General features: G+C 43.3%; 1 protein-coding gene, 2 long non-coding RNA genes and 1 pseudogene across 5 annotated transcripts; 1 reads left to right on the forward strand and 3 right to left on the reverse strand.

The window, feature by feature from the left end:
* The first annotated feature begins 42,642 nt into the window (after window positions 1-42,642).
* LOC146763151 (transportin-1-like) lies at window positions 42,643-190,586 on the forward strand. 3 transcript variants are annotated; one of them, XM_085571320.1, is made up of 27 exons: window positions 42,643-42,760; window positions 43,097-43,121; window positions 70,377-70,524; window positions 70,695-70,808; window positions 73,417-73,492; window positions 80,097-80,246; window positions 132,309-132,415; window positions 132,967-133,100; window positions 139,990-140,071; window positions 141,248-141,370; window positions 146,876-146,994; window positions 151,661-151,721; window positions 152,393-152,561; window positions 155,994-156,146; window positions 157,315-157,540; window positions 158,481-158,652; window positions 160,099-160,185; window positions 160,950-161,057; window positions 161,271-161,429; window positions 161,524-161,611; window positions 162,501-162,599; window positions 162,818-162,913; window positions 165,718-165,793; window positions 166,608-166,707; window positions 168,134-168,208; window positions 175,978-176,120; window positions 190,212-190,586. In XM_085571320.1, exons 4-26 carry the CDS (start codon window positions 70,704-70,706, stop codon window positions 176,083-176,085), a joined length of 2,673 nt encoding a protein of 890 aa, XP_085427446.1. In that variant the 5' UTR covers window positions 42,643-42,760; window positions 43,097-43,121; window positions 70,377-70,524; window positions 70,695-70,703; the 3' UTR covers window positions 176,086-176,120; window positions 190,212-190,586. The 3 variants fall into 3 exon arrangements, with proteins under 3 accessions (XP_085427446.1, XP_085427445.1, XP_085427447.1); XM_085571319.1 differs by lacking the exon at window positions 43,097-43,121; XM_085571321.1 differs by lacking the exons at window positions 42,643-42,760; window positions 43,097-43,121 and having other exon boundaries at window positions 70,519-70,557.
* On the reverse strand, window positions 184,375-189,341 carry LOC146763152 (uncharacterized). Its single transcript, XR_014952570.1, has 2 exons — window positions 188,254-189,341; window positions 184,375-185,213 (listed from the first exon to the last, which is right to left on the reverse strand). It is a non-coding gene; the product is annotated as an uncharacterized LOC146763152 (long non-coding RNA).
* A 17,132-nt stretch (window positions 190,587-207,718) lies between the features above and the next one.
* LOC146763153 (uncharacterized) lies at window positions 207,719-218,141 on the reverse strand. Its single transcript, XR_014952671.1, has 4 exons — window positions 218,064-218,141; window positions 217,170-217,269; window positions 215,669-215,743; window positions 207,719-207,901 (listed from the first exon to the last, which is right to left on the reverse strand). It is a non-coding gene; the product is annotated as an uncharacterized LOC146763153 (long non-coding RNA).
* A 30,538-nt stretch (window positions 218,142-248,679) lies between these two features.
* On the reverse strand, window positions 248,680-249,772 carry LOC146763154 (uncharacterized; annotated as a pseudogene).
* Between the last annotated feature and the right edge of the window lie 38,586 nt (window positions 249,773-288,358).

A 288,358-nucleotide genomic window follows, 5' to 3' on the forward strand; every position in this document is an offset into this window, starting at 1 on the left:
ATGACCGTTTGTCCTGGTTTGTAAGATAAGCTTGTATTCTATTTGCCATCTGTTGGAGGTTGGGCAGGTTTGTTATCTCTTCCAAGAACAATGGTTTGCTCCGAAGAGGTAATCGACTGTTAATGGGCCATTGACTGACTCACTGCAGGCCTGGTAACATAACACCATCCCATTGTGAGATGCTCCACCCAGAGGGGGAAGCCAAGCACTCTTTTATTGTATAAAGGGGTACCTTTTGGGAGACAGAGCAGCTCTTCTCTCTCTTTGCGGAATTCCCAGAGAAGCAGCTCCTTCGGCCAGATTCCCAGAGAAGCAGCTCCTTCGGCGAGACTAGCACGGTGAGGCGGCGGCAGCAGACCTCAGAGGCAGCCCCAGCGCAGAGGAAGACCGGCCCAACTGCCACCAGATCTTCAGAGAAAACTATACCCTTCTAAAGATCACCACTTCAGCTGCAATTCATCAGCCACTGCAAGAGGAGCAGCTGTCATTTCAACTAGACTGCTACCAACACCCCGAATCCTCAGGATGTCAGGTTGTGGACTTTATCACTAGTTTTGTTTCTACCAATTGCATTTGCCTTTTTAAATTGTTATTTAGTTTTCTCCTAGTAAAGAATTGTTATTCCCATTCCCATATCTTTGCCTGAGAGCCTTTTAATTTAAAAATCCTGGTAATTCGAAGGGAGGGGGTTTACCTTCTCCATTGCACAGGAGGCTTTTACCCTCCTTCACAGACTCCTGTCTTGTCAAACCAAGACAGATTTTGGCGCCCAATGTAGGGCTCGAGGGCATTGAGAGGGAAAAAGGATTAACAGTTCTTAAGTAATTTGGTTTTTTGTTGTGTGTAGAAACACCTTAAGCATCACCATGTGGTCTAGTTTACCTTTGTTTGTGTGGCATGTGATCGTAGCTATACTTTTTCCATTTGCAGACCCTTATCTAAAATGTGTCCTATAACTAAAGCTACTGTGTCTGTTATCAAGTTTGGCTTCTGGGTTAATTGGGTGAAGAATTCATGGATCTTTAATTTCCTCTGTAAGGCAGGTACATGGATTCATAGCTATCACACACTAACTGTATGTTTTTGGGGTTACATTAATAACGGTACCTACTGCGAGGAAATAGCACCTGGGAAAACTTTCTCCCAACCTTTTAACCATCTTTTTAGGTCTGCTCCACCAGTTTTCAAAGGGTTAAGATCCTCTCAAAGTGCTAATGACATCATACAATGGGTGGTGTTGCTAATAGGCCTGTAATATATAGCACTCAGAGATAAGGGAAGATTAACCTGGATAACTACCCTCACACCTACACCAGAAGCTAGGTATGCTCCTGCAGAACCTGACACTGCTCCAGAGACTCGAGATGCTGCTGCTCCAGAGCCTGACCCTGCCCCACAGCCCACCTCAGAAATGAACCACCCAGATTGGGTGAGGGTTCTGGTTAAGGAGATACGAGAGATGCTGAAGGAGTGCATTTCCCCAGCTGGTGAAAAACCGGCCCTTTGCCTTGAGGAGGGACAGTCGAATAGTACAGCTGTGGAACCCACAAATGTTACAACTGTCCAGGTTCCAGCTGAACCACAAAGGCAGTCACAGCCAGCAGCAGTTGCCCCGGTAGAAACAAGGAAGTCTAAGGTGAAAGCAGAGCACCCTGCAGATAGGGACAGGAATGGAGGAACCTCACAACCCACAGGGGACCCAGAGATTGCTATCATCACCGAGTCCCTGACGTACGAAAGTCTTCGTAATCTGCGTAAAGACATTGTGAGGCGAGGGCGTGAGGCTTATACTCCCTGGTTACTCCGGGTTTGGGATCTTATGGGTACAGGCATGCAGCTGGACGGTGGTGAGGCAAGGAACTTGAGACCCTTGACCCTGACATGGGTATAAATCAGATTTTTGTAAGGGAACCAGGGTCCCTTTCTCTCTGGGAGCGGCTCTTAATGAGTGTCAGGGAGAGGTTTGTCCACAGAGAGAGAATGCAAGAGCACCATCATAGAATGTGCTGGAAGACCCTCGAGGAAGGGATCCAACAGCTGAGGGAAGTGGCAGTATTGGAGGTACTCTTTGGGAGGGATGGACGACACAATAATGACCCCGACAAGGTCAGGTGTACGGGACAAATGCTGTGGAGTCTGGCAAATCTTGGGCCATCTCAATACATCACCTTCATTGCAACAATCAATGCTGGCGCCCACCGGGAGACAGTGGGTTCTGTTGCCAACAAACTTAGGAATTATGAGAGTATGATTAATGGCCCAATGCAGGCTCATATCTCAGCTGTGATTAAGGAGTTTAAAGAGGAGATGAGGGAGGAGATAAAGAAGGTTAATGCAGCACCCATGAGAGTCACAGGCCCCAGAATCAGCGCCCAACAATCCCCAGCTAGAGAGAGAGGGTACACCCCAAGGGCTAATCTGTGGTTCTTCCTGCGTGACCATGGGGAAGACATGGGGAGGTGGGATGGGAAACCCACTTCTGTCCTGGCAGCACGGGTCCGTCAACTCAAGGAGGGAAACTCTAACCGGGGGAGTTCCACCAAAGTGAAGGTAGCCTCAACCTCCCGTGACCAAGCTTGTGGGTACGATCTGTCAGACCCCCTTGAAGGGACCTCTAGTATGTATGCCCAGGAAAGGAATGATAACCAGTGTTAGAGGGGCCCTGTCTCTAGCCAGGGAGAGGCACGGGAAAACCGGATCTTCTGGACAGTGTGGATCCAATGGCCTGGCACATCAGAGCCACAAAAATATGATGCTTTAGTTGATACTGGTGCACAGTGTACTCTGATACCATCGGGACATGTGGGGGCAGAGCCTGTTTCCATTGCTGGTGTGACAGGGGGATCACAACAATTGACTCTGGTGGAAGCCGAGGTGAGCCTGACTGGGAAGGAGTGGAAGAAACATCCTATAGTGACTGGCCCAGATGCTCCGTGTATCCTAGGCATAGACTTCCTCCGGAACGGCTATTACAAAGACCCAAAGGGACTCAGGTGGGCTTTTGGAATAGCCGCTGTAGAGGCAGAAGACATTAAGCAATTGAACGCCTTGCCTGGACTGTCAGAAAACCCCTCTGCAGTAGGACTCCTAAGGGTGGAAGAACAACACGTGCCAATTGCGACCTCGACAGTGCACCGCCGGCAGTATCGGACGGATCGAGATGCCGTGATCCCCATCCACAAAATGATTCGGGAGCTGGAGAGCCAAGGGGTGGTCAACAAAACCCACTCACCCTTCAACAGCCCCATCTGGCCTGTGCGCAAATCTGACAAAGAATGGAGATTGACTGTGGACTATCGTGGCTTAAATGAAGTGACTCCACCGCTGAGCGCTGCTGTGCCGGACATGCTGGAACTCCAGTACGAGCTGGAGTCCAAGGCAGCAAAGTGGTATGCCACCATTGATATTGCTAATGCGTTTTTCTCCATTCCTCTGGCAGCAGAATGCAGGCCTCAGTTTGCTTTCACCTGGAGGGGCGTGCAGTACACCTGGAACCGACTGCCCCAGGGGTGGAAACACAGCCCCACCATCTGCCATGGACTGATCCAGGCTGCACTAGAAAAGGGTGAGGCTCCAGAACACCTGCAATACATTGATGACATCATTGTGTGGGGGAGCACAGCGGCAGAAGTGTTTGAGAAAGGTGAGAGGATCATCCAGATACTACTAGAAGCTGGCTTTGCCATCAAGAAGAGCAAAGTCAAGGGACCTGCCCGAGAGATCCAGTTCCTGGGAGTGAAATGGCAAGATGGACGGCGCCAGATTCCCACTGAGGTCATCAACAAGATCACAGCTATGTCCCCACCAACCAGCAAAAAGGAAACACAAGCTTTCCTGGGTGCCATAGGTTTCTGGAGAATGCACATTCCTGAGTATAGCCAGATTGTGAGCCCTCTTTATCTGGTTACCCGAAAGAAGAATGATTTCCACTGGGGCCCTGAGCAGCAACAAGCCTTCACCCAGATCAAGCAGGAGATCGCTCATGCTGTAGCCCTTGGCCCAGTCAGAACGGGACCAGAGGTCAAGAATGTGCTCTACTCTGCAGCCGGGAACCATGGGTTGTCCTGGAGCCTTTGGCAGAAAGTGCCTGGGGAGACTCGAGGCTGACCACTGGGATTCTGGAGCCGAAGTTACAGAGGGTCTGAAGCCAACTACACTCCCACAGAGAAGGAAATCTTGGCTGCCTTTGAAGGAGTTCAAGCCGCCTCGGAGGTAATTGGCACAGAAGCACAACTCCTCCTGGCACCCCGACTACCGGTGCTGGGGTGGATGTTTAAAGGAAAGGTTCCCACTACCCACCATGCCACTGATGCCACATGGAGCAAATGGATTGCCCTCATGACTCAACGCGCCCGTATTGGAAACCTGAATCGCCCTGGGATTTTGGAGATAATTACGAACTGGCCAGAAGGTGAAAACTTTGGTCTCACTGATGATGAGGAGCAGGTACAAGTGGCAAGGACTGAAGAAGCTCCACCATACAACCAACTACCAGCAGAGGAGACCTGCTACGCTCTTTTCACTGACGGTTCCTGTCGCATTGTAGGGATGAACCAGAAGTTGAAAGCAGCCGTATGGAGCCCCACACGCCAAGTTGCACAAGCTACCGAAGGAGAAGGTGGATCAAGCCAGCTCGCTGAGCTCAAGGCCGTTCAGCTGGCTCTGGACATTGCTGAAAGGGAGAAGTGGCCAAAGCTCTACCTTTATACTGATTCATGGATGGTAGCCAATGCTCTGTGGGGCTGGCTGGGAAGGTGGAGGAAGGCCAACTGGCAACGTAGAGGAAAGCCAATCTGGGCTGCTGATATATGGAAAGACATTGCCTCTCGGGTGGAAAAGCTGACGGTGAAAGTCCGTCATGTAGATGCCCATGTCCCCAAAAGTCGGGCTAATGAGGAGCACCGAAACAACGAGCAGGTAGATCAGGCAGCAAAAATAGAGGTGTCAAAGATAGACTTAGATTGGCACCATAAGGGGGAGTTGTTCCTGGCTCGATGGGCTCATGATGCCTCAGGTCATCAGGGCAGAGATGCCACCTACAAGTGGGCACAAGACCGAGGGGTGGATCTAACCATGGACAGTGTTTCCCAGGTTATCCATGACTGTGAGACGTGTGCTGCCATCAAACAGGCCAAGAGAGTGAAGCCCCTCTTGTATGGTGGGCGGTGGTCCAAGTACAAGTATGGGGAGGCCTGGCAGATTGACTATATCACACTGCCCCAGACACGCCAAGGCAAGCGCTACGTGCTGACCATGGTAGAAGCCACCACTGGATGGCTGGAGACTTTCCCTGTACCTCATGCCACTGCCCGGAACACCATCTTAGGCTTGGAAAAGCAAGTCCTGTGGAGACACGGCACCCCTGAGAGAATTGAGTCTGACAACGGCACCCATTTCAAGAACAGCCTTATCAACACCTGGGCCAGAGAACATGGTATCGAATGGATATATCGTATTCCCTATCATGCTCCAGCTGCCGGCTAAGTTGAACGGTGCAACGGACTCCTTAAGACTACCCTAAAGGCACTTGGTGGGGGAACATTTAGAAACTGGGAAATTAACCTGGCAAAAGCAACCTGGATGGTCAACACCCGAGGGTCTGTCAATCGAGCTGGCCCTGCCCAGTCAGAACCCTTACACGCAGTAGATGGAGATAAGGTCCCTGTAGTACATATGAAAGGTATTTTAGGGAAAACTGTTTGGATTAATCCCACCTCAGGCAAAGACCAACCCATTCGTGGGATTGTCTTTGCTCAAGGACCTGGTTACACTTGGTGGGTAATGCAGAAAGATGGGGAGACCCGCTGTGTACCACAGGGAAACTTGGTCTTAAGTGAGAACTGGGTGTAAGATTTCATGGTGTGCAGATGGAAATAGAATAAGGGGTGGATAATGTCCTGGGTTGTAAGATAAGCTTGTATTCCATTTGCCATCTGTTGAAGGCAAACCGGTTGGACAGGTTTTTGTTATCTCTCTCAGAGACAATGGTTTGCCCCGTAGAGGCAATGGTTTGTTTATACACTATTGACTGACTCACTGCCGGGCTGGTAAATGTAACACCATCCTATTGTGAGGGGTCCCACCCAGAGGGGGAAGCCAAGCACTCTATTATTGTTTAAAGGGGTAGCTTTTGGGGAGAGAGGCAGCTGGCTCTCTCTTTTCGCGGGATTTCCGGGAGAAGCAGCTCTCTTCGGCGGCTCTCGCAGCGAAGCAGCCGGAGCGTGCTGAGGCGGCGGCGGCGGAGCTCGGAGGCAACCCCGGCACAGAGGAAGTCCGGCCCCACTGCCACCAGATCTTCAGAGGAAAACTATACCCTTCTAAAGATCACCACTTCAGCTGCAATTCATCAATCATTGCAAGGGGAGCAATTGTCCCAGCAGAACCGCTACTGGCACCCCGACTCCTCAGGTTCTGGACTTTTTTCACTGGTTTTGTTTGTACCGATTGCATTTGCCTTTTTAAATTGTTGTCTAGTTTTCTCCTAGTAAAGAATTGTTACTCCCATTCCCATATCTTTGCCTGAGAGCCTTTTAATTTAAAGATCCTGGTAATTCAGAGGGAGGGGGGTTTGCCGTTCTCCATTGCACAGGAGGCTTTGCCCTCTTTCACAGACTCCTGTCTTGTCGAACCAAGACAGCCTGCCTCTCCCCTTTTCTGTTTATCCAAAAGGGATTTCAGGGTGTGATGTGTTCTTTCAATGATTGCTTGACCTGAGGGAGAATAAGGAATACCAAAAATGTGCTTCACTCCCTATTTTTTCAGAAATTTGTCAAGCACCTTGCCTGTATAAGTTAGACCATTATCTGTTTTTATTTTTTGTGGCACCCTGAGTGATGCAAATGCTCGTAGAAAGTGTCTGCAGGCATGTTCTGCGGTTTCCCCTGTATGTAATGATGCAAAAATCGCCCCTGAAAATGTGTCAACTGAGACATGGATATTTTTGAGCCTCCCAAAAGATGGGTATTTTGTGACATCAGCCTGGCAGAGCTGAAGACTCTGCAATCCCCTTGGATTGACCGCTCCTGTAGACGCAGGAGGCTGCACAAGCTGACAGTCTGGACAAGCACTGATGATCTCCCTCGCCTGACTTTTGGAGAGGCGAAAGGATTCCATCAATGCCTGTGCATTCTGATGGAAAAATGCATGGCTCAATTTTGCCTGCTCAAAAATATCTGTCAATGTCTGAGATATGGTCATTGTGAGTCTGTCCGCGTGAGCATTTCCTTCTGCTAAGAACCCTGGGAGTGAGGAATGTGCCCTAATATGTGTAACAAAATATTCATGTTCTCTACTTTCCAGAATTGTCCTCATGCATGACAAATATGAATATAAAATTTCATTGTCAGTGTGTTTCAAAAGTGATCCCTCTAACCGTTTGACCACATTTGCAACATATGCTGAATCTGTGATCAGATTGAGAGGTTCCTGAAACAATTGAAAAACCCTGACCACTGCTGCCAATTCCACAATTTGTGGTGAACCCTGTACCATTTTAATGTCTGATTCTCACTCCCCTGTTTTTGGATTTTGCCATGTAACTACTTATTTGTGAGTTTTTCCTGAACCATCAGTGAACACTTGTCACCCCTTCCACCGGTTCCTGGCTTATTTTTGGTTTTTCCCTGAAACTCACTTTCGCATTCAGCATCCTGTGAGCTGGAAAATGAATTGTACAAACTCCCGGATAACCTAACAAAGCAATTGCAAAATCCTGTGATTTCTGCATCGCCCATTTAAAATACCCTTTTTTCAAAGGAACATGAATAACTGAGAAATCTCTGCCTGACATTGTCAGCAACCTGGTTCTCGCCTTAATAATAATCTGTGCTACCATTTCTAGATCTGTGAGAATTGTTTTTGAGGGCCTGTAAGCTAAAAAACCCACTCTATCAACAAAAGAGGGTCCATTTGAGACAAATCCCGTTGAAAAATCAACCCATATAACTGTGCTGTTTCCCCCAACACTGCTAAATGAAAAGGCAATGATTCTACAAAGCAATGCGCTTGTCTCTGCTGAATCATGTCTGTGATGTTTTCAAGGTCTCTTTTTGCTTCAGGCATCAGAGTTCTGGGAGATTTGATGTTGTTGTCCCCTCTCAAAAGATCGAGCAACGACGAGATGTCATCATTGGTGATTCCCAGGATTGGTCTCATCCAGTTGATTTCCCCCATAAGCTGTTGCCAACATCACCAAGAACATGGATGTAAGGAAGAAGAAAGAAGGACAGGTTCAGCCCACTTTCCTCCATCTTAGAACTTCTGACCCCCATGTACAAAGTAAAAACCCCTCTGTACATGCGCTAAAACCCCTCTGTACACTACCAAAAAAATACAGAGAGACATTTTGAGTTCCCACACCCCTTGACTATTTAACCCCATGAGATAAGATAATAAATGCCATTTGACCATCCACCACATTGGTGTCTGTGCGTGTCTGTGGCTCGAGTAGCCTGGGCGAGGTCAGGCTGCCGTGTTGTCCCTTGCAACCAGGTCGCCTTGCCTTCCCCTGAAGGCAACACTGAGTCAGCTCCTGGCAGGGGCAAAGCAGCAGCGGCGGCGCCCAGCGCAGCCGGCATGGACAGGGCTGCCGGGGATTGGGCAGTGGGGGAAGCGATCGGAGATGGGACGGCAGGGACTGATGGGACCCCCAGTGCGGTTGGAGCGGTGGTCATAGAGCACGCAACCAGAGGGATCCCCGGCATAGCCGTTAGGGCGGCTGCGGACCAGGTGGCTGGGACCGGGGCAGACGAATTCACCAGTGGGGCCAAGGCTGGGATGTGGGTGGGGACTGGCGAAGCTGCCGCGGGCAGCGAGCCCACACTTGGGATGGGAACCGGGGTTGAAGCAGGCGGCGAGACGGGACTCAGGACAGGCATCGGGGCTGGGACCAGCACTGGCGCCAGGACCGGGAGAGTCACCAGGACTGGGAGAGGCGGAGCTGAAGCGGGTGGCAAGCCGGGACCCGGGAGAGACAGCTCAGCCGCAAGCGGTGGAGGTGGAGGCGCGAGCAGGAACGGAGGGGGGGAAAGACCTGCAAAGGATCCCACCTTTTTTTGTTTCCTATTTTTTTCTCTTGCTCCCCTCCCTTTTCTTTCCCCTTTTTCTTTTCTTGTTTTGTCTCGGAGGTCTCTGATACTTTAAAGATTTTTATTCTCCTAAAATCTCCTGTCCAACAGGTGGTATATTCTCTTTCATCTAGATTAAATGGTTCCTTTGAATTCACAAATACATTTAGAGCCTGACAAATTCAGTTTTCAAAAGAGCTGTACCTAGGCCAATAAATGTGGTCAGATCTTATTTCCTTTGTTGGCCATTTGAATTGTATCACCTTTACCTTGTCCTTTTTTCTTGTACAAGGATTTTTTTCCCAGTTGGCTAACATAACTCCCAGAGGGCTATCTTGGGGTATTTCCGTTGGTACTTTTTTATTCCTTTTTTTCTTATCCAGTATCCATCTTACCGGATTTCTGTCCTATTTTTCAAGATTTTATCTATTCGTCTCCTGCCTCTGTTTTTCACCCTGATATGTATGATTATAATTTGAGCCAATGAAATATTGTTATATTGTGTGGGAATCCAGGGCTTCCCTCTGACTGCCCTGGAAGACCTGGGACCCTGGCAGGGGGTCAGGAACGCCCCTGTAGAGAGCCCCAAGAGACAATGTCTCTGATCTCTGTCCATGGAAAAGAGTTTTCAGTCTTACAGGATGAATTACAAGCTCTGAGTGTTTGATATAAGTAATAATCAAGTGTGGCACGTGTTATAAATTGAGGCGAATAATTTGATTCAGCCTTTTAAGATCAATTAATAATTTTATTAATTACAGCAAGCGATAGCAAGCAAACAGTGCTGGGTGCAGCTTGGGAGTCTGGCTCCGCCAAAAGCTGGCAACCTTTCTTTCTTTTCAGTCCCTTTTTATCCAGCACAAGTGGGGGTGATGGGTTTCCTTCCACTGTGGTTATCAGTTCCAGCAGCAGTTGGTTTCACAAGTGGGGGTGATGGGTCTCCTTCCGCTGCAGTCATCAGTTCCAGCAGCAATTGGTTTCACAAGTGGGGGTGATGGATCTCCTTCCGCTGCGGTTATCAGTTCCAGCCAGTCCTGCAAGATCTTTCACAATCTTTGTTTGCGGTTACCAGCCTTGCCCAACCCTGCAAATTCCATGCCCCGACCCCCCCCCCCAACCCCTTTTATCCTGATTTCATACTTTTGATGAACAAACAAGTCAATGCAGTTTTTCACAGTCCCCCATTTCATCTTTTATCATTTTGTTCATCAAATCGTTTTATTTCTTGGTGGGCTAGAATTAAAGTCTCTTCTACTTCAGGATCTCCAGGGAGAGTTTCATATTTGGCTTTGATTAGCATCAGGCGTCCTGCTTCCAATCTTCTTTTTACTATTTCAATTACCTTGTTGAATATACATGAGCCAAATGTTAATCCTAACACTAATAATATTAAAGGACCCGCAATTGTAGATAGCAAGGTAGTTAACCAAGGGGAGTGATTAAACCAGGTCTCATACCAGCTCTGCTGGGCCTCTCTTTCCCTTTTCCTTTTCTCAAGTCCTGCTTTTAGTTTTGTCGTGGTGTCTCGTACCACCCCAGTGTGATCTGCATACACACAACATTCTTCCCGGAGAGCCGCACACAGTCCTCCCTGTTGTAAGAATAGCAGATCTAGTCCTCTTCTATTCTGCAGAACTACTTCCGATAAGGACCTTACTGATTTTTCCAATGCTGATATTGATTGTTCTATACGTTCCAAATCTTCGTTTACAGCAATCCTCAGGGAATTAAACTCCTTTGTTTGTTTTACTAGGGAGACTACTCCTGTACCGACACCTGCTCCCCCTGCAAGCATTAAAACTGCCACTGTAAGTGCGGTGAAAGGCTCACGTTTTTGTATGTGGTGTTCTGGGATGTTTTGTACATTATACATATATTCGTTGGGGTGATAGATAATTTTGGGAACCACAGCTACCCATATACAATAGTCAGAGGTTTCATTAAATATTTCTAAGGAAATACAGGGGGTGAATCCTCCTTTTGAGCAGATCCACTCGGTGTTTTTAGCGGGAACTAGCCATTTAGCTGGAGTATCTTCCCATTTAGCTTTAGTAACATTCTCACATAAATATTCCAGGTGTGTGGGTACTCTGCCAATACATCGTCCCCTTCCTGTTATTGAAGCCAAAGTCATTCCTTTACCCCAGGAATCTTTCCAATTACATTGCGGGGGATTGCTACCATTAAGACGTCTCGCCTTTTCAGATATCCCTACAGCTTCGTAAAATGGAGGCCTAATATCAAAGCAGAGCCAACAGTGTTCTGTTAATTCTGGCTGAGTAGCATTTAAGACTTTATATACTCCGTCAACTAACTTCCAGAGAGTGTTAAACCGGGAATCCACACTTGGCGGTGTTGTAGGAGTTGTAGTTTGGTTATCCGTTATCAGGTTCCTAGCTGTTAAATCCCCAGCTATTACAGGATTAGGGCCCACTGCCTGTGTGTCTGCTGGTACAGGCCTTTTCTTTATGGTAAATACACTCCCTCTGTCTTTTCCAGGTTCCCAATATCGAAAGCCCCATGATCTTCCCACCATCCATCCTGGGTCTATGGGCTCAGTTATGTTTAAATGCACAAATTGGCAACTCCCTTTCCACCCGCCCAAGAAGGTGCCACTAGAATCCTTTTGTGGAGGTGTACACCCATAGGGTCCCCATGATACTTTAAGAAATTTATCTCTTGCTGCTTGCCAGTCTGAGGCTATTCTTTTACACTCTCACTACCTACAGAAATATTCCCTAGGGTAATTGCAATACCCTTTCCCTGGGTTTGATGCTGGACACATATAAAATCCTACGTTATTAAAACAGGGCTCTACAGGGGCTAGTTTGCATAACCGTGGGTAAAATTAGAGGGTCTGGATGTTATCTGACTCTGAATTACCCTACTATTTACTCCAGTTTATTGTCTACTTAAAGGGTTGGTGCAAAGCTGGGGAACCCTCTCTTTGGTATACAGTACAAAGCATTAACATATTAATAATTTTCCAATAAGGGTGAGGTCCTGACCTTGTTTTTATTGCATATCTTGTTTTCCCCTCTTGGGTTTGTTGCCTTTCTGGTGTTTCAGAGGCAATCAGACTGGTCGTCTGGGGGAGCCTACTACTCGGTTGGCAATAGTTGGAGCATTTCAGCATTATTCTATCTGGGGGGAGGGAGGACCTGGCTTTTTCCCCTCTGCCTCACTCGCGAACTCGGGTGCTTCGAGCCGCGAGGTAAATTATCTTCTCAGCAGCAGCGGTACTTGCCTAGGCGTCCTTTCCCCTGCTCCCGCCTAACTTCGTACTGTTCCCAATTTTTATCCTTGACTGGGGGTGGGTTGCACGGGACCCCCTTTAGTTCCCTCTGACAACACCTTTTTAGAATTTGGGCAACAAATGGAGTGGGTTTGTTAGTACGGAAACAAAAGTTTCCTGATGCACTCCTTTGGTGTAGATTTTTTACCAGTCCTCAGACTCAAAACGAATCTACTGATTTTTCAATTTCCTGGATTTTAACACAATTTCTGTTCAGACCCCAGTTGGCGGCTTCCCCCTTTGGCAATGGACCTACCACCGTTCTTGGCAAATTTTACATGCAAAGCACCTAAAAGGACAACAATCACAATCTACCTTATTACAAATTATTAAATAATTGTTAAAATAATTACTAACACATACGAAAGGATAATAATTATAATCTACCTTATTATAAACTACTAAATAATTACTAATAAGTAGGTAATTATATCCCTTTTTGTTCTCCTTTGCGATCAACTTAAATGATGCACACAGAGTTCATAGATTTTTCTTAATGGTAACTTTCAAATTCCTAGGCTGGCTGTCTACTTTCCACTGGTCATCCATGGTGGCCGGACTTTTAACTCGACTGGCATGTGTCTACTCTTTCTCGGCTGTCCATATCACAGTTCTTGTGGTCTTCTTTCTTCTCAGATTTTACTAAAAGTATGAACTACTTCATAGGCATATTTAGAATCAGTGAAAATAGTCCCACTTTTTCCTTTCAATAAATTTAGAGCTTTAAGCACAGCATATAATTTGCATTCTTGGGCTGACCAGCTGGGGCTAAGGGGACTAGATTCTATTGTCTTAAATGTTTTCTCATCTATTATAGCATACCCGGAGTTTTTTTTTTCTTTTTCTTTTTTTTTTTTTTTTTTCCCAGAACTTGAGAGAACTTAGCTACATTTAATTGAGCCTCTTCTTTTAGTTTTTCTTCCTCAAGATCTGGCCTTATTTTTGTTTGTTCCTCTATCTGTTGGAGGTAATCATGTGTTAGTTCTGTAATTGGTTCTTTATATTAAAAAAAAAAACAAACAACTGTGCTGGGTTTTTCAGGCCCATTGTTTCTTAACTTAGGAGAGGAGACTAGGATGCCTTCATACTTTAGGAATCTGGCATCCGTTATCTATTTGTCAGCCTGCTGTTGCAAAACTCCATGAATGTTATAGGGAGATAAGATTTTTAGCTCACTTCTAAAGGTTATCTTCCCAGCTTCCTCTACTAGGAGAGCAGTGGCCACTATCGCCTGTAAGCTTGGGGGTTTTTTTGTGTTTTTTTTTTTTTTTTTGTTTTGTTTTTGTTTTTTTTAAGCCTTTCTATTTCTGGTTTCAGTCCTTGCCTCCCCTCCTTAGATATAGGATATTGTCTAATTCTGACAGGTATCTCCGGGTTCCTAATAGTTACTTCAAAGGGTTTAATACTTAATTTTCCTATACTATCAGGGGTGTACCAAACTTCTGGATTAATCTTTTTCTCATCCTCAGCCCGGATAGGACACAATTTTGCTGTCAGTTCTCCCTTATTAATCTCTATCCCTGTTTCTAATTCAATCATTAAATCCCTTCCCAGTAAATTATAATCTGCTTCTGGTACTAATAAAAACGACCCAATTCTTAATTTGGAGTTACTTTTTAAGAGTATATCCTTGATTATAGGTACTCCAAAGGGTTCCCCTTTGGCTCCAATTACCTGTATTATTTCAGATGAAATCTTACACCCTTGGGGAAGGGTCTGGACGGTCGATCTTTCCGCCCCTGAGTCCACAAGGAACTCATATTCTTGCTGCTGGGGACTTTTTTTTTTTTTAATTTTACCAGGGGCTTTGTTCTTTCTCTTGTCCCCAGCAGATAGAGCCCCTGACACCCCTAATCTTCCTTAAACTGCTCTTCATCAACCATCCTTTGTCAGCATTCCCGCTTCATATGTTCCTTTTCCCCACAGTAAAAGCAAACAATTCTATCTCCTCCACCTTGTCTTCCTTCATGCACCTGTCGACCAGCTCCCCTCAAACCTCCTGGGTGACCACCACCCCTTCTCTCGGGAGATTGCCTCTGTCCTTCCCTTACAGCTGCTAACATAATCTTAGACTGCTTCTTGTAGTTCTCATCCTCCCTCCTAACATAAACCTTCTGAGCCTCCCACAGTAACTCATCCAGCCCCCTTGCTTGCCACCCTTCTAACTTTTCCAACTTTTTTTGAATATCCACCCACGAATTTACCACGAAATGAACTTTCAACAATGTCTCTCCTTCAGGAGTGTTAGGGTCCACCCCTGAATATAACTGTAAGGCTTTTCTCAGCCTCTCCAACCACTCAGTTGGATCTTCATCCTTCTTTTGTTGTTCCTTGAATGCCTTTTGTACATTCTGTCCACGAGGGACAGCCTTCCTTATTCCCTGTATTATTCTCCTCTTATTTTTTTCCCCCCCCAAACTTCCATGCAGTAATGAGCCATTTTTACTTTATCTTTTCCCTTCCTAGAAGGAAAGGTATTCCAATATTTAATCATTAAGCCTAATGGACTATCCTCTGAAATATGGGGAATTTTACAGGGATTCCCCCACCCATGAGTTCAGCAGGCTTGCTTTTCCTCTGACCCATCTTCTGGAGTGCCTTCTAACACACACACACTTGCTTCCCTCAATTCGTGGCCCAGTCCGTCACCGGATATGGGAACCACACTACTATGAGGTCTGCACTTGCTTGGGGAGTCCGAGCTGCTGGCTCCGCTCTCATACACCACACTCGTCACACTTCAGGATCCCCGACCCCCAACCAGGCGGTCCCGTTCTCCCAGAACAGGCCTCCTCCAGACACAAGGTCCTTCGGAAAATACTTACACCATCCGGTGTCTTCGCCCCGGGCTTCGTGCACAAAGATTAAGGGGGTCGCCGGCAGTTCCTTGCTTGCTATCGGATTTTAGGTTCATCGGTCAGAGTCCGGGGAGGAGTGTCCCCGTAAGGCCACTGTTAAAGCAAAGGCAGTGAGGCACCTCCTTAGGAGACCTCCTCTCCGGGTGTTCCGATTCGAGTCACAGCACCAAATTTGTTATAAATTGAGGCGAATAATTTGAATCAACCTTTTAAGATCAATTAATAATTTTATTAATTACAGCAAGCTATAGCAAGCAAACAGCGCTGGGTGCAGCTTGGGAGTCTGGCTCCGCCAAAAGCTGGCAACCTTTCTTTCTTTTCAGTCCCTTTTTATCCAGCACAAGTGGGGGTGATGGGTTTCCTTCCACTGTGGTTATCAGTTCCAGCAGCAGTTGGTTTCACAAGTGGGGGTGATGGGTCTCCTTCCGCTGCAGTCATCAGTTCCAGCAGCAATTGGTTTCACAAGTGGGGGTGATGGATCTCCTTCTGCTGCGGTTATCAGTTCCAGCCAGTCCTGCAAGATCTTTCACAATCTTTGTTTGCGGTTACCAGCCTTGCCCAAGCCTGCAAATTCCATGCCCCGACCCCCCCCCCAACCCCTTTTATCCTAATTTCATACTTTTGATGAACAAACAAGTCAATGCAGTTTTTCACAGCACGGGTGCAGAAATAAAATTTTAGGATTCTAGATTAGGGGTTCAAAGGGGACAAGATGGAGGAAATTTGGTTTGTCTTGTCCTTTTTCTTCTTCTTCATGTCCTCCATGTTTCACTGTAGTGTTGGCATTTTTCTATTGGTTTGGGCTGGGGACACACTCTTCAACATAGATGATAGATATTGGCACATTATTGTAAATATAGCACACGTAGTTTCTGGTATATAATGTTTATAACATCCCACTGAGGGGCAGAGCCCCACACGCTGCCCTACAGGACAGACCTGCGGCAGGGCAGCAGAACATGTTAGAGATAAGCAAGAATAAACAACCTTGAAAACAGCACAGATGAATTACGGCTTCTTCTTTGGCAACGGGGCAGAAAGAGACTTTTTACAATCTCAGAATCATCAATACCACAGATTCCGACAATACTGAATTAAGGAAAATATTATTTGGCATGTATAATATTTAGTTATTACAAAATACACACACCAGCACTGTGAGCTGCCCCCCCCCCTCCCCCCATATTTGGTTACACCAGAGCCAGTTCTTGGGGACAATGTCTCATTTACAATCTAATACATGTGGCTGGCCTGGAGATGGGCTGTCCCAAAGGGTGATACTGGAACACCTGGGAGCTGATCATCCTGGTAAGGACTCAAGATTGGGATCGATGGAGTCCTCCGGGCTGATACATCTGAATGCCATGGTTCCCGTAACCATCAGGAAAAATCATCCACACCTGGACCTGGATTGTTCAACCCCGGCTCGGAGAAAATAACTTTATGAATATGCGGGACTCTGAATAGAAAGAAAAGGCGGATGGCTGAAATCCTCGCCTCAGGCAGAAAATTTCCTATAAGAACTGCAGGGTCCAAGAGGGAGGTGTGTGTGTTCAGGGGAACCTCTGCTGAGAGGCGTCCTTCCTGTCATGCACCCAGCGCCGAACCCGGGCTCAACGCTGTTCTTTTCCTTGTGGCTGGCTCAGACAGAATTCGATCCTAAATAAATTTTTTATTATTTCATTTTTAATTTGGCTGGACTAATTTTCATTTATAACAACCCTTTTTTTTTCTTTTTCTAGCAACTTAAATACCACTTTCTTTTGACTACACTCACAAAAAAAAAAAATAAAATCCCCTTTTTCTCACAATACTATGTAACACAATACACCTTCCTCCAAGGAGATAAAGTGAAGCTCAAAATAAGCAATCTACATTACATATGCTTCCATTCATCTCCATTTACTCACCTTTATTTTTCACTCACTCTCACACACATTCACACCCTCAGGCCTGTTCATTCATAGTTCTCAACTTCTGCCTGGTCGAGTTTTTTTGGTATCTCGCCCACCTGAACTGTGTAAGGTTTTATACAGACAGGCGTGGGCATGGGGACGCTGGGAGTATACCTTACAAACCTGGCATCCCCCAGGTGCTTTTTACCCCCCAGAACCTTAAGTACTGACACCCCTAAGTTTCCCATTGACTTAGGTTCAGCACTTCATACATTTCCCTTTATTTTATTGCACAGAGGAAGGAAACATTAGCAAATCTCTTAGACTTACACGAAAGGATTTCTGGTGCCAGAGAATCACGGATCGTGTAAGCCCCCACCCTGACCCCTTCCACCTCCCCGAGGTTTGGCTATCCCTCTTCCCTAGAGATAGCCTCAGAGTTAGGGGTTCAGACCTCCACACCTTGCCCAGTCTGGACTCCCCACCCCCACCCCCCTTCCCCCCAGGGGAATGGGTTACACAACTACCCTTTCTTTGGGGTCAGCCTCTCTGGACTTCAGTACCGCCAGGCCTCCGGGAAGTGCCCTGAATTTGGTTGCCTCTTGTGCCAGTTCACCTTTGAGGCTGTCTGCATGTGACTCACACTTTGTAGTCACAGCTTTCCCCTCACACCCGGGACAACAAGCCTTGTTTTGAGGGTTTTGCCTCAGTCCCCAGTCGCAGGGGAAATGGCTTGTTGGTGTGGGACCCACCTTCACACACACAATAAGACAACAAGGTACCTTTTACTTTCAATTAACCTATTACACTTTTAGGTGTTACTGGCCAGTCCCAGTGGTCTTGGATATCCCTCAATCCAGCTGTGTTGTCCAACCCCAGATGCTCTTGGGCATTTTTATCCCTCAATCCAGCTGTGTTGTCCAACCCTGGATGTTCTTGGGCATATCCTCAATCCGGCAGAATTTTGCTCAGCCCTGGATGCTCTTGGAACGTTAATCCCTCAACCCAGCAGGTTTGAATCCTGGATGTTCTTGGACACTCTTATCCCTCAATCCAGCAGAATTTTTAGGGGCCCCTTTCACACTATTTCTTCTATTTTCCCTAGTGGATTATGCCAGAAAAACCTTTGGCTTCTTCTCTCCAAGGGATTTCACTCCTTCCCTAAGACCCAGTCCCAGTTTCCCCGGGGGGGATTCTCTCACTCTTTTTTATCACTCGCTTCATCTCTTTACTGGCTGCTTTTCTCCTGAAAAAGACTGAAACGCAGCATGGGAGACTACCGCAATCACTTGGCAGGTCTGGGATAACCAGCCCGCCTCTCTTTGTCCTTGGGTCTTTGTTCTTCATGTACACTTTAGTCTCGGGGCTAATTACTGCGGTTTTAGGGAATCCATTCTCTTTTCTTTGTTTTATTGCCTCCTTTTGGCCATTGATGGTAACCTGCATCTGTGGGCCACACTAAAGGAACAGAGCAAGGCTGCCTAACAGGGCAGGATGCATCTTCCTCACCCGGACTCTCCTAAGGCACTGGCAGAGAGGTGTTAGAAACCATCCTCTGCTACCATAATTGTGAAAAATCTCAATCACTTGTTTTAAATTTTTTAAAAGTTTAATAGTATAAAAACAGTAATAAAAAATAGAGCAATAAGAATTTAGACAGAGTTAGGACCATAAAGGACAATTCTTTGTTTTAAACAAAGAATTACGGATGTCCGGATGCTCTCGGGCACTAAGACACGAAAAGCATGCCTTGTGAACAAAGGGGATTGGGAACTAGCTCAGAAAATTTCTGCCTTCCCAGTAATTTATATAAAGGTAAGAAGAGGAGATGCCTCCACTAAAACAACGTGGGAATCTAACACAAAGAGCTCATACAACTCCGTAAAGTGGCAAAAGAACATGGTAGAAGTTCACATATTTTTAAAAATTTCCTAGAAGCTATCTTCTTGGCACATGTTTTAGTGCCTCACTATGTTAAAAATATTGCCCACTGCCTTCTTTCCTTGGCGGAATATATGCTGTGTGAAAGGCATTGGAAAAGAAAATGAAAAACATTATCAGACACCTATTCTCAATATGCCAATAGGCCAAATTTTACAGTCGAACAGCTGGCTAGAGAAGGGGATTAACAGAAGCCCTCTGACCAAGCTAACACCTTGTCTGAGGTGGCACTACAGGACTTGGCTATTAAAGCAAAAACCTCCTTACTTCTTGCCCCAGATGACTCTATTCCTACCTAACACTTCGCTAATATTAAACAAGGACTAGATGAAAGCTTTATCAAGTTTGTGGACAGAATTAAGGATGCTCTGGAAAAAGAGATAGAGAGCATAGAGGCAAGAAAGGAGCTTTTGTGTAAACTTGCTATGAGAAATGCTAATGAACAATGTAAAACAATTCTGAGGGCCCTACCCTTGGTTACAGAACCTACCATAGAGCAAATGGTGGAAAGCTGTGCATGTCATTTGTCCACTGAAAACACAGTGGCTCAAGCAGTTGCTAAGGGTATTGCAGGAGTTTCTGGTGCATTTGCAGTAGTGACTTCCAAAGACCAGGCCCGCTGCTATCACTGTGGAGACTTTGGACATTTTATAAAGGACTGCCCAGTTAGGTCACCTATCCGAAACTCCTACAACACCCACCAAAAACCCCAGAGTCAGCAGTGCTACCAGCAGTGCTACCAGCAGTGCTTGGGAAACTTCCAGCGGAGCGCTGCCAGGCCCCGCACAAAGATAACAAATCAAAAGCCATTCAGATCTAACCACTCATCATCCCAGGAGATTCCATGTCACATGAAGAGGATCCAACACACGGAGCCATACAGATGGGAACCTAGCGCCAACTGATAACTACTCTGTCCATTGATTTTAATAATGAGGATGTTTACCATACTCCCACAGGAAAGCATAGGCCAAAATGTGGTCCTTTTGACATTTTAATTATAGGTGACACTTTGCATACTCCAGAAGAAATCTTTGTTCTTCTAGAAGTACAAACAGTGCACCCAGGACAAGAAATCTTTGTCCAGCTGTGCTGTTTCATAGGGAACCCTGATTGTACAAGCCTTTTTACTCCCAAAGAATCACAGGGAAAGACTTCCTCTCAACCCTACAGCAATGTGGGCACAAGTTGTGGGTCCAAGTAAGCCTACCATCGAGTGTGGTCTATCCTGCAAAGGAGAGAAGATCTACTGACCAAGGATGCCGGACACTGGTGCGTACGTGACCATCATCGCCCGCTCAGAATAGCCAGCAAACTGGGAACTACAACTGGTAGCAGGCATGATTTCAGGGATCGATGTAGCCACAATGTCTATGTGAAGCAAGCACAACATCCTTGTTGAAGAGCCTGAAGGCAAGTTGGCAACCATCTGCCCATTTGTGGTAAGGGCCCCAATCACCCTTTGGGGCAGGGATGTTCTATCCCAATGGGGGGCTTCCCTACATATTCCCAGTCGGAATTTCTAATTGGGGCCACTGAGGAGCGTGCACAACCAGATACCCCTCAGCTCCCCTGAAAATGCCAAGACCCGATATGGATTGAACAGTGGCCCCTGTCTAAAGTAAAACTTCGTGCACTACAAGCCCTTGTGGAAGAACAGCTTCCCAAAGGCCACATGGTCGAGACCACCAGCCCTTGTAACTCCCCAGTCTTCGTACTATTACAGCCTGGGGTTCTTGGGGTCTATCTGACCCCGGCTGCTGTAGGTGTCCCAGATAGTGATGTCCAGCTAAGCACAACCTGTCCAGGTCCCTCAGGCAAGCTCCCAGACACAGGCACTCTTAGCAAGCAGCTCAGCTCTTTAAGTAATTTCAGCTCTTTGCTTGCTAAATGCCTTGGCAGATGCAGGGAGAGAGAGAACAGAAGGCTGTATGAGGTTCCACAGATGTGTCTTTATTGGCAGCTTCTGCAAAGGGTTTCAGTGATAGCTCTTCTGACAAACTGGGCAGAAATGGGGGGTTATATAGGGCACAGGGGTTTTGGGAAAAAGTCCAATAGTAAGGGTTGAGACAAATACGACCTATGGTCTTACAGAGAGATAACGAGGGTCCGAAGGTGGAAGAGGGGCTACTTTGGTCCAGTCATCATGACTAGGCATTTCTTATCTTAGGCAAGTGACTGCCAGGGAGGCCTTGCAGGCCCTGTGGCTGCTTCAACTCAACTTTCTATATTTAGTAAATTTGCCTTCCCAATAGTTCTTTTAAAGCAATGGAAAACGCATGAGAACATAGTTAATACAATCAAAATTACAATGAAAATCCACAAAATTCCCTTAACCAAAGATGCAACCCATCCTGTTAATCCCCATTGACCAAAAAGGTCATTGACCCAGTCTGGGTTGTTTTCTACTTTTAAGTCCTTCACAAGTTCCTTCAGTTTCTGGATGTTTGTGTGGATGGTGTTCTGGTTTGAAAACAAAACCAGTGAGAGACTCCAAGTCAGAAATACAATTTATTGGGAAAAGGGGAAAAGGACAAAAAATACATGCAATAATACAAAGGGAAAGGCTACTGACAAAGCCAGAATACAACCTGGCCAGCGTGCTGGTAGCAGTCTGAATTGGAGTAGCTGCAGTCCTCTTGGGATGGCAGATGTAGTTGCTGTGTCTTCTCGGAGAACCTGTGAAAAGGCTCCCCTCTGTCTAGAAATCTCCAGTTTTATCCAGGTGGGAATGCCTAGCTCCTCCCATTGGGCAGAGCATCTCACAATGGGTTATTATGAGTCACAAGGTGTGTCCTTAATCACCTCCTCCTGGACAGTGTTATCTCTGAGTCATGTGGCCAGGCATTGATGGGGCTATTAACAGCAGATAAGAAAAACTGCCCTAAGGCAACTCCTACTCAGATGGTAATTGGAAAACTTTTTTTTTTTTTTTTTTTTAAATCTTGGACAGATGGATTCCCAGCATGGAGAGATATTGAAGCAGCACATCCCTTTGAGGCCTTAGCAGCCATGTCCTTGGGCAAGCAGTAGGATGTCAATGGCCACTCGATTTTGAAGTGATGCATGTCTTGTTGTTTCTTCTTCCTTTAAAAGATTGCTCAGGGCAGCAGAGGTAGTGTTGGCTTGCTTACTGAGCCAGCACCCTAGGTGATTTATTTCACCAAGGGCTTTAGCTGCAGCTACCCATGGTAGGAATAGGGAGACCACAATCTTTTTTGGTTTGTTCCAGTCATATAATTTGGGATCGCAATTTTCATCAAATTCTGTGTAGGATCTTTTGTGGCATTTTAATTCACTTCCTTTTTTCCAATTATGGAACAAGGTGATATTTGAAGTGAGGGTAGAAAGTTTTCTAAGGCTACAGGGACCTCCATGGAGATGCGAGGGGATCCCAGTCCGTTCTCGGTCACCACAGATAAGAAACGTTCCCTCGGGGAATACTTTGGGGTGGAGAAAGGATACAGAGATCATGTGAGAGATGTAATTACACCAGTCCGGATAGTTATAGGCTTTGTTAATGGGTGGTATGTCTTCTCTGTATGTGTTTTTTGTCTGGTCAATTTCTGGCCAATTATTCTTTGACATCTAAAGTAAAGTTTGATGCAGTATGTTGCTTTGGAGGACCCCAGCAGGTCCAGTTCTTAGGGTTCCTCTATAGCATTGGGCAACATTTTTGCCCACTCCTCCCAAGTATCTACCAGGTTGGGTCTCTTAAATGTGGTGCGGTGGAGCTCTGAATTATAGATGGGCCAGTCATCTGCTACAAATGGAATCCCTACCAAACATGTGGAAAGTGGGTTATCAAGGCTTCCCATGGATAAGCACATGTTATCCTGATTTAATGTCTTTGCTAAGGTTACCCAGACATTGTGGCTAGGCTGTGGGCTAATCCAGCCGAAGGCATACGGTAGGGTGAGGAGCATCCAGGCAGCAGTGAGGACAGCACCAACGGAGATAATTTTCATCTTTGGGCAAGGATGAGGCTTCTGATAGGGAATATAAGCAAAATTTGTTATCTTTATGATGGGAGGGGAGGGTTAGGGTTTTCTCCCTTATTCCTTTCTTCCCCCCCCCCCCTTCTTTTTTTTTTTTTTCTTTAAGCTAAGGATAGGGGAGTGAGTATAAGGTTAGGGGGTTTTGGTAAGAGTTGAGAAAGGGGAATAATATGGTTTTTGAGGGTAAAAGGGGTAATAACATGTAAGTCAGAGAACAATTTGTGTTTCGGCTGTGCCTGGCCTATGGCTTGACTGATGCAGCAGAATGTTGTTCACCTTTCTGTTTTGTCTGCTGTTGCATAATGGGACGGTCTTTTCTTCGGTATACAGACATTCTTCTCCAGGCAGAACTGGTCTGGTTTTGAGGAGGTCTTGTATTTGACTCAGGGGAATTCTTGTCACTGTTTGTGGGAGTAGTGTTTGCAGTGCCTAGGTATGGTTTTTTGTTTTTTCCTGGGTACCATCTTGGACCAGATGGTAGTAGAACACACGCATACCCTCTACCCCAACTAATCAACTGGAAAGGCCCAGAAATTTGATGTGTTCCTGGGTCCTTCACTAGCACAGGTGGTTTCTCAGTGAGCTTTGCTTGGGTGGTTGTTGCAGAGGATAGATAGATATGATTGTTATCTTAGCTAGCCGAATGTCACTTCTACCCTTGGATGAATCCTGGAGTGAAATGGACTGTTCCATCCCACCCCGCAAAAGATTGTGGTTCAACCCGCACCTCTGTACCTGCCCCTAAAACAGAGTCTGTAACCCCATTGGCCCATGCCTTGTCCCAGCCCACCTGGGAGCCCCTGATAAGGGGGCTCCGAGCGGCCATGCGGCCTCTTGGACTTCCTCCCTCTCTTGGATTTCCTCCCTCTCTTGGGCTTCCTCCCTCCTCCCCTCTAGGACTCCCTCCCTCCCTGGGGCTTCCCCTCTCCTAAACCCTCCATTTCTCTCTCCCCTCCCCCGTCCTCCTAAGCCCAGCCACGTGCTACGCCTGAGAGCACGAGGCTTGGGCATTCCTGAATCTTTGAATAAACCTCTCTCCCCAAGAGCAAGCTTCAGAGATCTCTGCCTCCCTACACCCCAACCGTGCAAAGGAGAATACTCTTCCCACAACTGGCGCCCGACGTGAAAGAAAAAGGAATCCATGAATCTCGACACCTCCATGCACGGTAATTACCTGTGATAGCCTCCTCTTCGCTCTGAGCACAGGCTGTCGTTGCTAAGCAATGTAGAAGCCTTATCTCTTTAAAGTTTGCTGAGGCATTTTACCCTCGAGCACCATCGCCTGTGAATAGCCGGCTTTTGGAGCTCTTGGGACTGCCCGAGCAAGGAGCTGTTAGCTGGTGGCACGTGGCCACGTTAAGAGAGCGCACCGAGCACTGCCTAGCACTGCCTGCGCTGGAAGCCCCGAGGGGGGAGGTCTGAAGGTCCCGAGCACGGAAAAGCCGTCCGGAGAGACACCCGGAGCTCTGAGGGGACCTGTGCAGAGTCCTGAGGAGAGGGTCTCTGCTTTTGCGAACTCGAGGTGAGCTACACAGGTCTAAAATATGGGACAATCCCACTCAACCCAAGATAGAGATCTCTACAAACAATTGAACCATCTTTTACGTAGTCATAATAGTACTTTGCCTAAGAAAGAGTTAAAATCCCTTTTGGAATGGGTCCTGCCCCACTTCCCTCATGCGGATCGATCAGCCGCCTTTACCAAAGACTTCTGGGACTCAGTAGGTGATAGGCTTTTTATTGAGATTTCCAGGAGAGACCCGAAGGCTTGCGACCTACTCCCAGCTTTTAGAGCTGTGACTGTTCGTTCCTCAAAAGCTGGTCCTGGCCATGTGGCCGGCCCGTGCGGCTGCTGACGACCGTGCCGCGATCCCCTTCCGCCCCGCCCCTCCCCCCCCACCTGCTGCGGCCCCGGCCCCGGCCGCAACCGCCGCAGCCGCCCCCCTGAGTGACGCGGTTCCCGCCGCCCCGGCCCCTGCGACCCCCCACCCAACCCCCGCGCCGCGCCGCCTTCTGCTTGCCCCCGCGGCTGCTTCCACCCCTCCCGCTTCCGACGCGACCGCGACCCCACCCCCAACCGCCGCGGCTGCGCCGGCCCCCGCGGCCGCTTCCACCGCGACCGCGACCCCATTCCCAACCGACGCGGCTGCGCCGGCCCCCGCGGCTGCTTCCACCGCGACCGCGACCCCATTCCCAACCGACGCGGCCCCCGCCCCTCCCGCCTTCGCCGCAGCCCCACCCCCCACCGCCGCGATCGGCCCCGCCCCACCCCCCGCGGCCGCCGCTCCTGTCCCGGCCCCCGCGGCCGCCCCGCCCCCCCCACTGGCCGCGGGGCTTGTGCCCGCCCCGGCTCCCCCCGAAACCCCCCTAGCAGCGGCGGTTGCTACTTTCGCTGGCTCCTTACAAAGCGCCTTCGCCGCGTTTCTACAAACGCTCGGTCCGGCGCTCGCCGCCGCCGCTGCCTTGCCGCCGCCGCCCGCGCCGGGAGGGCGCTTGGCCACGCCCCCAATCCCGGACGCGCGGCAGGACACACCGGGAAGCCCGGTGCGCCCACCCCAGCCCAAGCCCCGGCCGTGGGGGGACACCCCGGGGCCTCGCGCCGCGACCCCACCACCCCCCGCCCCCCGGCAACCCCCCCGCGGTGCGGGCCCGATCCCAGAGAGCTCCGGCGGGGCGGCAGACGCGGCCGCCATCTTGGTTCGGCCGGCGGACCACGTGGCGCGCCCCGCGCATGCGCAGCTCGCGGTGCCCCCGGTCCGGCCGGTCCCCGTCGCCTCTGCCGCGCCGCCGATGGAGCCCGCCGCTCCCCCTGAGCCCCGTGCTGCGGTCTGCGATCAACCAGAACCCCCGAGCTCAGCGGCGGCGCCGGCAGGACCCCCGGAGCCGCCAGAAGGAGCCTCACCGCCATCGCTGATGCCGGGGACCACCGAGTCGCTTCCGGGTTCGCCCCAAAATCCCTCCGCGCCGGGTGCCCGCCCGGAACTCCGGCCAGCCGCGCAACAAGTAGTTCTCGTCACCCCACCGCCGCCCCTGCAGCCCCTGGATGCCCCCGCTTCCTCTCCTAGGCTGCATCCACATTCCACAGCTGCAGCCTCAGCTTGGAGAGATCCCTCCGCATCCTCAGGTTTCTCCCATGAGCCTTTGCTGACAGTCTCCACTCCTGCCCCTCTGCCCCAGCTGTTTGCATCTGCTGCATCTAATTCACAGCTTAGCATGCAGCCAGGGAAAGAGAGACAGCACCTGGCAGCTGCTTTGACGAGTACAGGATCCACGGAGAACTGTGCTACCCCTACCAATACCACCCCTGCTGCCTCAGTTTCCCAGGATGCTCAGGGGATCATTGATGGCCTCCAACTGATGGACAGGCATATATCCAAGCCTCATAGTCCCAGAGAGTGGACAGCTGTCCCATCTCTGGACGAGAGAGAATTCCTAGTAGCGGCAGGAGATAGTAGCTTCCCTTTCTCCTATGGTTACCAGCTGTTGGGGGGTACCATAGAAAAGACATCTGAGGCCCTAGAAAGCAGCTTATTAAAACAGAAGAGGGGAATATATAAGGCCACACCCCAAAATAGGTTCAGCAAAGCCCCATACACATACAATTTTTCAAATTTCTGTATAGGGCAGCCTGACATCCCCATTTACAGACACTTTCTGAACAACAAAAAAGTAAAAATAAAAGTCTTGATCAAGACCTCAGTCACAGGACAAATAGAAAGCCCATGCAACCTTGTAACATGGGAGAGAGGGTTTGCTTGTGTCTCTACAGGCGAAGGACTCAGATGGATCCCGGCAAAGAATGTAAGGCCTTACCATACACCGAAATCTGGCAGTGCCCTCACCAGTGGCAATGACTTTGCAGGTGCAAACCAAGAAGCAAGCGCTCAGATATGAACTGTGCTAAGACGAGATGAAAACTACCTGCCAGAAACAATTCAAGACTATGGACATTTGTTTTCACATGCATGTTACTTTTGTACCCTTGTTGTTACATTTGTTCTCTTATTTCAAATTTTTGTATTGAAGTTACACCTATAGGTTAACCAAAGACAAATGCCTGGGTTACTCTGGCCAAGACTGCAAGCTCTGATACCATATCTCTAACTGATACAAAGCTCTAATAGACTTTTTCAACCTAGTCAATTATAGAACCTTCCCCAAAAGGTTTTAATAACACTACCTCAGTTAAATTCTTCCATTAGACTAAAGTATTCAAAAGGTTAAAATGCTCAATCAGTAACGAAATAAACACCACCTTGATTACAATTAAAAATCTAGCTAAACAGTTTATCTGAAGGTTTCAGTTCTGCATCTTGGCTGAAGGAACTCTGTAAAGTAAGCTTGATTGTTTTTAGAGTAATAAGTATAGTTTCATTAGCAATATGTTATGTACCCCAAGTTGTGCAAAAATAGTAATTAAGTCTGTATTTACCTTTTCAAAAGTTTAACGAAAAAGGGCAATTGTTGCAGAGGATAGATAGATATGATTGTTATCTTAGCTAGCTGAATGTCACTTCTACCCTTGGATGAATCCTGGAGTGAAATGGACTGTTCCATCCCACCCCGCAAAAGATTGTGGTTCATCCCGCACCTCTATACCTGCCCCTAAAACAGAGTCTGTAACCCCATTGGCCCATGCCTTGTCCCAGCCCACCTGGGAGCCCCTGATAAGGGGGCTCCGAGCGGCCATGAGGCCTCTTGGACTTCCTCCCTCTCTTGGATTTCCTCCCTCTCTTGGGCTTCCTCCCTCCTCCCCTCTAGGACTCCCTCCCTCCCTGGGGCTTCCCCTCTCCTAAACCCTCCGTTTCTCTCTCCCCTCCCCCGTCCTCCTAAGCTCAGCCACGTGCTACGCCTGAGAGCACGAGGCTTGGGCATTCCTGAATCTTTGAATAAACCTCTCTCCCCAAGAGCAAGCTTCAGAGATCTCTGCCTCCCTACACCCCAACCGTGCAAAGGAGAATACTCTTCCCACAGGTGGTATTTGCCAAGTGGTGAAGAATTTGTTTTTTAAACATGTTATAAATGAAAATTTGTCCAGTCAAATTTTAAATGAAAAAATAAAATATTTATTTGCAATCAAATTCTATCTAGCCAGCCACAAGGAAAGAGCAGAGCAGAGCCGAGCCCGGGGTTGGCCCTGGGTGTGTAACAAAGAGGTCAGCCTAAGTAGAGGTTTTCTTCTATGCCCACACACCTCCATCCTGTCACAAGAGGTTTTTAGAGGGAAAATTCCGCCTGAGGCTAAGATTTCGGCAGTCAGTCTTTTTTTCCGTTCAGAGTCCATAGGTTAATAAGATTTTCTTTTTTGGTGATAAGGAAGAACAATTCAGTGTCCAGAGTTGTTGAATCTCTTGATGAAATTTACAGGAACCTGCATTTACATGTATCTGCCCGAGGATTTCCATGATATCCATCTCGGGTTGTTCACGCGATGATCAGCGCCTGGGGTCCCCCATCTTGGGTTGTTCACGTGACGATCAGCGCCTGGGGTCCCCGTATCTCTCTAGACATGGCCCATCTCCTGGCCAAGCCATATCCTTTTACTTGTAAATCGGGTTCTAATATACACCAGGTTTTGCATGGGGGGGGGGGGGTGGGGGGGACGGACTCCTAATGAAATAAACAGGGTCTATGCCTTTATTAATGTTCAGCTCTTTATTAAAAAGTCAGCTCGGCAGGGGGGTGTTGTAGCTTCTTCCAGTAGCTGAAGGGTGAGAAGGCGTGCAGAGTCTGTCCCTGGAGTCTCCGTGGCACGCTGGTAGCTGAAGGTTAAGAGGTGTGCAGTCTGTATCTGAAGTCCCGATCAGCAGACCGTCTTCTCTCCTTTCCTCCTGGCACACTGGTAGCCGAAGGGTGGGGGGATGTGCAGAGCCTTCTGCCGAAGTCCAGCAGCAGCTATCCCTCTCCTTCCCTCCTGGTAACACGAAGAAGAGTGTCTGTTTTCCTTGTGCCTGCTTCCCACAGCCCAGTCCAGTCTGGTCCTCTGCAGGTTATGGTGTGTCATGGTTTGACACTGGCACAATGCCAGTGCCCCTATGAAAATGTGATTTTTTCCCTTGAATGCTGTGAAGTGGAATCTAGAATAGAGCAAAGCAGGCCTAAGCTTAATAACAGGAAAAAAAACCAAAACAACAAACTTTATTAAACTATTACTACAAAATAAAAGAGAAAGGAAAAAAGGGAAAAAAACCCATATAAAGATCAAATTAAAATCTTGTAAAGCATTCCTCCCCCCACCACCTAACTTCAACAAATTACAGTGAGACACAATTTGGACCCAAATCAGGTTTCCACCCTCCAGACAATCGATACTCAGCCCCTTTGAGGGAGGCAGGAGTCTCTCCTGTGCCACAGACTCCCTAAGAAAACACAGCTCTACATCCTGTGTTTCCATGTCACACATGGCACTGCTCGGAGAAAAGTTTGCCATGGTGACCCTTCTCCTTTCTATGCACAGTGCTCTTACTACTAATGCATGGATGGACAGATTGCTTTTAGGATTTTTTTGTTTTTAAGAATGCCCTGCCAAGAGGAGAAAAAACAACAGTTTAGTTTTTTTTATTTTTTGGGACTACAGTCCCCCCCATTTTCCTATTTCCCCTGGGGCTGGGGGTCTAAGAACAGAGATCTTCTTCTCTTCTTTTTCCTTTGAGGACAGGGGGTGCTATTACAAACCCCCTAACTTTTTTTTTGTTTACTCCACTTTTGTCTTTTCCCAGCTGAAGCAGGTCTCTTGACTCACTGGCATCCTCTCAAAATACAGTCTCTCTTGGAAGAGAAGATTAGTTTAGTTTGTGGCTAAAATGGAAAAGTCTAGCCAAAAGCCACTCCTTGTCCCCCTCCCATCTAGAATTCCTCCTTCTAACATCCCAAGGTCTAAGGTGTCCCTCTTCTTCTCTTTTAAACTGAGGAGGGGAAGGAAAAATTTACAAAGCTTTCATTTTTTTACGGAAGGGTTAAAAGTCCGACCTCCCCAGGGACAGCTCGATGCCTAGACTCTGGCAACTCTCATACACTGGGCACCTTGCAGCTCCCCCCGCTCCTCTTTCCTCGCGGTGGAATTGCTGACAAAACTGCTACTGTCTCTTTCTCTCTCTCGGGAGAGAAGCTCTGGGGGGGGGGGGGGGGGGGAACGGAGACATCTTAAATTTCTTCCACTTCTATATTTGCAGGGGCTAGCTTAGTTCTAGTCCCTCCATCCTTCAACCTACCTCCGTCAGGCCATGGGCCTTCCCCTCCCCCACCCAGCCACGGGCCGGGATGGGGAGGCTGCACTGCACGCTGACCGGAACTAAAGAGAGCGAGTTCCCCTGGGAATTTTGCTTTTAACCCCTCTGTGTTCTCAGAGGCGTATCCACCTTCAATTGGTCAATATCCAAATTGACCTCTTCTTTCCCGAAAACACTCTCTTTCCGTATCAAACTACAACATGGTGACAGATCAAACACAGAGTAGGGATGGGGTTCCCTTTTCCCCAACCAGCACACCCATCCAGCCCCCTCCACTGTGCCCATATTTTTCATTTAGGGGTGTTTTTCATCCCCAAAACCGCATCCCATGATTCCACTGAATTATTTTGCATCCCGGTCCTAGTGTGGGTGAGGGTGTAGGTGATTCCCAGGAGCAATTGGCTAATTAACATTTTAATGTCAGTACTTAGCTCAAGCTGAAGTGTCCCAGCCAGGCTGTTTTGTTCATAACACTAATACAAATGTGTGTACTCTAACAAATATTCAATATCACATATATCATACTAGAAATGGCACGGATTATATCTACTACACATAACTAACACATGGACATCACTTAGAGCTTGTTAGCTGCTCTCTGTTTCACAGATTAAATCTCCTTGTTGATTAGGCTTGAAAATATTCAAAGGATAAAGAACATCCTTTTTAAATAAAATTTTACATATTCCACATTTTGCAGCAGCTACATGCTTTCTGAATGGTTGGTGACCCTTCACGCTAGTGCCTCTGAGAGAGGCGGTGACATGTTGGGAGAAAGGGGACTGACTGTGTGTGGGTTCCCCTAAGGGGGACAAATCACAGAATTTTCTGAGTTGAAAGGGACCCACAAGCATCATGAAATCCAACTCTTAAGTGAATGGCCGATACAGGGATCAAACCCACAACTTTGGTGTTATTAGCACCATAATCTACCCCCCATCCCCAGGCATGAGGCAACACCTGGTCGTGAGGCCTGTGTGCATGTGTCCAGCAGCAAGCCATGTGGAAGTAGGGGATCAGCAGGGTAAAGAGTGGTCCTGTTGTCCTAGTTTAGGGCAAATTTGGGGAAAACCCTCTGGAAGGATCCCCCAGAAAACAGACCCACATGGCCCCTCCCCACCCACCTGGTTCAGGAAAAACAAATTTCTCTGAGAGAAGTGGAAAAGAACCTGTTTATTTAACAAACAAAGCACTCCCCAGAACCAAAGAAAATAACAACACCAGATGACAACAAAACTCTTTCACCACTCTGAAGAGATGAACAAATCCAGAAAGTCTTTCCTGGGGGTGGTCTCCCAGGTCTGGACGCTGGGGGTTGCTCTCCTTCATTGGGGATGGCTGCTGCAGATCACAAAATGCAGGCTCTGGGTGTTCCTCGGTGTTTCCAGGTCCCAGTCCGGAGCAGGTTGGATGGTATTCAGGAAAAGGAAAGGAAAGGAAAGAGTCCAGGGAAAGAATTGGACTGCTTAGCTAAACTAACTAGGAAGCAAAGGCAAAAGCAGAAGCAAGCAAAGCAAGCAATCAAGCAAGCAAAGCAAGCAATCAAGCAAGCAAGCAAGCCAAGCAAGCAAGCAATCACCAGCCTTTTCTAGACAGCATACCATGGGGGGGGGGGGGGGGGGGGGGTGAACCGGCTGATAACAAGGCAAAACAAACTGACTTTCAGAGTCAGTTCTGAAAGCACAGAACATAATATCAAATATAAACAGAACACACGATTGGAGATACAAACACCATAACGTCACCCTAGGACACCTGTGCATTAGATAGGAAAGATGAGTGCTAATGTCTTTACAAAAAAATGGATTGGGTGAGGGTCTTTAGGAGAAATGGGTGTTAATGTCTTTGAAATGGGTCTTAATGTCTCTATGAACTTAGGGCTGCCCAAGTTTGTTACAGAACCCAGACAGTTTGACTACAATTTGAATTCCTGAACTTTAAGGTAGTAGACAAATGGGTCCATGTAAACTTGATTGAAGAGCCCAGACAGTCTGAATTTCTGGTGGATCTGCAGAACTCGGACAACCTGAACTTCCAAACTTTGTGGGAAAATGATGATATATGTTCAAGGGGGTGAATATGTGGTATTGAATCCTAAGTGGTATGCAACAAAAGGTTAACCACAAGTAATACTGTAACAAGATGTGCAGATAAAACAAGCAAGATAGCAAAGCAAGCAAGATAGCAAAGCCGGTGAGATAACAAGCACCAATCAAGAGAAAGATAGCAAGATTTAAAGGAACTTGAAAACGGCAAAATTAGCTAAAAAGAAGTTAGACTGAAAAAACAAGAAGGGCGAGGCATGCACTGAAGATAGAGGTAAAAAGTTCAAACATGAGGAAGACTACAGAGCCTTCATCAAAAGACCACCAGAAGACTGACTACCACCACAGAACTGTTGCAAAACCATGACACAGCCTTATGCAAATATGAGTTTGCTATGTTGTAAATGGGACTGTTATAGATACATAATATTGGCTTTTTGCAAATTTTAAAATGTATTTTATATGTGTGGTATTAAAGTAACTGTTATATAGTTTTATTTCTGCTGTTAATTAATCTTAAACATAGTAGTGAAATAGCTGATATAAGTATGCTTGCGTTAAAATGCCTGCTTGGATGGGATAACATCCAATGAACATATGATGAGGACACCTGCTACAGATATGTCAACTATCAGGATTCAGCTTCTGAAGACAGTGTGGACCAAGGCCCAAAAACTGGAGGTGATAAGAATGGACTAAAACCACAACCAAGGAATACACATACTCTAAAAAGGTGGAACCAAGAAGAAGATATGCTAAACAGTTCTTGGAACATGTAAACTAATTTGGGGAAAAGTTTACTATGCATAAGGGTCTATGAAGATGCAACAGGATGATGTAAGGGAAAAGGTATTTCACAGGTATCCTGAAGATAACAGTGTGCTCTTGGTGTTGCCTTCAGGGGAAGGCAAGGCGACCTGGTTGCAAGGAACAGCACGGCAGCCCAGTCTCCCCTGGGCCACTCGGGCTAACGACACACGCAGGACACCAATGTGGTGGACAGTCAAAAAGCCTTTATTATCTTATCTCATGGGTTTAAATAGTCTTGGGGGACTCTGCTACGTCAGGGGGGGTTGGCAGGGTCTCTAGGGTTAGTCAGGAGTGGAAAACTACTGGGTTAGGTGTGGTTACATTCTTTGGGGTAATGGATAACATGTTGCAGGGTGAGAGGGGGATGGGGGTCTTTCTTTCCGTCACATCCCGAAATCTTCCGTTCGCCTGTCCCTATCTACTACATCTCCCCCCTCCTTTTCATAAATAAAATGAGGTAGTCGTAGATATAGGCACTGGAGTGAGGTATAAACTTGTAACTTGGTAAGGGAAAAGGGGTTTGGTAAACCTGAGTAATTCTCGCAAGGTGAGTTTCGAAGGCTTTTGCAACTGACTGTGTTCACAGTTTTTGGTTTACAGCATTTGTTGCTGGCCCACGAACAGAATGTTCGCCCGTTCTAGACGGGCCTGAACAAACAAGACTAGCTTGTTCATCAATCATGGTCCTATGGTAACAGCTAAAAGCAGTATTGCCAGTGGACCTACCAGGGCGGAAATTAAAGTGGTGAGCCAAGGTGATTGATTGAACCAGGATTCGAACCAACTCTGTTGGGTTTCCCTGTCTCTCTTTCTCTGAGCCAGTCTATCTCGGAGTTCTGCCATGGAGTCTTTAACGACTCCCGTATGATCTGCATAAAAGCAGCATTCCTCTTTCAAAGCTGCACACAGTCCTCCTTGTTGCATGAACAAGAGGTCCAGTCCTCACCTATTCTGTAAAACTACTTCTGAAAGAGAAGAGACTGATTTCTCTAGATAGGAGATGGATTTCTCGATCCTCTGCAGGTCTTCGTCGATGGTCATTTGCAGCTGAGAGAGTCCGTGCTGTTGTGTTGCGATGGCTGAGACACCCGTGGCTGTGCCAGCTGCTCCCAGGCCGAGTAGCATTGCGATAGTTATACCTGTGATTATTTCTCTTTTGTGGAGTCTGTCAGGTTCTTCGAAAAGGTGGTACACTTCTTCATCTGAGTGGTACAGGACCCTAGGAACAATCAGAACTTGGACACAGAAGTCAATAGAGTCATTAAATTTGGCAAGGAACACACAAGGACTCACTCCGGATCGCTGGCAAACCCACATCCCAGATGCGGATGGGACCACCCACTTATTGGTCTTTCTGTTGGGCTTGACAACTTTAGTGCAGAAGTTGCCTTTCTGCTTTGCTAAAGTTGCATTGCCAAAACATTTGCCCTGTCCTGTGATTTGACTCAGGGTGATTCCTCTGCGGGGAGTGTCCCATCTGCACTGCTGGGGGGCACTGGCTGTGGAGTAACTGAAGGGGGTGTCTAAAGCAATGCCTTCGTAGAAAGGGGGTTTAACATCATAACAAAGCCAACAGGAGTTAGTCAGGTTCGGTTTGGTTTCGTTTAGGGTTAGAAAGGTAGCTTCTAGCATACGAAAGATTGGGTTTGGATCGGACTCGGCTGTGCGGCTTATCTGGAAGGCATCTGCATGGCCAGCCGGGGTGTCGGTGACTTTTGGGGGCAAGGTTTTGGGGTGGGTTGTGTTTTTCCCTTTTAGCACATTCTTGATAACTTTATTGGGTCCTACTGGTCGAGGTGCTGGTGGTTGGAGTCTGATAATTCGTACATTCACCCACCTTCTCGGTCCTCTGAGGACCACTGTCCACGTTCTACCCGTGGTCCAACTAGGGTGGTCTGGCTGTAGAACGGTCATGTTATAACTTACACATCCCCGATATCTAGGCTGTGCATTGTGATCTCCGCAGCCAAAGGGTGCCCAGGTGAACTGTAAGAATTTGTCGGGCTCCTGCAGTTGTCACCCATCTCCCCATGGTCTGGCATCTGTAACAATGGTTTCGCAGCCCCAATATCCGCAATGTCCCCACCCCGGGTAGTCACAGTACCTTTTCCCTGGGTTGGACGCTGGGCACCAGTAGGCTATGTACATGAGTACGATACGTGGGTTTATGGGCCGTAGTTTTGGTTGTCCTGGAAACAGATTGGCTATGTGGAACACGAAGGATGGGGTGTTCGCTGTGGTGACCTCTTTGAACACCTTGTCACTTGAGATATGTTGCATGACCCACCTGAATGGCTGATGAGGGTAGTGGCCTGGGTTGGCTTGCCCCCCAGCCACAAGCTCCAACAGCAAAATCGCACAAAGACACTGTGCATGTCTGGGTCTCACCGGTGTGGGACTCTTGGGTTTTGTCTGGCAGCTTGTTGGTCCGTCATCTCCCTCTGGAACAGGGGTGTACACATCGCGGGGACGGTCCACGAGCATGTCCTGCAAGTAGAAACTCACAGTTTTTCATTAGTTTCATTCTGAAGGTCAGGTTTGATTGACCTGAGTGGACACCACCTGGTTCTGCCCTCTTTTTTAACTGCCACGTACCCTTGTCCCGTAAGCACCAGTCTCTAGCCCCGTTCCCATTCGCCTAGCTCGTTTTTGATCATGACCTGCGGGCCCTCCTCTAGTGTCTGGGTGGCCCAGTGCTTTCGGATGGGACTGTTGGTCTCATCTCCCCTAGGGAATTGGTTCAGTGCTAGCAACGCGGTTGCCAGCATACGCGTTTGGTCCTTTGAGGGAATGGAATTGGCAAAGCCCTCTGCCTTTGATAATACTTCTAACTTGGCTTTTAGGGTCTGGTTTGCTCGCTCAACAATGGCCTGTCTGGTGCTGTTATATGGGATTCCCTGTACTAAGGTGATGCCCCACACCGAGGCGAATTCCTGCACAGATTTGGAGATAAAATTGGAAGCATTGTCAGTTTTAATTTGCTTGGGGATACCAAGCCATGCCATAACTGTCAGCCAGTGCTGGATTGTGGCCTTAGAGTTGGATTTGAGGTGCTGTGTTGCTATGATCACTCCGCTGTAAGTGTCCACTGTCACTGCAAGCCATGCTCAGGGCTTCAGCAGTTCGGAGAGAGTGAAGTCTGACTGCCAGATTTCTGAGGCCTTGAGACCTCTCGGGTTGACCCCACCAGTCCATAGGGGTGACTTCTGGCAGTGAGGGCAAGTGGCCACTACGTGTCTCGCGTCCGCTGTCGAGATCCCACATCTCTTTGCCAGTGCTTTGGCTCCGATGTGGAGTGACTCGTGCAGTTGACGAGCTTCCTGCAATGCCCACACTCCCTTCGCCACGGCATCTGCTTTGTCATTTCCAGTCTGGAAGAAGCCCTTGATTGGGTTATGGCTGTTGATGTGAATGACAGACACAGTGCCCTGTCGTGAGGAGAGTGCCTCTTCAAGCATTGAGGCCGCTGTAGATGTTGACACACCTGGTCTCGACATGGCTAGGCAAAGCTTTGCCACGAATATAGAGTCTGTTACGATGTTGAGGTGTTCATCTTGGAAGAGTCCGCATGCCAAGACCACTGCTGCTGCTTCCAGCTGTTGCACTGACAGTGTGGGGTCACATGTTTTGACACAATGCCATGTTTCTTCTGCCTGCCACACCGCTGCTGCAGTAGAAGTCGTGGAGGAGGTGTCTGTAAAAACCGTTGGTCCTGGCTGTGGTCTGTCCATGACCTTTGGTGGCACGTCTATGTCGACAATGGTCAGTAGCTGGGTCCAAGGTGGTCCGGTGGCGTAGGAGACTTCTCCTCCGAAGCCAGTGAGAGCAAGGGCCAGGTGCTCCGATATCGCAGTTGACTCTACGGTCGGTTGCTTGCGGAAGGGGAGATGGATCCTTGCCGGCTCGGTCCCCAGGTGTCTCAGGGCGAGCTTCCTACCTTTCATGATGAGGTTAGCAACGCATTCGACTCCTGGGGAAAACGCTCGAGTTGGTCTTCCGAGGACCACCCATTGGATCGGCTGGGATTTTTCGGAAGGTCCTTGGGCCAGTGCTCCCACTCCTCTCTTCTGCGTGAAGTGGACGTATAAATCTAGTGGTACACTTGGGTTCCACCTGGCAAGCATGACAGTGGACATCTGATGTTCTATGAAGTCAAGGGATTTCGTTGCTTGCGGTGTCAGCTCCTTGGGGTCCCAGGGGTGTTTTCCTTTCAGGAGGTCATATAAGGGGTCCATGACCTCTGGAGGAACTAGGATGATGTTGCGGAGCCACTGTAGAGATCCCACAAGGCGCTGCATGTCATGGAGGGTCTTGATGTCTCGGTGGACCTTCACTGTGGGTGGAGTCACGTAGGAATTTGTGACCCCCACTCCCAGGAAGGTCACGCATGGTCCTCTCTTGATCTTCGTGTTTGCGATCTCAAAGCCGTTGGCCTGGAGAGTTTCTGTGATGGTGGACACTAGGTGATCCACTTGGCTTGCTGATGGTGCAGCGACGAGGATGTCGTCCATGTACTGAATGATGGTTGCAGCAGGGTGGGAGTGTCAGACTGGCATCAGTGCCCTGTCTACGGTGATCTGGCATATGGTTGGGCTGTCTACGAGACCTTGTGGTAGCACCTTCCATTGGAAGCGGAGGTTGGGTCTCTCGCCATTTGGGAACATGACGGAAAAGGCGAATCGTTCTTTGTCCTCAGCATGCAGGGGTATTGAAAAGAAACAGTCTTTGATGTCCAGCACTGCGCATGGCTGCCCTTCGGGGATGGCTGAGTTCGCGGGCAGCAGTGTTTGAACTGGACCCATGGGCTGGATTGTCTTGTTCACCTCCCTCAGGTCGTGGATGAGACGATAACCTTCTCCAGACCTTTTGGGGATTACAAATACGGGGGTGTTCCACGGGCTGGTGGAGGGTTCTATGTGACCCTTTTGCAGCTCGCAGTCGACCAGTTCCAGCAAGGCTGCCATTCGAGGCTTTGACAGGGGCCACTGCTCGACCCATACGGGGTCTGGTGATTTCCAAGTCAGTTTGATTGGCAGCAGTGGGTGTACGGCAGTGACCCTCATTATAAATTTGTAATCCTGACTCCTAACATAGCAAGGATGTCCCTTCCTATCAGGGGTGGAGAGTTTTGCAAAATGTAGGGGTGGATTGCTACTGTTTGTTCTGGTCCCTTTTTTGTATGAAGTGTTATAGCTACAAATTGGGTGCTTTTCCAAGCTCGGGACGGCCCTCCCACTCCGTTCACTGGGGGGACTTCTTTGCATTGCCAGTGTCAGGGCCACAGTGCTTGGGGAAAAATCAAGCAGTCTGCTCCTGTGTCTGCCCATAACTGAAGCCCTATGATGTGGGGGTCCTGACTGCCATAAAGGTGGCACGTCCCCCACACCTTCGGGGGCTCCTTCCCTATTTTCATGGCCAGGGCCACCCAGGGGTCTCGTTCTGGGGCGTCCCCTGCTGACCCTGCGGCACGGGCGCTGCTTGCGGTGGTAGTGGGTACGAAGGTACCGCAGGCTGGGTTGCGAAATTCGCTGGTGAGGGTACGAAGCTGGCTGCCTCCCGTGGGGGTATGGGGTATAAGGGCGCCCCGTCCCACTTGGGGTTGGCATAGATGGGCCGCCTTGCATTCGCGGCGGGAGGAGGCTGAGTGCGGCCCGCACGCCTCCTCCCTTTCCCGTTTCCCTGGGGCTGGGACCTGCAGTCCTTGGCGAGGTGCCCCTTCCTCCCGCAGCCCCAACAGGCTCCTCTCGGGCGTGTTTGGGGTGGAGGCGCCGTGGCGGGCTGCCATGCCGGCTGGGGACAGCTCACCACGATGTGACCTGCGTCACCACACTTGAAACATGCCATGGTCAGGGTGTGGACGGCTGCCTGAATGGGTGTCAGGTGTTCTTCCCTCACTACATGTCTGATCATGTCAGCCAGGCTGGCTCCGGCTGGCAGGGAACGTAAGATATCCTTGGTGACAGAGTTGCACTGCTGGCGCAAGCAGTCAGCTGCCACGGGGCCCTTTGCCTCTGCCGGCAGGGTAGAGGAGTCTATCACTGCCTGCAGGCGATCCACAAACTGCGTGAAGCTTTCGCTCTCTGCCTGCCTCACGGTGGACCACGGCAACGGCTTGGCCACGACCCGAGAGGGTGCACGAATAGCCTCCCTAGCAGCCCGAGTGGTCGCCCTGACCTCCTCAGCTCGCATCTGTGTGGCTTGTTGCTGAGGCGTGATCATATCATCGTGCTTTCCCATAAGCCTGGATAAAGTCAATCCGCGTAGTGGCTGCCTCGCGCCAGATGCTTGGGCTAATAGCTTTGTACAATTATCCTCCCATTCCTGTCTAAACACAATCATTCTTGCTCCATCAATTATCATGCGACCTATTCGCTCGATATCAAAGGGAAGTAGGTAGTCATTACTAAAAAGACCATCGATTAATGTGGAGACCATGGCCGAATTGATTCCTTTTTCTGCAATGGCTTTGACAATTGACTGTACATTTTTTGGGTTTACCGGGGTATATACCCTCTGCTGGTTCCCTTCCAGGCCGGTGATCCTCACCGGGAAGGCTTGTATGGCAGTCGCTGGGGACCATTCAGCACAGGCTATTTTTATTTTTCCCCAGTCGGTAAACTGGGCGGGTTTGTATTGTGGCTGCTTTTCGGTGCGGCTTACAGCTTTACCCGGTTTTGTTTTAAATTGCGTTGGCTCCGTTCCGTCCATTTCAGAGTCCCAGTCGGCTTCCGTCAGCTCTTCCGAGCTGCCGGAGCTGCTGCTGGACTCCGAATCGGAAGTCGAATGCCAGCGCACTTCCGGGGCTCGGTGCCATTTTGTTCGGCTCCGACCCCGCTCCTCCCACCGGGGGTGGCGCCGCTGCCGCCCCCCGGGCTCGCCCTGCCTCCTGCAGGGGTGGGTTTCTCCCTTACATGGTGGTGGCGTCAGGCGCGGCTGCTGATTGGCTCCGAGCCCTCTGCCGCTCCCCTCCTCTTTCTCCCGCACACGCGCATTAGCAAAACTCCGCGCCTCTGGGCTCTTCGCGCCGAGACTGCCCACGCCCCGCCCTTCCCCTTGGCTGCCGGCGCCATTTTCAAAGGGGTACGGGGGTGGCGTGGGTAGGATCTCCGTCCGAGCCACGGCCTCCGTGCCTCTGGCTTCCCCCGCCAGCCTCTGCCAACAGAATCCCGCTCGCCGCTGCACCTCCGGCAGCGGGTCACTGACCGGCGGCGGCGGGACGGATGGGGAAGCCGCGGATTTTTGGGAAGGCTCTGCAGGGGGTTCCGGGCTTCGGCCCGGGGAGGGGGGTGACGCGCCGGGCCCCCCCGGATCCCCGCTACCCGAGCAAATTATTCCCGGGCTTCGGCACCAGATATGTTGCCTTCAGGGGAAGGCAAGGCGACCTGGTTGCAAGGAACAGCACAGCAGCCCAGTCTCCCCTGGGCCACTCGGGCTAACGACACACGCAGGACACCAATGTGGTGGACGGTCGAAAAGCTTTTATTATCTTATCTCATGGGTTTAAATAGTCTTGGGGGACTCTGCTATGTCAGGGGGGGTTGGCAGGGTCTCTAGGGTTAGTCAGGAGTGGAAAACTACTGGGTTAGGTGTGGTTACATTCTTTGGGGTAATGGATAACATGTTGCAGGGTGAGAGGGGGATGGGGTCTTTCTTTCCGTCACATCCCGAAATCTTCCGTTCGCCTGTGCCTATCTACTACATCTTGGCTGAATGCCAAGCACCTGGCCTTTTTTAACCCTTTGCTTTATTTCTGTCTCCTAATGTCTTTTTATTAAACTTTTAAAATTTTACCTGGAAAGTGAACCTCGTTTTTCACATGACATTGCGTGGAAGGACTTTTAAAATATAACTAAAGGCTAAAGAAGATTGAGTGAGTTTTTGGGGGAGAGATCTCCCTCACTCCCAGCACTGAATAAACAAATACCTGCTGTGTAGCTGTCTTGTCAAAAATAGGTTAGAAACGGTTGCAAAATAGTTGATAATTGTTAAGCATGTACTGTTAGCTTGGTTATGGTAAAAGGAGTTAAAATGGTAGTTATAAGAAATACAGTACTCAACTTACCGTATTGCACCTAAGTGCACCACCCCCCAAGTGAAACGAGCCAGCCTGGACAGAACTGTAATGGACCAATCAAGTGCCTTAAACCTTCATGCAAATGAACGGATCCAGACAGAAACCAATGCAGAGGGACAAAAAAACAGGATAAAAAGGGGCATCTGACCCAGTGAATTTATGCTGCTCTGTGAAAAACACCAATCACTTGGTTTCTAAAATTTTTGAAGCTTAATAAAATGGTTGTAAAAATAGTAATACAATTAGAGTAATACAATTTAGAGTTAGGACAATTAGAAGACAATAAAAAGCAAAGAATTACGGACGTCCGGATGGTCTCGGACACTAAGTCACGAAAAGCATGCCTTGTGAACAAAGGAATAACCGTAAAAGCAATAGCCTGTTGCATATTCACATATCTCACACATGATGCATAAATTCCTTGCAAATTAAGAATTTTTATGTTTTTTGTCAACTTCTTCCCCTTAATCCTGGTGGTTCCATAAAGATGGAGAGAAGGTGGAAGAATGTTTGTCTTTTCCGATAAGGAGGTTGCAACTCTTTATGGGCCCCAAGTCACTGTCATCTCTGTGTGAAGAGTTTCTTGATTATCTAATCTCTTGCTTGAGCTAGTAAAAAAATCCTACACCGCAGAATTTCTATTTCAACATTATGTTGTAACCTAAAACTATATTTAACATATTACTTAAGAAAATTAATACAGAATAACTTTCTAACATTACACATATAATATTCATTTTAACATTTGTGAAAAGCCAATCATAAAATATGCATTTTTCACACGCTCCACCTGGAACATTGGGGACATCACTGTCCAAGAAAGAACCCAGTACCAGCGCTGCAGCATTCTTGACAGGACGGCTCCTGCTCAGCCCACAAGCCCCCTTGCTTTAGGCCTTCCTTTTTATTATAATAAATGCGGAAATCATTTTTAGTACTGGGAGTGCGGTCCCGTTTTTAACAGTCTGACTATAGAGTTTTATTTTCTTGCCTAGTTTTGGGCATCAGTAGGTGGTTCAGGAAGGCGGTACCTTCCTTTTACCTCAGCAATGGGGAGTCGGGAGTTTAGAATAAAAGGAGGCTGTGTTCTCTGAAGCCTCGAGAGAGAAACCCCACGGGGGTATGCCCCAGTGGACTCTCCCTTTATTCGAATAAAGTTGCAGGATTCCTCTGTCTCCTTTATGAACACCGGCTTTTCATAGCGTGATTTTCCGCACAAGTGGGAGCCCGGGAGAAGCTGAGGGCAGGGACCAGGGCTGAAAGGCTGGGTGGGGCCGGGCAGCCATTTCACTGCCGTCCTATCACACCCGAGGCCACGGGCCCTAGACTAGGCCACCGTTGCCACCGTGACCGGCCAGTGGCGCCCCGCCCTGCACCGCGCGGCGGGCCCCGCCCCGGCCAATCGGAGGGGTGGTGGCAACGGAGCGAGGTTCCCTTTGTTCAGCCATTTCAGAAGCCCTAGTGGGTTTTGTCACTGAGCTGCGGAGGCAGAGGACTGGCTGCTTCGCTCCCTCGCCACTTCTCTGCCGTCGGGGTCTGGGATGGTGTGGGTAGGTGTTTGGGCTACGAGGGGGGGGTTGGGATGTCCCATCTCCGGCAGCCGCTGCCTGCATGCCTACGGGCGGCAGTCGGGCCGGTTGGGTAGCTGGGCCCGGACCTAGGCTGCTCCCTCTCTTCCCGCTGTCGTTGGAGGGCTATGTCGTCTCGTCCGGATGGATTGGATGGTGGGGGAAGACCGGGCATCCACCCACATCTCCAGCTCCCGCGGCTCCTCCCAGTGCTACAGCTGGTATCGTCCCCGCAGCCTTGCGGTGAAAGTCACCTGGGGAATATAAGAAAGTGTCCATATTTCCTGCCTTTTTTTTTTTTTTTTCTACGGTGTATAGGGTCCCTGCTAACCAGGTCTGCTAGGTGGGTTTCCTTTTTTTTTTTTATTTTTCCTAAGAAATATTAGAAAGGAGTGAAATCTCGGAATTGTTTTGTACTTTTTGTTTGCTTCCTTGGGGAGCTTGTTAATTTAGGTGCTTACGGGAAATAGCTGATGGAACTCGTAAAGCCTTTGTGGAGTGACTGTACAAAAGCCACAAACGCCTTTTGGGGTTGGCATAAATGGTTTGCTCAGTCTTCAAGCTCTTTTTTTCCTTGTTGTGAAGGTAATTCCACTCCCTTGAATTTGCGCTCAGGACCCAAGAGATCTTCCTACTGTGAGGCTTGTTCTGCTATGCATTCTGGCCACCACAGGTTCATAACTTGTTTCCTTGCCTTCTTGGCTGTTTAAGTAGTCCTTAATGTGGTATTTAAATATTAAATATGTAAATCCTTACAACAGCCATTGAACAAAACGTTAATTTGTGAGTAATTAAACAGAAAAAAATAATTGTATGCCCAAGATCATACTAGGAGCCTTTGTTAGAACTGCAAAGTGAGCCTATGTTTCTAATGAAGAATCTCATCTGCGTGTAAAAATAACTGTTTGTGGTCTGTTTCTAAAAGTCCTCACTTTGCATCTGCTGTGTGAACTGTAGTTATTTTGGTATTATATGTGGGAGGATGGAGGAAAGCTGCTCACAGTTGGGAAGAATAGTTTTTATATGATCATTATTACTTTAGAGTGTATTTGTTCAAAATTTTTCTTGAGGAAGAACTTTACTGTGTGGGTGACCGTGTACTGGAACAGATTGCCTGGAGAAATTGTGGAGTCTCCCTCACTGGAGATATTCAAGAACTATCTGGATGCAATCCTGTGCCATGTGCTCTAGGATGACTCTGCTTGAGCAGGGGGGTGGGACTAGATGACCCACTGTGGTCCCTTCCAACCTGATCCATTCTGTGAAAATATCTAGTTAGTTTATACTCAAAGCACTATAATGCAAAGGGATAATTATGATCCTGCAAAAACAGGGTTAAAAAGCAGTTTACTCTGTCTTAAAGGTGAAAGGCTCTGGTTAGAATTAATATTGACTAAGGACCATTTTTACCATTGGATATAGGCAGTAACAGACTTCAGAGACTTCTGAAATTGATATAAATGTAAGCACAACTGATAAATTGAGCTAAGCATGCCTTGTGGCAAGAAGGTAAAAATAACATTAGTAGTGGGTTTAGGAATGTAGACTTATTGGATTATCCAGCATATGTTTTTCTAGTATATTTATTTAGATTGCAGTTTAGGAGTGCTTGTATGCAGATATTCAAGAGAACCAATATATGTGCTTAATTTTAGGTTAGTGTTGTAAATTGGAGCAACACCAGGGACTGAGTTATCTTATAATCAGGTGATAGGTGCACACAGAGCTGTCCAGCAGACTGGCAGATCTGGAATAGAGTTTAATTCTATCAAATTTAATTCCTGTTTCCACTTTGGGCACACCAAGATGCTATAGCTACAAAGGAAAGTGGCAGAAGGCCAAGTATAATCCTCCTTCATAAAAGCTGATATTCAGAATTTGTATGGTCTGAAGATCAGGGCTAAAATGAATACTGAGATTTTATTTTTTAAATGTTTAATTGATAAAGATCTCCTTTTGTAGACTCAGCATTGTCACTGTCATAAAAGTTGGACCACAGGTTTGTGAAACTTCTGCACCAATCAATGCATTGTCAGTATAATTGTGTCAGTGATATGCAACAGGGGGAGGATTTTTCTTTGCTTTTTTTTTTTTTTTTTTTGAAAGGGCTAAGACTGTTTTTACCATTATTTTCATGTGTTAATTATGTTGTAACTTTGAGTAAATTTGACCACAGAAATGAATTTTACTAGTTAATTCAGTTCCAGATTCTTTGAACATTCAAATACATGTAACAGAATATTTTTGTCACCTATTCCACTTCTTTAAATTATTTTATAGTTTGATTTGGATAGCTCAGATAGGTTTTCTATATATTTTGATAGATTTCATATCTATATGATGATTGAAAAAATGAATATGTATTTATGTGTATAATATACAGAAGCTATAAGGGCTCAGGATCAGGCCTGTAATTCATAGTGAAATTTTATTTTAAAAATATTTAATTGGTAGATATATATTTGTGTAGACCCAGTGTTGTTCAGTTTATATATGTGATCTATCATATACATGATAAATCAGTGTACATAATAATCTGTTTATGGATGTGCACATGGAGGCCATGGAATGTGGCATCTTTTAATGCTATAGAAATAAATTTCCAAACATCACTTTTAGCCTTCAGTTTTCCCTTTCCAGACCAGATTACAGAGTGTAACTTAATCAATTAATAAGATCACTGTTAATTTTCTGTGTACTAAATGCTTTGAAATTTTGTTTGTGTATGTGTACATTTTTAGTCAAAATTAACATGTTAAGTAAACGTGGGGTTTTGAGCCTTGAGGATAAAGTTACTGTTAAATTATTCATCTGTTAAATAATATAATTTAATATAACCTTTTCTACAAGCCATTGTGTAATCCCTTAAACATTCAAAATATGCTGCTTATGTAGAAGTTGCCATTAAGGGCATTGATTTAAATAATTGATTGATGCTAAATATAATGGTAGAGGAAAAGGCAAGATAAAATTGTTTTTGGAGAATAGAAAATAGTAGGTAAGTAGGTACAAAGATGCAAGGAAACTCTTACTCTATTAGAAACCAAAAAGGAAATACTTGCAGAAATTATGGTGAGGTAGCACAGACCAGGGTCTTCCAAACCTAGTTAGGAGGTATATGATTATCATTAGTAACTTCTGGCATCCAGAGTCGCATGTATTTCTAACCACACAAAACCAGAATCTCGTCTATGGCTTTTCTGCTCCCAGCTTTCCTACTGGATGTTCTTGTCTTGCAAGCTAGGATTGCAGTCCAATGCTCATACTCACCTTCCCCATCCATTCATACATCTGCAGAAATTTACTCTAATTTTTCACTTCAGCCACATTCTTTCCCCTTGCACATGTCCAAATCCTGAATTTTCACTTCCAGCAAGTACAAAGTGGAACCTTAGTTACCCCTGTGTGTATGCCATCACCCTAATCCTGGTCTTCCTACTTCACCATGTTTTGGCCCTCTTTCTATATCCTGAACTAGAAGTGCAGGTCTGCCTGGAGGTGGTAGAGCTGTTCATTGTTGTTGAATGCAGATGGTGGCTGCGGTAGTTCCTAACTGTGTTTACAGAGCCTTTATAGGACTTAGTAGGTAGTTACTGTGCTGCCTGTATAAAAGCAGTGAGAGCCAGGAGCCATGGCTCAGTTCATCATTGAGCATATCACAAAGCAGACATGAGTGGTAGGTGCACTATAGTTTGGCCACCTTTCTAATAGAGAAAAAAGGAAGGTCAGTAGCAGACAACTGTGGAAAGACAAGAGTAATTCTCATTGGAGAATAAAAAGCACAGGTCTGATTTTTAAACCAAATAAGCTAAATCGATGCAAAAGTCCAAATAGATGCCTTTATTTCAGTCTGCTTCACATCAGCTGAGCTTGAGTCCATTCCTTAAAATAAAAAAAAAACAAACATAAGCCAGCCTTAAATTTAAAGAAATTGTTCCACACAGGATTTTGAAAATTAGAATATAAGGAAGTTTAAGCTAAACTGACATAACTTTCTTGCACAGTCAAGCCCTGAACTATCTGCCTGAAAATCAGGAGGGATTTTACTGCATTCTGTTAGGTGTAATGTAGGCAAGTGGAGTTGACATAAGAGGTGAAAGTTTCAGTTGTTGATTCAGGTCCATAAGCAGTGAAAAAAGAAAGATCAGGTTTGAATGATCCTTTTGAGCACATGGGAACCAATTGCATTAACAAGAACACTCTAATAATGTAATTACGTTCTTCACTCTTTTGTGAGAGACTAGTCAGCACTAGGTTGAAAACACGAGTCTGAACAGACATGCTATTGGAGCTCCATGGAAAAGGAATTAAGGTAGACAAAGTGATGAGAGGAAATAATTGGTTTAAAAAATTATGGTTTTGTGTTTCTCTCTTGCACAGTGCAAATGTGTGTATTTGGGTGTCACATCTTCAAATATCTGTTTATTTAAAAATCCTTTAACCTTTGATATGTAAAAATCCAGTTGGTCATTTGGTCACATTACCAAACATCTTCAGACATCTTCCCTTCCAAAGTCCTCCTTTCTGTAGAAAATACTATAAGAAGTCCTGTATTTCTTGACTAAAAACTGGTGGGTAACGCACTGTAATTTCACATAATGTTTTGCTTCTGGTGAATACCCTATTACAGTTGTTCTCTGAGCCAATGAGTACTTGTAATATATTTTGCAATGTATAATATATCTTTCAGTTTAGCAAGGAAGCATATTTTAGGTTAGGCACTCTCCATTCCAATGATTCTCTTAATTTATTGGTAATTGCACAGAATCAAAATAGCAAACAAAAATTAAATAAAGCACAATTGATGGTATTTTCACAGCTTCCTTCATTTAGAGTGTACATTTCACGACCTGCCTTGTTTTGTTTGCTACTTACGTTTGCAATCCTTTAAAATGTGTATCAGAAAAGATGATACTGAGAAGGGAATTTTGAGACAGAGGAAAATCTTGCATGTAACCACTACTGAGTTCAATCTCTCATTAATAGTTGTACAATGTGTTTCAAAAATGAGACAGCTTTCTTTTAGATAAGAAAAAATTAATATAATATATGAAGTTCCATGCTTTAATAGTTTTCCATTTAAAATTATGGACTTTTATATCTGGACATGAGATTAAAAATTGGCAGGCATTGAGATTACTGCTGTTGCTTGTTTCTTTTATGATATGTAAGAGGGTAAATGGAGCATAGTGAGGCTTTGATAACCTTAGATCCACTGGGGTAGAACTCTCCCTGTTTTTAAAAAATAAGCAAATAAGATAGCAGAGGCTGTGATAGTAAAAGGGTTTAAAATCATGGGGATTTAGGGTTAAAAGGAAAATTAATCTTTGTAGGCCCTGGAAAAATAAATACCTTAAGCATATGAAGACCTAGTACTTGGTAGAACTGCACCTGTGTAGCTAGTACATGATAAGTGATATAATTGTTAGATGTGATGATTGTTTAGTAATTAAATATAATTACTGTTTAATCATAAGAATAATCATGAGAAACTCTGGTCAGGGACCTAAGAAAGATCACGAGAAACTCATGTCAATGTATACAATAGAAGAATATAAGTTTAATAATTAATATGTAAGTTATATAACGATAGAATATAAAATATGTTCAGCTTGAAAGCCATGTCGGAGTCAGATTTGGGTTGGTACCCCTGATTCCCAGAGCTCTTAATAAAAGCACCTGCATATAATCATATCCTGTGATTATGTGTGTTCCGGAACGCTAACATTTTGGCGAACCCAGATTGGGACCCTGCGAGCGCTGTTGAGGACCCTGCGACCCGATCACGCTCCAGCCAGCACCGAGGGATTCTCGGGGAGCCCATCGGCGCCGCGACCCTCCGCCGCTCACAATGTCCCCTGGAGAGAGGTAAGGTGCTTTTAATTTGGTGTGGAACCTGCCGATAAGACACAGCGAAAGCTACGCTCGGTTGTGTTAAAGGAATTCCTGTGGTGTTGCCCAGGCGCCGTCCGTTAGACATCGCGAAAGCGTTGCAGGTTCGGCATTCTGTGGTGTTTTGTGGCTGTAATATGGAAAAGCTTAAAGGTCTCTTGGGCAGCAATGCCCCCATACCACGTTCTTCTCCTTTGGGGTGCTTATTAGCACATTGGAAACAAGGTAATTTTGGGTAAGACTTACATAGGGGTAAATTAATTGATTACTGTAATACATGGTGGCCAGAATATGTTTTGGAAGGTGGTGAAAAATGGCCACCGAATGGAACACTGCAACATAACACTATTTTGCAATTGATGTTGTTTTGTAAACGCGAAGGAAAATGGGATGAGGTTCTGTATATTGATTTGTTTTTCTACTTGCGAGATAAGCCAGAATGGCAGGTTGAATGTGGATTGATGGTAGTTAAGGCATCTACAAGTGATAAGTGTGAGGTTTGTGTGAAGGAGAAACATTGTTTAGAACATTTTGCATTGAAAGAAAGCCTGAATCGGAGGAACGATACAGATGTTGATTTACAGGTAACCCCCACAAGACCAAGAGAACCTAACCCTATCCTGCCTGCCCCTACCCCCACTTCATCACCTGCTTCACCCAATCCTATTTTGTCTAGTCGTATTTCACCCACTCAAACTCTCTCTCGCTATCCTCCTCTTCCACCATCACCTGACCCCTCTTCCCCTGGAGATGATCTAAATTTAACTGTGATGAATAGAAGGGGGGAGGATGAAAGTGAAGGAGATAGCGAGAGTAGAGATGAAAGTGAATCTGCGATACGATACCGGTATCTCATAGGACTCAGAGTCGGTCAAAGCCCGCCCCGGCCTTGGCCAGAAAAGATCTGGGTAGACGGAAGCGGACTGTGATTGCCCCCTTACGACAGGGAACAGGAGCGGAGGGGTTGGTGTTTGTAAAAGTACCTTTTTCCCTTGCAGATTTAGTAATTTGGAAACAATCGACTGGAACTTATAGGGAAAATTCTGATAAAGTGGCAAGAGTGGTAAAAATTATTATGAAAACTCAGAATCCAGATTGAGATGATATACAAGTAATATTAGATACCCTAATGGATTCTACAGAGAAGGAGATGGTACTTAGAGCAGCCAAGGAAAGGGCAAGGGAGGATATCAGAAACAGGCTTGTAATGGGAACCCTAGATGATAATTTTCCAACCGAGGATCCAGGGTGGGATCCTAATGCACCTGGGCATATGCAGAGTCTGAAGAAATATCAGGAGTGGGTCCAGATGGGCATTCAAAATGCTGTACCTAAGACTATAAATTGGTCTAAATTGTATGAGATAAGGCAGGAGAAGAAAGAATCCCCTACTGTGTTTTTGGAAAGGCTTAAGAAAGCAGCAAGAAAATACACAGATCTCCAAATAGATACACCACAAGCAAAGATTCAGCTTGCTCTCATTTTCCTGGGGCAGTCACAGGATGACATTAGGAGAAAACTGCAAAACTAGAAGGGGAAGAATTAAGAAATCTGGACAAATTGCTTGAAGTAGCTTGGAAAGTATACAATAACCAGGAAAAGGAAATAAGTAAAAGACAACAGCAAAACCTCTTGGCAGTAATACAGGGGAAAGGAAACCCAGGCATCGGAGGGAGAGGCAGGGGTGGTCTGGACGGGGGAGGGGAGGTGGACTTGGCAGGGGACATGGGGGAACTGCTGTGCCAAAATTAGGATTTAATCAGTGCGCTTTTTGCCTGCAAGAAGGTCACTGGATGAACGAGTGTCCAAACCGGTTTTACCAAGGCAACCAGCCAAGCCAAGATCAAGATATTGCAAAATTAATGGTGGTGGGACAATACAGTAGCTGTCTAAAAAATAACAAGAAACCTTTCGTGACCATACAGCTAGGTGATAGAGCAGTAAAATTCCTGGTGGATACGGGGGCCACGTATTCTGTACTGAATGATTTGCAAGGACAAATTGGGGACAAACAAACAACAATAGTCAGGGCAACGGGGAAGGAGGAAAATCGGCCATTCCTACAACCCTTAGATCTGTGTTTTGGAAATAAGGTCCTGACGCATGAATTCCTGTATGTGCCTGAGTGTCCAATTCCCCTTTTAGGTAGAGATTTATTGGCAAAACTTGATGCAGTAATAACCTTTGAGAATGGGGATCTTTTAATGAAAGTACATGAATCAAAGACAGGAAAAATTTTAATGATTAAGGAAAAACCAGCTCCCTCTATTCCTAGGGAAGTAGAAGATGCAGCAATTCCTTCAGTATGGGAAACAGATACACCTGGGAAATCTAAATTAGCACAACCAATACATATTGAATTAAAGGAAGGGGCAAAAGCAGTACAGGTTAAACAGTATCCTATAAAACCAGAAGCACGGCAGGGAATAGTAAAAATTATTGATAAATTCTTGAAATACCAAATTTTAGAAGAATGTGAATCAGAATATAATACACCTATATTTCCAGTGAGGAAACCCAATGGTGAGTATAGACTAGTGCAGGATTTGAGAGCAATAAATGAAATAACTAAGGACATTTATCCAGTGGTTGCCAATCCTTACACATTGTTAACATCCGTGAAAGAGACATAAAAATGGTTTACAGTAATTGATCTAAAATATGCCTTTTTCTGCATACCCCTTGACAAGGAAAGTAGGAACCTGTTTACCTTTGAGTGGGAAAATCCAGGAAATGGAAGAAAGACCCAGCTCACCTGGATACGGCTCCCACAAGTATTCAAGAACAGTCCCACCCTATTCAGAAACCAACTGGCAAAGGAGCTGGAGACCTGGACGACAGGAGGGCAAGTACTGAGAGAACAATACCTGCTGCTACAGTATGTTGATGATATACTGATAGCCACAGAAGAGAAAGCAACCTGCATAAAGGTAACAATTGAGATTTTAAATTCACTGGGAATGGTAGGATATAAGGTATCTAAACAAAAAGCACAAATTGCCCAACAGACTGTGATTTACCTGGGATGTGAAATCTCACAAGGGCAACGAAAACAGGGTACTAACCGTATTCAAGCTATTTGTGCCATTCCAGAGCCCCAGAATCTACATGAGCTGCGAGTCTTCCTTGGCATGACAGGGTGGTGCCGCCTGTGGACTATGGACTAATTGCAAAACCCCTGTATGAGGCCCAGAAGACGCAGCCATTTACCTGGGGCAAACCACAGAAGGAGGCTTTCCTCAAACTAAAGGAGGCCTTGACAACTGCTCCTGCATTGGGGTTACCTGATTTGTCCAAAGATTTTCAGCTGTTTGTACATGAAAGGATGCATCTAGCATTGGGAGTCTTAACCCAATGTTTGGGAAGCTGGAAAAGGCCGGTGGGCTACTTTTCCAAACAACTTGACAACATCAGTGCCGGATGGCCTTCATGTCTGCAGGCAGTTGCAGCCACTGCGATCCTGATACAAGAAGCCAGGAAGCTCACCATGGGAAAGCACATAGATCTCTATGTACCACATATGGTAACTACTGTGTTGGACCAGAAGGGGGACCATTTGATCTCCCCGAGTCGAATGATGAAATTCCAGGTAATCTTAACGGAGCAAGATGATGTAACATTAAAAACAACTAACCTTTTGAACCCAGCCTTGTTCCTAGGTACAACATCTGAAGAAAGCCTATTGGAACACGATTGCGTGGAAGTAATAGAACACATCTGTGCGGCTAGAGCAGATCTGAAAGATGTCCCTTTAGAACAGCCAGACTGGGAGTTGTTCACAGATGGAAGCAGTTTCATGGAGAACGGAATCAGAAACGCTGGATATGCGGTAACAACAATCAGTACAGTGGTAGAGGCAAAACATTGCCACCAAATACATTTGCCCAGAAGGCAGAACTGATTGCTTTAACCAGAGCACTAGAATTAAGTGAAGGGAAAAAGGTGAACATATGGACTAATTCAAAATATGATTTTGGAGTAATGCATGTGCATGGGGCCCTATGGAAAGAACGGGGCCTGCTTTCATCTCAAGGGATGCACATTAAACATCAAGATGCAGTTCTGCAGCTGATAGGAGCAGTACAAAAACCTGAACAAGTGGCAATTATGCACTGTAAAGTACATCAATCAGGAAACTCCAAAATTCGTGAGGGAAATCGAAAGGCAGATTGCAGAGCTCGACAGGCTGCTCGAAAGGTGCAAACAAAAATGGCATTGGTCCCTTTAAAACTTAATGTATCTCAATTCAATTTACCTCCACAGCCGAAATATTCAGGAGAAGATGAGAAATTGGGACATTTACTGAATGCACAGAAGAATCCAGAAGGGTGGTATGTAACTGCACATGGACAGATAGTGGTACCCCCTTGGTAATGAGACAGGTTCTACAAATTAAACATAACGAATGTCATTGGGGTGCAGAGGCATTGGTAAAATTTCTAAAATGTTATTTGCTCTCAGTATGAATATTAACAATGGCAAAATCAATAATGTCAAAGTGTGAGATTTGCTTGAAAAATAACCCAGTGGCTAGACGACAGGCACAACTAGGAAGGGTTTGGGTAGGGATAGAACCAGGAGATTATTGGCAGGTAGATTTTGTAGAATTACCAAGAACTCGAGGATACAAATATTTGTTAGTAGGGGTTGATACATTTTCTGGATGGCCAGAAGCCCTTCCCTGTTGCACGAACCAAGCAAAAGAAACAATTAAGTGGTTACTACAAGAAATCATTCCCAGATTCGGGGTGCCTATAGGGATATCATCAGATAGGGGACCCCATTTCATAGCCACGGTGGTAAAAGAAGTGAGTAGGTTGCTGGGAATAACTTGGGACCTCCACACACCATGGAGACACCAGTCAAGTGGACAGGTGGAGAGGATGAATCAGACACTAAAAAGGCAGATCAGTAAAATATGTCAAGAAGCCAAACTGCAGCGGCCACAGGCTTTACCAATAGCATTGCTGCATCCACATCCCAAATGTAACTGCAGATGTAGAATATGACATCAATCAGTTAAAACAAATAGAGCATGAAGTACAAGAAGAGCAGAAAGATTTGACTACGAGCTGGTTAGACAAAGTCTTTAAAGGGTTAGGGTGGAATGTGAGTTCATGGATTAAGTCTATCACTGAGAGTGTAATAATCCTATTAATTGTATTCTTAGTAATTTGGTTAGTCTACAGTGTCCTAAAAGGAGAAATACAGAAGAGGACATCCTGGAACCGGAAAATAATCAAGGCACTGGCACGGAATCCACACCCATCATCCTCTGATCCTCCAGTCCATAACAACGTTCACGTCAATCCTGGATTTGAAGAACATCATGTATAAACTTAGAAACTAAAGACTGTATCAAGTGAAAGTATTTGCGCTTATAGTGAAGTGAAAATACTTTCAAAGGGGGGAAAATGATAGTAAAAGGGTTTTTAAATCATGGGGATTTAGAGTTAAAAGGAAAATTAAGCTTAGTAGGCCCTGGAAAAATAAATACCTTAAGCACATTAAGAACTAGTACTTGCTAGAACTGCACCTGTGTAGCTAGTACATGATAAATGATATAATTGTTAGATGTGATGATTGTTTAGTAATTAAATATAATTACTGTTTAATCATAAGAATAATCATGAGAAACTATGGTTAGGGACCTAAGAAAGATCACGAGAAACTCATGTCAATGTATACAATAGAACAATATAAGTTTAATAATTAATATGTAAGTTATATAATGATAGAATATAAAATACGTTCAGCTTGAAAGCCATGTCGGAGTCAGATTTGGGTTGGTACCCCTGATTCCCAGAGCTCTTAATAAAAGCACCTGCATATAATCATATCCTGTGATTATGTGTGTTCCAGAAGGCTAACCGCTGCATTTTAAGGGTCTTTTGGTAGGTCTTGCTTTGGATAAGCATATTTGTCCTGGCTTAAAGGACAGGTGTCTGCCAAGGAAGGTGAGAACGTCCCTTGGAATGGAAAATGTGACCCCCTTCCCTCTGAATTAATGTGACTTTGAAATTACAGGGCTTTCAGTCAAAGATATGGGAAAACAAATAACAGTTCTTTACTAGTATATATATATATATGTATAACAAGGCAAACAAACGACAATAACAACATCAGCAACAACAAACAGAAAAAAAACAGACCTGACAACAGCCTTCTCTGGGCTGTCAAGTGCTTTTCCCTTTGGTGTAGTTACAGTCACGGCCAGCAGGGGCGATGTTGGCTCCCAGCTTAGCAAAGGAAGTGTGATGATTCCCCCTTGGCTGCAGGGGACACTGTGGCGTGAGCACAGCCTCCTCTCCACATGGGTAATGGTGACTCAGTCAGCGGAAGAGAGAGAGAGAGAAAAGGGGCTTCCTTTTCAAACTCATGGGAGGGGGTGACGGGGGACGGGGACCTGGTCTCAGTGCCCCTCCAGGTTGTGAAATGGACTGTAGCAGGAACTTCGGAGCAGCAGGCTGGTACAGCAGATGCGGGCACACCTGGGGTGGCAAACAAAATGTAGCAGAATCTCCGGAGCTACAGCAAGAGCTGTGGGGGTTAAGTGGACACGGGGTGTTGGGTTAAAGTGTAGCAAGAAACCCAAAGCAGTGGCAGAAAATCAGCAGGGCTGAGGAGTGGCATCTGGGGTCCTGCAAACAGCTGGGAGGCATTGAGACAGTCCTGTGGAGGAGAGAGGGTTCCCAGGTTTTCCCCTGAGGCATCGAGTAGATAGGGAGGGTCCTTTCCAGTGAGATTGGATGTTGATAAGATCCCAGTTCAACAGCCACTCTTATGAGCAAAGCCTTGCTCACAGTAGGAGAAGCAGTAAAAGACAGAGCTCCGCGGTGGCAGCGAATTCTTCCTACAGCAACTGTAGCCTGGCTGTCTCCTCTCTGATCTGAGAACAAGAGAGTGAGGAGCCGAGCCCATGCCCTCACCCCCCAGCCAAAATCTCACAGCATCCCTGCCCCTCCCAAGAGAAAATTCCCCAGCCAAGAGTGAAACCAACTGCACCCCTGCCCCTGCTCCTTCCCCCAGCACATCTCCTCTTCCTCTTAAGTGCTCATTGCCACCATCTCCTAGGCAACAAATGGGAGAAAATTCTCCAATTCCCTGAGAAAAAGAAAAAAAAAAAAGGGAAAAATTGTAACCTCCAACAATATTTCAGGATGTTTCCAAGCTCAGCAGTAATGCAGATTTAATTGGACATAAGGGTTCTTTAAAACTTTCTTTGCCACACTTATTTCTTGAACTTTTGGAGAAACAGAATACCCTTGAAAACAAATAATTATATCCTAAATTATCTGAGGTTATACAAGTTGAGTTTATACTATGATAGAAATTTTAAAATCCGGCCTGTGATTTATTCGTTATTTGAGTTTGTATTTTCACAAAAAACAGATGATACATGGATTTTTACATGTAGGGAAAACAATAATAGAAAATAAAATTTATCAATTTGGCAGCAGTGAGAATTAATTTATATTTTTCATCCAGTTTTCTTGATACTCTTGTTTTATCTAAGGTTTATAGCAGAAAGAATGAAGAGTTAGAATTGAGAGATTTGGTGACAAAGTGATAAATAAGGAAGTGAGATGTTAATTTCAGAAATTGCCCAGTATAGAAGAATTTGATATCTGTGATAAAACATGACATCTATTAGAAGAAATTCTAGAAAATATGCTATAGTATGTGATTTTGGGCCCTGGAACATCCCTTGTAGCATCTTCTGTGCAGATTACAAGAGATACCTCAAGGTCAAAGGAAATTTAACAAAGTAGTCATATACAGTGCAATGTTTTCATTGCAAATTAATCCTTAGGTCCTCCATAAGAGGATATTAATTTAAGGTAATAAAATTCATAACACTGTTGTCACACTTTTGTATAGATGAAGTTACTGCAGCATTGCATCTGGGAAAAGCTGAATGAAAGGAAGCAATTTTATTTATTTTTTTTAACTGGAGTGAAGTCTAACTGTCCTGTTTATACTAGGTAAGTGTATATTAGGGAAAACTGGTTATTATACAGATGTTCTTTGATATTGTGCTAATTTAGTAATGAGTATGTGTGGAACTGAACCCTGCTTTCCTCAGTTACACTTTCAAGTTCAATTTTGAAATTATGAAGAAATACTAAAACTCAGTGTTGGTCTTAACCATGATGAACAACTTTCTTATAATCATGGATTCATTTAAGTTGGAAAAGACCTTTTAAGATGATGAAGTTAAGCTGTAAACTTAATAGTGCTAAGCCTACAACAAAACTGTGACCCTAAGTGTCACATCTTCACATCTTTGAATCCCTCCAGGAGTGGTGACTCCACCACTTTCCTGGACAGCCTGTTCCAATGCTTGATAACCCTTTTTGCTAATATCCAATTGTAGTGGTTTGGGTTCACCAATTTGAGATTTCGCCAATTTTGAGATTTCCCAGGCGGCACACCAATGAGTGTGGTGGGTTTCCGTGCTGGCCAATCACCAGTGCACTCACTTTCTGCTGTGAGGTAGGATTAGGAGAAAGGCAAAGCAGGCTCAAAACTTTAAAATGGTATAAAGAAAAATTTATTAACAGTAACTAAAAGAAAGAGTAATAAAAATCAGAACAAAACTTTCAGAACACTTCTCCTCTCCCCACAACCTTTTCTTCCCACTGACAATGTAAAGAAACAAAACCTAAAATTTCAGTCAGTTTATGTCTTGGTTTGATAAGACAGGTGTCTGCTAAGGAAGGCATGAGCCTCCCCTGAAATGGAAAATGTAAACCCCCTCCCTCTGATTTATTAAAAAAAAAATGGATATTGATCTAGTACTGATATCCAACTGTGATGGACAAAAACTCTCTAACAGTATAAAGTTAGAAAGTGTATGTTTATTCGATGCTGGGCGGCGTGCGGGATAGCTTCCAAATACACACTGCAGCTCCCAGGTGATTACAGAGTCTTTTTATCCATAAAGTATTGAATACCCAAAATACAAATACATATTCATCATTTTGGTACATCCCATTCCTCGCTTCGTATGCTAATCACTCCAAAAGCTATTAAGCATGCGTAGTTTGTCCCTTGAAATGGGTCGGTGGTCCCTTTCATGGGGAGGGGTCCCAAAATGAGGAAGTAAATTAAGTCTTCCCCGTTCTGACTTTTCTACCTTTTCAATGCAAATATGACAAATGAACTCTTGGTAGAACTCCCATTCCTTGTCTTCAATTGGTTTCAGAAGAGAGGAGGCCCACAATTGTCTTATGTTCCTAAAAGCTATTTGTCAGTTTGTATATTCTTCATTATAAACCCAGCTAACTAAACATTATGCTGACAAGCAATGAATTATTAGTTAACTACTAACTCTTAACTTCATCAAGGCCTATTCATTTATTTTAAGTAACTCTAATAAGACTTATCTCTAACTAAAATCTTAGCTCTTCTAAAATCTCTAAATTCCTTAAAATTTACCTTTCACCTCCAAATTGTTATAAATTTGAAATTAAGGGGGGGCTCTCAGGCAAAGATATGGGAGCAGGAATAACAGTTTTTTATTAGGGAAGAAAATAAAAAAATAAAATAAACAATGCAGTAATACAAAACAACACTGACAGAGTCAGAATATGACCTGACACCCTGATGGTCAGGGTGTTGGTAGCAGTCCAATTGGAATTGTGGCTGCAGTCCTTCTGGAGTGGCAGATGTGGTTCTGTTGGAGCAGTGATGCTGTAGAAGGGTGTAGTCTTCCTCTGAAGATCCAATGGAAAAGCAGCTATTCCTCTGGTAATCCACTAGAAAGGCTGTTCTGGTGTCCCAAAATATCACATTATATCCAGTTAGGAATGCTTGGCTCCTCCCCCTGGGTGGAGCATCTCACAATGGGATGATGTAATTTTTATTAGTCCTGCAGTGACATTCAGTAGCCCATTAACAGCGGATGTCTCCCTGGAGGGAGGATTGGTTTGTGGAAGAGATAAACAAAACTGCTCAATTAACAGAAGATAACTACCACACCTCTAACATGGCAAATAGAATACATCTTGCCTTGCAATCTAGGACAGTTTACCACCTCTAAAATAGTCTTTCTTCAGTTCACTTAGGGAGAGAAGTCCCTCTTGTTCATGTTATGGAGACTTAACAAGAAAAAAACAGTTCTCTGCCACCCGGGGAAATCTGCAATTGTGAAGTCCCTCTCATTTTCCACAAGCTTTTCCTACAGCTGTGTTTATGGGCCATGTGAATTTATGGGATACAGTTTTAAAGATGAGCTGTTCAAAGGCAAAAGTTCTCATTATCCATCTCTAAAATCATCTTCATCTCTGGGAACAGAGGTCTTCTCTTCCTGGGAGCACAGGGTCTTCTTCACTCTTCTTTCTCTCTCTCTGTTCAAACTCCTCATAGATTACAGCTACTTTATCATCTGCTTACTTTAGCATGGAGGCCTTTGCTCAATATCTACAATTTGAACACTTTCATCTCCCCATACCTTCATGCATTATAGGGAAAAAGTCTTTCTCCATAGCTTTACAAGAGGATTTCAACCCCAAGATTAAAGCATCTCCTCGTCTCTCCCATCTGGGACTTGACTTCTTCACTGATCTCCATGTCTTCATGTTGCTCCTTTACATGCTTGCATCTTGTTCCTTTCACTCGAGGGAGGATTGAAGCACTGAAAGAGTTAACATCTCGCCTGGGGCCTGCAGATGGTCACTTAACTCTGGCTGGCAGCTTTGGGAGAAACTGCTGTTGCTAGGAGGGGTGGCTAAGATCTAATCAGCCAGGCCAGAACTCCAAAGCAGCATGCTGAGAAGGGGGGGTGGGGGGGTGGGGGGGGGGTGACTTCTCTTTCCCCCTGCCCAGTGGTTGCAGGTGAATCTCCATGGTGGTGGGATTGCTGCTCATGGGGCTGCTCCTGGGGCCCAGTCGGGCCCCGGGCTGTAGCAAGTAGCCAGATGTTAGCAATCGCAGCCATGGCCTGGCCCAGCTCCATGGACTCTGTCTCTGTGGCCTCCCCTCCCCTGCCTGGCCACTGATTGGGGGGGGGGGGGTCCGGCGGGGGGTCCGGCAGGTGCCCCGGGAAAGGGTGCCCAGCCCCGTGGCAGGGCCCGCCCAGCCATGTTACCTCTCTGCTGGCCAGAAGAGAAAGAAGAAGTTCCTGGGTTTCTTTTGTCTTTAACATGTGTTTTTCACAGAGGCGTTTACAGTTTTCTAGTGGGTAAAAGCTTTGCATCACTTCCATAAATGTCTCCCATGCAAAACCATGACACCAGTGTAAACCTCCCCTGGCACAACTTGAGACTGTTTCCTCTTGTCCTTTCATTTGCTTAAGAGAACAGTTCAACCCCCTACCTGAATACAACCTCTTTTTCCAGCTCAACTTGTTGTCTGCAAACTTACTGAGGGTGCACCCAATCCCCTCATCAAGATCATTGATAAAGATATTTAACAGAACTGGCCCAAATACTGAGCCCTGGGGAACCCCACTAGCGACTGGCCCCAGCTGGATATAGCACTGTTCACCACTGCTCTCTGTGCCTGGCCATCCAGCCAAATCTTAACCCGGCAAAGAGTATTCTCATCCAAACCATGTGCTGCAACTTGTGCAGGAGGATGCTGTGGGAGACAGTGTCAAAGGCTTTACTGAACCTGATAGACAACATCCCCAGTCTTTCCCTCATCCACTAGGTGGGTCACCTGGTCATAGAAGGAGATCAGGTTGGTCACAACCTGCCCCTCCTAAACCCATGCTGGCTGGGATTGATCCCCTGATTGTCCTGTATGTGTTGAATGATTGCACTCAATATGATCTGTTCCATGACCTTCCCTGGCACTGAGGTCAGGCTGACAGGCTTGTTGTTCCCCAGATCTTCCTTTTGTCCAACCTTGTAGATTGGCATCATATTTGCTCACCTCTAGTAACCTGAAGCCCTCCTGGTTAACCAGGACTGCTGGTAAATTATTGCAGGTGACTTGGTGAGCCCTTCTGCCAGCTCCCTCAGTACTCTTGGGTGGATCCTATCTGGCCCCATAGACTTGTGAGTATAAGTTGCATAGCAGGTCAGTAACCATTTCCTGGACCCCTTTGCCCTTCAGGGCTTCCTCCTGAGGGCCTCTGTCAACCAGGCCCTTAAACAGGCCAAAGTATGTCCTTTGGAAGTCCAAGGTGGCAGTTGCCTAGTTGGCTCTCATTGTGTCACGAAGTTATGTCCTGCACACTCCAGGAACCTCCTGGACTGTTTTCTCTTTGATGTGTTGTATTTCTGTTGCCCTGATTTTTAAAAGTGTTAAGTTTTCTTATATAGTTCTTTTCAAAGTTTTAAAGTTCTTATAAAACTTCTTTAGCCTTCTGATAATGTTTACATATTTCTACTGGAGTTCTCACACACTGTTCATGTAAATAATGATTGTGTTGCATTCTTCTTTGTGGGAGGGGAGAATTGATGGACTGTTGGTTTGACCAGTGTGGTTGGAGAGGTGGCAATTTCATCCTCCAATCCACTGTCACTTTGGGAATTCTGTATATTGCGAGGTCAGAAATAAAATTGGCTCTTTTCCTCTCTTGAACTCACCAAGCTTCTGTGTACTCATTTCATGTCCAATAGTGACAGTATTTCCAGCAGATGTCTGGTAAGTTGAAATCCCCCATGAGAATCTCCCAGCTGCTTATAGAATATTTCATCTGCCTCCTCATGCTGGTTGAGTGCTCTGTAACAAACTCCCACCAGGATATCTGCCTTGCTGGCCTCACCCCTGATCCTTACCCATAAACGCATGACCCTTTCATCACCACTGGCAAGCTCTAGACAGTCTAAACACTCCCTAACATACAGGGGCTACCCTGCTGCCTCTCTTGCCTTGCCTGTTCCTTTCTGAAGAGTTTATAGCCATCCATTGTAGCATTCCAGTTGTGTAAGTCATCCCACTATGTCTCCATGATGGCAACTATATCATAGTGTTTTCCAGCTGTGCAATGTTTGTTGCTCCTCCTGTTTGTTGTCCATGCTACATGCATTGTTGTAGATGCACTTCAGCTGGGCTATCGATCTGGCCATCTTTTTAGGGGGAAAAGACCTCATTCCTATGTGATTCTTTTCAGGCACTTCCATAGTTTCTGATAAATCAATAACCTCTGTGTCTTTGCTGCCACATAGATCTCCATTCCCTACCTCCACTGAGATGGCAGAGCAAAGGACCTTGCTAGCACACCCCTCAGTCACATGCCTCCCCCCCAACCCTTCCCCCAGCTTACCTGTAGCAAGCTTGGTTTTATCCCTTTCCTCCTTCAAAGATTGTTTAAAGCTCTTTCAATGAGCCCTGTTAACTCCTGTGCAAAGATCCTTTTCTTCCTTTGAGACAGGTGAACCCAGCAGGCCTGGTGTTGTATAGACTGACCTATGATCAAGAACCCCCAAAGTTCTACCAGTGACACCACACTCGGTGCCAGGTATTGAATTGCTGGCTCTTCCTGGTTCTTCCTTCATCATTCTTTGTGACTGGAAGGATAGAGGAGAACACTTCTTGTGCCTCTGATTCCTTAACCAGTCGTCTCAATGCCCTGATGTCTCTCTTGATTGCCCTCAGACTTCTTGTTGCAACCTCATTGCTGCCTACCTTAAAAATCAATACTGGATAATAATCTGAGGGCTGTACTGGGTAGGAAGCTTTCTCTTCACATCTTTAATGCCCCAGGGAGGCAGCAAACTTCCTTAAGGAGTGGGTCTGATCTGCATATGGTACCTTCTGTTCCCTTCAGAAGGGAGTCTCCTAAAACTTTGATATTATTTATATTGGTATGCTATGATACTAAGACCAAGTATTACAAAAGAGATTTTTAATTTAGAGGTGTATTTTTTTAATCTAGTGCATTGTCAATTTCTCAAAATTATTATTGAAGATGATTCAAAAGAATTTAAAAAAAGAAAAATAAAGCCCCCAAGAACTAAAAAAAACCAAACTGGCTGCTATGTCATGCTGTCTTGGTTTGACAAGACAGAAGTTTGTGAAGGAGGGCAAAAGCCTCCTGTGCAATGGAGAAGGTAAACCCCCTCTCTCCGAATTACTAGGATTTTTAAATTAAATGGCTTTCAGGCAAAGATATGGGAATGGGAGTAACAATTCTTTATTAGGAGAAACTAAATAACAATTTAAAAAGGCAAATGCAATTGGTACAAACAGAACTAATGATAAAGTCCACAACCTGACACCCTGAGGATTCGGGGTGTTGGTAGCAGTCCAGTTGAAATGACAGCTGCTCCTCTTGCAGTGGCTGATGAATTGCAGCTGAAGTGGTGATCTTTAGAAGGGTAGTTTTCTCTGAAGATCTGGTGGCAGTTGGGCCGGTCTTCCTCTGGGAATCCAGCGAAGGGGCCACTTCTCTGTGAATCCTGCCGAAGGAGCCGCTTCTCTGGGAATCCCGCCAAAGGAGCTGCTTTTCTGGGAATCCCGCAAAGAGAGAGAGCTGCTCTGTCTCCTAAAAGGTATCACTTTATACTATAAAAGAGTGCTTGGCTTCCCCCTCTGGGTGGAGCATCTCACAATGGGATGGTGTAATGTTACCAGGCCTGCAGTGAGTCAGTGAATGGCCCATTAACAAACGATTACCTCTTCGGAGCAAACCATCCTTCTTGGAAGAGATAATAAACCTACCCAACCTCCAACAGATGGCAAATAGAATACAAGCTTATCTTATAAACCAGGACAGATATAAAAGGAAAAATATTTAGGCATCACTTAAAATGCTGCATTTGAAATAAAATGAGATAAAATAATTGCTATGGGGACTGGTCATGCTTGTAATGTCTATTCTATAGTTTAAGGCTGCATTAATCACCAAGAAATTTTACCTGATTGTTCATCTACACAACAGCAATCTCTCAGTGTAGAAAAAAGTAACATAGCTTTACTTTGCGCATTCCTTTATGCTTATTCAATACTGCTTCAAAACTGGTATTATAGATGTAGTTGTAAGACTGCTTTTTCAAAAAACAGTGGTAGAAATGAGTGAAGAAGGTAAAAATTAAGAACACAGTAAGAATTATATTGTCATGTACTATTTTTGTTTTTTTTTTAACCAGACACTGTAAGTGCATAGAATCATAGAAAGGTTTGGGTCGGAAGGGACTATAAAGATCATCTAGTTCCAACCTCCTCCACATTGGCAAGGACAACTTTTACTAGACCAGGTTGCTCAAAGCCCAATCCATCCTGGTGTTAAACACTTCCAGGGATGGGGCAGCCACAGCTTCTCTGGGCAACCTGTGCCAGGGCCTCACCACCCTCACAGTAAAGAAGTTCTTACTAATCTCCAGTGTAAACCAACCCTCTTTCAGTTTGGAGCCATTTTTCCTTATTCTATCACTCTGTGCCCTTGTAAAAAGTCCTTTCCCAGGTTCTTGTAGCCCTTTTAGGTACTTGAAGACTGCAATAAGGTCACAGTGAAGCTTTTTCTTCCCAGGCTAAACGACTCCAACTCCCTCAGCCTTTCCACATAGGAGAGGCGCTCTATCCCTCTAATCAACTTGGGCTCATCTGGACTTGCTCCAACAGGTCCATGTCCTTCCTGGGTTGGGGGCCCCAGAGCTGGATGCAGTACTCCAGGAGGGGTCTCAAGATCAGAGGGGCAAAATCCCCTCCCTCGACTGGCTCGTCATGATGCTTTGAATGCAGCCCAGGATACGATTGCCTTTCTGGGCTGCCAGTGCATATTGCCAGCTCATGTCCAGCCTCCCATCCACCTGCGTCTCCAAAGTAATTTTCCTTGATGCTGCTCTTAATTCATTCATCACTCTGCCGGTATTGATACTGAGGGTTGCCCCAACCCAGGTGCAGTACCTTGCACTTGGCCTTGTTGAACCTGATGAGGTTCCCATGGGCCCACTTCTCGAGCTTGTCCAGGTCCCTCTAGATGGCATCCTGTCCTTCAGGTGTGTCAATTGCACCACTCAGCTTGGTGTCATCTGCAGACTTGCTGAGGATGCATTCGATCCCACTGTCTGTCACTGATGAAGACATTGCATAGCACTGGTCCCAATATGGACCCCTGAGGGACACCACTTGTCAACGATGTCCATTGGGGCTCTGAGCCATTGATCACTACTCTCTGGATGTGGCTAACAAATTCCTCATCCACCAAACAGTCCATCAAATCCATGTCTCTTTTCAATTTAGTGAGAAGGATGTTGTGGGGGACCGTGTCAAAGGTTTTACAGAAGTCCAGATAAATGACATCCATAGCCCTTCCCTTGTCCACTGATGTAGTCACTCCATTGTAGAAGGCTACAGGTTGGTGAGGGAGGTTTTGACCTTGGTGAATCTGTGCTGGTTGTCCCAAATCACCTCCCTGTCCTCCATATGCCTTAGCAGAGCTTCTAGGAAGATCTGTTCCAGGATCTTCTCAGGCTCAGAGGGGAAGCCATGACTTTTCATGGAGAGTGGCTTGGCAACTACATCAGCCAATTCCCTCAGAACTCTGGGATGCATTTCATTGGATTCCATAGACATGTATATTAAGGTTCCTCAGGTGGACATGAACCTGATCTTCACTTACAGTTGGAGGGACTTTGCTTCCCCAGTTTCCATTTTTCTGTCCACCCACTTGAGAGGTGTGGGAAGAGAGGTTGCCATTGAAGACTGAGGCAAAAGTTGTTGAGTATGTCAGCCTTCTTGTCTGTAGTTATCAGTTTGCTGGCCTTGTTTATTGAGGGGAGAGTAAACCTTTGGTTTTCCTTTTCTGGCTGATGTACCTGTAGAAGCCCTTCCTTGTTATTTTCTGTGCCCCTTTCCAAGTTCAGCTCCAGGTTTGCCTTGGCCTTCCTCACTACATCCCTTCACAACTGGACTGCATCCCTAGACTCTTCTGATTGTACCTGTCTCTTCTTCCACTGCCTGTGCATTTACTTCTTGCTCTTTAGTTTGACCACCAGGTCAACTCAGCCATGCTGGCATCTTGCTTTCCTTGCCTGATTTCTTGTCCCTGGGGTTCACTAGGTCTTTTACTCCATGGAAGATGTACTTAAAAATCTGCTAGCTCTGTTCTGCTCCCTTGTCTCTGAGGGCAGCCTCCCAGGGGATCCTACTGACTTTCTCCTTGAAGAGCTAGAAATTTGCTTTCCTAAAGTTCAGGGGCCTAACTTTCCTCTTTATGTGACCCTTGTCCCTCGGGACTACAAACTCCACCAGTGCACGATCACTGCAGCCCAGGCTGCCTCCATTCGTGACATCCCCAATTAGTTCACTTACATTGGTGACCATCAGATCCAGTATCAGATCCCCTCTGGTAGGGCTGTCTATTACTTGGTTCAAGAAGTTATCCTCCATGCATTCCAGGAGTCTCTTGGATTGCCTACAGCTCTCCATGCTCATTTTCCAGCAGATGTCAGGGTAAAGTCTCTCAGTAGGACAAGAGCCTGCAAGTGCAATGCATCCTGTAGCTAGAACAAGAAGACTTCATCACTAGGCTCCCCTTGAAGACATGGCCTTTACTAGTTTAGTGGGTTGACCTTGGCTGAAAGCCAGGTGCCCACCAAGCTGCTCTATTACTCTCTGGTGGGACAGGGGAGAGAAAATAAGATAGAAAACAACTTGTAGGTTGAGATAAGGCAGTTTGCTAAAGCTAAATAAGTGAAAATTTGTGCACGCATAAGCAAAGGGAAAAAAGGTTTATTCTCTTTTTCCATTAGCGAGCAATATTCAGACACTTCCCAGGAAACAGGGCTTTGGCATGTGTAGTGGTTGCTCTGGAAGGTAAATGTTGTAGAATAATGAATACCACCTGGTTCTTCCTGTCTCCCTTAGCTTTTATATCTGAGCTGACATTATATGGTATGGAATACCCTTTGTTCAGTTTGGGTCAGCTGGTCTAGTTGTGTCCCCACACAGGATTTTGCCTACCCCCAGCCCCTTGATGGGGAGGGAATGCTGAGAGACAGTGCTGATGCTGTGCCAGTGCTGCTCAGCAGTAGCCAAAACACTGGTGTGTTATCAACACCTTTACAGCTCCTAATGCAAAGCACAGCCCTGTGAGGGCTGCTAGGGGGAAGTGAACTCCAGCTCAGCAGGACCCAATACAATCTCTACCCATTATTCCATAGCATTTGCATCATACTCAGAACTTACATAATTTTATATATATATATATTTATCATCTAGCTGATCCTTTGTATTTATTTCTCATTACTGGAATCCCTTCTTACTTACACATACAATTTAAACTACATCCTTAAACCATCTCTGTATCCAACATAGAGATTTGTACATTTTTATTAACTACTATCCCCTGTCCTTTCACAGATAGATAATGTTTTCCCTTTTCATGGGCTTCTTCCACCCCTCCAGATCCATGACTTGGGCTCTAGTCCATCAGCATGGGTGGTCAGGACAGGAGAAGCACCACAATTGATCATTGGGCACTGGCACCAGCCCGGTTTGGGTTGTTATCACATTCTCCTTGCTCCTCACAAAATTCATTCTTCATCAGTTCATGTCATCCCTGCTACTTTACTTCCTGCAGCATAAAACTTACACAGATTATTTTTCTTCCAAGGTTAAATTGCCTTGAGGCACACACCAAGTCTCCCCATCCTTCTGTATTACTCAGCAAATTACACCTTGGTCCTTGGGCAAAGACAACCCCACAAATGGGTTTGTTATTTGTCATGGGAGTAGAAATCCACACCAACTTCCCCAGCCACTTCCATATGCATAGTATGGGGACCTTATCTTCTCCCAGTGTGTAGGGGTTTTGTGTGGGCAGGACCAGGGCAGTTAGCAGATCCCCTAGTGTTGACCAGCCAAGTGGCTCCTACTAAATTTGTATCCCAGTGCTTCTACACCTCATTACCTAATGCTCTTAACATAGTCTTCAACAATCCATTATACCTCTCAATCTTTCCAGAGGCTTGTGGATGATAAGGGATGGGATATATCCACTCAATACCATGTTTCTTTGCCCAAGAGTTTATAAGGTTATTTTGAAAATGAGTCCCATTGTCTGATTTGATTCTCTCTGGGGTACCATGTCACCACAAAATGTGTTTCTCAAGGCCTAAGATAGTGTTTTGAGCAGTGGCTTGGTTTACAGGGTGTGTTTCCAGCCAGGCAGTTGTTGCCTCTACCATGGTATGTAGCTCTTTCCTTGGAGTGTTCGTGGCAGTGGTCCAATGTAGTCAATTTGACAGGCCTCACTATATCAGAAACCCAGCCATCACCCTCTATTCCAAGGAGAATTTACAGAATTACAAATCAACTAGGTTGGAAAAGACCTTTGAGATCATTTGGTCCAACCTATGACCTAACACCACCTTTTCAACTAGACCATGGGACTAAGTGGCATATCTAGTCTTTTCTTAAACATCTCCAGGGATGGTGAGTCTGCCACCTCCCTGGGCAGCCCATTCCAATGCCAAATCTATCTCAACCCTTTGTGCTGCACATTGGGCACCAAATAAGGCTGTCATGGCTTAGGAATGGTACTCCCCAATTAAGTTCTCACACCGACTTTCCAAACCACACTGCTGCTCGCTTCCTCTCCCCTCTTCCCCCCCTTCCCCCTGCAGGTGGCTGGAGAGAATTAGAGGCACAAAAGTCAAAGGTCACAGGTTGAGATATGAACAATTTACTAGAAAAAACAATGAGATAAAAAACTGAAAAGTAACAGCAACAATGTTAATAATTAAAGTATGCAAAAAGGGAATGATTCACATGCAAAAATGTTCACCATAGACCCTGAGACAATGAACAATGGCTGACTGGTTCCCCACCCCACCACACTTTGCTCTATTTGAAAGGGACGCCCTTCTCAAAAGTTGAGAGTCCCTTTTGCCTACCTCTAGCAATGATGTAAGGTGGTAATGATTAACACGTCTTGGCCACGCCCCCTCCTGCTGATCTTGGCCGGAACCAGGACAGGTACCTGCTTTGATTTCTATATATGCTGAGTAGTTCCCAGTGGTAAAGGATCCTGTATGTAGCCTAAGGAGGAACCTACCCTGGAGGATGATTGTCTAAAGCTTTTTGATGTCCCCACTAATAGTAGAGGCTCACATTCATACTCTGATTTGTAGGCTTTTTTCTCTTCCACTGCAGAAAGATCTTATTAAGATTTAAGTCTAGTCATGTTGATGGAAAGGAAACCTATGTCAGTTTTTCTTAGGTTTGGATCCATTGCCTACATATCTTCCTGTTTTTTCCGGTTCTGTCTCTCAACCTTCCTTTCTGGTTCTTGTTTCCCATATTTAATCTTCTTTTTCTTGAGTGCACTTGGTTTCCTGATAAAAATTGACAGATGCAATAATTGTGTCATATTTTCTGAATAGTAACTTTTGAAGCTCTAATCAATTTCAACCAAATTTGATAGTGGTACAAAAGTCTCAAAGATCATTGAATTTCTACAGCCTGCCTAGCAAGGCAGCAGTCAGAGTAATGAGACCTAAATTAGCACTTCCTTGTTTTGCTGGACCTCACTTTTCATCTGTTCCATCTGTGCAAGCATCACTACGGAGAACTCTCCTGCCTATATGGTTGTGAGACACAAGCATAGGTTTTAATGGCCTGAGTCTGGCTAACCCAGATTCTTTGCTTGATACTTTTCTGTACTAGAGAGACTGCTCACAAAAATTTCACATAAACTTTTGTGCCCATCCTTTCTTACTAACTGGTGACAATCCTTTACTCACCCAGGACACTTCTTAGCACCTAGAGATACTTGTCTCCGGGACACTTCGTAATGCATGAGACTGGACAGCTGACTGTAACTTAAATATGGATTTAATTGAAAGCATTAGTGAGGTGAGATTAGGAACCACACATCACCTGGGCCACACTTAGGAACCACTAATGTTTCCTGTCCTCAGTGCCTCTGAACAATTGTTAAGGCTGTGATGTGCAGCATGTGTGTGACACTCATATTGAGTACTATGCTGCAGGAAAGCAAGCAGAAAGTTTTCACTGAAAGGGAAATGTTAGCAGGATGATTACAAACACAATGACTAAAAAAAAGATTGTAAAAGGATAAGTAATTACTGGTGTTGATTTTCATATTTTAGACCAGTTTTAATCAGTGTATGTTCTTATTTTGCCCAGTAGCATATGTATAAGATATATATAAAATATGTACATAACGCAAATGTATTTTAAATGTATTTTAAATCCCTCCAGGGAGGGTGACTCTACCACTTCCCTGGGCAGCCTGTTCCAATACTTGTCAACACTTTCTGTGAAGATTTTTTTCCTAAAATCATTGTAGGTCCCTTCCAACTGAACTATTCTATTCTATATACACAAAATTTGCTAATTTTGACCTGAAATTTCCTCTGATATATTTTGATGCTAAGGATAAGATACACTAGGTATTCAAAGTATTTTCTTTCCCCCCTTCTTATGTAGTTGGTCTTATTCCCTCTTTACACACGACATTGAGAACTTATGAAATCTATCAATCATTAAACTAAATAATGTAGAAGTAAAGCAGACAGCAAAGCAGGTACCACGTTCTTAACTCTTTGGTCTGCATTCGCATCCCCACTTCGTCATGGGCTGCAGCCTCCTAGGTCGCCGACAGATGCTGCGGGTGCGTGGCCGCAGCTGTCCCGAGGAGGCCGGGCGGAGGCTCTGCCTTTTGCCTGTCCGGGCTGCTGGAGCGTTCTCTCTGGTTTCGGGTGGTGGTGGGGAAGGGCTGTGGAGGAGACGCCCCATTTTCCCCTCCTCGGAATTGAGGGGCTCGCCTTTTGTCGCCCTCCAGGCTCCTGACGGTGTGGAACGCACTGGGGAAAGGCTGACGGTGGCGCTGGCGGGCGGGGCGTGCGCGGCGCTAGGACCCAGGAGGACGCAAGGCGGCTCTTGGAGCCAGATTGCAAATTCGCCGTGACTCAGTCCGTGTACTGGAGCAGGTTAGTGCTGTCCTTCTGTGGGGCCGGGCTCGGGTGAGAGCAGGCCGGGCGTCATGCAGCCAGTTAGCTAGCTAGCGTGCTTGCTTGCTTCCCCCCTACCTTCCTTCCTCCCTTCCTTCCCGGGGCCTGCCACGCCGCTAATCGCGGCCTCTTGTTTGATGTTTTTTCAGCAAGCCAAGATGGAGTATGAGTGGAAGCCTGACGAACAGGGGCTTCTACAGATCCTGCAGCTGCTCAAGGAATCGCAGTCTCCGGACACCACCACGCAGAGAGCCGTTCAACAAGTATCCTTGGTCGAGGCCTACGCCGCGGGCAGGCGGAGCAGGCAGAGCGGGGCTCCGGCCGTCCGGGCGACCGCTAGGGAGGCTGGGGACTCTGGGTAGGGGGTAGCGCGGCCACAGGCCAGTGCTATGGCAGACAGGTGGCGGCCGGGCCTTTCCGGGGAGCCACCACAGCGAACACTGTGGGCTGAGCCTCTGCTTGAGCGGGTGGCCGTGGCGCGGCATTTGAACCGCTAAGGTGGCGTATGGGCCGCAGGGCCACCTTCCCCCGCTGAGAACCCGGGCATCTGTTGCGAGCCCCGAGCCAAGGTTCGTTGCTTTTTGTTTTGCTTTTTTTGGCTTATTTTATTTTATTTTATTTTATTTTATTTTATTTTATTTTATTTTATTTTTAAAGCCCTGGCTCATTTGTGGCTGCTTTGGTATCTGCTGCTTTTCCAGATTACTCCATGCTGGGCCGCTGCCAGCACTTAGCCCTTATCCTCAGCATATCCCACCGAGAAGGCTGGAGCGGGGGAGGGGGGGGCGGCCTCTACTCGCCAGGCAGAGTTGATGATGTGGCGCGGGGTAGCTGTCGCCCCTGCAACAAAGCAGGGGTGGTGAGCAAGGGCTTCCTAAACTAATCCAGCGCTAGGATTCACGGCGAAAGCCGGAGTTAGTGGGAGGAGTGTTCCTGGTAGAGCCGCCTGTACGCTCTCGGTGACCTGCTGGCTCTGACTGTGTTTTGCTGTGTTGTGAGGATGTTCCTGCCTAGAATCCTGAGCCTGAAATACTGTTCGTTACACTTTTTACATCTTACAGGAAGAGTGAAATCTACCCTATGTGGCTTGTGCAGCTTTGCAGTGCATTTTGCGTTAGTGTTGTGGATTCTTGGTTTGTTGTTTGGGTGTGGAGTTGTTTGTTCCCCCCTCAGGTCTCTCTTGATTGTATAAGTGAGGAAATAGCAAGGTTTTAAGGACCAAAGATTGAAAGAGGAAAATTTTACATTAAGTCTAGTAGAAGCATAAGTCTTGAAAAATAAAGCTCTCATCTACTATCTCCTGTTCCTTGAGCTAACTATAGAGGTGCTTTAAAATATCTAGAAGTCCTAAAAGGATATCCTCCTATGAAGAATATGAGTTTAGCATATTGATCCCTTTTTATTTAAGGCATTTGCTTGAAAGTCTTCACAAAAGGCAACAAAACATTTATGTAGGTAAGAATACCTATGTATGTTGTGTTAGGAGTTTAGCTTGAAGCCAAATTTGCTTGACTTCTTGCTTTTCCTAGTAGATGTGGTCAAACCTTGGAAGGCTTCTGTTCTTACCTGAAAGGTGAAGGTAGATTTCACCTTGTTTTTGCAGCTGTGTTTCAGATTCTTAAGATGATATTGCTTCCTATGAAAAATATTATACAGAAGTTGCTAAGTGTTCTGATAATGCCCCAGATTTAAACAGGTGCTCTTTAGTATTTCAAATACAAAAGTGATTATAGCAGCAGTGATTATAATTAGCTTTCATGTAAAATTACATTTTGAAGGTCTGCTTCAAGTAATGGCATCTGGCTATTGATCAGTGGAAGGGCCATCAATGTCAACATAAATATGTATGGTCAGGGTTTAGCAACTTTGAATATTTAGAGCTTTAGCTGTACAGCAAGTAAAATAAATGCCTATGAAGCAAATAATCCTACTGGTTCTAAAAATAATTTTTTTTGTTAAATGTCTTCATTGTTTGCCATACTGATGATATCTAGTATATTTGGTAACTGCATGCTTATGACTTAAAATATTGTTGAACATAATAGTAATTAATACCAAGGTGTGAGAACAAGATACAAGGAGAATGCCAGAATGCTGTTCTAGGCAAGCAGTGGCAGAATACTTAGAAATTTGAGGCAAAACTAATGACAAATTTTAGCAAAACAGCTACGTGCCTTCTAATTGTTCAGAAACATAATAATTCTTCTTGCAGTTGCCCCAGAGAACATAGTAAAGAGGTTGGTATTGCTAGTAAGATGCTTATTCAGAGAGGTATCACTAGAAAATTGTTTTGTGTACAGGTTTTTGTTTTTTTTTAAGAGACCATGGATAAACATGAACTTCTTTGTACAAATATCTGGGCATTTACAATGAAACAGCTTCTCACAGTTAAAAGCTCAGACTGGCTAGTTAGCATCATAGAAATGTATATGACTAATATTAAAGTGACTAGCTTATAAAAATCATCATAGTTGTATTTTAATGCTGAAATGCTTTTATTTATTGTGGAGTAAAAAAATTATGTATTATGTGATTGTGTCTCAGTGGATTCCTTAGGTTTTGTTGACTTTTAAGTGCAAATTTTGAAATCTAAAACTGTACAGAGGAATGTAGGGGGTTTGGGGAGGGTGGGAATTTCTGTGTTTGTTCCTGGATTCTTTTCTCAGATTTCAACATAACTAAAGAACTACTGCTTCAGTATGAAAATTACAGAAATTGTTTTTAAAGTGTTCATAGCCTGTATGTTGTGAGTTTCTAGTCATAGCATTTTTAAATGATGCAATAGTACATAGCTCACTTAATCATAGTATTCAGAAAGCTATAAATGCTGTGTGTGAAGATTTTAATTTCCTTAACAGTTTTTCTCTTCAGAAACTAGAACAACTCAATCAGTATCCAGATTTCAACAACTACCTGATTTTTGTTCTTACAAAGCTGAAGTCTGAAGGTAAGTTCTTGGGATATTGACTGGTTTATTTTATTTTTTTTCCTTTAAAAAAATTATTTTATTTTGCTTGAAAGAAAAAGGAAACTGATTTTTATACTCAGTCTGCTGGTGGCTTGATCTCCATAGTCATGTAGAAGAATTTTTTATCTTCTTGGGAATCTTTGTGGGAAAAGATCTGATAACATGGTGCTGGTAGTTTCAGTCTTGAAAGAGATTCCATTCTAAAAGTCCAATGAAATATTAAAAAAAATGTGGGAGCATCATACTTCTATCAGACTACAGTGAAACTGTGGAATAACTTTGCATGTCATGGTGATGAATCATGACTATACATGTTATAAAACATGCTGCTAAATCCAGTTGTAATTGTGATCTCCCTAGTAATCAATCTATTAAATATTTAGAAGATTAGTTGCAGCTGCTTGTTCAACCCCCATCTCTCCTCCACACCCTGGTGGAATGGGGAGGAGAATCAAAAGTAAAACTTGTATGTTGAGATAAAAACAGTTAAATAATTGAAAATAAAGTAAAACACAGTAATAATGATAAATTATAATAATAATGATAATAAAAAGGAAAAAACAAGTGATGCACAATGCAATTGCTCATCATCTGCTGACTGATGCCAGACACCCCTTCCTGAACCCAGATCGGCCACCCTTCTGGGTAACTCCCACCAGTTTATATACTGGGCATGACATTCTATGGTGTGGAATATCCCTTTGGTCAGTTTGGGTCACCTGTCCCAGTTGTGCTCCCTCCCAGTTTCTTTTGTGAACCTCCTCACTTGCAGAACATGAGACAAGAAAAAATTCCTTGACTTAGGATAAAAATGAGTTAGCAAAAAATGAAAACATCAGTGTGTTATGAACACCATTTTCTTTCTAAATCCAAAACACAGCACTGTAACAGCTACTGAGAATAAATTAACTCTACCCCATCTGAAACCACACAATCACATCCAAGAGTTGTCCAAATATTATGTCTGTAGAATCTTCATTCTGAAACCTTAATTCTAAAATAATGTAGTTTCTTACTGTTTGTCATGGTTTGACACTGGCACAATGCCAGCGCCCCCATGAAAATGCAATCTCTCAATTGAATGCTGAGAAATGCAATTGAGAACAGAGCAAATCAGTCCCAAGCTTAATAACAGAAAAAAAAAAAAAACAACTTTATTAAGCTACTACTATAAAAGAAAAAAATAAAGGAAAAAAACCACACAAAGATCAAAATGAAAATCTTGCAAAGCATTCCTACTCCCACCACCCAACTCCATCAAACCACAGTGAGACACAATCTGGACCCCAATCAGGTTTCCACCCTCCAGACAATCGATACTCAGTCCATCGAGGGAGAGAGGAGTCTCTCCTGTGCCACAGACCTCCCCAAGAAACACAGCTCCTCATCCTGTGTTTCCATGTCACACATGGCACTGCCCGGAGAAAAAGTTTGCCATGGTGACCCTTCTCCTTTCCATGCACAGTGCTCTCACCACCAATGCGTGGATGGACAGACTGCTTTTAGGATTTTTCCTTTCAAGGATGCCCTGCCAAGAGGGGAAAAAAAAAAAACAACAGTTCAGTTTTTCATTTTTTGGGACCACAGTCCCTTCCATTTTCCCCTGGGGCCTAGGGTCCAAGAACAGAGATCTTCTCTTCTTCTTCTCTGAAGACAGGGGGCACCACCACGAACGTCCCTAACTTTTCTCTGTTTGCTCCACTTCTGTCTTTTCCCAGCTGAAGCATGGTCTCTTTGGCTCACTGGAATCCTCCTAAAATACAGTCTCTCTTGGAGGAAAAGATTGGTTCAGTCTGTGGCTACCAAGGAAAAAGTCCAGCCAAAAGCCACTCCATCATCCCCTCCCATCTAGAATTTCTCCTTCTAACATCCCAGGGTCCAAGCTGTCTCTCTTCCTCTCTTTCAAACCGAGGAGGAGAAAAATTTCACAAAGCTTTCATTTCTCAGGAAGGGTTAAAAGTCCCGAGTCCCAGGGATGGCTCGATGCCCAGATTCTCTGACTCCCACAGGCAGCTGGGCACCCTGTCTCTCTCTCTCTCTCTCTCTCTCTCTCTCTCTCTCTCGGAAACATCCCAGATTTCTCCACCCTTCCATCTGCAGGGGGCCAGCCTGGTTCCAGTCCCTCCACCCTTGGGCCTACCTCAGTCAGGCCATGGGCCTTCCCCTCCCCCACCCAGCTTGTCACCAGGCAGGGGAGAGTTCTGCACTGCACGCTGATCCGAACCAAAGAGAGTGAGTTCTCCTGGGAATTCTGCTTTTAACCCCTCTGTGTTCTCAGAGGCATGTCCACCTTCAATTGGTCAATATCCAAATTGACCTCTTCCTTCCGAGAAAATTCTCTTTCTGTGTCAAACCACGACACTGTTAGATTATTTTTATGGACATTTTTACAAACTGTTTATGGCATAGTGTAGCCTCTTCCAGTTGGAAAATTCAGGCAATTCCCTGGTAATGATCAGTAATGACTATCCACCCTCAGGGCAGATCTTTAACACCTTTCTAGAAACCTCTTTCTTAACTCTAAACATGGTGTGGACTACACTGAGGAGACCTGGCAGACGTAGCAATAAGAACATGCTTTCCTTAACATCCAAAGGGAATTCAAAATTCCCAAAAATTGTTGTAACAGGCCTGAAGGAGGAAAAGGGGGTTAACGGCTGGGGAAAATCATCCTCCCCTGTTCCCCCCAGAGGCTGGGTACAATTATTAATGGATTCCCAAAGGTAGCACCCAAGGCCAGGGCAGGAGAGCAACACTGAATGCACATCCCAATCGATCCTCATTGCACTTGATGTTATCATGTTATAAATTAATATCCTACAGTACAGCAACAAAGCAATCCTGATCCTTCTCCCTGCTCTGAAAAAGAGCACCACAAGGAGTATATACGAGAACATACACAGGATTTGGCACCACACCCACCTGAACAGAGCAAGCAACATTATGACCAGTGGCTCCGCACCTAATACAACAAATGGTTAGATCAAATTTGTTTCCAACCTTCTCTGGTCAGATCTCTTGTTATCTCAACCCTTTGTACTGCACATTGGGCACCAAATAAGGCTGTCATAGCTTAGGAATGGTACTCTCCAATTTAGTGCTCCCACTGTGTCATGAATTGAATGAGTGTTTTAATATTGCTTAAAGAATCACCGGCAAAGGTATCAGTAAAAACAGGTTTAAAATAAAAGCAAAAGCACAACAACCTTCATTGGCAAGGTTCACTCTACTAACTAGATGGTTAAGGCACACGGAGGAAAAGCAAAAAAAAATCCAGTCAATCAATCCAGACTGAAATAAATCCAAAATTATTGGGGAGGGGTGGGGGAGAGACAAAAGGATAGAAAGGGTAAGGATAAAAACTAATATGGTCTAAAGGCCCAACAGCAGAAGCTTAACAGTTCTTAAACTTATCAGTACTTATCCTGACTTAAACTTGACAGCACCTTAACAGCATTTGACTTAATTTATAACTTAAACAATTTAACAAAGGATTCATATAGGATTTACTGTAGCACAACAGTAACTTTCTTACAGGCCTAATTTACAAATCTAAAGTACTTAAAAATCTCAGAGAGCAATGTTTCTCCTACATTTGCTATAGCATATGCGCACTTACATGCACACAGATATAAAGAGTCTGTACAAGGTATCTGAAAAATTCCTCTCAAAGTTAGTGAAACACTAACTTCAGATGCCTTTGCATCTTCTCAATGGGCGAAGGGTCAAGCCTTGAGGAGTGGGAGTATCAGCCCAGGATTTATTGTTGTTTAGCAATCCTCCGAGTACAGCAAACTTAAGAGTTTGCTGCGTCTCAGAGGTCCCGCTCAGGGAGGTTGCTGGTTGCAGCTGCTATGGGCCAGGAGAACTCAAAGGGTCTTACTTTGGACTGCTGTTTATAGAGTTGCAAGGAGGGCTTTGGTCATAATATTTCATCCGGGCTGCACTTCAGGTCCTGCCATTGGGTCACAACAACCCCCTGCAACACTACAGGCTTGGGGAAGAGTGGCTGGAAAGGGGTCCCGTGGAAAAGGACCTGGAGGTGCTTGTTGACAGTAGCTGAACATGAGCCAGCAGTGTGCCCGGGTGGCCAAGAAGGCCAATGGAATCCTTGCTTGTATCAGAAATAGTGTGGCCAGCAGGACCAGGGCAGTGATTTTTCCCCTTCACTTGGCACTGGTGTTTAGAAGTTGGTAGGTATTTAAAACCTGTAGTATAGGCAAAGTTATAGAATTCTTTTAAATATATATGCATTGGATAGATTCCTGGTTTATGAAGTTACTGAATTCTATGTAAGAGCGATGTTTGTAAATCTATTTATAGTTACAGAGTTAATTAGTGCTTCTTTAGGAAGTGTCTTGGTTTGAAAAGACAGGTGTCTGCTAAGGAAGGCAGGAGCCTTCCTTGAAATGGAAAATGTAAACCCCCTCCCTCCGAATTATTATAATTTTGAAATTAAGGGTCTCTCAAGCAAAGATATGGGAATAGGAATAACAGTTCTTTACTAGGAAAATTAAAAATACAAATGCAATAGTATGTAAGAGGATAGATTGTGAGAAAATAGTGTTGAAGGCAATCTTGCCCCTGAAGAGTTGTAGTTGTACTAATTACTAAAATGTAGGAACAGCCTTGCTTTTAATAGGTTATAGCTGTGTTTAATAAGGATGGTCTAATAAAGATGAGTGTTATAAAAGAGTGAGTCAACTAGGTAAGAAGAGAGTTGGAGAGTTAGAGTCAGTCAGCTGTGCTGCTGTGAGGAGGTGAGGAGTAAGGGTTAGACATGCTAGGGACAATAAGGGTTAGTATGTCTGTTAGAGACAGAAGGAGTCAGGCGTTCATGTTAGGGACAGTAAGAATTAGTATGCATTACTAGAAACAGATAGAGTTAGGCGGTCATAATAAGGATAAGCAGAAGTCAGCCAGCCATGCAGAAGAAAGAAAAAGAATCTGTGTTGCAAGAAGCTGCTTGTAAGAACTCACAGAGAGAAAATGTGAAAGTCTTACAGTAAGATAATAAACTAACCTTGACAGTTCCCATCCACCACTGATTAGTGCCAAGCACCGACACCAACAATTAGTAGCCCGTATGGAGATAAGTTCTGACAATAGTACAAACAAGAAAACAAACCACTGACAGAGTCAGGATACAACCTGACACCCTGTTGGTCAGGGTGTTGGTAGCAGTTCTATTAAATGGTGGCTGCAGTCCTCCTGGAGTGACACATGTGGTTCTGTTCAAGCAGTGATCCTGTAGAAAGGTGTAGTTTCCTCTGAAGGTCCAGTGGTAGTGTAGATGGGCCTGGTCTTCCTCTGGAAATCCAGAGGAGAAGAAAGCTGCTCCTCTGGGAATCCAGTGGGAAAAGGCTGCCTGTGGTGTTCCAAATCTCTGATTACATCCAGGTAGGAATGCTTGGTTCCTCCCTCTGGGCAGAGCTTCTTGGAATGGGATGATGTAATTTTACCAGTCATGCAGCAACACTCAGTGGCCCATTAACAGAAGACAGCTCCCCAGAGGGAGGATTGGTTGTGGAGGAGATAATTAAACTGCCTAATTAACAAAAGATAACTGCCCCACCTCTAACAGATAAGAATAGAATACACACCCCCATTTCCTACCTAAGATAGGAAGACTGAAATATACTTTAAAATCTTGTTCTAATACTCATATACATCATTCTGGTTTTGGAACTCATAATCAGTTGATTAAAATTAATTTTAGCAGTAACCACTCTCTTTAAAAGTGCCATTTTTGTTCAACTAGCAATGATTGCACTCAAAAGTATTTTTAATGGCCCTCAGTCAGTCATCATGGGTATGATAGGAGTCCTTGTGTTATGATGCACTAACTTTTAGTTTTAAAATATTTTATATTTGAAAGTTATATCTCTTTCTTATATTTCTTTGGGAATGTTAATAGTTTTGAAGGCCTAGAATAGATCTTTGTGTAAACTGTAACTCTTGGTGCAAATTAACTTTAAACATCCTTACTTCTTGCCAAAATCAGGGCTTCTCTTCTGGTTTGGGCTGAGGTATAGTTAATTTTTTTCACTGTGGCTGGTATGGGACTGTGTTTTGGATTTGTGCTGGAAACTATGATAACACAGGAATGTTTTTGATACTGCTGATCAGGGCTTACACAGAGCCAAGGCCTTTCCTGCTTCTCACACCAACCCACTAGTGAGTAGGCTGGGGGTGCACAACTGACCAAAGGCTAAAATGCTGATTAAAATTAGCTTTATTGGCTGTTTTGGATTGTTGTAAACTTTAAATTTAAATTTTCTTATACTATAAATTAATCCTTTCTATGTAGAACATTCGCATCTCACTTTCAGCATGCTTCAGAAAAAATACCAAGTTACTTATGCCCTTGGTTGAAGAACTAAGCATGGATCTGCTCACAAGTAAACTCTGAAACTAAAAAACTACTTTGCTATGTTAATTGATGGTTGTATTTGGAAGGAGGGATAAGGAAATAAAGATTAACATTTATCACTGTAAGCTTTGATCTTGTTGCATTGTTCTGCATATCTGCTTTATCCTAAGAACTGATGGAAATTATAAACACAATTATTTTCTGTTGCAGATGAGCCGACACGTTCCTTGAGTGGTCTCATCTTGAAGAATAATGTAAAAGCACATTTTCACAACTTTCCAAATGGAGTAACTGACTTCATTAAAAGTGAATGTTTGAACAATATTGGTGATTCCTCCCCCTTAATTAGAGCTACTGTAGGTAAGTTTACTCTTATTACTGTATTCTGCACAATGAAAATGTTACTTATATAAGTGAGATATGCTAGTGAGAGTTATTAAACTCCTAAAATTGCTTCTGATAATTGTCACAACTGCATAATTATTTGATTCTGATATTAATCTTCAGTGTGAATATACAAATATATTTTTCCTTCCTATTTTCTTAAAACTGATTTAGCAATTCAGTTCATATCTCTTGAAATGTGACTGAACATAAGTTTACTTGAATCTGCTAAAATTCAGCTTTCTGCCAATTTTTATACCGAAAACCAGGAGTAAGGTAAAGGTTCTGACTTAAGAACTATTTCAGCACTCCACTTGCATTAGTAAAACACTTCTGTTTGCGGATTTCGTCTTTGCTCCCCCATATGCACACCTCTTCAGGGAATCATTACACCAGATGTTACGTACATTAACATAATGAGTTTATGTTTTTAAATAGCTTCTGTCAGAAAACAGTAGATAAAGTGTGGTGATCAGAACATCAGCTACAAGTGTTTTTGTTGTATGTTTTTTTTTATTTCCTAAATCCTGTGCTTTAGTATACGTCTTCCATAACATGAATACTTTTTATTTTCACTTATTTCTAGGTAATATTGGTTTTCTGTCTGCTCTTTGAGAATATGATTTCCCCCAATTATTACAATTGTAATTTTCCTTGTCCACTCCAAAAACTAGGAAAAAAGTGAAATTAATGTATATTTAAGTACAGAAGAAAAAAAACAGGGATTGGATGAAAGTTCAGAAAGGCATTCAGCTTGTATCAGCTGATTTCTGTTATAAAATAATGTCATGGTTTCACCCCTAAGTAACTAGGTACCACACACATGCCTGCTCACTCCCCCATCTTTCCTTCCCAGTGCGGAGGAGAATCTGGTTGAGATAAGAACAATTTAATAATTGAAAGAAAATAATAATTTCAATAATAGAAATATGCAAATAATATTACTAATAATTGTCACAAGAAGGACATAGAGTTACAGAAGCCAAGAGAAACAAGTGATGTGCTCACCATCCACTGAGTGATGCCCAGCACATCCCTGAGCAGCAATTGGCCCCTCATAGCCAACTACCCCCAGTTTATATAGTGGACATGATGTTCTATGGTGTGGAATATCCCCTTGGCCAGTTCAGATCAATTGTCCCAGCTGAAATGAACAGGGCTTATGCCTTTATTAATGTTCATCTCTTTATTAAAAAGATCAGCTGGGCAGGGGGCTCGACACAGAGCTCGCCCCTACTGTTGTAGCTTTTTCCAGGTAGCCGAAGGGGGAGATGGCATGCAGAGTCTGTCACCCAATGTCTCTGTGGCACACTGGTAGCCGAAGGGTGAAGAGGTGTGCGGTCTGTTGCTAAAGTCTCGATTAGCAACTGTCCTCTCTCCTTTAGATGTGCAGAGTCTGTTGCTGAAGTCCAGCAGCAGCTGTCCCCTCTCCTTTCCTCGTGGTAACACCAGGAAGATCTGCCTCCTTGTTCCTTCTTTCCACAGCCCACTCTAGTCTAGTCTTCTGTAGGTTATGGTGGCAGGTCAAACATCGATCAGGGATGTGTTTCCCTTTTCCTCAGTCAGCGCACCTGTCCAGTCCCCTCTACTGTGTTTAGTTCTCCATTTAGGGGTGTCTTTATCCCCAAAACCTGCTCCCATGATTCCACAGGTTCCTCTATTTGCATCTTAGTCTTAGAATGGTGGGGGGGGGGGGGTAGGTAGTCCCCAGGTGGTTTCAAAAAAACAAACAGAGCAATTAGCTAATTAGCATTTCAATATCAGTACTTAACTAGAAGTAGCCACTGCCCCAGTGTTGCCATGGGAACCAGGAAGGCCCTGTCCGCTGGGACCCGGGGGCATTGGGAACTTTGTTCATTACACCAGCTATGCTCCCTCCTGGTTTCTTTTGTGCAGCTCCTCACTGGCAGAGCCTGAGATACTACTGAAAAGTCCTTGTCTCAGGGTAAGCACTGCTCAGCAACAATCAAAACATCAGTGTATTATCAGCATTATTCTCATACTGAATCCAAACCACAGCACTGTACTAGCTACTGAGAAGAAAATGAACTCTCCTAGAAGAAACCAGAACATTTTCCTCCTCTAATTCCATACCATTTACATCATGCCAGGTCACACAGTTCCCAGTTCCCCATCACCTGTCTTTTGATAGATATACACACACATATACTCCCGTAGTCTATGGACTATGGACCCTGTAAGTCTGTTGAGTTCATTCACTCCACGTGCCAGGTCCTGCAATTCCATGCAGTGCTACAGGCTTGGGGCAGAGTGGCTGTTTTGCAGCAAAGTGGGACAGTTTCAGACAAAGTTTATTAGAGAAGCCCTCTGGTTGAGTCACGAGGTGCAGAAAGGACTGCCTTGATTTCTAAAACTCCTTAGAGAGAGGAGCCTAGGCGCAGCTGGATCCAGTCTTAGCCCCAGACTTGGTTAACAGTTTACATCTAAAGGATTATATAGGTGTAATTGAACCTTTATACAATTTTGTCCTGCAGGATTAAGGCTGACAAACCAGATGTATTTATATAAATATATATGACTTATTATGATAATGATTAGACAAAAATATCTAAATCAAAATTATTTACTGCACAGTATAGGAGCTATAATTACTAGTATAGTATAGTGCACTATTTTAAAGCAATATTAAAGCTAGGAAAAACAGTTAAATAGCAATTGATGTTACTCACCCATACCATTGATTGTGAGCAAATCTCTTTTGCTTGACCTCAAGGAGTAACCTTGAGAGGTGTCCCCATTTAAGGGAGGAATCTCCACAGATACACTTCAAGAAGGGGTATGTTAAAAGACCCTGACATTAAAATTTGGGACTGGGCTTTTATAGTGTAAAGTGATTGACTGTCAGTCATATGTCTCCAGACCAGCTGTGTCAGCTCAGCAGCTTTCGATAAATTATCAGTAGTATAATTTGTTCATTTATTCGGGTATTTTACCAGGTCGTCCACATCTTCATCTCACTATCAGGGTGTTAAACCTTGGGATTGATGAGTCACACTGGTTTCAGCATTGTTCAACACCAAAAGCAGCAGGACTCCCCCTTCTTCATTTATTTATTTATTTCTGATAGCTTTGCAAATAGGACATTGTTCGAGTTGTTTTCCCCATTCCAGGCAGAGCATCCTGCTGCACTCTACTATGTGACTTCAGTCAATCATTGTCTCATGAAATAGTAATGCAGGTATCTCTTGTCTTCATGCTATGAAAATGTCTTGGTTTGAAAAGACAGGAGTCTGTGAAGGAAGGCAAGAGCCTCCCATGAAACGGAAAACGTAAAACCCCTCCCTCTGAATTACCACAATTTCAAAATAAAAAGGCTTTCAGGCAAAGATATGGGAATGGGAATAACAGTTCTTTACTAGGAAAAAAAAACTAAATTAAAAAAAATTTAATTAGTGCAAACAAAACTACTGATAGAGTCAGAAACCTGACATCCTGAGGAGTCAGGGTGTTGGTAGTAGTCCAGTTAAATGGTGGCTGCTCCTCCTGGAGTGGCAGATGAAATGCTGCTGAAGTGGTGGTTCTGTAGAAGGGTGTAGTTTTCTCTGAAGGTCTGGTGATGGAGTAGATGGGCCTGGTCTTCCTCTGGGGATCCAGCGGGGAAGAAGCTTCTCCTCTGGGAATCCAGCAGAGAAGAAGCTGCTCCTCTGGGAATCCAGCAAAGAGGCTGTTCTGATGTCCCAAAAAATGCTGATTTTATGCAGGTAGAAATGCTTGGCTCCCCCCTCTGGGTGGAGCATCTCACAATGGGATGATGTAACTTTATCAGTCATCCATTGAGTCATTCAATGGCCCATTAAGAGAAGATATCTCCCCAAGGGAGACATTGTTCTTGGAAGAGATAAGAAAACTGCCTAACTTAAGAGGAGATACCTGCCCCACCTCCAACAGATGGCAAATAGAATACATGCTTATCTTACAAGCCAGGACAGAAAGCATCCACTGCATATGTGTACATTATCCTTAAATATGTTGAGGTGTGAGAACCCTGGCCTTATTCTGGGGTCCCATTTGGTGGTGAAATTCCTCCTCCAACCCGTGCTTCCAAAGAAAAACTGCGCAGGCTCTTGCTGTTCGGTCTCAAGGCAGTTTATTGTGAGTTATCTAAAAGATTGTCTTCTCGGGCTGCGGCTGCTTGGTCAGCAGAGCAGGCAGAGACACACACGCACCCTGACATCCTCTCTGTCTGCTGTCTTCTTCTTTTCTCCCCCGCGCCCAGAGCTGCTGCTATCTTTTATATGATATATTACATATTACATGTTTATAGTTTCCCCCCAATACCTACTACCTATATTACCAAGTGCTTTTCTACTCTAAACCAATCTGTGAGTGCCAACATCACCAAGAACATGGAGGTAAGGAAGAAGAAAGAGGAAGGACAGGATCAGCCCACTTTCCTCCATCTTAGAACTTCTGACCCCCATGTACAAAGTAAAAACCCCCCTGTACATGTGCTAAAAAAATTTCCCCTCTGTTTTGTAACTACTTTTACTATACTATCTAACCTTTTGTGACTGCTTGTTCCACCTCCAAAGTTGGTAACTCATTCCATGGCTCAAACTCAAAATCACAGCTGTTTTCAGCTGTCTGCCAGGGTCTAAAATGCTTCTGACCAAGGCCTGGAACCTCTAAAAATGTCTGAGAGACATTTTGAGTTTCGACATGGAGGTACATCAATCTCCTAAGGTTTACTATTTTAACTCATATGGTTTGGTAATATTAGCTATTTTATAATTATACATTACAAGTTTGCACACAAAGTTATTATCAAAATCAGTTAGAATTTAGCCAGAAATATTAAACAGAGCATAATACAGAGTTACCTATTGATTATGGCAAAAACGCCACTTATTATTTCAATTTATATACTTCTGGAAGGGTTAGTATCCTTATTTGTTGGATTAGGTACCACACATATTGTAGTGGTTTTGGTTCACCAATTTAAGATTTCCCTAATTTTAAGATTTTCTGGTTAACGCATTAAAGAGTGTGGTAGGTTTCGGTGCTGGTCAATTGCCAATGTATTTACTTCCTGTTGTGAGATAGGATTTGGAGAAAGGCAAAGTAGGTTCAAAATGTTAAAAGGATATAAGGAAAATTTTATTAATAGTAACTAAAAGGACAAAAAGTAATAGGGATCAAAACAAACCCTTCAAAACACTTATCTTTTCCCTACAACTTTTTCTGACAATGTAAAGGAAAAAAAATTAAAATTCCTAGTCAGTTTACTACCTCTAAAATAGTCTTTCTTCAGTTTACTTAGGGAGAGAAGTTCTTGTTAATGTTATGGAGACTTCTCCACAAGAGGAAAAACAGTTCTCTCGTGGTTCTTAATTTGGTCACGAATAGCAGCCGCCTGCTATTGTGAAGCACCTCTCATTTTCCACCAGCCTTTCCACAGCTTGTTTATGGGTTGTGTTGACTTATGGGGTATTGTTTTAAAGATGAGTTGGTTAAAGGCAAAAGTTCTCATTATCTATCTCTAAAATCATCTTCATCCCTGGGAACAGAGATCATCTTCTCCTGGGGATGCAGGACTACTATTCTTTCTTTCTCTGTTCAAACTTTTCATGGGATCACAGCAACTTTAATATCTGTTTACTTTAGCATGGAGGCTTTTGCTCGATATCAATTTCAACCCTTCATCTCCTCATAGTTTTATGTATTATAGGGAAAAGAGTCTTTTTTCTATAGCTTAAAAGAGGATTTTAGCTCTAAAATTAAGGCATCTCCTCATCTCTCCTATCTGGGAATTAATTTCTTCCTCACTGACCATGATATTTTCCTGTTGCTCTTTTATATGCTTGTATTTTGTTCCTTTCACTCGAGGGAGGATTGAACCACTGAAAGGGTTAACATCTCGCTTGGAACTTGCAGATGGTCAACCTGACTCCCGGTCTGTCTGGGTGCTATATACTGCAGGACTTGCGGCTGGGGGGGTGCCTGGGATTTAATCAACAGGCTAGAAGTCAGCAGCAGCAGTACTCTTGGGGAGGGGAGGGAGGGTAGTGGTTTCTCCTTCCCCTTGCCCGACACTTGTGCACAACTTCTATGGGGGTAAAATCCCAGCACCTACCCAGGGGTTGCTCCTAGGAGCCAACAGGTTCAACTGGGCCCCGGGCTGGGGGGGGGGCGGGTGGGGGGGGGTATAGCAAGCCGCTAGATGTTAGCATGGCCCTGAGGTACCACCATCTCCCTGCCCAGCAGCCGATGGAGGGGCCAGCAGGTGGCCCAGGGGGAAGGGGATCCCGGGCCATCTGGCCTGGCCCCATGGTAGGGGTTGCCCAGTCGTATTACTTCACTCCCAGTCTGAAGGGAAAGAGGAAGTTCCCAGGTTTCTTTTAACATGTGTTTTTCACAGAGGCGTGTCTAGTTTTCTAGTGGTTGGAAGCTTTGCATTACTTCCTTAAATGTCTCTCATGCAAAAGCATGACACATATATACAATGATTACTAATAAAAACCAGATTCCGACTAATAACAATATTACAGTAACAAGTTGTAGCATTAAGGCCAGAATGCCCATTGCGGTTGGAGACCATCTGTGTGAGTTGACACATGCAGGTAGCCAGAACAGCCACAAAACAACAGCTGAAATGCAAGGAATAAATTAATTTTATTATCTCACTAAGTGGAGGATCCTGAAGCTATACCTGGGCAGAAATACATAAGTAGGGACACAGCACCATCAGACTCAGTCCTTCCTAGTGGGTAGTGGGGCTGCTGTTTGTGCTCATTTATCAAGGGCCTACACACATGTAGTTTACCACTATGCTGTGATCTCATCTGTGCTTTTTATGATCTCTGAGCTTTGATCTTCCATCTCCTAAGACTGGGAGCTCAAGCATGTCTGTGAGAGGGTCTCCAAATCTCTTCAAACACCTATGGTATCTCTACACAGATTCTATTTCTCATAACAGACAGAGGATAAACAGCAGTAGGCATAATACATGGAGTTTCCTGCACTGTTATTCTCCAGGCCTTGGCAATCCCAGCTGCAAGGTCCCTTGACCAAATCTACCATCCTGCTCATCATTCTTCTGCTTTTACCTGTTTCCTCCCAACAGCATCCAAAGGAGTTGTCCCACTAGTTATATTCTCCATCCTTTTTTATTTGCTCTAGGACATGATGCATTTTTTCCACATCATTTGGGACAGTGATTAGTGTTTTCCAACTTTTCAGTTGTTTTACTAGTTTGTGTAGATCAGGATGTTCCAACAGCTTTTTGACCAGGGTAATGTCCATTCCATTAGGTGTTGGAGACAGTGTCATATAACACAAAGTTGATGTATATGTTCTAGAACACAGTTTCTTGTAGGAAATAGTTGACATCACATCCTGCTATGTTAATAAAGTTACGAATTCATAGATTGGACTGGCTAGAAAGCTGGATCTTTGTGTTATTTACTATTAGCACAAGGGGTTCTTAAACATTCACATCCTTGTCCTATGTATACCTGGACAGATTCGGGATCATTGTCAGAGTACATTTCAAAGTGACACATGCTTTGTTCTGCTTCTAAACAGGTATCTGGGGCTTTTACAGTGTTACTTTAACATCTAAGTCCCTGTCATACTCTCACCATACAAGCATCTACCTCAATTGTTTACCGTGTGTGTGGGATTGTTTTTGAAAGCGTATGTTCAGTGTTGCAACGGATAGAGTATGGTTTTGTTGTGATTTAGTCCCAGTGTAATGATTTGATATATGGTATTGTTGTGGTTTAGGAATGGTATTTTCAAATGTAATACTCCTGTTAAAACCATGACCTGCTTTCCCCCCCACCAATTTGAGGCACAAAAGACAAAGATCATAGGCTGAGATAAGAAAAATTTACTTGAAACAGCAATGAGATAAGAAAACCAATAGTAACAGCAACAATATTAATAATAAATGGTATAAGATAAAGAAACTATTTACATGGAAAGCCCCTGACAATAAACAATACTGGACTGATCCACCCACTATGTTTTCTCAACCCCTCTGAAGCAAGTCTTTTTCTCCCCTCCCCTAGCAATGATCAGAGGTGGTATAGAATAACCTCTGAGTACTAGCCACGCCCCCTCCCTGCTACTGCAAAAAGTTAACTTTGTCCTGGCCAGAAGTAGGCTAGGTATACACTGAAGCATTTCTTATTGTCCATAAAAAAGCTGTGGCCTTATTAGTGACTGGGTCATAGGAACATCTGATTGAAGACCACCAGGATTGAAATTCCCTCTGAAATTTAGTTACATTGTCCCTAATTGCCTTTCAAATTTCAATAAGTAAAAAATCCATTTCCTCATTCTCTAATTATTGCAGCACTGGTAGTTTGTAGCCATAAGTGAGCTTGGATACAGCTTAGTGCTAGACACATTACACTGAGTAATTCCTGAAGCATCAACCAGTAATTCATGATCAGCATACTGGCCCATGGGATCTGTCTTGTTTACAAGTCCATGCTTAGGCAGGCCTCCAAGTGTATTGGAGTATATTAGTATCTACAGTAGCATTCCTGGTGTTACCATCAGGATGATGACCAATAGCAGCCATTGACCTGTAAAATAAAATAATGTCTATCTCAGCAGATGCACCAGATGGGACAGGTTAATTTCCTTAGTTGAAAATGTGGTAAATACCCATCTGGAACTGATTCTGTGTTGGTGACCATTAGAGTCAGTAGCCACCCAGGCTAGTGGTGCTTGAGTGTCCCTTAGAGTCATAGGTACAATTCCAGTTTGGGGTAATTTGACTATGACTGGTTGGCCTAATTTTAAATTCTCCTGAAAGGCTTCAATTTTATCATTTGAACTTGATTCAAGAGATATGGGGCTCAAAAAAACTCATGAAACGGGACTACCCATTGGTTCATATCAGTTATTTATCTCATATAATACAGAGGGTAACCTTTTATCTCATCCAGATTTGTGTGGTCTAAGGTAGTGTTTCAGCAAATCATTTGTATGCTCTACCATCCCCTTTGCTTGAGGATAATAAGGTGCACGAAAAACCCATTTGATACTTTTCTTTCTGTACCTGGTGAAGTGTGATTGTTACTCTGTATAGAATCTTGTGGGAACGCAAAATGTCTCTCAGACATTTTTAGAGGTTCCAGGCCTTGGTCAGAAGCATTTTAGACCCTGGCAGACAGCTGAAAACAGCTGTGATTTTGAGTTTGAGCCATGGAATGAGTTACCAACTTTGGAGGTGGAACAAGCAGTCACAAAAGGTTAGATAGTATAGTAAAAGTAGTTACAAAACAGAGAGGAAATTTTTTTAGCACATGTACAGGGGGGTTTTTACTTTGTACATGGGGGTCAGAAGTTCTAAGATGGAGGAAAGTGGGCTGATCCTGTCCTTCCTCTTTCTTTTTCCTTACCTCCATGTTCTTGGTGATGTTGGCACTCACAGATTGGTTTAGAGTAGAAAAGCACTTGGTAATATAGGTAGTAGGTATTGGGGGGAAACTATAAACATGTAATATGTAATATATCATATAAAAGATAGCAGCAGCCCTGGGCGCGGGGGAGAAAAGAAGAAGACAGCAGACAGAGAGGATGTCAGGGTGCGTGTGTGTCTCTGCCTGCTCCGCTGACCAAGCAGCCGCAGCCCGAGAAGACAATCTTTTAGATAACTCACAATAAACTGCCTTGAGACCGAACAGCAAGAGCCTGCGCAGTTTTTCTTTGGAAGCATGGGTTGGAGGAGGAATTTCACCACCAAATGGGACCCCAGAATAAGGCCAGGGTTCTCACAAATCTGGAATAGGGAGACTGGAAAACCAATTACAGAGTCCTTAAAGAGTAGATTTGGCATCCGCTTGACGGCTTTTAGTAGCCACTAACAGTCCAGATACCACTTCTATACCACTTAGGATGTACTTGTAACCATTAAATGTCTTCTGAAGTCCTATATCATCTTTTTGCCAAGTGGACCACAGTGCCTTGTTATTTTTGATAAGTAAAGGCAGTGCCTGGTCTGGGTGATTTTGTACAAGTCTTAATTGGCACTGGGGACATTGTGTGAGAATGTGTTTACACATCTTCCTGGTCAGTGGCCAACCTCTACTTTGTTATGTAAAAAATAAAACCTCCAGTATGCCTCAGTTTGCAGTGTAACCACTCAGCCAATCAATACCAATGTTGTGGATCCTCCAAGTGATCAGTTTTTATCTTTCTAATTTTTGCCATATGATCCACCTTGGTGTTTCAATTAGTCTATAAGGCTTAAGTATATTGGCATGAGCTTTGAACCATCCTTTGTGGGTTGGTTGGGATTGAGCCTGTAACAAGAACCATATCCAATTTTCCTTCTGCCAAACCTGCTTTCCATTTAACTGCCAACCTAATGCTTTCCATGGACACCAGCACTGTGTGGCATTAGCCCAAATATATATTGTCCTTTCTTTCTCATTTACTGCAAGCAGCTCAGCCTTTAATTCTCCCACCTGTGCATTTCCCATATCGTATTATTCTACTTCTATTCCTGTCTGAAAGTTGAGCAACTGCTCTGTACTTCCATTTGCCATCAATCCGTTTGGCTGAGGCATCAGTGAACCAGGTATCTAACTTCAGAGTCTGAAGTTAATGGGGGAGCATCCTGTATAGGACTAGCCTTATATGGCTGTTGCAAAGCCAGCATATCTGGGGTTCCATGTATCTGCAATTTTGTAGGTTTTTTCAGTCCTTTACTTATATCCATCTGTGTAGCAGCCAGAGGCCCTGCAAGGCCTCCCTGACAGTCACTTGCCTAAGATAAGAAATGCCTAGTTATGATGACTGGACCAAAGTAGCCCCTCTTCCGCCTTCGGACCCTCATTATCTCTCTGTAAGACTATAGGTCATATTCGCCTCGACCCTTACTATTGGGCCATTTCTAAAACCCCTGTACCCTATATAAAACCCCATTTCTGCCCAGTTCAGCAGAAGAGCTGTCACTGAAACCCTTTGGAGAAGCTGCTAATAGACACCTCTGTGGAACCTTATACAGCCTTCTCCTCTCTCTCTCTCCCTTCATCTGCCCGTGGCACTTAGCAAGCAAAGAGCTGAAATCACTGAAGAGCTGAATTCACCAAAGAGCTGATCTCACTTAAGATTGCCTGTGTCTGGGAGCTTGTCTGAGGGACCTGGACAGGTTGTGCTTATCAGCCCAGTGCTATCCTGGATACCTATGGCAGCCTGGGTTGGATAGACCCTGGGAACCCCAGGACATAATACATCTGATCTGTGAGTCCTGAGACATGTGCATACCATTTGTGTACTGTTGTTTTTTGTGTAATCCCATTAGGCAGAGCACTGCCTTTTTCAATACTGGCTAACAAGTTAAAAGGTCCTTGGATTTGCACAGGTTGATGCTGTTGAATTTTCTCTACCTGTTTGAGGGCTTGAGTCAGAGACAATAATACCTTTTCCCAGACAGGATATCTCTTTTCAGTATCTTTTAATGCTGTGAAACGGAACCCTTTTGGTTATTTGGGTTTATGAGGGCCTTTCTGGAACATATTACATTAAGTCCCATGTTCAGCAAAACCCCATTCAACTGTTATAGGATCACTGGGATGAACTGGTCCTAGTGACTGATATGTTTTTAATTCTTCTATTAGTGTTTGCAAAGCCTGTTTGTGACTATTAAAAATGGGACCACACTCCCAGTACTAAAAGTGATTTCAGCATTTATTATAAAAAAAAGAAAGGCCTAAAGCAAGGGGGCACACAGGCTGAGCAGGAGCATTCCCATCGAGGATGCTGCAGCACTGGTGCTGGGTCTTGCACGCAGCAATGTCCCTGTTCCAGGTGGAGAGGCACAAATTCAATGGGTCAGATGCCCCTTTTTATCCTGTTTTTTTGTCCCTTTGGATTGGTTTCTTTTTGGATCCTTAATTTGCATGAAGGTTTAAGGCACTTGATTGGCCCATTACAGTTCTGTCCAGGCTGGCTCATTTTGCTTGGGGGGTGGTGCACTTCACTTAGGTCTATTATGGTACATAGAGTACCGTATTTCTTATAACTACCCTTTTTAACCCCTTTTACCATAACCAAACTATCAGTGCATGCTTAACAATTATCAACTGTTTTACAGCCATTTCTAACCTATTTTTAACAACTATCAAGCCTCTCCCGTGGTCTGTTTTTTCCTCATTACTGAGTACAATGGCCTCACTATTAGAGAAAATCCAGGTACATGATTTCTCCAATATCCTAAACTCCCCATGATCTTTTGAAGTTCCTTTTTAGTAGTCAGGGTGGGTTTAGCATCCAATTTTGTAATGGTTTTCTCTGTGATTACAGCCTGACCAGAAATCCACCAGGCTTCCAGGAATTTTGCCTCCTTAGAGGGGCCTTGGCATTTAGCAGAGAGCACTTCTATCCCCTCATCATTTAATTTATTCCCTATATCTTGTGCTGTTGTTCTTACCAAACTTTCCCCTTCACCCCCTATCAACACATCATCGATGTATTGATAAATTTGTACCACTCCCAGGATTTCTATTTGTTTAGGAATTTAGCTAGAGCATTGTGTGCTATTGTGGGTGAATGCTTATAGCCTTGGGGTCGGCAATTAAAGGTATATTATGTCCCCTCCCAAGTAAATGCAAATGTGGGCTTTTCTTCTTCCTGAACTGGAACCATGAAGAACATGTCTTTTACATCTAAAACTGCCATCCATTTAGGTGCAGCTATTTGCAGGGTAGCAGTGAGACTAACAATGTTTGGGACTGCTGCAGGAAATGGTCTTGTGTTGGCATTCAGCCACCAATAATCAGTAGTTAAGCATCAGCTCCCATTTCCTTACTGGTCTAACAGGATAATTGAATGGGGAATGTGTCCTAAATAAAATACCCCTGTATTATATATTCCTAATTACTTAATTTATCCCTTCTCTTGCTGCAGGGAAAAATGGGGGGGGGGGGAGGTCCTGTGGAAGGTTTTTGTTATTTGTGTTTTCCCCTTCTACTACTTTGAATAAGTCTACTATTATTGCAGTTGGTTGTCCCCTCAGAGCTGCACAGGAAATACCTAAAGTCACTGCCATCCTCCACAGCTCATTTAGCTCTTCCCGGAAGTGAACTGGGGTTTTTGATCTTTCTATTATCTTGGGTGGAGTATGTTCACATTTCAGTTGTTGAGCTCCTCTCAATAGCCTGAGTTTGTTTTTCGGGATGAGTTTCCCAGCCCATTTTTTTTGTGTGATTTATATCATGCAAAAGTCCTGCCCACATGGGATAGGTCATCTCAGGGCTTGGGGATCTTGCAATGCTTCATTATGCATTACGTCTCTTCTAATTTCATCTCATTGCCCCACTAAATAAGTTTTTAACAATGTTAAGGCTCCTCTCAACAGATGTCTTAATATATTAGGATACACCTCTGCAGAGATTGGTGCCTCAGTTTGCACAACTGTACACTTCCCAGAGGCAAACCTGCCTTTGTACCAGTGGCAGCAATTTCATTAGCTGACTGTATGGGTATGGAAGCTGGTTCTCCTCTTTCCATAACATCTATTCCTCCTGCCCAACATGTAACCCTGCTGATTATGGAATGGGGTTGATTGGTAGGCTCAGGTCCTAGATATAATAAGACTCTTGGCCCCCAGTATCTGTCATCTTCATTTCCATCCAGCAATATTCTGTCTCTCCCTGAGAGGCTCACTCTCAATAAATACTTAGTTTCTGGTACCCCTGGTTATTGTCCATATTTTTCCTGTAGATTTGCCAATTATAGGGGGTCCCAGGGAGTAGTTCTGACCATGTTCCTCCTGATCTTGAGGTCCTTCAGACACTTTGGTCTTAATTATGGGTCTCATTTTTAATTCTGGAACCTCTTCCACTTTAGGAGCTAGAGGTTCAGTTGTTTCACTGGAGCTGGAGAAGGGTCTGGAGCACAAGTCTGATGAGGAGAAGCTGAGGGAGCTTGGGGTCTCAGCCTAGAAAAAAAGGAGACTGAGGGGGGACCTTATTGCTCTCTACAACTACCTGAAAGAAGGTTGTAGCCAGGTAGGGGTCAGTCTCTTCTTCCAGGTAACAAGTGACAGGATGAGAGGAAATGGCCTCAAGTTGTGCTAGAAGAGGTTTAGATTGGATATTAGGAAACATTTTTTCACTGAAATGGTTGTAAAGCATTGGAACTGGCTGCCCAGACAAGTGATGGAGTCATCATCTCTGGAAGTGTTCAAAAAATACGTGGATATGACACTTGAGGACATGGTTTAGTGGTGAACATGGTGGTGGTGCTGGGTTAATGGTTGGAGTTGATGATCTTGAGTATCTTTTCCAACCTTAACGATTCTATGATTTAGTCCATGACCTTGGGCTCTATCTGACTTAACAGTATTTGAGGTAGGAAAGATCATGTGTGGTGTTGGATTGTTGTGTCTTTAAGCCAGTTCTGTTCCCACCACTGCTGTGCTTATTCAGTTTTCTCCAAGTTCATTCTTCATTAATGTGGTGATTGAAGGGAAGTTGGGTTCAAATCCCCAAATTTGGAGTGGTGAAGATCTATGCTATGACATGTTCAGTGTGGTGATGCACATACAGCTGCTACAGAGGTGATAATACACAGTTATACAGCAATTAACATAATAGAATTAAATTCATTGGCTATTCTCATCCAAAATCAAATGCTCTTTGAGTCACTGTTATGATCCCACTCCTGAAATAATGTTAGGGTCCAATTATTAAGAGGCCTCTGCCTGCATTCAGGTGCAAATGAGACTGTCTGCCAAAGTCAATAGTATGGATTTTATTTAACAGTAAATGTGAGGTAGAGAAAGAAAGAGGAGGAGAGAAAGAGAGAGACAGATTAAGTAGAAAGATAGTCACCACAACATGGGCCCCTGCAGCATTCCACTGGCCCTCCTTCTTCTCGTCTTCTCAGAGGTGGGGCTCCCCTGAGTGTTCTTCTGGAGGTACCACTTTTATACAGTACAAGTCCAGGGTATCCACAAGGTGTATGTACTATTCCAAAAACTTGGGATGGCATGTGTTTGAGCAGTTGCTTCCTTTCTCACAGTTTGCCATGCTGGGAATTTTTGTTTGAATAGGTTACCCAGATCTGCCTCACCAGGCCTGGCATTTTCCTGTTTTTGCCATCTGTGCTTTTCCCACAGTCTGCACAGGGGAATTTTGTCTGGTGAGCTAATTCCAAACCTTTCACCTCCATGTAGGCCTGAAATTAACACCTTCATGTTTGCTATCTGAGTTTATCTTAAGTTCTTGTTGTGGTAGTTCCTCTTGTAGGAACTTCCTCCTTTGAAAGTTTTTGAGACCATTTAACTGCATTTTTTAAGTCCTGACAGGCACTCACAGGACTTCCCCATCCTCCCGCATTACCCACCAAGTGCTCCAGAATTCTTGAGCAAAAGTAATCCCACAGATGGGTTTGCCTTTACCTGAGGTAGGAATAACCCAGAGTGTTTTCCCCAGCATGTTTTTAATGTGCACTACAGGAACTTTATCCCCCTCTATAGTTCATTAAAATTTTGATTGGGCAGGACCAGCCCGATTGGCAGATCCTCTGGTGTTGACTAACTAGTTGGCCTTTGCAAATGAGTATCCCAGTGTTTGAAAGTCCCAGCACACATTTCTCAGTGTAGTCTTTAACAATTCATTTCATAATTTGATTTTTCCATAGGATGGTGCATAATAGGTAATGTGATACACCCACTCAATGCCATGTTCTTTGGCCCAAGTGTCTATGAGATTGTTTTGGAAATGGGTTCCATTGTCTGATTCAATTCCTTCTGGGGTACTATGTCACCATAAGACTTGCTTTTCAAGCCCCAGGATAGCATTCCAAGTGGTGGCATGGGGCACAGAGTAGGTTTCCTGCTATCTAGTGGTTGCTTCCACTACTGTATCATAGAATATGCTGAGTTGGAAGAGACCCATCATGATCATTGAGTATAAGTCCTGGCCCTGTGTTGGACATCCCAAGAACCACACCATGTGCCTGAGAACATCATCTTAGATGCTTGAACTCTCTCAGGCTTGGTGCTATGACCACTTCCCTGGGGAGCCTGTTCCAGTGCCCGACCACCCTCTGGGTGAAGAACCTATTTGTAATATCCAACATAAACCTCCCCTGACCCAGCTTCATGCAGTTTCCTTGAGTCCTGTCACTGGTAACCAAAGAGAAGAGATCAGTTCCTGCCCCTCCACTTCCCCTTGTGAGGATGTTGAAGACCACAATGAGGTCTACCCTCAGCCTCCTCCAGGCTGAATTAATCAAGTGATCTCAGCTGCTCCTCATATGACTTCCCCTCCAGGCCCTTCACCATCTTTGTGACCCTCCTTTGGAGACTCTCTAATAGTTTAATATCTTTTTTATATTGTGGTGACGAAAACTGCACACAGGACTCAAGGTGAGGTCGCACCATTGCAGAGAAGAGTGGGACAATCACCTCCTTTGACTGGCTGGTGATGCTGTGCCTGATGCACCCCAGGACACAGTTGGGCCTCCTGGCTGCCAGGACGCTGCTGACTCATATCCAACTTTGCATCAACCAGGACCCCCAGGTCCCTTTCTGCAGTGCTGCCCTCCAGCCTCTCACTCACCAGTCTATACACACAACCAGGGTTGCCCTTTCCCAGGTGCAGAATCTGGCACATCTTTGTTAAATTTCATACGGTTGGTGATTGCACCTCCCTCTAATTTGTCTAGGTCTCTCTGCAGGGCCTCCCTGCCTTCAAGGGATTTAACAGTTGTTGGCAAACTTAGTATTCCTCCAAGTCCTGTGTCTGAGTTGTTAATAAAGATGCTGAAGAGAACTGGGCTGAGGATGGAGCCCTGCAGAATGCCACTAGTGACCAGCCGCCAGTCTGATATTACCCCATTTACTATAACCCTTTGTGCCTGAACCATGAGGCAGTTGCTCACCCATCACATAACATGGTTATCCAGATATGTGCTGGACATTTTGTGCAGAAGGATCCTGCGAGAGACCGTGTCAAAAGCTTTGCTGAAGTCCAACAAGATTATATCTACTGTCTTTCCTGGATCAACTAGGTGGGTTACTTTGTCATAGAAGGAAATCAGGTTTGACAAGCAGGACTTTCCCTTCATGAAGCTGTGCTGGCTGTGACCAATGACTGTGTTGGCCTCCAGCTGTTTTTCAATACCTCCCAGAATAATATTTTCCATGATTTTACCCGGTACTGAAGTAAGACTGACAGGCCTGTATTTTCTGGGGTTCTCCTTCTTGCCCATCTGGAAAATTGGGACAACGTTATGGAGTTTTTGGTCAGCTGGCACCTCTCTGGATTCCCAAGAGCACTCAAAAATCAAGAGAGGTTTTGCAATGACACGAGCCAGCACCTTCAGGATTCTTGGATGAATCCCATCAGGACCCATAGATTTGTAGGGATCTAGCTGGAGCAGCAGATCCTGCACAAGTTCAGGGTTGACTGGGAGTTGACCATTCTTGCAGGCATGGTCCTTCAGCTCAGGGCACTGAGACTGCCTTGGTCCATCATCAGTGTTGATGACAGAGTCAAAGAATGCATTAAACATCTCTGCCTTGTCCACAGTTCTGGCAGCTTCAACTCCAGTTGAGCTTTGGCCACATGAATTTTCTCCCTATAGTGGTAAGCAGCATCTCTGTATTCCTCTCATGTCACCTGAACTTGCTTCAATTGGCCATATACCTCTCTTTTTTTGCCTTTTTTCCCAAGAGTCCCTGCTCAGCCAAGCTGGCCCTCTGCCTTGTGTACTTGACTTCTGACATTTGGGGATCTTCTGTGCCCTTAAGAGGTGATTAAAAAGTGACCAGCCCGGATGGACCTCAGCATCTGCAAAAACTTTTTCCATGGGGACTTTACTCACTAGTTCCCTGAGCAGCCTGAAGTCTTCTCTCATCATGTCCAGAGTTGAGATTTTGTTGGGACCTTTCCTCCTGTCAGCAGAGATTTTAAATTCGGTCACTTCATTGTTGCTGTGGCCAAGACGACTGCCAATCTCCACTTTGCTCATGAGATCCTCTCTGTTGACAAGCAGTAGATCAAGGAGGGCATCTTTCTGAGTAGTCTCCCTTAGGACCTATTCCATAATGTTTTCATCCAGGTGTTTTAGGGATCTTCTGGCCTGCATTGTACCAGCTGTGTGGTGTTCTCAGTAAACATCTGGTAAGTTGAAGTCTCACATAAGGGCAAGGGTAGTTGACTTAGAAGGGTCCTTTAGTTCCTCAAAGAATAATTTGTTGGTGTCATCATCCTGGCTAGGAGGTCTATTAGACTTCCATGATGACATCTGCATTATTTGCTTGTCCCTCGATTCTTACCCAGAGTCTCTCAACTGTGCCATTTCCAACTGCAAGCTCCCTACATTCCAGCCCTTCCATTACATACAACGCTATCCCCCACCTCCCCCTCTTCTGCTCTTCTATCCCTCCTAAAGAGTCTGTAACCATCCATCAGGGCACTCCAATCACAGGACTCATTCTACCAGGTTTCACTTATACCAATGATGTCAAATCTCTGGGACTGGGCCAAAGCTTCAAGCTTATCTTGTTTGTTCTTCATGTTGCGTGCATTGGTATAGAAACATTTCAGGTGTGGTACATTGTAGCCTACACCTCCTGAAACATATTGAGGGATCCCATTAGTGCTTGTTTCCTCAAGTTTTGTCACACTATTCCATTGCTCATCACTGGCAAGCCTGGTTTTGTCCCTTTCCTCCTTCCAAGGTAGTTTAAAGCTCTGTCACCAAGTCCCACTAGCTCCAGGCAACCCCGACAGGGAAGAAATGATGATGTCTTGCTCCAGATCAGAAGGCTGAAGGATAACTTTATTAAAACTATACTATATTACATTAATATACTATTTAAAGAGAGACTATCCTATTCTACATACATATTTCTTACTTACCTATCAACTAACAACTTGTGACTTCTCTGCTGAGAGTCCAAGACACAGCTGGATCCAATTGGTCATTGAACCCAAACAACCTTCACCAGAATCCAATCAAGCAATCACTTCGGGTAAACAATCTCCATACCAAATTCCATATGGGGAAAACAAAGGAGCAGAGATAAAGATTGTTTTATCTTCTCTCTGTGCTTCTCCTGAGAGACAGAATTATGTCTCTTTGTCCAGAGAATGTGAATGCCACAGCTAGAACTGTTTTTCCCCTCTGAGACAGGTGCATCCTGTCAGGTGTCAGTGGACCAGGTGTTGAATAGATCATCCCATGGTCAAAAAACCCCAAATTCTTCCAACAACACCAGCCTTGGAGCCATGCATTGACCTAATGGATCTGTCTATTCCTATCAATGTTATTCCTTGTTACTAGAAGGATCAAGGAAATCACTACCTGTGCTCCTGATCCTTTAACCAATCTTCCCAAGGCCCTGAATTCTTTTTTGATTGCCCTTGGACTTCTCTTTGTTATTTCATCGCTGCTGGCTTGAACAACCAATAATCAATAATAATCAGTGTCTTACTAGACTGGAGAGTTTTCCAGTAATGTCCCTTACCCAAGCCCCTGTGAGACAGCAGACTTCCTTGTGAGTTGGGTCCAGTCTGCATATCAAGCCCTCTGTTCCCCTTAGAAGGGAGTCTCCTATTATGTCTTGGTTTGACAAGACAGGAGTCTGTGAAGGAGGGCAAAAGCCTCCTGTGCAATGGAGAAGGTAAACCCCCTCCCTCCGAATTACCAGGATTTTTAAATTAAAAGGCTCTCAGGCAAAGATATGGGAATGGGAGTAACAATTCTTTACTAGGAGAAAACTAGATAACAATTTAAAAAGGCAAATGCAATTGGTACAAACAAAACTAGTGATAAAGTCCAGAACCTGAGGAGTCGGGGTGTTGGTAGCAGTCCGGTTGAAATGGTAGCTGCTCCTCTTGCAGTGGCTGATGAATTGCAGCTGAAGTGGTGATCTTTAGAAGGGTATAGTTTTCTCTGAAGATCTGGTGGCAGTTGGGCCGGTCTTCCTCTGCGCCGGGGCCGCCTCACCGCGCTCCAGCCGCTTCTCTGGGAAATCCCGTAAAGAGAGAGCTGCTCTGTCCCCCAAAAGGTACCCCTTTATCCAATAAAAGAGTGCTTGGCTTCCCCCTCTGGTTGGAGCATCTCACAATGGGATGGTGTTACTTTACCAGCCCTGCATTGAGTCAGTCAATGGCCCATTAACAAACCATTACCTCTTCGGAGCAAACCATTGTTCTTGGAAGAGATAACAAACCTGCCCAACCTCCAACAGATGGCAAATAGAATACAAGCCTATCTTACAAACCAGGACATATTACAACCACCTTTCTTTTCCTCTTAATAGAGGTCACGATGCAGGGTACAGGTGTTGTTTTTTTAGGAGGCCCCTCTATCCCAGAAGGACCTTTGTCTACCTTATCAGTTGACTGGCCTTCTAGTTCCAGAGCCTCATACCTGTTGTAGAAGGTGCCAGTCCTACTTGTCAAATTTTCAGAAGGAAGAGGAACCTTCCTCCTGGTATGTGCAGTGACCTGCTTCCAAACCTTCAACTGACCCTTGTCTAATTATCCTGCACAGTTCTGAGTCCATCTGCTTCTCCACTTCAATGGAGGTTCAAGAGTCCCAAGAGTCATGAGACTGTAACGTCTTTGAAAATAACTGGTCAGTCTCCTGCTTGTTTGCTAGAATACTACATAGCTTACTCAGTTCCTCCTGAAGCTCCTTTACCTGGTGACTCAGCTCATCAACTGCAGCATACTTTCTGCAAAAGCAATGATTGTTGGCCCCAGCCTTGCACAACGATCAGGCACTCCTGGCAACCTGTGACCTGGAGAACTATGTCTAGCATCAGCAGGTCTGTCTGTCTGGAGGCCTCTGACATGGCTGGTTCAGTGACTCCAGCAGCTACAGGGGAATAAGTGCTGCAGTGTGTCAGTGCCATAAATAAGGAAGCTTACACTAGTATGCTAATAATGCTGGGGCTGAAAGGATCTCTTGTGCTCTTCCTCACCAGCTACTGAGTCTGCTGCCTCTGTTGGCTGCTCCCGAATGGTTGGAGAGGAGCCCTTCCTGCACGTCCCACCTGCTTGCCTTGCCCGCACAAACTGTCATGCCACACCCCTATTTGCCTGCTCCAGGTCACTCCTGCTCCCATTTAAAACTCCCATGGTGATCCTGTTTCTGCCCCTTCCTCCTCTGATTGGCTGTCATGCTCTTCTGGGTCCTGATGGGGCTCTGGGCTGCTGCTCAAGTGTCCCTGAGTTCTGGAACCCCCCTGTTCAGCCTGATCTTAAATTCACCCCTGTATTTACCTCAGTCACTGTAAGCACACGGTGCTTGCTGTATGGGTTTGGGGGAGTGTGATAGAGTCAGTCTGCCAGGCCTCCCCATATTTATATTTCTGCCATCATCCTCCATACCAGAGGGACTTTACCTGCTTGATCTGCTTAATTGTAATGCGTTTCACAGTCATGGATAATCTGTGCAATAGTGTCCGTGGTTAAGTCCACCCCTTGATCATGAGCCCAGCTATATGTTGCATCGCTTCCTTGATGTCCCAAGGTGTCATGGGCCCACCAAGCCAGAAGTAATTCACCCTTATGTTGCCAGTCCAAATCCACCTGAGCCACTTCAATCCTAGCAGCCTGATCCACCTGCTAGTTGTTCTGATGTTCTTCAGTGGCCGGACTCTTGGGTCTACAGTGGCTGAGCTCCTGGTGCATCTACATGATGCACCTTCACAACCAGGTTCTTTCTACCTAAGCAGCAGTATCTTGCCATGGTTCAGCAGCCCAGATGACTTTATCTCTGCACTGCCAGTTATTCTGCTTCCATTGTTGCAACCATCCACAGAGGGCATTTGCCACTATCCATGAATCAGTATAAAGTATTGTCCGTTTTTCTCATTCAGCAATGTCTATGGCCACCTGTATGGCTTTCACCTCTGCAGTGACTTGATTCACCTTCTCCTTCAGCAGTTTTCAGACTTGATGTAGAGGTCTCCATACAGCTGCTTTCCATTTCTGATGCTTTTCCACAAGATGGCAGGATCCATCAGTAAACAAGGCATATTGCCTCTCACTTTCTGTTAATTTATTATACAATGGGGCCTCTTCAGCACGTATTATCTCCTTCTTTGGTGACATTCCAAAATCTTTGCCTTCTGGCCAGTCCATGATCACTTCTAAAATTCCTGGATTACTGGGATTTCATATGTGAGCTTGTGTGATCAGTGCAACCCATTTACTTCATGTAGCATCTGTTCCATGATGTGTAGAGAAGACCCTTCCTTTGAACATCCAGCCCAGCACTGTCAATCGGGGTGCCAGGAGGATCTGTGCTTCAGTGCCAATCACCTCCAAAGTGATTTGGATACCTTCATAAGCTGCCAGCATCTCCTTTTCAGTTGGAGTATAGTGGGCTTCAGATTCTCTGTATCCCCAACCCTAAAATGATAGGGGTCAATGTGGGATGGGGTCACGCTCCAGCACGGTGTGGGTGGAGGGAGGCAGAGATCTCTGAAGCTTGCTCTTAGGGAAAGAGGTTTATTGGGGGTGCAGGAAGGTCCGAGCCTCGTGCTGTCAGGCGTAGCACATGGCCGGGCCTAAGAGGATGGGGGAGGGGAGAGACAAACAGTAGGAGAGGGGAAGCCCCAGGGGGGGAGGAAGTCCAAGAGCGGGGGAGAGGTTCCAAGAGGGGGGAGAGGTTCCAAGAGGGGGAAGAGGTTCTAAGGGGGGAGGAAGTCCAAGAGACTGCATGGCCCCTCGGAGCTCCCTTATCAGGAGCTCCCAGGTGGGCCGGGACAAGGCATGGGCCAATGGGGTTACAGACTCTGATGTTTTAGGGGCAGGTACAGAGGTGTGGGATGAGCCACAATCTTTTGGGGGGTGGGATGGAACAGTCCATTTCACTCCAGGATTCATCCAAGGGCAGAAGTGACATCCGGCTAGCTGAGAGAACAATCATATCTATCTATCATTTGCAACAGGTCAACCTTGAGTCTCCCCTGATGCCTTCTGCCAGAGGCTCCAGGTAGGGGCATTCTCCTCAGCTGCAGTATAAAGCACATTTTTTTACATCTTGCCCTCTTTTGACTGGCCTGAGGTCTACAGCATGCACTATCTCCTGCTTGATTTGTTCAAAGGCTTGTCCTGGCTCAGGGCCCTACTGGAAATCATTCTTCTGCATCACATGATAGAGAGGGCTGACAAACAGGCTGTAATTTGGAATGTGCATTCTCCAAAATCCAACAACACCTAAAAAAGCTTGTGTTTCTTTCTTGTTAGTTGGTGGAGACATTGCTGTTATCTTGTTAATCACTTCTACTGGGATCTGACGATGTCCAACTTACCATTTTATTACTAAAAGCTGGATCTCCTGTGCAGGTTCCTTTACCTTACTTTGTTTTATGGTAAAACCCCCTTTCAGAAGGATTTGGATTATTTTCTTCCCTTTCTCAAAAACTTATTCTGCTGTGTTGCCCCACACAATGTCATCAATGTATTGTAGGTGTTCCAGAGCTTCACCCTGTGCAGTCTGGATCACTCCATGACAAATAGTGGGGCTGTGTTTCCACCCCTGGCACAGTTGATTCCAGGTATACCGGACACCCCTCTAAGTGAAAGGGAACCGTGGCCTGTACTCTGTTGCCAGAGGGATTGATGAAAATACATTAGCAATGCCAGTTGTGGCAGCACTGGGCTGCCTTTGACTCCAGCTCATATTGAAGTTCCAACATGTCTAACACAGCAGCACTCAGAGGCAGTGTGACTTAATTCAGGCCACAGTAGTCTATTGTTGGCCTCCATTCTCTGTTAGAGTTTTGCACTGGCCATATGAGGCTGTTAAAGGGTGAGAGGGTCCTGCTGATCACTCCTTGGCTCTCCAGTTCACAAATCATCTTATGGATGGGAATTACAGAGTCTTGGTGCGATATAGCTTCTGGTGCACTTTTGTGGTAGCGATCAGCACCTGTTGTTCTTTGGGTTCTATGGCAAACCCACAGCAAAAAGGTCAATGCTTGCTTCCATAGAAGGTGATCCCAGCTGCTTGCCTTCCTTACCCTCTTATTTCAAACTGCTAACCCTATTATCTCAGCATCGGAGCAGCCAGGTGGTAACATGCTCACTGGGATAATGGCTGAAATATTTTCTCATCTTCCACAGCTCACTCAGGGATAGGGATGAAGTGGTCTTTTTCTGCCTCCTCTTTCTGTCCCTGTGATGGCCCTGCTTTGCCATCCTTGTCCTTTACTAAACAAGATGATTTTTGTGTGCATTTCTTCTTGTGTATAGGGGTGACTGATACCAGTGTAGGTTGGTTCTCTGGTTCATCTGCACTGTCCATTGTTAAAGTCTGGCTGTAGCATTCATCACTGGTGTCCTGGCTTGTAAGATAAGCATGTATTTTATTGCCATCTGTTGGAGGTTGGGCAGTTTTCTTATCTCTTTCAAGAACAATGTCTCCCTCCGGGGAGATATCTTCTATTAATAAACGATTGAATGACTCACTGCATGACTGGTAACGTTACATCATCCCATTGTGAGATGCTCCACCTAGAGGGAGGAGCCAAGCATTCCTACCTACATAAAATCAGCACTTTTTGGGACACCAGAGCAGCCCTTCGCTAGATTCCCAGAAAAACAGCTCTCTTCTCTGATGGATTCCCAGAGGAAGACCAGGCCCAACTCCTACCAAACCTTCAAAGAAAACTACACCCTTCTATAGATCACTGCTTCAGCAGCATTTAATCTGCCACTCCAGGAGGAACAGCCACCATTTAACTAGACTACTACCAACACCCTGACTCCTCAGGGTGTCAGGTTTCTGACTCCATCACTTGTTTTGTTTGTACTAATTACATTTTTATTATTATTTTTTAATTTAGTTTTTCTCCTAGTACAAAACTGTTATTCCCATTCCCATATCTTTTCCTGAGAGCCTTTTTTGAAATTGTGGTAATTCAGAAGGAGGGGGTTTACCTTTTCCATTTCACAGGACACTTTTGCCTTCCTTCACAGACTCCTGTCTTTTCAAACCAAGACAACTGGGATTTGAGCAGTCACAGTACTTGTTGCAAGGGTTAAAGTAGCTTGAGTGGCCCCAATGCTTATCACCAGAATTTTAATAGCTGCAGTGCATCTTGCAGCGACAGAAGGAGCTGCAGTGCCCGTCACTGGAGTTTTAGTGGCTGCACTGCTTGTCATGGGGATTGAAGTAGCTGCAATGCTTGTTGCCAAGGTTTGAGTAGCTACAGTCCCTCTCCTTCTTCCTCAGTCTGCAGTGCTTGTCACAGGGGTTGGGGTGACTACAGTTCATTCTTAACACTAAACAAGATGTGAACCATAAGCAAGCCCATGCTTGTTTCTAGGAAAAGGACCACACTGGATTCAAGGCTATTCAAAGGATAATAAAAATCTTTAAAATTCTGAAATGCTGCTGTAATCAGTATATTCAACCTGGAGGGTTGGAGGGCTTCCAAAAGTAAAAGAAAGGAAAAGTTTTAAGATATTTATCCCATATGTTGGATCCCCAAGGAAAAAAGATAAAAGTTGCAATTATTGATCTTTCCCCACAAGATGTCTCCCGAGTTACAGAGGGGACCCCAATTCTGATTACACATACCATATTAGGTTCATGACCAGTGGTTCTTTCATATCAGAAACCACTACTTCACAGGGAACACATACACCAAAACCAGTATATATTGGTTTTTCACAGCCTTGTTCTTGGTAGTTGGGGGGGGGGGGGGGGGGCAGAGGTGGCTTCTGTAAGAAGCTGCTAGAAGCTTTCACCATGTCTGGCAGAGCCAAACCCTGATGGCTCTGAAGATGGACATGCTGCTGGCCAAGGCTGGGCCAATTAGAGGTGGTGGTAGCAACTCTGTGGTAACATATTTAAGAAGAAATCAAAACAGAGTTTGGGGTGCAGTTTTAATTGCAGCTAGAGAGGAGTAGGAGTGAGAATATGAAAAAAACATGCAGACACCAAGGTCAGTGAAGGGGGGAAGGAGGTGCTCCAGGTACCAGAAATGAGATTCCTCTGCAGGCCATGGTGAGGACCATGGTGAAGCAGGCTGTCCCCCTGCGGCCCATGGGGATCCACAGGGGATGCAGAGATCCACCTGTAGCCCATGGAGGAGCCCATACCAGAGCAGGTGGATGCCTAGAGGAGGCTGTGATCCTGTGGGAGACCTGTGGAAAGAGAGGCTCTGCTCCCATGCTGGAGCAGCCTGTCCTTGAAGGACTGCACCCTGTGGAAGAGTGACCTATGCTGGAGCAGTTTGAGGGGTTCTGCTTCCCGTGAGAGGGACTCACACTGCAGCAGTTCGCAGAGAGTTGCTGCTTGCAAGTTCGAGCCACATCAGAGAAGTTTGCAGAGAACTGTCTCCCTTGAGAAGGACCCCACAGTGCAGCAGGGGGAGGACTCTTCTCCCTGAGCAGCAGGAGACCCTACGGGTGATAAACTGACGATAACCCCATTCCCTGTCTCCTTGCACTGCTGGGGTAGGAGGTAGAACTGGGAAGGAGGGAGGAATGGGAGGAAGGTGTTTTTAAGGGTTCATTTTACTTCTCATTATTCTGCCCTGTTTTTGTTAGCAATAAATTTACTTTAGATCTCTAAGGTGAGCCTGTTTTGCCCTTGATGGTATTTATTGAGCAATCTCTCCTGATACCTATTGCAACTCATGAACCCTTCATTATATTTTCTCCTCTGTAGAGCTGTAGTGGGGGGTGAGCAAGCAGCTGTCATGGGTGCCTGGCATCTAGCCAGGGTCAAACCATGACACAGTATTATATAATGTGCCCATGAGCAAAAGCCCAAGAACTCTAAGAGGAAATGAAAAAACATTGTGATCAGCAACTGCTTGACTAATAGAATAAATACTTATAACAAATTTGTTTTAACAGGCTCTGGTTAAGATCTGTTATTTTAATCCTTTGTGCCCTATATTGGGTGCCAAAAAGGACTGTCGTGGTTTAACTCCACTTAGCAACTTATAACCCTGCAGCCATTCACTCATACCCCCTCCATACCCATCTTCCCCCAAGTTGGGAGGAGAATTGAAAAGAAAAGGTAAATCTCATGGGTTGAGATAAGAACAATTTAATAATCTAAACAAATTATTATTATTGTTGTTGTTATTAAACTAATAATACTACTGATAATAATATTTGTAATTGGGGGGGGGGGGTGGGGGAGAGAGCGAGCATAACAGAAGCCAAGAGAAACAAGTGATGTATAATACAGTTGCTCACCACCCAGTGACCGATGCTCAGCCTGTCCCCAAGCAGTGATCAGCAGCTCCTGGCCAAGCCTCCCATCTCCAGTTTATATACTAGGCATGATGTTCTATGGTGTATAATATCCCTTTGGCCAGTTTAGTTCAGCTGTTCCAGCTGTGCTCACTCCCAGCTTCTTGTGCAGTTCCTCACTGGCAGAGCCTGAGACACTGAAAAGCCCTTGTCTCAGGGTAAGCACTGTTTCATCAATAACCAAAACATCTCTGTATTATCAGCATTATTCTCATACTGAATCCAAAACACAGCATTGTATCAGCTACTGAACAGAAAATGACCTCTTATCCCAGATGAAATCAGGACAAATAATCTGCCTTTAGAATCCCTTGCTTTCTCTATAGGATTCCTTCTCCAGACATCTGGGTTAAGGACTTTGGACTAGAAGAAAATGTCCATCTATTTGCTTTTCCTACTGTCTCATCCCTTTGTAAATTTGCTTTACTGTGAACTATATTAATGCTCCATTTTCTTAATGACAGTAATGATTTAAGGTTGTGCTTAATTGATTGTTCGAAGCTTCGCCAAATTACCGAAAATGGTTGAATAAGGCCCCTTAACACCAATTTAGTGTTAAAGATGGCATTATTTATTCAGGCACCTGGAGTGGTACAGGGGATAACTCATCCTAATGTGCCCCCCAATCCCCCAATTTCTACAAGTGTATTGGTAACATACAGTCACTACATGCATATTATAATTTGACCATTACCATAAAACCCTCCCCATGTTTCCCAAGTTCCTAAACTCAGTCCTTGTTTTGGCTATAGCTGCATTTCTGAGCCAGATATCTATTCTTTATCTTCCAATTTCCTTGCTTGGAGAGCAGTTTCTGCAGGCCTTGTTTCTCTGCTAAACACTCACAGTCACAGTAGAAATTGAAATAACCTTTTTTGTATCAAAATGAGTTGTTAGGGGAGTACAAGGGAGATATCTAAATAATAGAATATCATAGAATTAAAGAATGGTTTGAGCTGGACAAGACCATAAAGATCATCTGGTTCCAACCACTCTGCCATGGGCACAAACATCTTCCATTAGACCAGGTTGCCCAATGCCCCATCCAGCCTGGCCTTGAATGCTTCCAGGGATGGGACATCCACAGCTTCTCTCAGCAACCTGTGCCAGGGCCTCACCACCCTCACAATAAAGAATTTCTTCCTAATCTCCAATCTAACCTTTCCCTCTTTCAGTTTAAAGCCATTCCCCTTGTCCTGTCACTACATGTCCTTGTATAGTCTTTCTCCGTCTCTCTAGTAGACTTCCTTCAGGTATTGTAAGGCTTCTGTAAGGTCACCCTGGATCCTTGTCTTCTCCAGGCTGAACAATCCCAGTTCTTCCAGCCTTTCCACAGGACAGATGCTCCATCCCTCTAATCAACTTGGTGGCCTCCTCTGGACTTGCTCCAACAGGCCCATGTCCTTCCTGTGCTGTGGCTCCCAGAGCTGGATGCAGTACTCCAGGAGGGGTGTCACCAGAGCAGAGGGCCAGAATCCCCTCCCTCGACTGGCTGGCCACTCTGCTTTGAATGCAGCCCAGGATATGATTGGCTTTCTAGGCTGCAAGTGCACATTGCCAGCTCATATCCAGCCTCTCATCCACCAGCACCCTCAAGTCTTTCTTGGCAGGGCTGCTCTCAATCCGTTCATCCCCCAGCCTGTATTGATACTAGGGTTTGCCCCAACCCAGGTGCAGCACCAGCACTTGGTCTTTTTAAACCTCATGAGGTTCTCATGAGCTGACTTCTTGATTTGTCCAGGTCTCTCTGGATGGCATCCCATCCTTCAGGTGTGTCAACAGCACCACTCAGTTTGGTGTTATCTGCAGACTTGCTGAGGATGCATTCGATCCCACTGTCTGTCACTGATGAAGACATTGCATAGCACTGATCCCAATATGGACCCCTGAGGGACACCACTTGTCAACGATGTCCATTGGGGCTCTGAGCCGTTGACCAATACCCTCTCAGTGCGACTGTCTAACCAATTCCTATCTATCCCTCAAATTCATCCCTCTCCAATTTAGCAAGAAGGATGTTGTGGGAGACTGTGTCAAAGGCTTTACAGAAGTCCAGATAAATGACATCTGTAGCCCTTCCCTTGTCCACTGATGTAGTCACTCCATTGTAGAAGGCCACAGGTTGGTGAGGGAGGTTTTGCCCTTTGGAGCCGTGCTGGCTGTTCCGACCTCCCTCTCCTTCATGTTCTTTAGCAGAGCTTCTAGAAATCTTCCTATGCACGGAGGTGAGACTGACAGGTCAGTAGTTCCCAGGGTCCTCCTTTCAACCCTTTTTAAAGATGGGTACAATATTTCCCTTTTTCAGTCTCCATGGACTTCACCTGACAGCCATGACTTTTCAAATATCATGGAGAGATGCTTGGCAACTACATCAGCCAGGTCCCTCAGGAGAATATATTACAGCTGTGTTTGGATTGCACCTTTAGGGTCATTTGATGGTGGTGACAGCTGGGGGAGGGACTGTGTTTTAAGCATATTTGTTTTGAGCATTTTCATTTTGAGCAGTTTATTGTTTGATTTCAGGAAACATTTGTGGATTAGTAGCTCAATTGCAGTTGAGCTTCAAGTGGTCCTTGCAAGGATTATTCAAGTATATATGAACTCTGAAGATGTATAGCAACTGTTGAACTGTAAGCTTACATTATAAGAGTTGCTATTTAATATTTTTTACCCTCCTGTGTGAAGTAATTAAGTATTGAATCCTTGTAGGTTTGTGTCCCAATAGTGAGGTTGGTTCAGTACTCACTGGTCTCTTCATACTATCTAGGTGTAAAAATATTGCTACCTGCATAGGCTTCCTTGTTAGCATATAAGTTGGCATAGCTGCTCTTTCGGATGCTGTAATGGGTTTGCATGGCCATGTTTTAGTAGTGGGTGGGGTTACAAGGGGGGTGACTTCTTTGACCCTCATGTCTGACAGAGCCCATGCCAAGTGGCTCCAAGATGGACCTGGTGCTGGCCCGTGCTGAGTCAATCAATGATGGTAGTAATGCCTCTGGAGTAACATTTAAGAAGGAAAAGAGTTATGGCATAGATGTAATTGCAGTCAGAGAAGAGTGGAGTGAGAATATGAGAGAGAAACAATTCTGCAGACACCAAGGTCAGTGCAGGAGGGGGAGGAAGTGCTCCAGGCACTGGAGCTGAGATTCCCCTGCAGCCCATAGTGTTAGGGTCTGGTTATTAAAATTATTTAGGTCTTCCTCAGTCCAAATCAACATGCAAACAAGACCATATGCCAGTGACAATAGTATGGATTTTATTTGTGGGTCTCAGATTCAGTCAAAGAGAGAAATGGAGAGTTTCTAGACAGGCAGAAGCCTGGGAAAGAGTTGGAGAAGAATGTAAATAATTCTTTATCTCTCTTGCTGTTCACATTGTTTATAGTTAAGTTCTATCACTGTGTGTCAAGCACTTTGCACCAATGCTTTGGGTTGTTTTCACTTCAGGACCAATGGAATTGGTCCTCACAAAGCTCTGTATAAAAGAGCGGTGTATTTTGAATAAACTGGAGTTTTACCCTCACAGCCTTCTGAGTCAGAGTCTTCTCATTCCCATCCTGCCTCGACAGCGACATTTATTTGATAGTAAATATTAGGGAAAGGGAAGAGAAAGAAATAGGGAAAAAGGAGCTTGGGGGGTGTGGAGGGGTGAGAATAAGGATGGAGACAGACTAAGTAGAAAGTATCACCACTCCATATATCCTAATGGTGTCCTGTTGATCCTCTTCTTCCGGTCTTCTTGAGGGTGAAGGTCCCCCTGAAAAGCATAGAATACAATGGATTAATATATGCTCGGGCCAGGTGGCAATGTCAAGGTACTTCCCCCGGAGGGGGGAACAGTTTCTTGCAACAGACTCTGGATTTCTTGCATCATGTGCAGTCCTGTGGTGCAAGGCCTCTGGGTAGCACTTTGGAATGTCTTTGATGGATTATGACATTCCCCCCCCCCACCTGCCTCTCACGTGAATGTCCTGTGGATGTGGCCTGTGGGGTTGGGGGTTCCACAGCTGGGCCAGTTTGTGTAAGGGAGGGTGGGTATTCACTGCCTCTGACCAGAGGTCACGCCACACACCTGAAACATCCCCCCTCTTTGTTTCAGGGGGGAGCCTATGTAAACCTGGCTTCTGTGGGCTGTGGTCTCCCCCATCCCAAATCCAGCCAGAGGTGGCTCTCAGCATGGCTGCTGGGTTTGTCTCTCATTCATTTCATTGTTTATTTGTTTCCATCTCACTGGGCCTGAGTTGACTGAAGAATGGGTTTCTAATAATCAGTTTGACTTTCAGTCCAAAGTCCCAGTCAGACATCTTTTAGGCAAGGGTGGGCTTCTTCATACAGTTTTGCTATAATGTTGCCGCAGGTCTCTAGCTGGGTAATAATTAGTATTGACTTTATGATTGTAGAAGGTTGATCAATTGCTTTATTATATTATCTTATACTATATTATATTATTCTTATTAAGAAACTTAGTAACTTTTACAGTTAGTCCAATACTGCTTTGACCTAATTGGTCAATCCTTCTAAACATTATTTAGTGTCTAATTAAGAAATCACTTTTTGGTAAACAAATCTCTATGGCACATTCCACATGTGCACAACAGCAGGTGCAACAAGTGGAGATAAGAATTGTTTCTCATTCTTTTCACTGATCTTCTCTCAGCCTTCCCTGGGAAAATGCTTGGGAAAGTCTGTGCCTGTTCTCTGTGGCCAGAGAGCTGCTGCCACACTATAATGGGCAAAACTTTATATCAGTGTTTGAGGCATGAACTATTTCAGTCTCTGATACATAGTGCAGACCATGGTTAAGCAGCTGTGCCCCTGCAAACCATGGCAGAGATCTACCCGCAGCCTATGGAGGACACCCATGTTGGAGCATGTAGATGCCTGAAAGAAGGTTGTAATCCTGTGGGAATCCCATTCTGGAGAAGGCTTCTGGCAGGACCTGGGCCTTGTGGGAAGGGGTGCCCAGGCTGGAGCAGGTTTGTTGGTAGGACTTGTGATACTATGGAGGGTCCACACTGGAGCAGCCTGTTCCTTAAGGACAGCACCCCATGGAAAGGATCCACAGTGGAGCAGTTTCTGAAGGGCTGAAGCCTGTGGGAAGGACTCGTGCTGGAGAAGTTTGTGGAGGACTGCCTCCTGTAGGAGGGACCCCACGCTGGAGCAGGGGAAGGACTCCTTTACCTGAGGAGGAAACAGTGGCAGAAACATGTGATGAACTGATCATAGCCCTCATGCTACATCTCCCTGCCCTGCTGTGGGGGGAAGGAGGTAGAGAATCAGGAATAAAGTTAAGCCTGAGAAGGAGGAAGAGGTGGAGGGAAGGTGTTTTTTAGGATTTATTTTACTTCTCATTATCCTGCTCTGGTTTTGACTGTTAATACATTCAACTCATTTCCCTAAGTCAAGTCTGTTTTGCCCATGACGGTAATCAGTGGGTGATCTCTTCCCATCCTTAATTCATGAACCTTTTGTTATATTTTGTCTCCCCTGTCCAGTTGAGGAGGGGAGTGATAGAGTGGCTTTGGTGGGTACCTGGCATCCAGCCAGGGTCAAATCACCACAGATGCATATGTATTTTTGCTGTTCAAGTACTGACAACCTAATGAGCCAATCACAAATAAGATCTCTGGAGTTCTAAGGGGAGGATGAGCAAGTACATCAAAATAGCATCAGGGAAGAAGTAATGCAGCATTTGTAGTCTTTAGCATCTGATGTTAACCAAACAAAAGCTGATACTTTTTGATCAAGATGGAAGCAAACTAATTAATTCCATTCTCAGAAGTCATCTCACTGAGGATGATAAAGATGGTAATAGAGTCTATTTTAGGACTGTGATTGGAGCTGCAATAACTACACATTGTTGTATCCTTACTTAGGTTTTCTTTTTTAAAAAAAACTCTGAAATGAGTAACATTGTGAAACTTCTTTGTGCTGTGTGGTACAGGTTTTAAAAAACCTTGTGCCAACATTGAAATATGGATTCAAGTTCAAAAAATACAGTTGCATATGTTTAGGACCCACAAACTTACCAGGAAATAAATGCATCTATTTAGGAGGTTTCTGTGTAATATTGTTCTGTATTCTTGTATATTTAAATACAGTGTTAACATTTTATTTCAAAGGAAGAGGATATATGGTGATTAGCTCAATGAAAAAGCTTAGAAAAGTGGTTTTTTTTTTTTTTATTTGGGAGATTATTAGTTGAGGCAAAATGGACTCATAGTCAGTCCTAGTTTATAAGCAGCCTTCCCCATTCCTGTCACCTAATTAGTTTTCCCTGGCATTTCTGTATGTGTTAAAAATGGAACTGACCCTTTCAGCCATCCTCTCTGCTGGATCTGAATCAGCCAACCCCTACAGCTGATCACTGGATGACCTGCTATAGTGTGTAAGCTGTTAGTAGGTATCTGTCTTAGAATTTTTGTCCCAAACGTGGGCCTTCTGCCCTGTGTGCAGTGCCAATTCACACACTGAGGATGAGGTACTTCTATTTCTTTGTTGTAGTAGGCACAAAATAGGGAGCTGGGTGGTAACCCACAAAAGGTTGGCTCCCCAGTCATCAAATCTTTATGTTAATTATACATTTTTAGCAAACAAAGGCATTAATGTTCACTGGCTACAAGCTACCCAGTTCTTTTATTAATTAGTATTCTACCTTCTATTGGTTAATGATTCTCTTGCTTCTCATGCTAATTAGTCCATATGGTCAGTCATCCTCTTCTTTTGGGTCTGTGGGTTTCTTGGGTCAGTGATCTGTGAGTCAGTGGTCACAATCTCCCCCTGCCAGAATTACCTTTTACCCAGTCGGATCTGATTTCAACACAGTTGCTGAGTTGGCTTTATTAGTTTCTTCCTTTTCTTGGGAGTTCTGCCAAATATCCTTATGGCCTGTGAATTCTGCATTCTTTGTGGCTACTATCAGGGGTACATCCTTCTCCCCAAGCCTTGTTAACCTCCCCCTAGGTCTGAGATCAGTGAAGCATGTCAAGCCCTAAACATCAACAAGGCAATTCTACCAACAAATAATTTATATTTCTAACACCTGGACATCAGTATGTGCCCTTAATGTTTTGTGTAAACAGTAAAGTTGTGAACACATAATTTAGCAATGAGTTATCATTTTATTGAATGACAGCTTTCAGTGTTCATACATTTGTATCATAATAAAGAGGGGGTGACTTGAGATGGATACTCTACTGGAGGTCAAGATTTGTACAGTTTTTAGTAAACTTAGAGCAGAACCTGCCCTGCAGTGTTTGGACATGATTATTACCTTAACTGGAATACTTTGTGCTTGATGTCTCACATCTGAGCCCTTCATGATAGCAGGAAGGGGCAACCTGCCTTTGCATTTCAAAGCCCTTCAAATATAATTTGTAATTTATTGCAGTGTGATGCCACCTTGGAGGTATTTGGGCTTAGCCCAGGTGTGTCAATCACTCCTCCTTTCCCCACCCTGACCCCTGCCAGCACTGTCTGTCACTCCTGGGATTCCAGAAGGGCATGGAGTGATTGGGCAGATTCAAAAGATGCCCTCTACCCCTGGGAGGCATTGGACCATCCAGGTGTCCTTTGTCCCGAGACCTCCTCTCCCGTACCTGTTTGGTGGGCTCCCTATCTGTGAAAAATGCCAATCACTTGGTTTTTAAAATTTTAAAAGTTTAATAATACTAAAATGGTTATAAAAATAATAATACAATTAGAGTAATAAAGTTTAGAGTTAGGACAATTACAAGACAATAAAAAGCAAAGAATTACAGACATCCGGATGCTCTTGGACACTAAGTCATGAAAAGCATGACTTGTGAACAAAGGAATCGCCCTTAAACCAATACACTTGTTGCATACATCCTTCATGGTTATGCATACTTTCTATTCTAAACAAGAAACTCTGTCTGTTGTATGTTAACTGTTTCCTTTAATCCCCTGGCGTTCCTCTTCGAGTCTGAGCAAGGCCTGAAGAAATTAGCTTCTTCTGATAAGAAGCCATAAATTCCTCTCCTTTGGAAGATTTAGGTATTCTTCGAAGCGAGTATCTCATTCCTAAAAAGAAAACTCCCCCCACATACATAGTCTCTATTTTAACATTATGTTGTAACCTAAAAATACACTTAATACAATACATAAGAGAATTAATACAGCATAACTTTCTAACATTACACATATAATATTCATTGTAACATATCCGAAAAGCCAATCATAAATATGCATTTTTCACACTATCACTTCCCCCCTCCCCTCCCCCAGGTAAAAGAGAGAGCAACCATGCGGTCCAGGAGTTCTATTGGAGGGGTTGCTGCATTCAGAGGCCTGCGGGCAAGAATAAAAGCTCTGGATAAAGCCCGCCATCAGAACCAACTCCTTTCCTTCACCACCGTCTTAAAGCTTCTCTGGCAGAGGGAATCCTGAGGGAGCGGACCCTCTATGAGAGTAAGCTCCATCCCGCTGTTATAAATGAGAATTTATTCAGCCAGATTAAAAATAAAAATAATTTTATTAGCGGTCAAATTCTATCTAGGCAGCCACAAGGAAAGAACAGAGCCGAGCCCGGGGTCGGCCCTGGGTGTGCAACAAGGAGTCAGCCTCAGCAGAGGTCTTCCCCTATGCCCACACACCTCCATCCTGGCACAAGCAGTTTTTTATAGGGAAAATTCTGCCTGAGGCCAAGATTTCAGCAATCAGTCCTTTCTTCTATTCAGAGTCCATAGGTTAATAAGATTTTCTTTTTTTGGTGATGAGGAGAAATAATTCAATGTCCAGAGTAGGTGAATTCTTGATGAGATTTTACGGGAAGGCTGCATTCACATGGATCTGTGTGAGGATTTCCATGATATCCATCTCGGGCCATTCATGGGATGATCAGCACCGATGATCAACACCTGGAGCCCAGACATGGCCCATCTCCTGGCGGAGCCAATCCTTTTACTTGTAAATCAGTTTCCAATATACATCCAGTCTCGCCTGCAAGGGGGGGGAACTAATACAAATGGGCATGATCTAACAAGTATCTAATATTACATATTTCATACAAGGAATGGCACAAATCATATTTACTACACATAACAATCCCCCACCTTCTATATTAACCTATTAATTCACACCTTAATTTCTACCTCTATTCACTCTCAAGGTAGTGTATTGACTACTTTGAGACTGGCTTCTAGTCTACATCTGGAATATCTTGGTAAATTTTGTAGTTTTGTTCTTTTCCCTTTATTCGCCTTTCAAATTTTGCTAGAGCCTCAGCCGCCCTGCTGTGAGGAATTTCTTCTCCCAGTGTCATTATTTTTGGTACCTGATTTGTTTTTCCAAGGGCAGCTTCTGCGTCTGTGGGTAAAGCTGCTATTTGCATCCTCTGTACCACCGAATGGATGAGTCTTATAAAACAGGGGATGAGACAGGGTAGGAATATGACTCCTGCTATTGAACATAAAATGAAGAAAATTATTTTCTTCCACCAAGCCCCATCTAACAAATGATCCCACCACAATGCCTGGAGAAGTGAGTTCCACTTTTGTACTGGAACATGGGCTACTTGTTTAATTTTTGTGGTTAGATTTCTAATGGTTTTTCTATAATCATCTATTTCTACACAGCACTGAGATTCGTTAAATTTTCCACACACACCTCCTTCTCCAGCTAGTAAGTAATCAAGGGCTATCCTATTTTGATATACAAAAGCCCTCATGTGAGAGTGTTGCTGGGATAATAATTCAAGAGCACCTGAAGTGTGATTGGATACAATCTCCACTACAGCCTGCAACCTTATTAAGCAATTCAGTAAATAGATGGGGGTTCAGTATCCCCACGACCCATCCTGAGCCCATGTGGCAGGACCATAATATTCAATGATCCTTTCAGCAGGCCATTCATCCTCTCCCCACGTTTGTTTCCCTCCGATGAGAGGGGAATTTTTCCTTGAAGCCCCTTTTTCCTCGGTTCAGGGATTCATACAAGGGGGCTCCTAGTGAACTACTCTCTGACCTGGGTAGGGTGAAGAAAACAGGTCTGATTAGTCCTACTGTGTGGGATCCCTTCCAGCGTGGAGGTAATTCACTGTAGGCTTTTTTCCCACAGATCCAGTGTGATGCATTAGGTGCTTTCCATCTGATTGTTATGCTCTCAGGCTCATCCCAATACTTTTTTAGTTTGATGATTGACCGATACGGGTTAGCTCCGGGGTTTTTGTACCAGCAGAGCCCAATTTTGTCACTCCATTCAGTTATCCTTTTTCTCCTGGCTCCAGTACCCAGTAGGGCTTTCAGGCTGCCAGACTTTGATGTGGCTGGTGGAATTTATAGATAGGGTGGAAACACATGGAGTGTATCCTACAATTTCTGAATATAACCCTCCCTCTCTGCTAAGGCAGAATGTTCCAATTACTCGTTGGTCTAATATCCACCCCTCCGGTCTCTGAATTATTTTGGGGGTCCCACTAGTTTCCCATTTTAGTAGTTGCTCAGGAGTCAAACCCTCACCCCTCCAAGGCCATTTTTCTGCAGATTTTAGCCCCCCACAGATCCAGAAATTAGACAACCTCAGCTCTGTTGAAATTTCCTGCATTAGATCCACAAAAAGATTCTGATCTGAGGCAGGCAATCCCCATTTTGCGTATTGTTTTTCTAATTGGTCATACTGTTCGCTTAGGGATTTTAGCCTTTCTTGTTCTATTCTCTTTTTCCTCATCTCACCTTCTTGTCTTTTTACCTCTTGCATTACCTGTTTCATTTTATTTTCTGGGTCCACCCCTTCTTTATCCTTGGTGAAACAAAACATTTTATCATACTGCAGACAGATTCTGTCATATTGGTCCCCTAAGAGGTCCAGAATGATTGGCTCAGCTTCTAGAGGTATCTTATTTTCATATTTCAGATTATTCCCCACCCAGTAAGTTTTTCCCCCCATTACACACATACTAATTTTATTCGGATTGTAACACACTGGGTTAGCTTGGAAATAAGCAACAAAGATAAACTCCTGCCTTCCCCCAACCCATACAGTACGGTTACATTCCTTACAAACCGGAATTGAGATTTCCCCTGTGCTCCTTCAATGCAGTTGATGAGCTGACTGTCCGTTTTCACAGTATGTTTTTGATTTCCCCTTTAATTTGTATACCCCTGTTGAGTGTTTGTCTCAAGACACGGTTAATTAGGCTTACCCCTGCTGCAGTTCCATGAGGTGAGGGGTAACTTCTCTGGGTATCTGCCCCCAAGTTCCCCCTTGAGGCACGTGGCTAGGCTTAGGCTCACTAGGATTACTCCCACTGCTAGGATCCCTCTGCCGTTCCCAGCGCCCACTGGGTTGCCTCCAGCGGCAGGACAAACAATCTTCTTGGCAGCAGGAATCTTCGTCTGTGGTTTCATGCTCAGGCTGAGCTGCATACCTGTTTAAAAATGCCTCCCTGGTGTAGTTCAGCAGAGCCTGCGCGTTGTTCAACCTATGACACTCAACAATAATAATTTTAGTTTTGCAAGTAATTTCTCCCTTAATCCGTTCTAATATGGGAAAACACCAGATTATTGAATTTAATTGAAACAATCTCAGCCTTGTGGCTATTACCAGAAAACGGTTAGTGAGGTCTAACTCCTGCTCAAAGCACTCCCACACAACCCACTTAGTTTGAGCAGTCTAAACTTTACAACAGTATTCATAGGGGAAACATACAAAAGGATAATAGTTACACTCTGGCACAGAAAGTTTGATTGAGATGTTTTCAGTCATTTACTTTGCTGGTGCAGGGTTATCTTCATATCTCCGGGGCAGGAGGTGATTTTCCACTCTGGTGCCTGATCCTGGAGTTCGACTTTCTTTATCCTTGATGTGTGTGTCCACCCCTTTTCTGCAGTTCCTATAGCAGTGTCTGTGGTCAAAAGAACAATGAAGGATCCCTCCCAATGAGGCGTTAATGGAGATTGTCTCCACGCTTTTACAAGCACTTTGTCCTCAGGTTGTATTTTATGTATCGAGAAGCCAAGAGGACTGTGCTGCATGATCACCCCCTGCTTTCGCAATTCTTCAAGATTCTTATTTAATGCTATTAGGCATGGTTGTATTTGTCTATCCTCTAATCTCGGATGCCCTACAGGCATACCATGGGTATAAGGCATCCCATATAACATTTCAAAAGGTGAAAGTCCCGTTTCAGAGTGAGGCATAGTCCTTATATTTAATAAGGCCAACGGGAGGCATTTTGTCCATGACATTCTTGTTTCTAACATCAATTTGGCTAATTGGGCTTTTAATGTTTGATTCATCCTCTCAACTTGTCCTGAGCTCTGGGGGTGCCACGGGGTGTGGTATTCCTAATGAATGCCTAAAGCATCTGCCAATTGCTTAATAATTTTTGATGTGAAATGTGTCCCCTGGTCCAAATCAATGCAGCTTACTAACCCATATCGTGGTATAATTTCTTCTAATAAAATTCTTGACACTGTTTGGGCTGTAGCCCGAGAGCTTGGGAAAGCCTCTACCCAGTGGGTTAGTTTGTCCACTATGACTAATAGGAATTTGTATCTCCCGACCTTAGGTAGATCGGTGAAATCTACCTGGACCCTTTCAAAAGGCTGGTAAGCTACTGGGCGACTCCCCATTGTTAACTTTTGGGAGTTCGCTCGATTTATTTTTTTGCAAATTATACACCCCTGTACCTCTTGTTTAGCCAATTCGTATATACCTCTGCAGCCAAAGAATCTCAGGAATTGTTCTGCCAGAGCTGGGGCCCCCCAGTGTGTTTGTTGATGTAATCTTTTTAAAATCTTCCTGGTGTATTCCTTTGATAACAATTCCCTTCTGTCTGGTAACTTCCACTTACCTTCTTCCAACCATCCCGATCTCTTGATAAGCCTTTATCTTTTTTTCAGAGGGGTGGTGGGGGAATTCCTGAGCATCTTCTTTCTCAATCTCTGGGGTACTTACCTTAAACAAAGCAGCGCTTTTTGCGTCTTTGTCCGCTAAATTGTTTCCCGGAGTCCTGAATTGCATCCCAGTTTGGTGTCCTTTTACATGGACCACAGCAATAGCTTCTGGTCCTTTAATGGCTTTTAGGATTTGTCTAATTATTTCTTCATGAATTAGTCATTTTCCCGTGTGTGTTTAGCAGACCCCTTTCCTCCCAGATTTTTCCAAAGGTGTGCACTACCCCAAATGCATATTTGGAGTCAGTGAAAATTGTTCCCTTTTTCCCTTAATCCCAGCAAAGCCCTGTATGCTGCATACAGCTCACAGGCCTGAGCCGACCACCCTGCACTCAGGGGCCCGGATTCTACCACCCTTCCCGTCTTCCCATCTAGGAGTGCATATCCTGACTTTCTTTTACCTTCCACAATTTTTGCAGAACCATCCACAAACCATTTTTCCCCTTCTTCGAGCTCTTCCTCTTCCAAATCTGGTCGTATTTTGGTCTGTAATTCTACTATCTCAGCACAGTTATGGAGGGGGTCCCCTGGTACTGCCCCAAACAGGAATTGGGCAGGATTTTGTGCCGGGGTAGTCTTTAGCTCCAGGTCCTGGGAGTGGATTAGAATGGTGTCTGTCAGCCACGTGTCAGATTTTTGCTGCAAGATGATTCTTACATTATGGGGGGAGTATGTTATAAGTTGAGGCGAATAATTTGATTCAGCCTTTTAAGATCAATTAATAATTTTATTAATTAGAGCAAGTGATAGCAAGCAAAACAGCGCTGGGTTCAGCTGGGAGCCTGGCTCCGCCAAAAGCTGACACCCTTTCCTTCTCTTCAGTCCCTTTTTATCCTGCATAAGTGGGGGTGATGGGTCTCCTTCCACTGTGGTTATCAGTTTTCAACAATGGGTTTCCACTGCGGTTATCAGTTCCAGCCAGTCCTGCAAAATCTTTCACAATCTTTGTTTGTGGTTACCAGTCAAGCCTGCAAATTCCATGTCCCGACTTCCCCCCCTTTTATCCTAATTTCATACTTTTGATGAACAAACAAGTCAATGCAGTTCCTCACAGTCCCCCATTCCATATTTTATCATTTTGTTCATCAAATCGTTTTATTTCTTGGTGGGCTAGAATCAAAGTTTCTTCTACTTCAGGATCTCTAGGGAGAGTTTTATATTTGGCTTTGATTAGCATCAGGTGTGCTGCTTCCAATCTTCTTTTTACTATTTTAATTACCTTGTTGAATATACATGGGCCAAATGTTAATCCTAACACTAATAATATTAAAGGACCCACAATTGTAGATAGCAAGGTAGTTAACCAAGGAGAGTGATTAAACCAGGTCTCATACCAGCTCTGCTGGGCCTCTCTTTCCCTTTTCCTTTTCTCAAGTCCTGCTTTCAGTTTTGTCATAGTGTCTCGTACCACCCCAGTGTGATCTGCATACACACAACATTCTTCCCGGAGAGCCGCACACAGTCCTCCCTGTTGTAAGAATAGCAGATCTAGTCCTCTTCTATTCTGCAGAACTACTTCCGATAAGGACCTTACTGATTTTTCTAATGCTGATATTGATTGTTCTATACGTTCCAAATCTTCGTCTACAGCACTCCTCAGGGAATTAAACTCCTTTGTTTGTTTTACTAGGGAGGCTACTCTTGTACCGACACCTGCTCCCCCTGCAAGCATTAAAACTGCCACTGTAAGTGCGGTGAAAGGCTCACGTTTTTGTATGTGGTGTTCTGGGATGTTTTGTACATTATACATATATTCATTGGGGTGATAGATAATTTTGGGAATCACGGCTACCTGTATACAATAGTTAGAGGTTTCATTAAATATTTCTAAGGAAATACAGGGGGTGAATCCTCCTTTTGCACACCCCCAGTACCTACAGAAATATTCTCCAGGGTAATTGCAATACCCTTTCCCTGGGTTCGATGCTGGACACATGTAAAATCCTGCGGTATTAAAACAGGGCTCTACAGGGGCTAGTTCACATAACTGTGGGGTGAAGGTAGGGGGTCTGGATGTTATCTGACTCCGAATTACCCTGCCATCTATTCCGGTTAGCGTCCACTTAAAGGGCTGGTGCAGAGCCGGGGAACTCTCCCCCTTATGTATGATATAAAGCATTAAAATACTTATAATTTGCCAATAAGGGTGGGGTCCTGACCTTGTTTTTGTGACATAATATCCTGTTTTCCCTTTTTGGGTTTGTTGCCTTTCTGGTGTTTCAGAGGCAATCAGACTGGTCGTCTGGGGGAGCCTAGTACTCAGTTGGCAATAGTTGGAGCATTTCAGCATTATTCCATTGGGAGGACACATGGCTTTTTCCCCTCTGCCTCGCTCACCGACCCGGTTGCTTCGAGCTGCAAGGTGAACCATCTTCTTGGCAGCAGCGGTACTTGCCTGGGCGTCCCTTCCCCTGCTCCTACCTAACTTTGTACTGTTCCCAATTTTTATCTTTGACCGGGGGTGGGTGGCACGGGACCCCCTTTAGTTCCCTCTGACAACACCTTTTTAGAATTTGGTTTGGGCAACAAATGGAGTGGGTTTGTTAATATGGAAACAAAAGTTTCCTGATGTACTTCTTTGGTGTAGATTTTTTTTTTTTTTTTTTTTTTAACCAGTCCTCAGACTCCAAACAAATCTACTGATTTTTCAATTTTCTTGATTTTACCACAATTTCTGTTCAGACCCCAGTTGGTGGCTCCCCCCCTTGGCAATGGACCTGCCACCGTTCTTGGCAAATTTTACATGTAAAGCACTTAAAAGGACAACAATCACAATTTACCTTATTACAAATTATTAAATAATTGTTAAAATAATTACTAACACATACGAAAGGATAATAATTATAATCTACCTTATTATAAACTACTAAATAATTACTAATAAGTAGGTAATTATATCCCTTTTTGTTCTCTTTTGCGATCAACTTAAATGATGTACACAGAGTTCATAGATTTTTCTTAATGGTAACCTTCAAATTCCCAGGCTGGCTGTCTACTTTCCACTGGTCATCCGTGGTGGCCGGACTTTTAACTCGACTGGCATGCGTCCACTCTTTTTCGGCCATCCGTATTGCAGTTTTTGTAGTCTTCTTTTCTTCTCAAATTTTACTAAAAGTATGAACTACTTTATGGGCATCTTTAGAATTAGGAAAAATAGTCCCACTTTTTCCTTTCAATAAATTTAGAGCTTTAAGCACATCATATAATTTGCATGCTTGGGCCGACCAGCTGGGGCTAAGTGACTAGATTCTACTGTCTTAAATGTTTTTCTCATCTATTGTAGCATACCCGGATTTTTTTTTTTTTTTTTTTTTTTTTCTCAGAACTTGAGAGAACTTGTCTACATATAATTGAGTCCCTTCTTTTAGTTTTTCTTCCTCAAGATCTGGCCTTATTTTTGTTTGTTCTTTTATTTGTTGGAGGTAATCATGTGTTAGTTCTGTAATTGGTTCTTTATATTAAAAAAAAAAACAAACAACTGTGCTGGGTTTTTCAGGCCCATTGTTTCTTAACTTAGGAGAGGAGACTAGGATGCCTTCATACTTTAGGAATCTGGCATCCGTTATCTATTTGTCAGCCTGCTGTTGCAAAACTCCATGAATGTTATAGGGAGATAAGATTTTTAGCTCACTTCTAAAGGTTATCTTCCCAGCTTCCTCTACTAGGAGAGCAGTGGCCACTATCGCCTGTAAGCTTGGGGGTTTTTTTTGTGGTTTTTTTTTTTTTGTGTGTTTTTTTTTTTTGTTTTTGTTTTTGTTTTTTTTAAGCCTTTCTATTTCTGGTTTCAGTCCTTGCCTCCCCTCCTTAGATATAGGATATTGTCTAATTCTGACAGGTATCTCCGGGTTCCTAATAGTTACTTCAAAGGGTTTAATACTTAATTTTCCTATACTATCAGGGGTGTACCAAACTTCTGCATTAATCTTTTTCTCATCCTCAGCCCGGATAGGACACAATTTTGCTGTCAGTTCTCCCTTATTAATCTCTATCCCTGTTTCTAATTCAATCATTAAATCCCTTCCCAGTAAATTATAATCTGCTTCTGGTACTAATAAAAACGACCCAATTCTTAATTTGGAGTTACTTTTTAAGAGTATATCCTTGATTATAGGTACTCCAAAGGGTTCCCCTTTGGCTCCAATTACCTGTATTATTTCAGATGAAATCTTACACCCTTGGGGAAGGGTCTGGACGGTCGATCTTTCCGCCCCTGAGTCCACAAGGAACTCATATTCTTGCTGCTGGGGACTTTTTTTTTTTTTAATTTTACCAGGGGCTTTGTTCTTTCTCTTGTCCCCAGCAGATAGAGCCCCTGACACCCCTAATCTTCCTTAAACTGCTCTTCATCAACCATCCTTTGTCAGCATTCCTGTTTCATATGTTCCTTTTCCCCACAATAAAAGCAAACAATTCTATCTCCTCCACCTTGTCTTCCTTCATGCACCTGTCGACCAGCTCCCCTCAAACCTCCTGGGTGACCACCACCCCTTCTCTCGGGAGATTGCCTCTGTCCTTCCCTTACAGCTGCTAACATAATCTTAGACTGCTTCTTGTAGTTCTCATCCTCCCTCCTAACATAAACCTTCTGAGCCTCCCACAGTAACTCATCCAGCCCCCTTGCTTGCCACCCTTCTAACTTTTCCAACTTTTTTTGAATATCCACCCACGAATTTACCACGAAATGAACTTTCAACAATGTCTCTCCTTCAGGAGTGTTAGGGTCCACCCCTGAATATAACTGTAAGGCTTTTCTCAGCCTCTCCAACCACTCAGTTGGATCTTCATCCTTCTTTTGTTGTTCCTTGAATGCCTTTTGTACATTCTGTCCACGAGGGACAGCCTTCCTTATTCCCTGTATTATTATATTTCTCAAATCGCCCATATGGGTATGGTGTAACGGGTCTTGATTATTCCACTGGGGATTATGTAGGGGCCATTTAATATCTGCTAATGGTCCCTGTTGATGTTCATCAACCCTAGATTCTCTTGCCCGTTTCTCTAATCATTCTCCTTTCTTCTGCAAAAAACAAAATCCCTAACATGGATTGCATCTCCTATTATTTGTTTCCCCCCCGCAAACTTCTATGCAGTAATGAGCCATTTTTACTTTATCTTTTCCCTTCCTAGAAGGAAAGGCATTCCAATATTTAATCATTAAGCCTAATGGACTATCCTCTGAAATATGGGGAAGTTTTACAGGGATTCCCCCACCCATGGGTTCAGCAGGCTTGCTTTTCCTCTGACCCATCTTCTGGAGTGCCTTCTAACACACACACACACTTGCTTCCCTCAATTCGTGGCCCAGTCCGTCGCCGGATATGGGAACCGCACTACTATGAGGTCTGCACTTGCTTGGGGAGTCCGAGCTGCCAGCCCCCCTCTCATACACCACACTCGTCACACTCCAGGATCCCTGATCCCTGACCAGGCGGTCCCGTTCTCCCAGAACAGGCCTCCTCCAGACACCAGGTCCTTCGGAAAATACTTACACCATCCGGTGTCTTCGCCCGGGGCTTCGTGCACAAAGATTAAGGGGGTAGCCAGCAGTTCCTTGCTTGCTATCGGATTTTAGGTTCGTCGGTCGGAGTCTGGGGAGGAGTGTCCCCGTAAGGCCACTGTTAAAGCAAAGGCAGTGGGGCGCCTCCTTAGGAGACCTCCTCTCCAGGTGTTCCGATCCAAGTCACGGCACCAAATTTGTTATAAGTTGAGGCGAATAATTTGATTCAGCCTTTTAAGATCAATTAATAATTTTATTAATTACAGCAAGTGATAGCAAGCAAAACAGCGCTGGGTTCAGCTGGGAGCCTGGCTCCGCCAAAAGCTGACACCCTTTCCTTCTCTTCAGTCCCTTTTTATCCTGCATAAGTGGGGGTGATGGGTCTCGTTCCACCGTGGTTATCAGTTCCAGCACAATGGGTTTCACAAGTGGGGGTGATGGGTCTCCTTCCACTGTGGTTATCAGTTTTCAACAATGGGTTTCCACTGCGGTTATCAGTTCCAGCCAGTCCTGCAAAATCTTTCACAATCTTTGTTTGTGGTTACCAGTCAAGCCTGCAAATTCCATGTCCCGACTTCCCCCCCTTTTATCCTAATTTCATACTTTTGATGAACAAACAGGTCAATGCAGTTCCTCACAAGTAGATGGTTAATGAAGCCCCGAACGTTTTTTTTTTTGGCTTCTTCTACTAATATTTCCACTGCCACAATTGCTTGTAAGCAGGTGGGCCACCCCCTGCTGACAGGGTCTAGAAGCTTGGATAGATATCTGACTGGTTTCTTGGCCCCTGCCCAGTCCTGGGTCAGAACCCCGTGGGCAGTGTGGTTACTAACATCCACAAAGAGCTGAAAGAGCCTTTTTATGTCAGGGAGACTTAGTACTGGAGCTGCTATGAGGGTTTCTTTTAATCCTCTGTAACTCTCTTCGTCTTTTTCAGTCCACTTAAGTCTGTCTGTGGAAAGTTTGTCATTTAAAAACCTTACCTTTTCACTGTATCCTTCGATCAATTGTCTGCAAAAGCCCAAAAGTCCCAGCAATTGCCTGATTTCTCTTTTTTTCTTAGGAGAGGGCAATGCAATTATTCCTGCCACCCGGTCTGGATCTAGTTTCTTTTTCCCTTTTGTCAACCAGTGCCCTAAATATTTTACTTCAGGTTCAGTGAATTGTAATTTAGACTTTGAAGCTTTCAACCCTTGTCCTCTCAGGTAGTTTAATAAAGCTATGGTTCCAGCCCTGACTTCTTCCTCCTTAGAGCCAGCTACCAATAAGTCATCTACATATTGTAATAGTTTGGTCCCAGGGACTGGCACAAATTTGCTGAGCACCCTTTCAAGGGCCTGACCGAAAAGATTTGGTGAGTCTACAAACCCTTGAGGATGGGAAGTCTATCTTAGTTGTTGTTTTCTGTGGGTGTCCGGATCCTCCCATTGGAAGGCAAAATAATCACGGCTTTCCTCAGCTAGAGGACAAGTCCAGAAGGCATCTTTTAGGTCGATTACACTATACCATTTATCATCCGGGGACACATTGTTCAGCAAAGTATATGGATTAGAGACCGTGGGAAATAGGGTTTTTGTTCTTTGATTTACTGCTCTTAAGTCTTGTACTAGCTGATAATTGCCATCTGATTTTTTAACTGACAAGATAGGTGTATTATGTCTTGACATGCAAGGCTCCAAGGTGCCTCTTTTTATTAAATCTTCGATTATTGGTTTTAATCCTTTTATTCCCTCTAGAGGGATGGGATATTGCTTCACTCTTATGGGGTCTTCTGGACTCTCAATTTTAATGTGGATTGGTTCCATGTCTAATTTTCCAGCTTCCCCGGGAGTGTGCCAGACCCTGGGATCAATTTTTTTTCATCCTCAGTAGTTAGGTTGTATAAACTTACCATGAGTTGTGAGTCCTTTGCAATTATACTTATTCCTAATATTACCATTAAATCCCTCCCCAGTAAATTGTATTCTGTTTCTTCCACTAATAAAATAGCCCCAACACAGATTTTATTATCAGATTCTATTTCTGCATTTTTAGGACAGGGACCTGAAAAGGTTCTCCTTTTGCCCCGATCACAGTCATAAAATCTTTACCTTTGATACACCCAAGAGGTAGTTGCTTGACTGTGTTTTTTTCTGCTCCAGAGTCAACTAAGAAGACTAGCTCCTGTTTTTGGGGTCCAACCTTTAATTTTATCAAGGGCTCTTTAGATGTTCTTGACCCCAAATTGTAAAGCCCCTGACACCTCTATTCCTCTTGAAAGACCATTTCATCCTTTATTCGTTTCTTACAATCCCTCTTGAGGTGGCCTTTCTTTTTACAGTAAAAATATTCAGGGGCGCTTACCTGCTTGTTTAATTTTTGTGTGTGTGCCGGCTTTCCCTGGGGCTCCTGGGCTAGAGCTGATGTCCCAGCCGTTTGTGCTTGTGCTTCCCTTACTGCTGCCACTAACACCCTGGCTTGTGTCTTTTGTTTTTCCTCATCCCTCCTCATATATACCTTTTGTGCTTCACTCAATAGTTCCTGTAAACTTTTTTCTTGCCAATTATGTATTTTCTCTAACTTCCTTCGAATGTCCTTCCATGATTTAGCCACGAATTGTGTTTTTAAAAGGACCGCCCCCACGGGGGATTCAGGGTCGGTACTGGAATACATTTGAAGGCTTTTTCTGAGTCTCTCCAACCACTCGGTGGGAGTTTCATCCTTCCCCTGGCATTCCCCCAATGCCTTGCTAATGTTTTGTCCCTTGGGGACCGTTCCCCGAATACTTTGTATTACCATGTTCCTCAATCCGATCATTTTTGCTCGGTCCACCTCCACCTGAGTGTTCCATGATGGTCTTTGTTCTGGCCACTTTTCCACCCCGCTCCCACCCTGGGGGTTCCTGAATTCACAATCCTTTATGGCGGCCTGCCTTATCATATCTCGTTCTTCAGCATTAAACAAAGATCTTAATATTGCTGAGATATCATCATATGAATATATACTATTTCCCAAAAATTCATCCAACCTCTCCGCCACACCCAAAGGGTCATCCATTAATTTCCCCGTTTCTTTTTTGAAAGCCCTTACATCCCCGGTGTTGATGGAAACATTTACAAACCCGATGATTCTGGGAGCTGTAGGGACTTCCCTTAAAGGGTATAGATTAGGTCTGCCCCTTTCATCATCGCTATCTCCCGTGTTTTCTCTCCTCGTTTTCTTCCGGGTTCTACTGGCAGGAGGAGATGTGTTTTCCCTGGTGTGGTGTGCGTGTGTGTGTGCGTGTGTGTGTGTGTCCCCGTGCTGTGTGGAAGGGGAAGTTGGGGGCTGAGAAGGTCCCAGAGCGCTTGCCTCTGGGACTTGTACATTATTTGGCAGTGCAGGCTGAGCCGGGGGCGCTGATGGGGGGGCTGCCGGGACCCGTGCTTGAGCTGGGGGAATCTGGTATAGGGGGGGCAGGTTTTCTAGGGGTTCCCAAGTTTTTTCTGAGCTTACCCTGTTGCCAGAGGTCTTAATAGGGAACAGTTGTGCACTGGCATATTCCCATAGCCTGGCATAGTCCAATTCCTCATTGTCCCACTCCTCTTCCTCGTACAAGTGATCCGAAAGTGCTTGGCAGAGCTTATTTTCGAAGGTACCAAAAACGGGCCAGTATTGGTATTTTCCAATTTCCATATTTTCCCATACTTCTACAAAATAGTGTATAATTTTTTCTTTGGACTTTGGACCTTTTCCGTCTCACAGAACAGTCCTCCCAGTGTTCTAACATCCAACGCAGGGGACTATCACTCGGAATCTCAGGGAATTCCTCTGTTTCCCCACTTCTTGTTTTTGAATGCTTACCTTTTCTTGCTGTCAGGTGTTCACCCTTTCCTGGTGTCTTGGTTTGACAAGACAGGAGTCTGTGAAGGAGGGCTAAAGCCTCCTGTGCAATGGAGAAGGTAAACCCCCTCCCTCCGAATTACCAGGATTTTTAAATTAAAAGGCTCTCAGGCAAAGATATGGGAATGGGAGTAACAATTCTTTACTAGGAGAAAACTAGATAACAATTTAAAAAGGCAAATGCAATCGGTACAAACAAAACTAGTGAAAAAAGTCCACAACCTGAGGATTCAGGGTGTTAGTAGCAGTCCGATTGGGATCATTGCTCCTCTTGCAGTGGCTGATGAATTGCAGCTGCAGTGGTGATCTTTTTAAGGGTATAGTTTTCCTCTGAAGATCTGGTGGCAGTGGGGCCGGTCTTCCTCTGCACCGGGGTTGCCTCCGAGCTCCGCCGCCGCTGCCTCAGCGCGCTCCGTCTGCTTCGCTGCGAGTGCCGCCGCCGAAGAGAGCTGCTTCTCTGGCAATCCCCCAAAGTAAAGAGCTGCTCTGTCCCCAAAAAGGTACCCCATTATACCATAAAGGAGTGCTTAGCCTCCCCCTCTGGGTGGGACATCTCACAATAGGATGGTGTTACATTTACCAGCCCTGCAGTGAGTCAGTCAATAGTGTATAAACAAACCATTGCCTCTACGGGGCAAACCATTGTCTTTGGGAGAGATAACAAACCTGCCCAACCTTCGACAGATGGCAAATAGAATACAAGCTTATCTTACAACCCAGGACACCTGGCTTAGGATTTTTCCCTTTTTGTCCCCCCCGCACCTTTCTGGTTTTTTGTCCCATATTAAAGGTTTTCCTTACCGTAATCTAAGTCAGTGTCTGCCAGCCATTCCAAGAAGTCAGCAACCCGCGTGCTAAAATGTGTATTTCGGTCCTGTCCCAGACCGAGTCTTACCAAGTGTTTAAACCGGTATGTTCCCGACCGAACCTTGCCAACCTAGTTACGTCACGGCGAGCCAGTCCGTGGGTTTTCAGTTGGAAGAACAGTGAGCTCTCTTTTACCTGTTTGTCGGGCTCCCCGAGCCCGGAGCCAGTGAGGTTTACCAGTTTCTCGAATCCACGAGAACGTACCTTCCCTTCCCTGACCCGTCTGTGAGTAGATTCCTGTAACTCCCCGAGTTTCAGGTCGTATGCGTTTTGTGAGTATACCGGAATCCTTTCGCTTCCCCCGTGACCGACCACCTCCCTCTTGGGCTAGTGGAACTGTGGTTCGTTGGGTCCGCTCTCGTGCCGTGACTATGTCATGTCTCACACACACACCCACTCACGCCCCACTCAACCACGCAATACTTACGGCTCCTTTTCCCGCGTGGATTCTTCGTGCACGTTGATTTTACGAGTGAAAGTTTGTTGCTGCAAGCCTTGGAGATTTAGCTCCGAGTTCCAAGAGCTCTGGGCCCGTTTATACCCTTTCTTTAACGTGGCTTTTCGGCTGTTTTCGGAATCTGGTTGGTTCCGTGGAGTTCCTCAGTCCTGTCCGGCTGCTGAAATCAGCAGGGTGCCGCCCGGATGGAGAGTAGGGAACTCCCTGGATACCCCCAAACCAGATCACGTAAGGGGTCACCAAGATTGTTATAAATGAGAATTTATTCAGCCAGATTAAAAATAAAAATAATTTTATTAGCGGTCAAATTCTATCTAGCCAGCCACACGGAAATAACAGAGTCGAGCCCGGGGTCGGCCCTGGGTGTGCAACAAGGAGTCAGCCTCAGCAGAGGTCTTCCCTAATGCCCACACACTTCCATCCTGGCACAAGCGGTTTTTTATAGGGAAAATTCCGCCTGAGGCCAAGATTTCAGCAATCAGTCCTTTCTTCTATTCAGAGTCCATAGGTTAATAAGATTTTCTTTTTTTGGTGATGAGGAGAAATAATTCAATGTCCAGAGTAGGTGAATTCTTGATGAGATTTTACGGGAAGGCTGCATTCACATGGATCTGTGTGAGGATTTCCATGATATCCATCTCTGGTCATTCATGGGATGATCAGCACCGATGTTCAACACCTGGAGCCCAGACATGGCCCATCTCCTGGCGGAGCCAATCCTTTTACTTGTAAATCAGTTTCCAATATACACCCAGTCTCGCCTGCAAGGGGGGGTGGAACTAATACAAATGGGCATGATCTAACAAGTATCTAATATTACATATTTCATACAAGGAATGGCGCAAATTATATTTACTACATATAACACCGCTGTCACCTGAGCTCTGGCATGTCTGGACTTGTCTCCACGCACCCAGCTGCAACATCCAGCTAGCCAAAGTTGTCTCTGGGGTGAAACACCACAGTTGCCGCTATTTGGTTCAGCCACAGGGGCCAGACAAGTCAAGCACATCCCGTCCTCACTATTGGTAATACCAGTAGTAGTTAAATGTATTTCCTCTTTTTATGCTTGACAGCTCTTAATAAAACAAGAAATTTCTAAATTCAGATCTTTGAGAAGAGTAAAATGGTAAAATGAGAAAAAAATTTGGTGAAACCTGTGAAGATATGTGAGATCTCATTTCCTTTATTCCTCTGATTCACTTAGGCATTCTGATAACAACCATTGCTTCAAAAGGGGAATTGCAGAATTGGCCTGAGCTCTTGCCAAAGCTTTGCAGCCTGTTGGATTCTGAAGATTACAATACCTGTGAGGTAAGGAGAAATGTATTTTCATGTAAATTTAATTATTTTTTGCCTTTGTTCATAGATACTTTATATATGTATAGTATTTTGTGTATGTGTGCACATATATAACCTTTTTTTTTCAGTATTCATGAAGGAAAATAAATAAATACCAGCTCAACTGTTTTCAGCTATGAGGAGAAAAATCTTGTTTGATTTTTAAAAAAATCTTGCTTTTGAACATTTAAAAAAATATTATTAAATAAATGAGCACTGAATGTTGACATTAAAATTACAACTTACCTATAATACACTCATCCAGCTTGAAATCTTACAGATGACAATATAAAGTGCTTAAAGAAAAATTCTTTAAGGCTATTTTAATTTAACTCCATATTTAGTTAGCTACATTTACTTTGCTAATTAGCTATGTTTACTGTGGTCTTTTGCTAAAATTACCTGTTCTGTAAAAACCCTGAAATGTTGCTTTCTTCAAAATGTAAAATAACAGATTTTCTTTTGCTTTGTTTTTTTTTTTTGTTGCTGTTGTTGTTTGTTTATTTGATTTTGTTTTTAAACAGGGTGCATTTGGTGCTCTTCAGAAGATATGCGAAGATTCTGCTGAAATTTTAGATAGTGATGTATTGGACCGACCACTCAATATCATGATACCTAAATTCTTGCAGTTCTTCAAACACAGCAGTCCAAAAATAAGGTAGGTTTAGGTGCTATAATAATGTTACCTGTTAAAAATTTATTTACATGATCAGCAAGGTTGATATTTTGTAGATCAGTTTAAAACATACTTAGTTTTTTTAAATGATCCTGCATATGCAAATGTGAGAAGGCACAGCAATTTCATGCATTGGTCATTTCCACGCTTATCTGTTTAGTTTTTAGATCAGCCTCACCTCTTTATACATCTTCCAAATCAAGAATCTGTCTGACTTTGAAAATCAAATTATGTTTTAAGAATTTGCATATTATTATGAAAATTTAAATGCTATGGTTAAAATTTCAAATTTTGAAAGAACTATCTTGCATTTGTTTTGTTATGACTGCAGCAATGAAAGAGTAAAAAGTCATTTGCTGATAATGGTTTCTGAGTTCTTGCAGAAAAGTATTTTGCTGCTTTAACTCCACCAAAACTTATAAAGCTCTTTATCTTTCAGATATATCAAATTAAATGGGTTCAACATCCTTTTACTTTAATACAGTATTAGTCTCTCCAAAGTAACAGAAGTATAGAAGAAAAATTCCACAATTAATTTGTTATTGCTAATATTTATCAACAAGAACAGTACCTTTTACCCTGTGTAGTGGTTTTGGTTCACCAATATAAGATTTCCCCAATTTTCAGATTTCCTGGTCCAATGCACCAAAGAGTGTGACAGGTTTTGGTGCTGGTCAATCACCAATGCACTCACTTCCTGCTGTGAAATAGAATTAGGAGAAAGGCAAAGCAGGCTCAAAACTTTAAGAGGGTATAAAAAAAAATTTATTAACAGTAACTAAAAGGACAAAAAGTAGTAGGAATCAAAACAAACCCTTCAGAACACTTCTCATTCCACAACCTTTTCTTTCCCACTGACAATGTAAAGAAAAAAACCCTAAAATTTCCAGTCAGTTTACCACCTCTAAAATAGGCTTTCTTCAGTTCACTTGTTAATTCAGTTCAGTTGTTAATGTTATGGAGACTTCTCCACAAGAGGAAAAAACAGTCCTCTCTTGGCTCTCAATTTCCATGACTAGCACCTACCCAGGGAAATCTGCAGTCATGAAGTCCCTCCCATTTTCCACAAGCCTTACTACAGCCTGTCTATGGCCCATGTCGACTTATGGGGTGCTGTTTTAAAGATGAGCTGTTCAAAGGCAAAAGTTCTCATTATCTATTTCTAAAATCATCTTCATCTCTGGGAACAGAGATCATCTTCTCCTGGGGACACAGGACTACTCTCTCTGTTCAAACTTCTCATGGGATCACAGCTGCTTTAACATCTGCTTACTTTAACATGGAGGCCTTTGCTCAATATCAATTTGAACCCTTCATCTCCCCTTAGTTTCATGCATTATAGGGAAAAAGAGTCTTTCTCCATAGCTTACAAGATGATTTCAGCCCCAAAATCAAGGCATTTCCTCATCCCTCTCATCTGGGACTTGACTTCTTTTTCACTGACCTCGACGTCTTCATGTTGTTCCTTTACATGCTTGTATCTTGTTCCTTTCTCTCACTTGAGGGAGGATTGAAGCACTGAAAGGGTTAACATGTTGCCTGGGCCCTGCAAATAATCACCTAACCGGCCAGTAACTTGTGGCAGGAGCTGCAGCTGGGGCTGTGTCAGGATCGGCTTCATGGCTGGTCTTTGGTTTTCTCTGTGTTCAATTCTAGCCAGAGGACCACTCTGCATGGCTGCAGGGTTGGCTACAGGGCTGCCTCTGGTCTCAGCCATGCTGGGTGCTGGGGACCTGACAGCAAGGTATTAATAGCCACAACCAGTCCTGCTCCAGCCAGGGCTCCAAAGCCTCCCCCACTTCCTGCCTGGAAGCTGCTGGGGGGCCAGCCAGGCCAGAACAGGGCTTGGAGTACCCTGGACTACCCCCAGAGAGAGGCCTGGCCCTCTGTGGCAGGGCCGCTCGGCCCAGCCTAGCCGAGACAGGGTCCAGCGGGCCCTGTTACCTGTACCCAGGCCAGAAGCAAAAGAGGAAGTTCCTGGGTTTATTTTGTCTTTAACATGTGTTTTTCACAGAGGCTCATCTAGCTTTCTAGTGACTGGAAGCTTTGCATCACTTCCAAATGTCTCTCATATCAAACCATGACACCCTGAAATGAGCCAGCAATGTGCCCTTGCCACAAAGATGGTGAATGTCATCCTGGGCTGGAGTGTTGACAGCATGGGAGGCAATCCTTCCCCTCACCCTCCAGATGAGGCCACACTTGAAGTACTGTGCCCAGTTCTGGGCTCCCCAATACAAGAGAGACATGGAGCTACTAGAGGAAGTCTAGTAAAGGACCACAATGATGATGAAGGGACTGGAGCATCTCTCCTATGAGGAAAGACTGAGAAAACTGGGACTGTTTAGCCTGGAGAAGAGGAGGTTCAGGGGTAGCATCATCCATGTCTTTAAATACCCGAAGGGAGGGTGCAAAGAAGACAGAGCCAGGCTCTTTTCAGTTGTGTCCAGTGACAGGACATGTGGCAGTGGGCATAGACTGAGACACAGGAGGTTGACTCTGAACATTGGATAGCACTTTTTTTTACTGTGAAGGTGACTGAGAACTGGCACAGGTTACCAGAGAGGTGGTAGAGTCCCCATCCTTGGAGATATTCAAAAGCCATCTGTAAGGTCCCAGAAAACTTGCTCGATGAGACTCTTAAAAGGGCTTATGGTTGTTCATGTACTCTTGAGTTTGACACACAGAAGAAATACTGACAAGATATTCTCAAGGGATCAAAACAACAAAAAAATTTACTGTCAACTTGTCCTAGGGTGATGTTATGATGCTTGTATCCCCAATCGTGTGTTCTGTTTATGCTGGATATTATGTTCTGTGCCTTCAAGACTGGCTCTGAAAAGTGAAGGTGGGCTGAAGAAGAAGCACAGAGTTTTGTTATCAGCCTGCTCACTCGCCCACAGTCTGCTGGACACAGATGGCGCAGAACACCACACTCCTTTGCTTTTTAGTTAGTTTAGCTAGCTGAGGTAGTTCAAGTTTTCCCTGGACTGGTTTTCTTTTCCTTTTCTTGGATCCATTTGAACCTGCTCCGGACTGGGACCTGGGGAAACACTGAGAGCTTGCACTTTTTGGCCTACCAGGGCCTACTCTGAGCAGCATCCTTTCCCAGCGCTGGAGGGACTGATAACAGAGGTCCACCCACTGGAGAGACTTTCTTAATTTGTCATCTCTTCAGAGCGGTTAATGAGTTTTGTTACCTGGTATTGTTCATTTTGTGTGCTGGGGAGTGCTTTGCCTGTTTATTTAAATAAACAGGTTTTTTCCACTTCTCTCCGAGGAAATTCTTCCTGAACTAATTGGGGGGAGGGGCCATGTGGGTTTGTTTTCTGGGGGGGGGCCCTTTTTGGAGTTTTTCTCCCAAATTTGCCCTAAACCAGGACACAACTTTGTAAAATCAGAGAACTTTGGCAAAAGTTTAGAGCAGCATTCAATAAACATAAAACACTTCTCAAAGCATTAACTTAGCCCATTCAACTTAACAAACTCAAAGCCCATCCAATTTTAAATTATTCAAAACTCCAAGAAGAGGGAATTAGAAGAGAGATACAGACAAAAAAAGATATAGAAAAGAACAAATATAGCTACCACTCCTGATTCCAGCAGTGTTCAGCTGATAGAAATTCCAAGAGGAAGTAGGGTCAAAACATGTGTTCACCTCATGTCCTTGGTTAAATATCCTTTGGCTTTCCTGGGTCCTTCCCCCAGGTGGGACTTCCAGTCATCTGACCACTCCGGGGCTAGATTGGGGCTCTAGGGAGAGGTGTGGAGCAGTGCCTCCAGTGTGCCAGTGATAGGTGGCCCTTGCAGGGGCTGAGATACAGGCCCCAGGGGCCTTGGGGTGTGTGGAGCAGGGCATTGCCACACCAAAGCAAGGCCCAACCTGCCCCTTCCCCCACACATGCACCCAAAATGTTTCAAGCTAGCAATCCTTCCAGTCTCACACTGTTGTGATGTGGTCCTGTGCAACCAGCTGTAGGCGGCCCTACTTGAGCAAATGATCTACAGAGGTCCCTTCCAACCTCAATCATTATGGGTGATTCTCTGAAATGTGTTTTTGGACTCCTCTTTGAAAATTATATCAAAAGATTCTACAACTTGGAGGGCTCAGTTATTGCCAGCAGTAGTATAGATGGTGAAGAGTAAAAGGAAGAGTATAACTAGGAATATATCTTGATAGGATTTAATAAGATTTAGAAACTCCCTTAAAATAGATGCACACTAAGAAAATTATATAAAAAAGCATGAACTGGCACTTGTAGGAAGATAAGCTTTTGCTCTGAAATAGGTAAACCAGTTTCAACTTTAAAGCAGATCATCTGCTGACCTGTGACCTGGTTTCCGTACATAGTACTGAAGTACTGAGACAGAGTAAAAATTTAACAGGGTAGAAATCTATTTAGATTTAGGTGAAATGTGCCACTTTGAGCTTGCTAACATAAGTGAAATATGCTGTTTAGTCTGGTAACTGCAGCACTAGCAAAGTTACCCCAGCTAAAGAGAAAAGTGCAAATTTCTACACTAAAAAAATAAAGAGATAAGAAAGACTCCTTGGACCTTGAAACAGACAGGGCAGAGTGATCCAAGAGTTCTTTCCGTACTTTCTGACAAAAACTGAGTACAAGTGTAACTAGCTGTAAGTGTAACACTAAATCAGTAGAATAAATATGCATGAACCTATTATAAAATTCTATGCATATAGAAATTAGTAAGGGTAATAAAAAAGGATCAGGAGTTCTCAAGGGTGTGCATGTCCATTGAAGGGGAATGAGTCCCCACATACGTCCAGCGCTGTAATAAACATACCGTCCCTACAAATCTTTATTAGAATTGTGAGGTTTTGATTTTTTATCCATGTTTCAGTACGAAGAATATTAGTTGTGTCAGTAAAATACTATTAGTACTTAATAGTTTTTAAATATTATCAGTATTTAAATCTGAAGAGACAACTTGCGAACACTGTTTTATGAGACTCTCTTCCAAGAAATGTCTGAAGAGACTAGATGTTTGGAGTTAGATTAGTAAAAATACTTGAATGGATTTCAGAGGTTTTGAAAGGTAGCTTTATATTGTACCTCTACTTATATAATTTGGCTTTTGTGTCTCTGAGCATGAAAAAGACTTGTAAGTAATGGCTTTGCATGAAATGGAATAGAAGAACCAGTTCTTCACTTTAAGTTTGTTTCTACCACAATTGTTTTATTATGTATCCTAATGCAAGTGTGTATTTGTTCTAAGCTACAACTATATTACTGATGCATATTGGTCTCATTAAATGGTAAAAATCTTGCAAAGGCAGTTGGATACTTAGCAATGAAGAAGGGCATGCTAAAATTTCACCATGTTAACTTGTATGGAATTGTTAACATTGTTACCAAAAATCAGTGAAAATAAAACTCCTTTATGCTAATGTAGCATTAAGAAGCAGGCATTCTTTATTTAGCCGGATGCACAGGGGGATAGCTCCTCTGAAATATTGTGCTTCCCGAGTACAGAAAGAGCTCCTGTTTATATACTATATTTTACAAATCTATACACATAGGCTTTCCTAGAAGAAACATACATATTATAATCATTTCACCAAAGTAATTAACATATTTTCTCTCCCTTTTACACATGTTTTTCTGTCCTGAGGTTCTTTTTGGTGGTCCCTGGTGGTTGGCGACCCCAAAGTCATATCTGACCACTTGTTTAACTGGGCAAAGTTGGCATAACTGGGCTGGCTGCTTTCCAGTTCTTCTTCCTACAGAAAACATTGTGTGGTTCCATAGGCCAGTGGTCCTTGAAGAATAAGTATTGTGTTAGCTCACCAGGTGTAAATGATTCTTCATCTAGCAACAATATCAGAGAAAACTGATAATCATAATATACTGAAAAGACCATCCTTACATGCTGTTTGGAACAAATGTGCCAGGTAGTCATCCTGCTATAGTTCTTATTTACTGAATACTTAATTTAAAGTTATTTATTAGATATATTGGAGTATAAGGTAGTACTTAAAAATGTGGTTTACTAATTTTTATTGGTAACAAAATAGATGTTCAGATTTAATCCCTCTTGTCTCTAGAATATGCTTGGACAGTGTGTCTTGGTTTGAAAAGACAGGTGTCTGCTAAGGAAAGCAGGAGCCTCTCTTGAAATGGAAAATGTAAACCCCCTCCCTCTGAATTATTATAATTTTGAAAATTAAGGGGCTCTCAGGCAAAGGTATGGGAGTGGGAATAACAGTTCTTTATTAGGAAAAAATAAAAATGCAATGATGCAAAACAACACTGACAGAGTCACAATACGATCTGACACCCTGTTGGTCAGGATGTTGGTAGCAGTTTGATTAAATGGTGGCTTCAGTCCTCCTGGAGTGATAGATGTAGTTCTGTTTAAACAATGAGCCTGTAGAAAGGATGTAGTTTTCCTCTGAAGGACCAGTGGTGGTATATATGGGCCTGGTCTTTCTCTGGGAATCCAGTGAGAAAAGGCTGCTTGTGGTGTTCCAAATCTCCAGTTATATCCAGGTAGGAATGCTTGGCTCCTCCCCCTGAGCAGAGCATCTCACAGTGGGATGATGTAACTTTATCAGTCATGCAGTGAGACTCAATGGCCCATTAACAGAAGATATCTCCCTGGAGGCAGGATGGGTGAGGAAGAGATAAAGAAACCTGTCCCATCTGGTTTTAACAGGTGACCTAATTAACAGAAGATAACTGCCCCACCTCTAACAGATGGCAATAGAATACATAACCCCCAGCCACATCTTGCATTTGCAACCTAAGACATGGTGTTATTTACATCCTAATGTTTGTGATGCCTATATACAGTTTGGAAAATGTTTAAGACATTAAAAACATATATATTTTAACTGTTCAATTTGTAGGTCTCATGCTGTTGCGTGTGTCAATCAATTTATCATCAGCAGAACTCAAGCTCTTATGTTGCACATAGATTCTTTTATTGAGGTAAGTGCATTTTTGCTTGGAGGGGTAGGCAAGTCAAATAACAACTAATTTGTCAAGAGCTTTGAATAATGTTTTACAACTGAAACAGAGCAAAAATATAACAAGGTAGAAATCTATTTAAATTTAAGTGAAATGTGCTGCTTTGAGCTTGCTAGCATAAGGAAAATATACTGTTTAGTCTAGTAACTCTGCAACACTAGTAAAACTGCCCCAACTGTAGAGAAAGAATGCGAATTTCCAAGCTGAAGAGATAAAAGAAGCAAACAAGGCAGGGTAACCCAGGAGTTCTTTCTGTACTTTCTGATAAAAAAACTAGCTACAAGTGTAACTAGCTGTAAGTGTAATGCAAAATCAGTAAAATTAATATGCATTAACCTTTTGTGAAATTCTATGCATATGTAAAATAGTAAAGAGCAATGAAAAAAGATCAAGTCCTCAAGAGCACACATGTCCTTTGAAGAAAAAACAATCTTCACTGTTTACAAATCTTTATAAAAATTGTAGGGTTTTAATTTTTTTGTCCGCATTTCACAACCTCCACTACCCCTACACTCCACAGTGATGGCTTCCCATTCTTAGCTTCAATGTCCATGGGTTGAAAGTCATTCTGCATACTTTTCTTTAAATTAATCTAAGCACCCTCCCAGCCCAAGGAATTAGTATTTTGAAAATGCTTCCTTTTCATAAATACAGGAAACTCTTCTTGCATAGAGGTACTGGCAGCAATCTGTCACTTATGTGTGATGGAGAGTTCAGTACAGGGATCACCATGTCACTGAGTCTAGATTATGAATCTCTCTGAATACTACTACTGAATGTGGATTAGAAGGATGATATTTTGGCTTAACCAGGGTATTTTATTGCTGCTGTTATGTTCTGAAGGCATTTTCTAGCTTCAGAACTTCATTAATGTTTAGGAAAAAAAATTCAGGGAATAATGTTCTTGTGTCTAATGTATACATGACCAAAACACTGGGTAACAATACACATTGAAAGTCTGAAGAGTTCATTTGCTAAACCATATGTCTTTAGGAAATAATACAGTTTTCTGAGGTGTGGGGTGGGATGGTACAGAAGTATATGTTTGCATACTTTAGTTTGCCAATAATGTAAATTTTAATACAAGTTGAACTAGATGAATTGAGGCTTTTCTACTGGTATATTACTTTCCAACAGAATCTTTTTGCACTGGCTGGTGATGAGGAGCCTGAAGTACGCAAAAATGTTTGTCGTGCTCTGGTAATGTTGCTAGAAGTTCGAATGGATCGCCTGCTTCCTCATATGATTAGTATAGTTGAGGTGAGTCTCATTTCTCTGATTGTATGCTGGAACATGTTTGGAATTGCAGAAATAATAGCAAATTAAAAGCATACATCAGAATAGATATGTTACTTTTGTGCTCCCCTACTCTTTGTTTTACATTTTTTCTCCCCTACTCTTTGTTTTCCTTCAAGACTGAAGTTGCAGCAGTTTCTTTTTAGCTAATTGCCTGTGGTATTCACATTCTCTGAACAGAGAGAGACATGATTCTCTCTCCCAGGATTTTTCCTGGGAAGTTGTGTGATGCAGTGAGAAAGCTCAGAGATAGAAGAAAACAATTCTTATCTCTAATCGCTGCTCCTGTTGTTTGGCACATGTGGAATGTGTTATGGAAATTGTTTATTGAAGAGTTAATTGGACATCGGTGATGGTTGTTTGGATTGATTGGCCAATTGGGTCAAAGTTTGTGGGAATGTGCTCCCTGTTGATGGAGTAAACAAGTTACCCTTTGTCCCCTTAAAAAGGAAAAAAAGCCCAGAAGTTTCTCTCCTCAATTTGGTTAAAAGACACCTCATAGGACCTTGGGGACTTCACCTCAAACTGAAGGATAGCTAATTGGACAGGAGCCAAAAAGTCCTGCCTAAGCAATTCCCTAGAAAAAGAAGAGGACAAAAGAAGTAAATCGCTTTTGTGAAGTGTTTTAGCAGGAGCAAGAACCTCTTGTCCTGACTTGGCTTTTCTCTGTAAAGAGCTTTTTTATTTTGCCTTTTATTAAAACTTTCTGTTTCCAACACTGTCACAGGAGCCATCCTGCTTCTTTTATGCCACCTGAGGTAGCTGAGCTATCAAGGGTATAATGCTTTTTTCTGAGAGCTTATAAGACCAGCCTCAGAAAACCAAAAAGCATTAAAAGTTGTGTTGTGACTGTCTGGAGACAGTCATGGGTTTTTCTTTAGTATCTTTTTAGTATGATATAGTTCTAGTATAGTATAGTATTAATGTAATATAATTTAGCTTAATAAAAGCAATTTGTTCAGCCTTCTGCAACATGGAGTCAGAGCGCAGGGGTGTTGCGCTGCTTCGATAATTGCCAACATGACATTGTATTTGACAGTGCATATGGCAGTTGTTCATTCTTCTTTAAGTTAATTGATCCTGAAATGGCCAGGATCAGCTATACCATGGAGTAGCCAGGCATTGCCTGATCACAAGTGAGATCATGTTAAAAATCTTCGTTCTGATGCTGATACTGTTACAGTTTACACATTGAAGCTGTCACCTTTTTTGGATCTTTTGCCACAGCAAGGATAAGGAATGTAATTTTAAATATCTGAGAGGCTCTTTAAGCTACTAACAAAGCTGCCAGCCATTGCATTCAATTTTATAGGTGGACATCTTTGGATAGTTCCTTGATTATTCTAGATTAGTGCGGACTTGCCTATCAGAAGACCAATCAACTGGTACTTGTTTTCTCAACTGAGTTGTAATTTCCATGTTTCTGGGAAATACTGGCAGTTTCTAGATAGCCTTTACATGCACTACTTGCTAAACTGGAAATATAACAAAGATCAGAATCTTTCTCATGTACATATAAGACCAAATGGGTCATAACCCAGTGTCAAATTTCGTAAGTGCCAAGTCCAGACAATATGAAGCAGATTTTTTGTTTTTCTTTTTTTTTTGCTTCTGGACCAAGGCATTAGAGAGGCATAAAATTGAGGTGACTTGTAGCATCTGTCTAGTGTTGTCTGGAATTCCATGACACCAAGCCTGGCACACATCTTCTCATCTATCACAGGACAAGTAGGCATTGTTGGTACTTGAGATAGATTTTTTTTTTTCTTTTGTTTGGTCTGGTTTGGGTTTTTTTTTGGAGAGAGAGACAATAAAGCTTTGGAGATTATATTGTCAACAAGTGATAACTTCTCTGACTCTTCACCCTCCTGCAGTCATAAAATCCTAGAATGGTTTGGGTTGGAAGGAACCTTAAAGATCATCTAGTTCCAACCCCTCTTCCATTACTGGAAGGTGCTCTACAATCTGCTTTCTTTTCTGAACAGGTTTCTGAACTGGAAACAGACTGAACACTCCCAACTGTCTCAGTCTGTCTTCATGGCAGAGGTGCTTCAGCCCTCTGAGCATCTTCATGGCCTCTGCTGGACTTGCGCCAGCAGCTCCACATCCTCCTTATACTGGGGGCCCCAGAACTGTATGCAGTAATGCAGGTGGGGGTCTCAAAAGAGTGGAGTAGAGGAGGAGAATTCACCCCTCTTGACCTGCTGCCCACACTGCTTTGGGTGCAGACCAGGACACAGTTGGCTTCTGGGCTGCGAGTGTATAGGTTGCTAGTTCATGTTGAACTTCTTGTCAACTACTGTTCCCAAGTCCTTCTCAGCAGGGCTGCTCTCTGCATTCTCTGCCCAGCCTGTACTTGTGTTTGGGGTTGCCTCAACCAGGTGCAGGACCTTGCACTTGGCCTTGTTGAACTTTATGAGGTTCACACAGACCCACCTCTCAAGCCTGTACAGGTCCCTCTGGATGCCATTCCTTCCCTCCAGCGTGTCAACCACACCACACAACTTGGGGTTGTCAGCAAACAAATCAGTAAGGAACTTCTGGATTTTGCAGGTAGAAATTATGTCAGCAACCAGAAGATCCAAGATTGTATTCTCATTGTATCCCTTCTTTTTTTGGGAAAACTATTACTAGGCATCTTCTCTACAAAAGACAGCAGTAGTGAATTTTTTATCAAAATCAGACTTCCTCCCCTTCCTCTGCAGTTTTGGGAGTACTGTGTACTGTTACTGATTTGTCCAGTTCTGTATACAAACATATTGATATGTGACAGTGTAATATCTGAGAACTGACTATTTTTAATTCAAATGAGTCTGGTTTTGCCCTTTTGAATCTTGAATACCTCCAAGCTGAATGCTTCTAATAGTGGCTGCTCTAACTAAAGGAATTCTTAAAAAGAGAGAAACTGATATCCACATGATAGGGTTTTTTATGCTTATGAAGAATTACTTTTAAAATAGTTAAGAATATTAATAATTTGGTAGTGATTTTAAGACAGGTCTTGGCCAGTGTCATGCTTTTAAACTAGACAAGTTTAATATTAACTGTTTTGCCAAGTTCCTGGAGGAACAGGGGTGGTTGAATTTCAATTCCAGTGGGTTTTTTGAGCATGTACTTCCAGGTAAGCAGAAGTAGATATGTATTTCTCTGTGGGTTTTTTTCCTCCTTCCTTTGTCTGAGAACATGACAACAGGATATATCAGAAGTAGACTGACCTAATAGATTTCAGTTATTAGATTGCACTTGTATATTCATATAGCATATTTAGCCAGGCATGTGGTGCCCAAGATCTTTTTCAATAGAAGTCTTGACTTTTTATTTTACAATGCATAATGAGATTACTTACTATGATGTTGATAGTATGATGTTATAACACAGAAACTCAGCTTGTTGCTAAAGAAATAAAATTGTTTGCATCCTGTTGCTTTCAGATAGACGTCTTTTACTGCTCAAAGGATTTTTCTTAATGCATTGTGCATCCTTTTCTTGATGCTTGAAGACGAAATTACAGTGTGAGAAGAACCTTCAAACAGACATTACTTTTTGTCATTCTGGTTTTGTCTTTGTGATGAATAACTGAATACAACAAAAGTGTTGATTTTCAAGGCCTCTGGGGAAAAATGCCAAATCACTTCAGTTGTATTAATTAACCTTGCTTGCAATGGTGTCCTGGGGTGACTTTATGATGCTGGTGTCCTCATCATCTGTTCTCTTGCTCGGAAATGGGACCTGTACCTTTAAGCTAGGCCCAGCAAGAAAAAGAGGGTAAAGCGGGGGGAGAATCAGCATGCAGTTTACAGACAAATGGATAGGACGTTTTTCAAATTTTCCAAGCTGTAATATGTTCATAACTCAGAATAGAGCAGTGTTTTTATTGCCATCAGTTCTTAATCACAATAATGACCTTTTAGGAAACACTTGCAATTTAGTGCATTTCATAGAATCACAGAATGGTTTGGACTGAAAAGGACCTTAAAAATCATCTAATTCCAACCTCCCCCACATGGGCAAGAACACCTTCTGCTAGACCAGATTACTTGGAGCCCCGTCCAGACTGGTCTTGAACACTGCCAGAAATGGGGAGAGGAGTCCATAACCTCTCTGGGCAACATGTGCCGGGGCCTCACCACCCTCACAGTAAAGAATTTCTTCCAAATATCTAATCTAAACTTACCCTCCTTCAGCATAATACCATTCCTCTTGTTCCTATCACTCTATGACATTGTAAAAAGTCCTTCTCCAGCTCTCTTGGAGCCCCTTTAAGTCCTGGAAGGTGCTAGAAGGTCTTGAATCCTTCACTTCTCCAGTTTGAATAGCCCCAACTCCTTCTGCCTGTCTTTATAGAAGAGGAGCTCCAGCCCTCTGAGCATCTTTGTGGCTTCCCCTGGTCTTGCTCCAACAGGTCCACATCTTTCTTGTGTTGGGACCCCAGTGCTGGACACAGTTCTTCAGGTGGGGTCTCAGGAGAGCAGAACAGAAGGGGAGAATCCCCTCTCTTCACCTTCTGCCCATGCTGCTTTGGATGCAGCCCTGTAAGAATGCAGTTCTGTAGAAAGGGATATGTTTGTTGTAAATCTTGCATCCCTGAAATACATAAGGATAATATAGGTTGCCCCATTCTATTTAATTTTGAGAACAAAATAGTATTCTGAAGGAGAATTTATTTTCTTCATTTTAAATCAATGTGTGATGAAAGGTAGCTGCATGGACTTCCATGAGGCTTCTAAAATGAGTGGAAAGACCAACTGTTTCAGAAATAAATGCTGGCATGGAAGAATGCAGAAATTACTGTTTTGGAAGTTGCAAGCACTTTCTCTAAATTGCTTTGGAAGTCATGTACAAGAAACTGATGTAGCCGTGGTATATTAAGCCTTTCTGCATATGCAGGTATTTGAGTATTTTTTGTTTAAGGGGGTTTAAATTTTAAGAGCAAGCTTAAAGATTTGACACTGAATCTCTGAATTACAATTCATACTTGGAGAAAGTGAGACTTTTTTTTGCCCTGAGTTCTACTTTATTGCATCCTGTCAGATAATCAATATTTGAAAGAGAGGCTTTTTTATGGTACTGGATATAAAAAGTATTTCCACCTCACTAAGTGTGTAATTGTACTCTTATTCAAAAGGAGAAGGGAGGAGTGGGAAAATAATTTTTAAATCCCTTCACTATTCTCAGGAAACTGTCTATTGTTTTGGATCTCTGTCTATAGATTCTTGGTAATAATGTTCTCACTTAAACTGGGAAAAAACTTAGAATCTCAATCATCTCTCATTGAGAAATAAGTCTCAGCTTATTCTCACTATAGCCTTAAGTAGTCTTTTATATCTGTTTCTTCCCATTGCCCCAAAGAAACAAAATTACTCTGGAAGCATAGTTTATTTTTGCAAACACACTTTGCAATGTCAATAGCTTCTTCATTTAAAACTTATACAAGATTGTGTTTGTTGTTTTTGTTTTTTTTTTGTCTAGTATATGCTTCAAAGGACCCAGGACCAAGATGAAAATGTTGCATTGGAGGCTTGTGAGTTTTGGCTGACTTTGGCTGAACAGCCAATTTGTAAAGATGTATTATGTCGGCATCTTGCTAAGTAAGTATTAAGAATTAGAACTAGTTATTTTGAAATAGTCATCCTTAAACTTCAGTTAACTTTTTCCTGATTACTCTTTTGGAGACTGTATCTAGCTTGCTGTATGTTTGGGAGGAGCTTCCTCTAGCTGGTTCTTGTACATATTAAGAATGGCTGTATCACAGAGGTCACTGAAAAAACTTTTGAGGATTTCAGACTTGGTTCCTGAGGCAACCTAAACTGTGTCACTGGTGCTTTATCTCAAGCTTAACATCCTGTTAAGTATCAGATGGAGGCAAAGGTATACTAACATGTGCTTAACCTTAAACAAACATCTCCATGTGACATTAGCTATAATATCTGGTGTACCATGAACGTTTTCTTGACAACTGCTATTGTGAGCATTTCTGTGCAATGCTTCTGTGTGCATAGTCATGACAGGGGTTCCCCATCTTCATGAAGACATAACAAAATGACAAGATCATTTAGATTTAGGAATCAATTTCATATCAATTGCCAGGGCAATTTAAGCTTGAAAGCATGTATATATAATGTTTTTCATTCTTCTTCAGACTGACAGTAGTTTTTAAGCTTCAAAAACTGTTTTGTAAGTTTCAAAAATTATCATAAACCTTAAAATGTAGAGCCCTGATTGAATGGGAATTTAACACCCATGCTTGACATTTAAACATCTGCATGTCTTCAACAGTGCTAATAACTTATTTCCAGACTAAAGACTTTTTCAATAGGAAACAAATTCTTCAGTGTTCCCAGTAAATGAAGACCCAACTTTTGATATAAGCATGGAAGGTTTTTGAAAACACTAAAGCAGTTCTGTCTGTGATTCTGCTCTTCCAGTGAAAGTGTGGAGAGAAGAGATGCATTATTTCCAGCAAAAATTACCATTTTAGATGTAAAGCAATTTTTTAAAAAAGGGAGAGACTTTCCAAATTTCAGTTTTCATAAGCATTTAGAAAATAGAATTGAGATTAATGCAGCTGCTGTAGCAGTACAGGAATAGGAATTGAAAACAGAAGAACCAATGTTATGAGAAATCACTTTTGAATTTTAATTTTTTTTTTACTTAAATCCTACTCTTATAGCTTAAAATACAAAAGAATGATAGTACAGTCCTTGATTCTACCTACCTCCTTCCCAAGACACATATTAATACTAGTCACCTTCTCAGTATAAATTGCAAACCTCTTCTGTCCTACATTAACATTGACATTACAACAGCTTCATCCTTGGTTTCTGGGGTTTTTTTAAGAAGCTTTTAAATTTCTAGTAAAACAGATAAGAGTAACATTACATATCTCTTATCTTTCAATGTCATTTTTGTTGAAAGCAACTTGTTTGTTGGAGAGTTTTTTTGATTAGGTAGCTATATAAATTTCACAATACTTGATTATAACCTTAGGTCTTTTTTATATTAGATTAAGTGGGACAAGATCTTCTAGAAACCTGTTTAATATCTTGTTCCATTTTGCTCCTGTAGGTTTTTTATAAAATACATACCTCCTGCATACTTCATGAAGTATGCTGCAGAAATGCCAAGTAATGGGTGTTAATCTGAATACTTACTGTTCTTTCATTGAAAGTTCAGAAGGTAATTGTTGCAAACAAGTGGTTTCAGCTTCTCAGAGTCACCATCAAAGGTACTGGCAAAAAGCAAGTTTTAATATATATTTGTGAAAGTGTGACTTTACAGAGTTTGATGGCAAGGCTCACTCTATTACTACATAGAAGAAGCATACATAGGAAAATTGGATTAGAATCAATTTAGAATTATTTGCATGGAGACATGGAATGCAAAACAGAGTAAAGGTGCAAAGGATATGGATACAAAAGATAATGGTGCAGAAGACTTTAGCAGCACTTAATCATTGACTAATTTAACATTTAAAAAGTTATTCAGTAGGATTTATTACAGTTATAACAGTGACTTAATTATAGATTCACTATAAAAACATTCATACCATAATCAATTCACACACGCACAGGTAAACCCATGTCTACACCTATTTCTACATGTGTAAATGTACCTATCAAAACCTCCCCTCAGGTTCAGTGAAATACTCACGTCAATTTCCTTTGCGTTTCCCAACAGGCAAGGGTTGCACCTGGAGGAGCATGGAGATGGGGGGGAAATATCAGCCTAGGCCTCATCATCAGTGATGGTCCTTTGAGTATCACAAACTTGAGGGTTTGCGAGCTCTGACTCAGCCCACTGCAGTCCAAGAGAGCTCAAAGGGCCTCACTGACACAAGTTGGTAACTACTGGACTTTTTTCCTAGGAATTTCAGTAACAATAGTGCCGTTCCACAATGCTCCCATGACAAAAATCAATCTCTCTTGCTCCACAGAGCAGTGGTGTGGTTGCCTCTTGCCACTGTGCCTATACACATGTTAATGCCATGTTCAAGTTGTAATTTGAGAGAAATTTTTGTTTTGTTCATATTGCCATTGAGATGCATTACTATTATTGCTGGCCTGAATACCTTCAGAAACAATACTCATCTGCAGAATATAGAGAGACTGAGTCTGTTGCTGTTGCTTGGTCAGTCCATGGTGATTTCAGTATTCACTTGATTTGGCATGTAATGCATATATTTATTTTTACAGATTAACTTTTGTAGTGAATGTGTTTATATGGGAAATATTTGACTTTTTTTTCCCTAGTCCTTTTTTTTTTTGCCATATATCATTACCATTGGAGACCCATGGCCATAACCAGTTTAATAACTAAATAAAGTTCTAATAAAGACTAATGACGACTAATGTCAAGATCTCTGCAATGTCAGGGACTTGTCTTAAGGAGTGATACTTGAAGTAATCACAAAAGGATAGGAGGGCTTGATGTAGTTAGACTTCTATCCTTAAGAGTAGCGAGGTAGAGTTTTCAGCCACAGGTAAGTAAAGTGACAAATTATATACAGGAGAGCCAATGTAATAACTTGTTTATCAAGCATATTTGGAAGTGTGAATTCTTACTGAAAAGCTTTTGACTTAATTTCTGAAAGGTACTTCACAATAGATTTCATCATGTGGAAGAATATCCTATTTTTAAAGTGTAAAACTCAGTTGTGCCATCTGGCTGCATCTAGTTAGAAATTAACACTTTTTCAGATTACAAAGTATTAATGAACCTCATGAAATGGAGTATGGTTAAGGTGCTGACTTGTTATCAGGATGAGTTTTTATCTGTTTTTTTTTATTTTGTTTTATTTTGTTGTTGTTGTTGGGGGGGGGGGTTACAGCCAAAATTATGGACCAGCTAACTGAAAACCAGCTTGCTTTATTTATGTGTTATTTTGACATAGAATCATGGAATCTCTTAAGTTGGAAGGGACCCATAAGAATCATCAAGTCCAACTCCCTGCTACTTGCAGGACTATCTAACACTAAATCATATGACTAAGAGTGTTGTCCAGATGCTCCTTGAACATTTGTCAGGCTTGGTGCCATGACCACTTCTCTAGGGAGCCTGTTCCAGTGACTTGACTTTTTCCTAATGTCCTGTCTGAACTTGCCCTGATGTGGCTTCATTCCATACCCTCAAGTCCTGTCACTGGTCACTAGGCAGAGGAGATCAGCACCTCCCCCTCCACTGGCCTCCTTGAGGAAGTTGTAGATTGCAATGAGGTCACCCCTCAGCCTTCTCTTCTCCAGGCTGAACAGAGCAAGTGACCTCAGCCAGTCTTCATAAGTCTTGCCCTTGAGACCCCTCACCATCTTCTTTGGAGACTCTCTAATAGCTTTATATCTTTCTTATATTGTGATGCCCAAAACTGCACACAGCACTTGAGGTGAGACTGCACCAGTGCAGAGCAGAGTGGAACAATCCCCTCCCTTGCCCAGCTGGTGATTCTGTGCCTGATGCACCTCAGGATACAGTTGGCCCTCCTGACTGCCAGGGTACTGCTGACTCACATTCAACTACCCATTGACCAGAACCCCCAGGTCCCTTTCTGTAGTACTGCTCTCCAGCCTCTTGTTCTCCTGTTTGTCTGTACATCCAGGGTTGCCCCATCCCAGGTGCAGAATCCAACACTTTTCTTTTTGAAACTCCATATTGTTGGTGATTGCCCAGTCCTCTTATTTGTCTGTCTCTGCAAGGTGCTTCTGCCTCCAGGGAGTCCACAGCTCCTCCTACTCTAGTATCATCAGCAAACTTACTAAATGTACATTTGATTCCTGCTTCCAGATAATTTATAAAAAAATTAAAGAGTACTGGCCCTAAAATTGAACCCTGGAGAATCTAGGGATAACCAGTTGCCAGTCTGATGTGACCCCATTTACTATAACCCTTTGAGACTGACCTGTCAGCCAGTTGTTCACTCAGTCTATTATAAACCTTTCTAGCTGTGTGCTGGACATTTTGTGCAGAAGGATACTGTGAGAAACAGTATTAAAGCTTTGCTAAAATCCAAAAATCCTCACATCTACTAGTGTCCCTTTGTCAGCTAGATGGGTGACCTTGTAAAAGGAAAGTAAGTTGATTAAGCAGGACTTCCCTCTCGTGAACCCGTGCTGGCTGTGACCAATGATTGCATTGTCTCTCAAGTGTTTTTCAATAAGTCCCAGAATAAATGTCCCCATAATTTTACCAGGTGCTGAAGTGCGACTGACAGGCCTGTAGTTACCAGGGTCTTCCTTCTTGACATGTATCAATATTTCTTTGTAGACTGATACCTGTGCTGGTAAATGGTATGAAATATTCAGAGATTGATATTATTCTGTTAAAGGTAAGCATTCATTTCTTTTATACTCAGTAAGAATATCTGGTTAGCTTCTGACTTGTAAATCAGAATGGTTGAGCTGATACATCAGATCTGATCTGCCATCTGTTCAATGGAGATTTAGCTTTCTGAGGCAAGGTGTGCTGTTCCAAAAACTGAATGTGACTGCTGCCATATTTGTTGGAAAATAATTGTGGGTTTTCCTGCTTTGCTCCTCTCCCCTTCCACCCAATTTTGGCAGAGATGGGATACTTTTACCCATGAATTACTGCAGCAAAGCAGCCTATAAAGAAATTATCAGAATTAATTTTAATGCCCTTCTAGCTTGAACTATGCAGCTTTTTCCATCACAACATTTTAGAATGTGTCTGTGTACTAGAATTTCTCTATCTCTTCTTCTTTCTAATTCCATCCCATCAAGAGTAATTTCTTAATAAGAAGAGTACTTTGTGCTTTTCTGTGAGATTACCTTCGTTGCTTCTGTTTTCTCCAAATTTTTCTGGTAAATACTGTATCACAATGCAGGAACAATGGCATTTTTAGTTAGCTAGGCAGCACAAGTGGGATGTGAATTTTTCACATGTTTATAAAATATTGAACTAAAATTTGCACTAAATTCTCAACTTCCTTGAGCAATATAGTTGCACTGGTTTATCTGATAAAACATTTTTTGACAGGGAGATGTTGAAGAAGATGAAGCTATTCCAGATAGTGAGCAGGACATAAGACCTCGTTTTCATCGTTCACGGACAGTAGCTCAGCCACATGAAGATCATATTGAAGATGATGATGATGATGACGACAATGATCTTGATGATGATGATACTATTTCTGACTGGAATTTAAGTATGTCAAAGTAATGTGTAAAATGTTTTGAAATATAGCTACTTGCATAATACAAGAACCACAGTAAACAGAGGAGTTTTTGTATAGGAATACTGAGGCTTTGCTTTTGAATAGAAAATGAACTATCTGCTGATATAATTGGTGTTTTGGGCAGAGGGGGGAGTCTTTCAGGTGATGTTTTGGCTATATAACTATGGAAAAATCTAACCACCTCTAAACTTATTTTGAATATGGCCAATAGAGCTGCAAACATCTACTAGATGCAATTCAACAGAAGCTTTGGATTTTGAATTTTAATTCTACAAGGTAATAAAAAATATGTATTACTGTTTACTTTAGTAAAAATCTTTGTGGTGAGTTGACCTTGGCTATATGCCAGGTGCCCACTAAGCCACTCTATCACTCCCTTTCCCATCTGGACAGGGGAGAGAAAATAAGATGGAAAACAACTAGTAGGTTGAGCTAAGGCAGTTTACTAAAGCAAAAGTGAAAGTTAATGTGCACACAAAGAAAGAGGAACACAAAATTGGTTTATTTTCTTCTTCCCATCAGTGAGCGATGTTCAGCACCTTCCCAGAAGCAGGGCTTCAGCACTCGTAGGGGTTGCTCCAGAAGGCAAACATTATAAATAATGAATGCCATCCCTTTCCTCCTCCCTCCCTTAGCTTTTATATCTGAGCTGACATCATATGGTATGGAATATCCCTTTGGTCAGTTTGTGTCAGCTGGCCTGGCTATGTCCCCTCCCAGGATCTTGCCCATCCCTACCCTACTGATGGGGGGTGGAATGTTGAAACAATGTTGATGCTATGCCAGCATTGCTCAGCAGTAACCAAAACACTGGTATGTAAACAACACTTTACAAGCTCCAAATGCAAAGCACAGCGCTGTGAGGGCTACTATGGGGAAATGAACTCCAGCTCAGCCAGATCCAATACAATCTTACACATTGTTCTTAACTTAAAAATGCTTTCTTTTAGTTCAGTCTTCCGTCTATGCGTTCGATTTTTTTCTTCCTCTTACATGCTACTACTAACCACTATTACCAGTAGTTCAGATGTAGTACAGATGAATGTGCCTTGAAGCTAATGGATCAAACAATTTTGAGACATATGTAAATTTTAAAATACTGCTAATATTGTTATTATTATTATTATTATTATTATTATTATTATTATTATTATTATTATTATTTAGAAGACAAAAAGCACAAATATATTTACCTTTGTAAAGTATCTTTTTATAGTTTTAAATTCATAATGCTATTCCTGTAGTCACTGTGTGTAGAGATTGCAGAATTAAATCAATATTTCCTGGAAAACATAACTGAAATGACAGAGAGTGCTCTGTGGTCCACAGTTTTGGTTAAGAAGATGAGGAAGATAAGCTCTCTAGGAAAGAGAGAGAGGAGAACAGTTAAAAAATCTGTTTTGATGTATGTTATCTGTACTTGACAGAATTTGGATTATCTGAATTTCAGAATTGAATGCCCTATTTTTTATCCACTGTTCCATATTTGACTTCCAATTTGAACAGAGAGGAAATGTCAGCACAGCCTGACACAGCAGCATTGGTTACTAATGAGACCTGATAACTAAATATGGGAGTCCACATTTTTTTCCTCTAGTAGAAAGCTGAAACAGTCTAAACTGAAGCAGCAGGTGCTGGTCTTGGGGAGTCTGTGGTGTTTATTATTGTTTTTTAGTGGAGATCTGCTCTGAGTTAAGGGCTCATGTTTGGTTTTATTCAAACCTGTTGGATATCATCTAGAAGCAGAGTAGAAAAAATTTTGTATTTATTATCTATTCCAGTAGTTGCTACCTCCCAAGTGAAAAACTGTCTGTGTCTTGCTTGGGCCCACTACCAGTTTAGATCCAGTTTAGGAATTTTGCATGTTACATTTGCTATGTATATTTTGCCTGATTACCTGTTTTGTTTATACTTTTGTTTCACTTGAATCAAGGAACTGAGATCATAATAAACTGGAAAAAAAATACAGTATAAATTCTGTAATACGAGCATTCTTTATAAATCCATCTTAGCATTATTTTTCTAGACATGTCAGCCCCACAGCAAAAAAAACAGAGAAATGATTTTTGAATTGTGTTTTGAAGCTCTTGTTTTATGAGCTTCTGTGTGCTAAAATATGAGTTTAAAAACTTTCAAACAAATTTCAAAGTAGTGTTCTTTGTATAGATGCATCACAGAATTAGGAGTTAGAACAAAAGTCAGTAAATTTCAGTCTCTAGAGATTGATGATTTTTACTTTTTTTTTGCTTTGAGACATAGGTCATGTTCAAACATTTTCTTTTTAATCACTTGCTAGTATTTTTTGGCTATTTCTCCTTAATTTCTTTGGTATGTTGCATTCATGTCACAGACCTTCCCTCTTTTGTTGTGTTACACCATCCTGAAATTATGTAGTGTATATAATGTTGCAATATAATGGTGTGGTTCCTGTCTATTGGTGATGGAGAGAGGCAGGGAGACTGAGTGATGGTGGTCAGAATCTGAATTTATTGTGGACTACATATGCTTATATACTATTCTAGGAAGGCTAGTAATTTTTTACTACAATGATTGGGTTAATCATCACATAAACAAACTTATACATTTTGCAACATCTCTTGTTTGTAGAACTCAATTCAATCTTCTTACTCTGTTTGTTCTTGCCAATGCATCTTGATTATCAAAATCTCTTATGCTAATCAGGTCCAAAGTATATCACCTGTCATTGAGTGTTTTAATATCCCTAGTGTATAAGTCCTTTTAGTGGCTATAAAAATGTTGCAAAAATGGCTCTCTAAAAGCTTTGGCTTTGTACCAGAGCACAATGGATCCCTGTGTATTGTAATGAAATTAAAGTATCTTTCCTCCTGATACCTTGGTGATGCCTAAAGAGGCTGACCTAGAACAGAGGCTAGGCAGAGTTAAAGAATAAAGTAGGTATTTATTAAAAGGCCTTAATGGATACACCTTGGCAGTACAAGAGCCTGGCCAGGGCTACACCCAAGATGGACCCGAGATGGTCACAAGAGGGGATGACCAGTCACTAGCTTTCACACTTTTATAAATTTTGGTTCATTTATTATTGGGTTAATTGTCCAATTACAGCTTCAGGTTATGAAGTCACATCCTCCTGCTTTGCTCTCTTCAATTCATCATTGGTTTATGCTTTTTGCGCCTGAAGCTGCAACAGTGTCCTTGGTTTTCATGCTGGAAAAGGATTGTTTTGTTTAACTAAACTATTAATAGAACTTGCTAACATTTAATATGAAGTTCAGAGTTATACACTAAGGCAGTACAGAATCTGAAAAATATGAAAGACAAAACTTAAGGCATCACTGGCAGCTCAAAGTTAAAATGAGGATCATACTGTTTAACTACAACTGTTTGTATAATAAGAAGATTTACACTGTCAATTTCCCTCAGGGAAATGTTCTGCTGCTGCTCTAGATGTCCTGGCTAATGTATTTCGTGATGAACTTCTGCCACACATCTTGCCCCTTTTGAAGGAATTGCTTTTCCATCCTGAATGGGTAGTTAAAGAATCTGGTATCCTTGTTCTTGGAGCAATTGCTGAAGGTAAGGCAACAGTGCATATCAGGTTACTGAATTTTTATTGGTTCTAAAGCAGTTCTGGGATTCCTTCTAGATGAATTTACTTGTGCAAGCAAGTATACATCCTTAGATGTTTGTTTGTTGGTTTTTTTTTTGGTTTTTTTTTTTTTTTTAGTGATTCATCTCTACATCTACTGGTTGATGACTGCAGTTACTTGTTTAATTTTTCATTTTCAAATCTGTGCATTTTTTGGAGGCTTCAATAACTTAGATAATTTCTTTTATTCCTCCCCTTCTTAACTCTGTAACATATACTTTTTGGTCTCTCATGAAATACTACCTTGATTTGATACAACAGGAAAATTTACATTTCATTCAGTGTTTTCAGAAATGGAGAATACAAGTCCCATGACTTCAGTGCCCTGAGCTGCTTTTTGGGGATGGCTGTCTGATTTAAATGTGTTAACTTACATTTAATTGTATTTACTTACACTCTTGGCTTTTTGCCTGTATTTCCATAATCTCTGTCCATTTTGGAAATTGAAGGAATATGTTTGAGTCCATGCCTGGATTATCTATCTTTTCCAACAGTGCCTAGTGAACATATATTTTCTTTGTTGCTAGAAAGCATTTTTGTTGGTTTTGATTTCAAGTCAAGCAAGGTAAAAGTACTTCTTGCAAATCTCAGTGTATTACTGCCCTTGCTAACTCAAAGTGTGCAGCTTTTATTGTTGGTCAGTATTTGTGTTATATTGGGAAAAAACAAGAAGAAAATTAAATTTTTTAAGAAATCTTTTTTAATGATATGATGATTAGTTATCAAGGCCTAATCTTTCTCTGCTTGTTGTCTTGGTCACTCTGAGTAGACTGGCATAAGACTTCCAAGCTTTGTAAAACAATTTTATTTGGATGCTCTTGCTATACTCCCTTTAATTAAGCAGAATTTATGGAGATTGGGGAAGCATTAAAGTAGAAATGTAGTTGGAATGAATGTAAATTCTATTGAGGATTTTAATTACTGTTTATGATGTAGTTTCATTTTAGGACTTAAATTAGGTAGACTTGCTTTGTATATTGGTAAAATGTATTACTACATGATAGAGGAAGAAGATATATCCCTTCTAGGAAATAACAAAAAGCTCTATTATGTTTTCTAATTCTCATACTGTAATAGCTATATTTTTCCTTCTAGGCTGCATGCAGGGTATGATTCCATATCTTCCTGAGCTGATCCCTCACCTTATTCAGTGCCTCTCTAATAAAAAGGCTCTTGTGCGCTCCATCACTTGCTGGACTCTTAGTCGCTATGCACACTGGGTAGTTAGTCAACCCCCAGACACATACTTGAAGCCATTAATGACCGAGTTGCTAAAGCGCATTCTAGATAGCAACAAGAGAGTACAAGAAGCTGCCTGCAGGTGAGCCAAAGCTTAAAAAAAAAGAACTATCTATTACACTGCTTTTTCATGGGAAAATATTTTAATGCCTTAGTTGATTATTCTATAACTCCGTTTCTAGCTCCTAATGTTTTTTTTTTTCCTTTTAAATTGGGGTGGGTTCAGCTTCTTCTGAAATCATCACAACTGAGTTGTGGTAAAACAAAATCAGATAATTTGTCTTTCTCTTGTCCAGTTTGTTTTTAGAATATATGAAAAGCAAACTAAACTGTAAAAAATTGCTGTAAAAGAAATTATTTGTATGTCACACCCGTTTATTTTCAATATTTGAAATTTCATTGACCAGGAATCTGGCTTTTATGGGCCTATGAGCAAGGTCAATATGGGAAAACTATCCTATAATTGCATTAGCAATGTTTATATTTAGCTCAGGATTACCAAAAAGTCTGGGTTACAACTATTTCAAGGGATATTCCCTTTCTCTTGAAAGGAGATCCTTGGTGGTAAGATTCCCTTCTGTCCCTTGTCTGCCGATATTAAAAAAAAGAAAGAAAGAATGGACACACCATTAATGGAATGGGTATACCACTTGTGCAGGAAGCTCAGCAAATAAAGCTTTTACATGTCAGTTTGTGTAGGGCAGGAGTACACAGCAGACTGCCAGGAAAGTTTCTTCATAAAGCAGGATTTGATCTGTAACTTATGCATAAATGGTATTTACCAGAATATTTTTAAATTTTGCTCATCACAGTTTAAGAGCAGAATCTTTGTGTTCAATCAAAATAGATTGAGTTTGTCTCAATAATACCATTGTGAAAACATACCTTGGATGAATTTAAAGACTAAATACAGTTCTATGTTTAAACAGGAATGGGTAGTGTAGGGCATTTTGGGGTGGTCTTGTTTTGTTTTTTACAAGATATTGACTGACCTATTTGGGGTGGGTTTTTTTGTCATTCAGTGCCTTTGCTACTCTAGAAGAGGAGGCTTGTACAGAGCTTGTTCCTTATCTTGCATATATACTTGATACTTTGGTCTTCGCATTTAGTAAATACCAGCATAAAAACCTGCTCATTCTTTATGATGCTATAGGAACTCTAGCAGATTCTGTAGGACATCATCTAAATAAACCTGTGAGTATACCTTATGTTCTATAGAAACACTCATCATATATTGAAAAACTGGTTGAGTGGCTTTTGTAGTGTGCTTTATATGTTTTTAAACAAAAAATCTGGATTCAGTAATAATAAATATTTACATGTAATATATATAGATTGTATGTAACTTTCACACTACACAAATATTCCCCATTTTGAATAAATAATCGTGTTTGGTGGCTTGCAAAATGTACTTTTTATTTTTGTGACTTTTTTTCTTGCTCTCAGAATTTTTCAGCTCAGAGGAGATATATAAATATATATAGATATGAAATGGGATTTTAAAGAAATTTGTAGAATTTGTGTGCTAATTTCTAATTACTTTTTTGTTGTTTGTAACCACTTTCAGTATAGCTAAACTGCTCTGAGTGTCTTTCCAATGCATCAAAGCATATCATCATTAGAGATTGCTTTATCCAAGAGCAGGATAGATGTGTATTTTATATCTAAAAACACAGAATCCTTTGAGTAAAGCACAGAGAGCACAAGCAAGTGTAGTGGCGTTTTTGTAGTATACATGTTCATTAATAGGATATACATACATGTCACATGCATACTGTTGAAATTTGGTTTATTTCTCTATAGTGCTTCACATGACATAGACAAACTAGAATAAAACAATTTGGGTTGTTGCCATAGCATTTTATTTGCCATTCAAGACTCAACACTATCAAAGGATGTATTTTCCAATTTTTCTCTGGCCCTGGCCAGCTTGACTTTTGACACCACCAGGAGGAAGCTAAATGGGAGCTCCTGATAATGGTGGGACTTTCTTTGGTCACTTAAAATATTGTATCTTTGGACATAGCATTAGCTGGCAGTATCTGTTGTCTCTTTGGATACTTTCTGGGAGCAACAGTACTACAGGGATGCCTTGCTTAATGTCCTTGTGACTGTGACAGCAGTGGTTGAGAAGTTGCAACATTTTATTCAGAATTGGTAAGTGTGCATTTCTAGAGGGATAGAAAATTACTTTCTTCATGGATGAGTAATTGAATGAGGAAGAGGTTTCAGGAACTTCTGGGGATAGAGTTGTAGCATCTGGGCAACAGAAGATGATTGAGAAAAGCAGGTGGCAGATGCACAGCCAGATTGTATTGATGGTAAAAGCATTTTCTGTAGCCCCTGAGTCAATCCTATAGATATGTAACAACCCAGGCAGCTATTAAAAGTTGCTAGACTGAAGCCAAACCTGGAGGAAAAGATTTGTTTTGCAAAAGTACTTATGTGCCTCAGCAAAAAATCTTAAGACATAAAATTTAAGTTCTAATATTCAACTACTTCTATATATTTCAACAATGGTTGAATTACAGTATATAATTTTTTTTCCTGAAAAAGTAGAATATATACATTTTCTAGCTTTGAAATAAACTAGTATGCAATTGAGTGCTTCAGTAGCTGATGCATTTTCATCTTAAACAGGAATATATTCAGATGCTAATGCCTCCATTAATCCAGAAGTGGAACATGTTGAAGGATGAAGATAAAGATCTCTTCCCTTTATTGGAGGTGAATGTTAAAATTTGAATATGTGTCTTTTGGAATTGCCTCTTTTATTTTATTAAGGGTGTTCCTACTAGGAAGTGTGACTATAAATGCTGTCAGTGTTAGGTATTTCCCATTATGGAGAAAATATTATTACAATAGTGAGAAATTTTTTTAACTGAGGAAATGTTATTAAGTTTAGCATAAATCTTTTAGAATTATTTTTTCCATGCCATTCTTGGGTGTTTTCTTTGGGATTCTTTGTTTTTAAAAAATCGTTCCATCTCTGTTCTTCTTGTCTTGTCTCCCTGCTTTCCTTTCGTCCCTTCATTAAAAAAATTACCAACAGGCTGAAGGTATGAACTAGACAATGTAGTCTGTTCTCTGTACTTTCCAAGTGTGAAGCAGGAAAACACTTCTAGAGAAATTAGTTTCATAACTCTTGGGTAATGTTAGGGCTTGTACATTGTCAGCATAGTGAAGTTTAGTGTAAATGCTAGCTGAATTATAGTAATTGTCCTCATATGAACTGTCTTGGCACCTTGAAGAAGATGCTGCTCCTGAGAAATTTTCTCAACTGACATACATAGGAGAGAATAACAATTAGCTGATGGTTGCCTTGGCTCAGCTAATCAGTACTACCCTTCCAGGTTGTTTTTACTTCAACAGTTACTTGTGGGTATACTTAAAATGCTTTTAATTTACTACACACAAGTAAAGGGTACTTGGGGGAGGTGAAGAAAGTTAGTGTCTCTCTCACTTTTTTTTCCTTCTTTATTTTATTCCAGTGCCTGTCATCAGTTGCTACTGCCTTGCAATCTGGATTTCTTCCGTACTGTGAGCCTGTGTACCAGCGTTGTGTAAATCTGGTGCAGAAGACTCTTGCACAAGCCATGGTATTTTTCTATTGCTATTCCAATGTTTTCAGAATATCTCCTTAAACCAATGTATTAAATAACTAGAGTTAGGGGTTTGCAGGGAGATTTGTAGTATTAATTACTGAATATTTAAATGAAGCTGCAGTTCTGAAACTTGTTTGTTTTTACTTTTATGCATGCCCCTGAGAAAATCTAATACTCATTTTGAAAATGCATAATTATTTGTTGCAGTTGCACAATGCTCAGCCAGACCAATATGAGGCTCCAGATAAAGATTTCATGATTGTAGCTCTTGATTTACTCAGTGGTTTAGCTGAAGGACTTGGAGGCAACATTGAACAGCTAGTGGCTTGCAGCAATATCCTGACACTAATGTACCAATGTATGCAGGTGAGATGAGTAATCTGCTTAATCCAAGAATTTTCTTTCTAAAGAGAATCAGAAACACTTCTAGAATTGTCAGGTTTCTTTTCTTCCTCTTTAGGATAAAATGCCTGAGGTGCGGCAGAGTTCTTTTGCATTGTTAGGTGATCTGACAAAGGCGTGTTTTCAGCATGTTAAGCCTTGCATCGGTATGTTTCTTTTACATATTAAATAATTAATTTGGTTTACAAACTGATAGGAGGCTGGTTTAGCCATTGTTAAGTTCCCTTTTCTGTGGGTTACCTTGTCATAGTGTAAATTTTAGTTTTCCTTTATCAGCAAGGGTCTGTAGTCTTCTTCTTTAAACTGTATGTTTTAAGATGTGTTGTTCTTTTTGTAGACAGTGCAAAAATTCATTTTGTTGCTTGATTTTTATAATGTAACATGCTTTCTGTTTTGCTGGAATACAGAAAAACAGATGTACTTAGACTTCAATTAGAACAGTTGCTTTGTAGGTTTTTTGCTCTACTAGAATCTATGAATACTTGGATAGATTTGGAATTTTAATTTTAGTGAAATATTAGTCACAAAGATAGATTATAACATCTATCATTTTAATCAAAGCTGGGATTTGCTTTCTAGGCTTCGTTGTTGTTGGCTTTTGGGGTTTTTTGGGGGGGCTTGGTGTTGTGTTTGGTGTTTTTTTTTTGTTGCTGAAGGGGGTGTTTGTTTTGGGGAGAGGTGTTTGGTAATTTTTTTTTTTTAGCAAAGCTGAATACATGGCTATCCAGGTGTGCTTTTCTTTCCTTATTACCAGGAAGGGGATAAAAAAGGTTTCTAGAGTTACATCAATGTAAAATCTATTAGAAATATTTTTAAATCATAGTTTGAAAGGATTTGCATTGATCTGCTTAGGTTGTATCATCCAGATTAATCTGATATATAGCAAAAATACAGCTCTTGTTAATTCAAGTGTAATGCTTTACAAGAATTTAAATAGACTTCTATGGTTTTTTTTAACTCTCCTTGTGATCTTACAGTAATAGAACAAGATGATTGCTTGTATTGTATTATGAGATTTTAAAATGTTCTTTCTAGCTGATTTCATGCCTATTTTGGGAACAAACCTAAACCCTGAATTCATTTCTGTGTGTAACAATGCCACCTGGGCCATTGGAGAAATCTCCATCCAAATGGGTAAGATTTTTTTTTTCTTTGAATATTTGCATATTTAGAATGCTTTGTTTCGGTTGTGGATTGTTTTTTATTTCTAGTGATGCTTTCGTGTTAAAATTTTAAATTCAGTTTTGCATTCTTGTCTTTGACGGTAAGTTCAATGTACCAGATCTAAATAGATTATATATACTAATGGTCATTTTCTTCTGAATTTTTTTTTTTTTTTTTTTCTGTTTCAGGTATAGAGATGCAGCATTATATTCCAATGGTGTTGCACCAGCTTGTAGAAATAATTAACAGACCCAACACACCAAAGACTTTGTTAGAGAACACAGGTATCCAAAAACTGAATCATTTATGGTTAAGGGAATTAATTTTTTTTCTACAATGATTTAAAAAAATTGAATAGAACTTATTTTATTGCTATGTATTTGGCTTTTATAAGCAAAAAAAACTGTTTTGGAGAAACTCTTACAAGTCTCAGTCTTGCAGAAAAGCATCTATCATATATCTAGATTATTAAAGTTATTGTTTTCTCACCTTTATATAATTTTATATTTATTTACCATCTATTTAAGTATTCTTCCAATTTTATTTATGCAAACAATATGACAGATGTATGCAGTAACACTTAAAGACTTAGTGGCTTTACACCGATTTTAATATATGCATGTCTTTTCATGTGTACTGTATGTATATGTCTAGTGTTTGAAACAAATATAATTGGCATATATATAACAAATAATGAACTATTTGAATTTACATTCATGTATTTTTTTAAAAACATTAATTTGTAGTAATATGCACAAAATCTAGATCTGTGATGGCAGTTTTACCACAACATAACTGAAATTATGTATAATTTATATTACCTGGTCACTTAATAGCAAATTTCTGAAAAGAAGTCTTAACAGTGGCATGTATGTTTCTATGTGCTGACCAACTGCTTTGCCTTCCAAATTGGAAGCAGTCCCCAAATGCCTTATTGAACTGAAATTTCTGAGGCTTAGTTTTTTTGCATTTATAGAGGGCATGTTCTGGTATGAGGAGCACCTTCCATACTTCAGCAAAACTTTATTAATAATTTAACAGGTTTCAGGTTTACTATTTTACTATTTGAGAATCTTTTGATTCTGTTTGAAAACGGTCTTGTAAGAAAAATGATAGATTAGTCATTATACTGAACATAATTGAAAATGTTGCAAATTCAGTGCTAGTTATATTTGGGCTTGAGCTAAGTATGAGATAAATTGGGATTTCTTTCTATGCATATTTTTCCTTCAGTATTCTCCACACCCCATCCCCTCATTTGGTATGGAAGGCGAACTTGAAGGAAAAATTGCCTAGTTGTCTGGCATATTATAGGTACTGCTTTTTGAAAATATAATTTTCATGCTAATTGCTTGTTATGAAATGCACCATGGAATAGTATAGCAATATAAATTTTCTTACCCCTTGCCCCAAACCCCCTTTGTCTGCATTGATGGATATGTAATATCTGTATCTGAGAAACATCCAGTACCTAAAAGTTTACTTCCATCACTGGTAGAGAATTTTTTAGGCATCCAAACACTGATTTTTTTTTTTAGTATCTTAATAGTTACTTTAAATGCAGATGCAAAACTGTAAATAAATGTTGAGTATGGTGTAATGATAAGTTTGTTGTGGGATATTGTGTACATGCCATCGGTATGCGCAAGAGTATTAATGTTTTCTACTGTAGGTTGTTATGTAATGAGTTATGAAAGCACTTCTGTTATGGAACCATATGAGATCAGCTTAAGTAAAATAGTTGCATAGAAAATAATGAGTACATGCCAGAAAGTTACACTTTGACAGAAATTACTATTCCTCATACAGACTCTTGCTGTGAGAATTTACAGATAAACCTTAAAAGTGCACTTTTATTTTAAAGTATCTCTTCAAATGCATTTTTATGTTAGATCTGCTGAAAATCTGAAATCAATGTATGGGCAAAATAGTACATTACCAGTGAGATGTAGCTTTCATGGACTGGGTACATTTAAAACTGCTAGTGCATTCTACACTAAATTTTTACTGGAGAAAGCATCATCTGCTTTATTGCATGTTTCATGAAACTGTTCACAAATGCCTGTTAATTAGTGTTGCATAGTATGTCCCTTGAACATAGGTTTCTTTGCTTCATATAAATCTGCTGGATTTTAGTATTATTCATGTATTTTGCTTCAAGTAATCCTGATACATTATTTCCCACCTTCTCTTTTTTCTGAAGAATAATCTTTTGTGAGTTGAGCAAACACCATTAAAACACACTGGCATTATGATATTATCTTCAGTCTGGCCCTCTGAACAAAGGACCACAATACCTAATCATTCAGAGAAGCAGTTTTACTTTTTTTTTTCTTTATGCTTTTGTATCAGAAGCCAATTATACAACTTTTATGAGGAAATTTTTCTAAACAGGAAAAATATTTGGACTAAAAAAAATAATTTTATCCAGTCACTTGCTATGAGCTAGCAACCACTTTAATTTTTCTACAAGATTATGAAGAAAGCAAATATTTGTGTCTCTTTGAGAGTGTTTAATCTATTTAGTGTTTATTAGATAGACCACAATGTATTCCATGTAAAAGTGTTTATAAATGTATTTTTACTGATAGTAGGCCTATTAAAATCTTGAATTCTAAATATTGATAAAATAAATTATTTAGGACTACTTGATACTAAAACTGAAAATGGTTAATTCCTTTCTATCAATAGTATCCATAATAGTACTTTTTATTTAAAACTTTTAAGTGTATAGTGGGTAAATTTACTGTAAGAGGTGATTCTGAAGAGAGCAGAATGACTATTTACATCAGAAAGCCTTTGGACACCTTTGTATTTCAAATTGTGTTTTTTGGTGTTCTCTCATTTACTTCTTTAATTTTTCTTTTACCCTGGAGACTATACCATATATGTTGCTGCCTCTTATTCAAGGGGTTGTAATAAACAGCACTGGTGAAATCTTATGTTTACTATCATATACGGATTCTGTTGGCTTCTGTTTCTGAGTTATTTGTTGTTTTTTCTTTATTTTTTCTTCCCCCCCCCCCCCTCATTTGCTCATGTCTTGGTTGGCGTTTGGTGGTGTATAACCGTGATTGCATTACCTTAGCAATAACAATTGGTCGTCTTGGTTACGTTTGTCCTCAAGAGGTGGCCCCCATGCTACAGCAGTTTATAAGACCCTGGTGTGTATTATTCAAAATTTTTTTTAATTCATTTTTCTTCTTTCTTTCTTTCTTTCTTTCTTTCTTTCTTTCTTTCTTTCTTTCTTTCTTTCTTTCTTTCTTTCTATCTCACTTTTAGATATATTTTCAGTTGGTTACAAAATCTCAAACCTTAATCATTGCCAACCATGTGACTAATCTTGTCCTATCAGGTTTGTGAGTTTTTAGTAGCACTGTCATGTATTCTTTATGTTGTGGCTAACGACTAATTTATGCATGGGATAAGATTGTCACATGCTTGCGTGTTAAAGCTTGACTATGAAAGAGCATTTTAAAATCCATGAGAATGATAATACAATGCATGCAAATACACTAAAATTTAAACTGTGCATTACTTACTGAGGCTTGAATTGTTGTAAGGAATCTATTTCTATACTTGTTATGTATAAAATAGCTTGCTTGCTGCTAGAAAGGTTAAATAATTGTTCTTTAAGTGATATCTGACATAATTCATATTGCAATAGTATTATATGTTCCACTTCTAATAATGATCATTTCTATAATTATTTTATATGTGTTTCTTTTGTATTTAATGGAATACAGGTCACACTTTCTAACTATATAGTGCAACAGGAAAGCAAGATTCTGTAGATGATACCTAATGGGAATATACTAGTAAATACTGTGTGCAACAAGTATCCTTCTAAGTGTTCAAAATAGTGTTTCAGATAATCTTATCAGTGTGACTTATTCCATCAAATGCAGTCATCTAGTCCTGACTTGATTGAATCAAAAAGTAATAGAATTAGTTAAGTTTTGCTCTCCAACTTACTAGGTGCACTTCTCTGCGAAACATAAGAGACAATGAGGAAAAGGATTCAGCGTTCCGAGGGATATGTACCATGATCTCAGTCAACCCTAGTGGAGTAGTCCAAGTAAGATACATAAATAGATCTTAACTTCTTTTTTCTTTGCTCATGGGAAATTTAATGAAAGCTGTATATGGAGTATGAAAAATATTTAGCTTGATGTCGATTCCCAATAGTATGTGCTGTAACTTCTTTTTAGGTCTCAAGGAGACCAAAATGTTTCTATTTCAAATTATACATATCATGGTACTTCAGGATTTCTGCTTCATTAATTATAACTTATGGAACAAAGATAGCATTGTTAAATTCATTTTTTGTCTTTTACTTACAAGGAATATGTCAATAATGAACTTCGATTAACTGTATTTTTATACTTCTATCAGTCTTTTTTATGTTGATGATATGTATGAAAATACAAGGCAAAAGCTGACATATTGAAACTTATTTTTCAGATACAATCTAGGCTTTTAAAAAAAGAAAGAGAACAACAACAATAACCACCCCTTTATTTTTAAAACTTGGTCAGGGAAGATTCTCTTTCAGCTTAGGATATATTGCTTAAATAGTCAACATGACAAGGAAGATGCATCCCTTTAAAATAAATTGTACATCTCAAGAATAGAATATGATTTGCTCTTTAGTCTGTGCAGCTCCAAGGTAAAGCTGTATGAAGGTAATATTTTCTAAGAGGAAAATAAAGGTGAATTTCCCTCTCCTCTGCCTGGAATCCTTCTTCCTGAAATACAACAATTGAACCTTTATCTTGTTTTGAATTTTTCAGTTCATTTCACGTATCCCCTATCTTGTACTTAGCATTTTCCTCTTCTGCTGTCTGTTCTTTCACACAGCTTAAATGGAGGGAACAATTAAGGAGACTATTCATTATCCAAGCTCTCCTCCAATGTAGTTGTTATCCTCAGTTCCTATCCAAAAACATGCACTATCAACTTAATCATTAAGACTGATGTTTTAATGGTATAGTAGGAGGTAATGCAAAATAGTGATTTTAGGGTGACTTTAGTTTTGAACATGTACACATTCTGGTTTTCCCAGAAACAACTTCTGGCTCTGCTTAAAAAAATACAACAGCTTTTTTCCCAACTGAAAATACATGAGAGTAAGTTGCAAGTGTGATCCTGAGTTTGTTGATTGTTACTAAAATGGTTGGTTCTCAAACTTGTAATGTGTACTAAAAGGATTAGTTAGGCAAGTGTAGTGTGGGAGGGGAAGAGATGTTTGTTTGTTGGTTTGGGGTGTTTTTAACTGTGGTTCAATTTAATAAAAAATCCTATTAAACAAAGGTATTCCTACACTCAGATATTTCTATTTCCATATACATTTTTGTCTGAAATAACTAGAAAATAAAGGCATAAAACTAAAAGTTGCGAGTTAGGATTAGATACCCTGCATAGTTCATAGAACAAACATTGGACATTGTTTTCAGGCCTATAAATATGAGGTTCCTAACCCATGTGATTGTTTAATTTTATAGGACTTTATTTTTTTTTGTGATGCTGTTGCATCATGGATTAACCCAAAAGATGATCTCCGAGACATGTTCTGTAAGGTAATGTTTCTATTATATTTGAACTGTGGTTATTTTTGAGTCCTTTTTTTTTTCTTGTTTTTTATTTCCATTATTGACACTTATTGTATTCATGGTCATGAAGGCTTTCTTGCAAAGTCATAAACTTTCAAACAAAACATCATAAAAATATGGGGTTTTTTTAACCTATGTTTTTATAATGTCCAGCCTACTATGTTTTGGCTGCATTTGGAAGAACAGGGGGTTTTATACCACATAGAAAACTTTTTCCCCCCCTTTTTTTTTTGCTTTTCTAGAAAATTAGATCTGTGTGGTTTAAGACTCATCCCCCCCAAGAAGAATGTTTTTTTTTTTAATATCTAGAAAATTGAAAATGGAAAATCTTCTGGTAGTATTCTGATCTGTTTATCTTGCTCCAGCTGAAAATAAGTTTTTGGGACTGCTTAACCCTCCTCAGAATTCCTCTTGGATAAGCAAGTCTTCAAGAAACTTATCTAGAGAGATAGCTAAGAATGCATCCCTAGACAGCGTCAATAGAATTTAATCAAAAGGACTGTTTGCCTTGTGTGAAATAAATAAAACACACACACAGACACAAAATATTGTATTGTGTTTATGCACTAGTCTCTTCAGTTAAAAACCAGAACAAAATAAACTTATTTCAGTTTCATGCACGGATGTTGTTATTGTTCAGTAGTGTGGTTTTTCTTGTATGTTGTAAAGTGAAATTTCTAGTTTTAGGAAAGATGTATGTCAAAAGTTAATGGTTGTCTTAAAGATAAAAAGGAACATTTTTCTAAGTACATACTTGGATTGTGGGCCAATAGTGGCACTTCCTCTTCAAGTAATGCCAAGTGTGTGCATCAGAACGGACTAGAACATTGGAATCATGTTTTGAGTATCAAAGACAAAAATTCTCACTGTCCTAGTTAGGAGATCAAATATCTGAGAAGCTTCAAAGGAATATCAGTCAGGAAATGCATGGCTGTGTATATTCTAGCATCAGCATAAGGAAATAAGAAATACAAGCTTAAAAGAAAGTCCAGGATGCTGTCTGTGATGGTTGTCCAAAGCAGTTTCAGTACATGTTTCTGTCCTGGTCCTTCAGCATTCAATACTTACTTCAATAAGCTATGCTCTAATTTTTCAGCTTCTTTCCACGATATCCATGTGGGATCTAGTGCATTCAAAGTAGACAGTGTTTCTTGGTCACTTGGCATAAGGACATCCTTGCTTTTTAAAGTGCATTTTTTGTGGTTTTTGCCAAGCAAGGACAGAGACAAAGCTTTCTTCAAGTGATGGCATACAAATTTTTTAGATTACTTCCTCACTGAAATGAGTTTTTATGTTAGTTGAATACATGATTATTGTAGTCCAGTTACATATTTTCCAACTATAATTATGCCTTTTAGAAATAATGAGAAAAATAATTTGTAGTCCCCCAAGGTCTTTCTCTTGATAGTGCATAGTGTTTGGGTTTTGGGGGGGTGGGTTGATTGGTTTCTTGGTTTTGGAGCACTAGAGCTAAGAGAAAATACTCCTTCCAAGAGCAAAGGTGCATTAGCTCCCAGTGTTGAGATCTGATATATACCCTAATTGTATCACATTTTATAAAAGCAAGATATCTGAATACTGTAACTGAAGCTCAATTGCTAAAATTGTCCTGTAAGATAATTTTTAAAAGTGTTCCTTTTGTTGTACCTGAACATTTAGATTTTTTTGGTAGTTTCTTGGCAGCTGGCAAATCAGAATTTTTGGGTTAGGAAAGAGAGGTGAATCTGTCTGTGGAAAGTCTCTTTCAGGGAGAAAAGCAGTAAATTAATTTGTGACACTATAATATTATTGCTACATGCTGTTTAAAAACAGCTCTGCTTGAGAAAGTTGTGTTGAGGGTGAACTCAGTATCATGAGCTTGAACTTTGACATTGCCTTTTTTGTGAGGATGTTTTCATTATAGACTGTTCCACAATTATCTACCCTTGAGTTTAAAAAAGAAAAACAAACCAAAACTTTAGAGACTGCATTATTTTCTATTAAGAGGAGCTAAAATACTAAGACGTTTTTGAGAGTGTCATTCAATTTTTGTAGCTTTCAGTTAATTTATTACATTGGAGGGTCCAGAATGAAACCTATAGATTTGATTTTTTTTCCCCCTCTTATGTTGTGGATCCCTGTTCTTTCAAAACACAAAATATTTTAATAGCTTCCTTTTTAGTAACAGTTTTCTACAGGTTCCATGGAAAAAACACAGCTCTCACAGATACTTTTGGTTTTTTGCAAGAAATTGACAGGCATTCATTCTGTCAAATGCTGGCAGTGGTTCTGTGACATGGTTTGACACTGGCACAATGCCAGTGCCCCCATGAAAATGCAATCTCTCAATTGAATGCTGTGAAACGCAATCGAGAACAGGGCAAAGCAGTCCCAAGCTTAATAACAGGAAAAAAACTTTATTAAGCTACTACTATAAAAGAAAAAAAGAAAGAAAAAAACACACACAAAGATCAAAATGAAAACCTTGCAAAACATTCCTCCTCCCACCACCCAACTCCAACAAACCACAGTGAGACACAATCTGGACCCCAATCAGGTTTCCACCCTCCAGACAATCGATACTCAGTCCATCGAGGGAGAGAGGAGTCTCTCCTGTACCACAGACCCCCCAAGAAACACAGCTCCTCATCCTGTGTTTCCATGTCATACATGGCACTGCCCGGAGAAAAAGTTTGCCATGGTGACCCTTCTCCTTTCCATGCACAGTGCTCTCACCACCAATGCGTGGATGGACAGACTGCTTTTAGGATTTTTCCTTTCAAGGATGCCCTGCCAAGAGGGGAAAAAAAACAACAGTTCAGTTTTTCATTTTTTGGGAACACAGTCCCTTCCATTTTCCCCTGGGGCCGAGGGTCCAAGAACAGAGATCTTCTTCTCTGAAGACAGGGGGCACCACCATGAACCTCCCTAACTTTTCTCTGATTGCTCCACTTCTGTCTTTTCCCAGCTGAAGCATGGTCTCTTTGGCTCACTGGCATCCTCCTAAAATACAGTCTCTCTTGGAGGAAAAGATTGGTTCAGTCTGTGGCTACCAAGGAAAAAGTCCAGCCAAAAGCCACTCCATCATCCCCTCCTATCTAGAATTTCTCCTTCTAACATCCCAGGGTCCAAGCTGTCTCTCTTCCTCTCTTTCAAACCGAGGAGGAGAAAAATTTCACAAAGCTTTCATTTCTCAGGAAGGGTTAAAAGTTCCGACTCCCAAGGATGGCTCGATGCCCAGGCTCCGGCTTCCACGGCCAGCTGGGCACCTTGCGGCCCCCCCGCTCTTCTCCTTCCCTGCGGCGTACTGCTGATGAAACCGCCGCTGTCTCTTTCTCTCTCTCTCTCTCTCTCTCTCTCTCGAGAGAGAGAGAGAGAGAGAGAGACTCTGGGGGGGGGGGGGGGGTACGGAGACATCCCAGATTTCTCCACCCTTCCATCTGCAGGGGGCCAGCCCGGTTCCAGTCCCTCCACCCTTTAGCCTACCTCAGTCAGGCCATGGGCCTTCCCCTCCCCCACCCAGCTTGTCACCAGGCAGGGGAGAGTTCTGCACTGCACGCTGATCCGAACCAAAGAGAGTGAGTTCTCCTGGGAATTCTGCTTTTAACCCCTCTGTGTTCTCAGAGGCATGTCCACCTTCAATTGGTCAATATCCAAATTGACCTCTTCCTTCCAAGAAAATTATTTTTCCGTGTCAAACCACGACATCCTGGCTCAGTTTCCTCCCAGAACATCTTACAGGTTTAAAAACATGAATGTGAACTCAGTAATCTTAACACATAAACTGTGTCAATTGACAAAATGTTTAGCCTAAATCTAGGTTGTCAGCATAGTCATTAAAACTGCACACACATTTATAGTTATAGTTATAGTTATATAGAATACATATTTATATACTTTATGCTAATCTGTGTGTGTAGCGGTTGGTTTTTTTTCCTTTAAGAAAGACATTAGCATAATAGAATCATAAAAAGTTTGGGTTGGAAGGGAACTTTAAGATCATCTAGTTCTGACCCACCACCACGGCCAGAAACACCTTTCACTAGACCAGGTTGCTCAATGCTCCATTCAACCTAGCCTTGAACACCTCCAGGGATAGGGAGTTAGCCTCTCTGGGCAACCTGTTCCAGTGTCTCACCACCTTCACAGCATCTAATCTGAACCTGCCCTCTTTCAATTTGAAGTCATTCCCCCTTGTTCTATCACTCCATGCCCTTGTGAAAAGTCCCTCTCCAGCTCTTATAAGCCCCCTTTAGGTATTGGAAGGTGCTCTAAAGTCTCCTTGAAGCCTTCACTTCTCCAGGCTGAACAACCCCAACTCTCTCAGCCTGTCTTCATAGAAGAGGGGCTCCAGCCCTCTGATCAGCTTAGTAGCTTCCTCTGGACTCACTCCAACAGGTAGACATATTTTTTGTGTTGAGGACCCCAGAGCTGCATGCAATACTCAGGTGGGGTCTCAGGAGAGCAGAGTAGAAGGGGAGAATCCCCTCTCTCCACCTGCTGGCCATGCTACTTTGGATGCAGCCCAGGATACAGTTGGTATCTGGGCTGCAAGTGCATATTGCTGAGTCATGTCAAGCTTTTTGTCCACAAACACAACTTGTATAAAGTTCCTCTCCATTTTTCTTCAGGTACCAGAAGGCTGCAATTAGGTGACCCCAAAGCCTTCTCTTTTTCAAGCTGAACAACCCCATCTCTCTCAGCACGTCTTTGTAGGAGAGGTGCTCCGTCCCTCTAATCATCTTCATGGCCTCCTCTGGACTTGCTCCAACAGGTCCATGTCCTTCCTGTGCTGGGGACTCCAGAGTTGGATGCAATACTCCAGGTGGGGTCTCACCAGAGAAGAGAGGCAGAATCCCTTCCCTTAACCTGCTGGTCACACCTCTTGATGTAACCCAGAATACAATTGGCTTTCTGTGCTGCAAGCACACATTGCCAGCTCATGTCCAGCCTCTCATCCAACAGCACCCCCAAGTCGTTCTTAGCAGGGCTGCTCTCAATCTGTTCATCCCCCAGCCTGTTGTATACCTGGGGTTGACCTGATCCAGGTGCAGCACCAGCACTTGTTTTTATTAAACCTCATGTGATTCCCATGGGCAATGGGACTTGGACTTGTTGAATTTCATGAGGTTCACACAGACCCACCTCTCAAGCCTCTCTAGGTCCCTCTGGATGCCATCCCTTCCCTCCAGTGTATGTACCCCACCACACAGCTTGGTGTCATTGGCAAACTTGCTGAGGGTGCACTCAATTCCACTGTCCATGTCACTGACACAGATGTTAAACAGTGCTGGTCCCAACACTGACTCCTGAGGACACCACTTGTCACTGGTCTCCACTTGGACATTGAGCTGTTGATCATACTTTGAGTGTGACCATCCATCCAATTCCTTATCCACTGAGTGGTCCACCCATCAAATCCACATCTCTTCAGTTTAGAGCCCAAGATGTCATGTGGGATAGTGTCAAATGCTTTGCACAAGTCCAGGTAGATGATGTCAGTTGCTCTTCCCTCATCTACCACTACTGTAACCTCATCATATAAGGCCACTAAGTTTTTTAGGCTTGTTTTACCTTTGGTGAAGCCATGGTGGCTGTCAGCAATCACCACCTTGTTTTTCATGGGCCTTAGCGTAGTTTCCAGGAGGATCTGCTCCATGACCCTGCCTGGCACTGAGGTGAGGCTGACTGACCTGTAGTTCCCTGGGACTTCCTTATTTCCCTTTTTAAAAATGAGGTTTATGTATCCCCTTTTCCAGTCAGGGGAAACTTCACTGGGCTGCCATGACTTCTTAAATATCTTTAATATGATGGATATCCTTGGCCAGTTCCCTCAGGATCAGTGGATGTATCTTGTCAGGTCCCATGGACTTGTGCACCTTCAGGTACCCCAAATGGTTTCAAACCTGGTCTCAAGTCCCTGCTTTCATCTTCTGCAACTTGAACATTGTATCTGGAACACTTGTTGGTGAAGACTGAGGCAAAAAAGTCACCGAGTACCTCAGCCTTCTCCATGTCCTGGGTAACCAAGTTTCCCATATCCTTCCTGAGAGGACCCACATTTCCCCTCGTTTTTCCATTATCTCTGATGTACCTAAAGAAGCTTTTTTGTTACCCTTGATGTCCTTGGCCAGGTTTAATTCTATCAGGGCTTTAGCTATCCTAACCTGATCCCTGACTGTTTGGACAATCTCTCTGTATTCCTCCCAGGCTACCTTTCCCTGCTTCCACCCTCTGTAAGCTACCTGTTTGTGTTTAAGTTTGTCCAGGAGCTCCTTGTTCATCCACACATGTGTTCTTCCCTGATTTCCTCTGTTGGAATACATTGCTCTTGAGTCTGGAGGAGACAATCCTTAAATATCATCCAGCTCTCTTGGGCCCTTCTTCCCTCCAGGGCTCTATCCCACAGCACTCTATCAAGCAGATCCCTGAAGAGGCCAAAGTCAGCTCTCCTGAAATCCAGGACAGTGAGCTTGTTGTGCACCCTCCTTGCTGCCTCAAGGGTCTTGAACTCCACCATTCCATGGTCACTGCAGCCAAGGCTGCCCTTGAGCTTCACATTCCCCACCGCTCCCTCCTTGTTGGTGAGAACAAGGTCCAGCATAGCACCTCTACTCATGGACTCCTCTTTCACTTGGAGAAGGAAGTTGTCATCAGCACATTCCAGGAACCTTATGGATTGCCTGTGCCCTGCTGCATCATCCCTCCAACAGATGTCAGGGTGGTTGAAGTCCCCCATGAGGACCAGGGCTTTTGAATGTGAGACCACTCCTATCTATCTGCAGAAATCTCATCAGCTCAGTCTTCCTGGTTGAGTGGCCTTTAGCAGACCCCCACTATAATGTCACCTGCCCTTGCCCTCCCTTTAATCCTGACTCACAAGCTCTCAGTCAACTCCTCATCCATCCCCAAGCAGAGCTCCATGTACTCTAGATGGTCACTGACATAGAGGGCAACACACCCTCCTCATCTCCCCTGGGCTATCCTTCCTAAAGAGCCTGTATCCTTCCATTCCAGCACTCCAGTCATAGGAATCATCCCACCATGTCTCTGCAATGCCAATAAGATTATAGTCTTTCTCCTCCTGTTTGTTCCCTATGCTGCGTGCATTGGCATAGAGGCATTTATGTTGGGCCCCAGATGAAGCTTTCTGTCTTGAGTGGCTGGAATTCCTTTGTGCTGCCCTTCAGGTTCTCTCCTGCTGACCTTTGATCCTTCTTCAGGCTCCAGCATCCATCTACTATGAGTGAGATGGCATGCCATCCCACACCTTATCACTGTTAAACCTGATGATGTCCCCCTTCCCCATCAATCTAGTTTAAAGCCCTGTCAATAAGCTCCGCTAGCTCTTGACCCAAGATCCTCTTCCTCCTTTGAGAAAGATTAATCTCATCTGAATCCAGCAAGCCTGCACCTAGAAGAACAGAGGAAAAAATAACCTGTGCTCCTGCTTCCCTCACTAACCATCCCAAGGGCTTAAAGTCTCTTTTGATCACCCTTGAACTATGCTTTGTGACTTCATTGCCACTCACATGGAGGATAAGCAATGAATAGTAGTCCAAAGACCGAACCAGGCTAGGAAGTTTCATGGAATTCCTTTTTCTCTTAGTAACATTTAAATATTAAACTGAGAAATTCAAATGAACAGATGCAGAATCCAGCAGTTTATTGCTTACTGCATATGCTGCTAGTAAATAATGATAGTGTATCTACTGTTTAATGATTATTTTGATTTTCCTCGCCCCTCTCATTTGTAGATTCTTCATGGATTTAAAAATCAAGTTGGGGATGAGAATTGGAGGCGTTTCTCTGACCAGTTTCCTCTTCCCTTAAAAGAGCGCCTTGCAGCTTACTATGGAGTTTAGCCTTATGCATTGTGGCTGCAGTCCCACAATTAGAGGTAAGTACACAAATCTTCCTTGCTAAACAGAGCTGTATAACAAGTCTTTCTCCCTGTTTATATTATATGAAGCATAACTAATTCACTAGAATAAAAATTTACTGATATGTTGGAACAGCTACCTTTCCATACACAAGATAAGGTTGAAAATGCAGGTGTAAAAAAGTGCCTGTTTAATAAGCAAAATGATTATTATAATCCTCAAGCCATCATGCTAAAGTAACAGGCTCCCTTATGACTTATGAATTAGTAGATGGCTGATGTAGTCGAAGGCAGGGATATTGACCTAGGATAGGAAAGCAACTTTGTTAAGACACTAGCAATGAGAAGTTAAATGCATTCATAACCACATACTATATTACCTTGGCATTGAATAAAGAATGTTATGTTAATCATAGAACAATAGAATATCCTGAGTTGGAAGGGACCCACCAGGATCAAGTCCATGTCCTGGCTCTGCACAGGACACCCCAAGAATCATACCATGTTCCTGAGAACATTGTCCAAACACTTCTTGAACTCTGTCAGGCTTGGTGCTGTGACCACTTCCCTGGGGAGCCCAACCACCCTCTGGGTGAAGAACCTTTCCCAAATATCCAACCTAAACCTCCCCTGACACATCTTCATGCCATTCCCTTGGGTTCCGTCACTGGTCACTAGAGAGAAGAGACAGTGCCTGCCCCTCCGCTTCCCCTCATGAGGAAGCTGTAGACCGCAATCAGGTCTACCCTCAGTCTCCTCCAAGCTGAACAAGCCAAGTTACCTCAGCCACTCCTCGTATGACTTCCCCTCTAGACCCTTTACCATCTTTGCTGCCATCCTTTGGACTCTCTCTAATAGCTTTATATCTTTCTTATATTGTGGTGCCCAAAACTGCACACAGGACTAGAGGTGAGGCTGCACCAGTGCAGAGAAGAGTGGAACAATCCCCTCCCTTGCCTGGCTGGCAATGCTGTGCCTGATGCATCCCAGGATACGGTTGGCCCTCCTGGCTGCCAGGGCACTGCTGACTCAAATCAAACTACCCATCGACCAGGACCCCCAGGTCACTTTCTACGGCACTGCTCTTCAGCCTCTTGTTCTCCTGTTTGTCTGTACATGTAGGGTTGCTCCATCACAGGTGCAGAATGTGGCACTTTTCTTTGTTGAACTTCATACAGTTGGTGATTGCCCAGCCCTCTCATTTAATAATGAGTTCTACCAGCAACAAAGAGCTGCTCCTAAATTTTGCCTTCCCATATTCTGTATGCTGATCTTGTCATCTGTCTCTAAAGTAGCACATATTGAACAATCCTTACTCAGGACAATTCTATTATGCACACTATTCCTTTTGAGACTGGGCTGGTTAAGAAAGTCCTAGATTACTGATTGCCTTACTTTAAGTGATGCTGGATATAAGAAGAGTCATATGGCATAAATATATATAATATAAAGAGAGAGCACAACTTTTTACATAGGCAGATAGTGAAAAGTCAAGAAGGAATGGTTTTAAACTAAAAGAAGAGAGATTTAGATTAGAAGTTAAGAAGAAATTAATTACTCAGAGGGTAGTGTGCCACTGGAACAGGTTGCCCAGAGATGTGGATGCCCTGTCCCTGGAAGGGTTCAAGGCCAGGTGGGATGGGGCTTGGAGCAACCTGGGATAGTGGAAGGTGTTCCTGCCCATGGTGGGGGGTTGGAACTAGATGATCTTTAAGGTCCCTTCTAACACAAGTAATTCTGATTCTATTATAACATTCTTTTCATTTAAGATGCTAGTACTTACTCTACTCATCTTGTTTGTATATAGAAGTAGTAATTAAGCTCAGACTCAGGCCTGGGTCAATAGTCAGATGTTTTGTTCAAGTTCCCCCTTGACAGCAGCATGCTCTAACACAAGTACCCCATGACAGAATGGGAGTGGGGAGGGCTATTTGAATGAAGACAAAACAAAAACTACATCCTGCCTTCCCAGTCACTGGTTTACTCATGTCTTATAGCCAACAGGAACTGATCTCTTTTCTAATCAGCTCGGTCTCTACACACTTACTGTGCTGCCAACATCTATTCCATGGTCTTCTCTTTCTGGAGGCAGAAATCAAAGTCCTTATTTAAGCAGACTTTCAGCCAAATATGCAGCAACTAATTTCTACTATACATTTTATTATGAATTTACTCAGTAGTTATATCATGATAATGTATTTCATTGATTTTGTTACAATACAGAAGGTCCCTATGCTAGACATGTAGTTGTCTAGATTGTTTATATGTTATTGACCAACTACAAATAATGGAAGCAAATATAAACAATCAAATCGACATGGGTAAATTTTGTAAAGGGAGCTACTACTGTTAGTTTCATACTTTCATTTTAGAGACTCCTGTTATCAGGAAGTTAAATAAGTTTAAGAACAGACCTTTAAACAGTTTGCATGATCACCCCATAAAAGCTAGATAAAATTAGAATAAGACCATTGCAAGACTTGGCTCAAGGTCTTGAATAATTTTCATTTAGTTTTAGCTTATTCAAATTTTTACTCAACTATTGACAAACACAAGTAATGAGAATGACACCACAAGGCCCCATTGAGAAGTGAGAACAATATAACACCATACATCTACTCAATAAGTGAGCAGCAGAGGAGGATGGAACCATAAATTTACCAAACAAGGAGATAATGCAGGAACAAACTATTGATAAGACCAAACAAGTCTTTGGCTTGAACTTTTGCGCTAACTTTAGTCAGATAACCAGCATAGCAAAATTCACCTCTATAGAAGCCCCTTACTCACATAAGCTCCTTCCCTATAGAGCATGTGTGATAAAATAAATGGGTACTGTGTCTTTAAGTGAAAGTGAAAAAATATTTAGCCAATTGTGATAGTTTCAGTTCAAAACTGTGCAGAAACACTAATTTTGTGTAGTGGTTTTGGTTTGTTAATATAAGATTTTATTTAATTTTAAGATTTCTCGGCTAATGCACTAAAGAGTGCGGTGGGTTTTGGTGTTGGTTAATCACTAATGTACTTCCTGCTGTGAGATAGGATTAGGAGAAAGGTAAAGTAGGTTTAAAACTTTAAAAGGGTGTAGGAGTGACAGTCGGGATGGACGGAGACGAGAGATCTCTGAAGCCAGGTTTTGGAACTTGCGGTTTATTGCAAAGGGTGTGGGTGCAGGGGCCCTGTTTGGAGCTGCCAGCCACAGCTCTGAGAAGGCCTGAAAGAGGAGCCCGAAAGAGAGACCCAAAAGAGCAAGAGGGCAAGAGAGGAGCAAGAGGGCAAGAGAGGCAAGAGAGAGAAGTTCCCGTTACAATACAATAAATCTTCTGTGCTGAATACAAGATACAGTACAAGATACAAATCCTATAACATTTACATACAGCCTATAAGAATCATTACATTACCATACTGTGTTACATTTTAAACCCTAAAAACTACTCTTTGGACCCCTTCTGCCAAGCTACTAGGGTCTGCTCTGACCCTTGGACCTGTCTGCAAGCAGAGGGTATTGTTTAATCAAAAGGGGATTACCTTTAGCCGGCCATACTATTTTTTTCCAGTTGATCAGTAACTAAGGCTTGGTATCTCAAAGCTTGCTTTCATTTCAATCTCGCTTATAGTTTCCATATTCTCAAAATCTTTTGCCAGGCAATCATATTTATAAGGCTTTCCTGTTTCATCTTCCCCAACAAAAGGGTATAAAGAAAATTTTATAAACAGTAACTAAAATAAAAAAGTAGTAAGAATCAAGATAAATCTTTCAGAACACTTCTTCTCACAACCTTTTCTTTTCTACTGACAATGTAAAGAAACAAAGTTTTCAGTCAGTTTATGACTTCTAAAATAGTCCATTATTCAGTTTACTTAGAGAGAGAAGTCTTTCTTGTTAATGTTATGGAGACTTCTCTATAAGAGGAAAAACTGATTTTTTGTGGTTCTCAACTTGGTCATGAATAGCAGATGCCCGGGGGAAATTTGCTATTGTGATATCTCTCCCATTTTCTGCAAGCCTTCCCACAGCTTGTTTATGGGCTATGTTGACTTATGGGGTATTGTTTTAAAGATGAGTTGGTCAAAGTTCTCATTATCTATATTTAAAATTACCTTTATCTCTGGGAACAGAGATCTTCTCTTGGGGGTATAGGACTACTTTTTCTCAGTTGAAACTTCTCATGGGATCACAGCTACTTTAACAGTTTATTAATAATAAAATTGTTATTAAAAATAGTAATAAAATTAGAGTAATAAAAATTTGGACAATGAGGATTAGGACACTATGAGACAATAAAACACAAAATATTATGGATATCCGCATGCCAAAATCATGCCTTGCGAACAAAGGAATAACCATTAAAAGCAATAGCCTGTTGCATATTCATATATCTCATACATGATGCATATATTCCTTGTAAATTAAGAATTTTTCTGGTTTTTGTCAACTTCTTCCCCTTAATCCTGGTGATTCCTTAAAGACGGAGAGAAGATGGAAGAATGCTTGTCTTTTCTGATAAGGAGGCTGTAACTCTTCAGGTTTCGTTTCGCTGTTATCTCTGTGCAAAGAGTTTCTTGATTATCTTCTCCTTTTCTTGAGCTAGTAAAAAATATCTTACATTGCAGAGTTTTTATTTTAACATTATGTTGTAACCTAAAACTATATTTAACACACTACTCAAAAAGGATTGATACAGTATTACAAAATAACCCTCCATAATATATATAGTATTCAATTTAATATTTGCGAAGAGCTAGTCATAAAATACGCATTTTTCACAAAGCCATGATCATTATTTCCCCAACCAAGTCAGCGTCAATGACTCCTGGCAGCACAAACAACCCTGGTACCAAGGTAGATGATCTACCCATAAGCAAAGCGTGGTTACCAGGTTTTAAGGGTCCATAGATTCCTGTAGGGAGACAAAAAACTGAGCAATCAGACAACTTTACAGTGTTAATTGGTTGATATGTCCAGTCCTGCACTGCCTGGAGTGCCTACACACAGGTCGGCAACAGTCCAGTGGGGGCTGCTTGTGGTCTGGCAAAGGCTGCTTGGGGCGGCGACTGGGGAGGTGGGAGTCCTCTCTGAGGCATCGGCTTGGGCATCTGTGCCTTTGCGTGGTTCCACTCCGCACTTTGGCTCCAGTTTCCCGATATCAGAAAACTTTTTCCTCCTCCTTTTTGGAACAGTCATTTTTCAAATGCCCAGATTTCCCACACCCAAAGCACATTCAGGGGTCCCCCTCCTTAGCCTTTTTCTTTAATTGCATCCAGTTATCATGAGGGTCGGGAGGGAATAGATCAGTCTCATAATCTGAATCTATCCGTCCTGTATCAAAAGGCTCCCCCTCCTCCTGACTGTGAGAGCTGAGGTCAGCAATATAAACTGCTAACCACTGTAAGAAAGGATGCCTTCCCCTCCTTTGTCTGGGCAGGGGTGAGGTTGATGACTGCAGCTGTCTTCAGTATCAGACGTGCCAGTTTGAAGTGGGCAGGGAGAGACAGCAGGGTGGGGGGGCGGTGGTATCTGCTGAGGATACAGCCTGAGACTGTTTTTGCTTTTTCAATGTCTCAAAAATTATTCTCCAGCACGGGAGCATACACATTGCTGGCTCATGTCCTGTAGTAGCTAAATCATAGAGCTTTACCCCCACATCATCCCAAACAGCAGTTGTAAAAATAGAGGAGTCCAGCTTTGGCAAAAATTTGCCATGTTTCACAAGCAAAGCAAGCATTAGTTCAAAAACGCCTCTCTTCTTTAGACATACTTTGTCCTACGTTTCCCCTGGCCCACCTCCTTTCTCTGTGGTGGGATTGTTTCAGGCCCACTCCTGGTTCTCACACCAACACTTCCAGTTTCGGGGGACTCACCAATTGCAGCCAGATAGGCTGTTCCTTGCTCCTCACGTGGGGCACCAATTATCGGTGATGGAGAGAGACAAGGAGACTGTTGATCAGAATTCAAATTTATTGTGGACTACATATGCTTATATACTATTCTAGGAAGGCTAGTAATTTTTTACTACAATGATTGGGTTAATCATCACATAAACAAAATTATCCATTTTGCAATGTCTCTTGCTTGCAGAAGTTGATTCTTCTTTTCCTGTCAGCCAGTCTTGATTCAGTCTTCAAAGATCTGTTTGTTCTTGCCAAGGCATCCTAATTATCAGATCTCTTATTCTAATCAGATCCAAAGTACATCACAGCACCTCGGAGACTCTTCCAAGGTAGATGCCACTCACTCACTCCCTCCTCTTTCACCTTCCCCTTCCCATTCCAGGGATGGAGTTGAGAATTGGATGCACAAAAATGTGAAAATCACAGGTCAAGATAAGAACAATTTACTGGAAATAGCAATGAGATAAGGAAAGAGTAACACCAACAATAGTAATAACAAAAGGTATAAGACAAAGAAATTATTTACATAGAAAGTCAAACAATACTGGATAGTTTTGCCTGCCACTGGAAATGAGACAGTGCCTGCCACTGGCTGGAAAGGAGAGAGTGAGTCCCTACTTGCTTACAAGTGAGGTGAGATGACATCAAATAACATTAGGGTCTGGCCATGCCCCCCTGCCAGCTACTGTAAAAAATTATCCTGTCCTGGCCAAAACTAGGACACAATGATGCCATACCTCGGGGACTGGGCCAAGGGTTTGAGCTCCTCTTGCTTGTTCCTCATTCTGTGTGCATTGGTACAGAAACATTTAAAGTGTGTTTCACTGTAGCCGATACGTTGTGTAGCAGATTGAAGAATCTCACTGGCACTCAGTCCCTCAGATTAGGGTATGCCATCCCACTGATCATCTCTGGCAAGCCTGGTTTTGTCCCTTTCCCCATTTCAGTCTAGTTAAAGCTCTATCAATGAGTCCTACTAACTCCAGTGCAAAAATCCTTTTTCCCCTCTGAGAAAAATGCATCATGTCAGGTGTAAGCAGGCCTGGTGTTATATGTAATCTGTAACTTTCCTGACTTTAGACATTGATGTTTTGTGTATGCTGATGTGTTTAATATTTCCATGTTCCACTTTATACCTCAATTCACAATTGTTATAGTTCTGTCTGGAGAATGATTCAACTTCAGAAAAGAACAGTGATTGTGCACTCCAGAATACTTTTATTCTTTTACCACCCTGCTTTGTATGCTATTTGTTCACAATGTATAAATCAAGCTTTCCACATGTAGTGTGATATTGTGAAGAGATTATTATACTACCCAGAAAAAGAGGGTAAATTATGTTTATTCATTCAGTCTTTGAATAAATTTGATACTTGCTCTAGAATTTTTATGCTGAAATTATGTGAGTGAATCATGCAATTCTGTTTTATTGTTGAATGGACAACTATTTAGAAGTCAGCCTGAGATTTGTCAGTCAGTGACATAAGAAATTTAATTACATTTTTATCTGAAAAATTGATTAAAAAATGAATAATTTTCAAGCATTTACATATTCATAAATTAGGGAATTTTAGTTCTGAAATAAGTGGGTTTTTTCATCCTAATGAAGGGGATTCCAAAGTGGTAAAATTGGCAATTAGTCTCAGCCATAGTGTCTTCTCAGTACAAAACATCTCGTTTAATCCATCTAAAAGTGAAATTGTTAGGTTAGTATAAGGTATATTTAATATTCTTTCTCTAACTACCTGTAGTGGTTTCCGTGTTGGTTAATCACTAGTGTATTTTTTAGAATGTGCTTACTTATTTTCTGTTGTGATATAGAATTAGGAGAAAGGTAAAGTAGGCTCAAAACTTTAAAAGGGTATAACAAGAAATTTATTAACAGTAACTAAAAGTAATAAGAATCAAAACAAAACTTTCAGGATGCTTCTCTTTCCCCTACAACTTTTTCTTTCTCAATGACAATGTAAAGAAACAAAACTTAAAATTTCACTTAGTTTATCACTTTTAGAATAGTCTTTCTTTAGTTTACTTAGGGAGAGAAGTCTCTTTTGTTAATGTTATGGAGACTTCTCTACAAGAAAACAGTTTTCTCATGGCTTTCAATTATCACAAATAGCATCCACCTGGGTAAATTTGTAATTGTGAAATCCCTTTCATTTTCTACAAGTTTTTCTCATACTTGTGTTTATGGTCTATGTCAATTTATGGGGTACTGTTTTAAAGATGAGTTATTTAAAGGCAAAGGTTCTTATTATCTATTTCTGAAATCACTTTGAAGCGATACGCGGAATAAATAAATAGACTCCACAACTCGATGTAGTTATGAAGTGGGTATGTATGTCAGCGCCCCGCACAAGCGAGATAGCTCTCCAAAAACTTGTGCGCCAAGCCGCAGTCTGTCCCACATCTTTATTCACAAAGGTGTTCCATGTGCAATACATTACACAACTTTTCTATGCATATTCAACCCCTGGCCCCACCTGTCCTCACCTCTCATGCTAAATAGGTCCACGCCCTTCTGGGCATGCGTGGTTTGCTGTGGTGGTCCCATGGGGATCTCTGGTGGTCTTCTGAGGCTGAAAATTGTAGTCTTCCTCTGGATTGAACTTTTGAACTTTCCCCCTCTGTGCATGCGCTTTTGGTCCTTTGGTGTCTTATCTGAGTATGTCAGTTAGCCTTGATATGGCCTCTTTATCTGGGTTCTTTGCATTCAGGGAAACAGATGGGACTTTGTCTGGGTTCTTTGCATTCCCTGGTCTTCTCCGGTATTGTCTTTTATGCAGGAAGCTTCAAAGATTTACATTTCCCTATGCCCTTTGTACCATGGCAGAGGTTTCTTAAAATTCAACACATGATTCCACAAGCTAAAAGTTAAATTTGTTTTGTTAGTTCAAGTTGAAATGAACAGGGTCTATGCCTTTATTAGTGTTCAGCTCTTTATTAAAAAGTCAGCTCCGCAGGGGGCTCGACACAGAGCTCGCCCCCGCTGTTGTAGCATTTCCGGTAGCCGAAGGGGGAGAAGGCGTGCAGAGTCTGTCCCTGGAATCTCCGTGGCACACTGGTAGCTGGAGGTGAAGAGGTGTCCAGTCTGTATCTGAAGTCCCGATCAGCAGACCGTCGTCTCTCCTTTCCTCTTGGCAGGCTGGTAGCCAAAGGGTGAGGGGATGTGCAGAGCCTGATGCCGAGTACAGCAGCAGCTATCCCTCTCCTTCCCTCCTGGTAACACCAGGAAGAGTGTCTGTTTTCCTTGTGCCTGCTTCCCACAGCCCAGTCCAGGCTGGTCCTCTGCAGGTTATGGTGACAGGTAAAATGCAGACTAGAGATGTGGTTCCCTGTTCCCCAACCAGCACACCCATCCAGCCCCTTCCACTGTGCCCAGCCTTCCATTTAGGGGTGTTTTCATCCCCAAAACCCCCTCCCATGATTGCACTGATCTCCCTATTTTGCATCCCAGTCCTAGAATGGTAGTGAGGGTGGGGGTGTAGGTGATTCCCAGGAGCAATTAGGTAATTAACATTTCAATGTCAGTACTTAGTTCAAGCCAAGTGTCCCAGCCAGGCTGTTTTGTTCATAACAAATCCCTCCTCTATTTCCTTGATCGGGCTTAAGCCCGCATCAACTTACAGTCTCTGGCTTTTGCAGGTTAGCTGCTTTGGGTAATTCTCTTAATTCCGTAGATCAGCTTCTAGCAAGCCTTCTTTAAAGCTAATTTTAAGTATTTTGGTTCTTTAATTACTGTCCGTGCACAAGAGAAGGTGGGTTGGGTGACCTTCTAAAGGACACTTATTCTTATTAAACAGTTACAAAGTACTTAAACTTTGACCATGGTACCTTAACTCAGAAGCGGTTACCACCTTACCGTATATCATCTTCTAGCAAGTCTTCTTTAAAGTTAATTTTAAGTCTTCTGGTCCCTTAATTACCATCTATGCACAAGAGGACGTGGGTGACCTTGTTGGGTCTGGTCTGGCGTCTGGGGGTGGCACTGGTCCTTTTACTCTGGGGATATGGATCCAGCCTTTTTCTTGGGTTCACACCGCAGTGTGTGTGGTGAGTAACACCTGAAAAGGTCCTTCGAATTTGGGGGTTAGTGGAGTGGTGGTGTTCCAGGATTTTATTAACACCTAATCTTCAGGACTGATGTTGTGGGCATTGGTATCCAGAGGGGAGGTCTGGGGAAGATACCCCTTCTTTCTGAAGCCGCCTAGGGATTTTCTTATGATTTTTAAATATTTTTAAGTTGCTGCCTCCCCTTCTAAATAATTTGCAGTATTGATAGGGGTGGTTAGAAAAAGGAGTCCAAATATCATTTTATAAGGAGAAATCCCTATGTTGGACCAAGGTCTTGTTGATGCGCAAGAAAGCGAGAGGTAAACGCTTGAGCCAATTCATTTTTGTCTCTTCAATTAATTTTGTTATTACATTTTTAAGAGTTCTATTCATCCTTTCTACCCTTCCCGAGCTTTGAGGATGCCATGGGGTGTGCAATCTCTACCTTATTCCCAGGGCTTTTGTTACTTGATGCAAAGTTTGAGCAACAAAATGTGGAACTCGGTCGAGTCAATGTTATTGACTAGCCCGTATCAAGGTATGATATTTTCTAAGATTATTCTTGGAACTTTTTGCACGGTTTCCTTTTTGGCTGAGAAAGCCTCCACCCAGTGAATGAGATGATCTATTATCACTAGAAAATGCTTGTATCTCTGCACAGAGGGCATTTCAGTGATATCTACTTGTAAGTTCTGGAAAGGTCTTAAAGCAAGTTTTCCTCCCCCATGTGCTGTTTTTCTCATTACTTTTTGGTCAGTTTTCAGGCAAATTGCACACCCTCATGTGACTGCTTTTGCCAGGTCATACACTAATACATAAATTCTCCCGTAAAAAGTGGTCACACAAACCTTGGATTCCCCAGTGGGTCAATTCATGAGTTGAACTACTATCTTTCTATCTCGTGGGATGATCCTTACCCTTTATTGGACTTGTATGTCTCTTCTTAAGAGATTACTTTTTAAATTTGGCAGATAGATAAAGTCTGCCAAAAATTGTCTAGAATTCTCCTTGATTTTTATATTTTTGGCTATAGATGCTTTAAATGGCCTTCCCTTCACCTCTAAAACCTCTCAGACCTTACACTCAAACTCTGGCCAAGTCCCCTCGACTGACTCTCCTACTAGGCTTAGCCTGCTTGCTTTTCTACTCGCTTACTTGCTTACTTACTCTGCCTGCCAGGACATGCCTCCTGCCTACCAGAACATGTACCCTGCCTGCCAGGACCTGCCCCCTGCCTGCCAGGACATGCCCCCTTCTGGCCAGGACCTATGCCCTGTCTGCCCGGACATGCCCCTGTCTGCCAGGACTTGCCTCCTGCTTATTAGGACATGACCCCTGCCTGCCAGGACATGTCTTCTGCCTCCCAGGACATGCTCTCTGCTTCCCAGGACCTGCCCCTGCCTGCCAGGACATGCCCCCTGCCTGTTAGGACATGCCCCTTGCTTACCAGAACATGTCCCCTTCCTGCCAGGACCTGCCTCCTGCCTGTTAGGACATGCCCTGCCTGCCAGGACATGCCCCCTGCCTTCCAGGACATGCCCCCTGCCTGCCAGGACATGCCCCCTTCTGGCCAGGACCTATGCCCTGTCTGCCCGGACATGCCCCTGTCTGCCAGGACTTGCCTCCTGCCTATTAGGACATGCCCCCTGCCTGCCAGGACATGACCTCTGCCTCCCAGGACATGCTCTCTGCTTCCCAGGACCTGCCCCTGCCTGCCAGGACATGCCCTCTGCCTGTCAGGACCTGCCCCCTGCCTTTTAGGACATGCCCTCTACCTGCGCTGCACGGACATCCTGCCCTGCCTTCCAGGGACATCTCACATGCCGTTATCCTGTCCTGCCTGCCACGGACATGCCCCCTGCCTGGTGGAACTTGCTGCTCCTGCCTGCCAGAACATGCACTCTGCCTCCCAGGAGATCCTTCCCCACCTGCCAGGGACATCCCACCTGCCCGGCTGTGGACATTCCCCTTGCCCTGTTTGCCAGGGACTTAATTTATCCCTAGACAATCTCCACATGCCCAGAGGAGGGCCTTTACCTCTAAGGAGATGCCTCAGTCATTCCATTGTTCCACTTGCTTCGCCCCGTTCCCGGCCAGCCCCTTCGCAGGAGTCCGGAAACGCAGTACTAGCAGGTCCCTCTCACTTCGGGGGTCCGAGCTGCCGGCCCCCGTCTCACTCACTCGCTTGCTCGTCTCCCAGTTTTACCAATTCGTCGTCCCTCCGTGTTGCTCCTCCGTGTGGCTCGTCCATGTTGCTCCTCCACATGGCTAGGGTCCAGTAGCCAGCAAATCCCGAGGGTCCCTCGAAGCCGGTGGTCAAGCTGTCCAGCTGTCCAGAGTTCCTCTTTGGGTGTGGCTTTCCCGGACCGAGCCCCCAAATTGGAATGAACAGGGTCTATACCTTTATTAATGTTCAGCACACCCCTGCTGTTGTAGCTTCTTCCAGTAGCCGAAGGGGGAGAAGGCATGCAGAGTCTGTCCCTGGAATCTCCGTGGCACACTGGTAGCTGGAGGTGAAGAGGTGTCCAGTCTGTATCTGAAGTCCCGATCAGCAGACCGTCCTCTCTCCTTTCCTCTTGGCAGGCTGGTAGCCAAAGGGTGAGGGGATGTGCAGAGCCTGATGCCGAGTACAGCAGCAGCTATCCCTCTCCTTCCCTCCTGGTAACACCAGGAAGAGTGTCTGTTTTCCTTGTGCCTGCTTCCCACAGCCCAGTCCAGTCTGGTCCTCTGCAGATTATGGTGACAGGTCAAACACAGACTAGGGATGTGGTTCCCTGTTCCCCAACCAGCACACCCATCCAGCCCCTTCCACTGTGCCCAGCCTTCCATTTAGGGGTGTTTTCATCCCCAAAACCCCCTCCCATGATTCCACTGGTCTCCCTATTTTGCATCCCAGTCCTAGAATGGTAGTGAGGGTGTAGGTGATTCCCAGGATCAATTAGGTAATTAACATTTCAATGTCAGTACTTAGTTCAAGCCAAGTGTCCCAGCCAGGCTGTTTTGTTCATAACAAAGTGAACTGGGAAAATCTTTATTTCAACTTTCTTTTTGGGGGCACATGATTTTCATCACTCTTTTGTCCTTCTCTGTTCAAACTTCTAGTAGGATCACAGCTACTTTAACATTTGCTTACTTAGCATGGAGCTTTTTGTTCGATATTTGCAATTTGAACACTTTTATCTCCTCATACCTTCATGCGTTATAGAGAAAAAGTTTTTCTTTATAGTTTTATAAGAGAATTTCAGCCCCAAGATGAAGGAATCTCCTCATCCCTCCCATCTGGGACTTGACTATTTCTTCATTGACTTCAGTGTTTTCATGTTGTTCTTCTATATTGTCTGCATTTTGTTATTTTTTTCTCACTCGAAGGAGGATTGTAGTACTGAAAGAGTTAATATCTCGCCCCAGTTGGGTTTTGTAGCTTGCAGCCGGAGCTGTAGCCGGGGGGGTGGGGGGGCGGGGATTGATGCCTTTCTCCTCTCCCCTGCCCGGTGGTTGTGGTAGAATTTTGCCCGAGCCCGCCCGGCCCGGGGCTGTTCCTTGGGGCCGGCAGACTTAGCTCGGCCCCGGGCTGGCGGCGGGGCAGGGCCCAGCAGCAAGATGTTAGAAATCACAGCCATGGCCGGGCCCGGCAGCTGATGGCGGGGGCCCAGCGGGCGCCCCGCGGAAGGGGCCATCAGGACCCAGCGTGGCCGAGACAGGGGCTGGGCCGGCTGTATTACCTGGTTGCCTGAACGGAAAGTTCTTGGGTTTCTTTCGTCTTTAACATGTGTTTTTCACAGAGGCGTGTACAGCTTCCTAGTGGCAGGAAGCTTTGCATCACTTCCGTAAATGCCTCTCATGCAAAACCACCACATTACCTCATAATCTTGTACTAAAAAGGCACAAGCCTGTTGGAATATATAGGACTGCTTTTATCTTAAATCTAAGCCACAATAGTGGAATTGTCAGTCTAGCTTTAAAGTAAATGGTGTTGTTTAATGAATTTATTTGGTACAAATGGGCTCTTTTCTTAAAAGGGAAGATCTAGGCTTAAATTTGTTTTTGTATTAAAGGTTGGCACCTGCCCCTTAAAAAAGGCAAAAAGCTCTTTGTTTATGCACTGATCTGTCAGTTAAGGTTCAAGATAAGATTTAACTATACTTCTATCTTTTCCTTTTACAGGTCCTTCAGTCTGGGAGACTATGAGGGAGACTCTGCACCCAGGGAAAATGTTACCCTTTACTGGGGGGAAGGGTAAACCAGTAGGGAATACAGTACAGTCCCAACCCTACTGGGAGGGGTGGGAGGGAGGTGTTGCTGTCACTGTATTAAGTCGATGTTGGGAAATGTTTTAACATCTGGAGCCTTTGTCGGTGGAAATAGTCTCCTATTACAACTCTGCACTGGATGTGAAGAAGAAAAAAAGTCTATTAACAAAACAGCACATTCTGGATTATTGTGGGGAATTGTACCAAAATAAGAACCATATAATTGAACCATAGGGATACATAAAGAGAAAAACTATTTTACGCACAATAAAGGTAACCTACAAACTGAGGTCACAGACTGTAAAAGGCTTTCTCCTTTTTTATGTTTCTTTTAAGTAAGGATTTTCTGCATAATTTCATCCTTCTTAATGGGACTCCTAGATAATTTGCATGTTAATGAATAGCTCAAATTAAATTAGTACAGTTAAAATGCAGCTTGTGTCAGTACTAGGAACAGGCACTTGCAGTGTACAATATAGAAACCCTGTCGAAAATTAAAAGAGGTTAAACTGGACAAAATGAAGTAACCTGCAAGCTGCAAATGAGTCACTCCTTTCATTTTTGGGGTAAGGGGAGGGACAAATCAAAGGAAAGATTCACATCTTAATTTTTGCATTTAAAAAAATTAAAGTAGCATCATGTGGGTATTGTAATTAATTAGCTTTAATTTCTAGAGTAAGGCATTATTCTTAACATGCAGTTTAAGGTTCAGGCATGCATTCTGGCTCATAATGATCAGAGGAAATTTAAATTAGTGGGAAAGTATCATGCTTGCATCATATAGAATGAAATTGGTATACATTTACCTATGTGACAGTCTTATGTTGCAGTTTACCAATTCAATATATCCCTGAAGGTAAAATTCTTTTTTCTGAGATTCTGTGGATCTTATTTTTATTAAGAATATAGTTATAAAGTACTGTGGTTAACAATTAGGCCTTGAAATACCTTTTTAGGATCTGTTAAGATTAAGATTCATATTGTATTGTGTGTAACCTGCACAATGTGGAAAGCTGATATAACTGTGCAAAATATTTGCCTCTGTGCTGTCAGTGTGATGTGCTTTCTGCATGGTTATATACTAGTGATTTTTAGCAGAATCTCTAAAAATTATTTACATGGTAAGACCTGTTAAAGGCTGCATAAATGTTAATTCGCACATAAAGACAATTGTAGAAGTTGATGACAGTTGCTATCTTTGTGTTTATTCCCACTCAATGTATTACCTTTTATGCTTAATTTTTGTTCACCGCATGATCTTAGAGATGTTTAAGTTAGTAGATGTAATGCAGGGTATCTATAATGTATTGGCACGTGTTGGTGGCCCTTTGTGATATAATTAAATGCACAAGGGTGCAAGTTTAAACCTAAAGAGTGAAAGTTGGTTTGGATCCTCTTAATTTCATTTGTTTAGCTTTTCTGTTGATTTTTTTTCTTTTTTTCCTCTAATTACATGTAATCCTGTGAATAAATCTTTATTAAGGTAATCCTTTACTTTTCTTTCAATGTGTTTTTTTTTATGTACTGTGAAGGTGAAATCCTAACTGGTAAACTTGATCTTGTGTTTATCTGAAAATGGCAAGTCTCTATTTAGATTGCCTAAAGAGTATCCCATGATGTTAAAGGAAAATGGAAAGACTTAACTGTGCTGGTCAGAGGTGAAACCACAGCTTTCCATTTTTCAAGTGCTGCGTAATTAACCTGCAAAACAAAACTAAGCCATAACAGCCTTTTTATAGATTTCTTTTCTCGCCTTTGCATTGCAAAATTGATTATTGGATAACAGTTTGGGGTTTGGGTTTTTTTGGTGTTTTGTGGTTTGTTTGTGGGGGATTTTTTGTTTTGTTTGTTTGCAGTTGTGTAGTATTTTTTAAGAACTTGCTACTCTTTGCATGGTTCTGTTCTTTGAGTGTTAAATGATTTAGCCATTGCACTGAAGTTTGAGCTGTATGACTGTGGACTTATAAATGCTATTATACTGTTTTCAAAGTTGGGGGGGGGGGGGGGGGGGGGAGGTTTACATGCATATTTTAAATGTGTCCCGCTCTCCACCCCATCCTTTTTTTATTTTTGTGGCTTTGCAAATATGAATGGATTATGCCTGAAGAATAGTTTGAATATGTACTGTATGAAGTACATTCACTAATGCTCATACATAGTATTTATTCAAATTGGTAACATTTGCATGTGATAACTTCCTTTCAAATTACATTGCTTTGGTAGCAAATACTAAATTCTTTCTTAACTAATAGCACTGAAGAAAATTCCTAAGAGTTTTAGTCACTAAAAAAACTTTGAAATCAGTTTTCAAAGAAGAAAAAAAAAACAGTAGGATATTATTTTAGACACAAATTAGCTATAGTTTTGAGTGCATTTGAACATTAGGGAAGAGTTTCAGAGAAATTACATTAAAACAAACTGTAGATTAGAAAAGCTACCTAAATAATACTGTAGCATTACAGCTAGAATCTGGGTTTAACTAACCTGTTTAAATTTCAGAGAGCCCCTTTAACCAAATAAACCCACTTCACCTCACATTACCATAGGATACCACTTTTGTACATAGTATTTTAATAGGTATTTGTACAGATATGAACTGATCTAGTATAACAGCAAAGAAAATAATTAAGGCAGAAATAAACAGTACTGACAGAATAGTCTGTTGTATCAGTAAGTTCCCTTGTGGTATATTTTAAAGCGAATAAACTATATTCCTAATGCATAATATAGTGCAGACATTTGCAGAAACCATTTCGAGTCTAATCTGAGGCAAGAAAAGTTCTGAATCAGCATTAACAGTTATAATTCAATTATTGCATCATGGGATAAATAAAAAGCATTTCAATTCTTGTAGTGTAGGCTTGAAAGTTCTTGAATGTTGACTGAATGTTCATATTGGTAGAATTGTGAGTTTGTTACATTCCAGTGTTTCTGCCTCTTGGCATGCTAAAAGTATGGCTTCATTTGCTCCTTTCACACTGAATAAAGTGCTGTTAGTCTGCTAAGCTACAAAATAGTAGCTGCTAAGTAATGGTGTAGATTTTCTACTTGAATAGTTTTGTTGTAGGAGCCTCAGGAGGTCAGTGTTTACTGTTTTTCATATATGTCTTTTTTCTGTTTTACGTTTACCTTTTTGAAGGATTCAGAGTGAAGAAAAGCTGCTGATCAACCTAAGTTGATAACAGAAAGGGTATTTAAAATCCTTATAAAATACATATTTTTGGCAGTTCTAAATTGCTGTGAAATTATATGTTCAATACTAAATTTTTTTTCTTTATACATTCAGGAAACAACTATTTTCATTTAGGAAAAACTTATTAGAAGATTCATTATTCTAAGAGGACAAGAAAATATAATCAATTTTATAATTTTTTTCCAAATCTTGATTATTTTCTAAATCGGTGAATATGTATATATTTAAACTGTAATTAACTAATTCTTATGCTTTTGTTTATTGCTCCTTAAAGCTTGTACTCAAAAGATCAGTTTTGGAAGAATGAGTTTAAAATTTATAATAATTATAATTTTTAAAAGTTATGAAGCAGCATAAGTTTTGTAACTAGAATTGGTGATACACTGTGGATTTGGTGGGGTTTTATTTAGAACTTTTATGTAAACATCAATTTTATTTACTTATACCACATATATTGTATAATAATAAAATGTATATTTAAAAACTTCAAGTAGTTTTACTCAAGTGAAACTCATTGCTACTTAGAAATATTCAAATACTAGCTTTATCTCAGGTGAATACTCTTGTACCCTTTTTGTTCAGAACACATGCTTATAAAAATGTGTCAATTATATCAGTTTATGTATTTCATATTATGGAGCTCTGTCTTAAACTTACTCTAACCTTCTACTGTTAGACAATAATGACTTTTGCTTCACCTATTTTATTCATATTGAATGTATTAGCAGATAAAAGTGCAAAAATCTTCTTTCCTTGAGGAGAATGCATCCATATTCAAACAACTGAAATATTTCTTGAAAAATGCTTTTAAGTAACATTGTGTTAGAAATCTTTTCTTTCAGATTTTGTCATGGAAAGAAGTTGCAAATTAAGATGAATTGTTTTGATGCTCTCTCTTTTATGAGCATAAATGCATAAAGCTTCTACATAGGGTCTAAAGAGTAAATTTTTATCTTAGATAAAGGTTAAGCTGTACAGTGAAATGACTGCTATAAATTACAAAACATCCTGAAGTTACTTCAGGTAGATGCTGATATGGTTTGCATACATATTTGTGATATATTGCATATTTCCAGTAACCTCATCTTGAGTAAGTAAAGCTTGATCAGGAGCTGTGTATTTCACTCACCTATGCATTCACCAGAATGACTTGCACCATCAGTCTACTTTTTTGGGGCTGACACTGATGCTTGCTCTTTGCATGTAATGGTTGGAGCAAGCCAGTTTTGGAAAATTAGTTTAAATGGAAGACTCTGAGGTGAATACTCTTGTTGCTTGCCTTGTAGAGTATATTCTCCTAAAATAATAAGGATACTTACTTGAATGTATTTGTGAGGGCAGTTAAAATGTCTCTATAAAAGGTGGATCCCTGTCTGGTGTTAGACTATCCTTTTTAAGTAAGTCAACTCCGCATCTCAAAGAATTCAGTGCTTATAGTATATCACTTTCCTATAAGGTGGTTCTATTATGCTACTTTCACCTAAGGTATCTAATTCCTTACTTTGGGTGAACAACAAAACTGAGAAGGCCTAGGTGATCTTTGTGGGAAAGAGATTAGAAAAAAAAAGGTGGGTATAAGCAGGTTTCTCTGGCTGTTGAAATCTTCACTGTAATACTTTCTTTTTTCATGAGAAGAAATAGGTAGCTATGTATTGCTGACTTACTAATACTGAGCACGTCTAACATTTTCAATTGGATGCAGTATAGAAAATAATTTAAAATTAAAGATGACTGATCTTTCTGCTGACAACTTAGGTTGTATGAGTTTTGCTTGAAAGCTTTAAAACTGATGTTTCTGTGTCTGCCACAATGTTGGAATGTATCCTTCAAACATATCCTCCTGCAACCTTTCAAACTGTACTAAATTGAGTGATATTTCTTGAAGTCTGCCTATTTGCTAACAGAACTTCATTTAAATAGAATATTGTTTTAATTTTTGATAAGCTGCTGAATTTTAGAGCTTTTGGGGGCCCCAAATATTTTGAATCATGCAGAGCATATATATTGTACTGTAGTAATTTTGTATCTACATTTGTATGATGTGACATAATAGATGTGGATGCCAATCACTGCTTGACTATGTTAATAAAGTTGTAAAAATATATATGTTGCATTCCAATTTTTGATGAAAGATGAAAATGTCATGTTCAGCTTGTGTTTTGTCTGACTCAGTAGGTACTCTTCTGGTTCACACATATAAGTTCTGGAGTCTCTTGAATAAGGAGGATTTTAATTTTTTGTGAATGAAAAAGATCTTTGGATAAGTTAAGGTCAGTTCAATTTAGATGTTTTATGCTGCTTTGGAGCCAATAAATGTAGACATAGGAGGTTTACCTGAACTGAATTTAATGTTCATGGGGTGATACTGGTAACTGATCTGCTACTGAGAAGTTACATTGCCTATATTTTTGTTTGAAACAGCTAAGACTAGCTAGCTAAATCTGGTTAAATGAGGATGTTGTCCCAAATATAGATTCTACCCAGTGTGCAAGAAACCAATCCACACACAGTCAAGGTATTTGTTTAATTAATGTCTGCACAGACATGGGTGCTGGGTGATAAATCCACAAAGCTGGCACACCTTCAGTATGCTAGTTACCGCTTCCATAAACTTCAAACATTGAAAGATCATAACCTCCAGTATATGCAATAATGTAAACTACATTCATTGGTGTCATGGTTTTGCATGAGAAACATTTAGAGAAGTGATGCAAAACTTCCAACCACTAGAAAGCTAGACACGCCTCTGTGAAAAACACATGTTAAAAGATGAAAGAAACCCAGGAACTTCCTCTTTCCCTTCCAGCTGGGAGCGAAATCACATGGCTGGGCGGCCCCTACCACGGGGGTTGGGGTGGATGGCCCTGCCGCGGAGCTGGGCCCCCTTCCCCCTTGACCGTCTGCTGATCCCCCATCAGCTACCAGGCAAGGAGAGAGGGGTGCCATAGGGCCAGATAGAACCAGCCTTACTAACATCTAGCTGCTTACTAAAACCCCTCCAAGCACGAGGCTTAGCTGAGTCTGCTGGGCCCCGAGAGCAGCCCCAGGTCAGCAATGAGATTTTACCCCCATAGAAGTTACCCGCAACCATCAGGCAGGGGGAAGGAGAAGCCACCCCCCGACACACACACACACACCCAGAGTGCTGGTGCTACTAGGTTCTAGCCTAGCTAATTAGATACGAGCCACCCCCCCAGCTGCAGCTCCCACCGTCTGTAACACCCAGCCACCGGGGTCAAGTTGACCATCTACAAGCTCCAAACAAAATACTAACCCTTTCAGTGCTTCAATCCTCACTCAAATAAGAGAAAAGAACAAGATACAAACATGTAAAAGAACATGAAGACATCATAGTCAGTGAGAAAAAAGTTAAGTCCCAGATAAGAGGGATGAAGAGATGCCTTGATTTTAGAGATTAAATCCTCTTGTAAGCTATAGAAAAAAAACTCTTTTCCCTATAATGCATGAAACTATGAAAATATGAAAGGTTCAAATTTATATCAAGCAAAGGCCTCCATGCAAAGTAAACAGATGTTAAAGTAGCTGTGATCCCATGAGAAGTTTCAACTGAGAAAAAGTAGTCCTATACCCCCAAGAGAAGATCTCTGTTCCCAGAGATAAAGATAATTTTAAATATAGATAATGAGAACTTTGACCAACTCATCTTTAAAACAATACCCCATAAGTCAACATAGCCCATAAACAAGCTGTGGGAAGGCTTGCAGAAAATGGGAGAGATATCACAATAGCAAATTTCCCCCGGGCATCTGCTATTCATGACCAAGTTGAGAACCACAAAAAATCAGTTTTTCCTCTTATAGAGAAGTCTCCATAACATTAACAAGAAAGACTTCTCTCTCTAAGTAAACTGAATAATGGACTATTTTAGAAGTCATAAACTGACTGAAAACTTTGTTTCTTTACATTGTCAGTAGAAAAGAAAAGGTTGTGAGAAGAAGTGTTCTGAAAGATTTATCTTGATTCTTACTACTTTTTTATTTTAGTTACTGTTTATAAAATTTTCTTTATACCCTTTTGTTGGGGAAGATGAAACAGGAAAGCCTTATAAATATGATTGCCTGGCAAAAGATTTTGAGAATATGGAAACTATAAGCGAGATTGAAATGAAAGCAAGCTTTGAGATACCAAGCCTTAGTTACTGATCAACTGGAAAACAATAGTATGGCCGGCTAAAGGTAATCCCCTTTTGATTAAACAATACCCTCTGCTTGCAGACAGGTCCAAGGGTCAGAGCAGACCCTAGTAGCTTGGCAGAAGGAGTCCAAAGAGTAGTTTTTAGGGTTTAAAATGTAACACAGTATGGTAATGTAATGATTCTTATAGGCTGTATGTAAATGTTATAGGATTTGTATCTTGTACTGTATCTTGTATTCAGCACAGAAGATTTATTGTATTGTAACGGGAACTTCTCTCTCTTGCCTCTCTTGCCCTCTTGCTCCTCTCTTGCCCTCTTGCTCTTTTGGGTCTCTCTTTCGGGCTCCTCTCTCAGGCCTTCTCAGAGCTGTGGCTGGCAGCTCCAAACAGGGCCCCTGCACCCACACCCTTTGCAATAAACCGCAAGTTCCAAAACCTGGCTTCAGAGATCTCTCGTCTCCGTCCATCCCGACTGTCACTCCTACACCCTTTTAAAGTTTTAAACCTACTTTACCTTTCTCCTAATCCTATCTCACAGCAGGAAGTACATTAGTGATTAACCAACACCAAAACCCACCGCACTCTTTAGTGCATTAGCCGAGAAATCTTAAAATTAAATAAAATCTTATATTAACAAACCAAAACCACTACACAAAATTAGTGTTTCTGCACAGTTTTGAACTGAAACTATCACAATTGGCTAAATATTTTTTCACTTTCACTTAAAGACACAGTACCCATTTATTTTATCACACATGCTCTATAGGGAAGGAGCTTATGTGAGTAAGGGGCTTCTATAGAGGTGAATTTTGCTATGCTGGTTATCTGACTAAAGTTAGCGCAAAAGTTCAAGCCAAAGACTTGTTTGGTCTTATCAATAGTTTGTTCCTGCATTATCTCCTTGTTTGGTAAATTTATGGTTCCATCCTCCTCTGCTGCTCACTTATTGAGTAGATGTATGGTGTTATATTGTTCTCACTTCTCAATGGGGCCTTGTGGTGTCATTCTCATTACTTGTGTTTGTCAATAGTTGAGTAAAAATTTGAATAAGCTAAAACTAAATGAAAATTATTCAAGACCTTGAGCCAAGTCTTGCAATGGTCTTATTCTAATTTTATCTAGCTTTTATGGGGTGATCATGCAAACTGTTTAAAGGTCTGTTCTTAAACTTATTTAACTTCCTGATAACAGGAGTCTCTAAAATGAAAGTATGAAACTAACAGTAGTAGCTCCCTTTACAAAATTTACCCATGTCGATTTGATTGTTTATATTTGCTTCCATTATTTGTAGTTGGTCAATAACATATAAACAATCTAGACAACTACATGTCTAGCATAGGGACCTTCTGTATTGTAACAAAATCAATGAAATACATTATCATGATATAACTACTGAGTAAATTCATAATAAAATGTATAGTAGAAATTAGTTGCTGCATATTTGGCTGAAAGTCTGCTTAAATAAGGACTTTGATTTCTGCCTCCAGAAAGAGAAGACCATGGAATAGATGTTGGCAGCACAGTAAGTGTGTAGAGACCGAGCTGATTAGAAAAGAGATCAGTTCCTGTTGGCTATAAGACATGAGTAAACCAGTGACTGGGAAGGCAGGATGTAGTTTTTGTTTTGTCTTCATTCAAATAGCCCTCCCCACTCCCATTCTGTCATGGGGTACTTGTGTTAGAGCATGCTGCTGTCAAGGGGGAACTTGAACAAAACATCTGACTATTGACCCAGGCCTGAGTCTGAGCTTAATTACTACTTCTATATACAAACAAGATGAGTAGAGTAAGTACTAGCATCTTAAATGAAAAGAATGTTATAATAGAATCAGAATTACTTGTGTTAGAAGGGACCTTAAAGATCATCTAGTTCCAACCCCCCACCATGGGCAGGAACACCTTCCACTATCCCAGGTTGCTCCAAGCCCCATCCCACCTGGCCTTGAACCCTTCCAGGGACAGGGCATCCACATCTCTGGGCAACCTGTTCCAGTGGCACACTACCCTCTGAGTAATTAATTTCTTCTTAACTTCTAATCTAAATCTCTCTTCTTTTAGTTTAAAACCATTCCTTCTTGTCTTTTCACTATCTGCCTTAGTTCGACAAGACAGGAGTCTGTGAAAGAGGGCAAAGCCTCCTGTGCAATGGAGAACGGCAAACCCCCCTCCCTCTGAATTACCAGGATCTTTAAATTAAAAGGCTCTCAGGCAAAGATATGGGAATGGGAGTAACAATTCTTTACTAGGAGAAAACTAGACAACAATTTAAAAAAAGCAAATGCAATCGGTACAAACAAAACCAGTGAAAAAGTCCAGAACCTGAGGATTCGGGGTGCCAGTATCAGTTCTGCTGGGATAATTGCTTCCCTTGCAATGGTTGATGAATTGCAGCTGAAGTGGTGATCTTTAGAAGGGTATAGTTTTCCTCTGAAGATCTGGTGGCAGTGGGGCCGGTCTTCCTCTGTGCCGGGGTTGCCTCTGAGCTCCGCTGCCGTCGCCTCAGCGCGCGCCGGCTGCTTCGCTGCGAGTGCCGCCAAAGAGAGCTGCTTCTCCGGGAATCCCGCGAAGAGAGAGAGAGCGAGCTGCTTCTCTCCCTAAGAGCTACCCCTTTATACCATAATAGAGTGCTTGGCTTCCCCCTCTGGGTGGGACCCCTCACGGTGTTACATTTACCGGCCCGGCAGTGAGTCAGTCAATAGTGTATAAACAAACCATTGCCTCTACGGGGCAAACCATTGTCTCTGAGAGAGATAACAAAACCTGTCCGACAGGTTTGCCTTCAACAGATGGCAAATAGAATACAAGCTTATTTTACAACCCAGGACATTATCCACCCCTTATTCTATTTCCATCTGCACACCATGAAATCTTACACCCAGTTCTCTCTTAAGACCAAGTTTCCCTGTGGTACACAGCGGGTCTCCCCATCTTTCTGCATTACCCACCAAGTGTAACCAGGTCCTTGAGCAAAGACAATCCCACGAATGGGTTGGTCTTTGCCTGAGGTGGGATTAATCCAAACAGTTTTCCCTAAAATACCTTTCATATGTACTACAGGGACCTTATCTCCATCTACTGCGTGTAAGGGTTCTGACTGAGCAGGGCCAGCTCGATTGACAGACCCCCGGGTGTTGACCATCCAGGTTGCTTTTGCCAGGTTAATTTCCCAGTTTCTAAATGTTCCCCCACCAAGTGCCTTCAGGGTAGTCTTAAGGAGTCCGTTGCACCGTTCAACTTTGCCGGCAGCTGGAGCATGATAGGGAATATGATATATCCATTCGATACCATGTTCTCTGGCCCAGGTGTTGATAAGGCTGTTCTTGAAATGGGTACCGTTGTCAGACTCAATTCTCTCAGGGTTGCCGTGTCTCCACAGGACTTGCTTTTCCAAGCCTAAGATGGTGTTCCGGGCAGTGGCATGAGGTACAGGGAAAGTCTCCAGCCATCCAGTGGTGGCTTCCACCATGGTCAGCACGTAGCGCTTGCCTTGGCGTGTCTGGGGCAGTGTGATGTAGTCAATCTGCCAGGCCTCCCCATACTTGTACTTGGACCACCGCCCACCATACCATAGGGGCTTCACTCTCTTGGCCTGTTTGATGGCAGCACACGTCTCACAGTCATGGATAACCTGGGAAACACTGTCCATGGTTAGATCCACCCCTCGGTCTCGTGCCCACTTGTAGGTGGCATCTCTGCCCTGATGACCTGAGGCATCATGAGCCCATCGAGCCAGGAACAACTCCCCCTTATGGTGCCAATCTAAGTCTATCTTTGACACCTCTATTTTTGCTGCCTGATCTACCTGCTCGTTGTTTCGGTGCTCCTCATTAGCCCGACTTTTGGGGACATGGGCATCTACATGACAGACTTTCACCGTCAGCTTTTCCACACGAGAGGCAATGTCTTTCCATATATCAGCAGCCCAGATTGGCTTTCCTCTACGTTGCCAGTTGGCCTTCCTCCACCTTCCCAGCCAGCCTCACAGAGCATTGGCTACCATCCATGAATCAGTATAAAGGTAGAGCTTTGGCCACTTCTCCCTTTCAGCAATGTCCAGAGCCAGCTGAACGGCCTTGAGTTCGGCGAGTTGGCTCGATCCACCTTCTCCTTCGGTAGCTTGTGCAACTTGGCGTGTGGGGCTCCATACGACTGCTTTCCACTTCCGGTTCATCCCTACAATGCGACAGGAACCGTCAGTGAAAAGAGCGTAGCAGGTCTCCTCTGCTGGTAGTTGGTTGTATGGTGGAGCTTCTTCAGCCCTTGCCACTTGTACCTGCTCCTCATCATCAGTGAGACCAAAGTTTTCACCTTCTGGCCAGTTCGTAATTATCTCCAAAATCCCAGGGCGATTCAGGTTTCCAATACGGGCGCGTTGAGTCATGAGGGCAATCCATTTGCTCCATGTGGCGTCAGTGGCATGGTGGGTAGTAGGAACCTTTCCTTTAAACATCCACCCCAGCACCGGTAGCCGGGGTGCCAGGAGGAGTTGTGTTTCTGTGCCAATTACCTCCGAGGCGGCTTGAACTCCTTCAAAGGCAGCCAAGATTTCCTTCTCTGTGGGAGTGTAGTTGGCTTCAGACCCTCTGTAACTTCGGCTCCAGAATCCCAGTGGTCGGCCTCGAGTCTCCCCAGGCACTTTCTGCCAAAGGCTCCAGGACAACCCATGGTTCCCGGCTGCAGAGTAGAGCACATTCTTGACCTCTGGTCCTGTTCTGACTGGGCCAAGGGCAACAGCATGAGCGATCTCCTGCTTGATCTGGGTGAAGGCTTGTTGCTGCTCAGGGCCCCAGTGGAAATCATTCTTCTTTCGGGTAACCAGATAAAGAGGGCTCACAATCTGGCTATACTCAGGAATGTGCATTCTCCAGAAACCTATGGCACCCAGGAAAGCTTGTGTTTCCTTTTTGCTGGTTGGTGGGGACATAGCTGTGATCTTGTTGATGACCTCAGTGGGAATCTGGCGCCGTCCATCTTGCCATTTCACTCCCAGGAACTGGATCTCTCGGGCAGGTCCCTTGACTTTGCTCTTCTTGATGGCAAAGCCAGCTTCTAGTAGTATCTGGATGATCCTCTCACCTTTCTCAAACACTTCTGCTGCTGTGCTCCCCCACACAATGATGTCATCAATGTATTGCAGGTGTTCTGGAGCCTCACCCTTTTCTAGTGCAGCCTGGATCAGTCCATGGCAGATGGTGGGGCTGTGTTTCCACCCCTGGGGCAGTCGGTTCCAGGTGTACTGCACGCCCCTCCAGGTGAAAGCAAACTGAGGCCTGCATTCTGCTGCCAGAGGAATGGAGAAAAACGCATTAGCAATATCAATGGTGGCATACCACTTTGCTGCCTTGGACTCCAGCTCGTACTGGAGTTCCAGCATGTCCGGCACAGCAGCGCTCAGCGGTGGAGTCACTTCATTTAAGCCACGATAGTCCACAGTCAATCTCCATTCTTTGTCAGATTTGCGCACAGGCCAGATGGGGCTGTTGAAGGGTGAGTGGGTTTTGCTGACCACCCCTTGGCTCTCCAGCTCCCGAATCATTTTGTGGATGGGAATCACGGCATCTCGATCCGTCCGATACTGCCGGCGGTGCACTGTCGAGGTCGCAATTGGCACGCGTTGTTCTTCCACCCTTAGGAGTCCTACTGCAGAGGGGTTTTCTGACAGTCCAGGCAAGGTGTTCAATTGCTTAATGTCTTCTGCCTCTACAGCGGCTATTCCAAAAGCCCACCTGAGTCCCTTTGGGTCTTTGTAATAGCCGTTCCGGAGGAAGTCTATGCCTAGGATACACGGAGCATCTGGGCCAGTCACTATAGGATGTTTCTTCCACTCCTTCCCAGTCAGGCTCACCTCAGCTTCCACCAGAGTCAATTGTTGTGATCCCCCTGTCACACCAGCAATGGAAACAGGCTCTGCCCCCACATGTCCCGATGGTATCAGAGTACACTGTGCACCAGTATCAACTAAAGCATCATATTTTTGTGGCTCTGATGTGCCAGGCCATCGGATCCACACTGTCCAGAAGATCCGGTTTTCCCGTGCCTCTCCCTGGCTAGAGACAGGGCCCCTCTAACACTGGTTATCATTCCTTTCCTGGGCATACATACTAGAGGTCCCTTCAAGGGGGTCTGACAGATCGTACCCACAAGCTTGGTCACGGGAGGTTGAGGCTACCTTCACCTTGGTGGAACTCCCCCGGTTAGAGTTTCCCTCCTTGAGTTGACGGACCCGTGCTGCCAGGACAGAAGTGGGTTTCCCATCCCACCTCCCCATGTCTTCCCCATGGTCATGCAGGAAGAACCACAGATTAGCCCTTGGGGTGTACCCTCTCCCTCTAGCTGGGGATTGTTGGGCGCTGATTCTGGGGCCTGTGACTCTCACGGGTGCTGTATTAACCTTCCTTATCTCCTCCCTCATCTCCTCTTTAAACTCCTTAATCACAGCTGAGATATGAGCCTGCATTGGGCCATTAATCATACTCTCATAATTCCTAAGTTTGTTGGCAACAGAACCTATTGTCTCCCGGTGGGCGTCAGCATTGATTGTTGCAATGAAGGTGGTGTATTGAGATGGCCCAAGATTTGCCAGACTCCACAGCATTTGTCCCGTACACCTGACCTTGTCAGGGTCATTATTGTGTCGTCCATCCCTCCCAAAGAGTACCTCCAATACTGCCACTTCCCTCAGCTGTTGGATCCCTTCCTCGAGGGTCTTCCAGCGCATTCTATGATGGTGCTCTTGCATTCTCTCTCTGTGGACAAACTGACACTCATTAAGAGCCGCTCCCAGAGAGAAAGGGACCCTGGTTCCCTTACAAAAACCTGATTTATACCCGAGTCCTGGGTCAAGGGTCCCAAGTTCCTTGCCTCACCACCGTCCAGCTGCACGCCTGTACCCATAAGATCCCAAACCCGGAGTAGCCAGGTAGCATAAGCCTCACGCCCTCGTCGCACAATGTCTTTATGCAGATTGCGAAGACTTTCGTACGTCAGGGACTCGGTGATGATAGCAATCTCTGGCTCCCCTGTGGGTTGTGAGGTTCCTCCATTCCTGTCCCTATCTGCAGGGTGCTCTGCTTTCACCTTAGACTTCCTTGTTTCTACCGGGGCCACTGCTGCTGACCGTGACTGCCCTTGTGGTTCAGCTGGAACCTGGACAGTTGTAACATTAGTGGGTTCCACAGCTGTACTATTAGACTGTCCCTTCTCAAGGCAAAGGGCCGGTTTCTCACCAGCTGGGGAAATGCACTCCTTCAGCATCTCTCGTATCTCCTTAACCAGAACCCTCACCCAATCTGGGCGGTTCATTTCTGAGGTGGGCTGTGGGGCAGGGTCAGGCTCTGGAGCAGCAGCATCTCGAGTCTGTGGTGTAGGTGTGAGGGTAGTTATCCAGGTTAATCTTCCCTTATCTCTGAATGCTAAATATAACCGGACTATCAGCAACACCACCCATTGTATGGTATCATTAGCACTTAGAAAGGATCTTAACCCTTTGAGAACTGGTGGAGCAGACCCAAAAAGATGGTTAAAAGGTTGGGAGAAAGTTTGCCCAGGTGCTATTTCCTCGCAGTAGGTACCGTTATTAAAGTAACCCCAAAAACATACAGTTAACGTGTGATAGCTATGAATCCATGTACCTGCCTTCCAGAGGAAATTAAAGATCCATGAATTCCTCACCCAATTAACCCAGAAGCCAAACTTGATAACAGACACCGTAGCCTTAGTTATAGGACCCATTTTTAGATAAGGGTCTGCAAATGGGAAAAGTATAGCTACGATCACATGCCACCCAAACCAAGGTAAACTAGACCACATGGTGATGCTGAAGATGTTTTTACACACAACAAAAAACCAAATTACTTAAGAACTGTTAATCCTTTTTCCCTCTCAATGCCCTCGTGCCACACGTTGGGCGCCAAAATCTGTCTTAGTTCGACAAGACAGGAGTCTGTGAAAGAGGGCAAAGCCTCCTTTGCAATGGAGAACGGCAAACCCCCCTCCCTCTGAATTACCAGGATCTTTAAATTAAAAGGCTCTCAGGCAAAGATATGGGAATGGGAGTAACAATTCTTTACTAGGAGAAAACTAGACAACAATTTAAAAAAAGCAAATGCAATCGGTACAAACAAAACCAGTGAAAAAGTCCAGAACCTGAGGATTCGGGGTGCCAGTATCAGTTCTGCTGGGACAATTGCTTCCCTTGCAATGGTTGATGAATTGCAGCTGAAGTGGTGATCTTTAGAAGGGTATAGTTTTCCTCTGAAGATCTGGTGGCAGTGGGGCCGGTCTTCCTCTGTGCCGGGGTTGCCTCTGAGCTCCGCTGCCGTCGCCTCAGCGCGCGCCGGCTGCTTCGCTGCGAGTGCCGCCGAAGAGAGCTGCTTCTCCGGGAATCCCGCGAAGAGAGAGAGAGCGAGCTGCTTCTCTCCCTAAAAGCTACCCCTTTATACCATAATAGAGTGCTTGGCTTCCCCCTCTGGGTGGGACCCCTCACGGTGTTACATTTACCAGCCCGGCAGTGAGTCAGTCAATAGTGTATAAACAAACCATTGCCTCTACGGGGCAAACCATTGTCTCTGAGAGAGATAACAAAACCTGTCCGACAGGTTTGCCTTCAACAGATGGCAAATAGAATACAAGCTTATTTTACAACCCAGGACACTGCCTATGTAAAAAGTTGTGCTCTCTCTTTATATTATATATATTTATGCCATATGACTCTTCTTATATCCAGCATCACTTAAAGTAAGGCAATCAGTAATCTAGGACTTTCTTAACCAGCCCAGTCTCAAAAGGAATAGTGTGCATAATAGTATTGTCCTGAGTAAGGATTGTTCAATATGTGCTACTTTAGAGACAGATGACAAGATCAGCATACAGAATATGGGAAGGCAAAATTTAGGAGCAGCTCTTTGTTGCTGGTAGAACTCATTATTAAATGAGAGGGCTGGGCAATCACCAACTGTATGAAGTTCAACAAAGAAAAGTGCCACATTCTGCACCTGTGATGGAGCAACCCTACATGTACAGACAAACAGGAGAACAAGAGGCTGAAGAGCAGTGCCGTAGAAAGTGACCTGGGGGTCCTGGTCGATGGGTAGTTTGATTTGAGTCAGCAGTGCCCTGGCAGCCAGGAGGGCCAACCGTATCCTGGGATGCATCAGGCACAGCATTGCCAGCCAGGCAAGGGAGGGGATTGTTCCACTCTTCTCTGCACTGGTGCAGCCTCACCTCTAGTCCTGTGTGCAGTTTTGGGCACCACAATATAAGAAAGATATAAAACTATTAGAGAGAGTCCAAAGGATGGCAGCAAAGATGGTAAAGGGTCTAGAGGGGAAGTCATACGAGGAGTGGCTGAGGTAACTTGGCTTGTTCAGCTTGGAGGAGACTGAGGGTAGACCTGATTGCGGTCTACAGCTTCCTCATGAGGGGAAGCGGAGGGGCAGGCACTGTCTCTTCTCTCTAGTGACCAGTGACGGAACCCAAGGGAATGGCATGAAGATGTGTCAGGGGAGGTTTAGGTTGGATATTTGGGAAAGGTTCTTCACCCAGAGGGTGGTTGGGCTCCCCAGGGAAGTGGTCACAGCACCAAGCCTGACAGAGTTCAAGAAGTGTTTGGACAATGTTCTCAGGAACATGGTATGATTCTTGGGGTGTCCTGTGCAGAGCCAGGACATGGACTTGATCCTGGTGGGTCCCTTCCAACTCAGGATATTCTATTGTTCTATGATTAACATAACATTCTTTATTCAATGCCAAGGTAATATAGTATGTGGTTATGAATGCATTTAACTTCTCATTGCTAGTGTCTTAACAAAGTTGCTTTCCTATCCTAGGTCAATATCCCTGCCTTCGACTACATCAGCCATCTACTAATTCATAAGTCATAAGGGAGCCTGTTACTTTAGCATGATGGCTTGAGGATTATAATAATCATTTTGCTTATTAAACAGGCACTTTTTTACACCTGCATTTTCAACCTTATCTTGTGTATGGAAAGGTAGCTGTTCCAACATATCAGTAAATTTTTATTCTAGTGAATTAGTTATGCTTCATATAATATAAACAGGGAGAAAGACTTGTTATACAGCTCTGTTTAGCAAGGAAGATTTGTGTACTTACCTCTAATTGTGGGACTGCAGCCACAATGCATAAGGCTAAACTCCATAGTAAGCTGCAAGGCGCTCTTTTAAGGGAAGAGGAAACTGGTCAGAGAAACGCCTCCAATTCTCATCCCCAACTTGATTTTTAAATCCATGAAGAATCTACAAATGAGAGGGGCGAGGAAAATCAAAATAATCATTAAACAGTAGATACACTATCATTATTTACTAGCAGCATATGCAGTAAGCAATAAACTGCTGGATTCTGCATCTGTTCATTTGAATTTCTCAGTTTAATATTTAAATGTTACTAAGAGAAAAAGGAATTCCATGAAACTTCCTAGCCTGGTTCGGTCTTTGGACTACTATTCATTGCTTATCCTCCATGTGAGTGGCAATGAAGTCACAAAGCATAGTTCAAGGGTGATCAAAAGAGACTTTAAGCCCTTGGGATGGTTAGTGAGGGAAGCAGGAGCACAGGTTATTTTTTCCTCTGTTCTTCTAGGTGCAGGCTTGCTGGATTCAGATGAGATTAATCTTTCTCAAAGGAGGAAGAGGATCTTGGGTCAAGAGCTAGCGGAGCTTATTGACAGGGCTTTAAACTAGATTGATGGGGAAGGGGGACATCATCAGGTTTAACAGTGATAAGGTGTGGGATGGCATGCCATCTCACTCATAGTAGATGGATGCTGGAGCCTGAAGAAGGATCAAAGGTCAGCAGGAGAGAACCTGAAGGGCAGCACAAAGGAATTCCAGCCACTCAAGACAGAAAGCTTCATCTGGGGCCCAACATAAATGCCTCTATGCCAATGCACGCAGCATAGGGAACAAACAGGAGGAGAAAGACTATAATCTTATTGGCATTGCAGAGACATGGTGGGATGATTCCTATGACTGGAGTGCTGGAATGGAAGGATACAGGCTCTTTAGGAAGGATAGCCCAGGGGAGATGAGGAGGGTGTGTTGCCCTCTATGTCAGTGACCATCTAGAGTACATGGAGCTCTGCTTGGGGATGGATGAGGAGTTGACTGAGAGCTTGTGAGTCAGGATTAAAGGGAGGGCAAGGGCAGGTGACATTATAGTGGGGGTCTGCTAAAGGCCACTCAACCAGGAAGACTGAGCTGATGAGATTTCTGCAGATAGATAGGAGTGGTCTCACATTCAAAAGCCCTGGTCCTCATGGGGGACTTCAACCACCCTGACATCTGTTGGAGGGATGATGCAGCAGGGCACAGGCAATCCATAAGGTTCCTGGAATGTGCTGATGACAACTTCCTTCTCCAAGTGAAAGAGGAGTCCATGAGTAGAGGTGCTATGCTGGACCTTGTTCTCACCAACAAGGAGGGAGCGGTGGGGAATGTGAAGCTCAAGGGCAGCCTTGGCTGCAGTGACCATGGAATGGTGGAGTTCAAGACCCTTGAGGCAGCAAGGAGGGTGCACAACAAGCTCACTGTCCTGGATTTCAGGAGAGCTGACTTTGGCCTCTTCAGGGATCTGCTTGATAGAGTGCTGTGGGATAGAGCCCTGGAGGGAAGAAGGGCCCAAGAGAGCTGGATGATATTTAAGGATTGTCTCCTCCAGACTCAAGAGCAATGTATTCCAACAGAGGAAATCAGGGAAGAACACATGTGTGGATGAACAAGGAGCTCCTGGACAAACTTAAACACAAACAGGTAGCTTACAGAGGGTGGAAGCAGGGAAAGGTAGCCTGGGAGGAATACAGAGAGATTGTCCAAACAGTCAGGGATCAGGTTAGGATAGCTAAAGCCCTGATAGAATTAAACCTGGCCAAGGACATCAAGGGTAACAAAAAAGCTTCTTTAGGTACATCAGAGATAATGGAAAAACGAGGGGAAATGTGGGTCCTCTCAGGAAGGATATGGGAAACTTGGTTACCCAGGACATGGAGAAGGCTGAGGTACTCGGTGACTTTTTTGCCTCAGTCTTCACCAACAAGTGTTCCAGATACAATGTTCAAGTTGCAGAAGATGAAAGCAGGGACTTGAGACCAGGTTTGAAACCATTTGGGGTACCTGAAGGTGCACAAGTCCATGGGACCTGACAAGATACATCCACTGATCCTGAGGGAACTGGCCAAGGATATCCATCATATTAAAGATATTTAAGAAGTCATGGCAGCCCAGTGAAGTTTCCCCTGACTGGAAAAGGGGATACATAAACCTCATTTTTAAAAAGGGAAATAAGGAAGTCCCAGGGAACTACAGGTCAGTCAGCCTCACCTCAGTGCCAGGCAGGGTCATGGAGCAGATCCTCCTGGAAACTACGCTAAGGCCCATGAAAAACAAGGTGGTGATTGCTGACAGCCACCATGGCTTCACCAAAGGTAAAACAAGCCTAAAAAACTTAGTGGCCTTATATGATGAGGTTACAGTAGTGGTAGATGAGGGAAGAGCAACTGACATCATCTACCTGGACTTGTGCAAAGCATTTGACACTATCCCACATGACATCTTGGGCTCTAAACTGAAGAGATGTGGATTTGATGGGTGGACCACTCAGTGGATAAGGAATTGGATGGATGGTCACACTCAAAGTATGATCAACAGCTCAATGTCCAAGTGGAGACCAGTGACAAGTGGTGTCCTCAGGAGTCAGTGTTGGGACCAGCACTGTTTAACATCTGTGTCAGTGACATGGACAGTGGAATTGAGTGCACCCTCAGCAAGTTTGCCAATGACACCAAGCTGTGTGGTGGGGTACATACACTGGAGGGAAGGGATGGCATCCAGAGGGACCTAGAGAGGCTTGAGAGGTGGGTCTGTGTGAACCTCATGAAATTCAACAAGTCCAAGTCCCATTGCCCATGGGAATCACATGAGGTTTAATAAAAACAAGTGCTGGTGCTGCACCTGGATCAGGTCAACCCCAGGTATACAACAGGCTGGGGGATGAACAGATTGAGAGCAGCCCTGCTAAGAACGACTTGGGGGTGCTGTTGGATGAGAGGCTGGACATGAGCTGGCAATGTGTGCTTGCAGCACAGAAAGCCAATTGTATTCTGGGTTACATCAAGAGGTGTGACCAGCAGGTTAAGGGAAGGGATTCTGCCTCTCTTCTCTGGTGAGACCCCACCTGGAGTATTGCATCCAACTCTGGAGTCCCCAGCACAGGAAGGACATGGACCTGTTGGAGCAAGTCCAGAGGAGGCCATGAAGATGATTAGAGGGACGGAGCACCTCTCCTACAAAGACGTGCTGAGAGAGATGGGGTTGTTCAGCTTGAAAAAGAGAAGGCTTTGGGGTCACCTAATTGCAGCCTTCTGGTACCTGAAGAAAAATGGAGAGGAACTTTATACAAGTTGTGTTTGTGGACAAAAAGCTTGACATGACTCAGCAATATGCACTTGCAGCCCAGATACCAACTGTATCCTGGGCTGCATCCAAAGTAGCATGGCCAGCAGGTGGAGAGAGGGGATTCTCCCCTTCTACTCTGCTCTCCTGAGACCCCACCTGAGTATTGCATGCAGCTCTGGGGTCCTCAACACAAAAAATATGTCTACCTGTTGGAGTGAGTCCAGAGGAAGCTACTAAGCTGATCAGAGGGCTGGAGCCCCTCTTCTATGAAGACAGGCTGAGAGAGTTGGGGTTGTTCAGCCTGGAGAAGTGAAGGCTTCAAGGAGACTTTAGAGCACCTTCCAATACCTAAAGGGGGCTTATAAGAGCTGGAGAGGGACTTTTCACAAGGGCATGGAGTGATAGAACAAGGGGGAATGACTTCAAATTGAAAGAGGGCAGGTTCAGATTAGATGCTGTGAAGGTGGTGAGACACTGGAACAGGTTGCCCAGAGAGGCTAACTCCCTATCCCTGGAGGTGTTCAAGGCTAGGTTGAATGGAGCATTGAGCAACCTGGTCTAGTGAAAGGTGTTTCTGGCCGTGGTGGTGGGTCAGAACTAGATGATCTTAAAGTTCCCTTCCAACCCAAACTTTTTATGATTCTATTATGCTAATGTCTTTCTTAAAGGAAAAAAAACCAACCGCTACACACACAGATTAGCATAAAGTATATAAATATGTATTCTATATAACTATAACTATAACTATAAATGTGTGTGCAGTTTTAATGACTATGCTGACAACCTAGATTTAGGCTAAACATTTTGTCAATTGACACAGTTTATGTGTTAAGATTACTGAGTTCACATTCATGTTTTTAAACCTGTAAGATGTTCTGGGAGGAAACTGAGCCAGGATGTCGTGGTTTGACACGGAAAAATAATTTTCTTGGAAGGAAGAGGTCAATTTGGATATTGACCAATTGAAGGTGGACATGCCTCTGAGAACACAGAGGGGTTAAAAGCAGAATTCCCAGGAGAACTCACTCTCTTTGGTTCGGATCAGCGTGCAGTGCAGAACTCTCCCCTGCCTGGTGACAAGCTGGGTGGGGGAGGGGAAGGCCCATGGCCTGACTGAGGTAGGCTAAAGGGTGGAGGGACTGGAACCGGGCTGGCCCCCTGCAGATGGAAGGGTGGAGAAATCTGGGATGTCTCCGTACCCCCCCCCCCCCCCCAGAGTCTCTCTCTCTCTCTCTCTCTCTCTCGAGAGAGAGAGAGAGAGAGAGAGAAAGAGACAGCGGCGGTTTCATCAGCAGTACGCCGCAGGGAAGGAGAAGAGCGGGGGGGCCGCAAGGTGCCCAGCTGGCCGTGGAAGCCGGAGCCTGGGCATCGAGCCATCCTTGGGAGTCGGAACTTTTAACCCTTCCTGAGAAATGAAAGCTTTGTGAAATTTTTCTCCTCCTCGGTTTGAAAGAGAGGAAGAGAGACAGCTTGGACCCTGGGATGTTAGAAGGAGAAATTCTAGATAGGAGGGGATGATGGAGTGGCTTTTGGCTGGACTTTTTCCTTGGTAGCCACAGACTGAACCAATCTTTTCCTCCAAGAGAGACTGTATTTTAGGAGGATGCCAGTGAGCCAAAGAGACCATGCTTCAGCTGGGAAAAGACAGAAGTGGAGCAATCAGAGAAAAGTTAGGGAGGTTCATGGTGGTGCCCCCTGTCTTCAGAGAAGAAGATCTCTGTTCTTGGACCCTCGGCCCCAGGGGAAAATGGAAGGGACTGTGTTCCCAAAAAATGAAAAACTGAACTGTTGTTTTTTTTCCCCTCTTGGCAGGGCATCCTTGAAAGGAAAAATCCTAAAAGCAGTCTGTCCATCCACGCATTGGTGGTGAGAGCACTGTGCATGGAAAGGAGAAGGGTCACCATGGCAAACTTTTTCTCCGGGCAGTGCCATGTATGACATGGAAACACAGGATGAGGAGCTGTGTTTCTTGGGGGGTCTGTGGTACAGGAGAGACTCCTCTCTCCCTCGATGGACTGAGTATCGATTGTCTGGAGGGTGGAAACCTGATTGGGGTCCAGATTGTGTCTCACTGTGGTTTGTTGGAGTTGGGTGGTGGGAGGAGGAATGTTTTGCAAGGTTTTCATTTTGATCTTTGTGTGTGTTTTTTTCTTTCTTTTTTTCTTTTATAGTAGTAGCTTAATAAAGTTTTTTTCCTGTTATTAAGCTTGGGACTGCTTTGCCCTGTTCTCGATTGCGTTTCACAGCATTCAATTGAGAGATTGCATTTTCATGGGGGCACTGGCATTGTGCCAGTGTCAAACCATGTCACAGAACCACTGCCAGCATTTGACAGAATGAATGCCTGTCAATTTCTTGCAAAAAACCAAAAGTATCTGTGAGAGCTGTGTTTTTTCCATGGAACCTGTAGAAAACTGTTACTAAAAAGGAAGCTATTAAAATATTTTGTGTTTTGAAAGAACAGGGATCCACAACATAAGAGGGGGAAAAAAAATCAAATCTATAGGTTTCATTCTGGACCCTCCAATGTAATAAATTAACTGAAAGCTACAAAAATTGAATGACACTCTCAAAAACGTCTTAGTATTTTAGCTCCTCTTAATAGAAAATAATGCAGTCTCTAAAGTTTTGGTTTGTTTTTCTTTTTTAAACTCAAGGGTAGATAATTGTGGAACAGTCTATAATGAAAACATCCTCACAAAAAAGGCAATGTCAAAGTTCAAGCTCATGATACTGAGTTCACCCTCAACACAACTTTCTCAAGCAGAGCTGTTTTTAAACAGCATGTAGCAATAATATTATAGTGTCACAAATTAATTTACTGCTTTTCTCCCTGAAAGAGACTTTCCACAGACAGATTCACCTCTCTTTCCTAACCCAAAAATTCTGATTTGCCAGCTGCCAAGAAACTACCAAAAAAATCTAAATGTTCAGGTACAACAAAAGGAACACTTTTAAAAATTATCTTACAGGACAATTTTAGCAATTGAGCTTCAGTTACAGTATTCAGATATCTTGCTTTTATAAAATGTGATACAATTAGGGTATATATCAGATCTCAACACTGGGAGCTAATGCACCTTTGCTCTTGGAAGGAGTATTTTCTCTTAGCTCTAGTGCTCCAAAACCAAGAAACCAATCAACCCACCCCCCCAAAACCCAAACACTATGCACTATCAAGAGAAAGACCTTGGGGGACTACAAATTATTTTTCTCATTATTTCTAAAAGGCATAATTATAGTTGGAAAATATGTAACTGGACTACAATAATCATGTATTCAACTAACATAAAAACTCATTTCAGTGAGGAAGTAATCTAAAAAATTTGTATGCCATCACTTGAAGAAAGCTTTGTCTCTGTCCTTGCTTGGCAAAAACCACAAAAAATGCACTTTAAAAAGCAAGGATGTCCTTATGCCAAGTGACCAAGAAACACTGTCTACTTTGAATGCACTAGATCCCACATGGATATCGTGGAAAGAAGCTGAAAAATTAGAGCATAGCTTATTGAAGTAAGTATTGAATGCTGAAGGACCAGGACAGAAACATGTACTGAAACTGCTTTGGACAACCATCACAGACAGCATCCTGGACTTTCTTTTAAGCTTGTATTTCTTATTTCCTTATGCTGATGCTAGAATATACACAGCCATGCATTTCCTGACTGATATTCCTTTGAAGCTTCTCAGATATTTGATCTCCTAACTAGGACAGTGAGAATTTTTGTCTTTGATACTCAAAACATGATTCCAATGTTCTAGTCCGTTCTGATGCACACACTTGGCATTACTTGAAGAGGAAGTGCCACTATTGGCCCACAATCCAAGTATGTACTTAGAAAAATGTTCCTTTTTATCTTTAAGACAACCATTAACTTTTGACATACATCTTTCCTAAAACTAGAAATTTCACTTTACAACATACAAGAAAAACCACACTACTGAACAATAACAACATCCGTGCATGAAACTGAAATAAGTTTATTTTGTTCTGGTTTTTAACTGAAGAGACTAGTGCATAAACACAATACAATATTTTGTGTCTGTGTGTGTGTTTTATTTATTTCACACAAGGCAAACAGTCCTTTTGATTAAATTCTATTGACGCTGTCTAGGGATGCATTCTTAGCTATCTCTCTAGATAAGTTTCTTGAAGACTTGCTTATCCAAGAGGAATTCTGAGGAGGGTTAAGCAGTCCCAAAAACTTATTTTCAGCTGGAGCAAGATAAACAGATCAGAATACTACCAGAAGATTTTCCATTTTCAATTTTCTAGATATTAAAAAAAAAAACATTCTTCTTGGGGGGGATGAGTCTTAAACCACACAGATCTAATTTTCTAGAAAAGCAAAAAAAAAAGGGGGGGAAAAAGTTTTCTATGTGGTATAAAACCCCCTGTTCTTCCAAATGCAGCCAAAACATAGTAGGCTGGACATTATAAAAACATAGGTTAAAAAAACCCCATATTTTTATGATGTTTTGTTTGAAAGTTTATGACTTTGCAAGAAAGCCTTCATGACCATGAATACAATAAGTGTCAATAATGGAAATAAAAAACAAGAAAAAAAAAAGGACTCAAAAATAACCACAGTTCAAATATAATAGAAACATTACCTTACAGAACATGTCTCGGAGATCATCTTTTGGGTTAATCCATGATGCAACAGCATCACAAAAAAAAATAAAGTCCTATAAAATTAAACAATCACATGGGTTAGGAACCTCATATTTATAGGCCTGAAAACAATGTCCAATGTTTGTTCTATGAACTATGCAGGGTATCTAATCCTAACTCGCAACTTTTAGTTTTATGCCTTTATTTTCTAGTTATTTCAGACAAAAATGTATATGGAAATAGAAATATCTGAGTGTAGGAATACCTTTGTTTAATAGGATTTTTTATTAAATTGAACCACAGTTAAAAACACCCCAAACCAACAAACAAACATCTCTTCCCCTCCCACACTACACTTGCCTAACTAATCCTTTTAGTACACATTACAAGTTTGAGAACCAACCATTTTAGTAACAATCAACAAACTCAGGATCACACTTGCAACTTACTCTCATGTATTTTCAGTTGGGAAAAAAGCTGTTGTATTTTTTTAAGCAGAGCCAGAAGTTGTTTCTGGGAAAACCAGAATGTGTACATGTTCAAAACTAAAGTCACCCTAAAATCACTATTTTGCATTACCTCCTACTATACCATTAAAACATCAGTCTTAATGATTAAGTTGATAGTGCATGTTTTTGGATAGGAACTGAGGATAACAACTACATTGGAGGAGAGCTTGGATAATGAATAGTCTCCTTAATTGTTCCCTCCATTTAAGCTGTGTGAAAGAACAGACAGCAGAAGAGGAAAATGCTAAGTACAAGATAGGGGATACGTGAAATGAACTGAAAAATTCAAAACAAGATAAAGGTTCAATTGTTGTATTTCAGGAAGAAGGATTCCAGGCAGAGGAGAGGGAAATTCACCTTTATTTTCCTCTTAGAAAATATTACCTTCATACAGCTTTACCTTGGAGCTGCACAGACTAAAGAGCAAATCATATTCTATTCTTGAGATGTACAATTTATTTTAAAGGGATGCATCTTCCTTGTCATGTTGACTATTTAAGCAATATATCCTAAGCTGAAAGAGAATCTTCCCTGACCAAGTTTTAAAAATAAAGGGGTGGTTATTGTTGTTGTTCTCTTTCTTTTTTTAAAAGCCTAGATTGTATCTGAAAAATAAGTTTCAATATGTCAGCTTTTGCCTTGTATTTTCATACATATCATCAACATAAAAAAGACTGATAGAAGTATAAAAATACAGTTAATCGAAGTTCATTATTGACATATTCCTTGTAAGTAAAAGACAAAAAATGAATTTAACAATGCTATCTTTGTTCCATAAGTTATAATTAATGAAGCAGAAATCCTGAAGTACCATGATATGTATAATTTGAAATAGAAACATTTTGGTCTCCTTGAGACCTAAAAAGAAGTTACAGCACATACTATTGGGAATCGACATCAAGCTAAATATTTTTCATACTCCATATACAGCTTTCATTAAATTTCCCATGAGCAAAGAAAAAAGAAGTTAAGATCTATTTATGTATCTTACTTGGACTACTCCACTAGGGTTGACTGAGATCATGGTACATATCCCTCGGAACGCTGAATCCTTTTCCTCATTGTCTCTTATGTTTCGCAGAGAAGTGCACCTAGTAAGTTGGAGAGCAAAACTTAACTAATTCTATTACTTTTTGATTCAATCAAGTCAGGACTAGATGACTGCATTTGATGGAATAAGTCACACTGATAAGATTATCTGAAACACTATTTTGAACACTTAGAAGGATACTTGTTGCACACAGTATTTACTAGTATATTCCCATTAGGTATCATCTACAGAATCTTGCTTTCCTGTTGCACTATATAGTTAGAAAGTGTGACCTGTATTCCATTAAATACAAAAGAAACACATATAAAATAATTATAGAAATGATCATTATTAGAAGTGGAACATATAATACTATTGCAATATGAATTATGTCAGATATCACTTAAAGAACAATTATTTAACCTTTCTAGCAGCAAGCAAGCTATTTTATACATAACAAGTATAGAAATAGATTCCTTACAACAATTCAAGCCTCAGTAAGTAATGCACAGTTTAAATTTTAGTGTATTTGCATGCATTGTATTATCATTCTCATGGATTTTAAAATGCTCTTTCATAGTCAAGCTTTAACACGCAAGCATGTGACAATCTTATCCCATGCATAAATTAGTCGTTAGCCACAACATAAAGAATACATGACAGTGCTACTAAAAACTCACAAACCTGATAGGACAAGATTAGTCACATGGTTGGCAATGATTAAGGTTTGAGATTTTGTAACCAACTGAAAATATATCTAAAAGTGAGATAGAAAGAAAGAAAGAAAGAAAGAAAGAAAGAAAGAAAGAAAGAAAGAAGAAAAATGAATTAAAAAAAATTTTGAATAATACACACCAGGGTCTTATAAACTGCTGTAGCATGGGGGCCACCTCTTGAGGACAAACGTAACCAAGACGACCAATTGTTATTGCTAAGGTAATGCAATCACGGTTATACACCACCAAACGCCAACCAAGACATGAGCAAATGAGGGGGGGGGGGGGGAAGAAAAAATAAAGAAAAAACAACAAATAACTCAGAAACAGAAGCCAACAGAATCCGTATATGATAGTAAACATAAGATTTCACCAGTGCTGTTTATTACAACCCCTTGAATAAGAGGCAGCAACATATATGGTATAGTCTCCAGGGTAAAAGAAAAATTAAAGAAGTAAATGAGAGAACACCAAAAAACACAATTTGAAATACAAAGGCTTTCTGATGTAAATAGTCATTCTGCTCTCTTCAGAATCACCTCTTACAGTAAATTTACCCACTATACACTTAAAAGTTTTAAATAAAAAGTACTATTATGGATACTATTGATAGAAAGGAATTAACCATTTTCAGTTTTAGTATCAAGTAGTCCTAAATAATTTATTTTATCAATATTTAGAATTCAAGATTTTAATAGGCCTACTATCAGTAAAAATACATTTATAAACACTTTTACATGGAATACATTGTGGTCTATCTAATAAACACTAAATAGATTAAACACTCTCAAAGAGACACAAATATTTGCTTTCTTCATAATCTTGTAGAAAAATTAAAGTGGTTGCTAGCTCATAGCAAGTGACTGGAGCCAGGATGTCGTGGTTTGACACGGAAAGAGAATTTTTTCCGGAAGGAAGAGGTCAATTTAGATATTGACCAATTGAAAGTAGACACGTCTCTGAGAACACAGAGGGGTTGAAAGCAGAATTCCCAGGGTAACTTGCTCTCTTCGGTTTCGGTCAGCGTGCAGTGCAGACCTTACCCCGCCCAGCAACGAGCTGGGTGGGGGAGGGGAAGCCCCACAGCCTGAGAAAGGTAGGCCGAAGGCCCCAAGGGTGGTGGAAGGACTGGAACCAGGATGGCCCCTGCAGATGGAAGGGTGGAAGAAATCTGGGATGTCTCCATTCCCCCCCTCCCCCGCCTCAGAGTTCCTCTCCCAAGAGGGAGAGAGAAAACCACGAGGAAGGAGGAGCAGGGGGAGCTGCAAGGCAAGGTGCCCAGTCGCGTGGGAGTTGCTGGATGTCCGGGCATCGAGCCATCCCTGGGAGTTCGGACTTTTAACCCTTCCTTGAGAAATGAAAGCTTGTGAATTTTCCTTTCCCCTCCTCGGTTTGAAAGAGAGGAAGAGGGACACCTTGGACCCTGGGATGTTGGAAGGAGGAATTCTGGATGGGAGGGGGACAAGGAGGGGCTTTTGGCTGGACTTTTTCCTTGGTAGCCACAGACTGAACCAATCTTCTCCTTCAAGAGGGACTGTGTTTTGGGAGGATGCCAGTGAGTCAAGAGACCTGCTTCAGCTGGGAAAAAGACAAAATTGGAGTGAACAGAGAAAAGGTTAGGGGGTTTGTGGTGGCGCCCCCTTGTCCTGGAAAGGAAAGAGAAGAAGATCTCTGTTCTTGAGCCCTCGGCCCCAGGGGAAAATGGGGGGGGACTGTGTTCCCAAAAAATGAAAAACTGAACTGTTGTTTTCTCCCCTCTTGGCAGGGCATCCTTGAAAGGAAAAATCCTAAAAGCAGTCTGTCCATCCATGCATTGGTGGTGAGAGCACTGTGCATGGAAAGGAGAAGGGTCACCATGGCAAACTTTTTCTCCGGGCGGTGCCATGTGTGACATGGAAACACAGGATGAGGAGCTGTGTTTCCTGGGGGGTCTGTGGCACAGGAGAGACTCTGTTCCCTCGATGGACTGAGTATCGATTGTTTGGAGGGTGGAAACCTGATTGGGGTCCAGATTGTGTCTCACTGTGGTTTGTTGGAGTTGGGTGGTGGGGGGAGGAATGTTTTGCAAGGTTTTCATTTGATCTTTGTGTGTGTTTTTTTTCCCCTCCTTTAGTTTTCTCTTTTCTTTTGTAGTAGTAGTTTAACAAAGTTTTTTTCCTGTTATTAAGCTTGGGCCTGCTTTGCTCTGTTCTAGATTCCACTCCACAGCATTCAAGGGACGATCACATTTTCATGGGGGCACTGGCATTGTGCCAGTGTCAAACCATGACAATGCTGCAAGATGCCTTTAAGTTCAAGTCTAAGATTTTGCATTTCCTTCTGATTTTTGTGGAAAGCAGTTGTTGAAAACCCGAGAATGGGTTTGATACCTGTGTGTTGGTAGATTGTTGCAGCACTGGAGTCGTTGCTGCACGTCTTGATGTAGCAGTAGGTAAAGGATTGCTGTATGCCTTTGAAAATGTGGAAGATATGGACTTCTCTCTGAAATGTAGAAGTGAATATGACTCTCCTTCCTTCATCACATAGTATCTGTCCATGTAAAAGGTATTTGGGAAAACAATCCCAAAGCTTCCGCTCTGGTCATGCAGCTTTTTTCTCATTGTTTGCTCTGGTGTATATCTTTACAGATACCAAGACAGACTGCAAAAAGTACTATAGTAATGTCTTCCATGAGGCTAAGATAATTATAATACAGGCTGTTTACTTATGTCAAGCAGACAGATACATACTGTACTTTTTAAAAAATGTAGTCCTACAGCATGTTGTTATTGTTTAAAATACACATGTTTACTCCTATTATCAAAAGTGAGAGAACCAGATCTAGGTCTTGAGATTTTAAAGAGGCTTTAACCATGAAAGGAGTCCAGAAGTTTTTTCTTTTTTGGTATTGGCAACTTAGCAAACTTTGAATATACTGAAACTTTGGGAGAATGTTCCTAGAAAGAAAGGAACTCCTAAAGTTACCATGGAGCTACAGGAAGTGGTGTACTAAAGGTATAGCCAGTTACCAGTGATTGTTATACCAATTAAGAATGATATTGTTCATCTTTCATGAACGTATCTTTGGTAAAGATAGTTGAAATGTCATAATGTAGAATGAGTCATACTGACTTATATCACTAATACTGATTTGGCTGTCTTAAGTTTACCCTAATATTTTTTTGCCTGATGAATTTGTATATTTCTGTAAACTTTTGAACTTCATTTTTCCTAACCACTTGACTTTCATGGAAGTTTTTAAGAAACATAAATTTGACATAAGTTGTGGATTCATCAGATTCTTCGGGATGACTTTAATGTTCTGCTATATGCCTTACCTAATATCTTGCAGCACAAAGGGCAGACATCAGTGTTAAGATGGGAGGTAGGGGAGATTCTCAAACCAGAACTGATAGAATTTCCCTTGACGGGGAACCCAACATAAAATATGAGATTCTTACTTTTTTTTCAATCTTGGATAAAGCTTTGTGCTGACAAAATCATAAATAAAATTTTGATAAAGCACTTAACCACTGGTGTGCCTAGGACTGTGAGCTGCAGCCCCTTACATAATTACTTAGATCTGGACTGCTATTTTTAGTTAATAATGAAAAATGACTGCTGTCTTGAACATTGAATTATCTTCTTAAGGTAGAACAAGGAAGTTTTTGGTATCTCAGAAAGAGACCAGTAGTGCTGGCTCTCTTATGAAGAATATTGTCTTGGTTTGACAAGACAGGAGTCTGTGAAGGAGGGCAAAAGCCTCCTGTGCAATGGAGAAGGTAAACCCCCTCCCTCCGAATTACCAGGATTTTTAAATTAAAAGGCTCTCAGGCAAAGATATGGGAATGGGAGTAACAATTCTTTACTAGGAGAAAACTAGATAACAACTTAAAAAGGCAAATGCAATTGGTACAAACAAAACTAGTGATAAAGTCCACAACCTGAGGATTCGGGGTGTTGGTAGCAGTCCGGTTGAAATGGTAGCTGCTCCTCTTGCAGTGGCTGATGAATTGCAGCTGAAGTGGTGATCTTTAGAAGGGTATAGTTTTCTCTGAAGATCTGGTGGCAGTTGGGCCGGTCTTCCTCTACGCCGGGGCCGCCTCCGAGCTCCGCCGCCGCCGCCTCACCGCGCTCTGGCCGCTTCTCTCGGGAGTCCTGCCGAAGGAGCTGCTTCTCTGGGAAATCCCGCAAAGAGAGAGCTGCTTCTCTGGGAATCCCGTAAAGAGAGAGAGCTGCCCTGTCTCCCCAAAAAAAGGTACCACTTTATACAATAAAAGAGTGCTTGGCTTCCCCCTCTGGGTGGAGCATCTCACAATGGGATGGTGTAACGTTACCAGCCCTGCATTGAATCAGTCAATGGCCCATTAACAAACCATTACCTTTTTGGAGCAAACCATTGTTCTTGGAAGAGATAACAAACCTGCCCAACCTCCAACAGATGGCAAATAGAATACATGCTTATCTTACAAACCAGGACAAATATCTAAAGATATTCTGTGGAGTTGCGTTATGTATATGTTTTATTATCCCTGTATTATGTATTGGTTTATTCCTTTGTACCCCCGTGTGCAACTTGGTTTATCCCCAGTTTTCCCGCCTTGTCCTCCCTTCCCGCCTTCCCAGTATCTATCCATCACCCTAAAAGAGGCATTTTACCCCCCCCCGGGTGCCTTGTCTATCACTCAGTGCCCCTTCCCATCCATCCAGAAGCTTCTACTCAGGGCACCGGGTGATTGGGTGAGGACCTGGGGCTACCCCCATATCCTTCCCCCATTGGACCCCACCATATCCCCCCATCCCGGAGCCACCCCCTATCCCTATCCCCATTGGTCGTTGGATACCCCTCCCTTACAGTTTATAAGCCAGTGCAAGCACCTTGTGCTTGTTCCTGTTGGCTGGCATCGTTCTAGGTTATTTGGCCCCGTTGGGCTACAATAAACTTGGACTTAGCCCCCAGCAGGATCCGCTCTTCATTTACCACCGCGAGGCTTGCTAGCGCTGCCCGGAACCCACAAAGGCACTCTCCAAACCCCAGCTGGGAGCGGCGGAGGGTGCCTCCATCGCCCACTCTCGCCCCAGAGAAGAGCTAGCCGGGGCTGAGACAAAGGGAACCGGGGCGGGAGCGCGGCAGCTGGCGCCCAACGAGCGGCCCCGTTTTCGCGGCGTTGGACCCTCGTTTGAGGATTTTAGGGTCGTGCGGACCCGAAGAATCGTCCTCCTGGCCGTCAGCTACCCCGGCGAGAGCAGACCCACGTTCTAGTGGGTGGCGCTCTCGGGGACAGGATCGGCAGCTCTGGAACGCACCTCCGGAGTCGATCCTCTCGCGGAGGAATCCTACGATTGGTTTTTCTTTTCCACCCTTCCCTCTTGGACCCCTTTGGTTCGTGAGTATAGGGGCCCCTGGGGCTTTCCCGGTCCTTTTTTTGGTTGGTTCCTTTCCCCTAGGGTTTAGGGGAAGGATCCCTTTTTGGTGGGTTTCTTTTTCCCCGGGGTTTGGAGAAAAAATTCCTGTTTTTGGTGCTTCCCTTTCCGGGCGGGAAGCTTAAGGACCGCGACAAAGCCGGAAGTGTGGTCTTTTGTTTTTCGTTCGTGTTTTCCCAATCGTAGGTGCTGCGGCACGATTTAACATCTAACAGCCATGGGTGCAAGGCTGTCCGTGCCGCAGAAGAGCATTTATTCCCAAGTTGTGGGTATCCTTTTAGTGGGGGGAATTAAGGTTAAAAAATCTGAAGTTAAGAAGTTTGTTCAGTGGTCGTCTCAGACTTTCCCTGACATTTCGGCAGCTAAATTATACCAAGCCCCTTTTTGGGAACAGGCAGCAGGGGAGATCCTGCGACAGTCGGATCTCTCTCTCTCCATATTCACCCATTTGGCTCTCCAAATTCGCGATATAATTAAATATCGCTACGAAAGTCTGCCACAGCCAGCCGCAAACAAACCGATCCCCAGTTCAGCGGGTAATTCATATAACCCTACTCCGCTTCCCTGTCCCTCAGCCCGGTCTCTGCAGTACGATGCAGCGCTCGCCGCAGCGGCGAGGCGCGGGGCGGCTGCTGTCGCTGCTCCCGCGGCCGTGGCTGCGGCAGACCGCAGGGCAGCTGCCGTCGCTGCTCCCGCGGCTGCGGCTGCGGCAGGCGCTGCGGGAAAACTGCGGCAAAACTCTCCCTCTCTCCTGAAGTCGGGTATTATCAGACAGGCATCCCGGCATTGCCCGCAGGCAGATTCTGGCCCCTCTGAGAATACCCTAGACACCCCGCAAAGCGGTGCAGGCACTGTCTCTGCTTCTACCCGTTCCCCTTCTTCCCCGCGCTGTACAGCCCCGTCGCGTAGAGACTCCGTTCGTTTTCAGTTATCCCAGACCCCCGAAGATCCCTCATCCCCCATCCTCCATCCCCAAACCCCACAAAATGGCTTCCCTTCTCCCCCCTTCCCCAGGACACAAGATGGTGGTGACCGCGTGGGTTTTCCCGCCACTCGTGCTCCTTCTTCCCATGATCCCTGTCCTCCCCCCTCCCATAATCCCTTCCAGCAGACCAACCCCTTCTGCTCCCCGGATTTCTCCGCCCACCTCCCTCCTCCACCCACCGTCAACTCCCCCTTGCTTGAATTATTCAACACCCCACCCCTCAGCTCCACCCCCGGGGAGGGGAGTCCCCACCATACCACTCCCCCTGCTCCAGACCACGCCTCGTCCCCTGGTTCCCACGACCCCACTTCCAGCTCCCACGCTTTCGGTTCCGGGGGGGGGGGAGCGTGGGAACCCCGATCCACCCCAATCTCTACCTGCCTTCTCGGCCGCACCTGTCACCTGTACCCCGCGGCAGGGGGGTAGGCCCCTTGCACAGTGGTCCCCCATCCCCCAGCAGACCATCAAAGAGCTCTGCAAGGCCAAGAAGGGGTTCGGGATGGAAAGCGAATACTTCCGAGGCTTATTAAAAGCAACCCTCTCCTCCAAAGAATATGTCCCAGCAGACATGCGAACTCTCTTCTCCTGTTTAATTACCCACGGAGAATTCCTCATCTGGGAGTCAGAGTGGAAGCGGGAGATCAGGGAGGTGTTACCTGACCTCTGGGCCAATGCAGATAACTCTAGGGATGAGGATGGGGCTGTAATATCGCTAGACCACTTGTGCGGGGAGGGGGATTGGAAAATGGGGACCAAGCAGGCAGAAAAAATCCCCAGAGAGGCGCTGCAAGTCAGCACTAGGGCAGCAGAAAAGGCGTTTTTTAACTTAAGACCCAGCGGTACGGTTATTAACTTCTTGTCCCTAAAGCAGGAACCCCTAGAACCTTTTGTCGCGTTCGTGGATCGCTTGCATCATGCGATAGAGGCTCAGGTCCCGGACAAGAGGCTGCGAGAGGGGATGCTTGCCACAGTTGCGAGGCAGAACGCTAACGACACGTGCCGGCAAGCCATCCTCATTCTGCCCCTGGACCCTGAGCCTACCCTTCAAAGCATGCTGCAAGTCTGTGCGAGGAAGGTGACAGTTCCTGCTAAAGACATTCCAGAGACTCCTAAACCACCAACAAGGAGAGTGGCTTTTGCTGCAGCCGTGACACCGCCAGCCACCCCTTCTCCAGATCGCCGCCCTACAGGAGCACCCCCGAGGGGACAACAACACCATCAGGCCTGCAATCTATGTAGGCAGAAGGGACATTGGGCTTCCCAATGCCCGCTGAGGGATGAGTTTTTTAGGTTTAAACAGCAGCGACAAGAAAAGAGTGCCCCCAACTTGGGGGGAAAACAAAAAAACTGAGTCATCTGCGCAGTCCCTCCCTGCGCGAGGACATAAATATGGTGGGTTCTATAACATCAGAGGAGGGGAGGGACGACTACCTGCAATGCCCACCTGAGGACATTTCACTGGACTTGACACACCGGATTATGGCTGACAAACCAGCCTATATGAGGGAAGATGTGGATTTCATTCCCACTGCCTGGCTGGGTCGAGACCCGAACCAGCCCAAGCTGGTACTTAACACCCCATCTGATTTCTCCCCATATAGGTTGGCCCTGACTGAGGCTCTGCACCTAAGGGACAGCGACTGGCACCCCATCGCTGTCGACACAGAGGACCCGGGAACCTGGAGGAACCTCCACAGTAGGTACATCGTTCTTGGGGACACAAAATTCACGCCTCTCGAAGTCACTATTGCACCATCCCTGACATCTAGGAACACCGAGCGATTAGTGGTGTGGCTGCACTGCTCCCATCCTCCGGTCTTCCTTCCCAAGGGCCAAATCATCGCCCAGGCCATTCCAGCATCTGGGCCCCCGGCACACCCTGAGGATCTATGGAAGAAGTCAGCGAAGAAGAGCTACCAGGTGTGCCAGGCCCAGGTCATAGGGAAGGAAAGACCAAAGCTCTCCTACTATATGCGGAAGGATGGGGAGTACAAACATCTAAGCAGTCTCCTGGATACAGGGGCAGACGTGACAGTCATTCCCGCACGGGATTGGCCGTCACGCTGGGAATTGCAAAACGTGGCGGGGAAAATTCAAGGTGTAGGGGGTTCTCAATTAGCAAAGCAATCAAAAACATCGTAAAATTTGAGGGGCCGAACGGACAATCGGCCTATTTACGCCCGTTCGTTTTAGACTACATGGAACCCTTATGGGGGAGAGACCTGATGGCCCAGTGGGGGGTCACAATTAACATCCCGACCCCCCAGGTTTTTCGGGCAACAGTCACTGAGGAGCGTCCTACCTGGAAACTTAATTGGCTCACAGACACACCAGTGTGGGTAGAGCAGTGGCCGCTCAATAAACAGAAATTAAAAGCGCTTCGGGAGCTCGTGAAGGAGCAACTCGCCAAAGGGAATATCCAGGAAACAACATCCCCCTGGAATTCCCCCGTCTTTGTCCTGAAAAAACCTGGCAAAGACGAGTGGCGCCTCCTTCATGACCTTCGTGCCATCAACAATGTAATAGAAGACATGGGTCCTCTCCAGCCAGGGATGCCGTCCCCCACGATGTTACCAGAAAATTGGGAATTGGCTGTCATTGACATCAAAAATTGTTTCTTTCAAATTCCCCTACACCCTGATGACGCACCACGGTTCGCCTTCTCGGTTCCTTCCATCAACCGAGAAGCCCCAATGGAGAGATACCACTGGAAAGTTCTTCCCCAAGGCATAAAAGTCAGCCCAAGCATTTGCCAGTGGTACGTCTCTTCATTGCTGTCCCCTGTGCGTGCAGCCACCGAGGGCGTGATCATCCAGCACTATATGGATGATATTCTTATTTGTGCCCCCAACAGCGATTTACTTACACACGCGCTTGAACTGACAACCAGTGCGTTGGTTGCTGTAGGGTTCGAGCTGCGAGAAGATAAGATTCAAAGAATGCCACCTTGGAAATACCTGGGTTTGGAGATAAACAAGCGGACCATTGTTCCGCAGAAATTGGCCATAAAAAATTCAATTAGGACTCTAGCCGACGTGCAGCAGCTGTGTGGGTCTTTAAATTGGGTGAGACCCTGGTTAGGTATTAACAACGAAGACCTAGCCCCTCTTTTCAATTTATTGAAAGGGGGGGAAGAGCCTAGTTCTCCCAGGGAACTCACTCCAGAGGCCAAAGCTGCTTTGCAGAAGGTTCAGGAGGCAATGTCTGCCAGGCAGGCCCACAGGTACGATCCGGGCCTGCCCTTCAGATTCATCATATTGGGCAGACTGCCACACCTCCACGGAGTCATCTTTCAGTGGGCAGACACCCTAGGAAAGGGCAAGGATCAGGACAAAAGGGACCCACTCTCCATCATAGAGTGGGTATTCCTGAGTCATTCACGATCCAAAAGGTTGACACGGCCACAAGAGCTGGTGGCAGAGCTAATCCGCAAAGCGAGAACGCGGATTCGGGAGCTGGCGGGGTGTGACTTTGATCACATCCACATTCCCTTGAAATTGGAATCGGGCCAATTCACAAAGGCAATGTTGGAACACCTGCTGCAAGAGAATGAATCATTGCAGTTTGCACTGGACAGCTACACCGGAAAAATTTCTGTTTTGAGACCGGCCCACAAAATTTTCAATTCCGAAATCCAATTCACTCTGTCAACAAAACAGATTCAAAGCAAAAAACCCTTAAAGGCTCTAACAGTTTTTACGGACGCGTCCGGAGGGTCCCACAAGTCAGTAGTGACTTGGAAAGATCCTCAAACTCAGCAGTGGGAGACAGATGTTGTTGAGGTGGAAGGATCCCCTCAAGTAGCTGAGTTGGCCGCAGTCGTTAGAGCTTTTGAGCGGTTCTCTGAACCTTTTAATTTGGTAACCACTTCGGCCTATGTAGCAGGTGTAGTGTCTAGAGCACAGGATGCAATCCTGCAAGGTGTCTCCAACGATGCCCTTAGCAGGTTGCTCTCAAAGCTGATAAGGCTAGTCTCCCACCGAGAGCAATCATTTTATGTGATGCATATCAGGTCACACACCGACCTGCTGGGGTTCTTGGCGGAGGGCAATCGCCATGCCGATTCCCTCGCTGCCGCCCCCGCACAGCTGGCGCCGCTCCCGGACAAGTTCCAGCAAGCCAAAATAAGCCACCAGCTTTACCACCAAAATGCGCCTGGTCTGGTCCGGCAGTTCCATCTAACCCGGGACCAGGCCAAGGCCATTGTGGCCACATGCCCGTCCTGTAAGTCGCTCCCACTACCATCGGTGAGCGCAGGGGCTAATCCTAGGGGTCTAAAGTCCTGTGAGGTGTGGCAGATGGACGTTACTCATATCCCCTCCTTCGGGAGGATGAAGTACGTCCATGTCTCCGTGGACACCTTCTCTGGAGCAGTTTTCGCCTCTGCCCACACAGGGGAGAAGGCCAAGGACGTGGAGAAACACCTGATACAAGCCTTCTCCATGCTGGGCGTCCCAAAACAGATAAAAACAGACAATGCCCCCGGGTACACGTCCAAGGAATTCGCAGGCTTCCTGCAGCAATGGGGAATAGAACATAAAACTGGCATCGCCTATTCCCCGACAGGTCAAGCCGTGGTGGAGAGGACTCATCAAAGCATCAAAAGGATGCTTAAACAACAACAGTCGTCAGCTAAAAATGAGTCCCCCCAGGTTCAGTTGGCGCGGGCCCTTTTTACCATCAATTTCTTAAACTGTTCCTTCGAGTGCCTCAACCCCCCCATCGCGAGGCACTTTAATTCCTACGAGCAGAGCAAGGTCAGAGAAAAGCCACCAGTTCTCATTTAAGACCCTGAGACCTGGCAGCAGGAAGGACCCTATGACTTGGTCACCTGGGGACGGGGGTACGCTTGCGTATCCACGCCCTCAGGCCTGAGATGGGTCCCTTCCAAATTCGTCAGACCATATGTCCCTAAGACCCAAAAGAGAAAGCCGGACAGTCCTCAAGTTGGGTACGCCGCCCTCCGACGGCGGAAAAGGTCCCCCTCACCTGATCCCCCCTCTTCCCTCTCTGGCTCCTGGGATTCTCTGTTCCCCTTTGAGTTAGACCTCCCCTACCTCAACTATTAATTTCAGTTGTTTTCAAAAAAAACAGGACTTTTGCTGCTGCTGGGACTCATTGTGTTTATTACAGGCTTTAGCGTAGTGATGAACTGGAACCCTTGAACAAGGAAGGGTTCCAAGAAGAAGAACTTCCTGAAGAAAACAACATCTAGTTTCAAGATGAGCCCAGGAACTGTACAGCCCCCGTTTAAAGACTTACTTTATCCTCTTCACCTTTCTTTCTTTTTAAACAAAAAAAGGAGGAGATGTGGAGTTGCGTTATGTATATGTTTTATTATCCCTGTATTATGTATTGGTTTATTCCTTTGTACCCCCATGTGCAACTTGGTTTATCCCCAGTTTTCCCGCCTTGTCCTCCCTTCCCGCCTTCCCAGTATCTATCCATCACCCTGAAAGAGGCATTTTACCCCCCCCGGGTGCCTTGTCTATCACTCAGTGCCCCTTCCCATCCATCCAGAAGCTTCTACTCAGGGCACCGGGTGATTGGGCGAGGACCTGGGGCTCCCCCCATATCCTTCCCCCATTGGACCCCACCATATCCCCCCATCCCGGAGCCACCCCCTATCCCTATCCCCATTGGTCGTTGGATACCCCTCCCTTACAGTTTATAAGCCAGTGCAAGCACCTTGTGCTTGTTCCTGTTGGCTGGCATCGTTCTAGGTTATTTGGCCCCGTTGGGCTACAATAAACTTGGACTTAGCCCCCAGCAGGATCCGCTCTTCATTTACCACCACGAGGCTTGCTAGCGCTGCCCGGGACCCACAAAGGCACTCTCCAAACCCCAGCTGGGAGCGGTGGAGGGTGCCTCCATCGCCCACTCTCGCCCCAGAGAAGAGCTAGCCGGGGCTGAGACAAAGGGAACCGGGGCGGGAGCGCGGCAATATTCTAACTGAAAAGCAGCAGTCCAAGTACAGACTGGTCGCAGACAGCAATTCAATGGATCTGTATTCCAGGAATCAATATGATCCAAATTGGCTAATAATCTACATCAATCAAAAGATGAGTCTGGAAAACTGAACTATCATTGAAGCATATAAAAGTTTGAAGTAAACAGTTTCTTCAGAGTGACTTTAGATGAAGTGTATACTTTTTAGGACCCTGTAGGAAACTGTAAAATACTGAAAGAGTAGGTACTGGAGACGGTAAGCTACATTTTGTTAATAAAGTGCCTAGTAGTCATCAAATGCCTTGAAAGATCTTATCATATTGTAACTCAAAGTTGGGAATAAATCTCTCTAACACTCTAATTTCAGTATTAGAAAGTATCATTCCTTTACTTTGGCACCAGACATGCAGGGGATCTCTCCTCCTATCACACATACTACAGCTATCTAACAGACTAGTTTATATCTATGTAACTAATGCATATTCATTACATTTTCTGAAACTCATACATATATACTAAACATTCTTGCAAATTCATTTGCATATTTAAATCACTTCTCAGAGCTTATTTGCATTAGAGTAGGGGGTCTTTTGAGGGTCTCTGTTGGTCATTTGGGGAACATCCTATTCCTCAAATTATCCTTTCCCAGTTACAGGTGTTATGCGTAATAAATATAATTTGCGCCATTCCTCGTATGAAATATGTAATATTGGATATTTGTTAAATCATGCCCGTCGTATTAGTTCTTCCCCCCCCCCCCCCCCTTTACAGGCGAGACTGGATGTATATTAGAAACTGATTTACAAGTAAAAGGATGTGGCTTGGCCAGGAGATGGGCCATGTCTGGGCTCCAGGTGTTAATCATCACGATCATCAGTGCTGATCGTCCAAGATGGATATCATGGAAATCCTCAGACAGATCCATGTGAATGCAGCCTTCCCGTAAACCCTCATCAAGAATTCAACTACTCCGGACATTGAATTATTTCTCCTCATCACCAAAAAAAGAAAATCTTATTAACCTATGGACTCTGAATAGAAGAAAGGACTGATTGCTGAAATCTTGGCCTCAGGCGGAATTTTCCCTATAAAAACCACTTGTGCCAGGATGGAGGTGTGTGGGCATAGGGGAAAACCTCTGCTGAGGCTGACTCCTTGTTGCACACCCAGGGTCGACCCCGGGCTCGGCTCTGTCCTTTCCGTGTGGCTGACTAGATAGAATTTGACCGCAAATAAAATGATTTTTATTTTTAATCTGTCTGAATAAATTCTCATTAATAACAATCTTGGTGACCCCGGCGCGGTCTGGTTTGGGGGTATCCAGGGGGTTCCCCTATCCTTGATCCAGGTGGCGCCCCGCTGATTTCAGCGGTTGGACAGGACTGAGAAACTCCACGGGACCAACCAGATTCCGAAAACAGCCGAAAAGCCACGTTAAGGAAAGGGTATAAACGGGCCCAGAGCTCTCGGAACTCGGAGCTAAATCTCCGAGGCTGCAGCAGCAAAGTTTCACTAGTAAAATCAACGTGCACGAAGAACCCATGCGGGAAAAGGAGCCGTGAGTATCGCGTGGTTGAGTGGGGCGTGAGTGGGTGTGTGTGTGAGACGTGACATAGTCACGGCGCGAGTTCGGGCCCCAATGAACCGCAGTTCCACTAGCCCGAGAGGGAGGTGGTCGGTCACGGGGGAACTGAAAGGATTCCAGTATACTCACAACATGCATACGACCTAAAACTCGGGGAGTTACGGGGATCCACCCACCGACGGGTCGGGGGAGGGAAGGTACGTTCTCGTGGATTCGAGAAAATGGTAAACCTCACTGGCCCCGGGCTCGGGGAGCCCGACAAAAAGGTAAAAGAGAGCTCACTGTAAGATAAGTGGAAAATAATTTGTTCACTGTGATATACTCGCTTACCTTGGTTTGCATAAGAATGTACTAGTGTGTCTTTGAAATGCTTATTTGCTTACAAGGTGATAAGGAGGTTGAGATTAGAGTCCTGGGTGTGTGTATCTGGTCTGCTCGCTGTATCTCAAAAGAAGAGACTTAGAAGCTATCACAACGACCAGACTCAGACTACATCTGGAGAGTCACGCCTGCAAGGAGAAGGGGGGGGATAAAAGGAAGGTTGGGACAGAACATTTTTGCGCGCCGTTGGTGGAGCAGGAGACTCCCCGGCCGCCCAGCGCTGTGCTTTGCCTGCCTTACTCACTTGCTATTTTCAATAAAATTGCTTTATTGGATTAAGACACTTCAAATTGCCGTGTCACAATTTATAACAATTTGGTGCCGTGACTCGGATGGAGAAGTAGATCAGTCGCTACGGGACGATCGGGAGGCGCCCCGCCCTTATGGCGGCCCGGCTGCCCCAGGCTTTCTGATCACTCTCCACCGACGAACCTAAATTGAGTAACGGGCAAAGGAGAACCGGTTACCCCTGTAATCTTTGTGCACGAAGAACCAGCGAAGACGCAGGACGCGTGAGTATAGGCCGGTTTCCCGCTCGGTTTGGGGTGGTTTTCCCGGAGTGCTGTGTGTGAGAGGTCTCGTGGAGACCAAGTGAGTGCGGACTCTGTATTAGTGCGTTTTCCATTCCCCGCGAGGGGCTGGGCCACGAACCAGGGGAGCACGTGTGTGAGAAATTGAGTGCACTCCGGAAGATGGGACAGAGGAAAAGCAAGCCCTCTGGTCCCATGGGAGAGGGGACCCATGCTAAACTTCCCCAGATTCCCAAGCCCCTTGGGTTTGATGATAATTAATTGGGATGCTTTCCCATCTAGAAAAGGGAAAGACAAAGTTAAAATGATACATTATTGTATGGAAGTGTGCGGGAAGGGCCTAACCCTAATTCCCATGCAAGGAATGTAGAACAAAGGGAGAATCGGGAGCAGAGTTATATTTCTAGGGAAGGAAAAGGAAGAGGTCGTGAAATTGTCTGCTTCTACTGTGGAAAGAAGGGACATATGAAGAGGGGATGCAGACAATGGATAGCGGATGAGAAGGCCTTTAAGGAAGATTAGGGGTGTCAAGGGCTCTATTTGTTGGGGAAGAAACATCATAAGGAGCCCTTGGTAAAGCTTAAAGTGGGACCCCAACAACAAGAGATGGAATTTTTAGTAGATACCGGGGCTGAAAGATCCACGGTGCAAGCCTTGCCGCTTGGATGTAAAAAGTCATCTGACACTGTACATGTAATTGGGGCAAAAGGAGAGCCCTTTGAGGTATCTGTTATCAAGGATGTGATGGTAGAAACTGATTCCAAATGTGGTATAGGTTCTTTACTACTGGTACCTGAAGCAGATTACAATTTATTAGGGAGAGATCTGATAATAGAATTGGGTATTAATTTAGAAGTTGTAAATAAAGAATTACAGATAAAGCTCTGCCCTTTAAGGGTGGAGGATGAAAAGAAAATTAATCCTGAGGTGTGGTATACCCCAGAAACGGTGGGGAAATTGCAGATTAAGCCTTTCTCAGTGGAAATGAGTGATCCTGGCAAACCCGTAAGAATAAAACAATACCCTATCCCTAGGGAGGGAAAAATTAAGACTAAAACCTGAAATAGATAGGTTATTGGAAAAAGGGCTTTTAGAGCCCTGTATGTCTCCCTTCAATACTCCCATCCTGCCTGTAAAGAAGTCAGATGGGTCCTACAGATTGGTGCACGATTTAAGAGAAATAAATAAGAGGACTTTGGCCCGGTTTCCAGTAGTTGCAAATCCATAAAAAGATTTAAAGGTAATTGAATCCGGACCACTAAGTAACTCCTGGTCTGCACAAGCTTGTGAATTATATGCAGTACTCAGGGCTTTAAGGTTATTAAAAGGAAAAATTGGAACAATATACACAGACTCTAAATATGCATATGGGATAGTGCACACATTTGGAAAATTTGGGAAGAGAGGGGACTTATAAACTCACAGGGAAAAGATCTAATTCATCAAGAGCTAATTGTCCAAGTTTTAAATGCCTTAAGGGGCCCGGCTCAAATTGCTGTGGTCCACTTAAGGGGACACCAGAGAGGATTGGACTTTAGAAACAGGGGAAATAATTTAGCTGACCAAGAAGCCAAGAAAGCAGCCCTACGAACTCGGGGGGACATGGGGCAGAGCGACACTGTATCTGTGGACTCCCCCAAAGAAAAATGGCAAATATATAGTTTTACCACTCAAGAAAAGGAAAAATTACAAAAGATGGGAATTGAGGAGGGGTCTGAAGGGCAATGGAAGCTCCCAGATGGGAGAACTGTTTTACCTAAAAGCAAGGCCTCAGAAATTTTGCAAAGATTGCATGGCCAGACTCATTAGGGAACTCAGGCATTAGTAAATCAATTTGCCACTAAATATATGAGTATTGGAATCTATGATTTGGCTAAAAGAGTAGTGGGAGATTGTCTGATCTGTCAAAAAGTAAACAGAAAACATCTTAGGGAAAGGCCCATGGGAGGAAGGGAATTAGCTCACAGGCCTTTTGCCAAAATACAAATAGACTTCACTGAATTGCCTAAAGTGGGTAGATATAAATATTAATAGACTTCACTGAATTGCCTAAAGTGGGTAGATATAAATATTTGTTAGTAATAGTAGATCATCTCACCCATTTTGTAGAAGCTTACCCCACTACTCGGACTACTGCTCAGACAGTGGTCAGAATATTATTAGAAGAAATAATCCCTAGATATGGGATAGTAAAAACAATAGATTCTGATAGGGGACCCCACATGCCATATGATTTGGAGGAACCCCGAGACCACCCCCAGTTGAAGGACTATAAAATAACCTCATATATTATTGCCTTAATGAAACGCCGCAATGAACTTTGGGAAAAAGGAATCATTACGCAAAGACCCCCTTTAGATTTAAAAATACATAAAATATACCCAGGAGACTATGTGTTAATAAAATCCTGGAAAGAATCTACACTAACCCCACAATGGGAAGGTCCTTATCTTGTGTTACACACTACAGAAACTGCAATTCGGACTGCAGAAAGAGGATGGACACATGCCAGTCGAGTAAAAGGACCAGTTAACAACACTGTGTGGCAAGTAACCAGTCCTCCCGGGAACCTGAAATTGAAGTTACAGAGAAACTAATGGACTCTTATCAGATTGAATACACATCAGACTTATATTACTTAGATAGTGGACTAATTAGTAATTCAAGTATTAGAGTAAAGTGTAAAAATCAAAATTGTAATTGCTATCCTTTTGTATGCTATATCTGTAAGGTGTGTGGGGAACGGTGGTGGTCACATTGCAACAGAGGGTATCCTCCACGAGGAACTTGCAATTCCTGTTGGAACGTACAAAGAGAGATTACAGCTTGGGTACTGACCTGTAAAGTGACTAGAGGGGAAATCCGATTGGAATCTAAAGAGTGGTGGGAAATTTTCTCAAAGGGCATTCACCCAGACTATTACTGCTACCATACAAACGAGCCGAGCCCATTTGTGGCAGAGATCATAGAAGGCCTTTGTAGGAAAGACCTAAAAGGGGTCAGTTGTACCGCACCAGAGGTAAAAGATCAGAATTGGCATTCTTATTGCATGCGGCAAGGCACCAGAGGGCATAAATCCCCTCCTGAAGAATACTCTTGCTGCCGAGAAGATGGTACACCCTGTGGCTCGAAGCACCCGAGTCGACGGGCGAGGCAGAGGAGTAAACAGCTGTGGAGGAAGGAGCCCTCAGGATGGAATACGCAAGCAATATTTGCGGAACTACCCCGGGACTGGGAGTAACAAAGGCAGAAATAGTTTTTGGGCTCAAGGGTATTTTGGTGATAACCAGCTAATAGAGGGAAAGAAGTCACAAGGGTATAATTGTTGCAGTGTGAGAAACCAGACCCCACATGCCATTTGCTTACTGCTTGTGATTTTCCTTTGTATATCTTGTAATACTGCGGAAATAACAACTCATGAACCTTTCAAGTGGACTTTAGGAAGATGGGAGGATTCACGAGTTATAAGGAGCAATACTACAGCTGGAGCTCCCATTTTCCAGTTACCTGTGGCATCCTTAGGTACTCGTTGGGGTTCCCATTGGGTTTCATCGTTTTATATGTGTCCTGCTTCAAATCCTGGTAAAGGGTATTGCAATAGTCCTGGACAATATTACTGTGCATATTGGGGTTGTGAAACAATAGCTGGTACATGGGACCCCCCCACTCCTGATCCATACATTAAGGTGGTCTGGAAGCCAGATGGTTGTATTCCTCCCGGCTACTGGACAGGTCATAAACCCCCAGAAAATATTTGCAGGAATATACAAATTACTGCATTAAGGCCAGAGGATAGTATATGGTTAATTGGAAAAACTTGGGGCGTTCGTTTATATTCGGCTGATTTTGGCAATTTTGGTAGCTTAATATTTATAAAGAAGGAACTTGTGCCCCCTGATCCTGAACCTGTAGGGCCAAACCCAGTGTTATTAGAAAAGGAGGTTGTTTTAGCCAACCAAACAAAAGAAAGGGATCAGACCCAGAATAAAATTCAGAATGAAAACACTTCAGGAGACAAACAGGAAAAAACCCAGGAGGGTAATATACTCTGGAAGGTTATGAAAGCGAGTTATGGTGTCCTAAATAGAACCAACCCAAAACTGACGGAAGACTGTTGGCTGTGCTATAATTTAAGACCCCCATTTTATGAAGCCATAGGGGTCACTGCAAAGCCCAGAAGAGTGAATGGAACTAATCAGAATCAGTGTGGAAAAAGGGTAAAGAGACAACACCGGGGCTTACCTTGGCTCAGGTAACAGGGAAAGGGAGATGCATAGGAAAAATCCCAACACAAAGAGAATACCTTTGTGGAGTAATAGAAACAGGTGGAAAGAAACCGGCTGACTGGCTATTGCCAGCAGCTAACACTAAGTGGGTATGTAACACTCTGGGTGTCACACCGTGCATCTCACTGAAACTGTTTAATCCAAGCCAAGACTACTGCATCCAGGTAACGATTATGCCCAGAATTACCTACCATACAAGTGACTACATATATGAACAACAAACTGTGCCAGAACACCATCTAATGAAAAGGGAACCCCTCACTGCCTTAACTATTGCAACTCTCCTTACCATCGGGGGAATAGGAGCTGGAACTGGGGTGGCATCCCTAGTAAATCAACAAAAGGAATTTAAAGCATTAAGAATTTCAGTAGATGAAGATCTGAGTAAAATTGAGCAGGCCATCGATGGATTGGTAAAATCATTAAGGTCCCTATCTGAGGTGGTGTTGCAGAACAGAAGGGGTTTAGACTTGCTATTATTACAACAAGGGGGATTGTGTGTAGCCCTGAAGGAGGAATGCTGTGCATACGCTGATCATACTGGAGTTGTTACAGACACCATGGCAGAATTAAGGAGAAGATTAGAGCAGAGAAAGAGGGAAAGAGAGGCACAGCAAAGTTGGTATGAATCATGGTTCAATCAATCTCCTTGGTTAACTACCTTGTTATCCACCCTTGCAGGACCTCTGATACTGATAATATTGGGACTGACCTTTGGGCCATGCATCTTCAATAAGGCAATAAAAATAGTAAAGGGACGATTAGAGGCAGCACATTTAATGCTCATTAGGGCAAAATATGAACCCATACACAATGTAGATGAGACCCTAATACTAAGTCACCAAGAGTTACAAAGATTCAGTGAACAAAATAAAGATGAACAAGAAAAAGGGGGGAATTGAGATAAGTGGAAAATAATTTGTTCACTGTGATATACTCGCTTACCTTGGTTTGCATAAGAATGTACTAGTGTGTCTTTGAAATGCTTATTTGCTTACAAGGTGATAAGGAGGTTGAGATTAGAGTCCTGGGTGTGTGTATCTGGTCTGCTCGCTGTATCTCAAAAGAAGAGACTTAGAAGCTATCACAACGACCAGACTCAGACTACATCTGGAGAGTCACGCCTGCAAGGAGAAGGGGGGGGATAAAAGGAAGGTTGGGACAGAACATTTTTGCGCGCCGTTGGTGGAGCAGGAGACTCCCCGGCCGCCCAGCGCTGTGCTTTGCCTGCCTTACTCGCTTGCTATTTTCAATAAAATTGCTTTATTGGATTAAGACACTTCAAATTGCCGTGTCACAATTTATAACAACTGTTCTTCCAACTGAAAACCCACGGACCGGTTCGCCGTGAGGTAACTAGGTTGGCAAGGTTCGGTCAGGAATAGACCGGTTTAAACACTTGGTAAGACTCAGTCCGGGACAGGACTGAAATACACATTTTAGCACGCCGGTTGCTGACTTCATGGAACGGCTTACAGACACTGACTTAGAATACGGTAAGGAAAACTTTTAAATATGGGACAGGGGAGCAGTAAAATGCCCCTTAAGTTAATGTTTTAAAAAGGCTGCGCAGCCCCGTGCAGCCGCAGGCAGCATGGCTCTGCAGTTTTTAAAACCCGCGCGGCAGCGGCAGAGGCGGCGGTGCCGGCTCAGAGGGAGCGGGGGGGCTCTTCCTCCCCCTGCCCTTCGCAGCGGTGCGGAGCGGCTTTGGTTTCTCTGTGGCGGGATGGGGAGAGGGCTCCGACCTACTCCGATAGCGGCGGGAGGCGGCGGCGGCTCCCGGAGGCGGCAGCGGCTCCCAGAGGCGGCGGGGTGCGCGGGTGGCGGGGGGAGCACGGCTCGGGCTTCCCTGACACGCACGGGCAGCGGGGAAGCCCGGCTCGGCCACGTAGCGTGAGAAGTTCCCGTTCCTGCAGGCGGCAGTTTTAAAAGCAGCACAAGCTGCTGCTGCTCTGCAGGGTTGAAATCTAAGCGCGTTTCGCTTCTCAACCACAATTTTTAGAAATCAGTAGTGAATTTGTTTTGTTGCTAGTCAGTATAAAGTTGTGTTGTGCATTTTAGGCCTAAAATGAGAATGGGACCAAACTGTTACAATATGTAGATGACTTATTGGTAGCTAGCTCTAAGGAGGAAGAAGTCAGGGCTGGAACCATAGCTTTATTAAACTTCCTGGGAGGACAAGGGTTGAAAGTTTCAAAGTCTAAATTACAATTCACTGAACCTGAAGTAAAATATTTAGGGCACTAGTTAACAAAACGGAAAAAGAAACTGGATCCAGACCGGGTAGCAGGAAAATTGCATTACCTTCTCCTAAGACAAAAAGAGAATTCGGACAATTACTGGGACTTTTGGGCTTTTGCAGACAATGGATCGAAGGATACAGTGAAAAGGTAAGGTTTTTATATGACAAACTTACCACAGACAGACTTAAGTGGACTAAAAAAGGATGAAGAGAGTTACCAAGGATTAAAAGAAACCCTCATAGCAGCTCCAATACTCCCCAACATAAAAAGGCCCTTTCAGCTCTTTGTGGATGTTAGTAACCACACTGCCCACGGGGTTCTGACCCAGGACTGGGCAGGGGCCAAGAAACCAGTCGGTTATCTATCCAAGCTTCTGGACCCTGTCAGCAGGGGGTGGCCCACCTGCTTACATGCAATTGTGGCAGTGGCAATATTAGTAGAAGAAGCCAAAAAGGTAACATTCGGGGCTTCATTAACCATCTACTCCCCCATAATGTAAGAAGCATCTTGCAGCAAAAAGCTGACAAGTGGCTGACAGACACCAGGCTTCTGAAATATGAAGCCATTCTAACCCATTCCCAGGACCTGGAGCTAAAGACTACCCCGGCACAAAATCCTGCCCAATTCCTGTTTGGGGCAGTCCCAGGGGACCCCCTCCATAACTGTGCTGAAATTGTAGAATTACAGACCAAAATACAACCAGATTTAGAAGAAGAAGAACTCGAAGAAGGGGAAAAATGGTTTGTGGACGGTTCTGCAAAAATTGTGGAAGGTAAAAGAAAGTCAGGATATGCAGTCATAGATGGGAAGATGGGAAGGGTAGTAGAATCCAGGCCCCTGAGTGCAGGGTGGTCGGCTCAGGCCTGTGGGCTGTATGTTGTATACAGGGCTCTACTGGGACTTGAAGGGAAAAAGGGAACAATTTTCACTGATTCCAAATATGCATTTGGGGTAGTACACATCTTTGGAAAAATAGGGGGTCTGATAAACACACGGGGAAAAGGGCTAATTCATGAAGAAATAATTAGACAAATCCTAAAAGCCATTAGTGGACCAGAAGCTATTGCTGTGGTCCATGTAAAGGGATGCAGTTCAGGACTCGAGGAAACAATTTAGCCGACAAAGAGGCAAAGAGTGCTGCTTTGTTAAAACTAAGTATCCCAGAACTTGGGAAAGGAAAAGCTCAAGAATTCCCCCACCACCCTTCTGAAAAAGAGATAAAGGCTTATCAAGAGATCGGGGGACGGCTAGAAGAAGGTAAATGGAAGTTATCAGATGGGCGGGAATTGTTATCAAAGGAATACACCAGGAAAATTTTAAAAAGATTACATCAACAAACACACTGGGGAGCCCGAGCTCTGGCAGAACAATTCCTAAGATTCTTTGGCTACAGAGGTATATACGAATTGGCTAAACAAGAGGTACAGGGGTGTATAATTTGAAGAAAAATAAATCGAGCAAACTCCCAAAAGTTAACAATGGGGAGTCGCCCAGCGGCTTACCGGCCTTTTGAAAGAGTCCAGGTAGACTTCACTGATCTACCTAAGGTCGGGAGATACAAATTCCTATTAGTCATAGTGGACAAACTAACCCACTGGGTAGAGGCTTTCCCAAGCTCTCAGGCTACAGCCCAAACAGTGTCAAGAATCTTATTGGAAGAAATTATACCACGATATGGGTTAGTAAGCTACATTGATTCAGACCAGGGAACACATTTCACATCAAAAATTATTAAGCAATTGGCATATGCTTTAGGCATTCGGTAGGAATACCACACCCCGTGGCACCCCCAGAGCTCAGGACAAGTTGAGAAGATCAATCAAACACTAAAAGCCCAATTAGCCAAATTGATGTTAGAAACAAGAATGTCATGGACAAAATGCCTCCCGTTGGCCTTATTAAATATAAGGACTATGTCTCACTCTGAAACAGGACTTTCACCTTTTGAAATGTTATATAGGATGCCTTATACACACAGTATGCCTGTAGGGCATCCGAGATTAGAGGATAGACAAATACAACCATACCTAATAGCATTAAATAAGAATCTTAAAAAATTGTGAAGGCTGGGGGTGATCATGCAGCGCAGTCCTCTTAGCTTCTCGATACATAAAATACAACCTGGGGACAAAGTGCTTGTAAAAGCATGGAGGGAATCCCTATTAACACCTCATTGGGAGGGACCCTTCATTGTTCTTTTGATCACAGATACTGCTATACTATACGAACTGCAGAAAAGGGGTGGACACACGCATCAAGGATAAAGAAAGTCGAACTCCAGGATCAGGCACCAGAGTGGAAAATCACCTCCTGCCCTGGAGATATGAAGATAACCCTGCACCGGCAAAGTAAATGACTGAAAACATCTCAATCAAACTTTCAGTGCCAGAGTGTAACTAGTATCTTCTTTGTATTCTTCCCCTATGAATACTGTTAGACTGCTCCAACTAAGTGGGTTGTGTGGGAGTGCTTTGAGCAGGAGTTAGACCTGACTATCCGCTTTCTGGTAATAGCCACAAGGCTGAGATTGTTTCAATTAAATTCAATAATCTGGTGTTTTCCCATATTAGAATGGATTAAGGGAGAAATTACTTGCAAAACTAAAATTATTATTGTTGAGTGTCATAGGTTGAACAACGCGCAGGCTCTGCTGAACTACACCAGGGAGGCATTTTTAAACAGGTCTGCAGCTCATCCTGAACATGAAACCACAGACGAAGATTCCTGCTACCAAGAAGATAGTTTGCCCCACCGCTGGAAGCACCCCAGTAGGCGCTGGGAACGGCAGAGGGATCCTAGCAGTGGAAGTAATCCTGGTGAGCCTGAGCCTAGCCATGTGCCTCAAGGGGGAACTTGGGGATAAATACCCAGAGAAGTTATCCCTCACCTCATGGAACTGCAGCAGGGGTAAGCCTAATTAACAGTATCTTGAGACAAACACTCAACAGGGGGTATACAAATTAAAAGGGGAAATAAAACAAAACAAAACAAAAACAAACAAACAAACAAAAAAAACCCCTACCATAAAAACAGACAGTCAGCTCATCAACTGCATCAAAAGAGCACAGGGAAATCTCAGTTCCAGTTTATAATGAATGTAACTGTACTGGATGGGTCGTGGGGATACCAAACCCCCATCTATTTAAATCACTTAATAAAGTTGCAAGTTGTAGTGGAGATTGTATCCAATCACACTTCAGGTACTCTTGAATTATTATCCCAGCAACACTCTCAAATGAGGGCTTTTGTATATCAAAATAGGATAGCCCTTGATTACTTACTAGCTGGAGAAGGAGGTGTGTGTGGAAAATTTAACGAATCTCAGTGCTGTGTAGAAATAGATGATTATAGAAAAACCATTAGAAATCTAACCACAAAAATTAAACAAGTAGCCCATGTTCCAGTACAAAAGTGGAACTCACTTCTCCAGGCATTGTGGTGGGATCATTTGTTTGATGGGGCTTAGTGGAAGAAAATAATTTTCTTCATTTTATGTTCAATAGCAGGAGTCATATTCCTACCCTGTCTCATCCCCTGTTTTATAAGATTCATCCATTCGGTGGTACAGGGGTTGCAAATAGCAGCTTTACCCAGAGACCTAGAAGCTGCCCTTGGAAAAACAAATCAAATACCAAAAATAATGACACTGGGAGAAGAAATTCCTCACAGCAGGGCGGCTGAGGCTCTAGCAAAATTTGAAAGGCGAATAAAGGGAAAAGAACAAAACTACAAAATTTACCAAGATATTCCAGATGTAAACTAAAAGCCAGTCTCAAGGTAGTCAACACACTACCTTGAGAGTGAATAGAGGTAGAAATTAAGGCGCGAATTAATGAGTTAATATAGAAGGTGGGGGATTGTTATGTGTAATAAATATAATTCGCGCCATTCCTCGTATGAAATATGTAATATTGGATATTTGTTAAATCATGCCCGTCATATTAGTTCCCTCCCCCCTTACAGGAGAGACTGGATGTATATTAGAAACTGATTTACAAGTAAAAGGATGTGGTTTGGCCAGGAGATGGGCCATGTCTGGGCTCCAGGTGTTAATCATCACGATCATCAGTGCTGATCGTCCAAGATGGATATCATGGAAATCCTCAGACAGATCCATGTGAATGCAGCCTTCCCGTAAACTCTCATCAAGAATTCAACTACTCCGGACATTGGAAAAAAGAAAATCTTATTAACCTATAGACTCTGAATAGAAGAAAAGACTAACTGCTGAAATCTTGGCCTCAGGCGGAATTTTCCCTATAAAAACCGCTTGTGCCAGGATAGAGGTGTGTGGGCATAGGAGAAAACCGCTGCTGAGGCTGACTCCTTGTTGCACACCCAGGGTCGACCCCGGGCTCGGCTCTGTCTTTTCCGTGTGGCTGACTAGATAGAATTTGACTGCAAATAAAAAATTATTTTTATTTTTAATCTGGCTGAATAAATTCTCATTTCTAACAAAGGGATGTGTAGATACAAGGACAGCATTCGCTGGGGGGGGTCTTAACACTTGCAGCCACTGGTGCGTAGATGGGGCTTTACTGCAGTCTGATCTCTCTTCGTTGTCTCCCATACAATACAGTTGTTTGGGGGAACGGCGTTAACTGTAACAGCTTACACAATTCTTTCATGTCAAAGCAAAACTGCGTCCCGGAACTTTATACTTCTGTACTGACAACTCAGTTCTATCTGCATGACAGAAGGTACAGTCTGAACAGCAGTCAACTAGAGAAACTACACTTTCCAGTCTGTTTTAGAAACATAATTTGTCAGCAATTTCTGTGCAAATATTTATATTTTAATTGGATAGTTATACATGGAGGAAAACCTTAAAATTTGGATTATTGACCCTTGCATGAAATGAAACTTGTTTTTGTTGTGACTGTAGCTGGTTTGAAACATTAAAGTAAGTGTTCTTGTAAGTAATTTCCATTATACATAGCTAGGTTTTGTCATTTTGAGTATACTCATACTGGTACAGTATTCATTATCTTTCACTTACTGTTTTCTTAGCACTTCTTGGGAAGTGTTTCTTAAGCTTTGACATCTTTGATTTAATTTTTTTTTTTTAACTGACTGGTGCAGGCACCCTTGTTAATTGTGAGTCTATTAAAATGATTCAGGTCAACCAAAATAAACCACTTCTTAAGCCAGTCAGTATAATTGTTTTAGGTTTTGTAAGTTCTATATATAGCTGAGATTGGTCTCTCTTGTAATGCTGTACTATTGTTTAAAAATTCTGGGATATAAAAATATGTGTTAAAAAAAATTAATCAAAAACAATTTACTTTTATCTTTTTAATTGCTGATGTTACTTGTAGATTTTTGAGAAATGGTTGTGAGGAAGATTCCTTTCTTTTCAAGTTCTTTTGCAACATGTGGCTGTGTCCAGAGTTAATTACTGTGAAGATGCTCACTCTAATAAGACACATTCTCTTATGCACTTATGTGATATGAGTGATAATGAAACTTGTCTTGTTTCCACTTGGAGTTCCATTCACATGTTTACAGGGTGATACTCTTCTGCTTGGCATACAGTTGGATGCTCTGTTTCAAGAGAGCTGTTGTGCAATATTTGCTCAGTCTCTTCCCTTTGTGTGTGTATTTTAGCATGAGTTGGCAACTTTTCATCTTTTTGTTCAAAAGAAATATTTTTAATTATATAGATATAGATAAAATATCTGTTCTTCATATACATAGTATTTCTCTGGAGATTATTTTTATTTAAATTATTGCAGCTAGGAGAAGAAAATTGAAATTGCCAGGTTGCTTTTGTGTTCAAACGTCTCAAAATTTTTAGAACTGAAGATATGTTGCCAGTATAAATATCAGGTGACTATTAAAAAAAAAAAATTGATGCTCTCAATTTTATGTAGCTCTTTTGGACACTTGGTCACTGAAAATTACTGTTAGCTAGCTTTCAAAAATATAACACCATAATATTAATCAGAGGAATATTTTAATCTATGCAGGGTCAATTAAGTAATTGCCTAGGTGGAATGTATGAAACACGTGTTATTTATTTGAAACTGCAGCAAGCAGCAACAGTTTTAAACAAAATGTGATATTTATCAGAGCATCTAAAATGAGTTTAAATTTACCTGGACTTAGATGAATGAAAAGAAGTTGACAATACAAATGAACAAACAATAATTACTACTATATGTCTTTCTACATTTGTGGGTAAAGAGAAGATTGGTTTTGGTTGATATTTGAAACTTTCATTTTAGAATCACAGGAATGTACACACAGTTTCTATTGATCTGTTGCACTAAAATTTGCAAATAATTATGAAATGGGGTATCTTTTAAGCAGAATAAATCAAATCTTGTAGTTGTTGAAAAGTTGTACCTAGTTACAACAAATACTTTATTTCACCCATATGAGGGAGTTGTGTATATTGGTGCAACTCTGGAATAACTAAAATTTTCTTGATACGGACAAACTTTTTCTGTCAAAAGGACTTCTATGCCATTATCACTTATCTGTATTAGTATTCTTACATACATGATCTGTTGGTCAGGGGTGTGTGTTTTTTTTTTTTTTTATTCTGCTATCTGACAGAATAGTATGGGTAGTACTTTTAAGTGCAAATCTAGCTGTAGGACAGCTTCTCTGGAGCTGACCAAAACAAGAGTCAAAGGATACAAATTTTTCAATTCTCACCCTAGAAATTGAAGCAAGTAATTATTTCCTACATTCATTCTTTTCTAGGCTTTTCCTATTTAGAGATTATCTAAGAAGAGGGGATGGATTTTTTGGTCATATTTCATTGATATATCATGTTTGTTGTAGGCAGTTGTAAGGCTTAAATAGGGTTTGGAAACTTAATTAGGAGATTATCCATTTTTCATTTTATGACAATTTTAAGTAAATTAGGAACCTAAACTTTTTATGGTTGATTGCCATTTCCAAATGTTGCAGTTGGAATACTTTTCTGCTTGTTTCCTGGAGAATAAGTTGTGGGCTTGGTAGGCTATTTTAAAAAGATGATTAAGCAGGTTATTACTTTATTTATAATAAAAAGTATTGTTTTTTCTCAGTCTGATTTATTCAGTGTAATGTGCTTATATGGTCATGTTTAAAGGGTTGAATAAAAATGATTGTGAATGTTTAACCACTGCTAATGCATACTATAAAAGCATAGGTCAAAATTATGGTAATTCAATTACTGTCAAATGTTTATTTACTTGCTGAACTGTCTGAACTTCTCTCATCAAGCTTTTGCAATTTGACCAAAGACCAAGGGCCACAAACCTGATGAGACAGCTGGAGCACCTCTGTTATGGACACAGGCTGAGAGTTGGGGCTGTTCAGCCTGGAGAAGAGATGGCTCTGGGGAGACCTTACAGCACCTTTCAGTGCCTAAAGGGGCTCCAAGAGAGCTGGAGAGGGACTTTTCACAAAGGCCTGTAGTGACAGAACAAGGGGGAATAGCTTCATACAGACAGAGGGGCAGGGTTAGATTAGAAATCCTTTACTGTGAATGTGGTGAGGCCTTGGCACAAGTTGCCCAGAGAAGTTGGGGATGCCCCATCCCTGGAAGTGTTCAAAGCCAGGTTGAATGGGGCTCTGAGCAACCTGGTCTAGTGGAAAGTGTCCCTGCCCATGGCAAGGAGTTGGAACTAGATGACCTTCAAGGTCCCTTTCAACCCAAACCATTCTGTGATTTCATAAAAATAAAAATGTGTTTGAGAACTGTGTTGTTCCTTTCATTGTTTCATCTACACTGTTTTTTCTGTGCAATCATGTAGTGGTTTTGGTTCGCCAGTTTGAGATTTCTTGTCTAATGCACTAATTAGTGTGGTGGGTTCAGTGTTGGCTAATCACTAGTGTACTTATTAGAATGTACTTATTTATTTTTTGTTGTGAGATAGGATTAGGAGAAAGGTAAAGCAGGCTCAAAACTTTAAAAGGGTATAAAGAAAAAAGTTATTAACAGTAACTAAAAGAAAGAGTAATAAGAATCAGAACAAAACTTTCAGAACACTTGTACTCCCTCCACAACCTTTGCTTTCTCACTCACAACGCACAGAAACAATTCAGTTAGTTAAGCAATATCAGCGATGATGAGAGAGACGGGGAAACTGAAAGATGGTCAGAATCTAAATTTATTGTGGACTACATATGCTTATATACTATTCTAGGAAGGCTAGTAATGTTTTACTACAATGATTGGATTAATCATCCCATAAACAAACTTATGCTCTTTACAATATATCTTGCTTGCAGAAGTCTTGATGTAATCTTATTTTTCAGTAAGTCAGTCTGATTTAATCTTCCTGCAATCTTCAAAGCTGTTTGTTCTTGCCAAGGCATCCTGATTAGCAGATCACTTATGCTAATCAGGTCCAAAGTACATCATCTGTCTTGTGTGTCCCAATATATCTCCCTTCTCTTTTCAACCAAAAACACTCCTTTAATGGCAATTAATCTCTGCACACATTGAAACAAGCAAGGTGTCATGATTAATACAATTATTATCAAAATCATCACATACGTACCCATCTTAAAAAGAATCTTTTAGCTATGGTGTTGAACCCCGGCCACTAAATAGGTTATTGGCAGCTGCAGGGGGCACATGACTGGATTTAGAAGGTTTGCCAGACGTATAATTGCACCAAAAGGTTTGATTCTTATACACGAGGTGATAGGGAGAAACATTTAAAAAAATTTAGACAGATTTCTTCCCGTGTATTTAAAATTAACACAAAAAAATCCATGTTTCACAGAACACAGGAGCTCTAATTCTTGGGGCTCCAAGGGTACTTCAGGAGGGTAAGGGATTAATTTTGATCTGATTTGATTTGCTTTCAAAAGTTTTAGTGTAAATATTAGTGTAAAGTTCTTGAGCAGCTATATTCCCCCCTAAAGTTTTGTTTTTTTAAAACCGTGTGTTTCTCATTATAAGCATGAAGGAAACATAAAAGCATAACAATATGGAACAAAACAAACTTATACTAAGTAAAAATAAATTAGATAATATATACAATTAGTAGTACATGAAAAATAGATTGGTGATTTAGAACAATGCCAAAACCAGGGTCCTCATAAGACAGGAAAACTGGACTGGACAAACGCACGTCAAACCAATATGGTTAATCAAACGTTCTCTATTTATTAGTGAGAAGATGGCAGTTTATATACACTTCTATATAGTTTACAGTTTACAAAGGCACTCTCATTGGCAAGCCAGCATTGTTTGTCTTTGTCTTAAGGTGGACTAAACTTCACACTATAAACCTATACTACTTCACACCCAGAAAGCCCAGTGCTTCACATCACACCTTAATATAATTTCTAACTGCACCACAAGCTCTTAATTTCTAATTGCGTCACAGGCTTGAAGGCCTTACAAGGCCCATATCTGAGGCCTAGACTGGAGTAACTCAAATCTCATTCCAGACATAAATCATGCCCTCTCTCTCTCAGAAATGCTGCAACAATTCCCTCTTTTTCTTTTTGCGCTACCCAGGCTGACGTGAAGGCACGGTGCACTATCTTCTGCATACACTGTAATAAACACAGTATAAAAACTAAAATAATTATAAAGATAAGAAAAAACACAATACCAAAATGAATTAAATCTTTGATCCAGCCATCAAAACCTAGAGAATTGAGCCAGTTATCAAACGGAGTGTCTACTACGACAAGTTTCTTCATGTTGTCCCTCAATTGCGTTAACTGTTTATAAATCAATTGAGTATGGTCATAGAAATTCATGCAACGCGTGCCTTCAAATTCTTCACACCCATGTCCTTGTGCTAGAAGAAGGAAATCAATGGCAGCTCTGTTTTGCAGAACTGCATGACGAGTACTATCTACATCTGCAGCAAGCTCACTTATCAGTTTAGATGTGATATTAATTTGTTTTCCTGTCCAACAGGCTAGGGTTCTCAATTGTGTGAGAGCTTGCACTGAAGCAACTCCTGGGGTGAAAAATGAGGCTAGTATTACAGAAGTGTGTCCCCATAATGACACTTGATCTTTACAAATGGGGTCTATTTGTAGAAGACTGTTTGGCTCGTTGAGTCTTCTGAGGCAATCCAAGAACCTGATGTATGGTGGGAGCAAAAAGCGTTAATCTACCAATATAACATGGGCCTCCCCTAGCATTTTGAGGTACTGCAGACGAGGCTCGGTCCCCACAAATGAGGAAGGTTCCTGGGGGCAGTTTTCCCGCACCGCCTCTTGACGGTGTCACAGGATGAGTCCAATTGTTAAAATATTCTGAATAATTATAATACAATGGTGATCTGGGAGACAACCAAGTGTTGTCATCTGTTAATTGTCTTTTTTCTTAAGTTGGTTTGGTAGCATAAGGTCCAAATATTATCAAGCAGTAATTTCCTGGGACAGAACCCAAAAGATCAAATTCTTGAAGACTGACATCAATAAATTTAAGATTTTGCACAAATGCAACAGCTTGCGCTCCCAGTGTGCTTTTTGGATTCATTTGAGCTCGGGTCCAAGTTTTAAACTCTGCCATGGGACCCAACAGAACTCCAATTAAACAAGTACAAAAAGGATTAGATGGCGTGGCTAACGACAGGCAGAATGAATCTTGCCTAGTTTGTTTGGCCCAAGTGATCCACATGTTTTCTTTCTTGTCAATGTCAAGGATTCCAAACACTTCAATTATCAAAACATTACTTAATAGAAACATTGTGACCCACCACATAGTTCTCATGTTCTTGAATGCCTTGTTTAACATAAAAGGAACAAACTTAATTCTAAACATAAATTATAACTTATAATAAAGTAACTTCTGATAAATCTAACTTCACACTTATGATAATCTAACTTATTTCTCTGTACTCTACAAAGTTAATTTTCATCAGAACTGCATTTATCACGGGATGTTCCAGGCAAATTGTCATTGTCGACGTTATTATCACTGCGGGTTGGTATCTTTGCCTGTGGACACGCATGGGTAAATCTGCTCGGCACCCAGACTGGACCAGTACCTGTTGAAACACACATATAACCTCTACCATTAAACAACACCAGACTTGGCCCTTGCCATTTGCCCGTCCGCATGTCCTTGTGATAAACGTAAAGTCCTGGAATTGCTTGTGGTCTTCCTTCTTTCACTGCTTGGTGGTGTATTACAACCGCAGGTTCTTCTCTGCCTTCTGCTAAACACAAATAGTTTAGAGTAAACAATACTTTTGACAATCGATTAAATATATCAGTTTCATCACTTTGCTTTTGTTTTGCTAGGTATTCTTTCAGGGTACGGTTGGCTCTCTCTAGAATGGCTTGACCTGTAGATGAGTGAGGGATCCCTGTAGTATGTTTCACCCCCCACCTCTGCATAAATGTAGCAATTTGTTGACTAACATAAGATGGAGCATTATCAGTTTTGATTTCTACAGGTGCACCCATTACTGCAAAGCAGGCAAATAAGTGCCTTTTCACGTGCAGAGCCTTTCCCCCTGTTTGTGCTGTGGCCCAAATAAATCTAGAATAAGTGTCTACAGTGACATGGACATATTTCAGCCTACCAAACTCTGGAACATGAGTTACATCCATCTGCCACAACTCTAAAGCTTTCAGACCCCTTGGATTTGTGCCAAGTCCAAGGCCAGGCCCATAATGACTACATTGAGGGCAGGCTCGAACAATCCCTTGTGCATCATTCATGGGGATCTGAAATTGTCAGTGCATGGCTCTCACATTTTGGTGGAATGTCTCATGACTGTTGCGAGCTCTCTCAAAGCTATTCTGTGGGCAAACATGGACAGCATAACTGACCGCAGCATCCGCCAATGCGTTGCCCTCTCCCAAACCTCTGTTCCATTGATGACTTTGAATGTGCATGATGCAAAAGACATGCTGGCGTTGTTTCAACACACTCCGCAACTGCAGGAACAGTTCTCCAAGACGTTGGTTTTGGGTTCTTCTGAGGAGTGCATCCTCAATTCTCTGCACAACTCCAACTACATATAATGAGTCTGAAACAACGTTGAGTGGTTCTTTGTTCCAGGTGTGGAAAGCCCAACACACGGCCTTCAACTCAAGGGTTTGTAGACTATCTTTCACATCACTTCTGATTAGATGTTTCAACCATTTCCCTCGTTGTTGCCAAACACGCACAGCTCTTTTTGATTTTTGGCCGACATCAGTAAAAACTGTTTTTCCTTCAACTGGTTTCAGTGAACACAAGGGTCTTTCCAACCACTGATAACGACTGATGAAATGCCACATCGGGCCTTTTGGTTGTTTGTTGTACACCACTCCTGTGAAATCTAACAATGCTTCCTGCAGTGCAGCAGAGTGTCTGAGCAGCCATTCTAAATCTTCGTTCTTCACAGGAACACTGATGTCTGCTGGCTCTTTTCCATCCATTTCTAAAATTCTGTCTCTGCCTTTTCGTATCAATGCAGCAAGAGCATCTGTCCTGCCCATCACACGACTTTTTGGTTGAACGGGTAAAAACACCCACTCAAGCAGGATTGCTGTTGATCCATGTTGGGACCCCCTCTTTTTCTTTTGCCATTGAAAGACAATGTCAAGTGGAGAAGTGTCAGTGTTGGAGAGGAACAGTAACAACAGCAAATGTTCAATGCGACGAGGACTCCAACCATGTTGTAATTTTTCTGAAACCCAAATCAAAGCTTTTTGTTTTTCAGGGGTGCAGACCCGAGGGCTGTTGGCATCACTGCCATGAAGACATGGCAAAAATTCTTGCAGATCATAGTTGGTGATTCCTACAATGGTACAAACCCACTGCAGGTCTCCAAAAAGTCTCTGGGCATCATGTAAAGTAGAAATGTTAACATGTAAGGTAAGTTTTTGGGGTCAAATTTGTGCATCTGTGATCAGCCAGCCTAAGTATTTCCAGGGGCCTGATCGCTGTATTTTTTCTGGGGACACTGTCAATCCATGCTTCTTTAGTTGTGAAAAGAGCCAATTCAAGTCTGCATCTGCCAACGGCTGTTTGGTGGTGATGAGAATGTCATCCATGTAGTGATAAATCATCGCATTGGAAAAATGATGATTAATTGGTTGCAGGGCCCAGTCAACAAACAGGTGACACATGGTCGGAGAATTGCACATTCCTTGAGGGAGAGAAACCCACTCATACCGTTTAGCTGGTGCTGCTCTGTTGATAGATGGCATGGTGAAGGCAAATCGCTGGGTATCTTGTGGATGAAGAGGAATGGTAAAGAAACAGTCCTTTAGATCAATGACAACAATGCTCCACCCTTGTGGAATCATGGTTGGTGACGGCAGCCCAGGTTGCAAAGCACCCATTGCTTGCATCTGTTCATTCACCTTTTGTAAATCATGCACCAATCTCCATTTTCCTGATTTCATGGGTGTCCTAGGGTGATGTTATGGTGTTTGTATCTCCAATCGTGTGTTCTGTTTATGTTTGATATTATGTTCTGTGCTTTCAGAAATGACTCTGAAAGCGAAGGTTTGTTTTGCCTTGTTATCAGCCAGTTCACCTCCGCCCATGGTCTGCTGTCTAGAAGAGGCTAGTGCTGGCTGGCTTGCTTTTTGCTTGCTTGCTTGGCTAGCTTGCTTTGCTTGCTTCTGCTTTTGCCTTTGCTTCCTAGTTAGTTTAGCTAAGCAGTCCAATTCTTTCCCTGGACTGTTTCTTTTCCTTTCCTTTCCCTGAATACCATCCAACCTGCTCTGGACTGGGACCTGGGAAACACCGAGTAACACCGAGAGGCTGCGTTTTGTGATCTGCAACAGACATCCCCAGTGCCGGAGAGCAATCCCCAGCATCCAGACCCGGGCAACCACTCCCAGGAAAGACTTTCTGGATTTGTTCATCTCTTCAGAGTGGTGAAAGAGTTTTGTTGTCAATTTTTTTTTGTGCTGGGCAGTGCTTTGTTTGTTGAATAAACAGGTTCTTTTCCACTTAGAGAAAATTTTTTCCCAGACTATGTGGGTGGGGAGGGGCCGTGGAGGTTTGTTTTCTGGGGGCTCCTTCCAGAGGGTTTTCCCCAAATTTGCCCTAAACTAGGACATTTGGGATGATGAAAATCGTGGTGTTCCAAGGACTGACAGAGGGCTGAACATGTCCAGCTTCAAATTGTTCTTGTACTAATTGTTCAGCAATTTGCAGCCGTTCTTCTGACATTGGCCACTGCTCAATCCACACAGGTGTTTCAGTCAACCAGGTAATCTTGAGGATGGGCAGCTGCTCTGCAGTAGCCATTAAGGAAAATGCTGATCTGTGGTCAAAACCATCCCAAGCTGGGAAAGCACATCTCTGTCTATCAGTCCTGGAAGCAGTTTGGGTAAAGGCATGACATATAGTTGAGTCACGATAACCTGGTTGTCTTCAAAACTGATGCTGATGGGGTCTCTGCTTACTGAAGGAATCTTCATTCCACCCACTCCTACAATGTGGGAACTTGGAGCTCGCAAAGGCCAGTTGGATGGCCAGTACATCTGATTGATAATTGAGACATCTGCTCCTGTATCAAGCATTGGTTCCAATTGAACACAATGTGAACCATGTTGTAATTGTACTTTCTTGTATGGACAATCTTTCAGGTTAATTGTAAAGAAGACATCGTGGACAGTGGATGCAAAGCCATTGTCCTGTCTTTCAGATTCAGTTGGCTCTTTTGGGCACTGGTGATGTGGCAGGAAATTTTCAGTTGCTACAATTTGGGCCATCTTGCTTCCTTTGGGAATTGTCACAGGTGGTTGCAAGGCATGAACCATTATTTTCACTTGACTGGTGAAGTCTGCATCAATGATTCCTGGAATCATGATCACACCTTGTTTACTTATGGAAGATCTCCCCAGCAATAAACCTCCAACTAGAGAAGTTGTGCTATACATTGGTCCATATACATTGGTAGGAATTATGGTTACCTTTGTATAATTCAGAGTGACTTCTGTTGCTGTGGCCACATCGACTCCAAGACTTCCCCAGGTAGCAGGTGAGTTGTTCAACAGGAAACTGTTCTTGGAGTCTGGGGTTGGGGCATCGATTTATTTCTTCACGCGGTGCCTCGACGCGCTGCGCTGGCCATTTCCCACTCTGCGACAAGCTTCTGTAGCATGACTGTCAGTGTTGCACCTGTGCTGCCACACAGTCTTCTGGCAGTCTCGCCAGAGATGACCTGTTCCACTGCATCTAAAGCAGTTGGTTTTAGATGATCTAAGGTTAGGTTGACTTTTGCTGCGATGAAAAAAGTTGTTACCATTGCTGCCTGACAAGGCAGCTGCGATCATGTGTCCTTGTTGTTGCATAGCATCCTGGATTGCCGCGCTCCCGCCCCAAATCCCTTTTCTCTCAGCCCCGGCTAGCTCTTGTGGGGCGAGGGCGGGCGATGGAGGCACCCTCCGCCGCTCCCAGCTGGGGTTTGGAGAGTGCCTTTGTGGGTTCCGGGCAGCGCTAGCAAGCCTCACGGTGGTAAATGAAGAGCGGATCCTGCTGGGGGCTAAGTCCGAGTTTATTGTAGCCCAACGGGGCCAAATATCCTAGAACGGTGCCAGCCAACAGGAACAAGCACAAGGTGCTTGCACTGGCTTATAAACTGTAAGGGAGGGGTATCCAACGACCAGTGGGGATAGGGATAGGGGGTGGCTCCGGGATGGGGGGATATGATGGGGTCCAATGGGAGAAAGATATGGGGGGAGCCCCAGGTCCTCGCCCAATCACCCGGTGCCCTGAGTAGAAGCTTCTGGATGGATGGGAAGGGGCACCGAGTGACAGACAAGGCACCCGGGGGGGGGTAAAATGCCTCTTTCAGGGTGATGGATAGATACTGGGAAGGCGGGAAGGGAGGACAAGGCGGGAAAACTGGGGATAAACCAAGTTGCACACGGGGGTACAAAGGAATAAACCAATACATAATACAGGGATAATAAAACATACAAATAACGCAACTCCACACTGGATGGTTGCTGTGAATGACGCAGCTTGGTTGCTCTGTTTTGCGCATGTGGCTCTAACAAGCATCTCTTCGATGGGACAGCCTTGAGGAAGGGTGGCTAAGATGGTTCTTGTGTGTGAAGCTAGCATTTTCAAAAGCAAGTGAGCGGAATAAATGCTCTTGAACATCTGGTGGCACATCAGGAGCATCTTTCAAGGCAGCTGACAGCCTATCAATAAATTGTCCAAATGGTTCGGTGGCTCCTTGCTTTATTGTCGCATAGGATGCTGACTTTTTCTTGTCTGGTACCAAAAGCAAAGCTTGATGGGCCAGCTGCTGTGACAATTGATGCATTTCAATGGGGTAGGTAAGTTGCACTCTGTTGGTTGCATATGGTCCATGCCCAGTCAGCATATCTGGGTGGACTCCATAGAAAGGATCTCCCACAACTGTATGTCTGTTGGCCTCTTCAATTGCCAAATGTCTCCATTCCCTTTCAAACATTAGAAACTGTGAAAGTGTCAGTAGCAGGGAGGCAATATTAGATGAATCAGTGGGACAAAGCACATGTGCTGTAAATATATATTGAATGATGTTCCTTGCTGCTTCTGACCTGATCCCATAAGTGGTGACTGTCTGTTTAGCTGATTGTAGGATTTTCCACTCATGGGGCTCCCACATGGCATTCCCATTAGATAATATGACAGGACAGGCCAGGGAGCTGACAGCCTGCCAGTCACCATCTAAAATAGCATCCTTTACCACTGACGCCCATTGCGACTGCAATGGATTTTTAAAAACAGCTGGCAATGCCAATTGCTGCTCAGTGGAGGGTTCCACTGGTTGAACCTGGTGAATTGAAAGGGTGTCAAGTTGGGCTATTTTTTTCTGTAACATATTTGGTCTTTGTATCTTATTTTGTGATTGCTTCTTCCTGCTACAATTGACATCAGGGGAGTCTGGTTCTGAGTCCTCAGAATCTGAGCCTGGTGGGAGGAGACAGTGCAGTGCTACCGTTGTGGGGTGGGGGCTGACTGGGGCGGGGGTCTGCACTGCTGTTGTCTGGGTAGCTGCTTCTGCCATCCAGCTAGCACAGCTATGCTCAACCCCCCTGCCCCACTCCGGGCTGCTCGCTGCTGCCGCGTACTGCCGAGCCGCACCTCTGCGCACGCTTGCCGCCGCCTCCGCAGCTGCCGCGTCCGTGAGGGGCGAGGGGTCGGGGCCGCCTCGCTCCCGTCTCCGCCCTGGTCTCCGCCTTGATCTCCTCCCCTGTGTTCCGCCTCCTGACTCAGCCCCCGTTTCGTCACCAACTCCGCCTGCCTCCTCAGGTGTCACCCCGCCTCCCGAAGGACATGGCGAGGCTACTTCTGGATTTGCTTCACTCCGTGGGACCGCCGAGCTGCTAACATCCACTGTGTGCGGGCACATTTATGCCCCTGCCGCGCCAGCACGTCCTGGCCCGCTCAGTCCCGTGCCTCCCGGCCCTGCGCTGCCTGGCTCTGCACCTGCGTCTATACGAGCGACAAATTCCTTAACAGAGGGACTGACTGGAGCCTTCTGCCCTCGCACTGGCCGCATATTATAAACACTAAAGAATTTTTCAACCCGAGATGGTTTCTGGACCTCTATCTGTTCTGGTGTGGACCGCTTAAATGCCTGAATGGCAGCCTCTGCGGCTTTTTTCTCTGCGGCCATGCTCTGCAAGGTATATAAATTTTTTTCCAAATGCCTGCGAACTCCAGTACCATTTTCTTGTCCTTTCCGCCCTCCACCACGGAGTCCCAAAGCAACTGCCCTAGTTCTTGCCATTCGGTTTCACTAAAAATCAGCGAAGGCTTTTGCAACTTGCCTTTGTTCCTTGCCCACAAAACCAGCTGCTTTAAATCAGCCTCTTTCACTTTTTCAGCTCTCTTTGAGAGAATATGCAAGAGCAGCCGCAATGAGGCCTGCAGATCCCCATCCATGATGACTGTTCACCCTCTCTGTTTGCGACTTACCTCATCCACCTCCGCGGGGCGCTCCGTTTTCTTTTATTTGGCGTGGCAGCACCCTTGCTCCAGTTCCCGGCTCTGGCTTACGTCCACACCCGCTGTTCGGGCCGCTCGAACACTGGAGTCTCCTTTTTCTCTGTGCTCCAGCGGGTTCCTGCCACCACACAGCGACACGGAAAGCCTTCTTCCTTCCATCGTGAACGGCACGATTTGGATTCTGGAGTCTTCCCTGCTTTGTTCACTTGATCCTCGTTTGCAATAGAGCAAATTCAGGATCCCGGTCTTCGTCGCTATGAAGAAATGCGGACCTGATTTTTGTCGCGACTAAAACTCGGCTCCCCGTTACCCTATAAGTAATTTGGGGGCTCTCGGAGCATTCTGGGTCCCTGGTTCAGGGCACCACTCAAAGCCAGGGTCCTCATAAGACAGGAAAACTGGACTGGACAAACGCACGTCAAACCAATATGGTCATTAAAACGTTCTCCGTTTATTAGTGAGAAGATGGCAGTTTATATACACTTCTATGTAGTTTACAGTCTACAAAGGCACTCTCATTGGCAAGCCAACATTGTTTGTCTTTGTCTTAAGGTGGACTAAACTTCACACTATAAGCCTATACTACTTCACACCCAGAAAGCCTAGTGCTTCACATCACACCTTAATATAATTTCTAACTGTGTCACAGGCTCACAAGGCCCATATCTGAGGCCTAGGCTGGAGTAGCTCAAATCTCATTCCAGACATAAATCATGCCCTCTCTCTCTCAAAAATGCTGCAACACAATGCATTATCAATTTCTTAAATATTGTACTATTACTTAGAGTCTGTAGTAATTGGCAGGCTTTATTTTAAAGTGAGGGCTTAGAGAACTATTTCTGGGTAAGTTTTCCAAGTTCACTTTAATATCAGGCCAAGCTATTATAGATACAAATTTGGCAAGTCTGAATGACTTGAGTATAGTTTTGATGTAGAAAGCGCTTGGGTTTATTGGTATATTTCTCCACTCGTTAAGACTAGGACTTGGCCAGGGCCCATGCCCTAACTGGAAGAGGCTCTTCAATATATTTTAAAAACCTCTTAGTAATAGTAGTTAGAAAAGTTCTTTAAAATAATATGTCTTATAAATAGCCACGCAACAATATGTAAAGGTTTGTAAATCAGATGGCTTTGTAATTTGTCTTTAGCTAAATAGTAGTAAAACAAAAAAGGCATTAAACAGCTTACAACTGATATCAATCATAATATAAAATTGTTACTCATTCTTTAGTGGTACTTATAAAAAATAATAAGAAAAAATTGTTCTTATTTCTATAACAAAATAGCTCTATCACATAATTTAATTGAGCAAATTTCTATAAAATTCATTTAAGCTTTATGTCATTCACTTCTACAGCAAAGAAATATATCTTATTGAAGCGATACGCGGAAGAAATAGACTCCACAACCTGATGTATTTATGAAGTGGGTCTGTATTGTCAGCACCCGGCACAAGTGAGATATCTCTCCAAAAACTTGTGTGCCGAGCCTTGGTCTGACTCACACCTTTATTCACAAGGTGTTCCATATGCAGTACATTGCACAACTTTTCCATGCATATTCAACCCCTGGCCCTGCCTGTCTTTGCCTCTCATGCTAAATAGGTCCACACCCTTATGGGCATGCGTGGTTTGCTGTGGTCATCCTGTGGGGGTCTCTCGGTGGTCTCTGAGGCTGAAGGTTGTGGTCTTTCTCATGATTGAACTTTTGAACTTTTCCTCCTCTGTGCGTGCACTTTTGGTCCTTTGGTGCTTATCTGAATACATCTGTCAGTCTTGATTGGCTTGGAGACAGAGGACCCCCTTTATCTGGGTTCTTTGCATCTCTTGGTATTGTTCTTGATGCAAGAAGCTTTAGGAATTGGCATTTTCTTATGCCCTTTGTACCATGGCAGAGGTTTCTTAAGTAAAAGGTTAAAATTCAACACATAACTCTACAAGCTAAAATATAAATGCTTAATTCATTTTGTTAACTCAAGTGAACTCCAAAAATCTCTGTTTCATTATCATTCAAACAGGTATATTTCAATGAAATTTTAAAGCAACTTCACAAAAACTTCAGTAAAACATAACAAAAATATACTTAAAAGAACTTAAAGTTAACATCACTGAGACTAAACAAAATTAATCTTAAGATGAATTAACTCATTTAAACTCTATTATTACAAAAAGGGTACTGAAAATTTGTCATATAGCAATTAAACATCAAGGTAAACAATAAATGTTCTGAAAAATTTGCAATAAAATTGCTTTGTTAAAACTGTGGAGTAGAAGTAAGCAACTAATAAAGCTGACAGTGGATTTTATATACTAATTATAGTTAAGTCTCAAAAAACTACTACAAATAAAGTTCAAAGTTTGTCTTGTATGTGTTATAGATGGATAATGAGATGATTGACTCTCGCAATTAAGGGATGAATATTGTGTGAATATTAAGAGAAACTTTACTGATGTATAGTTATGTTACTGTAGTTTAGATGTCCTCTGTTCTCCCCATAGTTCCCTTTCCCCTCCCCTCTGTAGTGTTGCCATCAGACTGCCTGGATTGCCTAGGACAGGTAGAAAGAAGACGTGCACATGTGCACCTTACATGGGGTAGTTGGGAATGGAAAAGCCTGTTGCTGGGAGGCACAGCATGACAACACCTGACCCTCCAATCAAGTTGCAAGAAAGCAGTCTCCACCAATAAATTGCAAAGAAGAGTTGACTGAAAAACTTTGGGAGGGACCAGGGTTGGCTGATGCAACCCCCAGGAGTATAAAAGACTGAGCATCCATCTTGAAGATGAACCGGCCACGTGATAGGCAGCCTTATTTAATCCTTTGTTGAATTTTTGTTAAGGTTTAATAAACCTTTTAAAAAATTTTAAGTGAGCAGTTGTCTCTCACATATGTGAGCTAAAGAATCTTTAATTTACGACTTATCTAATTACTCTCAGTGAACTATGCAGTTTTGCTATGTTACTAATATGTAGGAAGACACCACTTTTACACAAACACCTTTGAATTTTTCTAGTAACAATCCTGTTAAAAATCGCAAATCACAAGTTACTAAAATTAGAAAGTAAATTTTAACACTGGCTGGTGCCAGGCGGGGGGGGGGGGGGGGGGAAGCACACCCCCTGTAGCAGCTTTTAAAGATTGCTTGTAGGATAGATTTAAGTTGGGCTTAATAAAAGTAATGGGATAGAAACATCGAAGTCTAAAACAATAAAAATTTAATTATATAGTACTAAATAGCTGTACTGAAAGATTCGCAATAAAATTACTTTGTTAATAAGGCAAGTAATGTGAAGCAGAAACAGTTTGACTAAGGTTAGATTGAAGCAATACGCAGAATAAATAAATAGACTCCACAACCTGGGGTAGATATGAAGTGGGTATGTATTGTCAGTGTCCGGCACAAGTGAGATATCTCTCCAAACCTTGTGCGCCGGGCCTCAGTCTGACCCACACTTTTATTCAGAAAGGTGTTCCATATGCAGTACATTGCACAACTTTTCCATGCATATTCAACTCCTGGCCCCACCTGTCTTTGCCTCTCATGCTAAATAGGTCAACACCCGTCTGGGCACACCTGGTCTGCTGTGGTGCTTTTGGTCAGGTGCTTATCTGTGTAGTCTGTCAGTCTTGATAGGCTTGGAAGGAGGGAAGCTTCTTTATTTGGGTTCTTTGCATCCTTAGGCATTGTTCTTTGTGCAATAAGATTCAGAAATTTACATTTTCTTATGCCCTTTTGTACCATGGCAGAGGTTTCTTAAGTAAAAGGTTAAAATTCAACACATAACTCTACAAACTAAAATATAAATGCTTAATTCATTTTGTTAACATAAGTGAATTCCAAAAATCTCCATGTCAAGATATCACTCAGGGCTTTAAATTTGTATCAAGTGTCTCTGAGAGCTAGGCTGCTCCTTCCAATGCTTGAAAGGGCCTGAGGCACTTAAGCAGGGGACTATTGTGGGGGCATCACAATGACTCCTATACAAAATTAGAATGCATAAAAATTCCCCACTGTGTTAATACATCCCTCCCCCACAAAACCAGGGGGACAGACAGCACAAAAGTTTTAACTGTGGCTATCCTCCCATCAGGCCCTGTTAGTTGTAAAAAGTGTTGGCTTTGCAAGTTTTGACTATTCCCACACAGCCAGAGAGTACCTGAGGCACAGTCGTTAATGGCCAATCACTTGACCATTGGCTTTTTGAGATAACAGTCACATCTGCACCACTACCAATGAATCCTGTTAAAATTATGTCCCTGCCTTTCAGAGTCACTTTGCATTGGCATGTGGGATGCTGAGATGTAATACATTGTGTCCAAAAACTCTGTGTGACCCCTGTGGAACCAAACCTCCAATCCCTCTGTTCAGCTATTAGGGGTGAAGATAGGGGTGCTGCCGGGACAAGTATGAGTTGGGCTATATTGCTCCTTGCTGGGACCTCACAGGGCTGCTGGGAGGTCCAAGCCATGATCATTATTTCCCCAACCGAGTCAGTCAATGACTCCTGGCAGTACAAACAACCCTGGTATCAAAGTAGATGATCTAACTATAAGCAAAGTTGGTAACCCAACGAAACAGGTGGAAAAGGCATTGTCAGGGATGGCTACTCACAGACACAGGGTTTCCTGCTTGGTGATATTCACTAACATAACCCAGATATTTTTTCTTTGGCTGTGGGACTTCTCAGGCCTTAGCGAGGGGCATGGCATCAATCAGGATGGCTGTTGCAAGCAGGAGTCTTCTAAGAGTCATGTCCAGCAGAACAACCTGCAGGTTAAATTTAAAAATTAATAATGCTTAAGGAGTTAAGAAAACAGTGGCATTAATCAGCACTAGGTAGGAGGTGAGGGATGGATATTTGCAAGTCTCATGGTGTCTTTTCTGCAGGTTCTTCTCGGGGTTCCTCCTGTAGAGCTTCTTGGTGATCTTGCAGAGGCTGCAGATATGGCTTGTTCTTTGCTGGAACCCACCAAGGTCATTTACCTGTAGACATACAAGCATACCGTTTTCCCCAAGTAATCAGAGGAAAGGGTCCCATAATTTGGCCTGTTTCAATGTGAAAAATGCATATTTTATGACTGGCTTTTCACAAATATTAAAATGAATATTATATGTGTAATTTTAGAAAGTTATGCTGCATTAATTCTCTTAAGTAGTGTGTTAAATATAGTTTTAGGTTACAACATAATGTTAAAATTGAAACTCTGTGATGTAGGATTTTTTTACTAGCTCAAGCAAGGGATGAAATTAACAGGGTCTATGCCTTTATTAGTGTTCAGCTCTTTATTAAAAAGTCAGCTCGGCAGGGGGGTGTTGTAGCTTCTTCCAGTAGCCGAAGGGTGAGAAGGCATGCCGAGTCTATCCCTGGAGTCTCCGTGGCACACTGGTAGCCGGAGGTGAAGAGGTGTCCAGTCTGTATCTGAAGTCCCGATCAGCAGACCGTCCTCTCTCCTTTCCTCCTGGCACACTGGTAGCCGAAGGGTGGGGGGATGTGCAGAGCCTGCTGCTGAGGTCCAGCAGCAGCTATCCCTCTCCTTCCCTCCTGGTAACACCAGGAAGAGTGTCTGTTTTCCTTGTGCCTGCTTCCCACAGCCCAGTCCAGTGCCTTGGTTTGACAAGACAGGAATCTGCGAAGGAGGGCTAAAGCCTCCTGTGCAATGGAGAAGGCAAACCCCCCTCCCTCCGAATTACCAGGATCTTTAAATTAAAAGGCTCTCAGGCAAAGATATGGGAATGGGAGTAACAATTCTTTACTAGGAGAAAACTAGATAACAATTTAAAAAGGCAAATGCAATCGGTACAAACAAAACTAGTGAAAAAAAAAGTCCACAACCTGAGGATTTGGGGTGTTGGTAGCAGTCCGGTTGGGATGATTGATCCTCTTGCAGTGACTGATGAATTGCAGCTGAAATGGTGATATTTAGAAGGGTATAGTTTTCTCTGAATATCTGGTGGCAGTTGGGCCGGTCTTCCTCTGCGCCGGGGCTGCCTCTGAGCTCCACCGCCGCCGCCTGACCGCGCTCCAGCCGCTTCTCTGGGAAATCTCGCCGAAGGAGCTGCTTCTCCGCGAAATCCCGCAAAGACAGAGAGAGATGCTTGTCTGGGAGTCCCGTAAAGAGAGAGAGAGCTGCTTCTCTGGGAAATCCCGCAAAGAGAGAGCTGCTCTGTCCCCCAAAAGGTACCCCTTTTATCCAATAAAAGAGTGCTTTGGCTTCCCCCTCTGGCTGGAGCACCTCACAATGGGATGGTTTTACGTTACCAGACCTGCATTGAATCAGTCAATGGCCCATTAACAAACCATTACCTCTTCGAGCAAACCATTGTTCTTGAGAGATAACAAACCTGCCCAACCTTCAACAGATGGCAAATAGAATACAAGCTTATCTTACAAACCAGGACATCCAGTCTGGTCCTCTGCAGGTTATGGTGACAGGTCAAACACAGACTAGGGATGGGGTTCCCTTTTCCCATACCTGCACACCCATCTAGCCCCCTCCACTGTGCCCCTCTTTTTCATTTTGGAGTGTTTTTCATCCCCAAAACTCCCTCCATTGATTCCATTGGATTATTTTGCATCCCAGTCCTAGTTTGCGTGGGGGTATAGGTGATTCCCTGGATCAATTGGCTAATTAACATTTCAATGTCAGTACTTAGTTCAAGCCAAGTGTCCCAGCCAGGCTGTTTTGTTCATAACAAATCCCTCCTCTATTTCTTTGATCGGGCTTAAGCCCGCATCAACTTACAGTCTCTGGCTTTTGAGGGTTAGCTGCTTTGGGTAATTCTCTTAATTCCGTAGATCAGCTTCTAGCAAGCCTTCTTTAAAGCTAATTTTAAGTCTTTTGGTTCTTTCATTACTGTCTATGCACAAGAGGAGGTGGGTTGGGTGACCCTCTAAAGGACACTTATTAAACAGTTACAAAGTACTTAAACTTTGACAAGGGTACTTTAACTCAGAAGCGGTTATTACCACCTTACCTTATATCAGCTTCTAGCAAGTCTTCTTTAAAGTTAATTTTAAGTCTTCTGGTCCCTTAATTAACGTCTATGAACAAGAGGACGTGGGTGACCTTGTTGGGTCTGGTCTGGCGTCTGGGGGTGGCACTGGTCCTTTTACTCTGGGGATATGGATCCAGCCTTTTTCTTGGGTTCACACCGCAGTGTGTGTGGTGAGTAACACCTGAAAAGGTCCTTCGAATTTGGGGGTTAGTGGAGTGGTGGTGTTCCAGGATTTTATTAACACCTAATCTTCAGGACTGATGTTGTGGGCATTGGTATCCAGAGGGGAGGTCTGGGGAAGATACCCCTTCTTTCTGAAGCCGCCTAGGGATTTTCTTATGATTTTTAAATATTTTTAAGTTGCTGCCTCCCCTTCTAAATAATTTGCAGTATTGATAGGGGTGGTTAGAAAAAGGAGTCCAAATATCATTTTATAAGGAGAAATCCCTATGTTGGACCGAGGTCTTGTTGATGCGCAAGAAAGCGAGAGGTAAACGCTTGAGCCAATTCATTTTTGTCTCTTCAATTAATTTTGTTATTCCATTTTTAAGAGTTTTATTCATCCTTTCTACCCTTCCCGAGCTCTGAGGATGCCATGGGGTGTGCAATCTCTACCTTATCCCCAGGGCTTTTGTTACTTGATGCAAAGTTTGAGCAACAAAATGTGGACCGCAGTTGAGTCAATGTTATTAACTAGCCCGTATCGAGGTATGATATTTTCTAAGATTATTCTTTCAACTTTTTGCGTGGTTTCCTTTTTGAAAAAGCCTCCACCCAGTGAGTGAGATGATCTATTATCACTAGAAAATGCTTTTACCTCTGCACAGAGGGCATTTCAGTGATATCTACTTGTATGTTCTGGAAAGGTCTTAAAGCAAGTTTTCCTCCCCCATGTGCTGTTTTTCTCATTACCTTTTGGTCAGTTTTCAGGCAAATCGCACACCCTCTTGTGACTGCTTTTGCCAGGTCATATACTCTAATACATAAATTCTCCCATAAAAAGTGGTCGTACAAACCTTGGATTCCCCAGTAGGTCAATTCACGATTTGAACTACTATCTTTTTATCTCGTGGGATGATCTTTTCCCTTTATTGGACTTGCAAGTCTCTTCTTATGAGATTACTTTTTAAATTTGGCAGATAGATGAAGTCTGCCAAAAATTGTCTAGAATTCTCCTTGATTTTTATATTTTTGGCTATAGATGCTTTAAATGGCCTTCCCTTCACCTCTAAAACCTCTCAGACCTTCTTCCCAATGGTGACTATTACTGGTAACTTGTGCTAGATTTATCTGCCCCTGTGTTAACTAAGGACTCAAAATCTTTATAGTGGGGACTTACTTTAAAGTTTACCAAGGGCTCCTCTTGATGGTTGATTGGATCTCTTCGCTTATAGAACCCTTAACACCTCTAGTCATCTCCCCTTGAAATCTTTTCTAAGACTTCTTTTTCTTTATGCATTGTTTTATCAAACTGAAACATAAGACACATTTCACTACAGTAATAGCACCTCCTGTCGCTTTGTGAAGCTTCAGGTTTCCTAAACTCATTGAAGTTCTTATTTGTCTCATATGATGGTGCTGGCTGGTCTCTATTTTTTTTTTTTTTTGGTAATAGCCCTGGTCTATTCCAACTTGACTTAGACGGCAGTGCTGGTGACCTCTTATACTTTCTCAAGAACTGCAACTATAAGTCTAGATCTAGTTTTGGCTTTTTCTTCTTTCATTAAATATAATCTTAGGGTTTCTAGGTGTTGGTTTAGCTGATTATACATCTACTGATCTAGGCTTCCATACCATGGCCACTGTCCCTGTAATTTTAACTCTGGCCATACTTCTGTATTCATGTCTAAACCCTTTGTGGTCTCCCAAGAATCCCACTGGTCTAACTATTGCCCTAATGGCCTGTTAGGGGGAATTCTCTTTGCTTTCTCTTTTGAAGGATCTGCTCCTTTTCTATAACCTGTTCCCATTTCCAAGCCTCAAAAAAAGAAAATAAAAAAAACATACATTAAATGGTGCTCCCCTCTAAAATGGAATATACAGATATGCAACTGTGGGATGATTATGCTCCTGCACGGTGGGGGCTTAGGGAGGCAGATATCTCTGAAGCTTGCTCTTGGGGAGAGAGGTTTATTGGAGGATTCAGGAATGCCCGAGCCTTGTGCTCTCAGGCGTAGCACGTGGCCGGGCTTAGGAGGACGGGGGAGGGGAGAGAGAAACGGAGGGTTTAGGAGAGGGGAAGCCCCAGGGGGGGAGGAAGTCCAAGAGAGGAGGAGAGGGCCAAGAGAGGAGGAGAGGGCCAAGAGGCCGCATGGCCCCTCAGACCCCCCTTTTCAGGGGCTCCTAGGTGGGCTGGGACAAGGCATGGGCCAATGGGGTTACAGACTCCAATGCTTCAGGGGCAGGTACAGAGGTGGGGGATGAGCCACAATCTTTTCGGGGGTAGGATGGAACAGTCCATTTCACTCCAGGATTCATCCAAGGGCAGAAGTGACATTCGGCTAGCTAAGATAACAATCATATCTATCTATCCTCTGCAACATGCAACTATAGTTCATTTGGCTTCTTCCCACAACTTAGTATTTTAAATCTCTTGACTGAACTTTATTTCTTGGAGCTAACCTCCCACTCTTGGCATTTATCTCTGTCTCTTGCCCAGGATAACCACTAATCACACTCACATATATTGTCTTCTGATCTCCTGTTCTTTTTGGACTTCTTGAAGGACTTTCTAGGCTTGGAGCCCGGGTAGGACTCACCCTAATTCTTACTTGGCATTTTGCCCTACCTCCTTACTAGGCTTAGGAAGCTTGGTCTCCCTGCTGAGGTAAGGTCGAACGTCCTGCCAAGCCTTACACTCGAACTCCGGCCAAGTTCCCTCGCCTGACTCCTACTAGGCTTAGGAAGCTTGGTCTCCCTGCCGAGGTAAGGTCGAATGTCCTGCTGAGCCTCACACTTGAACTCCAGCCAAGTCCCTTCGCCTGACGCCTACTAGGCTTAGGAAGCTTGGTCTCCTTGCCGAGGTAAGGTCGAACGTCCTGCTGAGCCTCACACTTGAACTCCAGCCAAGTCCCTTCGCCTGACTCCTACTAGGCTTAGGAAGCTTGGTCTCCCTGCTGAGGTAAGGTCGAACGTCCTGCCAAGCCTTAGACTCGAACTCCGGCCAAGTTCCCTCGCCTGACTCCTACTAGGCTTAGGAGGCTTGGTCTCCCTGCCGAGGTAAGGTCGAACGTCCTGCCGAGCTTTACAGTTGAACTCCGGCCAAGTTCCTTCGCCTCAGTCTCCTACTAGGCTTAGGAAGCTTGGTCTCCCTGCCGACGTAAGGTCTAACGTCCTGCTGAGCCTTACACTTGAACTCCGGCCAAGTCCCTTCGCCTCAGTCTCTTTCTAGGCTTAGCCTGCTTGCCTTTTTACTCGCTTCTTAACTTGCTTACTTACTCTGCCTGCCAGGACATGCCTCCTGCCTGCCAGAACATGTACCCTGCCTTCCAGGACCCGCCCATTGCCTGCCAGGACATGCCCCCTCCTTGCCAGGACCTATGCCATATCTGCCAGGACATGCCCCTGTCTGCCAGGACACGCCCCCTTCTTGCCAGGTCCTGTCCCTTGCCTGTTAGTACTTGCCCTACCTGACAGGACCGGCCCCCTGCCTGCCAGCACATGGCCCCTCCTTGCCAGGACCTATGCCATATCTGCCAGGACATGCCCCTGTCTGCCAGGACACGCCCCCTTCTTGCCAGGTCCTGTCCCTTGCCTGTTAGTACTTGCCCTACCTGACAGGACCGGCCCCCTGCCTGCCAGCACATGGCCCCTCCTTGCCAGGACCTATGCCATATCTGCCAGGACATGCCCCTGTCTGCCAGGACACGCCCCCTTCTTGCCAGGTCCTGTCCCTTGCCTGTTAGTACTTGCCCTACCTGACAGGACCGGCCCCCTGCCTGCCAGCACATGGCCCCTCCTTGCCAGGACCTATGCCCTATCTGCCAGGACATGCCCCTGTCTGCCAGGACACACCCTCTTCTTGCCAGGACCTGTCCCTTGCCTGTTAGTACATACCCTTCCTGCCAGGACCAGCCCCCTGCCTGACAGGACATGCCCCTTGTCTGCCAGGATACGACCCCTGACTACCAGGACATGCCCCCTGCTTACCAGAACATGTCCCCTTGCCAGGACATGCCATATGCCTGCCAGGACATGCCTCCTGCCTGTTAGGACATGCCCCTTGCCTACCAGAACATGTCCCCTTCTGGCCAGGACCTGCCTCCTGCCTTTAGGACATGCCCCCTACCTGCCAGGACATGACTCCTGCCTGCCCGCCAGGACATGCCCCTGCCTCCCAGGACATGGCCCCTGACTGCTAGGACATATCCCCTGCCTTGCCAGGACATGCCCCCTGTGTGCTAGGACATGCCCTGCCTGCCAGGACATGCCCCTTGCCTGTTAGGACATGCCCTCTGCCTCCCAGGACATGACCCCTGCCTGTGAGGACCTGCCTGTTTGCCAGGGACTTACTTTATCCCCAGAGAATCTCCACATGCCCAGAGGAGGGCCTTTACCTCTAAGGAGACGCCTCAGTCATTCCTCTGTTCCACTCACTTCCCCCCGTTCCTGGCCAGCCCCTTCGCAGGAGTCCGGAAACGCGGTACTAGCGGGTCTCTCTCACTTCGGGGGTCCGAGCTGCCAGCCCCCGTCTCACTCACTCGCTCGCTCGTCTCCCAGTTTTTCTCACCAATCCATCGTCTCTTCGCGTTGCTCCTCCACGTGGCTCGTCCGCATTGTTCCTCTGCGTGGCTCGTCTCATGCTGATCTTAGGGTCCAGTAGCCAGCAAATCCCAAGGGTACCTCAAAGCCGGTGGTCAAGCTGTCCAGTTGTCCAGTGTTCCTCTTTGGGTGTGGCTATCCCGGATGAGCCCCCAAATGGAAATGAACAGGATCTATGCCTTTATTAGTGTTCAGCTCTTTATTAAAAATCAGCTCGGCAGGGGGGTGTTGTAGCTTCTTCCGGTAGCCGAAGGGTGAGAAGGCGTGCAGAGTCTGTCCCTGGAGTCTCCGTGGCACACTGGTAGCCGGAGGTGAAGAGGTGTCCAGTCTGTATCTGAAGTCCCGATCAGCAGACCGTCCTCTCCTTTCCTCCTGGCACACTGGTAGCCGAATGGTGGGGGGATGTGCAGAGCCTGCTGCTGAGGTCCAGCAGCAGCTATCCCTCTCCTTCCCTCCTGGTAACACCAGGAAGAGTGTCTGTTTTCCTTGTGCCTGCTTCCCACAGCCCAGTCCAGTCTGGTCCTCTGCAGGTTATGGTGATAGGTCAAACACAGACTAGGGATGGGGTTCCCTTTTCCCCAACCTGCACACCCATCTAGCCCCCTCCACTGTGCCCCTCTTTTTCATTTTGGAGTGTTTTTCATCCCCAAAACCCCCTCCTATGATTCCACTGGATTATTTTGCATCCCAGTCCTAGTTTGGGTGGGGGTGTAGGTGATTCCCAGGAGCAATTGGCTAATTAACATTTCGATGTCAGTACTTAGTTTGAGCCAAGTGTCCCAACCAGGCTGTTTTGTTCATAACAAGGGATAAGATACTCAAGAAACTTTGCACAGAGATAACAGAGTTTCAGCCTCCTTATCAGAAAAGACAAACATTCTTCTACCTTCTCTCCGCCTTCATGGAACCAGCAGGATTAAGGGGAAGGAGTTGACAAGAACCAGAGAAATTCTTAATTTGTAAGGAATTTATGCATCATGTATGAGATATATGAATATGCAACAGGCTATTGCTTTTAAGGGTTATTCCTTTGTTCACAAAGTATGCTTTTTGTGTCTTAGTGTCTGAGAGCATCCCGACATCCATAATTCTTTGCTTTTTATTGTCTTGTAATTGTCCTAACTCTAAATTTTTATTACTCTAATTGTATTACTATTTTTATTACCATTTTTATTATTAAACTTTAAAAATTTTAAAAACCAAGTGATTTGCGTTTTTCACATCAAGATCTTTAATTAAGACTGGTGGTGTCTCTTTTAAGTTTGCCTGGATTGTATTAGAAAAATTTCTCATAATTGGGGGATTTGGTTCCATAAAGCAATTATTCAAAAAATTAAATACATATGTGGCTTCAGCAAGCCTTTCAACTGTGGATAACATTTATATTTCTCTTTTTTCTTGTTCCAGAAGGAGTTTTAAAGACCGTTGTGTTCATTCAATAATTGATTGGCCTGTGGGAGAGTGTGGAATGCCTGTGATATGTTTGAATCCCTATAGATTAAAAACTTGCTGTATTCTCTGGGAGACATAGGCAGGTCCATTATCTGTTTTTATTTCTTGTGGGATGCCTAGAGTTGAAAATGCTCATAGGAAATATTTAATAACATCTTTTGCCACTTCACTCGTGAGCAGAGGCAAAGATTGTTCCTGAGAAAGTGTCTGTTGAAACATATATGTATTTAAAGCGACCAAAAGATGCATAATGGAAGAATGCATGGCTGAGCCGTGCTTGCTCAAAGATGTTTGAGATTGTAGTGTGTATGGTCATAGCCAGGGTATCAGCTTGTCTATTACATTCTGCTAGAAATCCTGGCAAGGAAGTGTGAGAATGAATGTGCATGACAAAATAGGGATGCTGTCTCTGAGAAAGAATAGAAAATAAAGTTTTAAGCAAAGAGCATAACTGATCATTAGAAACTGTCTTTAGGAACAAATTTTCAGCTCTCTCGACAATGCCTGCAACATAAACAGAATCAGTTACCAGGTTAAAAGGATATGTGAACTTAGAAAAAGCTCTAATAACCACAGCTAATTCAACTATTTGGGGTGAACCGTCTATTGTTTCCATGTCATATTCCTAATCATGTGTTACAGGGTTTTGCCAGGTTATAACAGATTTATGGGACTGTCCTGATCTGTAGTGGCACGGCATGAACTCCCCTCGCCGCGATACCCCGAGCGGAAGGCGTGCTGGGCGGCGAGAGGGAAGAGAATGGACGGCCACTCCCCCTGCGAAGCTATGCTGTCCCAGTCGGTGGTGTGGGAACAGACGGAGGCGACACGGGACTTGGGGGTGAACAGGATGGTTTTATTCAGTGAGCCCCAAGACCCCCTCGGGAGCGGGAGCAGAGGTTTTATACAAGAATTCAGGGAGATGGGTGTAGAAACAGCAACCAATGAGGGAATAGCAGGGGAGGAGTTTAGGGCAGAATTAACCCACCACAAACCTATCAGGTGAAGCAGGGAAGTGAAATAACACAAAATAAGCAATAGGGTTTCGAGTCTCACCAAACAGACAGGGAATGCTCTGGAAGCAGAGGAGGGGGCTAGGATGAATGACAGGGAAGGTTCCAGGGAAAGGGGCAGGGAAAGGGAGGATTGACAACTTGGAGATGAGGGGGTTAGGGGAGAGCTAGGGAATACTGACAACTGGGGAGAGGAGGAGATTAGGAATGGGGGGGGGGGGGAAACAGATATTGAACAAAAATCAAATTAAAGACACCACCGCACTGATCCATCAGTGAAGATGGTTAGTGAATCAAGGGGTACAACACTTTTAAAAGGTTTAGGAATCATTCTAAGGGAAGAATGCAACAGCCTATGGTTTAGGGTAATGGACTGAAATTTACCCATTAAATTTTTTTAGAGTGCAATTTGCAAACATTTTGATTGTTTTAATAGCCAATCTAAATATAGAGTAGTTGTGGGTAGGAATATAGTAAAGAAATCTTTTCCTGCAAGAGAAAATAAGCATGACCTGGCTCTTATAACAAGCTGAGCCATCATTCTGGCTTTGTTGTTATAGTTTTACTAAGCTGGTGGGGTAGGAAAACCCATTCTAAAATTAACAAAGGATCAGATGTCTCAGGGTCCCATTGAAAGATTAAGGCATGGGGTTGGGGTCCCTTTCCCAAAATAGCTAGCAGGAATGGTAAGTTTGGATTTATTCTGTGTGCCTGATGAGTTTGAATGGCATGGGATACCTTATATAAGGTATCCCTTGCCTCATCTGTTAGCTGCTTAGGTGAATTTAACTCAGAATCCCCCCTTAACAAAGAAAACAACAGAATTAAATCTTTGTTAGTAATTCCCAGCAGAGATCTGACCCAATTAGTTGTTCCCCAAAGTTTTTGTAAATCATGGAGCTTTTCTGGTTTCTCATTTAGTTGCAATGGCTGGTGCTGTACAGTCTGAGAAAGAATTTTGAGTTCCAAATATTTCCAGGCTGATGTTTGTTGTATCTTTTCCTCTGTGATGGTCAGTCCTGCCTGTTGGATAGCTGTGACGATGGCTTTTAAAGTTGTATCTAAAGATGGATCATTTTCGGCTGCAATATCATCCTTATAATGGTAAATAATTGCTTGTGAATGATCTCGGCGAACTGGAGCTAAAACTTTAGCCACAAACCATTGTTATGTGGTAGGCGAATTTTTCATGCCTTGGGGTAGTACCATACAGTGGTACCTCTGAAGAGGTGCCTGTCTGTTAAGGTTTGGAATTGAAAATGCAAATCGAGGGACATCATCAGGGTGAAGGGGAATGTCAAAGAAACAGTCTTTTAAATTGATAACCATCAATTTCCATTCCTTAGGGATCGTGACAGGGAATGGCAGACCAAGTTTTAATTTGCCCATTTCTTCAATGACCTCATTTGTTTTACATATGTCCTATAAGAGCTGCCACTTATTGCTGTTTCATTTTTGGATGACAAAGACGGGTGTATTCCATGGGCTTGTGGTCAGTATTATGTGACCCTTTTGGAGTTGTTCTTGCACTAGAGACTTAAGTGTGATGAGTTTTGCTTCAGGGAGGGGCCTTTGATCAATCCACATGGGTTTATCTGTTTTCCAAGTTAATTTGAGGATGTCACACAGTTCAATGGCCCCAATTAATCACTTCACACATTTTAGTAGTCGACACAGGTCATGGTGCTGCACTGATCTGGATCGTCGGTCTTTATTTATTAGCTTTATTTTTAAGCTGTATAATTTCCCATATCAGGTGTGCCTTATGGCTGCACAAACAATTTTTTCCAGAATAAAAAGGACAGAAATTGACTTGTGCCTGACCAAATCTTTCACTGGAGATGTAGAGCTGCCATTGTGAAAAGTCCAAATTTCTGTTTCTCATCCTTTTTTTCCTTCAAACATGAGCATGCAATCAATTTTACTGAGGGTGTGCTTCTGGATCTAGTAGCAGCAGTGTTATGCATCTGAAGCTTTTGGAAGGCAGGAGGGGAATGGATAGTTTGATAGGAAAACTCTTCTAGTAGCAGTGTTATGCTGTGCCTTGCCTCACTTTCATTTATTGTTGCTTTCTTCTTTTCAGGGGGAAGGTCACCATGGTGCCAGAGATGATAAGCTGGCTGAATTTATTAATCAGTATTTTGGACAGTGTCTTAGTTTTAATTGTAAGAAATGCCTTACTGATGGAAAAGTGGTTTATGTTTTGAAACTAAAGTTAAGAATAGACGAAGGTAAGTTAGCTATGAGAAAGAAGAATTTAATTATCTTTACCATTTAAAAAAAAAAAACAAAAAAAACCCCAGAAATATCCATGAAGTATAAAGAACTGGGGAGGTGGGAATTTTAGTTCATGGGAAATAAGGAAAAATATGAGGGAATGCAGTATTAAAAATGTGTTTAATGAGATGGGAAGTGAAAGAATACAAAACCTGTAGAAAACTAGAAAATAAATGGCTTTAAATATAGTCTAGAAATATGTAATCGAAGACTTGTCATTCACAGGGTGGTAGTGGTTGTTAAGGTGATTTTACTTTTTTTTATATATAAGGGATTGAAGGCAACTAACAGCAATTGGTAAGAAGCTGAAGCATTAGAAATAATTGATTTCATGAAACTTGATCAATTATTAAAATGCATATTTATATTATTAAGATGCATATTTCTATACTTTGTAGTTGTTTTAGCTTGTGATTCACAGTTCTGCTTTCTTTTTGTTATTAATCTTTAGGGGGAAAGGAACAGTGGCTTTGATGTTTTCTATCAAACATGAAACATGGACATTTTTCAACAAAAGACTTGGCAGACGTTATAAGAGAAAGGTAAGAATTCATCCTTGCTAATCCTGTCTCTTTAATATACAGTTTGTGCTTTTAATTAACTTTATCATTATGTATTACAGTAACACACAAAACATAAAAAGCAGTGGGCATTTTGAAGTCTCTCATATCCTACAAGAATATTTAGGTTTATTCCATTCACTTAGAACTGAATAATGATTTCTAAGTCACTGATTAGTAACTTCTAATAACAAGCTTCTAATTTTTAGGTTTTAATTAAATGATAAGTAAAAAGCAAGAAATATCACAGTAGGTGTCCATTAGTTTATTTAAATTAATCACAATTTTTCATCATGTTTGGAAGAAAAGCAATAATTTAAGTAGAAAAAATTGATGATAGGTGTAGAATTAGGATATTAGCAAGTTCTGTTATGATCTTAAAAACTTATACTTTTTGATTAAGGTTTCAAGAAACTAGGTTGGTTAAAGAAAAGGGAGTGATACCTATGGACAAGAAAATAATTTGCAGAAAATAACCCAGGTTGTTCTTTATGGGATGAATAGGACAGAACTGAAATCTGAAAATGTGACAACTTCCTAAACAGATCTTTATAGAAGATGACTCCTGCTGCTACTTTGAACATAATAATGTCTGTTCTGGATGAAACGAATGATATGACTGCTTCAGAATTCTGTCTTACTCAGCTACCGATACCAGATAATACATAGAAAAAACACACAAGAGACTAATTGAGGACCTGTTTCAGTGAAGGTTTCTTGCAGTAAAAGCTGTCAAAATAACCAGCCTTTGTTTCCTGAAATTTTCCATCAAAACTTTAGTTTTAGCCCAAAATAGACCTCAATTAAGAATTTATTTTAAAATTTCAACAAAATGTAATCACCATTGATCTGACAGATACTCAGTGACACTGACATTTGCGTGGTTTCTATGTGAGTTGAAATGGAGACAAATACAAAAATCTTTCCACTAAGTGAAACAGGTGAATTCCAGAGTCCATGGGATAGGCAGTCTCCTGTTGGAAGGACTGCACAAACCAAGGAATGTTGTTTTAAGAATCCCTGATTCCAGAGAACACGTTATGAAGCCAGACAGGTATCTGGATTAGTGGATTCTGGATTTAGTGGAGGGATATCATGCTGTTGATGCTTAGTATGAAATGTTTAGGGCTTCATGAGCTGTGAAAAATGTTTTTGTTTTTTTTTTTCTAAACTGCTTTTAATATTGACTGTTAAAAAAGTTTGCCTTGTGTTATCTTTGTGTATGCCTGGATTTTTCCTTTGAAACCTGCTTTAATTCTTGTAATCAGTCTTTTATATATATATATATATATAGTAATAAGTCATAGAATTAAGCTGTACATCACCTGGAGACATGTAATTTTATTAGTTTTATATCTGTTGTGTTTTGATTCATATCCACATTTAGATCAGAAGTTTGCTTGCTCACTCTTCTCCATTAAATTGTATTCTTTGGGTATGCTTCATTTTATTCATACTGATCCTAAGGTTAAAGATCTTACGTAAATGGGTAAAAATAACTTGATGCTGTCTGTCTTGGATTCTTTATTATTATGACATAAAACTTGACAGCATTGTTTATCTACAGCATTTTTTTGTAAAATATTTGAAAAATTTTAGTTATAATTACCACACTGAGATTCACTAGAATCTTAGCACTAAATTTTAATTTATTTGATAAGGCTTCAGTATACTTCCTTAAGAACAACTTGCCCTGGAATTAAATAATATCTGTGATGTAGACCCGCAGCAATAACTTCAGACCTTTCCAGCTATCCTCTCTGTATGAGATATTAAACATGATATCTATGATATCTGTTCTGTTGCGTCTTCTTCAGCTATGCTTTATTGATCCATTAGGTATGCCAGGCTGCCATTAAAAAAAAAAAATGAATGCCAAAGAGATGCTTCTTTTCAAGTTAAGGGTGCATTGCTGATCAATCTTAGTCTAAGCTAGTGACACCTTATGGCATATAGTTGTAGTTTCAAAGAAATATTTGGTGTCCTTGCTTTAGTGAAAATGTTTGAGCATCCATATCTAGGGAGTGACATCCTTCCACGACCACTGTGAGGTTACTGCAGTATGTCGGTCTTATTTCCCAGGAAATAAATATGGTTCAGTAGCACACATTTATTCATGTGGGTCAAATTCTTGATCTCAGCGTTTGTATTGGGCAGTACTTCAACAGTGTTTTGCAACTGTTTGATCGTCTTGACTGTATTGTTTTGCATCTTTGTTTATTGCAAAGAAATTAAGAGATGTTGCTGAAAATTATCTGTTCCCCTCCTGTAATCTGAATATTATTATGCAGTACTCTTTTCTCCTAGAGTTATGTAAGTAGATGAGCAAGATACATTAGGAACCTCCTAGATCTAGTGGTTTTATGCACTACTTAAACCTCATTTTCTGAGCTGCTCCCTATTGTGTTGGATATGCACAGCCTGGTTTTTAATAGTGGGGGGCCACAGAGGTGACTTGTGTGAGAAGCTGCTAGAAGCTTCCATCATGTCTGGCAGAGCCAATCCCTGATGGCTCTGAAGATGGACATGCTGCTGGCCAAGGCTCAGCCAATTAGAGATGTGGGTGATAACGTATTTAAGAAGAAAATCAAAACAAAGAGGGGCACTGTTAATTCCAGCTAGAGAAGAGGAGGAGGTGAGAACATGTGAGGGAAACAACATGGAGACACTAAAGTCAGTGGAGAAGGAGGAGGAGGAGATGCTCTAGGCTCTGGAGCCAAGATTCCTCTGCAAGCTGTGGTGAGGACCATGGTAAAGCAGGTTGTCCCCCTGCAGCACACGAGGATCCAGGTTTGGGACAAATTTGGAAGGGAACTTCCAAAGGGATGATTCCCTAAAGGGCAAAATTCAGCGACCCTTCCCCCCACCTGTTTGGGAGATAAACCTCCTTTGAGAAAAGTGGAAAAAACTGTTTATTTAACAAGCAGAGTATTCATAAACATGAGAAAATGAATAATAATAAACAATGGAACCTCTTGTTGTTCTGAAGAGACGGCAAATTCAGAGAGATTTCTTTTTGTGGGGTATAGCTTGGCTCTCTCAGTCTCTTATCAGTCCCTCCTGTGCTGGAAAATGCTGCATCCAAGGCCCTGGTGGGCCACAGGTGTGAGTTCATGGTGTTTTTCTGGGTTTTCGGTCCAAAGCAGGACTGAACAGTTACAAGAAAAAGAAAAGCCACAATCCAGGAAACTTCTCTGCCTCACTAGCTAAAAAAACTAACTAAAAGCAAGAGAGAGCTCACTCCTGCTGTCTGTGCTGCAGACAACACAGTCAGTGAGAAAGAATGCGGGACAACAAGTGCAGTTTCTGCAGCCCAACTTCTCTCCCCTTCACTCTCAAAACCAGTCTTAAAGGCACAGAATCACAGCTTAACCAGGTTGGAAGAGACCGTCAAGATCAAGTCCAACCCATGCCCTAACAGCACCTCAACTAAATCATGGCATCGATTGCCACATCCGGTCTTTTTTTAAACACATCCAGGGATGGTGATTCCAATACCTCCCTGGGCAGACCATTCCAATACTTTATCACTCTTTCTGTAAAAACATTTTTCCAAATATCCAACCTATATTTCCCTTAGCACAGCTTAAGACTGTGTCCTCTCATTCTGTCAGTTTCTGTCTGGAGAAAGAGACCTGACTACCATTACCCATCAGGAAGTTGTAGAGAGTGATAAGGTCACCTCTGAGTCTCCTTTTCTCCAGGCTAAACAACCCCAGCTCCTTCAGTCGTTCCTCATAGGGTTTGTGTTTCAAGCCTTTCACCAGCCTTGTTGCCCTCCTCCAGACACGCTCAAGCATCTCAACATCCTTCCTAAACTGAGGGGCCCAGAACTGGACACAGTACTCAAGATGCAGCCTTATCAGTGCCAAGTACAAGGGAAGAACTGATGCCTTGAGAAGGCTGACCTAGAACATAGTCTAGGCAGTTAAAGAATAAAGTAGGTATTTATTAAAAGGCCTTAATGGATACACCTTGGGCAGTACAAGAGCTTGTTCAGAGTTACACCCAAGAGGAACCCAAAATGGTCACTGTCACACTACGACACGAAATAACTCACACATTCACGCTAGATGCAAAAGAGGGAAAAGAGAGGAAGTTTTTTCCTGACCTCGCAATATATAGAATTACAAAAGTGACAGTGGATTGGAGGATCAAATTGCCACATCTCCAACCACACTGGTCAAACCAACAGTCGATCAATTCTCTCCTCCCACAAAGAAGAATGCAAAACAATCATTATTTACATGACAGTGCATGAGAAACTCCAGTAGAAATATGTAAACATCAGAAGGCATATAAAACTTTCAAAAGAACAGGGAGACATCTCAACCTTTTTCCCTTAAAAAAAAGAAAAAGAAAAATGAACAATGTTAAAAGGGAAAAATTTGGACAATGTTCACTTTCCACTCGTGGAGGAATCATTGGAGTGATCACTCGCGTCATCTGCATCTGAGTCAATACTCAATGATTCATCCTCTTGATGACTTTCAGTTTGGTCACGGTTTCCATTTTGCCTGTCGGATGGATTCTGTTTCTGCAGTCACAAGTCAGGACAAACACACTTCGAAGGTACCCAGCGTACCCCAGCATCTGTGCATATGTACGCATACCCACGTCCTGAAGCAATAAGGTCATAGGGACATTCCCACTGTTCGGTGACTAAATTCTGCACACAAACCTTTGCTCAAGGCTGATGTGTCTCATCCGCAGCCTGCAACGAAAGGTGATGATTCAAAATGACAGGGTTATTTGAATTCTATGGCACAGTAAGATGATTGATAGTATACAAAGCTTTTGCCAACCGACTGTGCAGTGTCTCACCCTGCATTCCCTGTTTGTGTTTTTGAAGAACCCGCTTCAGAGTACCATGAGCATGTTCTACAATAGCTTGACCAGTCAGAGAATGAGGGATACCAAACTTGTGTGACACACCCCACAACTACAGGAACTGATGCACCTTCTGCGATGCGTAAGCAGGACCATTGTCAGTTTTCAAAGCAGAAGGTATGCTCAGAACGGCAAAGGCCTGCCTCCAGTGGGCAAGGACATTGCGGGCCTTTTCTCCAGTGTGAGCAGAAGCCCACATCACAGAGGATAATGTGTCCACAGTGACATCTACATACTTGAGCCGGCCAAACTCGGCAACCTGGGTGACATCGGTCTGCCAAAGCTCCAAGGCCCTGAGACCTCTGGGGTTTACCCCTACCGGCAAAGGCGCAACAAGTGTGTGACAGTTGTCACACAACTCGACAATGTCGTGAGTCTCAGTTAGCATCAACTGAAACTGCTTCTGCAAGGTATGTGTGTTCTGATGGAAAAACCCATGCGATGCCTTGGCCTGCGCGAGTGTGTCAGGCTGAGGTGCTGCCCACACTGGGTTGGCCAACTTGTCAGCCCTCGTGTTACCTTCTGCTATAAACCCTGGCAGATGAACCTGGGCCTGAATGGCACTCCACAAGGTCTTCAGTAAATGAAACAAGGCAGGATAACAGACCTCCTTCAAAACTGAATAACCCAACCGCTGTGCGATGTCAGACACATAGGCAGAATCTGTGACCAAACTGAAAGGTTCCTGGGAAAATTTCTCAAATGCCATGACAGCAGCCCTCAATTCAACCAATTGGGCTGACCCATCCTCATAACCGTCCAGGACCTGCCACTCAGATCCATCCCTCCAAGTGACAATGGCCTTTCCTGTTTTCCCTGAACCGTCAGTGAACACAGTGGGTCCTTGCACTGGCTCCTGACTATTTTTGGGCCACAAAGAGATTTGTTTGAATTTCGCCACCTGCAGTAGCTTGTGGCTGGGCAGATGATAAGTGATCTGCCCTGAAAAGTTTTCCAGAGCACTTTGCAGGGACACACTGTGCGCAAAGCTCCAGTCAAAATCCTCCCACTGTACCAGGAGTATGATCTTTGCGGCATCCACACCCATCAATTTCAAACGCTGTTGCCAGCATTTGATTATCAAGCAAGCAATTAGCTCAAACGATGCGGTTGCCATTTTCTGCATCTGATGGGGCAGGAAAACCCATTCCAGGATGTGCAAAGAATCGGACCATTTGTCACTCCACTGACCAATGATGCCTGTGGGATGCAAATATGGAGTGGTAATGAACACAGTGACATCAATGGAAGGATCAATGCAATAAACCCGGCAAGCAGAAACAGCTTGCTGAACCTCCTCCAGCACCTGACATGCCTCAGGGGTCAATGTGCAAGGCGACTTTAAATCAGTCTCCCTTTAACAAATCAAACAGAGGAGACAGTTGTACATTGGTCAGTCCCAAGTACAGACATAATCAAATAATGACACCTACCAATTTCTGGGCATCATTCAGTGTCTTCACCGAATGCAGAAATTGCACCTCCTGGTGTCGTATTGTCCGTTCCAGAATTTTGACCCCCAAATACTTCCAAGGAGGTTGTTGTCAAGCATTTTCTGGAGCCCAGGAGGATGCAAAGCATCGAGCAACTGAGGCTGTATCCTCAGCAGCTCATCCTGGGTGGACGCAGCCACCAAATTGTTGTCCATATAGTGTTAAAGATGGGCATCACGAAACTGCTTGCGAACTCCAGACAAGGCACGGGCCACATACCACTGACATATGGCAGGAAAATTTTGTGTGTTCTGAGACAAAAAATTCCATTGATAGCACTGTGCAGGCTCAGCATTATTGATTGCTGGCACCCAGAAGGCAAATTTTGGTCTGTCATCAGGATGCAAATAAATCATAAAGAAACAATCCTTCAAATCCACAATGAGGATCGGCCAATCTGCGGGAAGCATGGTAGGCAATGGCATGCCCACCTGCAATGTTCCCATGCTTTCCATTATGGCATTGACCTTTTGGAGGTCTTGTAACAACCTACATTTCCCAGATTTTTTCTTGATGCAGAAGACAGGAGTGTTCGAGGGACTGGTAGAAGGCTCCAGATGACCCTGGTCCAACTGCTCCTGCACCAGGTTTTGAAGGGTGACTAATTTATCTTGAGGGAGGGGCCACTGGTCCTCCCAGACAGGTTTGTCCACCAGCCACTGTAAAGGAGGCGTAGGACACTCTGCGCCCTTCATCGCGGTGGCCCGTATCAAAAATCCATCCCAATGCACACTCCCCATGCAAGACAGAACATCCCTCCTCCAGAGGTTAACAGTAGTTGAAGTAACATGAGGCCAAATCATGGCCATCTGTCCCTCTGGGTTCGCGATCAGCACGGGCTGCTGGCTCACATAGCAATAGGTATCTCCACTGGATCCAAGGGCCACTCCGGGAGCCAGGTGGCAAGGGAGAGAACTGTGACATCCATGCCACTGTCAAGAAGCCCATGGAGATGGATCTTCGCCAGCATCACACCAGAGATGGACAGGGTACACAGCATCTCAGGATGTTTTTCATTCAGGACAGCAGACCAGTGAACTTGAGGCGGCCCAGTGGATCCAAAGCTGCAGTCACCTCGCGACTGATCAACTGTCCTGCGAACAAAATACTTAAAAGGTACAAGTTGAACAATTTGTGTCCCTTTTGGGATAGTGACGGGCCGGTGGGTGTGGAGACCATTGTACAAATCTGTCCTGTGAAATCTGCATCAATGAGTCCCATGTGCACAATGATGCCCTGAAGGATGGCACTAGATCTCCCCATAAGGAGAGCACTCAGCACTCATGCCCTCACCCAAGGGACCAAAGGCATCCAGGGGAACCTTGTGTATTTTTCCAGAATCTATGACAACCGTTGCTGCAGTGCAGACATCAACACCTGCTGAACCTAGGGTTCTCGCTGCAAGCCGGCTAAGCTGACCTTCATTGGCACCGGGGCTTGGAGAGAAGCTTGTGTCTGGGCACGTCTTCCCTTTGCACTCCGCTTCCCATTTCCTGCACCGAGCAACACCTGGCCATTAGCATGAACAGTCGCCTTACAGACATTTGCAGTATGGTTTGGCCTTCCACACTGACCACACAAAAACAAGGGAGTTGCGACCTGCTGTACCTTCTTTCTCCATTTCTTGTTGGCCTGGGCATTCCCCTGCTATCGTTGCCTGCCCTGCGGCACCACCCAGACCAGCTTCACAGCAGTAGCCAAGGCAACCATCTTATGACCTGAGCTGCCTACCTTTGCACAGGGCCCTGCCATCTGAGGTACAGAAGAATCAAGAGGAAGAGCCTCTATGATTCTCCTACAATCGGCATTGCAGTTACTTTTCTCAAGGTGTTTAAGCAAAAGCTTCCTTGCTTCAGGATCTCCCACCTGCTTCTCCACAGAGGCAGACAGCCTGTCTGCAAATCGTAGGAAAGACTCATCAGCTCCCTGGACAACAGTCACAAATTACTCCTTTGGTGCAGCCACTTCTATGGTCTGAATCAATGCTGCCATGCCTGTTGCCTGGCACTGATCCAGCACCAGGGGACCAAAGCCAGCCTGCCCCTGAGGATCAGCATAATTGAATTAACAGAATTAAAATAATTAGAAGACCTCACCCACGGCTGTCCTACACATGGCGACCACCAGATGTCACACTATGACACGAAATAACTCACACATTCACACTAGATGCAAAAGTGGGAAAAGAGAGGAAGTTTATTCCTGACCTTGCAATATATAGAATTCCAAAAGTGACAGTGGATTGGAGGATCAAATTGCTACCTCTCTAGCCACACTGATCAAACCAACAGTCCATCAATTCTCTCCTCCTATAAAGAAGAATGCAAAACAATCATTATTTACATGACAGTGCATGAGAAAGTCCAGTAGAAATATGTGAACATCAGAAGGAATAGAAAACTTTTAAAATAACTTTAAAACTTTTAAAAAGAACAGGGCGACAGGTCACAAAAATGGACAACAAATCACAAGGTCTCACACCTTATAAGTTTTGGTCCATTTGCATATTGGAGTTAATTGTCCAATGACAGCTTTAGGTTATTAAGTTCTATCCTCCTTGTTTTTCTCTCTTCAATTCAGCGTTGTTTATACTTTTTGGGCCTGGAGCTTGTAATGGTTGTCCTTGGTCAAGGTGGAATAGGATTGTTTTGTCCACCTACCCTGTGAAGAGAACTTGCCAACACCCAATATGAAGCCCAGAGCTACACACCAAAGCAACACAGAATCTGAAAAACATGAAAACTAAAACTTAAGGAATCAGAATTACTTCCCTGTTCCTGCTGTCCACGCTATTCGTGATACAGGCCAAAATGCCATTGGCCTTCTTGGCCACCAGGGCACACTGCTGGCTCATGTTCAGCCTGCTGTCGACCAGTACCCGCAGGTCTCGGGGTCTGCTGGGTGTTGGGATGACCCCAAGAGTGTGAAAGTCCTTGTTTCCTAGCCCGCGCAGACAAAGAAGTCTGGAATGCGTAGGGTCGGCTTCTCAAGGTTGTTTATTTTTTTCCTTATCTATAACATTCTTTCTCTGACCTGCTGAGCTCCATCTAGCAAGTCGGTCATGGCATTCTGTCTGCCTTCTTGGGTGGCGTTTACATTTTATACTAAAAACTATGTGCACTATGTTTACAATAATGTGCCAATATTTATCATTTATGTTAGACAGTGTGTCTCTACCTTAAACCAACAGAAAAGTGTCACCATCACACTAAGACATGGAGGACAAGAAGAAGGACAAGAAGGCCAGGACACACCCAAATCCCTCCATCTTGTCCCCCTGAACCCCATTCTAAAAAGCCCCAAAAATCTACTTTTTCACCCTGTGTTAATTCAACCATCACACTACTCAAACCCTTGTGGCTTGTAATTCCTCATACAAAGTTGGCGGTTTTTTCCACAGGCTGAAATCGAAACCACAGGTGTTTTTGACTTCATGCCAAGGTCTCCAAGCAAGCCCCCTGCCAGGGCTTTGAGACAGCCAGGGCAGCCAGAGGGATGTCCTGGACTCCGACAATCAGGTCCCTTTCCGCCTGGGCACTGTCCAGCCACACTGTCTCCAGACTATAGTGTTGCAGGGGGTTATTGTGGCCAAAATGCAGGACTCGGCACTTGGACTTATTAAATGTCATCTTTTTGGATTCTGCTCATCCATCCAACCGTTCCAGGTCTCTTTGCAGAGCCCTCCTACCTTCCAACAGATCGACACATGCTTAGTGTCGTCTGCAAATTTACTAATGAAAGACTCAATAACCTCATCCATATCATCAATAAAAATATTGAACAGAACTGGTCCCAGCACAGACCCCTGAGGGACACCACTGGTGACTGGCCACCAAGTGGATGCAGCACTGTTCACCACCAATCTCTGGGCCCAGCCATCCAGCCAGTTCTTAACGCAGCAAAGAGTGCTTCTGTCCAAGCTGTGGGCTGCCAGCTTTTCCAGGAGTGTGCTGTAGGAGACAGTGTCAAAAGCCTTGCTGAAGTCCAAATAGACAACATCCACAGCCTTTCCTGCATCCACCAGGTGGGTCACCTGGTCATAAAAGGAGACTAGGTTGGTCAAACACAACCTACCCCTCCTAAACCCATACTGACTAGGTCTGATACCCTGGCCATCCTCTAAGTGCTGCGTAATGACATTCAATATAAACTGCTCTATTACCTTACCAGGTACTGAGGTCAGGCTAACTGGCTTATAGTTACAAGGATCCTCCTTCCTACCCTTTTTGTGAATGGGTGTCACATTGTCCAGCTTCCAGTCATCTGGAACATCACCAGTGAGCCAGGACTGTTGGTAAATGATGGAGAGCGGCTTCACAAGCTCATCTTCCAGCTCCCTCATCATCCAGGGATTGATCCCATCTGGTCCCATAGATTTATGAACATCCAAGTGGCTCAGCAGTTCTCTGATTGCCTCCTCCTGGATAACAGGGGGACCATTCTGCTTCCTAAGACCATCTACCAACCCAGGAGGACAGTTGTCCAGAGGACAAGCCATCTTCCCACTAAAGACTGAGGCAAAGCAGGCGTTAAGCACTTCTGCCTTCTCATCTGCAGTTACTAAGTTCCCTCCCACATCCAATAGAGAACAAAGGTTGGTCTTACCCTTCACTTTACTATTAATCTATTTGTAAAAACATTTTTTATTATCCTTTACAAAAGTGTACAAATTAGGCGTGAACTGAGATTTGGCCTCTCTAATTTTTTTCTTATATGCCCTAGCAACCCCTTTAAATACTTCCTGAGAGACCTGACCCTCCTTCCAAAGATGATACATCCTCTTTTTATTCCTAAGTTCCTTCAAAACCTTGTTGCCCATCCTGCTGAATGTTTGCCTTATCGATTCATCTTTCAGCACACAGGGTCAGTCATGGTTTGACACTGTACCTTCAAGATCTCTGCTTTGAAGCACGCCCACCTTTCCTGGACTCCTTTGTTTTTAAGGGCTGCTTCCCAAGGAACTCTCTGAATAAGTCTCCTAAGTAGGCCAAAGACTACCCTCCAGAAGTCAAATGTATAAGTCTTATTGATGTTCCTCCTGATTTCACCAAATATCAAGAACTATGTCACGATCACTATGCCCCAAGCAGCCTCCAACCACCGCATCTCCCACCAGTCCATCTCCATTTGCAAGCAGGTCTAACATAGTCCCTCCCCTGGTAGGCTCACTCACCAGCTGCAACAAAAAGTTGTCCTCCACACACTCTAAAAACTTCCTGGACTGCCTCTTTGCTGTATTAAGTTCCCAGCAGATGTCTGGTAGGTTAAAATCACCTACAAGAACATGGACTGGTGATCCTGAAACATTGTTCAGTTGCTTATAGAATAAGTTGTCCACTTCTTCCTGGTTGGGTGGTCAATAACAGGCTCCCAGTAGGATGTCAGCCTTGTTGGCCTTCCCCTTAATTCTTACCCATAGGCATTCAACTTCACCATCACTAGTTTCAATACCCATGGCATCAAGATCCTCCCTAATATAAATTCAATATCTATCATAAACAGAACAGATGACTGGGGATACAAGCATCATAAAGTCACCCTAGGACAACAGGGGATGCAGAGGTCCACCCACAGCCCATGTGGGAGGTTCCTACATCAGAGTGGGTAGATGCCTGGAGGAGGCTGTGATCGAGTGGAAGACATGGTGGAGAGAGCAGGCCCCTGCTTCCAAGCTGGAGCAGCCTGTCCTTGTATGATTGAACCCCATGGAAGAGTGACCCATGTCACAGCAGTTTTGGAAGGACTGCTGCTCATGAGATTGGACCCATGCTGGAGAAGTTCACAGAGAACTGTGTCCTGTGGGAAGGGACCCCACAGTATAGCAGGGCAAAGACTCCTCTCCCAGAGCAGCAAAAGAAAACCTCGGGTGACAAACTGACCAAAACCACCACGCCCTGTTTCCTGCACTGTCAATGGGAAGGAGGGAAGGGTTGGGGAAAGAAAAGGTGTTTTTAAGGGCTTATTTTACTTCTCATTTTCCTCGTCTGATTCTGTTGTTAATAAATTCACTTTGTACCTCAAAGTTGAGCCTGTTTTGCCCTTGGAGTGTTTTCTCACAGTCCTTATCTCACTTCATGAACCATTCATTAATTTTTTCTCTCCTTTGCCCAACTGTGGCAGGGGAGGGTGAGTGAGTGACTTTCATAGGTGCCTGGCTTTTGGCCAGTGTCAAACTACGACACCTATGAAAACTAAACTTGCACATATTTGCAATTTCTTCATGTCTTCCATTCCTTCTGAACATACTGACCAGTTTTATTCAGATATGGAGGAATATGAGAGTGAAAACTGAAAATTTCTGGCTAGGTAAAGGAGAGACATGTGAGTTGGTGATGATAATTCCAAAAAGTTGGAGTACTGTCAAACATTATATACAGTTGTCAGCTTGTCAGTCAGCATTTCTAGAGTCTCCAGAAGAATAACCAAAATATTTGCTTTATTTTAACGGAGTGGCATAAAAGAGAAAGAGGAAAGATACTTGAGTATACTTGGATGTACAGACTGCTTAGGGCACAAAGGACATGTCTGAATGAACTCTGAAAAAAAAACCCTGGATCTTCCTAGAAGGAGCAGAAGATTTCCCCTTTGGATATGTTCAGTTAATAAATACCAATTGAGTTTTTAACTATGGTGTTTCAGATGTTTGATTTTTGAGTGTTTGTTAATGGGTTAGTACTAAAAGAAATGAGACTATTGAATCTATGGTTCTTTAGTGCCTTTTGTTCAGCTATTCTTCTACTGTAAATGGGAAGGACTTCCTCGGTCAGTAGTTATTGCTTTCTAGGAGGTTCAGATATGTCTCCTGAATGAGCAGATTGTCTGCCACAAAATTCATTCTATATTGACAAATCTTCAGGGGGGCAGAATATCTGCTTAAATGTAGGTATCTTTGTTTTAGTCTTGATAAAGCATGTAGAAATTATCTTTTTAAAGACATTAACATATAAGATTATGATTCCCTATCCTGGGTTGTAAGATAAGCTTGTATTCTATTTGCCATCTGTTGAAGGCAAACCTGTTGGGCAGGTTTTGTTATTTATCTCTCCCAAAGACAATGGTTTGCCCCGTAGAGGCAATGGTTTGTTTATACACTATTGACTGACTCACTGCCGGGCTGGTAAATGTAACACCATCCTATTGTGAGGGGTCCCACCCAGAGGGGGAAGCCAAGCACTCTATTATTGTATAAAGGGGTAGCTTTTTGGGGAGAGAGGCAGCTCGCGCTCTCTCTTCGCGGGATTCCCGGAGAAGCAGCTCTCTTCGGCGGCACTCACAGCGAAGCAGCCGGAGCGCGCTGAGGCGACGGCAGCGGAGCTCGGAGGCAACCCCGGCACAGAGGAAGACCGGCCCCACTGCCACCAGATCTTCAGAGGAAAACTATACCCTTCTAAAGATCACCACTTCAGCTGCAATTCATCAACCACTGCAAGGGGAGCAATCGTCCCAGCAGGACTGCTACTGGCACCCTGAATCCTCAGGTTCTGGACTTTTTCACTGGTTTTGTTTGTACCGATTGCATTTGCCTTTTTAAATTGTTGTCTAGTTTTCTCCTAGTAAAGAATTGTTACTCCCATTCCCGTATCTTTGCCTGAGAGCCTTTTAATTTAAAGATCCTGGTAATTCAGAGGGAGGGGGGTTTGCCATTCTCCATTGCACAGGAGGCTTTGCCCTCTTTCACAGACTCCTGTCTTGTCGAACCAAGACATTCCCCTGCAGTGGTTTTTTTGGTGTTTAGTTTGGTTGTTGTTGT

The sequence above is a fragment of the Lonchura striata genome, chromosome W (genome assembly GCF_050655825.1).
Source record: "Lonchura striata isolate lonStrDom1 chromosome W, ASM5065582v1, whole genome shotgun sequence".
NCBI classification, from domain to species: Eukaryota; Metazoa; Chordata; class Aves; order Passeriformes; family Estrildidae; genus Lonchura; species Lonchura striata.

Coding starts and splice junctions, on each gene's coding strand:
- LOC146763151 (XM_085571320.1), top strand. CDS start 70,704: ATGGAGTATGAGTGGAAGCCTGACGAACAGGGGCTTCTACAGATCCTG. Junction 141,371..146,875: donor ATATGATTAGTATAGTTGAG/GTGAGTCTCATT, acceptor TTTTTTGTCTAG/TATATGCTTCAAAGGACCCA. Junction 162,914..165,717: donor GACTTTGTTAGAGAACACAG/GTATCCAAAAAC, acceptor GCATTACCTTAG/CAATAACAATTGGTCGTCTT.